The 288,358-nt window shown below is 44.8% G+C and overlaps 2 protein-coding genes, 2 long non-coding RNA genes, 4 other non-coding genes and 2 pseudogenes across 10 annotated transcripts; all 10 read right to left on the bottom strand.

The window, feature by feature from the left end:
* Positions 1–18,284: 18,284 nt before the first annotated feature.
* On the bottom strand, positions 18,285–27,612 carry LOC125940738 (uncharacterized). Its single transcript, XR_007463940.1, has 3 exons — positions 27,441–27,612; positions 18,569–18,736; positions 18,285–18,400 (listed from the first exon to the last, which is right to left on the bottom strand). It is a non-coding gene; the product is annotated as an uncharacterized LOC125940738 (long non-coding RNA).
* An 18,189-nt stretch (positions 27,613–45,801) lies between these two features.
* On the bottom strand, positions 45,802–68,501 carry LOC125940735 (uncharacterized). 3 transcript variants are annotated; one of them, XR_007463935.1, is made up of 3 exons: positions 67,815–68,501; positions 63,482–65,644; positions 45,802–49,973 (listed from the first exon to the last, which is right to left on the bottom strand). It is a non-coding gene; the product is annotated as an uncharacterized LOC125940735 (long non-coding RNA). The 3 variants fall into 3 exon arrangements; XR_007463934.1 differs by having other exon boundaries at positions 45,802–49,001; positions 49,558–49,973; positions 63,482–68,379; XR_007463933.1 differs by having other exon boundaries at positions 63,482–68,379.
* A 13,451-nt stretch (positions 68,502–81,952) lies between these two features.
* On the bottom strand, positions 81,953–263,127 carry LOC125941145 (zinc finger protein Xfin-like; annotated as a pseudogene).
* LOC119431073 (zinc finger protein 37 homolog) lies at positions 105,189–108,963 on the bottom strand. Its single transcript, XM_037698531.2, has 2 exons — positions 108,774–108,963; positions 105,189–105,673 (listed from the first exon to the last, which is right to left on the bottom strand). Exons 1-2 carry the CDS (start codon positions 108,961–108,963, stop codon positions 105,189–105,191), a joined length of 675 nt encoding a protein of 224 aa, XP_037554459.2.
* Trnas-gga (transfer RNA serine (anticodon GGA)) lies at positions 115,487–115,561 on the bottom strand. The gene has a single exon. It is a non-coding gene; the product is annotated as a tRNA-Ser (tRNA).
* Trnas-gga (transfer RNA serine (anticodon GGA)) lies at positions 115,765–115,839 on the bottom strand. Its single transcript has one exon. It is a non-coding gene; the product is annotated as a tRNA-Ser (tRNA).
* Trnas-gga (transfer RNA serine (anticodon GGA)) lies at positions 116,043–116,117 on the bottom strand. Its single transcript has one exon. It is a non-coding gene; the product is annotated as a tRNA-Ser (tRNA).
* Trnas-gga (transfer RNA serine (anticodon GGA)) lies at positions 116,321–116,395 on the bottom strand. Its single transcript has one exon. It is a non-coding gene; the product is annotated as a tRNA-Ser (tRNA).
* On the bottom strand, positions 127,349–156,078 carry LOC119431072 (zinc finger protein 528-like). Its single transcript, XM_049658104.1, has 4 exons — positions 153,930–156,078; positions 134,667–134,864; positions 133,208–133,275; positions 127,349–128,022 (listed from the first exon to the last, which is right to left on the bottom strand). Exons 1-4 carry the CDS (start codon positions 154,404–154,406, stop codon positions 127,512–127,514), a joined length of 1,254 nt encoding a protein of 417 aa, XP_049514061.1. The 5' UTR covers positions 154,407–156,078; the 3' UTR covers positions 127,349–127,511.
* LOC125941146 (uncharacterized) lies at positions 179,610–189,908 on the bottom strand (annotated as a pseudogene).
* Positions 263,128–288,358: the final 25,231 nt, after the last annotated feature.

Here is a 288,358-nt window from a genome sequence, read left to right as displayed (position 1 = left end):
CAGTATTCTCACTTGTTGCCTAATCAGGGAAGGACAGAAAAAGAGCAAACAATGCTGCCTTCCAAGCTTAATTCCAAGCAATGTAAAAGCAACCTTGGAAATCAAATCAACTGCATCATTCTGTGCAGAAAGGGGAGAACTAAACATATAGATGACGTGCAAGAGTTTAGAAATGTCTACACATTGGCCCAGCACGTATTACCTTTATATTATTGCTGCAACTGAAGGAAGCTATGCCAAAAAAAGAGCAGCAAGACTTGGTTAGTTAGTTAGTTAGTTAGTTAGTTAGTTAGTTAGTTAGTTAGTTAGTTAGCTGGTAGTTAGTTAGTTAGTTAGTTAGTTAAATTGGATTTATTGGCGCAAAAGCGGCTACGGCTATGCTGCGCCAGACATAGGGTGATAAAATTTCCTTCGTAAATGGAGCATACACTGTAGTAATTATAGCTTACTTAAAAACCTTGTTTCGTCAAGGAAACTTATCACGTCAGTCAGAGACACCAGTGCATCATCTCCTAACAGCAACATCGGGTGAAGTGGAGTGTTTGACTTATACAATACTCGGAAGTATTTTTTCCTAAGCATTTCGAGATGTGGACATGTTATTAAAATGTGTATTACTGTTAATGGTTCATGGCATTTTTCACATGTTGGTTGTTCCTCCTCTTTCAAAAGGTAATTATGTGTCATGTGCGTGTGGCCTATCCGAAGTCGACAGAGTATTACTTCGATGAAACGTTCTTGATGATAGCATGTCTTCCACTCTCCAAGGACAGGTTTAATAAGTTGAAGTTTGTTGTTTTCTTTCAATTTCCATTCACGTTGCCAGTTTGAAGGAGTGCCTTGCGAACTGCTTGGATCCCGTCCCTAGCAGGTATATTAACTTTTGAAGTATTCATATATTTTGCCGTTGCTGCACATTCATCCGCCTTTTCATTTCCTGGGATCCCAGCATGGCTTGGCACCCAGCAGAAACGAATAGTCTGGCCTTCACTTAGATGTGTTAGTGTGTTTAGGATATTGCCAATGATGGGTTCGTATTGTGATTGCATATTCAGACTTGGACTTATAGCTGAAAGACTTGGAGCTGAAAAACTGCATGCCATAGTCATAATGACCTCAGCTTTTGCTGTGACTGGCAGGAATTATATTTGAATATGTACAAGCGTCAATGACCAGCAAATTAAACTCCACCAAGAAGGAAATGGACTAAACGAGACATCTGCTTCAGCTTTAACAAAGTGTTATCAGGCATTTCTGCTTTCATGGCTTCCGCAATAAAATATGATTGCATAAGTAATACAATTTTGCTTATGCGGCGATGTGCTTTTTATTGTGTATATTTGCATGCTTATGTTAGTACGTGATTTTTTACACAACTTTGCTTATGCTGCGATGTGCTTTTTATTGTGTATATTTGCATGCTTATGTTAGTACGTGATTTTTTACGTCGTTATATAGGTGCAACAAAGCATTAATTTTTTTGTTATAGTTAGTATTAAAAGATTTGAATAATGCGGGTTGTTACTCTTGTCATGTTTTTATGCCAAACAAGTGGCCCAAGTTCTATATTACCTAGCTTAAGCCACTAGACATGTGGTTGTGTTCGTGATGCCATCGTGGTCGTTGCATTGTAATCCAAATCTCACACTATCTGAGCTAAAAGCAGATGGTTCACATGAAAAGATCCGGGTGTCCCAACAGCAGCACACCCACCGGTTGTTAGTCGCCTCTGTATGAACAGCGATTCAAAAGCAAGTTTCACACGAGTGTTGATTTCGAAACATCCGACAGCAATGCTCCACCTTTGCATAGCCTGCAAAGTAGCCTGCAGAGTAGCCTGCATAGCCTGCAAAGCACCTTGCATAACATCAATTCCCACACTGCATGGGATTTACACAATTTTATCTCATAGTTTTCATGTAGAGCCTTTTGGACCTTTATGTGGGGAATAATGAAATGGCTGTTTCTGTCTAGCTCCTCTGAAATACATCCAATTTGACAGCTTGCATGCTGAGATGTAACTTCTTAAGTCTCAAACTAGCATTAAGAAAGCCAGCACCATAAAAAAATACTGGGGTGGACAAATCAGTTTCCAAAAATTTCTGTTGCCTTCTTGACCACAGTTCCTGTAACAAGTTTGTGTGAAAGGACATTTCCAAAGCTAACATATGCACAGACCAAGCCGAGAAGCCTTATCTCACAAGAATGGCTTAGCTGGCTGATGGTGCCTTTGGTGGAACACTGAATTGTAATTAAATCAGTTTTGATGATATTATACAAATGACACTAGGGCATGCAGACTTATGCTGCAGCTTTATTTTATGCCACGAAACACCAAAAAAGCATACGAGTAAATGCAAAGTAATCTGCATTGTATCCTAGCTGTATTGTGTGTGCTACATTACCAGAGAATCCTGCCGACCTTTAATTCACCTTTCCAGTGCAACATGTCTTTAAAAAGCCATATCTTTACATTGTGTTGATAGGTGTAGGTATGTCTTTTCACCTTCATGTCAGCTCAGCTCTGTCAACAGCAGATGCACTAAAGCTGCACGTTACCTACTTTGCATTTTGCAACTGAAAAAAAAGAAACATAGGTCTTGAGAAAAAAATGTTTAATGTGTGTATTTAAATAGTTGTGGAACCTTCCTCTTTGGAAGACCATGTGGTGCTTAGTGGTGTAAAGATGTAGCTTGGCAAGCATGAACTGATGAGCTTTTATTTAAAAATAAAACTGATTGATGTTTCGTGGGACATGGTGCCTCATGTCTCAATGAGCACCCTTTATGGCTGAGAATATTTTTGCCATTAGATCAGCTTTGATAAGGCAGAATCTTTAATCTTGGCACATTAGAAAACACCTTGAGACAAAATGAATGTAACACTTTTCATTCAAAGAAAGGAGCTTAAAAATTCGCTATAAACAGCAGAATGAAATGCAGGAACTTAGATGGCAAATCAGGTAAGAAATTTATAACCATGTTATGAATGCAAGAGGCTGACAGTTTATAGAATAAGAAAGCCCTGGAGAATGTGTCTCTGACTTGCAGTGCAAGACCCCTACATGCCTATGATGACATTGCAGTATTCATGGCTGAGACAGGACCGTTCAACGTTGCAATGTACACTGTAACACTCTGTGCATCTCTTTCAAATCTTCCTGTGCCAACAGGTGTAAACTGCATGCTTCAAACAGTAAAAGCGTAGTTATTGTAATACAAACAGTTTTCGTGTTTATTGGATTCGCATTTTAACAAATGACTTTCAAAAAGGAAGGAAGGAAGGAAGAATAGGTGGAAAGACAGGTAGGTTAGCCAGTTCTGACCGGCTGGCTACTCTGTGCTGGGGAAAGGGGGTAAGGAGAATAAAAGGTAATAGAAAAGAGATGTTACAAAAAAGGAGGGGAAAGAAAAGCACACAAAAAAAGAATATGGCACTGCTTAAAGTCTGTCTCTAAGGCCGTAAGAAGCACAACAATGCTTTCAAAGCCTTTTGTGCTGAGGACGGTCTCGGCCAGTGTCTCAGGATCCTTTCCTCCGACAAAGGGCGTTTGTCAGGTCTATCTAACGCTCTTGAAAGTTCTTTCCTGGGCGCACTGAAGCGAGGACACTCACAGAGAAGGTGGGCGATAGCTTCCTCGCAGCTACAGTTATCGCATGTAGTGCTGTTGGCCATTCCGATCCGAAATGAGTAAGCCTTCGTGAAGGCCCTGCCAAGCCACAAGTGGCACAAAAGCGTCTCCTCAGCTCCAGATATTCCTGACGGAAGATGGAGCAGTAGAGTCTGATCCAAGCTGTGGAGGCGAGCGTTAGTAAATTCTGTCGAATTCCACTGTGCAAGTGCAAGTTCACGTGCGTGTGAACGAAGCCTTGCAGCTGCGTCAGTTCTGGATAGAGGTATAATAGCAGAGTGGAGACCATCATGAGCAGATCGGGCGGCCTTATCTGCACAGTCATTTCTGTAGATAGCGCAATGGCCCTGTATCCAATGATACGCTACATTGTGTTTTTTCTCTATTGCGTGACTTTAAACTTCCATACTGAGGCCAGGAGAATTGAGAGCGGGGCGAGTTCTTGCATTTTTGAAAGACTAGAAACAGTGCACAAAGTATGAAGGTCAGTGAAAACACAAAATGAGCATTGACTTGCAACTGAATTTTTTATTCAATTATATATACAAGAACAATACGCACGCATCAAGCAATGTGAAAAAAAATCAAGCAAATGAAGTGAAGGCTATTAATCATGGTTGACATTCTACTGATCCTCATGTCTGCATTATTTTTTATAAGGTACGCTTCAATGGAGTGCCATGCATGCCTACACGCTTACTCCCAGTGCAGACTCTGTTTTTTCGAAGATAGGCCTGCACCCACACTGACCACATTGCAGGCAAGAAGTGTAAAGGGACGTTTTCACTAAGCAACGTCTTAATGCTCACTTAATCTGGTATAAACACAATGCTGCATTTGCACTGTGTATTTGCATTTGCACTTGTGGTCGCTGGTAAACAATGCTGAACATGGAACAAATTGAGTGGCCATTTAAGATGACTAGAAGGGCCATGTGTATCTTATACATTTCTTTTTGTACTTTAATAGTGATTACATATTCTTGAAGTATAATTAAAATGTGTTACATAATGGTGTCACAGGTCACAATTCATGTTTGCTGCTGTGCAATAGCCCAAACTTTGTATCCAATGTGCATGCATTGTCCCAAGTAGCCATGACATTAGGTCTGTTCGATTCGCACCATCTGAACCAGTTCACGAGGTGCATTAATGGTGCCCCTATGAACCATGCCATTAATTTCAAAAGAATCACAAAAGGTGCAGGGCTGGTTCACAATTTTTCTGCACGTTCCCTACAGACGGTGGCAAAACATAGTGCAGGCGTGCTGGTGCAAAGCAGCAGACAATGAAGCACACAGACGTAAGCACCACTGAAACCATGCTTACACATGTCTGCTGTACCTAAGCAACGCGAGGTGTGCTTACGCCTCAGTAGCCGACCATACCTGCAGTCTAGGACCTCTCAAAATGACATGAATGGCACTCTTCAGGCGGGCAAAACATAATGCCTGCATTGTGTCTACACCTCGGCATTTGTTTAGAGTGTCGCGTTGTGCCTGTACTGATGAAATTAATTGAGCTGCACAATTTTTATAACTTCTTGTGCCCCGCTGTGAACTGGTTCATAGTGGTGCAGGTGAATCGAACGGACCAATTGTGATAGCTTATCTAACAACACCAAATATGTGTAGGAAGGTCTGCAATGAAGACTTGCTTGTATACAATAATTATGATGCAATTAATTTGCAATCTGAATTCAATTTTTTAATTATGTTGCAAAAGACAGCTTTACACATAAAACTCTCTTTTGTCTTTCTCGATTTGACAGCACAAATTCTCAGCTGAATGGCACTATAATTTTTTTAAATCTTTCTTCGCAGCCCATGGCATGTTTAATGAGCACTCACTTTCAAACTAGTTGGCCTTGCAATGCAATTATAAATATTTCATGCAAAGCAAACAGATAAAAGCTGACAAACATAGCCTCAACGTTTATCTCTTTTCTTGTATTAGTCTAAACGTAGCTTTCATTTAACCTTTCAAAGCTAGTGAAGCATAACAAACAATACTGGCTTTCAAACCCCGATAGTGCAAGTTTTACAGACAACTGATAATTCAAGGAAAATGTGACTGGATGGGGAAATTAACGGTCGAGCTGTCTGTAAACAAGGCAAATTGCATTCTTCTGGACTGCTTCCAGTTTGTTAATGTTGGTAGCTTATGCATACAACTCCACCATATTCTAGAAAAGGTCATATTAGCTCAATTTATATAAGAACTTTAACATTATTGGTAGGTGATTTTAGCATTTGCTGCAGCTATAGAAGTTCTTAAAAATCTTGAACGCAAATAATATCAACATGCTTGGACAAGGATAAATGATAAGACAAGATGAAGCCTAAGCACTTGTATTGAAAAACCATGTCTAAAGTTGGTATGTTATTTGAATAGATAGAAATAATTGGTGATGTATGTTTTATGAAGGACTATATCACAATATTGTTGAAATAATTCACTGCCTGCCAAGCCTAACACAACGCACAAAATTGGGAAAATGAATAATTCAGGCATTGACAGTCAAAAGCAGAATTAATTTCGTGATATAGGAAACAATCACCAGCATACAATCAAACACTACTTTCTGTGTTACTGGGAAGGTCACTTATGTAAAGTAAAAATAGTAAGTTGGCAAGCACAGACGCCTAAAAAACACCTGATGGCGCCTAGTGTGGCAGAATCAAACGAGTTGAAACTAACAAACTGCAAACAATTCAAGAGAAAGTTAGAAATGCAGTCAAGAAATATAGAGTTTTAAGGATAATGCTCAGCTTGTTCAGCAGTTAGAACAAATAACGGAACAAAAATAACAAAAATGGCATCTAACTGGATTCTAATGTCAAAAGCACAAGTGAGGCCGTGAGTGAATTCCATAAACGGCAAGATGGTACTAAATCCATGCAAAATGCCATGTTAGGTCTGTTCGATTCGCCTGCACCACTGTGAACCAGTTCACAGCGGTTCACGCAAAGTTCAGAAATTGTGGTGCAGGCACAGCGCAACACTCGAAACAAATGCCAAGGTGCAGAGGTGGTGCAGGCGTTATGTTATGTCCGAATAATGTGCACAGAGTGCGTAAGTTTGAGAGGTCCTGAACTGCAGATATGATCGAATTCTTGGGCATAAATACACACACCACATTTGCATAGACACATCAGATGTGCATAAGCGGGGTTTTAATGGCGCTCATGCCCGTGTGCTGTGTGGTCTGCAGCGCTGCTGCCGCGCGCCTGTACGCCTGCACCAAGGCGGCACCGACAATGGAGTGGGTGCAGCAAAATCGTGAACCAGCCCTGCACCTTTTGAAACGAACAGCGTGGTTCAGCGGTCGCCATTGCTTCACCGCTGAAACGAATGGCAGGGTGCAGCACCTCGTGAACTGGTTCAGATGGTGCAGGCGAATGGAACGTACCTGTTAAAACTTAGATAGGCATTATGTGATCCAACGAATTCAACAATACGCTTATAAACTATGTATTCTAACATTTTACTAGACTAAGGTGTAAAGAAGATCAATCTATATATAGTTACAAAAGCAGGTTTTTACCAGATTTAAAAAGGGGGAGGACTTTCGTTTGTTTTCAAGATGAAGGAACAATACCTGTTATGAGAGAACACTGAAAAATAATAGCAATGCTGAGGAGTCCACTGGGAATAATGTACGAAAATGCATTAGGAATTACGTCAGGGACCCCACAATTCTTAGATGTGCCTTCATTGAACAACATTTCCTAAATTTGCAGAAGTACTTCTATATTCTAACCATGTTATTAAGGCATACAACATTAAAAACTGAAAGAAAAAAATGCTATGGTAGTGTTTTCAATAAGAAATGAGCCCCTAAGGGTGCATGCCCCAGTAAAACTCTACACATGTGCTTGACTCCTGCTGATTGCTTCAAGTTCAGCTGAAGTCGCACAAGCCTTCTACACCTTAGAGAAGCTTGGCTTTCCTTGCAGAGCGAAGACAATCGCAAAAAGAAGGCACATAAAGGTAGATAGGTTTTGTTATAGCCTGTACAGTAAGAGATCCACTGAAGATAATTACAACACCAGCTAGCTGCAGTCCCATAATCTCGGAAGATAAACCATTTATCTACACACATGCACAGGGTGGAAATGATTGCATTCCCATGCATACGCTACATAATGACAATAACCACAAAACCCCATCGCATTACTATTACTTCCACAGATAATTTTCACTGCTGCTATGGAATTGCTGTCTCACTACAGCAACCAATACATTTCACATTTCAATTGGTTCATGAAAGCGGGATGGGCACTCGCCAGACTGAAGCAGAGGCATTACACACACTGTTCAATGCCCAGCCTCGTGTAAGTCACTTAAAACTCGTCACAGATACTTGCTGACTGCCTTCAGGCGGGGACATGCCGTTCTGTTAGATTCACGTTTCACGTTCAGACTTTAATTCGCGTCATTAGACTTGACTATAGCCAAACTGACTACGCTTCTGCGTGCGCAAAGGGATGCGAAATGCGTGAATGCAATTTGTTTATCGACAAAAGGCGCTCCTATCTTGCAAAGTGATAATTGGAAATATTTATGCACCCTACATCGATCGTCCAACGGCGGCGCGCATCAATTCTGCGTTTTCGAGCTCGTGAGCAGTGTCTCGACGTGGTTACCCATCTAGCCACCGTAACGTGGTGTCGAAGGCTAAACAGGCATCCGGCTATATTGGAAGATGCAGTCACAACTAAAACTAGCAACAGTCGACGACACATGCTACAACACATCTCTGTCGGCACCATGCAGTCGGCGGCGCAGTGTCACCACACGACCCTTCGAAACCGCCAATCCATAGCAGGCGACATGTGGTGCCGTTTTGTGAATGCAATGCAGTTCCTTCGAAGCTTCACTATTATCTTCGTAAGGGAAACGTTATTCGCACTCACTGATACTACACAGTACACACCACACGGCCACAAGTAGCCACAGCGACGAAAAGACCGTCTCGTGCGATCCCCTCCCCCGCTGCGTGCACACATGTGTAGGCGCCCACAGTCATTTTCTATTTTAAAACGCGGCATTAAATCAAATGCTCTATATATTTAGACGAAGTATCATCATCATCATCATCATCATCATCATCATCAGCCTATATTTATGTCCACGAAGGCCTCTCCCTGCGATCTCCAATTACCCCTGTCTTGCGCTTGCGTATTCCAACTTGCGCCTGCGAATTTCCTAACCTCATCATCCCACCTGACTTTCTGCCGTCCTCGACTGCGCTTCCCTTCTCTTGGTATCCATTCTGTAACCCTAATGGTCCACCGGTTATCCATCCTACGCATTACATGGCCTGCCCAGCTCTATTTCTTCCGCTTAATGTCAACTAGAATATCGTCTACCCCCGTTTGTTCTCTGATCCACACCGCTCTCTTCCTGTCTCTTAACGTTACTCCTAAGATTTTTCGTTCCATTGCTCTTTGTGCGGTCCTTAACTTGTTCTCGAGCTTCTTTGTTAACCTCCAAGTTTCTGCCCCGTATGTTAGCACCGGTAGAATGCTATGTTAGCACCGTATGTTAGCACCGGTAGAAATATTTAACAACAAAACGATAATACTAGCATTTCATGTCTTCTGTTAAACTGCTTTCTTTTTGGTGACGTCATTGCGTGGCAGCAGCGCTCTCCACTTGGACTTCGCTGGTGCCACGCGCGTGTCACCAGCGCCGGCCTTTAGCGCAGATGGGGTAACTAGTAGCGCCATAAGGCTCGTAGTGGCAGAAATATGAGCTAGAACAGGCGCGCTGACGTTCTGCTCACTGGTCAGGTCAGTAGTACAGTAGGTCGTGGTCCGCACACTGGCAGCGCCTCCTCTATACTTTAGTATAGTATAGAGGAGGCACTGGTACAGCACTTTCGTCGCACAGGCCCGAGAATGGCAGTCGGAGCGCGCTGGAGCGCTGGAAAGAAAAAAATATACAAAAGCGCGACGCGAACTTCCACGTGACACGGATTGGCCAATGGGGGAGCGGAGGAGGCTGGGGCTAAGAGAGGGCGAGGAGGAAGCGCCGGGGTGAGCGCGGTGGCGGCAAGATCTAAGAATGGCGCTACTTTTATAAATATAGGGGTTTTAATCTGCGCCGCACCAACGCCTCCTATAAAGACGCACCAACTTTATAGACTACTCCTCGCGCATGCGCAGTAAGAGCGGACAATTCCAATTATGATGTGCAAGTCACTCCTACTTGCAACACTCCGCCGCCGTAAAACCCCTATATATAAAAAGTAGCGTCACGCTTTGAAGAATGCCGCCGCCTCCTCGCACACCCTGCCCGAGGCCGACGCCGCGTCGGTATTGGCCTGGCGCTGAGCCGTGCTCCCTCAAGGGCTGCAGAAGATAGCGCCAACCTTTCCCTTTCCTCACGAACCCCTTACTACTATTGGCCTAATGGCATCACGTGGACCGTCGAACCCCCGGGCGCAGGCTGCGTTTGTTTACGATCACGCTCCATCGCCATTTTCGCCCGAGAAGCGTCTACCGACTGGCGAGAAGCACGACGATAGCGACGAACACAGTCGGCGATCGTTGAATCTGATCAGCGGTGAAAGATAAACAAGTACACGTGTTTCAAGCGGTGTAGGCGGCGCAACGGTCGAAAAAGGAGCACGAAAGAGAGGAGAAACGAGGAGGAGAAAAGGCGGAGGAGGAGAGTGCTCTCACCTCGCCCTTCTAGCCACCGTAGCCACGTGCTTTTGTTGACAAATGAAATCACGCTTTGGGTCCCAAAGCGTGATTTGGTTGGTTCTTTATTCTATGACGTAATTGTCAACAAAAGCACGTGGCCGGCAGCGCGCCATATCATTGGCTAGACTGGCGTCATCAGCATCTACGCGGCTGCTTCGTTCTTGGCGCGGGCGCTGACACTTTTTTGTAAGCCGACGACAATGTCGACACGGTCTTCGAAGTTCGCTACAAAGTACAGATATGGAAAGAAAAGGAAAAGAAAGACGGAGTTCAACTTCAAGAAGCGCTCTGCACCGCTACTTTACGACGACATCGAGAACGTCCCGCTCCCCGAGTCTAGCGACGACGAAAGCCGCAAACTGTAAGCCTAGCTCCCGTTAGCGCTGCCAACAGCGGCCGCGTTTCATCGACGGTTCTGCATGAGAGTGCTATGCTGCTGTCAGAAGATTTGCAGCGCATTCACAAAGAAGCGGAAGAAAAAGTCCAAGCGCTAGCTTCAACTCCTGCAACTGAGCGAAAAGTGGACCTTTTGGATCGCGCTGACGACGCTGCTGCCGGGACAAACGGGCTTCCTACGAGCGTCATCATCGCGAGTTTGGACTGTCTGAATGCGTCGCCGGTATGTGTGAAGTGTACGATGTGTGGTGCTAGCGTCAAAGTGCGTAAAGGTGAGCGGGATTATGGACTTGCTGTTATGTAGGCTGTCGGGTGCGCAATACTGCGGCGATGTTGCTGAGTGGTGGAGTTCACCGCGGGTAAGCAGCGAACCAAAAGTCAAACCGTTCGTCGTGAACATTCTCGCTGTGCGGGCAGTGCAGAGCACTGGCAATCGCCAAACCGCTCTAATCAATATTTTCGCGGCGATGGACGTCTCGCACCGAGGCATGCACAGCAAAATATGGCAGTGGCATCTAAAAACGAAGCTCGCACCCGCGGCGACCGAAGCTGCCGAAAAGTTGATCGGGACGTGTGCGCGAATCAGTGCCTGATTTAGACGGTCACTTGAAGATACACAACGGAGATAACATTGCCGTGTCGTACAACTGCTCGTGGATGACACGCGGCCACTCGTCCCATATCAGCGTAGGCACGGTGATTGAGCTGTTCACAAGATTCGTCCTCGATTTTTTATTGCTCTTCAGTTTTTGTGCTGGGTGCTGAACGGGCACTGAAAGATGACGACCCGACCTACCAGGCTTGGAAGGAGGATCATGTGTGCCAGAAAAGACGCCAGTAAAAAATCCGGTGAAAAGTTGAAGCTGCACTAATCATTTTTCAAAGCTTACTCCAAAAGCACAAGATGCGGTATATGAATCTACTTCAATATGACGACACCTGCACCTTCCTTGCCCTACAAGAAGCCAGGGAGCGTGGATACTGTGGACTGTGGTGCACACAACTGCACGCTGTGGCCGCTGAAAAACAAAGATGAAACAAAGACCGGGCTTTGGTTACAACCAAGGAGGGAGGTGGTGCTGGCTATGCCGGCGATGCATATGATGATGCCACTGGCCAAATCTTACTTTCCTTAGTGAAAGAAAATGTCTGTTTTGGAACTAAGGCTTAAGCCACACTCCACGTAGCGTGACTTTCGGTGCTGTCTTGAGCTTCGTCTTAGTGACTGAGGTTTGGGTCCTGTAGGTTGTGGCATCGTTGTGGCTGTTGATGTGCGGTTGTGGAAGCGGAGATGCTCTCTATTGCGACGAAGGGCTTGACCATCTTCGTTTGCCACGATTTAGGACCTGTGTGTAGAGTCTTCCGTGCCCACAAACACTGGGAAATACTCGGAGGTTCGGCTGTCGAACACTGCTACTGCAGACCCAGGTTGCTGACCTCCCAGGTCTCTTGTGCCTTGTCTGTAGTAGGTCTGTTGACGCGGACATACCTACTTAAGTCTTGCAGTCACCTGCTGGGGTGGTTCTGTCTGAGGCTCTAGAAGCTTAGTGTGTATAGGCAGCTGTGTCCTTGTCCTTCTTCCCATCAGATGCTGGACTGGCGACTACAGATGCTTGTCAGTTGGCATGTTTGCCCACTCCAGTAGGGTGGTGTAGAACTCTGTCGTGTCGTAGGGTGCCTTGCTCAGAAACTTCACCCCTTGGACAGCTCACTTTCCCATTCCGTTTTGGACTGGGGGTAGTGCAGGCTCGATGTGTTATGGACGATGTCACATAGCTCCATATGTTCAGCAAATTTGTGGCTGTGAAATGGTGGCCTATTGTAACTGATAAGTTTACGGGAAAGGCCATGTGTAGCAAAGACCTCTTGGCAGAACTTACTGACAACTTCCGCCGTTGTGTGCTTTAAGCGCCCAAGCTCAAAATAAAATGACTAAAAGTCAACAATGGTTCCATACTGCTCTCTCGCTTGGTGAAAAAAAGTCGGTGCCAACTGTCTGCCAGGGTAGTTCGGTGAAGTTGTGGCTCATCATTGGCAGCCGTTTGTCCCTGGGCTTGTGTTGTCTGCAGAGCGCACACCTTTCCGCTTTCTCTTGGGTGTCTGCTGACATACTAGGCCAAAACATGACGTCTCCGGCACGTTGCTTCATCCTTTCTGTGCTTCCATGTGCAGTGTGCAGGAGGTCTAGGATTGGTTCCTCATTCTGCTGGGAAAGATCAGTAGGTTGGATCGGTAAAGGACATTGTCGTCATGGTATGGCCTGTAGGCTCGAATTGGTTTTGGGACGGTCTTTTTGTCTTCTAGCCATTTGGTACTTGCATATCGCTTCAGGTTACAGAGGTTCTCATCTCGGTTTGTTTCACGCTTGATCTGCTGTAATCTTTCTGTGGAGACTCTTAACTCTTGGGCGACGTTTACTTGGAAGTGCTCTTCTACTGGCACCTCTTCTTTCAAAGGAAACTGAGACGACATCTGTCATGAACATCTTGTTTTCCAGTTTGTATTTTATCCGAAGTGAGCGCTTCTGGAGTGTCAAGCGCATTCTTTGCAGAAGTAGTGTACACTGGTGGAGTGGCTTCTTGTAGATAGCCTTGAGTGGGCAGTGCTCACTTTTCACCAGAATGCATGGCTGTGTGAAGACGTCGGGAAAGCGGGTGCAGCCATGCACAATGGCTAACATCTCCTTTCCGATTTGTGCATACTTCTCTTGCACTTCTGTCAGTTAGCGAGAAGAGTAGCCCAGAGGGTGTTCGTTCTGCAGGATGACAGCTCTGCATCAGGATGAGAGCTCTGACAGCTTGCTGACTAGCATTTACTTTCAGCACGAGAGGCTGCGCCTTGTCGTATGAAAGGACCGGTGCCTGTGACAAGGCTGTCCAAAAGCATTCAAAGCTTTGCTGCTGCGAGTCTGCCCAGACCCATGCATCATCCTTCTTCAGCAGGTCTCGCAGCGGTGCGCTTATCCCTGACATGTTCGGGATTAATCTAGCAACAAAGTTCACCATTCCCAGGAACATCTTGAGTTCCTTAGCATTCTCTGGGACTTGGACTGTGAGGATGTCTTCTGCTCTTAGGTCGATCGAGAGTCCTTTGTCGGTTGTGTCATCTACCTCCGTTTTGCAGTAGTGGCACTTAGCCAAGTTCAGCTTGAGGTTTACTTCTTGGCACCATTGCAAAATGCTTCATAGACGCCTGTCATGCTTTTCCTTTGTTGAACCCCACACCTGTATGTCGTCCATGACTACCATGACGCTGTCAAGGCCTTGGAGTACTTGGTGCATTGCTCTCTGGAAAAGCTCCAGGGCAGTGGCAATTCCGAACGGCATCTGAAAGAATCTGTATCTCCCGTATGGCATGCTCATGGTGCACAAATATGAACTGAGCTTGTCAAGTCGAATCTGCCAAAGTCCAGTGGCAGCGTCCAGTGTAAAACAGTATTTGGCGGGCTCTATGTTTGTCAGAATGTCCTCAAGCGCCAGCATGTGGTAGTGCTCTCTTTTGAGTGCCTTTTTGACGTCAACAGGATCCAAGCATATCCTCGTCTTTCTTGACCACCACAAGCATCTGACCCATTCATTCCGTTCAGCGCCAGTTGTTAGCACTTCATTTGGTTCCATTCGGTTGAGTTCAGCCTTGACCTTGTCACGGAGAGCCAGTGCAATGCTGCAGGCAGGCTTGATTACACCTTAAGAATCGTGGTGCAGACATAACTGCACGCTGTAGCTGCTGAGAAAAGGACATTTTATTGGCGCGCTTTGCTTACAACCATGGACGGAGGCCGCACTGGATATGCCAGTGATGCATATGACGATGCCACAGGCCACAGATACATAGCTGTAGGAAAAGAACATGTTGTGAATAATGTTCACAAGAGAATGGGCACTGCGCTGTGCACCCTCATTGAATCAGAGCAGAAGTGCTCTGGAACAGGCAGCCTTGGAGGCAAGGGTAAGCTAACTGGTGACCTAATTACAAAGCTCAATAATTATTGCCGTTGTGATGATGTGATGTCTAGTCACTCTCTCTATCCAGAAGGGCCAGAATTATTCCATCGACAAACTGGCACAAAGGCCAAAGGGAAGCCTGCTCCGAAGCACTGCCCCAATCTGCCACCCTATGTATGTCCGGTGCTTCTTCCTGTGTATAAGCGCGTGTCTGATGAAGCACTTCTTCAGCTATGGCAACGAAGGAAGACTCAAAGCACCAATGAAAGTCTCCACGCTATGATATGCGCGCTTGCAACAAAGGAACAGCATGCATCACTGTTCACTGTGCAAGCAGCTCTAGCTGAAGCTGTAATGAAGTTTAGTGCTGAGAATGAGAAAGCCTCAGCAGCCATACTCTAAAGACTTGTTGCAGAATCCTGGCCACACCAAGTGCATGGCGGAGAAAGACCAGCGCAGATCTGCTGCACCTGCACGCAAGCATGCCTCTGCTGGAAACAGCGGGTGCTTGGAAAGCATCACCGGAGTGACTGCAAGCAGACAGACTATATTCCTAGAGGCCATTGACGCAATGGCAGTTGTAAATATTGTAATATGTTGTAGTGTTCTGTGTGAAAAATAAGCTTATTTTGTTTTTTGTTTTTCATATTCTCTAAAAATCTCTTTCTTTGTTGTTTTTGTAAACTTGCAGAAGCAGTATATCAACCTTCCGGGCACATAGAGCCATTATTCTCGCAGTGGCATGTGTGTAGCTCGAAAGGCTTCGAGCAGATGTTTAATTTTGGCATTTGAAATTTGTAAGTTGGCCACTAATTGCACCACATGATAGCCATTTCTAAACATTGAATTTTACTTTGCTATAAACTTGTTAGCACCTGCCGTATAAAAAACTCCTAGATTTGTTTTCCTTACAGCTGGTAGTATCCAGCTATACGTCAAAATTATCTTTTGTTGGTAGTGTCCTTTCTATTGTACAGATAAACAATACATAATTATTTTATTTATCTCTAGAACTGTTGGCCATATGCAAAATCTAATTACTTTTTTGAAACCAGCATGAGAAACTTAGTCATGGTAAGAATTTTCATGAAATTTCATTTAAAAATAAGCTATTCAGGAACCCCCCCCTTAAGGGAACATATGCGCTGACTTCCAAGTAAATTTAATTGTGCAGGGGTGAAATATGTGGCGGAACTGTATGTGTGCTAGACAATACAGTCGATTGGGGACAAACGGCTGATGCACATGCATTAAATGGGCTTGCAGCAATGAAACATGGTGACATTGTTGCAGTCGACAATTGATGCGAAACTGCAGTGCAATGCCAGGAACTTCATTCTGTTTATACATGTGTACTTCATCACTTGCTAGCCTACAGGTATGTCCGACTGACTGGTTTTTTCAAGCAAGCAACAGCAGTACTCATTTGGACGTGATGTGGATCACATTACGTTATTGCCTTGCCAAAAAAGTTTCCTGCATTACATGGCAAGGTGTCTTTGTTGCTCGGAAGTTTTGTACTATTTTGAAAGTCAAATTGTAGTTGAATTAAATTTGGTGAGGAGCATTTTTATGTCCTGGCTGCAAGCTAGGTAACAGTTTATTCTTGTTCAGGAACCGTTTTTCTGTGAAGGTGTTAAAGTTGGATTTAATAGATGTCATGTCCAGTTAGAGTAAAAGAGGCATCACCAGTACTCGCCAATCTCACTTTTGATGCACTTAGTGCTGGCAGGAGCATTGAGACATTGGATGTTTGAAATGGGATCCAGTGTGATCAATACTGAATGTGTAGTGAACTTAATGTTCAAAACATTGATCTTTCGTACAGAAAAAAGCTATTTGTTTTATCGAGTAGGCCTGGCATGAGTCGCTGAATAATTGTTTGTAATAGATATATGCGATTGTAATATATTGTAAAGAGAAGCATTTTGCCCCAACCTAAGTACGTCTGTCAATGCAAAGAAAAAAACTTCATGTGCTTGTAACTGTTGGTGTTTATGCTGGCTCTGACCGTGATCCTCTTTCTGTTACAGATGTGTCCATTTGTTGCCTGAAAAAGCATCGAAACAAGTTGTATTGCTTGGGCTCTGACCGTGATCCTCTTTCTGTTACAGATGTGTCCATGTGTTGCCTGAAAAAGCATCGAAACAAGTTGTATTGCTTGGGCTTCAACTGTAAACCAGCTCATCAGATTTTCAAACAGAATCCACCTTATTAGCAACGACACAGCAGTTTTATCTACAATTGATTTATCGTTGTGACAGTGATATAACTGTTTACTGATTGCCACCTATGTTTCTCTTGTCCTGAACAAGTCTAATGGCAAATTCGCTGGCTGCCCCATTATTTTACTAAAATCATGAAAAAAAAATAGGTGAAGGGGGGGGGGGGTTATTGCACTTACTGATATGTAATTATCTGGATAAAAAAACAAAAGAACACTGTAATGTTCAAGCAGGGAATGTAATCTATAATGCGGCATATTCACTGTCTTCATACATATGTGCAATAGCACGGGTGTCTGTGTGTGGGGTGGGGGCTTATTTCATGTTGCTTAAGCAATGAAAAAAGATCATGTAAAATGTTTACAATGGCATTGTAAGAGAAAAAGAATCCCTTGTCTAATGATCATAGATGGGGCTATTCTCCCACCTGCAAATATGGTGTTAATGTAATCATAATGCTGTGTTTGTTCTTTATTTAGTTTCGAATATTTATCATTTCATATTCATTTTCTTGCGAATTTAATATTTTATTTCATATGCTTCATGTGGTCTAACATCAGTCGTGCTTTTGTTGTGCTGTGTTGTATAAATCCTTCTGTAATACAGTGTTACCTACAAAAGTAATTTGGTTATTTAACCCTTTGTTGAGCATTGACTACGGGCAACTTACCTGAAAACATTTTTTTCTTGCTGAGTTTTGGTAATAAGTTTGAAATTTCTAGCTAAATGTCTTTGGCCGACTTTGACTAGAGCAAGAGCACAGGACGAGGAAGATGTTTTGCACCTGACTCGCTTTCTTTCGAAAGTATGCTCGTAGGAGACATTCCGAAGCAAGATATCCGGCTGCAGTGGTGCTACATACATGGTGTAAAGGAAATAGAATGTACCCCTATGGTTCACATATGAAGAGAACTGTCTGTACAAATTCCAAATGGAGCCAAAGGCTTGGCGTGAAGCCTACTTCCAGTTTTCTGCCTTGTGTTCCCCTCCCTATACTATTAAGAATTATTGTATACAGAGAAATTGTGTGAGGCATGTACTGCATCAGTGCACTCTTGTCATGAAGGAAATACTTGGGTTGCCAGGCCAAGGTTATCAAGCGTCTTGCCTTCAAGTGTGGCACCACTTTTTGATAGCCAGATGTAGCACTTTTGTTGCATGAAATATATGACAGATTGCTAAACTGGCTTCATGTGCTCCCTGTGACTTTGCAGATTCGTTGCCGTCAAGATGCCTGGAGCAGTACCTTACACTCGTGTCCGTATGTGACCAGCTGCATTTCTGCCGGCAGTGCACTTACAGTACTGAGCAGAAGAAGCACATGATCGAACACCTGCGCACCCATACGGGCGAGCGCCCCTACCAGTGCCACCTGTGCCTGGACACATTCAGTTGGCAATCCAAACTGACACGCCATCTTCGCAGCCACACAGGAGAGCGCCCCTACCAGTGCCACCTCTGCTCGGAGGCATTCACTCTGAAATGGCACCTGAAAGATCATCTGCGCACCCATACGGGAGAGCGCCCCTACCAGTGCCACCAGTGCCCGGAAGCATTCACTAAGCGATCCAACCTGACACGCCATATTCGCAAGCACACAGGAGAGCGCCCCTACCGATGCCACCTGTGCCCGAAGGCATTCACTCAGAAATGGCACCTGAAAGATCATCTGCACACCCACACAGGAGAGCGCCCCTACCAGTGCCACTTGTGCCCGAAAGCATTCGCTCAACACGCCGGCCTGACACACCATCTGCAAACTCACACTGGAAAGCGTGCCTTTCCCTGCGTCTAATGCAGTGCATCCTTTTCGCGGAGAGACAACCTCTATCGCCATATGGCATCTGACTCGGAGGTGAAGCCCTAAGGTCGGGAGCTGGAAGTTTTGTTGTGGATCAGCCAATTTATGTATATTTTTAATGGCAAAAAATTATTTGCAAACTGTATTGTGTGGGGTCTCACACATACTCTTGGGACAAAGGAACGACAACACAGTAGTGCAAACAATCAAAAGGGCATTTATTGCACCTTTCATACACTAATGCGCACTAGCCGAATTACAACCAATAGAACATTCACACGGGCGCGCGACAAATCAAGGAAGTCCGACTTACCATGACCCGATAGCGAGCGAATACATTCGCCCCATGCTATGACACCATCGCCTAGTCATTCACGTGTACAGTCACGCGAACGGTGGCGCGCTCGAACGATCCGTGTTCGTCCATACCGGTGTCCTGCTCTTAGCCTCGCGCGAAGCGGGCCAGCGCACGCGCGAAGCGTTCGTGCGTGTTGGCCGCCGATCCCAACCCAAAGAGAGAGCGCCTTCGACCTTTTTCTCCCAAGTCACCCCGCCGTTCGGTGGCGTTAGCATCGCGACACTCGCGCCATCTCTCGCAACGCGCCGCAACCACTACGACCGCCTCCGGCACCCAGCGCGCGGTGAAGCCGGACCACAGGAGACGCGTGACAGTCGCACATCCCCACAATTGAAAGATTTCCGGCTCTCTCAACCATAGGGTTTTTCTTGTAATATTGTTAAGGGGAGGAAGAAGCGCGCTAATATTTACAAATGGGTTTTAATGGCTGCGTAGAGAAGCGAAAACCAATATCATCTTTGTCGTTTTCAAGGGCACCAACCATGTCCTCTTTTTTCCACATTACACACTGTGACAATATTATGTAAAGGAAATTGTGCCATGCCATATATTAAATGTCACTTCCCCTATCCGAGCATATCGAACTTTTATCTTGATTATGGATTGGCCTAAAATATATTCGGGATGGTGTAAATCAGTTTCTTGAAATTACTCATAATATAAGAATTTAGCATGGAAACCAGAAACACACAATTGAGATAGGGCACAGTAGTATGTGCCAAATTTGTTGTCTTTCGCATAAATTGAACAACACACTGTTGGTGGAGTTCACATTTGACATAACTGTGCCTCCTAGTTCAAATGCTTATGTTTTCGTAGCACCTTTTTTATTAATAAAACCTAACTACCCTGGTACACAGTCTTAATACAGATGAAACTATTGTGCCAGCTTAAATGTTCTCAAGCAGTTCACAAGCTGAAATGCATATGTAAACAGAGTTTGTTTTTAGCTTTATATGTCCAGTGTCAGACTTCTGCTTGAGCATCAGCAAACTCCATAACACTGGTCGGCATTTGCGAACCAAGGCAACAACATGAAAGAGTGAGCACTGCAACTTTTGAGAAGGCATTGGTGATGTTTAGTGATGTCGTGTGTCTGGAAACTAAGTAGGAGCTGGTATGCTGTATTGAAATTGTGTAGTGGGTGTTGCCTTGGGCTAGAATTTGCTGCCGAGATGTCCAGACATGCGGGCTGGTAAATAAGTGGTTGTGCATGGGCACTCGTGTCACATGTCTTGCGGGAATTACTGACAGTATATTTCTCGCAGGTTTACTGAAGATTGCACAAAGGTTCTCACAACCTAACATTTCACAGCTTTCGGGCTGGAACTGCAAGTTACACAATACTGCGAGATTAGCACTGCACTGTGGCTATTATTTTTTGGAAAGTAAATTACATATTCAGTCCCCAACCAATATTCTTGACCGTGCGGGAACCAAAATATAGTCAGAGAAACTCGTTCACCCAATAAAATAAAATTTATTACCCTTAAGAGTGGCATAAGAAATCTCTTAATAATGCCCTGCCACATACTACGGGCAATCAGATTTGCTTGGGTTTGCGCAACACTGACGTCGTCCCTGTATACAGTCGACAACAGCATAACTGCGTTCTCCACTGCAAACTCACAAACACTGGCATGGCACTCTTTGGCCATAACTGGCCCTTGCGCCATTAAACACTATACATCATCATCATCAGCAGCATCACCGCGTTGGCGATCTCTGTTGGCGGAGATCGCCATGGAGATAGAAGAAACGAACCTCGTTACTTCGCACTACTTGGCTCTCGTGGAGGTACAGGAGATGTCGCCTATCACACATATGCAAAGCTGCACAAACACACACAAAAATGCGACATCTCCAAGAAACACCTGCTCTGTGGACACACCACGTGTAAAATAGCAACCGAAATTAAAAGAAAAAAAAACTTAAGGGCGCGCATTTAGTGATTATGACGATAATGCTGACTGAAAAAGTGCTGTACCCTGGAGTGCTTTGTCAGCCACTGAAAGCCAAGCCAGCGGAAAATCTAAGATGGTGGCCTCTAAGATCGGGTCAACGTTACTAGACTTGGTTCAGTTACTAGATTTGTTTACTAGACTAGGTTCTGTGACTGCATGGACCAGCCACCGATTCTTGGATCTCGTGACGCCGCTGTCACACTTTGCTCGGTTGGCGAAGCACTGTCCACAGCTGTTCACGGGGCTTGGCGGTGTGTATACATGCGTGTTTTGTTGCAGTCTTGGTGCTTTTTGCAACACTCTTGTGTGTGCATGTTGAGGAGTTCAGGGCCTGTATAATCAAATTTTATTTGGTGATGCAAATGCATTCTTTTGCACTGTTCCTGCAGCAACAACATGCCTCGAATGTAAAACTAATTCTGCTTCCAAGCGAGCGAAGCTGAAGTAGGTTTGAACATAGCACTCTTGGATGTGGTGCTCTGATGAAAGAAAATAGTCCTAGGTTAATTTTTATCTAATCCCAAAATGAAGTGCTGAGAATTTGTGTATATAGAGAAGAGATGCCTTGGATTTATTCGTACTGTCAATGTGTTTATTGACAAAGGGTACGCAAGAAGTGAGAAGTCGAATTTTAAAAGAAGTGCACCGATTGACCTGCTTACCGCTACAACTGCTGATTAGTACCACCTATTTGAGTTAAACAATTAACCGATTGGCCTGTTCACAGCTACAACTGCTGATTAGTAGCCACTATTAGTACTAATGAGCAAATATATAATTGAATAAATAAAAATTCAAGGTGCACTTAGTTATCCCTATGTGGATGAATGTGAAAGCATTGTGACCACTGAAGGTCGTGGGTTCGAGTACCTTTATTATATGTATCGTAATTAACTTTGCAATAATTAACACCAAAGGTGGGTTTGACTAGCACCAGAGGTCGTGGGGTCGAGTGCTGTAATGAACTCTATCGTAAGTAAACCTGTGCCGTGGGTTCTGGCGCCTTAACTCGATCTTAATAACCTGGGCATTAATTAGCACCACCGATCATGGGTTCGACTTCCACCAATGGTTGTAGGTTCGAGTGCTTTCATTAACTATACCTTAATTTACTGTGCCTTATTTGACTCTGCCTTAATTAACTTGCCTCGCCTTAATATTTGTCACCAACTGCCTCGATTGGCTCACTTGGGCTCCCTTGACATTTTGGACCATCATGTGGTCACGCCAACTCCAGATTTCCTGCCTCATAAGCCATATAGTGCATTCACATGAATAATTAATTAGTACTAATCAGCAACAGCTGCTTAGTATAGCACAGTGGACCGCCAGCGCTGCTGGGGCCCTGGACTAAGGACTCCAGCAGCACACTCTGGGGGAGCACAGCAGCATTTTTACAGCTCAGTAAAGTGTTTCAATCAATATGCTAAACAAGAGGCTATACAAACGTTAAGCAAGGAATCGGTGAAAACATTTGTTGCATTCGTAAGTTGCGAAGTCGGAGGACCCGAGCACCTGTGGCGCTCTCGCTCTCTGGCAGCAAACCAAGGCATGGGGGCAGCCACAATATACGGCGCCTGTGGAGAGTTCAACAACTGAACCTAGTCTAGTTTGTGGATCAGGTAGCATGGCATCCGAACGAGCGGTTTAGTCTGGAAAATCTATCTTTGAGGCCTACATTCGTCTGAAAAATCGGTCACGAACATGCATTATCTCTATGGGAACTCTGATGGTGCAAAGTCTGAATTTCCGTCTGCGTCATTTTTTTCTCCACCATACATCACAGAACCTCGTCAAGGAAAGAAATTTAACAAAAGCACCTAGAGCCAATTTCATTCATTTACTGTGAAATTCAACCGAATTTATGTGTTGGCTAGCTCCTATATGACTGTAACGTACCACACTTGTTTATGTATTACTCAGACCTTTTAGACAATGGTAAATTTTAGCAGAACCCATCTTGCAAAGAATTTCGATGCCAATGTGATTAGCAATAATGTAGTGTAGCGACAAGCTGTATTGCCACTGCAAAAATGCGTCATGTTTGATGCACGAAAATGCAGCCAGGCTCTCTTCTCGTGCATCCCTGTACACACTACACAATCGAGTGGTGCCACAGCGAAGTTTGTTCATGATGATTTTTCGGACATGCCCGTTAATTTGGACGCCTTCGCAACACTGCCTGGTACCCCATAGAGTCAATGTATAAGAACGTATGACATTTCGAACGCAAATAACCTTCGCCGTCGGATTTTCCGGCCTATTTGCCATGACCGCAGATCATGAATTGGCATTAATCGAATAAGCCACCACCGCTGCCATTTTGATTATCACGACGCCTTGAACCGGTGCCTTCGCATGCAGATCCGCTGGCAGCCGTAGCCACCACCTAGGCAACGCTAGGGCTAGCTACTGCGACGTTTGCTCCCGAGTTTCAACGCGATAGCGTTAAGGACCCGATGTCACAGAAAATCTGGCGTCCGTAGCGGAAAAAGTCATCCCCAACCAACCCGACCGCGCAGGCCCTGCGCGTGGCGCAAGGTCTTAAGGATGAAGAAAACCATCCCGAACCACCCCGACCGTGCGGGCCCTCCACGTGGTGCATGGTTTTGGTGAACAAAAATTTAGTTTCTCACAGTGAAATCCGTCAGAAAAATGGTAAAGTACAGCTTAACCACAACCTACAGACATGGTGGCGTCGGACTGTTATTTGAATGTACGCGTGCATCGGGACAATAGCAAGAACACGCGTGCATCGGGGCAATAGCAAAGACTTAATAAAATAATAATAAAAGTACTAGGGCCTTCACATTTTAATAGATGACTTATGTTGCCCCGGAAAAACTTCTTCCCAGCAATACATTTCTGTTTAAAAGTGAAGCCGATTTTAAGGGGATCGGTGTAAGCTGCTGTAGCTGAAGCTGTAATGAAGTTTAATGCCGGGAATGAGAAAGCCTCGGTAGCAATACTCAAAAGAACTGTGGCTGAATCCTAGTTACACCAAACGCATGGCGGGCAAAGACCGCCGCGAGCTCCACCATATGCACACAAGCATGCCTCTGCTTAAAACTTGGAGCGGGTGCTCGAAAGGCATCACCGGAGTGACTGCAACCAGGCAGACTATATTCCTGGAGGCTATCGATGCAATGGAACTTGTGAATATTTTAGTGTATTGTAGTGTGCTGTATTGAAAATACACTTGTTTTTTCATGTAATCTCGTTTTTTCGTTTTTGGTGTCTTTATAAACTTGCAGAAGCGATATATCGACCATCCGGGCACATAGAGCCATTATTTTTGCAGTTGCATGTAACTACATGGGTGTACCTCAATAGGCCAGGAGCAGATTTCTTAAATTTCAGCTTTGGAAATGCTTAAGTTTACCACTTTCGCACATGATAGCCATTTCTAAACATTGAATTTTACTTTGTTATAAAATTGTTAGCACCTGCCATATAAAAAATACTCCTGGATTTGTTTTCTTTACAGCTTGTAGTATCCAGCCATACGTCAAAATTACCTTTCTGGTTGATAGTGTCCTTTCTATTGTACAGATAAACAAAACATAATTATTTTATTGATCTCTCGAACTGTTGGCCATATGCAAAATCTAATTACATTTTTGAAACCAGCATGAGAAACTTAGTCGGAATGAGAATTTTCATAAAATTTTTTCTGAAAATAAACTATTTTCAAGAACCCACACAGGCACTGACTTTCTAGTAAAGCTTACTGTGCAGGGGCAAAAGATGTAGCACAGCTGTATGTGTGCTAGACAATATGGTTGACTCGGGACATACTGCAGAAATGGCACATGCAATAATGTTGGGCTTGCAGCAATGAAACATGCGGTGACAGTGTTGCAATTGATGCGAAACTGCAGTGCAATGCCAGGAACTTCATTCTGTTTATACATGTGTACTTCATCACTTGCTAGCCTACAGGTGTGTCCGACTGACCTGTATTTTCCACCAAGTGACAGCAGTATACTTTAGGACGTATTGTGGATCACATTACGTTATTCCCTAACCAAAAAAGGTTTCCTGCATTACATCATGGCAAGGTGTCTTTGTTGCTCTGAAGTTTTGTACAAATTAGAAAGTGAAGGAAATCGTAATTGAAATAAATTTGGACAATAGTGACATAAATGAGCTTTTATGTCCTGTCTGCAAGCTAGATAGCAGTTTATTTTTGTTCATGAACCGTTTTTCTGTGAAGGTGTTAAAGTTGGATTTAATAGATGTCATGTCCAGTTAGAGGAAAAGAGGTTTCACCAGTACTCGCCAATCACACTTTTGATGCACTGAGTGCTGGCAGGAGCATTGAGACATCGGATGTTTGAAATGGGATCCAATGTGATCAATACTGAATGTGTAGTGAACTTGATGTTGAAAACATTGATTCTTTCGTACAGAAAAAAGCTATTTGTTTTATTGAGTAGGCCCGGTATGAGTCACTGAATAATTGTTTGTGATAGATATATGCGATTGTAGTATATTTTGAAGCAAAGCATTTTGCCCCAACCTAAGTACGTCTGTCAATGCAAAGAAAAACTTTGTGTGGGTGTAACTGTTGAGTGTTTATGCTGGCTCTAACAGTGATCCTCTTTCTGTTACAGATGTGTCCATGTCGCCTGAAAAAGCATTGAAACAAGTTGTATTGCTTGGGTTTCGACTGTAAACCAGCCCGCCAAATTTTCGAACAGAATCCACCTTTTTTCTTTGCTACATGACACAGCAGTTTGATCTACAATTTTTTACCATTGTGACAGTGATATAACTGTTTATTGGTTGTCACCTATGCTTTTCTTATTTTGAACGAGTCTAATGGGAAATTCACTTGCTGCCCCGTCATTTTACTAAGATGGAAAGAAAAAACAGGGGCGGGGGGTTATTGCACTTACTGATATGTAATGATCCGGATAACAAAAATACACTGCAATGCACTAGCAGAGAATGTTATAGTGCGAAATATTGACTGTCTTCATATATATGTGCAATAGCACGGGTGTCTGTGTGTGGGGTGGCGGGTTGTTTCATGTTGCTGTTGCTTGAGCAATCAAAAAAGATCATGTAAAATGTTTACAATGCATGGTAAGAGAGAAAGCATCCCTTGTTAAAAATCACAGATGGGGCTATTCCACCACCTGAAGATATGACGTTAATTTAATCATAATGCTGTGTTTATTCTTTATTGAGTTTCGACTATTTATCATTTCATATTCATTTCTTGCGAATTTAATATTTAGTTTCATATGCTTCATGTGGTCTAACATCAGTCGATGCTTTTTTTGTGCTGTGTTGTATAAATTCTTCTGTAATACAGTGTTACGGACAAAAGTAATCTGGCTGTTTAACGCTTTGTTGAGTGTTGACTACAGGCAACTTGCCAGAAAACGTTTTTTTTTTCTTGCTGAGTTTTGGTATTACGTACAAAGTTTCTAGCCAAATGTCCTCAGCCAACTCTGACTAACAGGCAGCAAGCGTCGTTTGTTGGTATAGAGCAAGAGCACAGGACGAGGAAGATGTTTTGCACCTGACTCACTTTCTTTGAAAAGTATGCTCAGAGGAGACATTCCGAAGCACTATCTCCGGCTGCAATGGTGCCACATACATGGTGTAAAGGAAATAAAATGTACCCCTATGGTTCACATATGAAGAGAACTGTCTGTACAAATTCCAAATGGAGCCAAAGGCTTGGCGTGAAGCCTACTTCCAGTTTTCTGCCTTGTGTTCCCCTCCCTATACTATTAAGAATTATTGTATACAGAGAAATTGTGTGAGGCATGTACTGCATCAGTGCACTCTTGTCATGAAGGAAATACTTGGGTTGCCAGGCCAAGGTTATCAAGTGTCTTGCCTTCAAGTGTGGCACCACTTTTTGATAGCCAGATGTAGCACTTTTGTTGCATGAAATATATGACAGATTGCTAAACTGGCTTCATGTGCTCCCTGTGACTTTGCAGATTTCTTGCCGTCGCGATACCCGGAGCGGTATCTTACACTCGTGTCCGTATGTGACCAGCTGCATTCCTGCCGGCAGTGCCCTTACAAGACTGAGCAGAAGAAACACATGATACGACACGTGCGAATCCATACGGGAGAGCGCCCCTTCCAGTGCCACTTGTGCCCGGAAGCATTCACTTGGCAAACCAGCCTGAGACGCCATCTTCGCAGCCACACAGGAGAGCGCCACTACCGGTGCCACATCTGCTCCGAGGCATTCACTCTGAACTGGCACCTGAAAGATCATCTGCACACCCACTCAGGAGAGCGCCCCTACCGGTGCCACATGTGCCCGGAAGCATTCACTCAACGCTCCTGCCTGACCCGCCATCTGCAAAACCACACTGGAAAGCGTGCCTTTGCCTGTGTCCGCTGCGACGCATCCTTTTCGCAGAGAGGCCACCTCTATCGCCATATGGCATCTCACTCGCGGGTGAAGCCCTGAAGGTCGGGAGCTGGAAGTTTTGTTGTGGATCAACCAATTTACGTATATTTTTAATGGCAATAAAGTTATTGATACACTGCATTGAAAGATTTCCAGCTCTCTCAACTATAGTTCTCTCAACATTTTCTTAATTTACATAAATAATCTGCCCTCTTGTGTTTCCTCTAACATTCATTTATTCGCCGATGGCTGCGTAATCTTCAGGGAAATAATATGCGACACTGGTACATCTCTTCAGTCCGACCTTAACGCTATTTCTACTTGGTGCCAATCATGGTCAATGGAATTAAATATCAAAAAATGTAAATTTATGCGTGTGTCCAGAACTTCTAACCAGCTACCTTCTTACTATGATAATAATCTCCCATTAGACCCTGTCTCATCCTACAAATATCTTGGTATCCATATTACTAGCAACCTCTCGTGATCCATGCACGCTTCTTACGTAATTAAAAATGCTAACTGCATGATGGGATACCTAAAACGCAATTTCACTAAGGCACAGTCTTCCCTAAAATTAATGCTATACAAGTCGCTAGTCCGCTCAAAGCTTGAGTACGCCACAGCAATTTGGGATCCCTTTCAGAAAAACCTAATTCACTCATTAGAAAATGTACAAAATAACTCTGCTCGTTTTGTTTTTTCTAATTATAACCGAACTGCCAGCACTTCTGTAATGAAATTAAACCTTGGTTTGCCATCTTTAGCCTCTCGCCGTAAAGGTCTTAGGCTTTCACTTTTTCATAGGATATTTCATCATCCTTCCCTTCGCGACGAACTAATCTCCCTACCTCAATACATTTCATCAAGGTTAGATCACAATAACAAAGTTGGAATTTCATTATGCCATACCAATGTCATGTCTCATTCATTCCTTCCGCGCACATCTGCTGAGTGGAATCACCTACCCGCCTCAACCGCTACTATTGTTGACCATCAGCATTTCATGGCAGTACTAAATAACATTGTATAAACAGGAGCATTTTTTTGTGCTATCAAATTGTATTTGATTGTATATCAAACCTAACACTTAGATAAAGATTGTATAACCGAGAGCCATCTATTTCTGTACTACTAACCACTTTGCTGCTCTGTACTTTTTTTTTCTTCTGTATTTGATGTAACCACTCCCCTCTTTAATGCCCCTGGCCCTGAGGGTGCACGAAATAAAATAAAATAAAGTAGGGTTTTTCTTATAATATTACCTAAAGAAAATTGTACCACGCCATATTTGACATGTCACTTCCCCTATCCCAGCATATTGAAATTTCATCTTGATTTTGTGGATTGGGCTAAACTATGTTTGCGACTGTGTAAATAGGTTTCTTGAAGTTTCTCATAATATAAGAATTGAGTAAAGAAACCAAAAACACACAATTGAGATAGGGCACAGTATGTGCCAAATTTCTTATCTTTCGCACAAATTTAAGACACTGTTCGGGAAGTTCCCATTTAGCATAAAGGTGCTTCCTAGTTCAAATGGTTATGTTTTAGTAACAAATTTTTGTTTAGTAATACAACCTGACTACCATGGTACACAGTCTTAATACAGACGAAACTATTGTGCCATCTTAAAAAGCAGTTCACAAGCTGAAATGCATATGTAAACGGAGTTTGTTTCTAGCTTTGTCCATTGTCAGGCTTGTGTTTGAGCATCGGCAAACTCCATAACACTCGTCGGCATTTGCACACCAAGGCAACAACATGAGAAAGTGAGCACTGCAACTTTTGAGAAGCCATCGGTGATGTTTAGTGATATCATGCGCCTGGGAGCCAAGTAGAGCTGGTATGCTGTATTGAAATTGTGTAGTGGGTGTTGCCTCGGGCCAGAATCGGCTGCCGAGATGTTCACACATGTGGATTGGTAAATAAGTGGTTGTGCATGGGCACTCGTGTCACATGCCTTGCAGGAATTGATGACAGTATGATATTTCTCGCAGGTTTACCGAAGATTGCACAAAGGTTCTCACGACCTAACATTTCACAGCTTTTGGGCCGGAACTGCAAGTTACACAGTACTGCTAGATTTAACACTGCACTGTGGCTACTCTATTGTTGTTTTGAAAGTAAATTACATATGTACTCTTTTGCTACGCTATATACCACAGAACCTCATCAAGGAAAGATTTAACAAGTTCACCTAGAACCAATTTCATTCATTTACATTGAAATTAAGCTAAAATTATGTGCTGGGGCTAGCTTCTATATGACTGTGTAACATATCATGCTCATTAATGTGTCACTCAGACCTGCTCAGAAAATAGAAAATTTCAGAAGAACCCACCTCACAATGAATGTTGACACTAATGTGACTAGAATTAAAGTAGTGTAGCGACGACAAACTGTATTGCCAATGTCAAAACAGGTCATGTTTGAGGCGTGAATGCAGCCAGGCTTTCTTCTCGGGCATCCCTCTACACACTGCACAATCTAGCAGTGCCTACACAATGTTTGTGCATGACACGTTTCTTTATACATGTGATGCGCGTTCGATTCTGCCCAGCACCAGAGAACTTCTAAAGGATTCTTTTATTTTTACATTGATGAGTGCCGCACATACATACCCACTGGCCATATAAACAATAAGCAAAGTTTGCATCAGAGAGGTTCATGGAATAGCAATAGATAGCCAGTGTCACATAATCAAAGACCCATGAGTTTTTCATTAAGTTCACTTTTGCTAGACTGTGCTGATAGGCTTGTCTTTGAGAGTTGTAAGAGCAGTGAATATACATACTTATATCTAGCCTCTGGGATATCGAGCTTTGGCTGTGCCTTTTTTTGCTATCTATGCTCTAACAGTTGGTTTCGAACCCGTATCCTCCAGCACAGCAGCACGGGGCTCAGCCCATTAACCCAATGACTCCAGTTGGCTAGAAAATGGTTAGAGACAATGATAACTACTGAAAAGGGTGTAGTAAAGTATCCTAAGAATGCTTATCGAATTAAGTCAGAGCAGCAGCCGGAAAAAGCTGTTTTTTGCTTTGTCTGGCACCTAAACTTTCCGCTGGTACTGTATTAAGGTTTTGGAAGGTTTAAAACAAATGCCAACTGGACTCTTTACACAGGTGCAGCCAGCGGTATTGCAGCTTCAGAGCACTGTCTGAGCAATCCGGCAACTTTAAAGAGCCTAAGTGCCTGCCTGCCATGCCTCCAGAGCTGCATGCAGAAATTTAGTGAAGGAGGTAGACAAGACCAAAGCCGGAATAGCAACAGCTAGCAGGGCATGTACTGCCCGACAGCATGCTGCCACAGGCATTCTCGCCATAGCCTGCCGAGTAGGAGTCTCCACAGTTGGACCCATGGTCACCGCCACAGTCCTGTCTTTCCATGTTGCCAGCATTGTAGCAGTTGGATTGTGTTTTGTTGAGAGCATGTGTCAATGAGTCTGGGCAGCGTGCACTATTTGCTCTATACACGACATTCTCACATGTGTGTCATCCGGTGAGCTTTGAATTTGGAGATTTTTAAAGAACAGTATGTTGGTCTAAGTGCAAGTAAATATAGTAAGTGTGGGAAGTTTGGCAAGTTTGTCATTTACAGTAGAAGTAAGCATGGTGAACATGACAGAGGTATAATGTTCTACATTCTATATTGTCTTCCTTTGTTGTACTTCTAATTAATTTTATTTTATTTATGCATGCTTGCCTGCATTCATTCACATCTGTCCATGCATGCACGCACACACTCTCTCCAGCCCACTGGGGGATATGGCAGAAGTTAAGAAAACGCTCACCTTTCAAATGTCTTGTGGGTTGTGCCTATCCTAGCAACACGCCTGCATTCTCACCAAGATGTATTTGTGAAGAATATCGGCAATTTTTCAAAATTGCCTGTGGCAGACAGTAGCAAAATTCTAGTTCTTGAGCTGTTTACTCGAAGAGGTGGCAATTATTTGCATGAGAAATCAAAATGCATGATCGACTAATTAACAAAAATTCACTGATTAAGTTTTTAACCAATTACTTTATACCACATATTGCAATTTACAAATTGTAGCCGGTGAGACTGCAAAGCATATCTACTTAGAAGAGAATTCTGTGGCTGACACGATATGTGAGATATGTGCCACCAAACTTGCGGTAAAAATTCACTGTCGTTCCACTTACTTTTGAACAACATGCCGTTTTATGCATTGAAGCACAAGAGCAACTTGACCGTGAACGTATTTCTTCACAATGTTCTGGAAATAATATTTCGAAATCGATGTCATCCTGAGAATTCGTTTCAAGTGAATCTGCCTTGCAAACTACCCAGTTACAACTTGTAAATTGGAATATGTGCTCTAAGATTTCTGTTCCTTTATTGTTTACTTCAGTGCCTGCCCACAGCTGTAAAGCTTTGTTGACAGGTCACTAGTACATACAAGAGCGTGAACATAATAAAAACACAGAACAGCATTTCCACTAATACTGCATGCTAAAGTAGATAAACAAGGCATGAGTTTGTATAAGAAAACTAAGAAATAGATGTACACCCGTGAGCAAAAGTATACAGACGAAAAAAGGTCGGTGAAAAAAGTGAATTTCTTCATAACTAACAAGCATAAACTGGAATTGATGAGTACACTGAAAAGTTCGCAATGTCAAGTTTGGACTGCAGTCCTCAATTTCAAGTTGTGTTCATAGGCAGAGAAAAAATCAGCTTTCTCGCGCAACCCCTGGTCCGTATACTTTTGCTCATGGGTGTACTTGAGAGTTAAGTACAGTTAACGACTGATTTTATGGACGGCCGATTTTTCGGACATGCCCGATAATTCGGACTAGATTGTACTAGAATTTGTCTAGTACACTCTAATTCGGACACCTTCGCGGCACCACCATGTACTCCATAAAGTCAATGGATAAGAATGCCTGAAATTTGGGATGCAAAAAACCTTCGCCGTCCAATTTTCCGGATTTTTTGGCATGACCGCAAGTCCAAAACGGCATTAATCGAAGAAGCCACCACTGCCGCCATTTTGATTATCTCGACGCCTCGAACCGGTGACCTCGCACGCAGGGGTTTATCCAGAATTTCAATTTTAGGGGGGTGTTACCAGAATGCAGGGGGGTGTGGATACGTAGTTATTGCTTATGTGAAGAAGAAGACGAACCTCCATGCAGCGGTTCGCCAACGCTCGGCCCGCGCTGTTGGTCGCTGGTGTCTTTGGAGACGGTGCTCCACGCTGCCCCGCCCTTCTTGGAACTTGTAGCGTCCTTGAAGGACACCGCCAATAAACCTCTTCTCAATTGGTGGAGGTGCTGGATTTCCCCCGCCGCTTGCACCCTAGAGCTTCGAACCCGAACGCTTCCACCCATCATGACCGACAACACAGACCCGCCGGCGCCTGCGCCCCAGCCTGTCATCTGCACCGGGGTTCCTCGGCAACGTGATCTGAAGGTCTTCCGCGGTACAGATGAAACGGACGTGGAGGACTGGTTTACGTCGTATGAACGGGTGAGCGTGCAAAACAAGTGGGACGACATCGCGAAGTTAACCAACGTCATATTTTCTCTTACTGGTGTTGCCCTACTCTGGTTCCATAACCACGAAGTCGACCTCCCGACATGGTCAACCTTCAAGACGTCTTTCACTCAAGTGTTTGGTCTACCTGCTGTCTGCAAACTACGCGCTGAACAGCGCTTGCGAGCCCGTGCACAGCAGACTGGTGAAAATTTCACTAGCTACATTGAAGAAGTCGTCGACCTTTGCAAACGTGTCAATGCCGCCATGCCCGAAGCTGGTAAACTTCAGCGCATCCTAAAAGGAATCGATGACGGTGCATTCCAGATGCTTTAGGCCAGGAATCCGCGCACCGTTTCTGAAGTAGTCATGTTTTGCCAGAGCTACGAAGAGTTGAAGAAGCAACGCACCCTGACTCAGCAGCCTCTGCCGACCGCCGACTCGCTAGCTAGTCTGGTTGCCGTTTCCAACCAATCTCCACTGCTTCGGCAGATTCAAGACTTCGTGCGCGAGGAGGTTGTCCGTCAACTTTCCTTGGTCCCCTTCACTCAGGAGCCGTCCTGTCATCTGCCTTCTACGCTCCGCACTGTCATTGCCGAAGAGATCGCTCAAGCTGTTCCCGTCGCTCACCACCAGCCACCTGCGGCCGCGCCTCTTCCCTATACGCAGACAGTGCAGCCTGTTGCCGTGCCTCCTACCTACACGCAGGAAGTGCGTAGGCCTCCCCAGCCGCCTTTCTCGATCCCGCAAGTCTGCACCACCCGCCACTCCTGCTGCTTCTTGGGCCGGGCCGAGACTCAGCAATCCATGGCGGACGCTTCACAATCGTCCCATCTGTTATGCCTGCTGCACGCCAGGACACGTCACTCGCTATTGCCGCTGTCGCCTTGTAACTCCCGACGATGCTGCCCGGCCGTTCCAGTTATGGCAGTCAGCCCAGGCGCCAATCAGCCCCGGGTCCCTCCAGCGGTACGTTTCTTCTGACCTCCCTGAATTTCCATCGCGCCGATCCCCATCTCCTCGTCGACGATCGCTCTCCCCAATGCGTCGCCGACTCGCGCCCTCCGACCAGGAAAACTAAGTGCCACAGTTCGCGAGGCAAGAACTGTGCTATCTTCGAACTGCCCAAGTCGTCACTCTTCTCCTGCTAACATGGTCGCAATATCTGTCGAAGGTATTTCTACTTTTGCGCTTGTGGACACCGGCGCTGCCATTTATGTTATAGCCGCCAAACTCTGCCATTCGCTGTGCAAGGTGACCACGCCACTGTCTGGACTGTCGCTTCACATGGCAAGCACGCAGCACGTGACACCTCTCGCAGCCTGTACTGCCCGTGTTCTTTTACAAGGCGTTTTGCACATTGTCGAGTTTATTTTTCTTCCTGCCTGCTCACATGACGTCATCCTTGGGTGGGACTTCTTGTCCCGTCATAATGCCGTCATCGACTGCGCACGAGCTGAAGTTGAATTTTCGCCGCTGTGTGATGCACCATACCAAGACGCTCTTGATCAGCCGCCTAAACTGGTCGTGTGTGAGGACACCGACATTCCACCTGGCTCTTTTGCCCTTGTCCCAATCGTCTGCAATGCCGTCACCGATGCTACGGTCTTCTTTACACCATCTGACATCTTTATGAGTCACAAAGCCATTCCACTGCCTTTTGCAACGCTTGACATCGCCGCCGGCATCAGCAATATTTTTGTGTCAATCTGCTTTCTGCGTCGGTTACGTTGCTTGTCGGCGAATGTCTCGGCCGCGTGGAACAGCTTGACTCTTCGTTCTTTGTTACCGTGCCAGACGAATCTTTCACTCTTGACTCGAACGAACTCCTCGCCCTTTCAACACTTGAAGAGTTGTCGAGTGACATGTTTTCCAGTTCCATCGCCACTACGCTAACCCTTGCCAAACACTCCGCGCTTATTCAGCTTCTACACCACTTCAGAAATTACTTCTATGTTTCTCAGCCACAATTGGGCCGAACGTCGGAAGTCGTAAAAAAAGGCTGTTCTCTTTCGGCGAGTTCGAATTAATTATCTTCGTGACAATATATAAGGGAAAGGGGGACAAAGCCGACATAAACAACTACCGTCCCATAACAGTGACGTCAGTGGTTTACAGGGTGGTGATGCAGATTATAAAGGACAGACTGCAGGCATGGGTAGAGGGCTAGGAGGTGCTGGGGGAACTACAAAATGGGTTCCGGAAACAAAGAAGGTTAGAAGATAATCTGTTCTCATTGACGTAGTGTATTGAAATAGCAGAAAAGGAACACAAGCCCCCATGGCTCGCATTTCTGGATATCAAGAGAGCCTATGACAGTGTAATCCAAAAGGATTTGTGGGACATACTGGGCACTCTAGATGTGGGAGATGGAGTAAGTAATCTCTTAAAAGATATCTATAAAAGTAACAAGGTGCTTATAAAATGGGAAAACAAGATATCTGGGCCTATAGAGATACAGCAGGGGCTTAGGCAGAGGTGCCCTCTGTCACCTCTGTTGTTCATGCTGTATTTACAAGGATTAGAGAAAAAATTAGAGAGGAGCGGACTTGGCTTCAACCTTTCCTTTTTCAAGCAAGGAGAATGGATTAAACAGTCATTACCAGGACTGATGTACGCGGATGACATTGTACTTATGGCTGACAGCAAGAAAGACTTGCAGAGATTAATGGACATCTGTGGTAAAGAGGGAGATAGCTTAGGTTTGAAGTTTAGTAAAGAAAAATCGGCAGTCATGATTTTTAATTATAATCAGGGCAGCGAGCATAGGGTACAGGAGGTTACGCTGGAGGTGGTGGATAAGTACAAATATATCGGAGTGTGGATAAACAATGGGGCTGAGTACCTAACGGAACATGAAAAATATGTAACGGCTAAAGGTAGCAGAAATGCAGCTGTGATGAAAAATAGGGCACTGTGGAATTACAATAGGTACGAAGTGTTGAGAGGGATCTGGAAAGGGGTGATGGTCCCTAGTTTGACTTTCAGCAATGCGGTCCTGCGCATGAGATCAGAGGTTGGAGTAAGGTTGGAAGTTAAGCAGCGAGAAGTAGGTAGGCTTGCTTTGGGAGCACACGAAAATACACCATATCAGGGGGTACAGGGTGACATGAGATGGACGTCATTTGAGGGCAGGGAAGCTAGCAGCAAGATAGAATTTGAGGAGCGATTGAGAGAAATGGCAGAAAAGCGGTGGGCAAGGAGAGTTTTTAGTTATTTGTACATGAGGAATGTTGACAGAAAATGGAGGAAGCTGACTAGAAAATCGTCAATCAAATATTTGGATTGCAGGATGGGTGCAAACCAGGAAACAGCAATTAAGAAAAAGGTTAAAGAAACAGAGAGGGGTCTGTGGAAAACAGGGATGCAGACGAAATCAGCACTGGGAACATACAGAACTTTCAAGCATGAAATTGCCAAAGAAAATATCTATGATAATTCTAGGGGAAGCTCTTTGTTGTTTGAAGCCAGGACGAGAGTATTGCGGACTAAGATGTACCGAGTCAAGTACCAAGGTATAGACACGTTGTGCGGTGCATGTGGAGAAGAAGAGGAAATGGCTGAACACCTGATACTTTTCTGTAAAGGGCTTAACCCTACAGTGCAAAACAACAGGGCTGATTGTCTCAAAGCATTGGTGTTTAGGAACAGTGAAGGCAAAATAGACTTTAAGCGGGTAGAAATAACCAAACGGAGGTTATCTGATTGGTGGCTAAAATCAAGGCAGGGGTGAAATTTCACCCACCACAAAGTACAAAATATGTTAATAGTCCTGGCTAGGTGGCATATGCCACCGCCCGATTTAAAGGGTTCAGCCTCATCCATCCATCCAGATCGCTCCTCGGGCGCGGAGGCACGGCAGTTGGTGCCGCGGGTTTCGAAGCGGGTGTTTTTGTTCGCAATTAGCGGTCGCATATTTTACATAACTAGCGTTAAGCTAATTAATGCATATCGTACCTTGTTAGTAGAGGAGACAATAAATGACTAGCAGCTATCCTCTGATGAGTGGTTAAGTGTTAAAGATGCATTAGATTCGGCTACGTCACGGCCGGCACAAATATTTTTCGCTGGTCTCGGTCGCACGCATTCTACATGCTTTCCCGAATCGTCGGGAGTCGGGAGTGAGGAAAAAAAAAAAAAGGTTATTTCAGCTAATACGAAGAATATTATGCTAGTGGTGTGGGTAAAAAAAGCTGCACCGATTTCTAGGCTCGCAGTGAAGAGCTCCTTAGGTCATATTACTGCGACACTGCATCCTGGTCGTCAAATTGGTTAATACCAATATATGATGCTTTAGAAATCATTCCACATAGGAGTTAAGTAAACAAACTTATTTTAGTCGCTAATGCGATGAACTAGAACGGTGGGGACCATGAAGAATACTCAAATGGACGACAGACAGCACTTGATTATATGATCCAATATACAGGGTGTCCCAATTACGATGCAACAAGATTTAAAAATATGTAAATGCCCCGTAGCTCTACAGAACCAAGGGCATGTTTTTTGCCGTCGCTTGCAAATACTCAGAATATTTTTGCATTTCGCCTAATTACATAATTAGTCTTAATTAATCAACTTCTCAAATATTATAATTAGATGAAAAGTGTCACGTGAAAATTGTAGAGCAACTTGAAAAACTACCGATACAGCTTTCTGTTGCTCAATACGTGCCGCGCGACTGGCCGCTTGAGACACTTTGCGTGTATTCGCTGGCTTCTTTCACGCTCGGAAAAACACTTTTATGTAGCACGTATTGAGCAAAATAAAGTTGTATCGGTAATTTTTTAAGTTGCTTTACAATTTTCACACTAATTGACACTTTTCATCCAATTATAATATTTGAGAAGTTGATTATTTAGGACTAATTATGTAATTAGGCGGAATGCAAAAAATAATCGGAGTATCTACAAGCGACGGCAAACAACACTGCCTTGGTTCTGTGCAGTTACGGGGCATTAGGATATTTTTAATTCTTGTTGCATGATAGTTGGGACACTCTGTAGATGATTCAACCGTAGCCAGTGAGCGAACCAAGACCTACTGTACTACTGACCTGACCAGTGAGCAGAACGCCAGCGTGCCTGTTCTAGCTCATATTTCTGCCACTACGAGCCTTATGGCGCTACTAGTTACCCCATGTGCGCCGCACTTTTGCTGTCGTCTGCTCGCGCCAAGCCGCGTTGTTTGCATGAGTATGCACTTTGTACGACTAAGAAAAGGAGGAAAAGTAAGTTGATTGAGGACAATCAACAATAATGCCGTACTGCTACGTGACTTTGTGTAAATCATGGTAAGGTAAAACGCCTGGCATACGCCATACACTGAGTTCTCGCTTTATGCACCTGGGTAAAAAAAAAAAAAAAAGATCAAGGCATGCAGTTTCTAGGAAAGGTGAGGGTGCCCAAGTGTTATTTGGCATGCTGAAAATGCAGCTACATGCCTTAAATTGTTATACGTACGTGTTCTGTGATTAAAGAGATGTGCCTGTACATTTATTATCACTTGGTGGCATTTCCCGAATACCTTCGCCGCCGGTATCAAATTTGCATTGCGAGCATGCGAGCCAAGAGTTGCACTAAATATTTTTTTTTTTAACACGAAAGTGTTTTATGCCGGGGTCCACCAAGACTTCACTGACGTATTTCCGTCACGGAAATACGTCACACGAACATACACGAACATAATACAAAGAAAGAAACCAGAAGAAAAAGTCCCACAAACATGCAAAATTTGGAAATCGAACCCACGACCTCTCGGTCCGCGACGATAGATCGCCGAGCATTTAACCCATTGCGCCACAAACGCATTTGCAGAGAGCTACACAGACGCGCCTTATATATCTAACACTCCTCCGTGTACCCGCGCTCTTGCTCGGGGCGGTGCCGCCGCCTACGAGCAGAAAAGAGAAGTACTGCATTATGACACTAACGCGCACCGACAGTATAGTGCCTAGAATATACTTACTAGTGTGCCGACCGCCGGGAGTTTCCAATGGGAGACGCTGGCACTGCCGGTGATGCCTTCCGCCGGAGGCCCCCAGACGGCGACACTGTTTGGGACCGTGCTAACCGAGCGGCGCATCACGCGTCGCTTGCGCTTCGGGTGCACTTCGGATGCGCGTTCGTAAGCGCAGTCGGTTGCGGCGCGTTGTTGCTTTCAAGCAAGTAGCGTGTGGTGCCTCCGCACGTCATTGCTGGGGTTCTTTTCTGTGCGCATGGTTCGTACTTGTGTTTGTTCACGGACGGAACCGACATGTCGTCGCAGAAAACGAGGCGTAAACACAGCACCTGTTTTGTCCCATATTGTACAACTGGATACCGCTCAAATAACGAGCAAGTCTCATTATTCAGCGCGCCTGCTGACTGGCCAGAACGTTTTGCCGAGTGGGAGAAGAATATAAGAGTGTAGATCGAAGGCTAACTCTGGCGGCTGGCGCTTGTGAGAAACACTTTAATAATTGCTACATTGAGCGCTCGTTCAAAATTAGTTGACGGTGTGTCGCCTATGAAAATGTGCCCTGTTTAATTACCTTCATTTATGGTAATTAATTTAATTTATGGTAATTAGATACTAACTTGGTGTGAATTTAGCATTTGTGGACATGTCTCGCATATAATAGTTTACTGTGGAAAAAAGTTACTCTTCTTCGGAAACCACGTATTTATTTATTGGTATTTTTCGCAGAAACACCCCGTATCGTGTAGCGTTATAATGATAACTGTGCATACGATCGTTTGTAAGTGCAACAAAATCATATTCTTTCGATTACGCTTTGCACCTCAACCAACGTTCCGCAGAACGAAACGGGCTGGGACAGTCCATTGGCGTCTGTCGCACACGCGCGCGTTGGCTAGAGACGCCGCTCGCCATAGCACGGTCCGTACGGCTATCGCCGTCTGGTGGCCGCCGGCGGAAGGCATCATTCTCCGTGCCACCGGAAAGCCCGCGGTCAGCACACTAGTAAGTATATTCTAGGCACTATACCGACAGTGAACGCTTCGGTGGTCTCAGCACTACGACGCCTCGATGCCAGCATTCGAAGGGACGCTGGCATCAAGAAGCACTACCAACGCCACCTAGGTGGCGTTCACCGTACTCAGCACAGCGGAGCGTGGCCTCCGCAATTAGCTCTGAAAATGTTTCTGAAGTTGATCGCGGAGGCTGCAATTATGACGCGCTGTACGCGCTGATTTGACTCGGTGACGATTCAGTTACGTGCTTTGTCTTGCGCGTTGTATTAGTGTGTCAGTTACGTGCTTCGTCTTTCGCGTTGTGCTAGCGTGTGCAGCGTAGTGCAGCTTCCATATGCACGACGGTTGCTCATGGTCATCGACGTTGGTAGTCGTGATGGAGGAGACGTGCCACCAGGCGTCAGCGTGGGTGCATCAACGCCTAAGGGCGCTTTAGCCACAAAACACCAATAGACATTATATATCAATGTGCAATAAACGTTACACTACTTCTGTGAAGACACGTTTCACTTTCGTGTTCTATACCGATTCCTATATAAGAGGGATCAACCACATTTTTTTTTAAAAAGGGGTGAAATTTCACCCACCACAAAGTACAAAATATGTTAATAGTCACGGCTAGGTGGCAGATGCCACCGCCCGATTTAAAGGGTTCAACCTCATCCATCCATCCATCCAGCTTAAAGCCCCTTCATTTTAAAAGTGGCGACACTCTCCTCCGCGCACGCGCTTTCTCTTCCCTGGCCGGCACAGTGCGCACGGCACACTGAACCTTCCAGTGGCTCACTGCACCCGCAATTAGTAACAATGTGCGTGCTTGTTTAATCGGCCCTTTGAAGCACTACATGGGAATTTATCCCCTGTGAAACTGTCGCGACGAAAGTACGGTTCAGATAGAACGGCGTGTCAATTTTTTTTGAAGACGCTTCGATAAATACAAGCGGAACCGCTCCGAAAAAATGATTACCAAGCAGTGGCTGAGCGGTTTGCCTCTCCGTCGCCACTTGGGCTGTTCGTAACGCGGAGGTGTATTGAGCGCATATAATGTAAGCAGCATAGAATATACAGGAGAATTTGTTTCATAATCGTGGCTCTTAAAAAGCTCAAAGAAGGTAACCAAGAAGACATCTGATAGTTTATTTAAAGCGAATTCGCGTGGGTCAAAACCCTTTGTACCAATGTCACTGTGCAAAATACGTGCTGTGTTTGTGAAATAGGCAATATAGAACTTAACGCACGCGCCTGTATTCCGTAACAATGCAATGACGAGAAACTGTATTCCATCACCTCTGCAACTACTTAAAGTCTCTCAAAAAAGAGAAAAGAGAGGCTGATTGCTCACAGGCAAAGTTCTAAGACTATGGCAATTTATAATCAACTTAAAGCATTCAAGATGTAAAAGTTTATCAGAGTTCAGAGAGATTATGAAAAGCGCTTGGCATGTACGTTATGAGTAACCGCGAATAACACATGCCATACTCTAATAACACATACGCAAACTCACCGAGTATTACAACCACTGTCTCGAAGAGGGCGAGATACCCCAACAATGGAAAGCAGCCAAGGTGATCTTCATTCCCAAGCCGAATAAGCCAATTCACATTGATAACTTCCGTCCCATCTCTCTCACCTCATGCATAGGGAAGATCTTGGAGCACGTAATCCACCTACGCCTTTCCAAATACATCGAAGATCATCGCTTTTTCCCCTCGGAAATGACTGGATTTCGCAAGTCTCTTTCTTGCCAGGATGTCATGCTAAGGCTCAAACAAGATATCATTGAACCGAGCGACGCACGCGACACAAAAGCGTTGCTGGGCCTCGACCTCAAGGGAGCCTTCAATAATGTGTCCCACTTGGCCATTCTACGCGAACTTAACAGTATAAACTGTGGAGAGCGAATCTACCGTTATATATGCAGCTTCCTGACGAAGCGCACTGCGACGCTCCAATTAGGCAGCGAACAATCAGGTCAGATACGTTTAGGAAGCACTGGTACGCCCCAAGGGGCAGTACTCTCCCCCCTCCTCTTCAATTTGGCTATGCGACCTTTAGCTTTCGCTCTAAAGAAGATTCCCGACCTCAGATTCTCACTGTACGCGGACGATATTACGCTGTGGATGACCGGAGGTTCGGACGGGCACATCCAAGACACCCTCCAAGCAGCCATTGACCAGATCGAACAAGTAGGTCACGACTTGAACCTTAGGTGCTCCCCCACCAAATCAGAGCTTCTGCTTCTGCCCCCCACGAGACGCTTCAGGACATCGCCCCCGAATATCGACCTCACAGTTGAAGGGCACTCCATACCCCAGGTAGACAGGATAAGGGTGCTAGGTCTTCACCTTCAAAGCAACCGAGCAAATCAGCGTAGCTTGCAAGCACTACACACAACAGTAGATAACACGCTACGCCTCATAGGAAGGATCTCCAATAAACACGGAGGGCTTCGAGAGAAGGAACTGATTCAGCTCATCCAAGCTTTTGTCCTAAGCAAAATCACCTTCGCACTACCATATCTCTCACTCTCTAGGAAGGAAGCGGACACTGTAAACTGCTTGATCCGCAAGATACACAAAGTCGCTCTTGGTGTTCCGATTAGAGCATCCACACAGAGGGTGATGGCCACAGCCACAATCAATACCTTTGAAGAATTAACCGAAGCACATCTATCATCGCAATATCACAGACTCTCCACCACTGCAGCTGGGCGTGAGATCCTGAGACAACTTCACTACGCCCCACCACTCAACGAGAACAAGCGACATCAACTTCCTCCGAACATACACGGCCAATACCACATCCAACCTCTACCCAGAAACATGCATCCCGAATTTCACGTCGAACGCCGGAAACTTCGAGCCAAGGCGCTACAACGCAGCTATGGACAGGCAGAAGGAGTTTACTACGTGGACGCCGCAGCCTATAAAACTAAACATCGTTATGCCTTGGCGGTCGTAGACAAGCAGGGCAACACTGTTCGTTCAGCATCAGTCAGGACCACCTCAGCGGGCGACGCAGAAGAGGCCGCCATTGCACTCGCATCGGGGCTACCTGATTGCGATATCATCATCAGTGACTCGAAGACTGCTATCCGGAACTTCAGTAGCGGCTACATTACAAACCTCGCGCACTCTCTACTAGTCGCTCACCCGCCAAAAAACTACATCGCTCTCATCTGGACTCCAGCACATCAAGGACTACCAGGCAACGAAATGGCTCATGCCGCTGCTCGAGGATTCACGGACCGAGTGGACGGAAATGTGGGCCTTACCCCAGAAGCCAATGACTCCCAACAACAGACCAATAAAGACGCACTCATCACATTCCATGAAATTTCCACACATTACAAACACCAACGCCTAACGTATCCACCTCTCTCTGTGTCGAGCACGCGCCAGAGAGAAATATTGTGGCGCCAACTACAAACTCGCACTTTTCTTACCCCACGCACTTTGAACTTATTCTTTCCCGACACATACCCGACACCCAAGTGTCGCTTCTGCCCTGTCCAAACAGCAGATCTCTCCCATATAATGTGGAAATGCCCCATCAAATATCCCCCCCGCAACCTCAAACCATTAATTAGTAGCGAGGAGCTGTGGGAGACTGCCCTGCGCAGCTCCGATCCCACCCTGCAGGACCGAGTCCTGAGGTGGGCTGAGGAGGTAGCGGAGGCCTACCACGACTGGTAGGCGGACGTCTGGCAGCACAAGGTGCTAAGACTGGAGCACACAGGCCTCCCTCTCTCCCCCCCGGCCCCTCTCCTTTCTTAAAAAGGGAAATAAAAGTTCATTCATCATCATCAACACATGCCAGATACATATAACTTTGCTTTCTTGCATACGGCTATATACTTCACAACGGCTGCCAAGATATCATTGAGCGGTTGTTAATTGACTTTACTTTCGCTTAATCAACTCACGTCCATAAGCCTATATGCAGGAAAAAGGATAATTGTTTGGTTTAATTCAACTAAATAATTTTTATTAGCGCTTTTTCGCACGATGAAAATCGCTACCAGTGTTTCATAACTGACGCCACTGAACTACGGAATGATCTAGGCGGCGCCGAAGGTTGCGGACCGGACCGGTAGGTGGTTCGAAAAAAAGTGCCATGTTAACTCGAAGTATTTCAACTCGGCGCTCACACACACACACACAATTACAGAATAAGAGTTACAGCTATTAACTCATAAATTACATACACTTGGAAACTAACGCATGCGCGAAAACACCCAAAAAAACTTTGTCACCGCGGGAAGAGTCAACAAAAAGTTCAGCAACTCACTTAAAAAAAAGAAATACCATATGCACAATTATAGGTGCTCTCTATTGAATTGAACGAAGAGTCCGGCTATGGCAAAGGGCATTAAAATCTCCATGCAACTTCACCTACCAATACAAGGAAAGCTGAAACAATCACCTCACAAAGAACGACGTGCTTAGAAGGGGCGAAATCCTTTCTCCCGATGTTATGGAGCTACTGCTTCCGGCGCACGACATTCTGTTCTTCCCGGGGGATAGAAAATAATGCTAGCCTGACCTGCTGCTGCATTGAAACGCGCAGCAGTAAGGCATTTCCATGGAGAACGAAGCCCAGATTCCTATGGAAACATGGGAGAACTTATGAAACGCACGTTTGGAGCGGCAGGGCGACCACCGCTTGGAAGGCACATGATGGGCAAGAGGAAATAAAAGCGCTCGAAAGAAAGTTTCGAGCCGTTTTCGTGACGTCAGGGTCACCTGACAGGGTCGTATCGCGCGTCGCAGCCATTCAGCGTGGCAGATCTTGGGCAGATGCGCTGGCTCCGTGAAAGAGGGGGGAGAAAAAGAGGAGGTTAACAGCGCTGGCGAGGGTGTTGCGGCGTAGATCAAAGAGTGCCACTACTTTCCAACATCGAGGGGTTTTAAAGTCGCTGCGCCGGTCTGCACGTCATCGCGAAATTTTTTTTTTCGCGAACGTCAGCTCACGTTTAACTGACACTGGTGCAGAAAATTCATATTACGGCTGAAATATTGATATACGATGTACGGAATTTAGTGAACTGGTAGGATAATGGTTGAAGATTCCGAAAATACCATTTCAACTCAATATTTTCACGATATTTCTACATAAATATCATATGTAGCTTGGAGGCCCTTAAGACATCTGAATCGATAAACAAGACACAGAATTGTGTAGTTTGAAGTTGAATTACAGGGCAATATCTTGTATGGCCTGGGCTGGAGTAAATTTGGATCCCTAACACTATTTAGAAAAGAGAAGTGAAACTCAAATGTCACTACCTGGTTAAGTTACCAAAAAGGAGTAAATGCTGACAGATTCTTGCCTCATTCTTCTTTATATTTCAACATATCTGAGCCCTCTCTGTAAAAGAAAGTGAAAATGGGTGTCTAATGTACAACTAGTACCTTTTGCTCGATCAAGATAACATTTTTAGCACTTTCATCGGACAAATTATGCCGAGTGTATTGGTCTCTTTTCTAAAAAGCCGTGTAACTTATATGCAATTGGTTTCATTTGTCTGATACACCAAGATCATACAGTTAAACTTTTGTCACTTGTGCAATTGCTTTTTATATATTGAGTAACCTCATTAGAGCATCATTTTGCTTGCCTGAAGGCGGAATTTTTTTCTGACCTTTTTATTTAAAGCATGATCATCAAAAAACATTGTCTTCAACTAAGCAATGCACATATAAAAGAAAACAACAGATGCCCATACAATATGTACTTACTGTGTGGTTTTTTTTTTTTTCTAAATTCAGTTTCTGAGAGTGCTATGGAAAAGCGTTCAAGAACTTGTTCATATGCAGTGAAATAACCTCAAGAAATTATGCAGATGATATTGAGGTTTACGCAAATGTTAACAAGGCTCTCATGAAGACAACCTCAGATAATGGAGCATCATAGCATGACATTTATTCAGAATGTAGAGGCGCTTAACGTTCTTTGGCAACCTAAACCTAAAATGCACTTAAAGACAGTACAGTCAGTGGATGGTATAAAAGCAAACCAGAAAGGCCCACTTCTCGTACCACTTCAAAAATGTAAGTACAATAGAAGCTGGAATGAAGCCATATAAACGTTGCTAGAAACTTTTCATAAGAACCATACATTCATGGCATTCTCAAAGAACAACAGTATATTAAACCTGTTTGCTAAAATAATCTTAACAATACTGACCTTTGAAACGTTGAAAAAATATACATATTAGAAAGTAATGAATTGAGGTGCAGTTTTCAGTACTACAGCAATGACAACTAATGAATATCACTAATGCTTCAAGTGAAAACAAATGTCATTCAATGAAACAAGTTCACAAATGGGACGTAATACACAATGCAAGAAGGTATTATATTCGAAGCCAGATTACACAGTCCTTTGATGGATCCAGAAACGTCCAACCTTTGTGCAGTAGCTGCAAACCCTGCTAAGTTGATTGAATCGCCTTCTCTGAACACCATGATATTCACGATAACAAATGTAAAGCCATGCATTGCTAACATGCCAGCACAATCATGTAACGATAATCGCCATGTTGGAGGACTTTGAACAGAATCACTATATCAGGCCTTATCTACCATAATAATTCCTCCTGACTTCCCTCCCCTCATAAAAATCCTAAGAAAAAAAAACAGTATTTTTGGTAAACCAATGCAAGCTAATTAAAGAAAAAAATGCACTTCATGGTATCACTATTGCAAGTGAAAACAACACACATATTTCAGTTTTTCTTGCATGTGTGTTACTTCAGGCAGATTGGTATTTAGTGTAGTCACCACAATATGGGCCACATATTCACACTTGTTCTGCCACACACGTATGGTACCAGAGAAAAAGTTGATGTTTAAACTTGCAAAGCACGCAAACATCACCTGCTTTTTCTTGCTTGCAGGTCACTAATGAAAGAATTTTGTAGCTGCAGAATTTCGTCTGATGGACTACTGTGGCTATAAGTGTATCCAGGACACTATGCAAGTATGTTATGTGTAACTGCATGAGGACTTAACGTACTGCAGGGTAGAAGGTGCAATTAGCCCATCAACTCATCACGCATTGACAAAACGTAGAAAGTACACATATACAGTACGTCATATTGCAATAAAGCTGTATAATGGCAAACTAACTTAGGAAAAGACTTTGATAGTATTACAGCCTATTCATTCTAAAAAATGAGCAGGCTGCTTGTCAGTTTTGCTTGTGATGCACATGGATGGCTCAAGAAAACTGCGTCCATACATTATGGGCAAAAGCAGATTGCCACTGCTTCTAGAACACTAATAACTTTCCTATTCCGATATGTGTGTCATAAGAAAGCATGAATGTCACTTGATCTTTTCACCAAGGAGCCGCGTGAGAGGGAGGCTGAAGTGAAGATGCTGCGCCGCTGGCTTTGCCTTCTTGTAGACAAGGGCTTCTCGTGAGCGGTATTTTAAGATTCTGCAAGTGGCCAAAACGAATCTAACCCCAACCGCGACTTGGATGGAGTTTTGCATTAGAGTTTTAATTTACCAAAACCATTGCACACCACATCCACACTTACTGAGGAGACCACTGTGGCACAGGCGTGCAAGGCTCGTTGCTGTACGATTCACGGGCCTGCATTGAACACGTTTCATTCATGCTGGCATGGTTACACATGTTTAGGAATGGACTCAATGTTCTGCAAGCTGAAAGCCACTTTCAAAACTAACAGCGTTTGTGTAGTGTTGGCATCATTCACTGATGCAGGGGCCGAAGGGGAAGGGTGGAGAATGAAGGGACATACTGGCCACGAGGTGTCGAAATGTAGAGTGGCACGCAAGAGACGTGCAAACTTTAGGGCGGTCAAGAAGCGAGGACAACTAGTTTCAATGGCTGCTAATGTGCCTACAAGTTTGAGAATGCGTCAAGTAAAAGGTTTTGTAAAACAGGCCCTGATGTTCTAGTAATATTATTCACCACATATTCAACTTCTGAGTAACGCAGAACAGCTACACTTCAGAAACTTTGATGCAGTTTCATGCCGTCAGTTAGATTTCCTTGGCTAGACAAAACATGTGCTTTTGGTAGACCAAGTTCTCCACACGTAGAAGGCAAGTAAACAAAATTAAGTCAAAGAGAGGGGGAAAAAATTCCATAGACTTTGCAGCCCAGAGTCAACAACCTATGAACACCAGTGATACTATGACCAATGAAATGTTTACAGGAGCAATGATGAAAATTGGTCTTGGCTGCACAGATTGCACAGGACTGCTGGATCTTTTCGTTTCTATTTTTCACCATGAATGACAATTCGGAGTCGTAAGTCAGCAGGAGTGTTGTCTTGCAGAGGAATCTAGATGACAGTGACTAATCTTAGCTAAATCTCACAGAATCTGTACAAAAATGCCTACAGGCTTTCATTTAATTTCCTTCCTTCATAAGGTGCTTGTTGTAATTGATGCGAAAAAAAGAAAGACATGACATTTTGAATCAGGATCATGACGGCCCAGTACTGTGTGAATCTTGCCATAATGTAGAATCCACACAGCAAGCCCAATAGCTGTGGTATGTTGCCTCATGAGAACCTTTGCGTATTTTTCAATAAGCCTGCGAGATACACGGTGCTGTCATTACTTCGTGAACCATGTGACACCAGTAACCTTGCACAAGATCTTGTTCATCAGCCCGCACGTTCAGATATCTCGGCAGCTGATTCCGGCCAGAGGCAATGCCCACTACAAAACTTCAGTGCCCACTTGCTCATGTTACTACCTTGATGAGCAAATGCCAACCAGTATTATGAGGTTGGCTTATGACCAACCATAACTGTGATGCTGGCAAGCGGCAATAGCACGTGAATGCTGCTAACCACGCCGCCGAGCAAACTAGACACATCGAACGCAAGCGACAACGGAGGACTGCGGGCATACCATCAGTGGCGTCGTTCTCTCCATCGCAGCCGAATATGTGTGTAACCTCATTAAGAAACACAAAGAAGTAACCAATAATTGAGAAAAACTTTAATGAACTGTCGAGAATAACCCAGTGATGAACACAGGGGCCGCAAGTTTCAGCTTCACTGGTTCACCATCTGTACGGAGTGCTTGGGCGGTGATTTTTTCAACTATATCTGTGATAGGTAACAAAAAATGCTGGTTGATTTTGTGTAGAATGACCCAAAATTAATAAATAATAGTTACGAGAACATAAGCACTTGAACTAGGATGCACAATTAAATGAAATGTGAACTGTACCACCAATGTGTTGATAAATTTCAATGAAAGACAAGAAATCTACCACCATGCTACTGCAACCAAGTCTCAAGTGTAGGCTCCTGTTTTTTTGTTTTTTTTTTAACTTTTACATTACCTGTAATTTCAAGAAACTTACTTACACATTCCTGAATACATTTTAGGCAATCCAAATTCAAGGTAGACCTCAGGCACTTCAATCCAAATTCAAGGTAGATAAAACCTTCGGTATTCAGGCATAACTGTGAAATTATTTGGAGGCGGTTTTCTACAAATTCGCATAGACAGTGGAGCAAGCTTCAGTTTAGGTACACTTAGAAGAAACTCTAAGGCTCAGGAAGCCAGAAACCTCTCAATGCAGTTTAGAAATCACTTTTAATTCCATAAAAATCAATCAAACCATTGATTTAAAAAAGAAAACTGCAAGCTCCTGACCTCTAGGTCTTCTTCCCTGCATGACAGGACATGTGGTTCTTGAGGTAGTCTTCCAGTGTAAAGGATGCACTGCAGTAGGTGCAGGGAAAGTGACGCTCTCCTGTGTGGCAGCGCAAATGGCGTGTCAGGTGGACACTTCCGGGCACAGGTGGCAATGGTAGGGCCGCACCTCCATGTGGGTGTGCACATGGTCTTTCAGGTGCTAATTTGAGTGAAATCGCTTGGGCAGAGGTGGCACTTGAAGGGGCGCTCGCCCGTGTGTGTGCACAAGTGACTTTCCATGGTGGTCCTGTTCTCGGTCTTGTAAGGGCACAGCCGGCAGGAAAGCATCCAGCCATACACATCCACAAGTGACCGGTACTGCTCCAGGGGCCCGAATGAGTTATATGCTGCCGGGGACCCAGATGGCAAGGAATCTCTATAGTCAAATGGAGGGCGGGAAGGCAAGACGAACAATGCGTCACACACTTGATGGAGCGAGAGTGCTACATCAGACAATCAAAAAGGGGGTGCCACACCTTAGGAAAAAAGTGTGATAACCTTGGACTACCCAACCCACACAGTACTGTCATGACAAAGGTGCACTTAGTCTGTGCATGCCTCACACAACTTCCTATAAATAAGCATCCTCATTACACATGAACCTCTTCTGGCAATACATGGTCAGATGGGGCATGCAATTTTGATATTATGTCTAAAAGTCAAATTACTTTGTATATGTAACACTGCATTATGCACATACCTGTTTAGCTATATGTTACATACGCTTATGGCATAGAAGAAGTTGTACAATGCAACATAAGAAGAGCATCAACCGATATTTAAACACATGAAGCATTTGAAATAAAATATGAATTCAAATTAAGGAATTTAATAAAAAACAAACTGAAGAAATAAGAAAGAACACAGCACTTTCACGAGTTAGAATGGGACCACATTTCCAGGTGGAGGAGTATATAGCCATATTTCTGTGCATTAGGCAACGGATTCTTTCTTCTATCAATGCACTGTAAACATTTTTCATACTTCTTTCAGAGCACTGCACGGGCAGTCAAACAGCGGTTATTAATTCTTGGAAAGCATGTTTACAACAAGGATCCAAAGATGCTGAAAGGACATTCATGCAGCTTTTTAGTGACAATCATCAATTTTATGTTAACACTGATCCTTTGTCCCTGTTATTTGTCCTAAAGCACTTGTCAGTAAATGCATAGTACCAAATTACAGTGAAATAAATATTATCGCTGCAAATATTGCCGCCACATTTAAATATTTCATATTCATTTTGATATTTAATACTTATTACAGTTAAAACTAGATATAACGAAACCTGATTTTATGATGTTCACAATCCAACGAAAAAATTTCCATTCCCCGGCAGGTACCAATTGGGTTCAATGTGGCCATCAACCCGAATTAACGAAACTTATGGCCACCAAACCAAATTTAACGAAGGTTTTCGCGATATAAATGAGTAAAAAAAGCGGTAATTTCTTTCTAATTTTGACACCGCCGGGTTTTTCTTTGAGCGTTCTTTCTGATGCAATCGCAGTGAGATATCTAGACCCTTGATGCCCTAGTGCCCTAGTCACAATCTTTGCGTCCGCGCTTTGCATATCAGCAGCCTGTCATAGCTTCACGTGATCTTCTACCTGGCCTGCATCAGACATTGTACAAGCAATTCAGGCCGCCCTCGCGGACATTTCACACGTGCAGGCATGGGTTAGCGGCAAATACAATGCCGTGGTAGCTCTTTGGTGTTGCTATGTTACAATTTTAGATTCAGAAGAACTGAAAAATTCCTTTCTCAATTTTATGAACTTCCCAATTTAACGAAATAATTCGAGCGTGGTGATCACTTTGTGAAATCGCATTTCAACTGTATTTGTATTTCATTTGTTTTCAAAAGAGTTGATATTTGCCCACATCTAATAAAAAATGCTCTTAACTTCTCAAGTTTCACAATACATGGCATGTTTATCCTAATGAACTTGCGTGAGCATATTTTAACTCCAAATTGATTCTTCTTGATCAACATGAGCACATTATGTGAAACGGCCAGCTATAAATGCGGGATACTATTAAAGTATGTTAAGTGGTACATGTGATTACATGAGGACTGAAGGTACAGCGGTGTACAAAGCACAATCAGAGTCTATGTTCACATAGCAAACATGGCTACACTCATTACATGTTGACAAAACATAGAAGGTACACATATACCTCAGACCATAGTCCAATACAGCTGTAGAATGACAGAGCAAATCTACAGGGTCGCTTAAGAGGAAGATTTCCATAGACTTAAAGTCTATATATCTACACACTTATTGTACTCCATCAAAAACCAGAGGTTTACAAACAAGACACGTACGTTATGCAAATACCCACTGAAGAAGGATAGCTATTCAGGGGTGGATTCTAAATGTAAGCTCCGAGCACATGCTGCAATGGCATCACGTGACACCGGCAACAATGGATGGCCTATAAACTGCTTGTTTCTGCAAAGACCTTTATAAATTTTCAACATTCACCTGTGGCAGATAGCACAATTCTAACCCTCGAGCTGGATATAGCTCAAACAGGCGGCCATTATTTGCACAAGAAATCGAAATGCATAATCGGATATTATAAAAAATTCCCCAAGTTTAAGTTTTGAACTTCAATCAACATCCGAAAAATCGGGCAGTCCGAAAAAAATCAATGCATGCTTTTTACTGCCCCCCCAAGGGCTCAAAAAGCCTCAGGCACTTCAGAAATAGCTCAGAAGGCCTGCCAATACACTTATTAGGTGTATCGGTGGTCGTACTGTGACAGGAGAAGGCGGGTGCACGCGTGTATAATTAAGGAATACATATTGTGTCCCGTGACAATTGCCCCTTTGCACTCTTGGTATGCTTCGCCACAATACTTCGCGTATGCTTCACCACGTAACATTTCTGTATTGAGGCAAAGCTGACTTTTGAAAACCAGCATTATGCAATGCGTCGTGCTTCCCGAGCTTCCAAGCCAAGGAAGCTCAGAGTTGTGCGCCGTACTATAGTCATGGTTTTAATTGACATCTAGAGGTATTTCACTGTCGTCACGGGTATACCTATGTTCCGCCGTACGCACTCCATCGCACTGGAGCTGCCTCTATTCGCCGCTATCAACAAAACTAGACCTCTTGTGCCGATACCGGCGTCACTTTTTGTCACCATATATTTTTGTTCTTAGTTATATTTTAATTCAGTTGTTTAAGGTATATGGCTGCTCTGCGTCTGTTCGGCTTAGTTCATTTGCTTTTTTTTCTCTCGTGCAAAATTAAATTGTATTTAGTTTTGAAAACGTCTGCACTTTGTTCCACCAAGACTTGAATATTAAGAACTTGCTTCACATTGTTATGCAGAGCGAAAAAAAAAAAACTTTGTGCAATCAAATGAAAACTATAAACGCTGTCCCTTAGTATGTTCTTGCAATTTTCAAACGTGGTGACAGAATGCCACAGGTGTTTAAATATAGTATTGAAATTATAATCCCGAAGAATGACGCACACATTTTGGCCTTCTATACAGCATTCGTTTGTGCCCGTCTGTCTTCACCTTTGTTGTAGTATCTTTTTTTTGCACAACATCAGCTCAACATGCACCAACAAGGACGAACTCCCTTATAACATATGGTTTAATAAGCTTGTTTAGAAGGTTAATTAGCATACTTCTGCTAATTAGCAGCTTTTCCATCGCCATTCATTAAAAAAAGCGTTCAGACTTGCTTAAATGAAACAACGTGGTAATAAGAGCAGTAGACCCTTAAACCTCTCCCCCCCCCCCTCGCTCATCCCTGATAAGGTCTCCTCATCACGAGTACCTAATCTGCATGTTAGAAGCCATCCAAAACCGAGCTAGTCGATTCATTTGCCGCAATTACAATAGGCAGTCAAGCATAACTCGAATCAAACTTGACCTTTCGCTTCCTGCACTAAATATTCATCGTGACATCGCATCGTTGTCCTTGCTCCATAAATATCTTCATCAAATAAAGTCATCGTCTTTGCTGCTGGAACGTGCAAGTTGCATATCACGACGACTGAATCATGATTTAAGCTTCAATCGTATCTACAGAAAGACGGATGCATTTAATTTGTCGGCTTTGCCATGAGCCATTCGCTTGTGGAATTCCCTCCCTGACAGCACTGTCGGGCAAACAGACAGAGATAAATTTAGGCAACTCCTGAACTTGCAGTTTCTATCCTAAAAATGTGTCATTCTGTATGCCATGCTCTCTATTTATATGTAACGTCATGCTGATTGTTTTTTTTTTCTCTTTCATGCTTTAAACTACACTTTTTTTTTCATGGTGTTTGATTATGTGCGCGAACAACGTGCTTGATAAAATGTATCAGGTATTTTGTACACTACCCTGGAACTTTTATGTCTGTTTATCTGCGTATTGTTAGTATTCTTTTTTTTTCTTTCATACTTTGAACTACACATTTTCTTACACGATGTTTGATATGTGCGCGAGCAATATGCCTGATAAAATTTAGCCGATGTTTTGTACGCTACCGTATGTACTCATTTTAGTGCTCCTTGAGTCTCGGTATTCACGTGTAAAACTGCCTTGCAGTGATGCCCCCCTTACTCAATGCTCCTCATGGGGCATGTGAGGTATTATGAAATAAATAAATTAATAAAAAAGATATAACTGAGAAGAGGTTTATTGGCGGTGTCCTTCATCCAGGACGCTACAAGTTCCTAGAAGGGCGAGGCAGCGTGGAGCACCGTCTCCAAAGACACCATCGACCAACAGCGCGAGCAGAGCAGGCCCAGCGTTGGCGATGCCGCTGGATGGAGGCGCATCTTCTTCACAATCGCCCCCGCAGGAAAAGAGCCACCTGGCAGCCTATGAGGTTGTTGGCAGATGGTTATGGTAGGGCTTGAGATGCATCACGTGGACGAGGTCACGTCCACGCCGACGCATGTCGTCAGATGGAGAAACTGGCTCGATGAGAAAATTCACCGGGGACGTTCGCTCCAAGACGCGGTAAGGCCCTTCGTACTTTGGAACGAGTTTTCAGGAAAAGCCTGGAGTTTGGCAAGGTACAGCCAGCCATACAAGAGACCCTAGGGCATACGTGGAACTGGGCAGTGAGTCGGCGCAGCCTTCCTTCTGGCGCTGTTCTTGTGACGTTGTCACCTTTACTTGGGAGTGTGGAGAGTTGCGTGCATGCGCTACTCTCGATGGAGGAGAGACACGACCGGCGGCACAGCAAACGAGGATTTAATATGTACAGGGGTGGTGAACACACGCGACACACAACACTGAAACCGAAACTCAAAACTAACGGTACGAAAAACTAAAGACATCACTCCACGAAAAAGCGTACTTAATAGAGAATTCAAAACTAAATACAGCACTACTGGAAAAACAACTATCTCGTTTCCGGAGCCTAGCTCCGCCTTAACGTCTCTAGGTCAGTCCTAGTCTTCGCCCTTAAAAGTCTGACCACCTTGGCCCCGGCCTAACTGCGTCGATATCAAAATGTGGGCTCTTACGGTCCGCCGACTTGACGTTCCTCACGTCGGGTCCAAGTAGTTCGGGTGTCGTTACTGCCGTAGGTGCCGACGACTCACGTTGTCTCTTTTCCGGCGGTGAGCTCGTCGGTTCGTCGGTGATAAGCTCGTCAGCTCGTCAGCGATGGCGCTCAGCGTAGCTTAGGCCCACCTGCCTAGGCCTAACGTCGGGATGCGTCGCAACTCCTTCAGGAGTGCCGACGTGGCGTCCCGAGGAGAATCAAACGTGCCGGTCTGCCGCAGAAGGGGGATCCTCTCTGGGGTGCCTGGTCCTGCCGTGAGAAGCTGCAGCCCGTCCAGGAGCCTCGCCCGAACTTGCCGAGGTCGACGGCCACACCTTGGACGGCCAGCGTCGCGGACTCAACCAGACCCCCAAGTCTCCCGTCGCTAGAACATAGCTGGAGATGCGACCTTCCTGACCCGGTGCCACGTTGAAACTCCACGGACAGCGCCGTTCATCCCTCGACTATGCCTCGGTTCGTGCGCCTCGCGCGCTCGCGCCGTTCGGAACACCGGGCATCGCGTGCTCCTCTTCTTTTTCGCGCCACAGGCGGCCTCTTACACGTGACATAGGGCCCCTCTTCAAGAGTTTTTTCTCAAAAAACTGCTCACTCTTGGCGTTCAGGTGATGACTGTGACTCCTCGTAGTGACATTGGTGCTGGTTCATTGAAGACTCGATGCACTACACAACACCACACTGTTGCGCACGGTTCACCAGACGCACTGTTCACCGCGTTTAATAAGAGTTCACTTTATGCACTTTTCACCACCTAATGCATTTCACTCAGCTGTTCACAATGTTCACCAGTTCAATGTTTTGAAACACTCTACATGAATGAACTTTGGGCCTAAACATATCTTACAATACTCCACATGCCCTATATATGCGTAGGTACTGTTACAGTGTATTCCTTTCTATACACATTTCTGAATCCCGCAGTTTTCCGCATGCCATTCCTAAATGTTTTTCCTTTTGGTTCCGACCATCGCGTCTGCCCTATTTTTTCCATCTCTTGCGAATCTTTTTCCTACCCTTACGCGTTACATGTCTAGGGCGATTTGGGTATCTATCTCCTTCGCCCTTTTTCTCGGAGTCCCAATGTTCCATCGTGTCTGGTGCATGATGCTCCCTGGACTAAACTGCACCTATCAACTTCCTATCTTTCTGAGGTGGAGCTACTTCTTTCTTTACTCTCTTCTGCTCTTCGGGTATATGGACCTCGATCGGGATGTTGTCCATCCTCTTATCCCGGTTAACCTGAATCAAGGGCTCTCTAGTCGTGAGCTTCTTTACGGTGTCACGGGCATTATCTAGTATGTCTGTGTCCTTCCCTTCAGCAATCATCATGCAAACACTAGTCTTCTTCTCATTTTTCCCCTTAGCCATAGTCTTTTGACATACATCGCATGCCCTGACGTATCTCCTCACGTCGCTCTGTACCCCGATCCAAAAGAAATCTTCTGTTATTTTTTCCAAATAGTCTTTTATTCCCTGGTGGCCTGCCATTGCATTATCGCGCCCTAACTTCAGTACTTTCTCTCTCAGTTCCTTTGGGACCATCAATTGCTGAACCTCTCTTCCCGAACTGAACACACACCTCCGGTATAAAAAGTCGTTTTTCTTGAAAAACTCCACCACGTTTCGACTGCTTTTCCTTCGTACTATTTCTCCTATCTTCTGTACGCACTTCTGCAATGATTCGTCTTTCTCCTGTAATTCCTTGAACTCAGCGACCGTTATGTTCAATCCTTTAATGTTCGTGACCGGTAATGGTTTTAAGGGCTTAGTACTCTTGCTCCTGGCTCGCTTTTGTACTGCCGCTGCTACCTCTACCTCAGGTGACTCCTCTTCTAGCGTTTCTGGCTTTTCTCTCTTCTCTAAATCTTCTGTCCTCTTCCAGTTAGGGTCTGGGTCATCCGCCCTTCTCACCCCTGATACATTCCCCAAAATCAAGTCAAACAGAGGATCTTCTACACACCTAGCTGTGATTACTCCTCTGAAATATGGTGTTGATACTTGAACTCGCGCCTCTGGTAAACACTTAACAGACCTGTCCGCCAACATGACTGATTTGAAATAGCCGGTCATGTTCTCTGACGGTACCAGACTTTCCCTAACCAATACTGTGTTCGCCCCCGTGTCTCTCAAAACTGTGGCCCTGCGTCCTTGAACTTCTCCGTCCACCACGGGCATGTTCTTTTCTCTCGGCTCACCCTCTTTACCTTTCATCATACATGCAGCTTTGTCTGCGTATCCTGATCTGCATTCGTGCGCTCCATGCCCTCTCTTTTGACATAGCTGGCAAACCACTGGTGGACCACGTCTACTATCCTTCACCCGACAGTTCATTGCTATATGTCCCAGCCGGTTACAAAGAAAACATCTTTGGGGCGTCCCTTGCCTGTTCATTGGACCCCGATTCCTCGTCTCCCCTGCAGCTGCCATCGGCGCGTCCTTGCCACTCTTTCCTAAATTCCTTAGTCCCTGCGCCTCTACAAACTGATCTGAGTGCGCTGCCATTTCCTCTACTGTTTTTAATTTCCTCTCCTTGAGGAATATCGCCAGACTGTCGCTGCACCTGGCGAGAAATTGTTCTCCTACGACCTTGTCTCGCACCCCTTCGTATGTCTTGTTGGCCTCTGACAACTCCATCCATCTCTCAAAGTAGTTTGTTAATTTACATGCAAACTGTTTTCCAGTTTCCGCGTCTTCCGGCTTGCATGACCTGAACTTTTCGCGGAAACCCTCAGCAGTTAGCCGGAATCTTTGCAATAAAGTGTTTTTCACTTTGTCATAGTCTAAGCTCTCTTCGGCGGGCATCCGTCCAAACACACTCAAAGCCTCACCAACTAGACACAGGCTTAAGGCGCTAGCCCACTCATTCTTTGCCCATCCTTGCCCGACCGCTATTCTTTCGAAGCGATGCAAATACGCATCTAAATCATCTTTGCGCTCATCAAAGGGAGCCATCAATTTCCTTGGGCAAATCTGTTTGGGCCTGGGCGAAGTCGAGTCGGATGACGCCGACCTGGGGGAAATCGACCCCTCGCGAGACCCGGAGTTCATCTCTGCCAACTTTAACTTCAACTCTAAAATTTCCTTCTCGCGCTCATGATTTTTGCGTGCTTGTTGCTGCTGCTTATCCCGTTCTTGCCGAGCATATTCAAAGAATGTCATCGTCTCCTCCTTAGTCATGTTCAAATCCTTTGCTACTGCCGCCAACCGCTCCAACTCCATCTTTACGACTCCCGACTATCGGTGACTGGGCCGTATCAATCCTGGCAGGCTCGCCAATATTTGTCACCTTTACTTGGGAGTGTGGAGAGTTGCGTGCATGCGCTACTCTCGATGGAGGAGAGACACGACCAGCGGCACAGCAAACGAGGATTTAATATGTACAGGGGCGGTGAACACATGCGACACACAACACTGAAACCGAAACTCAAAACTAACGGTACGAAAAACTAAAGACATCACTCCACGAAAAAGCGTACTTAATAGAGAATTCAAAACTAAATACAGCACTACTGGAAAAACAACTATCTTGTTTCCGGAGCCTAGCTCCGCCTTAACGTCTCTAGGTCAGTCCTAATCTTCGCCCTTAAAAGTCTGACCACCTTGGCCCCGGCCTAACTGCGTCGATATCAAAATGTGGGCTCTTACGGTCCGCCGACTTGACGTTCCTCACGTCGGGTCCAAGTAGTTCGGGTGTCGTTACTGCCGTAGGTGCCGACGACTCACGTTGTCTCTTTTCCGGCGGTGAGCTCGTCGGTTCGTCGGTGATAAGCTCGCCAGCTCGTCAGCGATGGCGCTCAGCGTAGCTTAGGCCCACCTGCCTAGGCCTAACGTCGGGATGCGTCGCAACTCCTTCAGGAGTGCCGACGTGGCGTCCCGAGGAGAATCAAACGTGCCGGTCTGCCGCAGAAGGGGGATCCTCACTGGGGTGCCTGGTCCTGCCGTGAGAAGCTGCAGCCCGTCCAGGAGCCTCGCCCGAACTTGCCGAGGTCGATGGCCACACCTTGGACGGCCAGCGTCGCGGACTCAACCAGACCCCCAAGTCTCCCGTCGCCAGAACATAGCTGGAGATGCGACCTTCCTGACCCGGTGCCACGTTGAAACTCCACGGACAGCGCCGTTCATCCCTCGACTATGCCTCGGTTCGTGCGCCTCGCGCGCTCGCGCCGTTCGGAACACCGGGCATCGCGTGCACCTCTTCTTTTTCGCGCCACAGGCGGCCTCTTACACATGACAGACGTAAAGGTGCGCACGAGCTGGCGGCACTCTTCGGCTTGTCGGGCAGCTTCGTACACAGGTGGGCACTCGCAAGCGTCAGGACGGTATGGAAGGAGAGAGTCAATGGTATGCAATGGCTCCCGTCCATATAGGAGGATGAAAGATGAAAATCCCATAGTAGCATGTATCGCGGTGTTGTATGCGAACGTTAAAAAAGGAAGTACGTGGTCCCAGTTTCCATGATCAGATGCCACGTACATCGCGAGCATATCACTGAAAGTGCTATTAAACTGTTCCGTGAGCCCGTTTGCGGATGGTAAGCCGTGCTCGTTCGATGAATAATGTGGCATTCCGAAAGCAGAGCTTCGACAACCTCGGAGAGGAAGGCGTGACCTCTATCGCTGAGGAGTTCTCGAGGTGCGCCATGTCGAAGGATGAAGCGATGCAGGACGAAAGAGGCTATATCCCACGCTGTAGCATTCGGTAGAGCAGCAGTTTCGGCGTAGTGTGCCAAATGGTCCACAGCAACTATGATCCACCGATTGCCATCCAGTGTCATGGGAAGCAAGCCATAGAGGTCAATGTCTATGTAATCGAAGGGTTTGGCAGGGCATGGAAGCGGCAGCAAGGCGCCAGATGCACGTAAGGTGGTAATTTGTAATGTTGACAGTCAGGGCAGCACTGAACAAATTTTCGTACAAAAGTGTACATTCCCCGCCAGTAGTAGCGATAGCTTATACGTTCGTAAGTCTTAAATACTCCAGCGTGGCCACATTCTAGATCGTTGTGAAAAGAGGCACAGATTTGGGATCTTAAGCTGTGGGGAATGACTAGTAGCCATCTACGGCCTTCGGGAGCGCAGTTGCATCGGTGGAGTGGCTGATCATGAATGGCGAAATACACAGCTTGGCGTCGGAGGGATCGGGATACAGGGGTGGTCTATGATCCAGAAAGATAGGCGAAGAGAGAAGCAATCCATGGGTCACGGCATTGTTCGGTGCCAATCGAGTCAAGATCAAGAGGTGACAGGGGGTGTGAGCAAGTGGTGCTGCAGGCCGAGTCTGGAGGTAGAGGTGAACAGGACAGGGCGTCTGCGTCAGTGTGCTTGCGTCCGCAGCGGTAGATGACGCGAATATCGTAGTCCTGGATTCGGAGTGCCCAGTGTGCTAAGCGGCCAGATGGATCTTTCAACATGGCGAGCCAACAGAGCGCGTGGTGATCTGTTACTAGATCAAATGGGCGGCCGTATAAGTATGGGCGGAACTTGCCAAGCGCCCATACTAGAGCCAAGCACTCTTTTTCAGTTACGCTGTAATTGGCCTCTGCTTTTGTCAGCATACGACTCGCATAGGCGACCACATATTCGGAGTAGCTGGGCTTGCGTTGCGCGAGGACGGTGCCAAGATCGACCTCGCTGACGTCTGTATGTACCTCAGTTGCAGCTGTCAGGTCGAAATGGCAAAGAATAGGTGGAGAGGTAAGACGACGACGCAGTGGAGCAAACGCGGCGTCGCATGCAAGGGGACCAGGAGGAGAGGTCCGCGCCACCACGTAGGAGCTGGGCCCGATTTGATCATGTTCACCTGGACATTGTTGGCCCACTACCACCCTGCCACGGACAGACTTATCTGCTGAAATGCGTGGATAGATTCACCCATTGGGCGGAGGCCATCCCTATCGCGGACATCTCCGCTGAAACGGTTACCAGTACCTTCCTGTACCATTGGGTTGCCTGCTTCGGGGTGCCTTCCACGATCCCAATGGACCGTGGCCGGCAGTTCGAATCCGCCCTCTTCACTAGTATCACTCAGCTCATCGGTGCCACTCGCATACGTACAACAGCATACCACCCCATGAGTAATGGCATGGTGGAGCGTTTTCATTGTCAGCTTAAGGCAGCGCTCACAGCAACCGAAGAACACAGCTGGGTGGAGGCACTCCCGTTCGTCCTTTTAGGCATACGGTCCACTCTAAAAGCAGACATTGGCTGCAGCGCCGCTGAGCTGGCCTATGGCACGACACTCAGGCTGCCAGGGGAGTTCTTTGTGCACGATTCAGATGAGACACGTACGGCTTCTAGTAGTTACGCACTTCGTCTACGTGATATGATGAGCAAACTTCGTGATGTGCCCCCACGGTACCCAGGGACACGGGCTGTACATTTCGGCTCACCTCGTGCCCATACGTGTTTGTGTGACATGACACTGTTCGGCGGCCTCTTCAACCACCATATGATGGACCGTTTAACGTCCTCCGCCGTGGGGACAAGCATGTCACCATCGATAAATGTGGCCGCCAAGAGGTTGTGTCGCTGGACCGTGTCAAGCTAGCACACTTGGACAGTGACGCCACCGCGGTGTCTCCGCCAAGAGAGGCCCCGCCTTCGCCAGGGCCCCACGCAAAGTGGACGGTGCTCAAGAGCCCCTACTCGCCTGGACCTTTGATTACTCCGTTCGGCAACTTACTAAGGGGGGGAGTGCTGTAGCGGCAGCAAGAGGGCCACAACGTGCAGGCAAGGGCGAGCAGCGAGCGCACCTGTGAACCGGTTGCACCCCGCGCCTCCGTCCTCCACTCTCCACCAATGGTGACGAGTGGAAAGGGCAAGCAGCCCCAAGGGTGACTGAAGCAAAAGAAAAATAAAACCAGTTTACAGTTGGGATTCACGTCATTGAGACGTCTCTCTCTTCTCCGCGCGTACTCGCGTCCCAACACATATATAAAGACACGTGTCATGCACAAACATTGTATAGGCACTGCTAGATTGTGCAGTGTGTAGAGGGATGCCCAAGAAGAAAGCCTGGCTGCATTCATACCTCAAACATGACCTGTTTTGACATTGGCAATACAGTTTGTCTCTACACTACTTTAATGCTAGTCACATTAGTGTCGACATTCATTGCGAAATGGGTTCTGCTGGAATTTTCTATTTTCTGAGCAGGTCTGATTGATGCATAAATAAGCGTGGTATGTTATTACAGTCATATAGGAGCTAGCCAGCACATAAATTTAGCTGAATTTCACAGTAAATGAATGAAATTGGTTCTAGGTGCTCTTGTTAAATTTCTTTCCTTGATGAGGTTCTGTGGTATATAGCGTAGCAAAAGAGTACATATGTAATTTACTTTCAAAACAACAATAGAGAAGCCACAGTGCAGTGTTAAATCTCGCAGTACTGTGCAATTCGCAGTTCCAACCCAAAAGCTGTCAAATGTTACGTCATGAGAACCATTGCGTAATCTTCAGTAAACCTGTGGAAAATATCATACTGTCATCAATTGATGCAAAACATGTTACACGAGGGCCCGTGCACAACAACTTATTTACCAGTCCGCATGTCTAGATATCTCAGCAGCTGATTTCGGTCAGAGGCAACACCCCCTACACCATTTCAATAAGGCATACCAGCTTTACTCGACTTCCTGACATGATATCACTAAATATCACCGATGGCTTCTCAAAAGTTGCGGTGCTCACTTTCTCATTTTGTTGCCTTGGTGTGCAAATGTCGACCAGTGTTATGGAGTTTGCTGATGCTCAACCACAAGTCTGACACTGGACATATAAAGCTAAAAACAAACTCTGTTTACATATGCATTTCAGCTTGTGAACTGCTTGAGAACATTTAAGATGGCACAATATTTTTGTCTGTATTATAACTGTGTACCCTTGTCGTCAGGTTGTATTAATAAATAAAAATTGTTACTAAAACATAAGCATTTGAACTAGGAGACACAGTTATGTCAAATGTGAACTCCACCAACACTGCACTGTTAAATTTGTGCAAAAGACAAGAACTTTGACACATACTACTGTGCCCTGTCTCAATTGTGTGTTTCTGTTTTCTTTGCTCAATTCTTTTCTTATGAGTAATTTCAAGAAACTTATTTACAAAGTCATGAACACACTTTAGGCCAATCCACACTCAAGACCAAATTTCATTATGGTGGGATAGGTGAAGCGACATGAAGGCACTCTAAAAAAAAATTCGCATATATGGCATGGTAAACTTTCCTTTGGGTAATATTACAAGAAAAGCTCCACGGTTGAGAGGGCCTCTCAATGAAGTTTATAAATCATTTTTATGCCATAAAAAACAATAGATGAATCAGTTGATCAACAACAAAACATCGAGTCCCTGACCTTTAGGCCTTCTCCTCCGAGTGACGGGACATGTGGCGCAAGAGGTGGTCTCTCCGTGAAAAGGATGCACCACATTGGACGCAGGGAAAGGAACGCTCTCCAGTGTGGGTGCGCAGATGCCGTGTCAGGCTGTGATTCTGAGTGAATGCTTCCGGGCACAGGTGGCACCGGTAGGGGCGCTCGCCTGTGTGTATGCGCAGGTGTTTGTTCATGTACTTCTTGTGCTTAGTCTTGTAAGTGCACAGCCGGCAGCAATGCAGCCGGCCACATATGGACACGAGTGAAAAGTACTGTTCCGGGCAATGCGACGGCAAGGAATCTGCAAAGTCACAGGGAGCAAAGGAAGTCACTGTAGCAATGTGTCACATGTTTGATGGAATTAAAGTGCTACATCTGGCAATCAAAAAGTGTTGCCACACTTGATGGCAAACACTTGATAACTATGGCCTGGCAACCCAAATATTACTCTCATGGCAACAGTGCACTGATGCAGTAAATGTCTCACACAATTTCCTGTCTGTATACATCTCTGTATACTATTATTCTTAATACATACATTATAGCTCACTACTCAGGGGTGGGATTTGGCAACCAGGTTTGATATCATGCCTAAACAGCCACTTATGCACTCACCTAAAGAACTAAGTATTACATGTTTTTTTTTCACATCACAATACAGCACGAGAATCAATAGATATTTGAACACATGAAGCATACGAGATCAAACCTTCACATGAATTAAATATAAAATAAAATGAAAAATGTGAAACATCAAGACTGCTGGTAGAGGAGATTAAAGCTTCACTTCCGAGCATTAAAATAAAGCACTGTTCCCACTACAAAAATAAATAACTGCCCGTGGTAGACACGAACTTCTGCTCCCAATACAAAGAGGTCCGATTTGGCCTACAATTTTTATATTATGCTTAATCCTTTATTGACGGTACATATAAATACCAGAAAAAGATGTTTATTTTTTACCTAAATGTGCAAAGCAAATTTGAGAATAAGCATAATCATTTTTCCGTAACACTGTATTACAGAAGGATTTATACAACGCAGCAAAACAAAAGCATCGACTGATGTTAGAACACATGACCCATATGAAATTAAGTACTCTTATAAACGAAATAAATATGAAATACAATTATAAATATTTGAAACATATATAAAGAATAAGCACAGCACTATAATTACATATTTGCAGGTGGTGGAACAGCCCCATCTTTGAGCATTAAACAAGATAGTTTTTTCCTATAGTAGTGCATTGTAAACACTTTCCATGATCCTATTTCATTCCTTCAGCAACAGAAATATGAAACAACCCCCCATCCCACACACACACACCCGTGCTATTGCACATATACATGCAAACAGTGAATATTCCACACTATATTTTACATTCTCTGCTTGTACATTGCAGTGTACCTATTTTTGTAGCGAAAGCTACACTGGCCACATTTACGCCGTGGCCGGTGGCAGCACCGCGAGCTGAGCCGTGGCCTCACCTGCCGCAGCTGACAGCACTTCTTTCTCTATGGTCTGACCACCTCTCGGCGTCTTACCAGCGTCTGACCACACCGCAAGCGGCCTCTGACGCGCGTCTTTCGCCCGGCGAACTGCTTCACTGGAGAGGGTCCGTAATGCCAAGCGCACGAAGCTAGCATCGGAGACTGAGGAAGAGCGAGCCGTTCGGCTCGCAAATCGCAAAACGCTTGGATTTGCTGCTTATAATTTATACCTGGGTTATATCGATAAGTGTATACCTAAGTATAATAATTACAGCTAAATCAAAGGCTAAGCAAGTGAAACCAAGATTTAACCAGGCTAAATCGCTTTGCATATCCAGGGTTAGCTGAGCTAAGCCACAGCCTCATTTTTTTACCTGGATGTAAGTGCAATAAAACCTTTTTTTCATGATTTCAGCAAAATGATGGGGTAGCAAGTAAATTAGCAATTAGACTCGTTCAAGACAACAGAAGCACAGGTAGCAATTAGTAAACACTTGCATCACTGTCACAATGATAAATCATTTATAGATCACACTACTGTGTCATGTAGCAAAGAAAAAAGGTGGATTCTGTTCAAAAATAAGGTGAGCTGGTTTACAAAGCCCGAGCAATACAACTTGTTCCAATGCTTTTTCAGGCGACATGGACACATCTGTAACAGAAATAGGATCACTGTCAGTGCCAGCATAAACACTCAACAGTTACAGCCACACAATGTTCTTTCTTTGCATTGACAGACGTACTTTGGTTGGGGTCACAATGCTGTGCTTCACAATACATTACAATCGTTTATATCTATTAGAAACAATTATTCTTGACTCATGGCGGGCCCACTGTATAAAACAAATAGCTTTTTACAGTATGAAAGAATCAATTTTTTGAACATTAGGTTCACTATGCACTCAGTCTTGATCACATTGGCTCCCATTTCAAACATCCAATGTCCCAATGTTCCTGCCAGCAAAAAGAGTGATTGGCGAGTACTGGTGAAGCCTGTTTTACTCTAACTGAACATGACATCTATTAAATCCATCTTTCACACCTTCAGAGAAAAATGGCTCTTGAACAAGCATAAACCTAGCTTGCAGCTAGTTACCTAGCTAGCAGCAAGGACCTAATTCCCTATCAATGTCACCTGTTGTCCAAAGTTATTTCAATTACCATTTCCTTGACTTTCTAAATAGTACAAAACTTCAGAGCAACCAAGACACCTTGCCACGTTGTAATGCAGGAACAATTTTTTTACAGAAAGTTAACAAAAACAAAGAACGAGATTTTGAGAAAAAAAAAAAAAAAGCTTATTTTTAATACATAACACTACAAAATATTAAAATTTGCAACTGCCATTGCATCCATAGCCTCTAGGAACATAGTCTGCCTGGTTGCAGTCATTCCGGTGACGCTGTCTCCAGCACCCACTGCAAGTTTTCAGCAGATGCACGCTTGTGTGCACATGGTGGAGCTCGCGGCGGTCTTTGCACGCCCTGCGCTTGGTGTGGCCAGGATTCTGCAACAAGTCTTTAGAGTATGGCTGCTGAGGCTTTCTCATTCTCAGCACTAAACTTCATTACAGATTCAGCCACAGCTACTAGCACAGTGAACAGTGATGCATGCTGTTCCTTTGGCACAAGCACCCATGTCATAGAGTGGAGAATTTCGTTGTTGTTTTGTCTCTTTCTTCATTGGCATCGCTCAAGAAGTGCTTCATCAGACACGCGCTTATACACAGGAAGAAGCACCTGACATACATGGGGTGGCAGATTGGGGCAGTGCTTCGGAGCAGGCTCCCCTTTGACCTTTGTGGCAATTTGTCGACGGAATAATTCTGGGCCTTCTGGACAGAGAGAGTGATTCGACGTCACATCATTCGAAGTAATGTGGTGATACGTGGCAATGACTGCCCTATGCATGGCCTTTGCATCTGTGCGATTTCAAGGCCTAATGGTAATAATTACTCAGCTTAGTAATTAGGTCACCAGTTAGCTTACCCTTGCCTCCAAGGCTGCCAGTTCCAGAGCACTACTGCTTTGATTTAATTAGGTTGCACAGCGCAGTGCCCATTCTCTTCTGAACATGATTCACTCAATCCTTATTTCGTACAGCTATGTATCCATACACTCTGGTTTCCAGTCGGGAAAGGAAGGTGCGGCTGTCACCATCCGAAAGTAGAGTCCTGTACCGCGCGCATCTTATGCTTTTGGAGTGACCTTTGAAAAATTATCAGTGCAGTTACAACTTTTCACCGGATTTCTTACTGGCGTCTTTTCTGGCGCATATGATCCTCCTTCCAAGCATGGTAGGTCGGGGTCATCATCTTTTGATGCCTGTTCGCTCCCAACACAAAAATCGCTGAGCACCACAAAATTGAGGACGGATCCTGTGAACTACTCAATCACCGTGCCGACGCCGATATGGGACGAGTGGCCGCGTGTCATCCACGAGCCGTTGCACGACACGGCAATGTCATCTGTGTTGTCTATCTTCAAATGACCGTATAAATCGCGCACTGATCGCGCACACGTCCCAATCAACTATTCGGCAGCTCGATCACCACGGGTGCGAGCTTCGTTTTTAGATTCCACGCCCATGTTTTGCTGTGCATGCCTCGATCGGTGCGAGACGTTCATCGCCGCGAAAGTATCGTTTACGGCGGTTTGGCGATTGCCAGTGCTCTGCATTGCCCGCATAGGGAGAATGTTCACGACGAGCGGTTTGACTTTCTGTTCGCCGATTACACGCGGTGAACTCCACCCCTCTGCAACATCGCCGCAGTTTTGTGCAATCGACAGCATACTACAGGGCAAGTTCATAATCCCGCTCACCTTTTCGCACTGTGACGCTGGCACCACACATCGTACACTTCACACACACCAGCAACGCATTCAGAGAGTCCAAGCCCGCGATGATGAAGTAATGAATAGTAAAAACCAGTCAAAAAAACGAAGGTGTAGTGAATGCTTCGGCAGTAGTTGAAGTCCAGTCGTCGTGTGTGCCACGTCTATTTCTCTGTCCTTCGTTTTTTTGACTGGTTTTTACTATTCAGTATGTACCAACTGACCCAGACTGCTACTCTACTGCAATGAAGTAGCAAGCCCGTTTGTCCCGGCAGCAGCGTCGTCAGCGCAATCCAAAAGGTCCACTTTTCGCTCAGTTGCAGGAGTTGAAGCTAGCGCTTGAAGTTTTTGTCCCACTTCTTTGTGAATGCGCTGCACATTTTCTGGCTGCAGCATAGCAGTGTCATGTAGAACCGCTGATGAAACGCGGCTGCTGTTGGGAGCGCTAACGGGTGCTAGGCTTAATCCGCAGTTGGGGGCTTCGTCGTCACGAGACTCGGGGAGCGGGACGTTCTCGATGTCGTCGGAAAGTAGCGGTGCTGAGCACTTCTTGAAGTTCAACCTTTCTCTTCCTTTTCTTTCCATATTTGTACTTCGTAGCGAACTTCGGAGATCGTGTCGACATGGTCATCGGCGTACAAAAAAGCGTCAGCGTGCGCGGCTTGAACGAAGCAGCCGCAGAGAGATGCAGACGACGCCAGTCTAGCCAATGGCATGGCGCGCTGCGGGTCACGTGCCTTAGTTGACAAATGAAATCACGCTTTGGGACTTGTTTCAGAGGCGGAATTCCTCCACAGCCAGAGCGCGCGGACCATTCCTCCATGGTGCGGACAGTGGTGCGGACCAGTAAATCGCGTAGACTGCCGGCCTGGCCGTCGCCTAGCAACGGTACCATCGCGTGAGCGCGCGAAAGTAGAATCTGGAGAATCGCCGTTGCGGTTCCTTATTCTATGAGTATATCAGCAGGCGTGCATGTGGCCGTGAGCAGATTTTCGCGCCACTGTTTCTGTGGCGAGGGGGCACCATGGTGCCTGCCGTGCCGACAGCACCTGAAGAAGAGGCACCTGCAGGCTTGAAAAAGTGTGGAACCACCTGACCGGCTATGCAGACTCCAGAGACGTATACCAAGAGCTTCTGAGTGACCTCGCCGCTGTCAGTGTGTGCTTCCAAACTGAGCACTCCGTGAAGCCAAAAGGTATGTTCATCGCAAGTGTGTAGCACGTACGTACCGCGTCAGGATCGATGGAACGATGATATAAATATTTATTTTATATCAGGCAGGCTGATGTTGAGCACTCAGCGCCGACATGTGGTCGTGAATGAAGACATGCCTTTTAAAGCTGTCCAAACCGTGGACAGGGGTTGCCTCTTTGGGCGAGACCTTCACAAGGTACAAGATTCAAGTGCCCGACAGGTACACCCGTGAGCAAAAGTATACGGACCACAGGGTCACCGAAAAAACTGAATTTCTTCGTAATTAACAAGCATAAAGTGGAATTTACGAGTACAATGAAAAGGTAGCAATGCCGAGTTTGGACTGCAGTCCTCAATTTCAAGTTGTCTTCACAGCCAGAGAAATGAATCGGCTTTATCCTGCAATTACCCCTGGTCCGTGTACTTTTGATCACAGGTGTACGTGACATTTGCACGGATACTTGGAGCCGATATGGGTAGAACGCGCTCATATATCTTACGCACTGAAGCGTGCAAGCATCGGTACATTGCACAAAATTCTGCTTATGCGCATTCACGACAGCATATATGCCATCTGCATCACTGCATTGAAATAAGGTTATAATTTTTTTTTTTTTAATGGGGATAATACATGCATACAGAGGGAGGTCCCATAGTCAGCAGACTTTCTGCAAGGTATTTTAATAACACAAAACAATTGATAATAAAATGGTGATCATGAAATGATCATGCTGAGTGCAAAAATTCACTGAGGGTTGATTTAAATGTGTATAAATGAGAGGGTGTCTTAATATGACAAGGTAACGAGTTCCAGAGTTGTGTGGCGGAAAAATCAGTAGTGAATTTACCATAATTAGTTCTAGGTTGTGGTAATGAATAGCTGTTGGTAGAAGTGAACCAGGTGGATGTGTAGTGAGGAAACTGGTCGTGAGTAACTATAGAGAACAGGAGCTTACCGTTAACAGATTTATGTATTCCAAGTGAGTATTTATGTAGTTTCTGTAATGGTAAAAATACCGTTAGAACTGAGCAATGGAGGTGCTTCTGAAGAAACAGAAGTGGACAGTGCATCCATTCAGGTCTATGCTGGTCGACATCGTTAATGTTTACTATTTATTCAGGATGCTTTTGTATCTCTTTAACTAGTTAATATTTAGGGCACTGAAATTTACCTATTCACCTGTTGATCAATTTAATATAGCCATAATGACGATGGCAGGTCTTAACCTTGATATTAGTAAAAAACGCCATCTAAAATGTGACATGCACTTGTGTGAGGTTAGACTGAAGTAAACCGTATTCTAGTAGCAGGATTTCCAGTGCTGTGTGTCATGGCAGTATTCACGGAAAAATATAATAAGCGAAATTTGTAAGCCTGCTATTAGTAGCACAGAGAGATACGAAAGCGACTGGGTGTCACGTTCATACAGTCGACATTAACCTGAAGAAAATTAGTGATATTGCAGAACACGTTCCACACGTCATTCTTTTGGTGTCTCACGAAGTGCTTAAAAAGCAGGAGTGAACATGAAGTGTTTTGTAAGACACATTGGAACCAGTCTGTTGGTTTTGTTGGTTGCAGAGTTTATTTGTTACCAATGGCATGCTGCAAAATTAACACAGCAGAGGTCAGGCAAATCCATAAATGATTAGCACAGGGAGCATCAAATAATGTGAAAGGGGACATCATTAAAAATGATCTGTCTCCTTCAAATGCAGTTTTCTTCCTTTTTAGGTACTATATGCTTGTAAATCAGTAAAGCGATAGTTAAAAGATTGTTAATTACTCAAACGTTAGATATTAATCAGATTAAAATGTTTAAGCACCCAGCCCTATTAGCATTTCTATCAGTATACACTATGAAATTTGTTGAAAAATCCACGGAATTCGGTTGGGGGTGAAGAGTGGAGAAGTTAGGAAAGGAGGCTTTATCTGTAATGCTAATTTAAGTGTGAGCCAACTACTGTGGTGCCTGTGCCCAAGGGAAGATGCGGAGTGCTGCTCCAAAGCTAAATTATAATATTCACTACTGGCAGGAGCCAAAGCGACCATGAAACTTATATGTTCCGTAAAGGACGAGCATGAGCAAGGAAACAATACTGCACCCATAATGAATTCACAAACTGCATGCACTCATCCAAAAGGAATTGTCGTTATTTAGAGCATACTGATGTTCGATATCTCATTTCGTTCATTAGGAGAAAGATGCAAAATGGTCAGCAGCTACCTTCCAACGAAAAAAGGTGAAGTTACAAGGGACGAAGAAGAAGGGCTGCACTGTAATGATGCATGTAAAGCAAAACAAGTGGAGTTGTTCCCGGAATACAGGGTAAACAATAACACATATAGCCTAAATATAACTTTCCGACTTTGAGATGCCTAAGTTCTCATTTTTCTTTTCCAATAAAAAGCTCGTGCTCTCTCCATGCGTTGACTTAAATTAATTATTTTAGGACAATATTGAGGTGTTAAAATTGGGGGCATCCACGAAGCAAAACTAGTTGGCACTCATTTTGTGAAAGAAACTTGTGGTTTGAAATATGCACTATGAAAGACATGTTTTTGTGAATGCATGTGGATTGTGCAATCAGTACTGAATGACATTCTTTGCTCCTGTTCGAGTGCAGAAATGCGTCTTTGGTTGGAAATGGCTGAACTGACGCAGTAATGTCTATGAGTATCAGCAATTTTAAATTTTAAGTACACACCTCCGCCTCTGCACCTTTGTTTTAATAATCCATTGGAAATGTATGGACAATTATTCAACCTACAAGTTTTACAGCTCTATTTGTGACTGTTTTTGCAATCACTGAATAAAATGTTATTCAGCTTGTGAATGTAACTACTTGTTTTATTAATTTTTTTCTATATGATGACAATAACCCTTTAATCCCAAGTATGCTTGTTGAGATGAGATATATCCCTTTATACACCTCTTTTGGAACGCTGGGTCAGCTCATGAGTTTGATTTCACAGTACGATTGCTAGCGCATGTTACAAGGCCCAAAAAACCAAGAAGAGTGTTGTACAGACATCTTGAAGTGCTTCTTGACAAACATGAGCAATCTCCATTTTGTAATACATTTCACTGTTTCGTAAATGTGCAAAATTTTTCTTGTTTGTTGTCATCATCATTTCAATTGCCTTTTGTTTGGATCTTTTCACTTCTTCATACTGCAATTCTTGATGTAAGATCTTAGCATTTGATGCCTCAGGTGATAGTGTCAGTCGAGAAGCATTAAAAATAAGTGTGCTTTACAGCACTGAGTTGCAGTATTTGTGGATAAAGGATGCTTGGCTATGCATAAACCACTTGGCAGATGCTGATAAAGCTGTAAAAATGTTTGTTTAGAATTATTGCAGTGTTATTGTATTGAGATTATTGTTCTGTAATGTCATTATTTTCCAGAGAAAAAGGTGCAATTCTTGCAAGCGAATCTGAGTTTTTCACCTTCATACCACCTTTACCACCATGCTGTGTCCGAGTTCCTCCATGGGAGACCCCTGTTGTAGCAAAACTACATACGGAGCAACTTCGACGAGCGTCTGATTACAAGTCCGAGGACGTGGAAGTTGGCAGTGAAGAATCAACGTTCCATATTCATTCTGTCAATGAGGGTAGGGGCTTTCGTGAAGTTAACTTCAGTACTCCAAGCTGTACATGCTTCAACTTCAACAGGTCAAAATTGCCATGCCAGAACTTTGCTGCATTTTTGCTTGTTGATGGATGGGGTTTTTCACAGCTGTCTGCAGAATACAGGGAACGGCCGAATATGACTGCCCATGCTGTCACAGGCTGCACATCTTCTGACGCCCGATACACTGAAGAGCTAGGTGATGTAGTCACTACTTATAACCTAACAGTTCATAGTGCAGAACTGGCTACAACGCGGCCTTTTCCGACTCCCGTTTACCCTCCCATAGAACTCCATGTATACGCATACCGCTTACAGTGCAGCCGCGTGAGACGAAATACCGGTTATAATGCGGCTTCCGCAGGAAAATCTCGCCGACAAGGGCGGCAGCGAGCACGCTTCTCAACAAGGTGCGTGCTCCCCGGCCGGCGTGTGCATTATTCAATGCAATCAAACTCTCGTTAATTCGGACTTATTTGGCCACACATCGGTCAATTCGGATTACTTTCGGAGCTCGGTGAGCGAGGAGCGCCGCAAATGTGCGACGCAAAAGAGCAAGAACGCCGCTAGCGTCCAACCAAAACAACGCTGCGGAGTCCGCATCGCCACAGCCATCAGTTGAAATCATACGTGAATGACAGCAACGCGCCGGAACGCTTCGAGCCTATTTGTGTCTTTAAAGCCTGTATTCGTGCGTTTACCGTCGCGCATAACACCACGTTGGCCGCAGGCTTTCTTAACTGCGTAGTCGTCATCCACGATCGCGTCGATAGCGGCCGCAGTTTTCTCCGAAGCGGTTGCGGCGAACAGTAGTTTCGTTTTTACTCGGTACGCGCGTCGGCCGCGTGCCTAAAAAAAAAAAAAAAAAAAAACTGCGTAGTCGCCATCGATGATCGCATAGATAGCGACCGCGGTTTCGACTGAAGGTGTTGCAGCGAATAGTAGTTAATTCGTCCAGACTCGGTGCGTGTGTCGGGCGCGTGCCTTCAGCACCGCAATGTCGCTGTACATAATCGCTGGGATAGCGGACACGGTAATCGCAGTGTGCGCGCGATAGTACAAAGCGTGTGTACATGCTTGGTCTACATGTTTGGCATTCGTGCAGGGCTTGAAAATCGTTGTTTTGGTTATAGTGCGGTGTCGCCTATAGTGCAGATATTTGCGACTCCGGCGACTTACCTTATAAGCGGTCTACACTGTATTTGGGTTTATTTTTTAGCAAACTTGCTAAATTTGCCATCCAAAGATTAGAGCATGTTGGGCTGAAAAAGTAATCTCACATCTATAAGAGGATACATTTTATAAAGACGTGAAAATATAAAGTTTTATGGAAGAGGCTTGTGCGTGCTAACAAGAATTGCGAGTGGTAGTGCTGAAGTTTATTTTTAGAAAAGAATGCAATGCATCATCAATATAAGTGCTTAAATATAAATGTTGACCATTTGTCCCTTAAGAAGTGAAATATTGATATTGTCCTCAGTGACTGAAGATGCACATCCACCAGTGCTTGCCAATGAAATTTTTTATCTGCTGAATGAACATTTCCAGTAGTATTGGGACTCTTGGTGTTTGGGTGATCAAGACTCTGGGTGGATAGAAATTTGTGCTCAAGACAGCGATGCTCTTATGTTGAAAAGTACATATTCCAGTCTTGTGAAGTACGCTTTTCATGAGTCAATGAATAATTGTATATAATTGATATATGGAATCATAAATTGTGTAGCACCGTTGCCCAACATAAATGTGTTATACAAATGGAAAAAAGTTCTTGTGGGTGTGTTTGTGTTTGTGCTAGCTTTTATCTACAGTTACCTTTCTACATTTACAGATGTGTCCATGGCTCCTACGAAGCGTCACCAGAAGTTGTGCTTTTTTGACTTTGCCAGGAAACCAGCTCACCAGATTCTTCTTGAAAAGCATCCACTTGCTTGCTCTGTTTCGTGACATGGCAGTTTGATATGTGATCGATTGTGACTGTGATATGACTGTTGACCCAATGCCACATATGCTTTTCTTTTGTCTAGACCAAGTGTAATGGCAAATTTGCTTGCTAACCTATCATTCTACTGAAATCAAGCTTCATTGCAGTGACTGTTTTGTAAGCATCAGGGTAAAGAAAGAAGATACTGTGATGTATTAGCAGCGAACATGGGACAGAATTGTGCATATCTTCAGAGATCGCTTCATTAGTTTGCATGCGTACATGTGGTAATGACAGTGGCAGTAAGGTTAATTAGTGGATAAGTTGCCCGCAGCACTCAAACATTACATTTTTCTTTCACCTATTTAAGAAGATACAGTTGCCAAAGAAGTTTCAAGTGCAGTGAAAGAGCTTCATTTAATGCATAGAAATGCGGCAGTATTCTCCCAATCTGCAAGTGTGGTGCCATTCCAACCTCTACGAAGGCTGTGTTTATTCTTTTTCTTATTTTCATATGCTTCCCATTTTCTTTCATAATTATTTGATTTATATTCCCAATTTATTCCATATGCTTCATTATGTGTTCAAATATCAGTTTAGGCTCCTGTTGTGCTGCATTGTATAAATTCTATAAAAGAAAACGATGCAATAGCTCATTTAATAGGTGACTGTGTGATGCAGTGTTAATTGTATAACTAAGTTTACTGTTTTGGCCTAATATCACAATGTCATGCCAAATCCAACCTCTGTGCATTGCCTGCAGAAGTTTTTATCTGACACAGGGTAGTAATTTATATATAGAGAGAAGAACTTGCTTTAGACAAGCTTGCCGCATCTTTGCACTGTTGCCACGACAGTAATATGTGGGTTGCCAGGCCAACGTTATCACTTATTTTGCCTGGGAGTGTGGCAACCCGTTTTGTTTGTCAGATGTAACGCTTTAGTTCCATCAAATATGTGACAGACTGTTCACATGGCCTTCCTGTGCTCTCTCTGGCTTTGCAGGTTCCTTGCCGTCAGGGTCACTGGAGCATTACAACTCGCTCGTGTCAGTGCATGGCAGGCTGCAGTGCTGCCGGCTGTGCACTTACAAGACCGACTACAAGTCCATCATGCAGAAACACCTGCGCACACACACGGGCGAGCGCCCCTTCAAGTGCCACCTCTGCCCGGAGGCATTCGCTATCGATACCAACCTCAAGCGGCATGTGCGCGTTCACACAGGCGAACGCCCCTTCAAGTGCCACTTCTGCTCGAGCGCATTCGCTCAAAGTAGCACCCTGAGACAGCATTTGCGGATACACACGGGTGAGCGCCCCTTCAAGTGCCAGCTGTGCCCAGAAGTATTCGCTCACAGGTTCTCCCTCAAGAAGCATCTGCGCACCCACACAGGAGAGCGTAACTTTTCATGCATGCACTGCAGTGCATCCTTTTCATATAAACGCAGCCTCACAAACCACATGCTCAGTCACAAAGGGAAGAAGTCCTAAAGGTGAGGGCATGCAGTTTTTTTTTTTTTCTATTTGAATTGAATGATCAAGTTCTTTATGAGAGCAGGCGATTTATAAACTGCCGTGAAAAGATTCTGGCTCCCTCAACCATGGAGATTCTTTGAATGTTACCTTGAGGGAAGTTGAATCCATTCTGCATGAGAATTTCTTTAAACAATGTGTTCATGTGACTTCCCAGCTATGCCTGCATACTGAAGGTCTGGCTTACCTCATATGTGGATTGGCCTAACATGTTTTCATGACTGTGGTAGTAACTTTCTTGAAATTACACATAACTTAAGATGTTAGTAAAAAAAAAATGGTAGTTAGCGAATGGTAGTTAATTCGTCCAGACTCTGTGCGTGTGTCGGGCACGTGCCTTCAGCACCGCAATGTCGCTGTACATAATCGCGGCGATAGCGGTCACGGTTTTTTCCGCAGCGGTTGCGGCAAACAGTTGTTTCGTTTTGGCTCGGTGTATAGCTGTCGAGCTTGAAGAGCACCGGCTACATCGCGATTATGTTTTCGCCAGCTCACTGGCGAAAACGTAATCGCAACGTGCGCGCGATAGTACAAAGCGTGTGTACATGCTTGGTCAACATGGTTTGCATACGTGCAGGGCTTGAAAATCGTTGTTTTGGTTATAGTGCGGTACCGTCTATAGTGCAGATATTTGCGACTCCGGCGACTTACGTTATAAGCGGTCTACACTGTATCTTGAGTGTGATTTGCAGAAAACATCTGAACAGAGTAGGCGCCATTTCAAATCGAAGATATAACAGCCGAAACCGAACGTATACTGTCTTCCCTGCACTACATTCATGATGACAGTGTTGCAGCAGCTGTTGTTTGGCTCACATGAGCTAAGAATCCTCGCTGAAGATAATGTGACCACGAGCGTTGGAGTCGCCGTGAGAGGTTCATCGACAAAAGGGTGCTCGGGTGTTAAAGCAAAAAAAGAGCATTGGCATCACCAGCAACTGGAGTTGCAATGAAGAAATTGCAGTTGCGCAAGGACCATGTGTGCCAGAGAGTACTGGGTTTCACAAGGAAGGCTGAAATTATGAGAGAATGTTACAAATCACATTGTGATAATTGTAAGCCAACATCTATGTTTGGGACTTGGAAGTAAAAATACTAAAATAAATAAAATCATTTTTTCATATGCATTTTTCGTAGCTTGTATGCCAATGTTTTTTTTAGCTGTGCCTGTCTCTTATTCGTTGCACCAATTATGTCATGTTACATTCTTTGTTGGTTTGTACTGCTAGAGTTAATGAGAGGTAGACTGTAATCCTTGGCATGATGACAGAGACATTTTGCGTGACATCTTCATTTGTTTCTTAACTTCACACCCCATTAACGATGTTCTGTGATTTTGCTCTTCTGCACTGTGGTTCGCTGAAATCTGCTACACATGAAATGATGAATGTTTGGGCATGTTGGTATCTCATTTATTTCATATTTAGCTGGAAATAGCAGTCGCCGTGGACTGCCATGGTTTTCGAGAGTCTTGGTTGTAAATTTTGGGGGGACATGTGCGTGAGTGTATTATTATTAATTATTGTATTAACTGGTTGATTTAATACAAAAGATTATGTCGACCATAAGGAGTGAAAGACTTGGCGGGAAGCGCAACAAAAAACCACCCGACAAAAATTTTAATTTCTTTATTGCAATTGACAGCTGAACTATCCATCATGTGTTTGGAAAGTCAACTTTTGCTTGATTGTTGTTTTGGCCTATTCTTCGTGCATGTATCACGTCAAATGTTACAAACATGGTTTCGTGCAGGCTCTTGTTCATCCCCATATGTGTGGGACGCTTCTGAAAATCAATCTGTTTTAAGTTAGCCCCCTGTCTGTGTTTTCGCCCCACCCTGGTGTGTCTTGTGTGCTAGATGAAGAAATGCTACAGATATACCACTCCTTGTGAGTTGCTGTAATGTTGTTGTAGTATTTTTTATGACATACTTATTTCTGTGCTGCCAATGTGCCAACCTCATATATATATATATATATATATATATATATATATATATATATATATATATTATTCATTACTTTCAAATGTAAGTTTTATGCGAATTTGTTACTTTCATTTGTAACAGTGTATAATAAATGTATGCCTGTGATGTAGCTTTCTTGTAGCAACATTCATCTTGCTTGCCATACGAGACCTTCTTCTTTGTTTGTGTTTATAGTAATTAAGTGCTAGCAAAAATAAAGTATATTCCGATTCTTGATGCATCGTGGTTAGCGGCCCGTATTTTCTCTTACATGCCTATTGGTGCGATAAACGATAAACATAATTAGCACGCAACAGCCATTTATGAAGTGGTCAGTGCGGCTGCCAGTGCTGACTTTTTGTTGTTGTTCAAGATATTTTGCTCGTACATGCGTGGACGTCTAGTTAATTTGCATGGCTTTGGGGTTGGGTGCCAGTACACATATGCCGCGCATTACGTGCATTATTTGGAGATACCCGCAGCCGCCACAGCAGCGCACCCTCCCGAGACCCAGTTAATGGAGAGTTTTAGCGCAGCCGGAACAGCCGTACGGTAAATAATGTAGCGCGTTGCCTTGCTACCGTTGAGAAGTGCTTGTCACGACAAATTTGCATGTGGTAGTAATTGCAGTATTTGCCGCGTTTGCCATACGGCAGTGCTAAAACGCTCTACAGCAGAAACGTTCAGATGGGGTAGAGCAACACTCGCGCGAACCTTTAATACATTCATCAAAGAAAGACACAGCCGCGGGTGGCTGCGGCGGCCTGAATACAGCACATATTATTGCCCGTTGCAGCAGCTGTAGGTACAACATTTCTTTCAGATATGCCTACCTGAGAGCCTTCGTATCTTTCATTTTCTTCGAAGCTTGATTTCGGCTACTGTAAAGTGACATATTTTATTGGATCCTCAGAGTCGTCTGCGCTCGGCGAATGCTAGCACGCACTGCACAATACACAAGTGTGTTTTCGCTCAAGTCTCTACGTCTGCTCCCAGCCGCGATCGCGCAGCACGCATCTCCATTGCTAGGCGACGGCCAGCCATGCACAATGTAGAGCCATGTGGCACGTACTGTAAAGAACCTCTCCCTAGTCTGCCCCTGCCCTGGTCGTGATAGAGTCTACGGACGAAGGAAAAATACAGGGTCAACCACCGGAAGGCGAGTGATAGTTCTGGTTTCAAGGAGCTTGCGCACTCCTAGCGGTTGCCGGACATTTTAGGTTGTTTTTTCATTTCTCTTTTTGGGAATTTTAAATCGGGCAAAGGGCGAGAAGTGGTTGTCTCCGTGTGTCCGTCGAGCTTGCCTCCGTTCACCCTTGCCACTCGCTCAGCGATATCACAAGTGGGATTGCACTCAGTCAGATGCTTTGGTTGTCGTGTCAAGTATGAAGATGGGGAAGATAAGACTGATAAGCTTGATAAGACTGATAAGGCGTGCAAGGAACGGAAGACGCAGGAAACCACACCAACCAAGTATTATGGCGAAATCGGGGCATCGCATGTCTTGTGCGGCTGTGTGATGTTCTAACACTGAGATTCCTAGTTCTGCGAAGTTTTCCAGATTTCCTAATGACAACAGGTAAGCACAAGTATTTCACTTTCACGAATTGAGGGCCGTCGCTGTAGCAAAATTGGTAGTGTAACGCACGCGCAATGCGGAGGTTGCGGGTTCAGCTCCCACTGGCGACAAGTTATCTTTTCGTCCACTTTCATTTCCCTTCTCTTCATTATTTTCTATACTATTCCAATTTCAACCACATTTAATTTCCCCGATGCTTTGCTTGGCTTCCTTGTCTGTTGGCTTTAAGTGGTCATGACCAACAAAATCGAGCCCCTCGGTTCCCCTTCTCCCGCGAGAAATCAATCCAAGCCTTTTTAGACGTGTTTTTACTCTTTGCGGCGTGGGCCATTTGCGGTGTGGGCCATATCCTAACGCTTTCGCCTTAAATAAAGTGTCGCGGTCTCTCAAAAGTTAAAGGAAAGGAAAGCAGTTTAGTGAACGTTGAGCCAACTTGCACCAAGCAGCATGGATGTCGACGACAGCATTGTTTAGCAACTAAGCAATTTAGTTTGCTTCTCGGATTCAGATAGTATTTGCGAGGCCCTTTCAAACTTTCGACACCAACGGTAAATCTTGCTATGCTTACAGGGACACTAAAAGAAAGTACTGATTTAAGCCATATTGTTGGACTATAATTCTAGAAGATTAAATCTACGAATTTTACTAAGAGCACTATCTTGGCCCATCCACTGCTTGTTTTCATCCGGTGGCCATGTGCTTACTATATGTGAATAATAACTGCTATGCACAGTACTGTTTTGCAGTCTCTAGGGGTGGAATCGTAATAAATGGCCAGTTCCTATTATCGCTGCCATTACCTAGAACTTAACAAATTTGTGGGTGTTTGTGCACTAACAAGCCCCCTCCCCCCCTTTTTTTTTGGAACAAACACTGAGTGTTGTCATAAAGTAACAAAGTGAAGCAGCGGAAAATTCCTCCCCGAGAAGACCGATAAACATACAGTGCGACGCAACTTGGAAATAATATTGAAACGTCCAAAAATTTACAAAAGCAAAAATGATTAAATCGTCGCAATGTCACTTGAGTCGCCGTACACCGTCGAAGTCCCTAGTTATAAAGAAATTATTTTAGAACAGCTCTGATAGCTTCCACGCAACAATGGTTGCTTGTGTACTGTCAAATGTTCATATGCTGTGGCCGCATTGAGGTTTCATTCTGTTAAGCTCCATTTGGTTATACGGACAGCTCTATAAGAGCATATTTCATAGTCTGCTCTCTTTCACGCAAGGTGGTCATTCGGGGGGACTCCATCGCGTCGACCGCGCGCAATGGCCGTTCACCGTACGTATTCGGTAAACTATTCTGCGCTTTGTTTGCCCAAGATTATTATTTTGACAGTAATAAACTTCCCTCGTTTGGAGAGTACTTACAGAAATGGCCAGGAGGGTTCCCGCGGGGTGTTTTTATTGAGCGCAGACAGTCCAAACATGTGAGGAGCGCGCCGTGTTATCCCTCGCACTACGCAAGCGAGGCGCTTCCGACAGGCGCTTCGAAGTCCTCGCCCCCGACACCCCCTGTAAAGCGTGCACCGCCGTAGATATCAACATGTTGAGGCGAAGCCTCCGTACGGCACCCTTTTCAGAAATGGTGCGAGTTCGCTTAGACTAAACAGACCTCGCGCGAGGCAATGATGCTTGGAAGGTGGCTTCGGCTGTGCCCACAAGAAGCGCTGATTAGTCGCAGACTAGGTAAAATTAACGGCATGGGCGTAATTAGCGCCAATATGATTCACATCGCACTATACCCCTGTAAAGCGTGCACCGCTGTAGATATCGACATGTTGAGGCGAAGCCACCATACGGCAACCTTTTGGGAAATGGAGTTCGCTTGGACAAAACAGAGCTCGCGCGGGGCATTGATGCCTGGAAGATGGCTTCGGCTATGCCCACAAGAAGCAGTAATTAGTCGCAGACTAGGGTAAAATTAACGGCATGGGCGTAATTAGCGCCAATATGATTCACATCGCACTATACCCCTGTAAAGCATGCACCACTGTAGATATTGACATGTTGAGGCAAAGCCACCATACGGCAACCTTTTGGGAAATGGAGTTCGCTTGGACAGAACAGAGCTCGCGCGAGGCATTGATGCCTGGAAGATGTCTTTGGCTATGCCCACAAGAAGCGGTAATTAGTCGCAGACTAGGTAAAATTAACGGCATGGGCGTAAATAGCGCCAATATGATTGCACCATAGAAGGCATCACCTCCTGAGATAGGGCCGCCGAGCCTCTTGGTCAAAAAATTTAAAAAAAGTCGCAGCTTCGCCCGAAAGTCGAAGCGTCGATTGCGATAGCAAACTAGTGGACAGCTATACTTTTGTGCTTCAGCACATAAAACGGCGTTTTGTTAAGAAAGCAACTGGAACACCAATGCATTGCTCCGCAAAGTGCGGGAATGTCTCTAAATTAGTGCCATCCTGAAAATTCGTTCCGAGTGGATGCACCTGGCGAACTCCCCAGATAAAATTGTAAATTGCAATATGGGCCATAAGGTAAATAGTTAAAAACTTAGTGATTTTTTGTTAATTTATCGATTGCCTATTTAAATTTTTTGTGCATGTCCGCCTCTTGGAGCAGACCAGCTCATCAACTAGAACTATGCTATCTGCTACAGGCAACCTTTACATTAAAATTTTTGAAAGTGTTTGCTGAAACACCCTGTATATAGACCCGCACACAGTTGGCCCTTCCCGGCAACTGCAGCTCATGCAACTCTAATCTTTACAGGGAAACGTTTGCGGCAAACACATTGCGCGAAGGCGAGCTATCTGTTTTTTTTTTGTGTGTGTGTGTGTGACCTCGGTAAGGAACAAAAGTGCTTTGTGTAACAAATAAAACAATTGGATGCTGTCACAGAACAGGCTTGTGACCGCAGTAAGGAACCGAAGTCAGAAGCCTGTTCTCTGACAGCATCCATTTGTTTTATTTGTTACACAAGGCACTTTTGTTCTGTTTACCATCAATTTACCATTTTGACAGTGATCTGACTCTGTTTACTGAATGTACCCACTGCATTGCACACGATAAGGCACTTTTCTTGTTTACCATTCAGTTACCATTGATTTAGCAATTTCACTGTGATGTGACTGTTTACATAGTGTCGCCTCTGCTTTGCTTGTCTGAAATAAGTGGAATGGCAGGTTTACTTGCTACCCTGCTAGTCATTCCAATCAGAAGAAAAGCAAACAAATACAAGCTGGTTTTATTGCAGTGACTGAGTTGGGTAAACGGATAAAATATACACCGCAATGTAGCAGTAGAGAATGTAGTTTTGTCAATATAGTATACAGGATGCAATTGTGACAGATTTAAGTTACGGTTTTTATCAGATTCTGTCGTGTCCACTTTTTTTTCCCTAAAAAAATTGTGCCGAGAATTGCCCTGTGTTGTGCATTCGAATACGAAACTAAAACCGCATGTGTATGCTTTACCGCATAACAGGGCAGCGTTGCAGCAAAGCTGACTTTAGGAAACCGGCGGCCATTGCAGTGGCACGCATCAGACCCCTGCCCATTTTTCATACCAAAAGCTCGGGTGCGCATTATATTTCTACTTTGTTTAGGAGCTTTGGTGTCACTTCTACGTTGTCTGCAGTGGACCCACAGAAAGCAGGCTCGCGTTTGTTTATGGGGGCGTGTTAGAATGTGGCAAGTACTGCCAAACGAATCAGCAGTGTGTTTTGACATTTTTTTTCTGCATCTTGTTTAATTCGACTCGCCAGGTAATTCGACCAGTTTCGTCGGTCCTGTCAGTGTCTAAGTAAAGGAAGTCAACTGTCAACTGCATACAGTTGACTTCCGTCAATGTGCAGGGCCTCAATAGCTGCTTCTTCTAAGTTCTTCGGCATACCACTGAACGATCTGAGCAAGCAACACAGCACACTCTCCTTCAATGACTCACACTTTTGAAGCAGCCCTTAACCCTACGTTGTCATCTTTATTATCGGCCACTGGCAAGCACTGCCTGGGTGGCTAACACTGCTGCCCAATACAGCCTCTGCATTTCGTAGCCCCTAAGACCTGATCAATAAAGCAACAAGTGCACAGTAGCTTGAACTGACTGCGCTATCACAGGAACAAAGTCTTGCTGGTTCCCATGATAGGCCGGCCCGCACAATTGTATCAGCATCTGAAATCGTGATGCAACATGCATATGCATGTGCACCAACGCACAGTCATTCACAGTTCTACAAATGTTCCACTGTGGCATGCCATTCGATGGCAGTGTCCTCATTGTCATCAGTGCCAGTCGCCTTTTAAAGTGCAGCTCTTACGGGCCTGTTCCTGCGGCGAGCGTTGGCATAATGGAGTGAACGAGTGCAGCGAATGATGAAAGACCCCGATAAGGAAAGCGGACAGGAGGGTGTAGTGAAACCATGAGGCAGAAAGCGGAGGAAGATATGGCAGAAGCGCGAAAAGAAAAGCCTACTGCGACACACTTTGCTACAAGCACAATTATAGCAAATGCCTAATAAGTCACAAATGTATTCATAAATCCGCAGAAAGGATTGCAAATTTGGCACATTAGTATTGTGCACTGGTCTCAAAAACTGTACGTTTCTGTTTTCTTTGCTAACTTCTTATATTGAGTGTAATTTCAAGAAACTTATTTCAAATGTCATGAGCACAATTTAGGCTAATCCACATTCAAGATACGACAAAGCTTCAATATGCTGGCATAACTATATATGTCACTAGAAGGAACATTAAAAAAATTTTCATAGACAGTAGTGACAGACTTCCTCTAGGTAATATAACAAGAATCTCTGAGGTTCAAGGACCCAGAAACCTTTCGATGCAGTTTAGAAATCACCTACTCCCATGAAAAATTTTATCAATCTGTTTATCCACAAAAGAACTGCACATCCCTAACCTTTAGGGATTCCTTGCCTTGTGGCGGTACATGTGGTTTGCAAGGTGGTCTTTTCGCGAAAAGGACATGCCACAGTGTATGCAGGAAAAGGGACGTTCTCCTGTGTGACAGCGCACATGCCGCTTCAGATTGTAACTGTCAGTGAATGCCTCCGGGCACAGATGGCACTGATAGGGGCGCACGCTTGTGTGTGTGCGCAGGTGCGACTTCATGAGCTTCTTGTCCTCAGTCACGTAGGTGCACAGCCGGCAAGAATGCAGTTGGCCTTGTATAGACACGAGCGACTGGTATTTCTTCGAGGGCCCCGACATGAGGGAACCTGCAAAGTCACAGCGATTATGGGAGAGCGTTGCAAACAATGCTTCACGCACTATGAAACTGGAGTGCTATACCTGGCAATCAAAAAGGGTTGCCACATTTACACATAAAATCTGTGATATACCTCCGGACTATCCAAACTAGATATTACTGTTGAGGCAACAGTGCACTGACGCATTACATGCCTCACACAAGTTCCTATTTCTATATACTTAAATAACTGTCCTTAATACATACAAACTCCTACTGCCGATATGTAGAGTTCAAAATTGACATGCCATTTTGATATTAGGCGTTGATAGTAGCATTACTTTGCATACGCAACACTTCTTTATATACTCACCTATCAAAGTAGTACATGTTTTTTTTTTGTTTTTTTCTTCAAATGGAAGGATTAGCACAATGCATGAACTGATGTTAGAACACATGCAGCATATGTTAAATGAAATATGAATGAAAATTAATAAGAAAACTAGATACATATGAAAGTAAAAAAGAAATAAAGAATAAAACAGCATTTACAGAGTTCAGAATCGCACCACATTTGCTGGTGGAGAAAAATACAGCAACGTTTCTGTGCATTAAAAGAATATTGTCTCTCTATTTGTGCACTGTAATCATTTTCCATGATGATTTGTCCATTCCTTTAGGAAAAGCAATATGAAACTGCAGAGTACAGAAGGTAACTTATTCACCAATTAGTGCTTCTGCCACTGACATAACCACATGCACACATGCACAAACTTTTGAACAGATCTCTGAAGAGAGGCAACATTCCATATATTATACATTGAATTCTCTGCTAGTACATTGCAGTAACTTTTTTTTTTTTACCTGATGATTAATGATCAGTCAATGCAATAAAGCCTTTTTTTTTTCTTTATGATTTCAGAACAATCACGGGGCGGTAGGCGAATTTGCCATTAGACTTGTTCAAGACAAGAGAAGCATAGGTGGCAATCAGTACACTGTCGCATCATCATCACAATGGTAAATCAACCATAAATCAAACTGCCTTGTCATGTAACAGAGCCAACAAACAGATGTTTTCTAAGCATAAGCAGGTTAGATGGACTCCTTGCAAAGTCCGAACAACACAACCTCTTGCATACTTTGTAGGAGGCATGGATACATCTGTAACGAAACGAAGTCACTGTCAAAGCCAGCACAAACACTAACACACCCACACAATCTTTTTTTCTCTGAGTCAACAAACATATTTATGTTGGAAGCACGGTGCTACACTTCACAGTATGTTATCACCTCCTATATCGATTGCAAACAATTATCCACTGGCTCCTGCCAAATCAACTTCGTAAGACTAGAATACCTCTTTTGCAATAAGCAAGCAGCATTGTTTTGAGCAGTAGCTTTTCTACACCCTACATCTTGATCCCATTGGCTCTTATTTCAAACAACAAACGTCCCATTGTTCCTGGTAGCACTCGCTCAGTGCTTTGCAGTGCTCAGTGCTCAATGCAGTGGCGTAGCCAGGGGGTAGCCCACTGGGCACCGTACCTCCCCCCTGCCCCCCTTTTGTTTCAGGTGAAGTGCGTGCCTTCCACCCTTTCCTAAAATATATTTCTCACTATGCTCAGTGCAGCACTCACACCCTCTACAAAGACGTCATGTATTGGCATGAACTTCCACGCTATGCATGTTGAAAAGTGCTTGGCATGCAATAAAAGACCACAAGAGCTTTTCTGCATGCTTCAAGAATAACATAATGTAATCCACAGAACCTCTGAACATAAACAGCCATTGCTGTCTCTAGGATGACAACACTAGTCAATTTGAGAGACCTGTGGCCTAGCAAGTGTATACATGTTTCAATGGCACAAAGTTCCTGGCAAGACAGTCTAGTTCACATCAATTGTAGCACTGGCACGGTGTTTCATTGGTGCCTGACCCAAATCCATGCATGGCATTCATCCCCAATCTTCCATATTTTTGAACAGGCTGTAGTCCTAGGTTGCCCAGAATACCCTAGCTGTGCTTTAAAGTGTTTATACAAGTGTGCGAATATTTAAAACTTTGAATACCAATTGAAATGCCCCGCCCTGTATTCAATTCATATTCGATTCAACAATTATCCAAAGCTGTAGAATATTTCTTTCTATTGAATGGACATAAGGGATAAAAACACTTATTGCTGTCTCAAGAGAGGCGGAACGAGGAGTGTGACGACTCTTTAGAACGTTTCTGCTGCAGCAGTGCTGCTGCTGTGGCACAGAGGCACTAGTTTCTGAGGAAAAAGACAGAGCAGATGACGTCAGCTCAAATACCTAGGGGTATAAAAGCATTTTGACACTGGTTCTATTTTGAGGAATGTAATTCATTCATGAATGAAACTGTAACTAGGCTGATCTCAGAAGCAGCAATTGAAGTGAGAGGTAAGGCACCAAGGCAACCAGTAGGTAAGCTCTCCCAAGTAACAAAGGACCTAATAAACAATCGACAAAGCATGATAGTGTCGAACTCGAGAGATGAGATACCTAATAAAGAATCGACAAAGCATGATAGTGTCGAACTCGAGAGATGAGATAGAATTCGCTGAACTGTCAAGACTGATCAACAAGAAGCAAGTAAGGGATATTCGAAATTATAACCTGAGAAAGATTGAGGAAGCCATAAAATGTGGACACAGCATGAAATAAGTCAGACGAAAACTTGGCATAGGACAAGGCAAGAGGCATGCACTGAAAGATAAGCAGGGTAATATCATCAGCAATTTAGATGACATAGTAAAACTAGTGGAAGAATTCTACACTGACCTGTACAGTACCCAGAGCAGCCAAGCTACTTTCATTCGAAGGATACAGACACTCCTTCTATAACTAGCGATGAAGTTAGAAGGGCCCTGCAAGACATGACCCGGGGAAATGCGGCTGGAGGAGATGGAATAACAGTCGATTTAAAAAAAGACGGATGAGATCTCATGCTTGAAAAGCTTGCAGCCCTTTATACGCAATGCCTCACGGCTTCGTGTACCAAAGAACAGGAAGAGTGCCAACATTATACTAATACATAAGAAGGGAGGCGTTAAAGAACTGAAAAATTATAGACCCATTAGCTTGCTTTCAGTATTATATAAAATATTCATCAAGATAATTTCCAATAGAGTCAGAGCAACACTTCACTTCTATCGATCAAGAGAACAGGCTGGCTTCAGGAAGGGATATTCTACAATGGATCGCATCCATGTCATCAATAAGGTAATCGAGAAATCTGCGGAGTACAATAAACCTCTCTATAAGGCTTTCATAGATTATGAAAAAGCATTTGATTCAGATCTGCAGTCATAGAGGCATTACGTAATCAAGGAGTAGAGGATGCATACATGAATATCTTGGGAAATATCTACAAAGATTCCACAGCTACATTGGTTCTTCACAGGAAAAGTAGAACGTTAACTATCAAGAAAGGGGTCCCAGGCAAGGAGACACAATCTCTCCAATGCTATTCACTGCATGCCTAGAAGAAGTACTCAAGCTCTTAGACTGGGAAGGCTTAGGAGTGAGGATCAACGGCGAATATCTCAGCAACCTTCGGTTTGCAGATGACATTGTCCTATTCAGCAACAATGGAGACGAATTACAACAAATGATTGAGTACTTTAACCGAGAAAGTGTAAGAGTGGGGTTGAAGATTATTATGCAGAAGACAAAGATGATGTTTAATAGAGTGGCAAGAGAACAAGAATTCAGTATCGCCAGTCAGACTCTAGAGGGAGTACATTTATCTAGATCAATTACTCACAGGAGACCCTGATCATGAGAAAGAAATTTACAGAAGAATAAAATTGGGTTGGAGTGCATACGGCAGGCATTACCAAATCCTGACTGGGAGCTTACCACTGTCGTTGAAAAGAAAAGAGTACAATCATTACTTTCCAGTGGTGCTAACATAGGCGGCGGATATTAACAAGGACGCTCGAGAAAAGTGCGCACAAAGAGTGATGGAACGAAAAATTTTAGGCCTAACATTAAGAGACAGGACGAGAGCGGTATGGATCAGAGAGCAAACGGGGATAGCCGATATTCTAGCTGACATTAGGAGAAAGAAATGGAGCTGGGCAGGCCATGCAATGCATAGGATGGATAACCGGTGGACCATTAGAAAAGGGAAGCGAAGTCGCGGACGGCAGACAACTAGGTGGGGTGATGAAGTTAGGAAATTTGCAGGCGCAAGTTGGAATCAGCTAGCGCAAGACAGTGGTAATTGGAGGTCGCAGGGAGAGGCCTTCGTCCTGCAGTGGACATAAAATATAGGCTGATGACGAATTCATTAATGTGCATTCAAAGACTGCCACCTTTGAATTAGTCCCCTTGCGCAGAATTATAGTGCTCCCAGCATTCCTGCCACTTCACGAATATGTCCTGGATGTCTTTCTTCCGGAAGGAGTCAAGCACCCTTATGCAATTCGAGCTTGACTAATGCAATCGTGCAAAATTGGTGACTTTGAGCTGGGTTTTAAATTTTGGGCAGAGAATGAGAAAAGTGGGAGCCGAATCTGACAATTACAGCAGAAAGCATGCTGTTTCCGTTGAGAAACTCGTGTGTGTGGAGTGATGTGCAACAGGATACATTGTCGTTGCACAGAATCCAGCTGCTTATGTGCCCCAGATCGGGCAGTTTTCTCCAAATGGCCTCCCTCAGACACCCTAAAACTTGGCACAAAAACTGACTGTTTGTAGGCTGGCCATTCACGACCTATTCCTGATGCACAATAACGTGAATACCAAAAAACAGAATGAGCATACACTTTGTCGAGCTGCGGACATGAGGCGCTTTTTTTTTTTTTTTTTAGTCATGGAGACACTGGGCTTTTCCTCAGCAATGACTGCTGCTTCTTGTCAGGAACATACCCGTACACCTAAGTTTCATGCCTAGTAATGACCCTCACTGTGAAATGAGGGTCATGCATCAGGTTTCAGGAGAATGTGAAGGTGCATCAGGAGAATGTGCAGCCCAGACTGATAGCAGAGAACAACACTTTCAATCCAACTCCACTTCTTCATATGGGCACATAAGTTTCCAAAACCGTTCATGTGGTTTGACAGTGAAGTCTAAAAATAAACGCACCTGCACATATTAAACACCGATTTTCACACAGGAGTATAGAGTCTGCAAATATGCTGCAATAGAAGGGCATGGCTAAACGAATTTGTTCTGACGCTCCTCTCGTGTCCAGCCTCACATCATGAATTCTTCACCATATTTTAAGCATGCATTAACTATAATTGCGAAGCTGGCCTAACAGCCCAGCAGTACAGTTGCATTCAATATGATCTGAAACACAGTGTTTGTGTTTGCAGGGGCTCATCGAGTGCACTATAGCACCGACACAGGAAAAAAGTCGCAGTTTCGCCCGAAAGGCGAAGCGATTGCGATAGCAAATTAGAAGACAGCTGTACGAAGTAAAGATAGTAGTTTTATCCGCCAGATAAAGTTGTAAATATTCGCTTACTAACTAAATAAACAAGCACGGTGTCACGCGCACACAGGTAAACATGAACACATCTTGCTCGATGACCGCGGAAACTGTTTAACACGATGGAATGAGAAAGCGCGCCAGCAGCAGCGAGCAATTTGACCTTCGCGCTGTCTCACGTCTTGCTTCAACGCGAACTAAACGTCGAAAACACAGCGCATACGAAGCTACCGGCACTCGGCGCATGCACTTTTGCACTTTGTACCCATCGCAGAATGCTTTGAAGAAGAGGTCCCCGCGGTGCATACATCGGACACATATCAAGATATGGTGCCCGTGCGGAAGCTCCATCAGTAGCAGCCACAAGAGCAGAACGCACCCCACACCCCTACCGTCTCCATCGCCTCCTCCCCGTGCCCTGTGAGCAAACGAAGAGTGCGCACTTCCGGCCACCTTCCTCTCTCGCGTGCGCGAGATTAAGCTGCGGTTGCCAGCTCACCGTCGCACGCTTTCACTCGCACCCACAGCGTTCTGCCCACGGCGACGGTTTTATCGCCATTAGACTTTATACGGAACCTCATGACGATGGCGACGGCAAAAATGCACTTGGAGTGTCCATATAATTGCTATCGCAATAAAATTAGAAAACTAAACACCTTTCCAACTACTACTGGTATTTATTAAAACAACTGTTTCTGTTTCGCCACCATTGTGCAGTCCTGCAGCAGTTTCGACCACAGGCAACTGTGTTGCAGCTCATCTAAAATGTGACTGTACTTCCTGTTACGCATGTGCAAGCTGCTCAACCTTGGTGGGGGCAGATCAAGAAGTGACCAGAAACAAAAAGCTTTTTCGAAGGCAAATATCTTAACATTGCAAAATTATCATCAAGTACTAAAATGCCACAGCAAGTGATCAGTAGATATGGAAACACAGACTACAACATCACGTGGTACATAAAGGAAGCTTTAAACCAGAATGAACAGTCCTGTTTGATATAAGTTCATTCAGGCATGTCACTTCTGAACAGTAGCTCGCCAAGTTCTCCTTTTACCTTAGCTTTTTTAGCTTGTTGGCCTACAAGGTGTCTGAATCAAGAAATCGGAAACATAATTGTGCACTTGAAGGTTGCATCATTAGGTAATAATTAATCTGGCTTGAACTGAAGTATTAGGGTTAGTTAGGATCCCTAACACTTTTCAGAGGCCAGACGTGCAACTAAAATGTCACTGTCCAGATAGATTACCAAAAAGAGTCGATACTGACAACTGGGTTCTGGCTCATTTCCCTTAATATTTCAACAACTTAAGCCCTCTCAGTAGAGGTGTAGGAAAGTTAGCGTATAATGTACAAATTTTGTTTTTTACTTAGTCAAAACCAAATTTTTACACTTTCTTCAGATAAAATATCCTCCGTGCAGCATCGCCACCGGCATGAGCTCGTGGTTGCTGTCCTTGGCCGAACGCTTGTGACTGCTACCCGTTCGCCTGCATCCGTTGCTATTAAACCTCTTAGCAAGTGGTGGAGGTGCTGGGTTTCGACCACCCTGGAACTGCGGAGTCGCACTCTACCCCCCATCATGCCCGAGGATGCAAGCGGCACTCCTCCCACCCCTCCACCGGCGCCGCCCACCCTGGTTTGTGCCGGCGCCTTGCATCTGCGAGATCCCCCTATCTTCTCCGGCACAGATGAAAAAGACGTTGAAGATTGGATCTCCTCATACGAGCGAGTGAGTGCCAATAACCATTGGGACGATGCTACCAAGTTGAGAACCGTAGCATTCTATCTCTCGGACGTTGCGAAACTATGGTTTCTCAACCATGAAGGCGACCTCACTACGTGGTTGGTCTTCAAGACCATGTTTACCCAAGTTTTCGGTCGGCCAGCAGTACGAAAGCTCCGTGCAGAACACCGTTTGCGCACACGATCCCAAGAGAGCGGAGAGAATTTCACGAGCTACATTGAGGACATTCTTGACCTTTGCAAACGGGTGAACGCGTCGATGTCGGAGGAGGAGAAGATCAAACATATAATGAGGGGTATTGAGGACGACGCATTCCAAATGTTATTATCGAAGAGTCCTCGCACTGTCGTTGAAGTGATCGAATTGTGTCAGAGTTACGACGAGTTGCGCAGGCAACAGCTTCACACCAGACGTCCCCCTGCGCCCGCCGACTGTGTCCAGCCTTGGTGTCAGCGACGACCATGCTGCCCTGTTTCTGAAGATTCAGGAATTCGTTCGCGCAGAGGTTGCTCGCCAGCTATCTTTGATGTCTTGCGTCCCGGAACCACCACCCGCTTTGGCACCTACAATCCGCGACTTCATCCAGGAGCAAGTTTCGCAAGCCATTCCTCCAGCACGTGATCCGACGCCAGTCAATGCACCTCTCACGTACGCAGAAGCAGTTGCCCGACCTCGCCCACAAACGCTCTCGCCGCCCGCTATGCATCGACCACCGACCTTTTCGCCGCATCCTATGCCGTTACCAGATCGACAGCATTTTCCGACTTCTCAGCCACGAGTCGGAGCTTACCCCCAACAATGGCGCACCTTCGATGACCGTCCAATATGTTTTGCTTGTGGTGGTGCTGGTCATGTGGCGCGCCATTGCCGTCGTCGCATGCTTTCTTTCCCGAACATCTGGCGAGCGCCACCGTTCCCCGCTCAATTTTCATCGTCGCCTTCCAGCCTTCCTACCTCTTCATTTTGTCCTGATCGCTCACCCGCGCCTACCCGCCGCTCACCATCTCCACGTCGTCGCTCGCTTTCTCCGATGCGTCGCCGTGCCGGACCCGAGCAGGAAAACTGAAGGCCGCAGTTCCCGAGGCACGAACTGCGTCTACGTCGCAATGCTCAAGTCCTCGTCCCTCTCCAGCCAACGTAATTGAAGTGTATGTCGAAGGCGTCGCCGTCCTGGCACTTGACAATACAGGAGCCGCAGTATCTGTAATTTCCGCCAAACTCTGTCGCATACTAAAAAAAGTTCTGACGCCTTTATCCGACCTCTCCCTTCGAACCGCAACCGCTGAAAACATTACGCCTCTCGCTGCATGTACTGCTCGAGTCTTCATTCAAGGAGTTCTGTATACCGTCGAATTCGTCGTCCTGCCCTCGTGTTCCCATGACATTATATTAGGCTGGGACTTCCTTGCAAATAATAACGCCGTTATTGACTGTTGCCACGCCGAACTTGAACTTTCTGCGCTTCACGATTTTGAGACAATCGACGACCACCCTTCTAGTGATAAACTTTTTGTGTCCGAAGACAATGCCGTTCCTCCGTGCTCTTCCCTGCTTGTCCCTGTGTCGTGCGCCGCTATTTCTGAGGGCACTGTTCTCTTTACGCCCTCTAAAGTGTTCCTTCGCCGCAAATGCTCTCCGCTGCCCTTTGCTCTCCTTACTCTTCGCAGTGGCGCCACGAAGATGCTCGTCGACAATCCCACGGCGTGCCCTTTACCTTTATTTCATGGCGAATGCCTAGGCCTTGTTCAGCCGGTCGACACCTTTTGCATCTTTGACGCTCCTGCGGCTTCTACTCCTACAGACCTTAGCGCACTTTCTTGTGACCCTGCGGTTGATCAGTCCCTGCGCGACGCTTTCAACCGCTCCATCGACGATGAAACGTCATCTTCACAAAGAAGCCAGCTGCTCGCTCTGCTTCAGAAGTTCCGCGCCTCTTTTGACAGCCCTGCTTCCGGTTTGGGTCGCACATCAACCGTTTTTCACCAGATAGATACCGGCAGTCATGCACTTCTACGGCAACGCCCTTATCGGGTATCCGCCTCGGAGCGCCGTGTAATTGATGACCAGGTTGATGACATGCTCAAGCGCGGGGTTGTACAGCCTTCGAACAGTCCCTGGGCGTCACCGGTCGTTCTTGTTAAGAAAAAGGATGGCTCTATTCGGTTCTGCGTCGACTACCGACGCCTGAACAAGATAACGCGCAAGGACGTTTACCCGTTACCGCGCATCGACGACGCCCTCGACTGTTTGCAGGGAGCGGAGTTCTTTTCTTCGCTGGATTTACGTTCCGGATACTGGCAAGTCCGTGCATATTCCGGATACTCCGTGCATATTTTTTAAGAAGCCGGGCCATTTATCTCCAGTTGCTTTCTATTTGTCTGATTAACAAAAATAGTATTGTTACACTGCTTTTGCCAGTCATGCTCCTACTTTAGCTGTTATGGCTTTTTTTTCTCTCTCCTTAAATGAGTGACAGCAACACAATGACATTTTGCTTGCATGAAGGCAAAAGGTTTTTTTTTTGCCCAATAACTAGAACATGATCATCGGAAAAGTTGTCGTCAAATAAGCAATGCGCATGTAAAAGAAAATCCAATATTAACTGCACTAAAAATAAGTACTTTGCGCATTTTTTAAATAAATTTATTGTGAAGAAGTGATGTGAAACAATAGTCAAGAAATCATTCCTATGCGGTAAACTGTCAAGAAATTGTGCAATGGACATAGGGGTCTTAATCAAATATCAACAAGACTTCCCTAAAGCTGACCCCAGATTATGAAGCACAAAAAGATAGCCTTTATTAAGGATGCACAGGGACTTGTCCTTTAGAAACTTGGCAGAGAATACACGTATCTGCCACCTAGGTCCTTCATCTACTGCTACCCGAGTGGTACATAATAAACGTGGTGCCATTAGTGCACATGGACACTTGTAATTTGAATCCCATTGCACAGCCACTTGTAACTTCTACAGGCTCACTAAAATGCACTGAAGGACAGTACAGTCAGGGTATATGGTATAGAAACTAACCATAAAGACCCCCTTCTGGTACTGCTTCAAAGGTGTCTAATGGAGGCTGGAGTGAAGCATATAATAGGTGCTACAAACACGGCAAGAGAATGTTGCATTCGTGACAGCTTCACACAACAATAGTGTATGAAACATGTTTGCTAAAATAACGTAAACACTACTGACCTCTCAAACATAAAAAAAAATTAAAAATAGAAAGGTGAGTGATTCCAGGTACACCATGCAGTACTACATTAAAAGGGTTAAGACACCAAAGTTTGAGGCTATAAAGAGCCTGCTGTAGGCTTCCTCTGTATGCAAGGACACTCAACATGAAGTGTTGGACACAGCAAACGTTTAAAATATATTTTAATTCGCTTCCATCAGGAGACTAGAAGGCGCGGTCATCACATAGACCGTCAGGTTACTCAGACGCATAGCCAACAGGCACAGCGGGATGAAATAAGGTAGCATGATCAGGCTTGTTCAGGCCTTCGTAATTAGCCGAATAACGTACGTGGCACCCTACTCAATTGGCAGGTAGCGGAGAAGACAACGATGGAACGCTTAATCAGAAAGGCTTACAAACAGGCAATAGGGCTACCGATCAACCCAAGCACGAGCAGGTTACTCGATCTGGGTCTACACAACACGCTGGGGAAATTGATAGAGGCAGAGAACACAGCGCATAGCGCAGCGAAGTACTAACCAGCAACTCAGCTACCATTTATTTCACAACTTTGGAAAGCTAGTCATACATCAGTTATTCATTCTTGGAAAGCTTCTTTACGACAAGGCTCCAAAAATGTTGAAAGGTTGTTTGTGCAACTTTTTTAGTGACAATCATCGATTTTGTGTTTAAACCGATCCTTTGTCCCTGATGGCCGTCTTAGCTGCACTTGTCAGTAAATGCATGAAATAAATATTCTCACTGTAAATATATAGGTTCACATTTGAATATTTAATACTGGCTTTGATATTCAGCACTAATTATGTGTATTTGATTTGTATTTGAAACAGCTGATATTTGTCCACCACTAATAAAAGATGCTCTTAAGTTTCACAATACATGGCATGTTTATCCTAATGAACTTGCATGAGCGTATAATAACTCTAATTTGATTCTTGTGGATCAACATCAGCACACCTTATCAAATGGCCAGCTATAAGACTATGCAGGACACTATTAATGTGTTTAAAGTGTTACACGTGATTGCATGAGGACTGAAGGTACAGCGGTATACAAAGCACAATCAGAGTTTATGTTCACATTGCAAGCATAACTACACCCATTACGTGTTGACCAAACATTGTAGGTACACATATACTTCAGACCATAGCCGAAAATAGCTGTTGAATGACAGAGCAAATCTACAGGGTCGCTTAGGAGAAACACCTCCATAGCAAGAAATCCTATAGAACTTTAACATTTATTGTATTCCACTGAAAACAAGAGTTTTACAAGAAACGTTAGGCAAATACCCATTGAAAAAGAACAGCTATTCAGGGATGTATTTCTAAAGGTAAGCTCCGAGCACATGCTGCATTGATATGAGGTGCCACCTCCAAATATGGCCGGCCCATATACTAGGTGTTTCTGCAAAAACATTTATAAATTTTCAGAAACTACCCGTGGCAGATAGCACAATTCTAAACCTTGAGCTGGATAGCTGAAACAGGTGGACATTATTTGCACAAGAAATCGAAATTCATCACTGGCTAGCCAACAAAAATTGCCCAACTTTTGAACTCATTATCTCTCAAGTACATCTACTTCTTAGTTTTCTTATACAAACTCATGCCCTGTATATTTACTTTAGCATGCAATATTGGTGAAAATGCCCTTCTGTGTTCATATTTTATTATATTTATGTTCTTGTATGTACTAGTGACCTATCACCAAGGCTTTACAGCTGTTGGCAGGCACTGAAGTAAACAATAAAGGAACGGAAATCTTACAGCACATGTTGCAATTTACAAATTGCAACCGGGTACTTGAAACGAATTCTTAGGATGACACCTATTTCAAGATATTATTTCCTGAACTTAGTGAAGAAATATATTGACGGTCAATTTACTCTTGTACTTCGGCGCATAAAACGGCGTTTTGTGAAAAAAGTAAGTGGAACGACAGTGCATTCTTACAAGTTTGGTGGCACATATCTCAAATATGTTGCCACCCATAGAATTCTTTTTTTTTCTTTTTTTTGCAGTCTCACCGGCTCCAATTTGTAAATTGCAATATGTGCCATAAAGTACTTGGTAAAAAACTTAATCAGTGAATTTGATTTGAGAGCAATGATATGGACACTCCAGGTGCATTTCTACTGTTGGGGTTGCTGTGAGGTTCCGTATAAAGTCAATGGGCAATAAAATCCAACTGTGGAGAGTCCTACTCGGCAGGCTATGGCGAGAATGCCTGTGGCAGCATGCTGTCAGGTGGGACACGCCCTGCTAGCTGTTGCTATTCCGGCTTTGGTCTTGCCTACCTCCTTCACTAAATTTCTGCATGCAGCTCTGGAGGCATGGCAGGCAGGCACTTAGACTCTTTGAAGTTGCCAGATTGCTCAGACAGTGCTCTGAAGCTGCAATACCGCTGGCTGCACCTGTGTAAAGAGTCCAGTTGGCACTTGTTTTAAACCTTCCAAAACCTTAATACAGTACCAGCGGAAAGTTTAGGTGCCAGACAAAGCAAAAAACAGCTTTTTCCGGCTGTTGCTCTGACTTAATTCGATAAGCATTCTTAGGATACTTTACATCCTTTTCAGTGGCTATCATTGTCTCTAACCACTTTCTAGCTGCCAACTGCATTCATTAGATTAATGGGCTGAGCCCCGTGCTGCTGTGCTGAAGGATACGGGTTCGAAACCAACTGTTAGAGCAACATGGGTCTTTGATTATGTGACACTGGGTATCTATTGCTCTTCCATGAACCTCTGATGCAAACTTTGCTTATTGGGTATATTGCCAGTGGGTACGTGGGGCACTCATCAATATAAAAATAAAAGAATCCTTTAGAAATTCTTTGGTGCTGGGTAGAATCAAACCCACATCATATATATTCAGACGCGTGTCATGCACAAACATTGTGGAGGCAATGCTAGATTGTGCGGTGTGTAGAGGGATGCCCGAGAAGAAAGCCTGGCTGCATTCACGCCTCAAACATTACCTGTTTTGACATTGGCAATACAGTTTGTCGTCACTACACTACTTTAATGCTAGTCACATTAGTGTTAACATTCATTGCGAGATCGGTTCTGCTGAAATTTTCTATTTTCTGAGCAGGTCTGAGTGACACATTAATAAGCATGATATGTTACACAGTGATATAAAAGCTAGCCAGCACATAATTTTAGCTTAATTTCAATGTATATGAATGAAATTGGTTCTAGGTGTTTTTGTTAAATTTCTTTCCTTGAGGAGGTTCTGTGGCATATGGTAAAGAAAGAATATAAATGTAATTTACTTTCAAAACAATAGAGTAGCCACAGTGCAGTGCTAATCTCGGAGCACTGTGGAACTTGCAGTTCTGGCCCAAAAGCTGTGAAATGTTAGGTCGTGAGAACCTTTGTGCAATCTTCAGTAAACCTGCGAGAAATATCATACTTTCATCAATTCATGCGACACATGTGACACGAGTGCCCGTGCACAACCACTTATTTGCCAGCCCGTATGTCTGGATACCTCGGCAGCTGATTTCGGCCCGAGGCAACAGCCACTGCACAATTTCAATACAGCATACCAGCTCTACTTGGTTTCCAGACACATGACATCACTGAACATCACCGATGGCTTCTCAGAAGTTGCAGTGCTCACTTTTTCATGTTGTTGCCTTGGTGCGCAAATGGCGACCAGTGTTATGGGGTTTGCTGATGCTCAACCACAAGTCTGACACTGGACATATAAAGCTCGAGAACAAACTCTGCTGAAGTATGTATTTTAGCTTGTGAACATTAAAGCTGGCACAATATTTTATTCTGTATTAAGACTGTTATCATGGTAGTCAGGTTGTATTAATAAATAAAAGGTTGTTACTAAAACATAAGCATTGCAACTAGGAAGCACAATTATGTGATATGTGAACTCCACTAACAATGCGTTGTTAAATTTGTGCAAAAGACAAGAAATTTGGCACATACTACTGTGCCCTGTCTCAACTGTATTGTTACAGGGAGATTTACAGAAAAGGGGGTTTGCCTACACTATGTACAAAGAGACCAAAAGTGGGGCAGCAACAACGAAGATGGAGGGCCATAGACCTTACTTCTTCCTCCTTTTGTCTGCTCTACACTTCAGCATCTTCTTTATCCACCAGATAACTGGCGCATAACACTACTCTTCGGCCTGTGAAAGCATCGACTCGGTACACGTGAACAAAAAACTATATGAAGGTATTAAGAGGTGTCCGGGGCACGATAGGGCTTGAGACGGACAACGTGTACAATGTCCCTACAGGAATGAGCAGATGATGACGAAGGCAGCAGTGGAACGATTCCATAAGTGACCTCAGTCACTTGGCAGCACACGAGATATGAACCGGTGTATTGGAAGAGCAGTTTTTCGGGCAGTCGGACACAGTGGTGCCCCCCCCCCCCCCCCGAGGCCAAGTTAACCCCCCACCCCCCTTTTGTTTAACCCCTTTTCTTTCCTTGCGCCTTTGAGTACTGCAACTAAGATGTAAGACGCGCAATCGTCTGCACACTCGCAAACATGCGCAAAAAGCACATTATTTTACAATTTCCCGTGAAGAAATCGAAATTAGTGCTGTTTAGATGGTATTGGCAAACTGTCAACCCCCCCCCTGGCAGAGATCCTGGGTGCGCTACTGGTCGGACACGTCATGCTGGGGACCACAGGAGGACGAGCAATCCAGGGACAAAGTGGGTAGTCCTTTGATGTCTGTTGTAGCGAGACTGCAGGTGGATTTCAGACTCAGAAAATTGAGTGTGAGTACTTGATGTGCATTGTTGGCACGGGCAATATTCTCTCGAGCATAATCAGTGGGTGGGCACCCAGAAGGTACCAGGGTGTCCATGGGTAATGTAGGGTTGCGACCGTATAAGAGAAAAAAATGGCGAATAACCAGCGGTCTCATGCATGGAAATGTTGTAAGCAAATGTCACAAAGGGTAATGCAGTGTACCAATCCTGGTGGTCGTCAGACACATGCATGACCAACATGTCAGTAAGTGTTGGGTTCAGGTGTTGTGTCAAGCCATTCGTCTGTGGATGCCAGGCCGTAATCAATTTATGTTGCGTCGTGCAGGATTTTAGAATGTCATCGATCAACCTCGACAGGAACTGTCAGCCCCTGTCAGTTGGCAGTTGCCGAGGAGCCCCATGCTGGAATATGACATTACGCAGCAAGAAGTTCGCAATGTCGGTGGCACAGCTAGAGGGAAGTGCATGCATAATGGTACACCACATCAGATAATCTGTGGAAATGGTGACCCACTTGTTTCCAGAGGCGGATAGGGGAAACGGACCAAGTAAATTGAGGCCGACATGGTGAAATGGCTAATATGGAATGTCCAGAGGCAGAAGATGGCATGCAGGCGGCAGTGTCGACTTCTTCCGGCACTGACAAAGGTTGCACAAGCCCACGTAATGGCACACTAAGCGGTACATCCCAGGCCAATAGAAACGGCAGCGTGCGCTGTCATATGTGCGTAACACGCCGAGACGTCCCACCGTTGGGTGCATTGTGAAGCTGTGCCAGGACAGTGGAACGGATATGAGCTGGGATGACTAACAGGACTGGACCGTTAGGGAGAAAACTTTTGGAGTACAAAAAGGCAGACGGAATGATCAGGAGCGTGGGAGTGCAAAGTTTCAATGATCGTGTGTAACGACGCATCAAAGAGTTGTTCAGCAACGATGTTGAAGAGTTGAAAGATGGAAAGAACACAAGGGCTGGAGTCGCTCAGGGTAGTGTACGGTGGATCTACGGGGTATCTGGAGAGGCAGTCGGCATCCTGGTGCAAGCGGCGAGACTTGTAAACAACACTATATGAGTATTCTTGAAGTCGCAGTGCCCAACGACCAAGGCGACCAGTGGGGTCTTTGAGAGAAGACAGCCAGCATGGTGGTCAGTAATGACGGTGAAGGGTCAGCTGTAGAGGTAAGAGCAAAACTTGGCAATGGCCCAAACTAGAGCGAGACACTGTCTCTTAGTGAACAAATAGTTTTGCTCAGCTGAAGAAAGAAGGCAGCTGGCATAAGCAATAACGCTGTCCTGGCTATGCTGGCGTTGGGCTAGAACTGCGCCGATTCCGTAGCCAATGGCGTCGGTACAGATTTCTGTGGGCACAGATTCGTCGAAGTGAGCCAACACTGGTGGTGATTTCAGCATTCCAATCAGCTGTGAGACAGCAGACGTTTCTGCAGGACCCCGAGAAGAGGTCGCGTTTTTCTTAAGAAGGCAAGTGAGGGGCCCCCATGTTATTTTTCAAAAATCTTTCACAAACCACCAAAAATACAAACACAAGCCAAAAAAAGGAATGGACGTTCTGAGTAGAGCGAGGTGTTGGAAAGTTGGCAACGCTGCTAACTTTGGCAGGGTCGGGCCGTATACCTGTAGCATCGACAAGATGGCCAAGTACAGTGATCTCTCAGTGGCCGAAGAGGCATTTGACAGAGTTAAGTTGAACACCTGCATTGCGAAGGATGTACAGAATAGCCGAGAGTATATTTAGTTGACTGGAGAATGTAGGTGAAAAAATGAGGTCATCTAGAAAGCACAGGTAAGTAGAGCACTTGAAACCGTGAAGAAGGGAGTCCATCATTCTTTCGAATGTTGCTGGGGCACCGCACAAGAAAATTGTCATAACTTTGTACTGGTAGAGCCCATCAGGTATTATAAAAGCGGTCTTCTCCTTGTATTTTTCGTCGACGGCGATTTGCCAATAGCCGGACCGAAGGTCTATAGAAGAAAAGTACTTTGCACCATGCAAAGAGTCAAGGGCGTCGTCAATGCGCAGGAGAGGGTACACGTCCTTCTTAGTAATCTTGTTTAGATGCCGATAGCCGACACAGAACCGCCAGGTGTCCTTTTTTCTAATAAGCACAACAGGGGATGCCCAAGGACTCATAGGTTGTTCGATGATGTCCTTTGTAAGCATTCTTTTCTTACTTCCATTTGAATTACGCGCTGTTCAGTCTTAGACACTCGGTAAGGACACCTATGGATGGGACACATTCCTGGTGTCAATGCGATGAGTCACAACTTTTGTCTAGCTGAGATGGGGTGAAGCAAAATCGAAAATGTCGCTGGAAGCGGCTAGCAAGTGACGAAGATCGTCAGACTGAGCAGCTGAAAAGTCTGGGGCAATCATTGCGTCAAAATGGGCGTCAAACAAAGTACCGGTGTCAGGACTTCCAGAAGACTGGGGAGCATCGATAGTAAGGGCCACAGGGTCGTGTGCGTCTAAAGGCGCTATGCTGCCCAGCATGATAACTTCAGGAACTGTGGTGTGAGTCCAAAGTTCAGAATAGGGATACATGCCCGGATCGCAGAAACAGTCACAACGGAGTGAGGGAGGGCTACACGCCTTGTTAAAAGAGAGCCTAGGGAAGGAGAGATGACATAGTCGCCGTCACAATCCGCAGGATCTGAGGTCAGTGTGACATACGTCGTGGTAGCTGGTCGAAGGCAAACAAATTCGGCGCCAGATACATACAGTGGTGACTCGGTGTAGAGATCGGGCACAGAAGGAAGTGCCAACTTTGGTGGGCCAATACTTCTTCTGCGCTCGTGGTGTCATGTGTGTTTTCTTTCTTGTGTCCTCATTTTTTTCGCGCAGTTTATAAACGTCTAGAAGAGCAGTCGATGAGGGCAGAATGGGTACTCAGGAAGTCATGGCCAAGGATGACTTCATGTGGACACTGGTGCAGAACGACGAATAGAGCTGAGGTCTGGCAGCTGGCGAAGCTCACATGCCCAGTGCACATCCCAACGATGCAAGATCTACCACCGTCGGCTACACGAATGACAGGTAACGCCACGGGCATCAGAACCTTGCGGAGAAAATGAGAAAGGCGAGCACTCATAACCGGTAATTGTGCACCCGTGTCTATGAGCGCCAAAACAGGCACGCCATCCACTTCTATGTCCAAAAGGTTTCGTTGGGTGGCCAGGGTCAAAACAGAGAATTTCCGGGTCGGTTGGCCAATGCAGCATCACCTCCGGCAGCTGCACTAGTCAGTTTTCGAAAGAGGGGCCGCAAGGGTATGGTGACGGTGATCGACGTGCAATCAGTGAGTGAGTATGCCGGTTCTGTGGGGACGGCAAGCGGCAGTCGTAGCGTGGAGTCACAGCAGCAACATCACAGAGTGGCAGGTCATTGCTGGCATGAAAGGGCAAGGACCAGCTGTTTTTCGGGCAATAAGTGTACATAGAACGAGGAGACGAAAGCCGACGATAGTGACAATGGCAGGAAATATGACCTATTCCATTGCAGTTAAAGCATATTGGCTTGTCATCATGTGTGCGCCACTGGTTTGGGCGACGGTATCTGAGGTAAGTCGATTGTGGGCGTGGATCCAGCTCGAAAGAAATTGCTGACCGTAGGCTACTTACAGAACAGATCGGACGGATGCCTGCATTCGCCAGCACTTCGCGTACGACAGCTTGAATCAGAGATACTGCCGGGCGGGACTCGTCGTAAGATTGTGCCTGAGGAACCGATGCAGACGACGGAACTGATCAATCTTGCGCTGGACAAGACACAGCAAGCTTTTGGCACCAGGTGGCTGGGCGTCTTCACACAATGAGCTAGCAGCGGTATTAGGGAGCCAAACGAATTGTTGGGAGACACGACGGCTCTTTGCTTCTTCGAAGCTTCGGCACTCTCTTATAATGTCATCGATGGTCAAGCAGTCCTTGTATACGAGTAAACTAAAGGCGTCGTCGGCGATGCCTTTAAGAATGTGGCTAACTTTGTCAGCATTGGGAATTTTGTCGTCGACCCACCGGCAGAGTGCTAATATCTCTTAAATGTACACATCGTATGGTTCAGTAGATGTTTGGGCCCGGCACGAAAGTTCCTTCTTGGCGGCTTGCTGGCGCCCAAATGGCTTCCCAAACAGTTCATGCAGTTTTTGCTTGCAGGTGTCCCAACTGGTCAATTCCTCATGTGTTTAAAACCAAACATGGGCCAGGCCGTTCCCTTGAGGTAATAGATGATGTTAGCGAGCATAATAGTCAGGTATTTGTATTCTTGACTCTTTTGTATTCGATCAGCCAGTCTTCGACGTCCATGTTGTCAGCGCCCGAGAAGGTGCCAGGGTCTCGGAGTTGGGTCAAGACAATCGTTGCTGTGGTAGCTGATGCAAAAGCAGCGGGCCTCTCAGTCAACATGGTCGAATGGACCAAGAGATATCCGCTGCGAAGTTCCGTGATGTGCTCGTGATGTACCTTGCAACTCCATCAAGATGTTACGGGGAGATCTACAGAAAAGGGAGTTTATTTACATTATGTACAAGGAGACTAAAAGTGGGGCAGCAACAACAAAGATGGCAGACCATAGACCTCACTTCTTCCTCTTGTTTGCTCTACGCTTCAGCATTTCTTTATCCACCAGGCAAGTGGCTCATAACAGTATGTTTCTGTTTTCTTTGCTGAATTGTTATCTTATGAGTCATTTCAAGAAACTTATTTAGTCACGAACAGTGGCGCACCGACGGGTGGGGGGTTTGGGGGTTGTAACCCCCCCCCTGAGGCCGACTTAACCCCCCCTTTTGTTTAACCTCTTTTCTTTCCTTGCGCATTTGAGTACTGCAACTAAGACGTAAGACGCGCAATGGTCTGCACACTCGCGAAAAGCGAATTTTTTTACTATTTCCTATGAATAAATTAAAATTAGTGCTGTTTAGATGGTATTGGCAAACTGTCAACCCCCCCCTGGCCGAGAACCTGGGTGTGCTACTGGTCACGAACACATTTTAGGCCAATCATCCAAATTTCGATATGGTGAGATAAGTGAAGTGAGATGAAGACACTCTGTGCCTTCATCTACAAAACTCTACGAAAATCTACAAAAACTCTACGGTTGAGAGAGCCGTAAATCTCTCAATGAAGTTTATAAATAGTTTATGGGCGTAAAAAAAAATAGATCAATCAGTTCATCTACAAGAAAACCTCAAGCCCCTGACCTTTAGGCCTTCTCCTCCGAGTGACAGGACATGTGGCGCAAGAGGTTGTCTTTCCGCGCAAAGGATGCACCGCAGTGGACGCAGGGAAAGGCCCGCTCTCCAGTGTGGGTGCGCAGATGCCGTGTCAGGCTGTTATTCTGAGTGAATGCTTCTGGGCACAGGTGGCACTGGTAGGGGCGCTCTCCTGTGTGGGCGCGCACATGGCGTTTCAGGCTGCCACTCTCAGTGAATGCTTCCGAGCACAGGCGGCACTGGTAGGGGCGCTCTCCCATGTGGGTGCGCACGTGATCTTTCAGGTGCCATTTCTGAGTGAATGCCTCCGAGCAGAGGTGGCACTTGAAGGGACGCTCGCCCGAGTGTATGCGTAGGTGTTGGGTCATGTGCTTCTTGTGCTCAGTCTTGTAAGTGCACTGCCGGCAGGAATGCAGGCGGCCACATACGGACACAAGTGTAAGGTACTGCTCCGAAGATGGCAACGGCAAGGAATCTGAAAAGTGAAAGGGAGCATATGAAATCAAGGTAGCAATCTGTCATATATTTGCAACCAAAGTGCTACATCTGGCTATCAAAAAGTGTTCCCACACTTGAAGGCAAGACACTTGATAACCTTGGCCTGGCAACCCAAATATTTGTCTCATGACAAGAGTGCACTGATGCAGTACAGGTCTCTCAAATTTCTCTGTATACATTTCTGTAAACAATTATTAACAGTAAGGGGGAAACAGAAGACAGAAAACTGCAAGTGGGCTTCACCCCAAGCCTATGGCTCCATTTTTACGGACAGTTCTATTCATATGTTAACCATAGGTGCACATTTTATTTGATTTACACCATGTGTGTGACACCACTGCAGCCGGAGAGATTGCTTCGGTATGTCTCCTCCGAGCATACTTTAAAAAGAAAGTGAGTCAGGTGCAAAACTTCTTCCTGGTCCTGTGCTCCTGCTCTATACCAACAAATGACGCTTGCTGCCTGTTATTCAGAGTCGGCCGAAGACATTTAGCTAGAAACTTTGTACTTAATACCAAAACACAGCAATAAGTTTTCTGGCAAGTTGCCTGTAGGCAACACTCAACAAAGGGTTAGTCAAATTACTTTTGTACGTAACACTGCAGTACAGAAGGATTTATACAACGCAGCACAACAAAAACATCAACTGATGTTTTATATGCGTTAGACCACATGACGCATATAAAATGAAATATTATAATCAAAAGAAACAAACATGAAATGATAAATATTCCAAACTAAATAAAGAATAAACACGGCATCATGATTACACTGACACCATTTTTACAGGTGTCTTTAATAGTGCATTGTAAACACTTTCTATGATCCTGTCTCATTCCTTCAGCGACACCAATATGAAATGGCAGCGCCCCCACCCAAGCACACACACACACACAAACACGCTATTGCACATATATATGAAAGCACTCAATATTCCGCACTATATATTACATTTTCTGCTTGTACATTGCAGTTTATTTTTTTTTTTATCCGGATGATTACATATCAGTAAGTGCAATAACCCCCTCCCCAGTTTTTTCATGATTTTAGTAATATGACAGGGGCAGCAAGCTAATTTGCCATTACATTCGTTCAAGATAAGAGCAGCATAGGTGGCAATCAATAAACAGTCATATCTCCTGTCACAATGGTAAATCAATCGAAGATCAAACTGCTGTGTCATGGAGCAAAAAAAAAAAAAAAAAGGGTGGATTCTGTTCGAGAATCTGACGAGCTGGTTTAGAGTTGAAGCCCAAGCAATACAACTTGTTCTGATGCTTTTTCAGGCGACATGGACACATCTGCAACAGCAGAAGGATCACTGTTAGAGTCAGAAAACACTAACAGTTATATCCACAGTTTTTTTTTCTTAGTACTGACATACGCATTTAGGTTGGGGCATAATGCTTTGCTTCACAATATAGTACCCCAATCTCGTATATCTATTACCAACAATTATTCATTCACTTGTGCCGGGCCTACTCGATAGAACAAGTAACTTTTTTTCCGTACGAAAAAATCAATGTTTTGTACATTAAGTTTGCTACGCACTCAGTCTTGATCACGTTGGCTCCTATTTCGAACATCCACTGTCTCAATGCCAGCACTCAGTGCATCAAAAGTGTGATTGGCGAGTACTGGTGATGCCTCTAATACTCTAACCGAACATGACATCTATTACATCCATCTTTCACACCTTCAGAGAAAAACGGTTTTTGAACAAGAATAAACATTTACCCAGCTTGCAGCCAGGACATAAATGCTCATCAATGTCACTGTTCTTCAAATTTATTTCAATTACAATTTCTTTCGATTTCTAAATTGTACAAAACTTCACAGAACAGCAAAGACACCTTGCCATGATGTAATGCAGGAAGCCTTTTTTGGTTGGGGAATAACGCAATGTGATCCACAATACGTCCAAATGTGTACTGCTGTCGCTTGCTTGAAAACACCAGTCAGTCGGACATACCTGCAGGCTAGCAAGTGATGAAGTACACATGTATAAACAGAATGAAGTTCCTGGCATTGCACTGCAGTTTCACATCACTTGGCTGCACCCCTGACACTAATGCATGTGTCATTTCTGTGGTCTGTCCCCAATCGACCGTATTGTCTAGCAGACATACAGCTGGGCTACATCTTTCGCCCCTACGCAATAAACTTTACTATGTGTGGGTTCTTGAAGATAGTTTATTTTTAGAGAAAATATAACTGAGAATTCTCGCTCTGACCAAGTTTCTCACGCTGGTTTCAAAAATCTAATTAGATTTTGCATAGCGGCCAATAGTTCCAGATATAATTAAAACTAATTAGGTATTCCTTATCTGTACAACAGCAAGGACACTACCAGCCAGGAAGTTAACTTTGATGTATGGCTTTATACTACAAACTGTAAGGAAAACAAATGTAGGAGTACTTCTTTTACATGGCAGGTGTTAACAATTCTACAGCAACTTAATGTTCAATGTTAAGAAATGGCCATCATGTGTTGCAATTAGTGGCCAACTTACAAATTTCAAAAGCCGAGATTTACAAATCTGCCCTAGACTTTCGAGCTACACGCATGTAACTACATGCTACAGTAAAAATAATGGCTCAATGTAACCTGAAGCTCGAGATATCGCTTCGTCAAGTTTACATGAACACCAACACAAGATTTTGAGAGAGCACAAAAAAGAAAGAAAAGCTTATTTTTTAAACAGAACCACTACAAAATATTACAATATTTACAACTGCCATTGCGTTGGCACTGCGTCTTTCTTCGTTGGCATTACTCAAGAAAAGCTTCATCAGACAAGCGCTTATACACAAGTGCCTCATATACACGGGGTGGCAGATTGTGGCGGTGCTTCGGAGCAGGCTCCCCTTTGGCCTTTGCAGCATTTTGTCGACTCTATGATTCTGGGCCTTCTGAACAGCGAGAGCTATGCAACATCACATCATTCGAAGTATTGTGGTGGTATGTGGCCATGACTGCCCTATGCATGGCCTTTGCATCACCCTTGTGCAATTTGAAGACCCAACGATAATAATTACTGAGCTTAGTAATTAGGTCACCAGTTAGCCACTCTTGCCTCCAAGGCTGCCAGTTCCAGAGCACTTCTGCTTTGATTCAAAGAGGGTGCAGAGCACAGTGCCGATTCTCTTGTCAACATGATTCACACAATTGTCCTTTCCTACAGCTATGTAACCATTCAATTGGGCTTCTTGCAGGGCAAGGAAGATGCGGCTGTCATCATGCGAAAATAGAGTCGTGTACCACATCTTATGCTTTTCGTGTACCGCATCTTATGCTTTTACAGTGCCCCTTCAAAAAGGATCAGTGCAACTTCAACTTCCATCTCACCGGCTTTCTCACTGGTGTTTTTCTGGCACACATGATCCTTCTTCCAAGCCTGGTAGGTCGGGTCGTCATGTTTTGGTACTCGTTTGCACACAGCACAAAAATTGCGGAGCACCAGAAAATTAAGGATGAAGCCTGTGAACAGGTCAATCACTGTCACAGAGCGGCATATTTTCTAGAGTTTTCGAGTGGCTTTGACGCTGATTAGCGACACGCCGAATTACGGGCGTCAAAAACGTGGGGTCCTCATTGTGCAGCATATAATTGCGAGACATCGACATGCCGAATTACGGGCGTCAAAAGCGTCGTGGCCTCACGGGGTGGCATCTCGATTCAAGACGCTACACGCCGATTACGGACCCAGAAGTGTGCGTGTACGTCCGCGTGGTAGTGCCGGGCTCGACCTTGGCCCTTGACCTTGGCGGAGAGGAGAATCTACCGGCCCTCGTCCATAGTGAAAGGGGCACGGCCAAGACCTTTGGGAGGAGTTGTGAATTAATTAGGTGAACTCTGCATACTGACAGTTCCCCTACATAGAGAACTAGGGAAAGGAGAGGCTATTTAAGCGCAGGTTTTGGGCCCTGCTGATTAGTCTAGAAGCTGAACCTATGCGCTGCTGAGATGCCGTCGGGGGGCTAGTGCCTTCCAGTATCGCCTGGGCCGCCTGGCCACGTCGGAACTCCGAGGAACTAGTTGACGTAAGAGACGACAAACCAACGTCTGTGACGAAGCTCACGGTAGTTCGCCTCAAGTTAGCTCAACTTGCTTGAGAGAAGACGTCAAATCTAGACTCCCGGTAAACCCAGCCCAGCAATCGCATCCACCTCAACGAGATCGGACCGCCAGCATTCTTCGGGAAAGCTCTGTGCACAGACTTCACGGTTTATGGACTTGCTGCTGCTGCACGGCCACGCGTATGACATCCTTGTTTTTTTTTTAACTTTATCTTTAGTGAAACGCTGTTAGGTGTTATTCTTGTATATTTGATCCGCGCCCTGTTTCATATGTATATGTATTGTTAATTGCTCATCATATTTCTCTGTCATCATTGTGTCATATTAAGTTCAGGTGTGTTAGTCTGTCTTGCGTCTTTTATTTTATTATTCTATTTTATTAATTTGTGTATATTTATCAGCCGATAAATATCTTGTTTTTTGTTTACTCCCTACAGCCGGCACAGGCGCAAACGCATTTGTTGGCAGAGTAGAAGCCGCCCCGCCCTCCCTCCCGCGCTGCCTTCCCGCTTTGCTCCTTTCGCGTGGGAGATAGCGTCGCCAGTTCCCCTTGTGCCCGGTTGCAAGATACGCATTTGGTGCCGCAGCACAGCATCGCCCTCCCTCCCTCCCATACCTCCACGGCCTTTCGCGCGATGGAAGTCGCGTGTGCTCTCTGTGAAGGCGGCGTCGCCGATTTTATCGTCCTTGGACTCATGCTCCTCCTCCACATCACCATCGTTGATCTCCTCTTTAATCGGTGGGCGCATCTCGTTGAGAAGCGTGCTCGCTACCGCCCTTGTCGGCGAGATTTTCCCGCAGAAGCCGCATTATAACCGGTATTTCGTCTCACGCGGCTGCACTGTAAAGGCTCATTCACACCGGCGACTGACAGTGGTCGCGCGACCAAGTTGGTCGCAAAGCGACCAGTCGCAAATGGTCGCTTTTCTCGAAAAGCGACCATTTTGGGCCAGTCGCTCACTGCTCGATTTTTCAGTCGCACGACCGTGGTCACAAAGCAGCTCAACCAATCAGCGCCGCGCTGAAAGTGATGTGTGTCGTCGTCCACGCCAAATGCAATGTCCGCGTCACGATATGCAGGCTACAGGCCGGTAATTGGTGTCTTGTCGTGTGATTCTGGGACGCAGCAGTTGCAGCAACATGTCGAATGTACGCGGTCGCATTCGCTGGAAGCTAAACAGCAGGAAAAGAAAGCACAACACAAACCCTTTTTCCAGCTGCCGTTCGTTGGATGAGCACGCCACCCAAAGGTGAACAGTGGGTGAACAGCTTCGCTTTAATAGTATGCACCGAATAACACGCAATGCGAACTAGAAATTACAACTTGCTCTCGATAATACTCGTTGTCATGCGCACAAGGCGGCTTGCGTAGCTGGTCACTTCACGCGAGCGGAGGCACGGGCGCACCCACGAGTGTCGCGTTTTCTTCGGAGGCTTCCGCGCTGCCACAGCTGACACCCCGGCAGAGCACTTCAGCACAGGGACGACGTCCTCCTGTTCGCTCGAATCAAAATCCAGCCATCGCTCAAATCAAAATTCATGGCTGTTGCCGGAACGCGAAACCAATTTACACAGTGCCAGCCAAGTGCGCGCTAACTCCGTAGATCCCTAGAATTCTCGCTGAAGAACGAGAATGTCCGGGATTGCGACTTGCAGGTCGCGCTCAGCCGGCCTTGCCGGTGTGAACATCAGTCGCCTTCGGTCGCTTTTTGTTCGCGAGTCGCAAATGGTCGCGCGACCTCCTCAAGTCGCATGCGTATACATGGAGTGCTATGGGAAAATTAACGGGAGTCTGAAAAGACCGTACTATATCCGGTCCTGCACTATAAGCGGTTACGTTATAAGTGGTCTATACTGTACCGCACGTTATGCGGTGCGTGTGGAGAGGAGGAAACGGCTGAACACCTGATAATTTTCTGTAAAGGGCTTCGCCCTACAGATCAAAGCATTGGGGTGTAGGGAAAGTGTAGGCAAAATAGACTTTAAGAGGGTTGAAATTACCAAACGGAGGTTATCTGATTGGTGACTAAAATCAAGGCAAGAGTGAAATTTCACCCTCCACTGATTACAAAATCTATCTCTAGTCACGGCTAGGTGGCTTGAGCCGCCGCCCGATTTAGAGGGTTCAACCTTATCCAGCCATCGTCTATTCACCGATAAGGCATGCGGTGAGCGCGTCCTCGATACCATATATGGAAACAAAGCGCTGCACGAGCGGAGGTCTGTCTGGGGCGGCTGCTATGAATTGCACCCACGCGGTGCCTCTCGCAATCTCCAGATTAGCAAGGCCGTCGAGCCATACTTCGCTCGATCCGTTTGGAACGTGCCGCAAGAGACAGATTGTCCGCTCCAGCCAGTATAAATCGCGATATAAAAACAAGTGTAGAGCTGCGCTCAAGTTTTGCATTAGGGAGTAACGTAATCATCGGTGAATGTTTTTAGATGTCACTGCCATGTTTTGCTGTGCATGCCTCGGTGCGAGACGTTCATTGCCTCGAAAATAACGTTTAGGGCGGTTTGGAGGTTGCCAGTGCTCTGCAATGCCCACATAGCGAGAATGTTCACGATGAACTGTTCAACTTTCTGTTCGTCGTTTACACGGGGTGAACTCCACCCCTACGCAATGTATCGCCGCAGCTTACGCACTCGACAGCCTACATCACAAGCAAGTCCATAATCCCGCTCACCTTTTCGCACTGTGACGCTAGCACCACACATCGTACACTTGAAATGACACTTGGTACACTTAACCTCGCAATGACGATCGTAGCAAGCTCATTTGTTCCGAGCAGCAGCGTCATCAACGCGATCCGAAAGGTCCGATTTTCACTCAGTTGCAGGAGTTTAAGCTAGCGCTTGAAGTTTTTCTTCAATGGTTCTTTGCGAATGCGCTGCAAGACTTCTGGCTGCAGCATAGCAGTGTCATGCCGAACCGCCGATGAAACGCGGCCGCGGTTGGAAGCGCGAACTGGAGCTAGGCTTAATCCGCAGTTGGAGGCTTCGTTGTCGCTCGACTCGGTGATCGGGACGTTCTCGATGTCATCGGAAAGTAGCCATGCTGAACGCTTCTTGAAGTTGAACTGCGTCTTTCTCTTCCTTTTCTTTCCGTTATCTCTACCTCGTAGCGAACTTCGGAGATCATGTCGACATGGTCGTCGAACTAATGCGAAACTTGTTGAGCGCGCGTGTTTTCATTTCGCGATATATTGGCTGGCGCGGACAATCTGTCTCGTGCAGCACGTTGGAAACGGAGCGAAGTGTGGCGCGACTGCCTCGCTAATCTGGAGATCGCGAGAACCAGCGCGTAGGTGACGCGTGGGCGAGATTCACAGCAGCCGCCGCAAACAGGCATTTTAGACGATGTTCATGAGGCTTCGTTTCAGAATGGGCGGGTGCTAGTTGTGCGCCCTAGAGTGCGCGGCTGTGCGCCCTAGAGTTACTGCATAGCCTCCTCGATAATCTGTAAGCTGGTGTTGCCGCCTGCCGGTAGCTACAGAAAGCAGCTGGTCAGGGAGCTTTGCCGCGTGTTGCTCGCTCCTGGAACAAGTGGCCAACCCCCCTGAACAGCTGCTTTCTGCAGCTGCCGGCAGGCAGCGACACCAGTTTATGCTAGCGCCGTCGATGCAGAAGCTTGCATCCCCACAAGTGTAGACAAATTTGATTTTTTTTTTCTTCTTAAAAGCCAGGCAATTAACTGTGGTAAGTGTTATACTAAACAAAGTCGACCCCAAAATGAGATCGTTCTGCAAATTTTGAGCAAGAACAGTGCAGCGGTGATCGCAAAACCTTTTTTTCGAACAGGGGCAGCGAAATGTTCAGGACCCTGTACACTCATGCAACGTTGTTTAATTGATAGTGCATGCTTTCCGAAGGAAGTGCTACACCTCAGTCATAGCTGCACCAGTCGCGTAAATGACGCCGGGTGTAACGTTTCACGTGTAAGCTCGCGTCGTCTGCTCAGGACTGTCCGACGTCGTGTGTGCGTTCGCTTCAGTTAGCAACGGTTCGGAAGGTGCTCGTAAAATACACGTATAATATTAAATTTACGTTAACGTCCTACAAATACTTGTTGGCACGTCATTTCGTGTGGTTTTTATGTAGCGCATGCACGGGCTGCATGCAGGGGCGGATCCAGGTTTTTTCTGAGGGGGGGGTCAGCTTCTGTCACTGATGATGATGATGATGATAGTAGCCTTTCTTATTTACCGAAATTCACCGTTTCTGCTCACGACAAACCCGCGTTTCTTACGGCTAGAGCAACACCTGTAGCCCGCCGTGGTGGCTCAGTCAGTTCAGGCGTTGCGCTGCTGAGCACGAGATCGCGGGATCGAATCCCGGCCGCCGCGGCCGCATTTCGATGGAGGAGAAATGCAAAAACGCCCGCGTGCTTCCGTTGTAGTGCACGTTAAAGAAACCCAGGTGGTCAAAATTAATCCGGAGCCTTCCACTATGGCGTGCCTCATAATCAGAACTCGTTTTGGCACGTGAAACCCCATAAAGAGGAAGAAGACCTGTAGCGAAGCCAGGTATCGGTTTCTCCGAGCTTATAGGAAAAGGACGTTACTCAGTACAGCCATGTGCATGGCGGCGGTGCCTGATAATACAGGGTGTTCAAAACTAAGCTTTAAGGTTTTCTTAAAATTAGGCACTGGGAGGCACGCGAAGACCACCGGTACAAATAAGTTATGTGGCCAGGGGGAACAAAGTGAGATGATAATTATCGCTGTGAGCAGCCTAATTAACTAAAATTGAACAATTATTTTTTGTCGACTGCAGTAAGTGGGTATGTTTGTATTGAAAACAGAGGCAGTCGCGTTTCTACACAGTATCAGTCGGAAGAATTATTCTAGCGTGTCCGTGCTCCAAGATATCCGACTCCAAATTTCAATTGTTGTACTGCGCAGAGTTATCGAGTCGCCGCGAGAGCGGTTTATGCTTTGTGTTTCTGTGGAAGGGAGGCATTTTGAACATTTTTAGGGCATTCACATCTTGATGGGTGAAGTGTTGTCATGAGATTTGTGCATGACAACACCAAACTTAAAGCGGCAGTATGAAATATTCGTTAGCATAGCTAAAAAGGTTTCTGCTGTTGATGGTGCAGTTGGTGCTCTTGATTTCAATAAAACTTACAATACTTGGAAATCAGCAGTCACTTTATTTGCGTAGCCCAAACAAGGACCATGCCCGGTCGTCTAGTCACCATTACGCACGCGCACTGCCCTCCGGCTTCACCGCTCGCGCCATTATCTCGGCATGGCTGCTACCGCCATATTTACAGGCTGCGCGGTCGCGTGTTACGACATCAGTTACGGGTTCTTCGATATATTTTTTTTTCATTTTGCCAGCCGTGAGGGGAAGGGGGACAGTTATTATCTTTACCAATGCCTCCGCCCCGTTGTCAGACTCAACGCCTCACGCAACAGCCGCGTCACATCAGGGAGGAGCTTTGCGCCGATCCTCACTCTCTTGCAAGTTGCATGCGTAATCGTGCGAACGACAATTAAAATTTGGAGTTGGATATCTCGTAGCACAGACATGCTAGAAGAATTCTTCCAAGTGAAACTGTGTAGAAACACCACTGCCTCTAACTTTTGAATACAAACATACACACTTAAAGGGAAACTGAGACTTCCACCCAAATGTAGCAATTCGCTACTATGGAAACCCAACCGGGTTCCTCGAAAGAAAGCCTCGCAGTTGAAGAAAAATTCGTCCTGGTCCGGGACTCGAACCCGGGACCACCGCCTTTCCGGGGCAGCCGCTCTACCATCTGAGCTAACCAGGCGGCTAGCAGATGGCAGGGCGAAGTCGAATTTGTCGACAACTCGAAGCAAAGGCAAGTGTTTGATGTAATAGTTCAGCGGAAATCCGCTAGGTGGAGATAAGTAATTAAAGGGAAACTGAGACTTCCACCCAAATGTAGCAATTCGCTACTATGGAAACCCAACCGGGTTCCTCGAAAGAAAGCCTCGCAGTTGAAGAAAAATTCGTCCTGGTCCGGGACTCGAACCCGGGACCACCGCCTTTCCGGGGCAGCCGCTCTACCATCTGAGCTAACCAGGCGGCTAGCAGATGGCAGGGCGAAGTCGAATTTGTCGACAACTCGAAGCAAAGGCAAGTGTTTGATGTAATAGTTCAGCGGAAATCCGCTAGGTGGAGATAAGTAATTAAAGGGAAACTGAGACTTCCACCCAAATGTAGCAATTCGCTACTATGGAAACCCAACCGGGTTCCTCGAAAGAAAGCCTCGCAGTTGAAGAAAAATTCGTCCTGGTCCGGGACTCGAACCCGGGACCACCGCCTTTCCGGGGCAGCCGCTCTACCATCTGAGCTAACCAGGCGGCTAGCAGATGGCAGGGCGAAGTCGAATTTGTCGACAACTCGAAGCAAAGGCAAGTGTTTGATGTAATAGTTCAGCGGAAATCCGCTAGGTGGAGATAAGTAATTAAAGGGAAACTGAGACTTCCACCCAAATGTAGCAATTCGCTACTATGGAAACCCAACCGGGTTCCTCGAAAGAAAGCCTCGCAGTTGAAGAAAAATTCGTCCTGGTCCGGGACTCGAACCCGGGACCACCGCCTTTCCGGGGCAGCCGCTCTACCATCTGAGCTAACCAGGCGGCTAGCAGATGGCAGGGCGAAGTCGAATTTGTCGACAACTCGAAGCAAAGGCAAGTGTTTGATGTAATAGTTCAGCGGAAATCCTTACTGCAGTCAATAAAAAGTTAATTATTCAATTTTAGTTGATTCGGCTGCTAACAGCAATAATTATATCATCTCACTTTGTGTCCCCCTGGCCACATAACTTATTTGCGCAGGTGTTCTTCACGCGCCTCCCAGTGCCTAATTTTAAGAAAACCATAAAGCTTAATTTTGAACACCCCGTATATCTAAGTCTGTATTGTTTCTTAAAATAAAATTTGGGATGATCTGTGGCAGGTTCGTTATAAATGCGTAAGCACGCGTCCGTTTTTGGAGTTCTATTGGAACACCTTGATTTCCTTAAGAAGATCCTTGTGTTCGGCTGAGACACCTTCGTTTGCTTTGGAGGACTAAAACTCCCCTATTCTCAAACAGCCCTCGACTCGAAGCTCTTCCTCCACTCCACCTTGTTGAGCACAGCGCCGCCTCTCCACTGACAAAGACGCGACAATTCTAAAGAATTCCCGTGAATGGTCATGAAGCTCAGTGACCACTTCTTTGGAGGGATGGCGGTGCTATCTTTCCTCTTGAGTCGACGTGTTGTGTTGACTAGAGGAACGTTCTTGAATACGGCCGTAACTAGCCGTAACGCCCCGCTCCAACGCGGCAACCACTACGCTGGGTGTTTACGATATGCGAATCACCGCGTATGAAGACTCACGACGCCACCTACAAGAAGAAGGATGTAGCGTGTTAGCCGAGAGCGCGAGCCAGCGTCTTCGTGTTTTGTTTCCCACTCGATGTCATCCTTTTACACAAGGTGCGCATCTGCTCCTGTTTCTCTAACCACGCGACGCCATCCTAGACCCGCGCGCTCGCATTGGCCGTTGACGTCACGCTCCCGCGAGAACGCCCACTCAGATAAAAGGATCCGGCGGGTTTGAGCCTCCTGTGCTTAATGTACGACAATAAAACTGCGAACTTACAATGAAAAACTTGTAGCGTACGAAAGGTACTGTGCTCGTGCTGGATATTGTCAACGTGCAACTGTGATCACAGTTTAAAAAATGTTGCCTATGAGTAGTTCTTAGTTTAGCTGTTAGTTGTTATTATTTATATATAAACACTTCAGCGAGAGATCTCTTTCATTAAGCAGGTTGGTCGCGGTACTGATGACATCCAATGAGGCAACCGATGACACCCCGAGGGGGAGCTAAGTTAATCAGGTGCGAAGGCGCTCGCGCGCACATCGGCGTGCTTGGCAAAAGGGACGTCCCCTCGTTCATTCGACGCACGGCCGGCGCCAGGAGGTCCAAGGTGTTTATGAGAAAAAGTAACTACGGCAACTTCGCGACACCACACCCCTACGGAATACAACTAAACTTGTGAGTGAGCTAGCTTTACTTAATTCTACATGGCTGCTACAAGTTACAACTGGTACTCGCGAAAAATACTTTTGAAGAATGCTGGTGGCCATATTTTTTTGCGACAGGGCCATCCCCCTGTCAGCGAGGGGGCGATGCAGAAATCTGAGGGGGGGGTCAGGACATCCGGACATCCCCCCTGGATCCGCGCCTGGCTGCATGTTAGAAGGAGATTATATGAGTCGAGTAAAAAAAAAAAAAAACACACACACACACACACACACTTGCCTGTCTAGGGAAGGTAGTCGAGCACGTGATCAATGACAAAATTTCTGAACACATCGAGGACGAGGGGTTAATCCCCAGTAACATCTTCGGGTTTAGACCACACTTATCTAGGCAGGACGTCATGCTGCTCATTAGGCACACCGTATTAGAACGGGATACTAGAGACACCATGGCCGTTCTGGGGCTTGACCTCGAAAAAGCCTTTGACAACGTAGCCCACCATCACATTCCAGACTCCATCTCACGCCTCAACCTCGGAGAGAAGTTTCACAGCTTTGTTAGCTCCTTCCTTAAAGATAGGAAGGCCACCATCAAACTCGGCGATCTCAAATCAGAGCTTTACGAGCTTGGTCCCGTTGGCACGCCACAGGGGTCGGTTGTTTCACCGCTTCTTTTCAATATTGCCATGTGCGAGCTCGCGACCGAGCTAGAACATCTAGGCGGTATCCGAAGCGCCATTTACGCTGACGACATCACCGTCTGGTGCACTGGCGGTTCGGACGGTCAAGTCGAACGATCTCTACAGGAGTCAGTCGACTGCGATGTTAGTCACATACAGAAAATGGGACTCAAACTCTTGAGGTCCAAATCTGAACTTCTCCTGTATCGCCCAACTAAAAGGGGTCCCAAACCGAAAAATTGGAAGCCCTTAGATGAGATGAATATCAGACTACACACGGCAACTGGGCAAACGATCCCAAGAGTTAACTCTATCCGGGTTTTAGGCATGATTATCGAGGCCAACGGGCACAACGGTCGCACAATCAACAGACTAACCTCGCACGCGGAGGGAGTAATTAGACTAATCTCCAGGGTGTCCAACAATAAAGGAGGGCTCAAAGAAGACAACCTTCTCAAGATTTACCACGCATTCCTAATGAGTCATGTAAACTACATTGCACCTATGGACAAATGGCAAGTTCACGAGAGAACCAAACTAAACACGCTCATTCGCAAGAGTATAAAGAAGGTCCTTGGCCTCCCGATGCGTACTAACACCTGAGAGCCTCATGAGCCTAGGTATTCACAACACCCTAGAGGAAATCATTGAAGCGCAGCAGACGGCGCAGCTTGCTAGACTTTTGTCCACCATTGCGGGGCGAAAAATCCTTGAAGGCGTCAACATCAATCCCATTTTTGCGATGGAACACAACACGCAGCTGCCAAATCACACGAGATCTTACATTAAGGTTTCTCCACTGCCGAGGAACGTACACCCACAACACAATACGAGCAGAAGGTTGGCTAGGGCCTCTGCACTCCTGACACACGCACACGCATCGGACGCATGTTTCGTCGATGCTGCTCAATACGAGCATTCCGCTAGCAGCACCTCCCGCTTTGCGGTCGTCTCCGTTGACACCAAGGGCCGGGTACTTTCGGCCGCATTAATTATTACCTCATCGCCCGCTAAGGCAGAACAGCTAGCCCTAGCATTAGCGCTGTTAGATCCAAGCAAAACGGAAGTCTACACAGACTCGAGATCGGCAGCCAGAGCATTCGCATCTGAGGCCGTCTGTAAGAAGTCGCCAAGATACTCGAAAGAAAAGTACTTGTTCATCACACCATCACCTGGTTCCCGGCCCATGTAGGGTCGAAAGTAGGGGGGCTTGTCAACGACAACGAATTGGCCCATGCTCGGGCGCGAGGTCTCGCTTGCCGCGCCGGGCTATCTGGGGCCGGTGCACCGGGCGGGGCCCGCGACGGGTCTGGTGCGATCGTGGCGGAGACGGAACCCCCCCGCTTTAGGGACATACTCTCCACCTTTAACAAAGTCCCAAAGCATTATTAACTTGCTCGCAGGGCATTTCTGTTGCCCCACCGAAGCCTATCACGGCCTCAATCGGTTACGCTTAGGTTATTACAAACGCACTCGTATCCCTGCCTCTCGATCTATAGTTGTTTCGCGGAGGTCTCCCCTTCGTGTCCCGACTGCAGCGGATACAGCGATTTTAACCATATGCTCTGGGAGTGCCCCTCTTTACAGCACCACACGGATCAAGGGATCTCGCAAGACACATTTTATTTACTGATCAAGCGTCATGACTGGTTCCATCAACTCAAGGCAGTCCAGAAGGCCCACGATGCGGCGGTGAGACTTGGCCTTCCTGTCCCGACATGGGAGCGTCCCGCGGTCCTCCCTCCATGAAAACGAGGGGTGACTACTTCAGGACGTCAATAAAGTTTACTACCTACCTACCTACTTTTGACATTTATTAGAAATTTCAATTGGTCTCAACTGGCCTCATTTGGTGTGACCCATTATCCAACAGATTTGAAATGGATCGTCTGAGATATTGCTAACTGTAGGCTCTACTTCAGTTGGTTCTCCAAGTGGTCATTTAGTCAACAATTGGATGCAGCAATTGGCCAATTTGTGGGCAATAAGAAGCACCAATTGGCCAATTGGTAGGTTGCTATTCCAGTTTAACCATTTGGTTTTACCAATTGGAAATGTATTCCTGTTGGTTCCCGAATGACGTGCTCATTTGGTCAGTAATCTTGTGATTTTGCAATGATTTCAAGATGCATCCAAATGTTTATTGTGCAAAATAATGAAAAAAAAAATCTCCCAACATAAGTCCAAATATCCCTATGAGATGAGCATACCATATATATGTTTCCATAAATTACCACATTTACACAAAGTGTAGAAACAAGCACAACGAAGACCTTTGTATATTTCACTTATGCAATTTATTTCAAACTGCAATATAACAGAACTCTTAATAGTCATATGTACATAGTCAAGGAGATTCACATTGAACCGAAATACAAAAAGCAGCCAATGAGCTGGGTCTATCCGAACTGTTAGTACAGTACATTAAAAACAATTAATTTCACATCAGACCAGTTACATCTCAGTAGCCAGATTCACATTCACAGTCTGAACACAAGAAGCAATATACAAAGACTATCCCAAATGTCCATGCAACATTAAAAAAAAAATTCACAAGCTATCAGATATATCAGTGTGGTCACCTTCAACATACTCTATATTAGACACAATTCATTAATTCATTTCTTTACAGATACTGTGGTCAGAAAAGTAGTGCTAGCGGGAGCGGCTACAAAAATAATAGGAAAGAAAATGAAAGTTAGAAATCACGTACATGTAACATACAAGGACCATTTGCTACAAGAACAATTTATGACAGTGTACAAGCGCAAACAGCTACTGATGAAAAAAAAAGAAAGCTAACCTACAATGTGTTCTATGTACAACCTCTCGTATGCACTCTTTGGTCGGCTTATATTTAAGCGAAAGATCCAGTTTGTGCTACACTTCTATGTTTTCAGTGGGAAAAAAAGAAGAGCACTAGAAACAACCGACATGTAAATGTAGCATTATTGGGACAATGTTTAGTAGGCTAGTTATACGCGTTTTGAAAGTGGACGTTAAAGAAGCCCAGGTGGTCCAAATGAATCCAGAGTCTGCCACTATGCCATGCCTCATAATCGGAAAGTTGTTTCGGCACGCAAAACCCCAGAATTGAATTTTCTTTTTCTCACTAAAAAAACGAATACTACAGGAATTGGTGGCTAGTCCCTTTAATGTTTACACCTTCATGCGAGGTGGCGGGGCGCCCTCACCTTGCATCATCGTTGGTGTCCTCGGAGCGACTCAAAAATGCGGGACACATTTGGATAAAATTCTCTCCTTTAAGGTATCCTTTCTGTAGACTTTTCACGTTTGACGTATTTCTGCACCACTGCCTGATTTCACAGAAAATTTGATACTGATCTTATGTTTCATGTGTTTGCATGTAATGCTTACTAGCTTTGTGACCAAAGTTCGGACACACAGGAGTATAGAAATAGACAGCATAAGCTCTGTTCAAAGTGTCAACATGATGTGTTGTTTCCAGAAACACATGAAAAGTCCAAGACCAGATGGATTTGCACCAAAACTGTAACCGTTGACACCGTAAAACTACAGCGTGAAAGAGCTTGGAACAGGAGTTATAAGTTTCATCGAGCTGAATAAACACACAGACTTTGCAGACTTCTGCCAATTCAACAACCTCCATTCGTGTTGCCTGTCCAACCACTTTTAAAGGATGTCTCGTGGTTCTTGACATGTACCTCAGAGTAGAACACTTCAGCCTGCTGACTATGGCATGTGCTCGTGAGTTACTGTCACATAATGCTTGTTCAATGATGGCATACGAACCACTTGAAAGATGAAGACAAGAGCTATTAGTCCATTTCTTTTCTGCATACTTTTTGTTGGTGAGGATTGTCTTCTTTTTTAGTACATGAGGAAATTGTTGAACGTGGTCAGAAAGCTTGTCATGTTTTTGCACCGATGTGTCCCTTTTGGCATAGGGAGCTCTGCAACCAAAAAAAATGAATATCCCCAGACATTAACACTGATTTCTTAGCTACTATTTTATCAAATGATGAACAGTACGACATAATTCTAGGTGCTTGAGTCAGTTTAGTAAGCTTTTGCAGTGAGTGACAGATTTGGTGTGGAATTCCATTCGTAGCTTTTACAATCGATTTCAATGAACCATTTCCTGATTCAAATGGAAAGGCTGAATTGGACCACAGTGGCCCAATTGACGCACGCTTTCGGCTAAGTGGGTGGCTTGGTGCATTTTGCTGGTCATAGTTTCCTTCCCATAAAGAATCTCTGTTTCGGTGTAAAATAAAGCAAAAATTTTCTGCAATTATCAGGTCACAGGTGAGCAAGTCCTTCTCAAGGAGCAGATGCAAACTTTCTACAAGGCATGCCCAGTGTTGCAAATATTTTTTCCCCAAGATCCCCTCAAGCACCGGAAGGCTGTAAAAAAGGATCCAGTTTTTCAACGCCTTGGCTTTCCACCACTTCCTTTATTTCAATGATATGGGTATTCGTGTGACTTCTCTTGGAGGTGGAGAACAACCATTTGTTTATAATTTCTAGGCAGCGACCTATGTAAAATTTCCGTCCAGTTTCTTCCAGCCATCAATCCAAGAACTAACGTCCTAGGCCTAGCAGGATACAATGTGTATACCGCGGTCTGGTACAAATCCAGACACTATATTGAATTGTCGCAAATTTATAAGTGGTGACACTGTTTTCATACCATGCACAGGACTTCCATCCTTTAGTGCTGTTTTCATATCTTGCAGCATTTGCTCTTCTGTGCACTCAACTAGTTCATTTTGTTGCACAGTACATTTCATTGACCCAGCAATTCTTTCTCCTTGCTGCAGACACCAGTTGCACTCATAATAGCCATTAAATTGCATTATCCCCTTCATGGGTGCTCTTGCAACTGAGTCTACAGCACAGCGGATACAACAAAAGGCTTTAAATACCTTTTCTTCTTCCTTCATGCTCAAGCAATAATCCCTCTTCTCCAAGCTTAGTCAGTGCATCTACATAAGCGCCTTCAAACAACTCCATTGGGTTTTTCTTTTCCGAACCAAAGTGCTGCTAGCACAAGCTTGTTCATTCACTGCTCCAGTGGAACCTCACTTATAAGAAGCTGGACAGGCCAGATGGCAGCTCCACTATATTTAAAAAGGGGTGTTCCATCAGTATAGTTAAGGTAAAACTGATCCTGTGGCCAGAACCAATTGTAGAGGTAACAAAGTGACCGTACACCTTTCCATCTGTAATGTCAGAGAAGGTGTCATGGAATCTAAGCGGTTTCGAAAGGTCAAGTATATTGCAGCCTTTGAGGAGCCTTCGCACTTGTGATGGTATGTCTAATAGAACAAAGAATGGTGCATCTGCCATGGCGGAAAATTAATAATAAATAATAATAATACCTTTATTCATGAAAACAAGTGGTACAAGGTTCCAAGGCATTAGGAAAAAGTTGCTACGAACAGCAACTTGACTAGTCCTAATAACCAGAAGGCAGCAGACAGCAAGAAGTGAACAGATAAAACAGATGGGAGAAAAAAAAAAGAGGAGAAAAAGAAAAAACAGAAGAGAGAAAGGAAAGAGAGATTGAGAGCATTTTGCTTCACACATCAAACAATTTGGGAAAAACGAACAATATGGATACATAGATACATACAACTCTTGAACAAAAAAGAGATTACATATATAGTCAAACCCAATTCTTAGGGCAGTAGAAATTATACAGTTCTCTGCCAGAACAACTAAATACATCAATGGACGCAGATCTGAGATTATTCAGCAAAGTGGGGAGAGTGTAACAAATCATCTGGTTACCATAAGTTGAACGCACATGCGGCACATGCCAGTATTCCGGGGACCTGGTGTTATAATATGGGATGTTGCGTTCTAATCTGGCCAGAAATGAAACAAGGTTTAAGTTCTGTTTGGTTTCGTTTAGGTATCCAAGAGCAAGGCGGTAGTTAAACATATCACTGACTTTAATTAGGCGAAGTTTTTTAAATAGGGGTTCAGATGGGAAGTCGAAGGGCATATCACTAATTACGCGAACAATCTTCTTTTGTATTACAAGCAAACGGTTAGTATCTGTAACAGATGTGGTGCCCCAAATAAGGCAGCAATAATGAAGGTGGCTCGCAAATAAAGCATTATAAATTAACATTTTAATCTTCCGAGGCATGTAGCGAAGAGAGAAAACCCGTCCAGTAATTTGGGAGAGTTTGCCTGCAAGAAAATCAATGTGATCGCTCCAGCTCATATTTTCATCAAAAAAGACCCCGAGTGTATTCACAGAAGAGACAAGTTCAATTTTAGAAGGCCCTAACACAACGTCCCTGCAAAGACAGATATTCTTATTCTTCGCTTGAAATAAAACTGCCTTTGTTTTATCAGTGTTAATCTTGAGACCATTTTCTAGAGACCAGGTATATATTTTTTCTAAACAAGAGTTAGCCACTGATACTAGCTCCGGAGCATTATTGGATGAAAACAGGACAGTAGTGTCGTCGGCATATATTATGAATTTGGCATCGGGGTCGATATTAACTAGATCATTGACGTAAATATTAAACAGAAGAGGCCCAAGGATACTGCCCTGGGGAACACCTGCCGTAACACAAGAAATTTTAGACGATTTGTTGTTAATGAACACATATTGGCATCTGTGCTGCAAGTATGACTGCAATAATTTTAAGGCGACACCGCGGATACCGTAGTAGATAAGTTTATTTAATAATAGTTCATGACTGATGGAGTCGAATGCCTTGCTAAAGTCAATAAATACTCCTAAAGTAAGCTGGCGATCCTCAAAATTTTGCAAAATATATTCTTTCTGCTGAAGAAGCGCAAGCTGAGTCGATCTATGTTTGCGAAAGGCATATTGCGAGTCAGTGAGGAGGTTTTTAGTTTCAAGGAATTTAGATACACGGCTAAAAATTATTTTTTCTAAAGCTTTCGAAAAGATCGGGAGTATAGATATTGGCCTGTAATTGGACATCGCTGTTTTGTCACCTTTCTTGAATAAAGCTAAGACTTTTGCAGTTGGCATTTTAAGTGGAAAAACACCACTAGCGAGTGATAGGTTATAAATATGCGTTAACACTGGGGCAATTACATCGATAACATATTTAACAGGTTTCATCTGTAAGTTATCTATATCGCACGTGCTACTGTCTTTTAAAGTTGAAAAGATACAGATAAGTTCACCTTCATCAGTCGGTCGGAGAAAAACTGTGTCCTGAGGCGCGGCTTTGATATGACAGCAAGCAGTGCTATTAGTCGGTAACGTACTAATGTTGGTGAAATAATCATTGAAGACATCAGGTAACATTTCATCGCTAATATAAACCCCGTCTTTCTTAATAACAGGAAGTAGGGCATCAGGTGAACGACCGAGTAACGAATTGACCTTCTTCCATACTTTCCTACTATCGCTTCCTACAATTCCATGACATGGCCGCACTTTGGACACTAAAGAGAAATATTTGATTGAGAATGGCCTGTGTGTACATTACACTTCAGACAAAAAAAATATGAAACGTCATTCTTGCGCGAACATTAATACATAACTTCCCGAACATGTACTGTGAGTGAGGCAAAATCGGTGGCTCAAACATCAAATGAATCATTTCAATGAGGTTTGCAAGTGCTGTTAAGGACAAATTTGTTTTGAGTGCATATTTCATAACCATTAACAGAATGAATCCGTTGAAACTACAACTTTTTCTGTCACAAGTTCCTGAAACAAGTCAGCGAAATTTGCACTTGGCTGGGACATATGGCATCTCTTCTTTGATTGCTTATAACCCTGTAAAAGAATGTTCAATTAGCTTTCATCCACTGTATGAATTTGTCCTATAATCCTCAGTTTTGCCAACACTAGTTATACAGTATGCATATCAGAATGGCAAAAAAGGTACAGGATAGATGAAAGTGGTGGACACAAATCTTTTCATCTGTCCCATGTCTTCTGCACCATTCAGAAGTATGCAGGAACACCAGGTTGCCCACTTCTCAATTTTATATCACATGCTTTTCATTTATACCGATCTTTCTGTTGCAGCAACACACATAAATAGACCCATTTTATTACATAACAATATTTCACTGATTAAATTGGATATTGAGGAATCACAAATATCCTACAGTGGCAAAGTATGGCAATTAAAACCTCTTGTATGTTTCCCTAAAAGAATAGCATTAAATGGGCCATGACACACCAACTTCAAGCTTAATTTATGCATTTTATGTCAAAGCGTACACGTTCAAAAAAAAAAAAAACGCAAAGTTTGAGTACATTTGGTGAACTAGAAATTATCACATTTGAACCACACGGATGTCTGCAGTATTTTGGCACCTAGTTGTCTTGCCATACACACTATCTGAATGTCAGGATCATACAACATGGATTTGAAAAAAAAAAAAATAATGTTGACTGGTGCCTTCTAACTCAGCTGCAGAAGAATAAATATAGATACAAGATACAAAGATACAAACATGGAGAATGAGTTTCTAATTTCCACAAACACGTGCAAATTTTTTCAACTATATCTGTGACAGTAAAAAAAAAAAAATCGCTGGTTGATTTCGCGTGTAATGACCCAGTATTAATAAATAATAGTTGTGAGAACATAGGCACTTGAACTAGGATGCACAATTATGTCAAATGCGAACTGTACCACCGATGTGTTGCTAAATTTACACGAAAGACAAGACATTCAGGACATGCTACTGCACCTTGGTCTCAATTATAGGCTTCCATTATTCTGTTATAACTTTTACGTTATCTGTAACTTCAAGAAGCTTATTTACACAGTTCTGAGTACATTTTGGGCAATCAACATTCAAGGTAGGCCAAACCTTTGATACTCAGGCATAGCTGTGAAGTTACATGAAGGTGGTCTTTTAGAAATTCACATAGACAGTGGAGCAAGCTTCCTTTTAGGTAATCTTAAAAGAAACTCTAAGGTTGAGGGAACCAGAAACCTCCTCAATGCACTTTAGAAATCACTAAATTCCATAAAAATCAATCAATCAGTTGATCTACAAAAAGGGAAAAAGAAAACTGCAAGCTCCTGACCTCTAGGTCTTCTTCTCTGCATGACAGGTCATGTGGTTCTTGAGGTGGTCTTCCCGTGTAAAGGATGCACTGCAGTGCACGCAGGGAAAGCGACGCTGTCCCGTGTGGCAGCGCACATGGCGTGTCAGGTGGACACTCTGAGTGAATGCTTCCGGGCACAGGTGGCAACGGTAGGGGCGCTCCCCCGTGTGGGTGCGCACATGCTCTTTCAGATGCCAGTTGTGAGTGAAATCGCTTGGGCAGAGGTGGCACTTGAAGGGGCGCTCGCCCGTGTGTGTGCGCAAGTGACTTTTCATGGTGGTCCTGTTCTCGGTCTTGTAAGGGCACAGCCGGCAGGAAAGCATCCAGCCATACACATCCACAAGTGACCGGTACTGCTCCAGGGGCCCGAGCGAGTGATACGGTGCCGGGAACCCAGATGGCAAGGAATCTGTATAGTCACATGGAGGACGGGAAGGCAAGACGAACAATGCATCACACACTTTATGGAGCAATAGTGCTACATCGGACAATCAAAAAGGGAGTGCCACACCTTAGGCAAAAAAGTGTGATAACCTTGGACTACCCAACCCACACAGTACTGTTGTGACAATGGTGTACTCATTCTGTACATGCCTCACACAACTTCCTATAAATAAACATCCTTATTAGATATGAACCTCTACTGGCAATACATGGAGGTCAGAGTGGGCATGCAATTTTGATATTATGCCTAAACAGTCAAATTACTTTGTACATGTAACACTGCATTATGCACATACCTATTTAACTAATGTTACATATTCTTATGGCATCGAAGTTATACAATGCAGCACGACAAAAGCATCAACTGACATTTGAACACGTGAAGCATTTGAAATAAAATATGAATACGAGTGAAGCAAATCATTAAGAACCAAAATGAAAATGTAAAAAAAAAAATTAAACTCAACATTTTTACGTGTTAGAATGGAACCACATTTGCAGGTGGAGGAGAAGACAGCCACATCTCTGCACATTAAGCAAAGGATTCTTTCTCTCTATTAGTGCACTGTAAACAATTTCCGTGATAGTTTAAGAGCACTGCATGGGCCGCTTTTGCTGGCTTGAGCCTGGCCCAGCGATTTCAAGCCAGGCCCGTACGCAGCCCGGGCCTGAAGTATGGGGTATGTGCCACAAGGAGGAGGAGGAGGGGGGGTTGATCGCGACTGTCACTTGCTCATTCATTCGCCCTTTGGTTTGGGCTATTCACTTACACTGACAATCATCGTCGATGGTTTCTGCATAATTTTTAGTCTCCAGTGTCACAGAGTTGCAAATAGCATGCCGGGCCTATTACAGGCTCGACTGAGGACCAAGCCCAACCTGAGCCCAAAAGTACTAGGCCCGGGCGCATATCAACAAAAGCACTGCACGGGCTCGTGCCAACGCAGACCTGTGCTTTGGTCAAGGACTTGCACGTTTTGGTCACAGATGCTACCACTTCTCAGGCATCAGAGTATTTATACCATGCAGCACAGCAAGAGCAACAGCTGATATATCGAAAGAATATATATAAGAAATGAGCATGAAAGAATACGACAGGCATGGGAAGAACAAACATTCAAAGAGGTGAGAACGACACCTCGTTTGATGGTGGAGGAGCTAGAATACGGCCACATTTCTGTGCATTAAGGAAATCATTGTTTCTTTGTATGTGGCACTAAAAACAGAGAAATAAACGAAGCCAGTTGATGTTAACTTTATGAATGTACTGATTTGAAAGCACAAGACAAATAGCAGAGACAAATACAGACACAAAGGTTTACAGGACAAAGCGCATGATAAATGCTGCATCTGCAGTAGTAGAGGAATGTCGGGAACACATAAGCCTAATGTACTTGAAATAAATGTCAGCGGAGTACTAAATGGGGCTACGTCTGTGTGCATCTGTCTGTTAGTCGTAAACACTGTACCCCTTTTCCTTGTCAATCTTTTCCATACTGCACTGAGAAAGCAAAATGCTGCCACAGAGTGCTTAAGGTAACTTATCTACAAATTAGTTTCCAGTGACACATTCACTCAGACGCGCACTCTATTCAACAGATCTGTGAAGACATGGACAATTCCATCCCACGTGTTGGTCTCTACTAGTACTACATTGCAGTGCCTTTTTTTTTTTACCGCGATGATTAAAACTTGAGACACTGCAATAAAGCCTGTTCTTTTTTTCTTTTTTTTTCATGATTCCAAATAGACTAACAGGCCAGCCAGCAAATTTGCGATTTCACTAGTTTCACTAATTTCACAACAAACGAAGCACAGGTGGCATTCAGTAAACACCGTCACATCACCATCACAATATTAAATTCATAATTAATCTCAAAATGCTATGTCATGTGACAGGGCAAGCAAGTTGATGCTTTCCAAGAAGCTGGTGAGATGGACTTCTGGCAAAGACCGAAGCACGCATCTTGAGCACTCTGCAGGATGGATGGACACATCTGCAACGGCACAGAGGTCACCGTCAACACCAGCACAAACAATAACAACACATTCATCCAAGCATTTCCCCTTTGTATCCATTAAAATATTCGGGCTAAGGACACAGTGCTACACATACCAATAAATTATGATCTCATATACCTAGTAACAAAGATGATTCAGTCATGCCAAACCTACATCATAAGGCTATAATATATACATACATTTTTTTTTTTTTCTGAACACAAATTTCTATCCGCCCACAGTCTGCATCACAATGGCTTCTGGAGTGCGAACTTACACTACGTAGACGCTTCGGGCTCTTACCATTGGTAGCAAGGGGTTACATCAGTGGCTGAGAGAAATGGGGACAGAAGACTGCGCAAAATTTAGTTGAGGGCATGCATTTTTAAATTTACCGGCCGAATAACTTCAGACTGTATACGCCTATAGCTGCCATTCTTGTTGCATTTATCTCTCTAACTGTCAATCTACGCAACCCGTGACCGAAAAACAGTGGCTTCAAAAGTGTTCAAGGGCTTCTTTAATGTTCTGCACCCTTTTTTCGGACCTTTCCGACAGGAAATGTAACCACATCAACGCTATTTTGTTACTGCTGTTTGTGACATATTTATTTTGTTTATTTATGCTTTTGTTATTACTCCCTTCAAGGAATTGTCTATGCCGTCTTGCTAGATTACGTAAACACTCCTGCCTGAGCTTCCAAAATGTAGGCGGCAGAATTGTTCAAATAATTATGCAAATAAATAAACAAACAAACAAATAAGTAAGTAACAAAATTGTAATGAAGAAAGAAGTAAGAGGCCGGCCCAACAAATGCTTGGTTTCTTCTTCCCTTCCACTTCTTCCTTTCTGCTCTCCCGGTGTTTCCTCCTCACACTTGACCACGACTGCAGATTATGCAAGTGTTTTCCTCAAAGCTTCTTGGATGTTGTGTGGGTGCATTTTGGAAGTCAAGGTGATGTCAACAATGATCATCTCAGTCCCCGAAAGTGGTTCGGGTGGACGACAGCACTGGCTGTTGCAAGTTTCCCGTAGTTCTCAAAGACAGTTACACTGTGGGGTTTGGGAAAAGGCAGCAGTAAATCTAGAAAACAGCCCCGTAGTTGGTTGCACTAATGCGCTGAGCAAGAAGCAAAACTGTCCACATGACCATCGGTTGTGTTTGCATGTGAAGGGCTTCCTCGCCATTTGTTACACTGACCCCATGAAAAAATCAAGACATCATTTGAGATCTTGTCAAATGCACAGACAGCTTACAATGGCGGAAGGCTTCTTTTTTTGGAATGTAGAATTTGTCATCTGTGTAACATTGTGGTGATGGTCCCTTCGAATATTGGTGAACTTGTGCTTTATTAGTGTGGATACTGGTGTAGTACGCCTCCCCGATGTGCTTGAGTCATTAAAGGACATCAACATGTGAGGTGTAGCACAGCTGTCCTTGAATAATGGTGGTACTAAGTGTGTTGTTCGGACAAGGACTGTAGTATGGGTGGAGGTAACAGATAAGCAATGTCTCGGGGGCAAGGCAGCATGCACTCAAGATTTACTACTGGGAACCTCTGAGAGTTCATGTCTTTTTGAAGCTCTGTCTGGCAAATGTAACGTAGGCTTGGACTGTACTTGAGAATCAGAATAACGATGGTTGTCGGAAGTAGATTCCGAGCAATCAGTTTGGTGATGCAGAAGCTGGACTGGTGTACGCAGCAAGGGCAAAGCTGAAGCAGTATTGTGCTGCATGCTTTCTGTTGGTTGTGATGGAGCCGACTATGTCATTTAGTGAGCTGGGGCCTTCGTGTGTTAAAACAATAGTGAGCATGGAATTTGCATGGCTGATGGTGTGGAGACGTTTCCTAAAGATTATCAAAGCACCACTTCATTCTGCCAAGAATTGGTATGTGCAGCCTTCACATTAGTTGCACACTTTTGTGGCACCACGAAGCCGTCCCTCTAGCACCAACCAACCACTCTTTGGTCAACTGACCCGGCATGGCAAGTGCCCAATTTGTTGGCTGTTTGCACCCAAAGTGTGGAATCATGCTCGAAACCGCACGCTTCCAGTAATTTTGAGTGTGCCAATGATGCTAGTGCTGTGGATGAGAAACCAGATGCAAACACAATTCACAAATGCATGGCCTCATACACGACTAATAGCACATTTATGAACATGATACAGCAAATAGCTTATCACCTAGTACTTTAATTAACAAATACTGTGACACAAACACAACATGTCATAACATTTATGAGCAGTTTTTAACTTCACAGACCAGACAATCATGTGAACAGGCTATGTTTTTGGGCAACATGCCATTTTGATATGCCATGTCAGACATCAACTTGCAGCAGAAAGTGAATGATGAGAAACAGTTGCATCAAAATATCATGTTTGGAGTTGCTGATCAGGATGTGAAAACACAACAGGCTTTCACATCGAAAACTTGGCACTTTCAAAACAGAGGCAACAATTGATCAAACAAAAGCTCTCCCTAGTGCTACAAGAGTTCCACAATGCATGCTCGTGCTCACTACACTAAAACAAGAAAGGTAGGACAATAAACTAAGGCATCAAGCATGAGAACCAATGTAGACAGTGCTTGTCACACACACTCCTGCACCAATCTATTCATAGCCATTTGAACAAGCCAGCATTATTCACATCTGAATGTTTCACACAAATTATCAAAAGCTTTTAAAATTTATCGTTTCTTTTTTTTTTTAATACCAAGAAATGCTGGCCACAAACACACAAGTTATAAGACACAACCCTTATTTGACAGTCATGTCAATGAATGTCATGCACAAACATTAACTGCAGTCATTCAAATCCAGACAGCGGAGTGCGTAGTTTTTGCATAACATAACGAAAAGCAATGTGTGTGAAGCTGTATGATGAACTCCCATGTACAAAAGTAATTGGAACACGGGAGCTTAGACCGAAATCTCAGTGCCCTGTAGTACCATCTTCGTGAAGCTAGAAATCACATTACGCATGCATGCAGGCCAGCGCTCACAGCAAAGTTACACCTGGCTGTGAGATACGCACATTAGTGTGTTCTGACGATGAGGGAGAAAACAATAAAGCACCTGTAACTGGATCAACTAAAAATTGTAGTGCGGCCAACAGGTTGGTCACAGTCACAGAAAGGAACTGCAATTTCCAATGCATGCGACCAAAATCGCACTTCCGGTTTGATGACAATCGCATCATGTAAAACGGCCTTCACTCTCTTACACGAGGGGCACCAGGGACTGTGCCGCTGTCAAGAACAGGGCGGCCAGGGAGTCTGTTTGGCGGCCTAACTGCAACATGCATGTCGAGCATATAGTGATCCAATGTGCTAAATGTGCAGAGACTTGAGTTGAGTGCAGCACTCCGAGACTGTGACGCCCACTCATACCCGACAGGCTGTGGCAGCGCCTTGTCATTGATCTGTTTCAAGTGAGAGAGCGACGTCCTGATAGTTGATTATTAATCCCGGTTTCTCGAAGTGGTCTCCATGGATTCAACCATGGCTCAAGCAGTCATCTCGGCAATCAAGAGCTGCATTGCCCACTTTGGCATCCCCGACATTGTGCAGACAGACAATATGCTGCAGTGTGCGTCCAACAAGTTCCCAGAGTTTGCGCGATCATGTGGTTTCCGGCATGAGACCTAAGGTACCTCCAGAGTAATGGAGAGGCAGAGCACATGGTGCGCACGGTGAAATACCTGCTCTCCAAAGGCCCTGATCCTTACCTCAGCTGTATGTCTTAGTGACATTACCATGGGAGTGGGGTGATGTATAGTGGTCGCTACTTATGAGCCTTGTACCCAGCGGCCATAAGGGAACACCACACTAGGCTGGGGCACAATATATAAGGACCTTCAGAGAGGGAATAAAGGTTCTTTGATTTCCGTATGCTTGTTGTCTGCCTCGTCTCTCTGTTCCGGGACTGAACAGGGGCATGTTTGCAGCAGCAGAGATACAAGGGGAAAAAAAAAAAAAAAAAAAGACGCAAGGTCCTCAATGTTTAACATATGGTCCACAAATGTCCACACATTGCAAGGTTAGGGTCACATAAAATTTTAAATCCCTAACAGTGAATTAATGGTGGCCCAACATTCCCACCCTCGATCAGCTATTACATTTATTGCTACAGCTGTAATAAATCTGCAACAATATATTCGTGGGCTCAAGAGGAAGCCTGTTCTCACACGCAGAATCTATGACAACCCCCGCTCTTTACCAACACTTGCAGTAAAGCAAGATATGCACTGTGATGCCACTAGATTGTACGTCATTATCAGCATCAGCCTATTTGTGCAAGGCCTCTCCCTGAGATCTCTTTACAGTTGCTCTGTTGTGCGCCAGCCAAATACAACATGTTTACAAATACAACATGGCTATTTACGGCTCCGTACGCTAGTGCGGAAAGAATGCATTCATTACGCACTTTCACATACTTTTCGCACTTGCAATTTATATATGGGCTCAAAATAAGAAAATATTGTGCACCAAAATCTGACGTGCAGTCTATTTCTTTATAAGAAATAAGTAGCTTGCCTCTGATTCATGAGAAATGACGCGAAGAAAAAAAAAAATAAGAAAAACGGTCTCTAATTCACGCTGTGAAGGTGGCTGGTGCAGCGAAGCTATGGTAGATCCGATAGACGGTAGGTAGCTAGACCCCTTGAAAGCGCCGAGCCTGACGCCGTTGTGGATATTGACGCTGCCGTTCCTTTCATCGCTCATCGTATCCGCGCTGCTCTTCAGGCGTCCTAACTGTGCGTGGATTGCTTTGGGCAGGAACCGCTGCGTCCTGCCCAGACGCTGTTGCTGTTCCCGTCGCCACTCATCCAGTTCACGCTGCTCTTCGGGAGTCCTACTATGCGTGACTTTTCCATAGCGCTATCACAACACAAATGAAACCAGTTGCTAGGCGGGTTTTTCTTTTACATATGAAAGTGTGGTTACATCACTCCCTGCTTGGTATGCTACAGTTGCCGCATGCCCGGCAACTTCAGCTTATGCAACCGTAATCTTTACCGGCAAACGCTACGCACGTGCTTGTTACGCACCTTATCATCTATCATGTGGTTTTGACACTTGTTTTGTGCTTTTCGTGATTGAAACGAATGCTAGGGTGTGTATAGCATATGCATAATGGTTTTCTGTCGACTGTTCAGTCTGGTTCAATCGAGACAAGCTTTCTCGTAGATTTTTTTTTTTTTTTCTTTCCGCCACTGCCGCGGATGGATGAATGTTATGAGCGTACCCTTAGAAACGGGGCGGTGGTTGCGCCATCAAGCTCTTATTATTTTTTCTGCTTAGTGGAGGGTGAAATTTCACTCGATCTTGCCTTGATTTTGGCCACCAATCAGATAACCTCCATTTGTTTATTTTTACCTGCTTAAAGTCTATTTTGCCTCCACTGTCCCTAAACCCCGGTGCTTTGAAAAAAGCAGCCCCGTTGCTTTGAACTGTAGGGCGAAGCCCTTAACAGAAAAGTATCAGGTGTGACTGTACAGGTGTTCAGCCGTTTCCTCCTACATGCCGGACTCATGGCCGGACTCGACTCCACCCTCCGCGCTGAGAAGAGTCGAGTCCGGCCGTGCGTCCTAGGCTCCTACATATTGGGGGCGAGCTCCACCACTGGAAAAGTTGGCGCCACCGTCGGCTTGACGTGGTATGAGGGATCACGTGGACACAGCGGCCGCGTCGTCGTCTGCTTCGGAAGCGCCGAAGCGAGCTGAAAACGAAAGTTTAGTCCCATATCTGCGCTACGGTTCTGATTAATTCAGTGGGGATGTTTTCCCGCTTCGGGTGTGTGCTTGACGACACTTGGATAGGTAGTAGCTGCCTTTGAAGGCGTCCGACATGGTAGGCTATTGCTCGGTAGCGCACTGCCGGGCGCGTACGCAACGGGGCCTGGTGTACGTCAGCCTTCACACGTACCCGTAGGCCAAGAAGTTGCGTGTAGCTTGGATTGCGAAACTTAAAACCGGCAAGCAGCCGTTCGGCTACACGTGGCTACACCGCGAGGAAGATTTCTGCTACGGCGTTGGGGCTGCGATGTTCAGTGAGTAGCAAAAAGCGCACACTGAGAAGCTCGCCCGCGCGCTCTGCCCAGTTAATGTCGCGAACATTTCGTCTATGAACTTGCCGATGCTAGACATTGGCAAGTTCACAAGAGTGGAAAGGGAACGGTAAGAAGCTCATTAAAAAAAGGCATGGCATATGCTCATGTTTGTGTTAGCCCGAAACAGTGAATGTACTGCATTAACAAAAAGAAGCAGCGGGAAATTGCTCGCTGAGAAGACCGATAAACATACAGTGCGACGCAACTTGAGAAATAGCGATATTGAAACGTCCCAAGAAGAAAAAAAATGATTGAATCGTCGCGATATGGCACATCACGACTTGAGAAATAGCGATATTGAAACGTCCCAAGAACTTAGAAGAAAAAAAATGATTGAATCGTCGCGATATGGCACATCACGAGTCGCCGTATAGCGTCAAAGTCCCTATAACGAAATTATTCTTGAGCAGCTTTGATAGCGTTCACGCAACAATGGTTGCTTGTGTACTGTCAAATGATCATATGCTGCAAAACCACAGAACACCCATGCAAAACCTCACGGTGCGGTGCGAAAACGCGCTCCCAGCGAAAGCGAAACTTTGTGCGCGGATGCATGCATGCAGACGCGGAGTTGGTCGATCGCTGCGAACCCATGCGATCGCTGCATTGAGGCTTCATTATGTTATGCTCCATTTGGTTATGCAGACAGCACACTATAAGAACATATTTCACACCAGTAGCGCACCCAGGATCGCTGCCAGGGTGGGGTTGACAGTTGACAGCCCCTTTCGTTACCTGCACAACTAGTAATTTAAGTTGCAGCGCTTGGAAAAGGGAAACAATTCTCTTGAGCTCGTCCTTGCCGATCGCGAGTGAACGCATAGTACCATCAATTAAATTTGGGGGTTTTACATGCCAAAACCACGAAATCATTATGAGGCACGCTGTAATGGGGGGTCTCAGGAATAATTTTGACCACCGGGGGTTCTTTACATTCACAAAAATCAAAGTACACGGTAACAAGGGTGTCCTTGCATTTCTCCCTCATCGAAATGCGGCCGCCGTGGCTGGGAATCGAGCTTGCGTCGTCGAGCTTAGCGGTGCAACACTTATGAATTTACCGCTAAGCCATAGCCTCCTATAGGAGGCTATGGCTAAGCTAACACAGCTGATGTCACTGTACGATTCAACTACGCGACACGACTAAACAAATGGCCGTGCGGTAAATAGAGGCATATTCCTATTTCGTTTTTATCGAGCGGCCGTGATATTGCACGCGAATGCTAAAGTTTGTGACTTACTTCACTCGGCGCACTGCAGTTGTCCATGCTTGTCGTCTGTCCTTCTCGTACCACTTCCCTGGAAATCTGTCGAACTTCACGGGCGGCTTTCGACTTTTCGTGTTTTCGAGGCTGTTGTGGCAATCAACAACACAGCAGTGTTGCGTGCCACCTTTCCTGGTTGATGAGGTCGCGCTCGTCATCGAGAAAACAATGTGCACGGGCGCGCGCTGGCATAGCGACGACCTTCGACACTTCCATCCGTCCGCTAGGGGAGCATTTGGCGCTGGTGCCGCGCGGGCAACTTAGCCGTTTCCTTCTCTCCACACGCACCCCACCACGTGTCTATCCCTTAGTACTTGACTCGGTACGCCTTAGTCCGCAATACTACCGTCCTGGCTTCAAACAACAAAGAGCGCGCTTCCCCTAGAATTATCATAGCTATTTTCTTTGGTGATCTGCTTGAAAGTACTGTACGTTCCCAGTGCTGATTTCGTCTGTATCCCTATTTTCCACAGAACCCTCTCTGTTTCTTAAATTTTTTCTTAACCGATGATTCTTGGTTTGCCCTCCCCTCCGTCCATATATTTGCCAGACAATTTTCTGGTTCGCTTCCTCCATTTTATGTCTACATTCTCTCGTACAAGTAACTTAAGTTTTCCTAGCCCACCGCCTTCCCCCCATTTCTCTCAATCGCTCCTCAAATTCTATCTTGCTGCAGGTGAGCGGAGGGAGTGCCATCTGGTGGCGCTGCTAGGAACCCAGTGGCGCACGCGGCGAATAATTCACGCTTTGCTGTCCTTCGCTAAGGCAGGCATCCGTCCTTCCACCTCATTCCTTGCCACCATCTCGGCCATCCTCTTAAATAAAAGTGTCAATCAGCGCACCTCCCGCTGTGATTGGTTGAGTTTTTGGCACGGAGACGAAAAAATCCCGGGATCCTTGTCAAATACAGCTTCGCTGTGAAGCAATTGAAACGTGCACACGTTACCTTTAACACATTGACACTTGACCCCATGACTTGACCGTCTATGCACAATGTGTCGTCGTCCACGTGCCGCCCATTGCATTTGACATGCCACCCACGCCTCAACTGGCCACTTCGCAAGTTTGTCCGACTCCTGAACATCAAAAACATGTTGTCACAAGCTGAATATCTAAAATCACCGCTTTGAATTAGTTTTCAAATGAAAGCAATGAAACTGCCGCACCGGCGTGTCACGGTCAACGAGCGAACCGGAAACATCCAACCGAAAGGTGCTGTAGGCCGCAGCCATATTTTTGTTACTGATAATGATGGAGAGGACAGTGAGAAGGTTGTGAGAACCACAGGTCGTGGCGGGAACAGCGCGGGCGGCAGTAGCAGCGGGTCACACTTTATTCTAGGGCCACACGGTGTTCTGTGGCCACACCATGCTGCACCGTGTTTGCTGTTGACAGTCAGCGGTGCAGCTGTGTTGTCGATAAACGCCGGTAATTGTGTATTCTTTAATGCCATCACATTTCAGATCACAGAAATATACCACGGAAATAATTAGCGAGAACACCCTGCGGCACCGTTGGTTTCAATGAAGCTGCAGCGTTGCAACGTCGTGCAATTGGCCAACCTTTTTTCTGCAAGATCTCTCTAATTATATAGGTTTTTTGGGAGCTTGAGGCACTGTATGAAAGATACTAGACGACATCTAGTACGCTATACTTTCTTTTTTAAGACAAGTGTCATAATTTGGCCGCACTACCGTAATACATTGTGCTGCATTTTTACCCTGCTGTGTCATCTCGAACATGGTGTGCTCTTACCACACCACAATCGATATGAGTACTTTTAAGTTTTGCATACTGCATGCAGTTGCAGTAGAAAGCTCTAGCTCCAACATGTTTACGCAAGACTTTTTAACTCGAAAGATAAGCATGCATAATGAGCAGCATTTGACAGTGACAACGCACATACTCAGCAACATAACCATTTAGTGGGCCAGTGCAGCGTGCACGAGATAAAAGCATTACATTTTATATTGCAAGTGCAGCAAGTTACAGGAACTTAATTGCTTTCTCTCCCGCAGTCAGTAGCAAACACTAATTTGGGTATCCGTATCGCAGAAGGGGACAATGGCTAAACATGCTAGCTTCTCGAGCATGTAGCTGAGTGTGAGCATCGCACAATTATAGCAGTTCAAGCACCCACGGACTGCGCGAAAGAAAGAAATGAAGCGAAGGCATTGACGCGCGCACAGCCCTGTTTCTGTGAACGCCATACACATGCTGCTTTCCCTTTTTGCGGTTCACAAGTGCTCGAATGCGGCTCATTCATGTGCATGAAAGACACAGAAGTGACAGGATACAAAAACTGTCAAGTTCCATGCAATCTCGTTTATTTGCCGTAACTGAAGAATCGCAGCACAAGTTATGAAGTCGACACATGCACTGGAATGCTTTCTGATTACGTCTCTTTCGTATCCGAAATGATAAGGCCGGATTGACCTCAGTGGGCTTTCCGTACCAGAAAGTGAACTGAGCAGCCCCATAAGATGCCAACAGATCGTAAACAGCACTGTTCTGCTGTTATCGCAGGCCCGCAGCGTGGGAAGGCAAGGCGCATAGTATCGTGCACATAGTTTACAAGACGAATACGCACCCCAGCAACATGCTTGCTGGGCACAAAGTCATTTCTATTTAAAACCACAGTCCTATGGCGTTATCTCAGGCACCGCGGGAAACTTGTACAGTGATCGCACACACTCCTCTATAGAAACACAAGCTCTACAAACACAACACAACAACATGCAAACATGCACCGCAAGTGCAGCTATTTTCTCTCGTCTGCCGCAACCTCCACCAGAAGGCTACACCTGGTGTCGGGGGTGGCAGTGCGGCTGACACTAGTACCACTGCAATGCGCATACCAAGCTCGCACAGAGTTTCCAACAATAATTACTAGAGAGAACTCTGGCACTGCAATCATTCAGATGGGAAATGAGAGAGAGCATTTTGGGAAGAGATTTGGAGAGGGTCACATGGTATGAGCTCTACATCACAATATGACCAGATACGAAGGCATCCACTCTGACTGAATGCCAATGAGCGTCATGTTTATTGTGGTCGTGTGCAGTATGTGCACAGTTTGATAGTGGGTAATGGGAGAGACAGAGACAGCAACTTTATTTAACGCGAACCCCAGTCCGGGTTCATTGCAGCGAGTGTTCAAGATAAGCAGCACAGTCTGTGGCCCCGTCGTGGTTGCGAGTGGTGTGTGCGTGTCTGTGGTGGTGGTTCCAACGAGTGTTCAAGTTCAGTGGCACGACCGACAAATCGTTCTGTATTTTTGGTCTTTCTCTGTAGCTGTGCATTTTTTATGTGCCTTTGGATGTGGCAGCCGTGTTGCACTTGGTGGATGTTGTAGTGGCTTTGTGTGTTATGTCCATGGGAGAGCACTGTCCATATTTAATTTAGTGGTTATCCGAACTTTTAAAGGCCTCTGTGTCGGTATGAGTGAAGTTGTGATCCCAGTAATGTAAATGGAGCGCCTTCTGAATAGTAATTCAGAAGGCGCTCCATTTACATTAGTAGTGTGTCACAAAATGCCATGAAAACATTTGTATCCATGGGCGTCCGCAAAAAAAGTTTTTAGGGAGGTTGGGAGGCACTATTTTTCAAATGTTTCCACAAATGTTTCACAACATAAGCACATTGTTGCGCAAGTTGTTCTGAATTTGCATGACTCGAACTACCTCAAAGATCAGCTAATGCTGTTCGGTTACATCGCCTTAAAGTTCTACAAACAGGGGGGTGGGGTAATTACCTTATCCTTTTCCTTATGGATGCTCACATTTATCTTTTTTTTTATGCCTCTACAAATGTTCATGTCAGCTGACATGAACGTTAATGTTTGTTGAGGCAGTTGTTTATACAAATGCTGTCATGCCCCAAGTGCATGTGAACAGTATTCGATAATAATCAGAAATGATTTTACTACCCTTGTCTTAAAAGGAAATGCAGATGGATATCAAGTAACATCTCTTCACTAGTTCACGAACTCGGTACCGCACACATAATGAACACAAGCGAAATGATGTCATTCGAGTATTTTGGAAAAAAAAAAATTGACTAGTATACAGATATAGCCGGAGACATTCACTGTGTGAGGCATAACATGCAAAAATGAATGTAAGCATTCAGCAAGCCCCATAGCAAGTATTACAAGCAAAACATTGCACTATTGTAAAAACAATGCAGGTGGATTACACCATGCTGCAATGAATGGGGATGAAGTAAACTGTAACCAAGCCCAAATCTGGCAATAAAAATAAATGCAGCTGTATTCAAAAAGGCTCGTAAACATTTCCAATAGTAATGTTAACATGCTCAGAAAACATTGTGTGCTTGCTATTGTGGAACCAGCTCAGGCATTTACAACTGGTATGGTGCGCTGTACATGACGCAAAGTATTAGAGAAGTATCATGCATACATGGCCCATATAAGCATTTGCGGTTAGGTGTAACGGTCTGTGATCTCTTGAGACACATAGTACACCAAGAAATGCCTGTAAGTGCACTGCCATAAAGAGGAAGCACAGCTCATTCAGACATCTGCGAATCAAGTGGTGGTGCTACATTAGTTCTTTGCCTGAGTTCTTACACCTTCTTTCCAACGCGTCCACGAGAAGACCAGTGTTAAAATTATGTATCCCTGATTTTTGAGCTTCAGGGGGCAAATTTTTTTTCGAGCAACCCGTTTCCTTTTGATTGGTTTTTTTGAGCAATCTTTCACAGGTGATCCCCTGACTATGATGCCACTGGTGCTTGGTGTGCTTTGAACCAGTTTCTTTTCTATTTCATTCAAAGAGTCAATCAAAGCTTGACACTCAGTTAGATCCGTGCAGCACATGATGGCAGCTTTTGTCCATTCTAAGCATTCTTCAGCCCTCTGCCTCAGCGCATGAAGGCCTGAGGATTTCCTTGGCTTCAGCTCTTTTAATGTTACAGTTGCCATTAAAAAAAAATATTGGGTGTTAAGTGCCAAAACCACGATCTGATTATGAGGCACGCCGTAGTGGGGGACTCCAGAATAATTTGGACCACCTGGGGTTCTTTAACGTGCACCTATGTCTTTGTAACGGCATTCGTTACAACTGTTGCCGCTATCATTTGTCTCCTGTAATGCCCATGTTGGAAAGCGTTAAGTGAGAACGATCACGAAAGCGTTGCAGAAGCTGTTCAAATGAGCACCCATTCATGTTTTGGAAAATGGCACAAAAATGTTTACGTGGTAGTTTGTGCCTCTTGAACTATTGGCATGAACATTCAGGTGTGTTGAAACAGGCTGTGCACATTTCAGCAGACACACTGTATTTGATGGCAAACATGCCATGCTGAGGTAGAGGAGTGATATTTCCATATCAATGTCTTAAGCTGCATGCATCCTGTTCATAATGTGTTTTATCACCAGTAGGTGACCTGCTGCGTAGGTATTCAGGGTCTGTGTTGTGGTGAAGTCTGTACTCTGATGATCTTTTCATGTTTTCCTGGTGATAGTGTGTCTGCCTTTCTGGGAGAAGTTGCTTAATAAGGATAGAAAGCAGAACACTCAAGCTCTTTCTCCCTCTGAAACTCTTGAGGTAATTCTCTTTCAGCAGCTTTCAGCAGCTTGTTCTTTGCCTCTGTTTCGTTGTTCGTAGTGACCACCACTCCAAGCTGAAGCCTGTAAAACATTACCCGTCATATTCTTTTGTCATATTCCTGAACCATTTCGGCATGTGCGATTCTGTGCAAGAGGACTAATGCAGCTTCATGATTTCACATTCCATTTTCTTTTTGTTGTAGCCACTTCTACCATGTCTGTTCCCTATGAAAATCGCAGATCATTACTTTTGATTCAGGGAAGACGGTAGCTATAGCTGTCATCTCTTCCTGTGAACCATCATCCAATAATCTGTTATGAAATTGGGACACCACTTGCGAAACATTGTAAGTGCCTCTTGGATGCATGATGGTGTCTCAAACTGCACAATGAAAATTCCAGCAATTGTATAGCCAATGGACGTCTTGATAACAATAAAAAAAAAGAGGAAGTGCATAATCTGTTGTTTGCTGCATGAATTAGAGCCAAATTTTTGCCAAAATTTCAGCCATAAATTTTGACTGATAACAAAAGAGAAGTGTTTCAGAGTATTCATTTGCCATTGATTCCTCCATGTTGTCGGAATCTGTATGATTGCCAGACGGTTGCCCTTAATCTTTTTGGTAAGGCCGGAAAAAGAACTTTGCTTCTGGATCTGCCTTCGTCAGCTCTAACACAAATCCTGAGGCACTCTCCTAGTCAACATTATTGGTTCGTTCTTCCCGTAATACTGCTTGGATGTGATTTGCAATGTCTGATTTTGTGGGGTGAAAGACTCTGGATTTTGTACTAAGCACTTTTTCCCAACAAAAAGCACATCTTCAACATAGTAATGAATGTATTTTTCAACTTCTTTCACTGATGTTTAACTGTTTGTGACAAGTTGGCAGAATTTCTGAATTATGCTTTTGTTTAATGCTTGTCCGAAAGCAGGCCAGATCGTTAAAGTTGTGCTTACTGTGCCCAGACATTTTTATTATGCTAAGATACACGCGTTGTTCTGATGGGGGCTTCAGTCTTGATGATAGCTTACTGCTCAGTTCCTGAAGAGCGGCTGATTTCATCGTCTTCAGCTTATTGTTGGTGCAACCATCTGGAGCTTCAACCTGAAACAACATGAATTCATTGTTTTTGTAGAGCTGTGACGTTCACCACGCTGTTCACTGTTTTCTCATTTATTATTTTAGTGTATCACATATTTCAGTGCATTTTTTCAGCATCATGAATGGCTGTTTTTTTTTTTTTTTGTGCTGCAGCTAAAAACGCATCTTTCCGTTTCTCATGTTTTTATTTGAAAAATGTAAAGTTATTTGTGAATTGAACACAAGGCTTTGATTTTGTAGTACTAAGCATACAGTTCACAAAGCCATGCAGCAAGGTAAAAACATTGATAGACAGGCATGTGCTAGCATTTGTGAAAAATTATGCCGAAAGATTTTACATGCCTTCGAATGCTATCCAGTCATAATGACAAAACCGACAAAACCAGGCTTATGAAAGGTCACTTGCTCCATAAACATGCACTTTGCATAGCCTATTTGTTGATGCTTCAGTACACACAAAAAAGAGCATACTAACATATCATCATCATCGTCATCAGCTTATATTTATGTCCACTGCAGGATGAAGGCCTCTCCCTGTGATCTCCTATTACCCCTGTCTTGCGCTAGCTGATTCCAACTAACACGTAATGGTGTCCAAATGAGGTTAAACTCACTCTGTAACTTGTGAAGACTTCTACAACTTTGGCCTGTAGCATTGCTGTGCAACCTTTCTTCTTTGTGCCTTGCAGTTTATGTTTTCTTGCAAAGGTGGATGCGCTCCACTCGTTGGGAACAGGAGGCACTCTGTCTTCTGTGTTTTCTTGCACTTTGTGGCGGTCCCTTTCATCGTGGCATTCCTTTGTTTGTGACCAGCACTACATGGAATGGCATGTCCAAAGACAGAGGTGTTTGGCCACGAAACAAAAGACAAATGGGAATATATTGCTTTAGTGAGAAATGCTCCTAGCAGACTAAAAAAATAGTACATGTTTCACATCTACAGACTCGACTGCTAAGGAGTGCTGCAACACTAAACTTGAAGCCTACGCTGCTGTGGACTGTGCAAACATGAGAATAATGGCCCTGCGGCCTGCGGGTAAACATTGTTGCAAGCTCGAAAGGAAGGCATCTTGCCTGCTCGTGCAATGGCTAACTAAAAAACTTATTAATGTGTGTATCGAGTGCTGGGGCTTTACAGTTGCATATCATCCCTGGAGGCAAGATCTAGCATGAGGTCAGGGTGCTCGCTTTCACTGAAGCACTTCAAAAGTGGAGTAACGGTCAAGTCATCTGAGTGAAATATGTACAACTGCGATGCAGAGTTAATCTTTAACTTTGGATCTCTATCCTAGGTGCTAAGTAACCATCCATGCAATGTTTACCCCTCCCAGCTCGTTCAGCTGCATTTGCAACATCTGCCAACGTTACACTGATATCCAGGTGCCTTGTATGTACCGGAATTAAGTGCTCTTGAGTAGTTATCTGCAACTACCGCGCAAATCTCGCCGTTCAAGTAGCAAGGTCACATGGTTTTCAATGTCTTCATATCATGACGCAATGCTCATACCACGTGACCCTCTCCAAATCGCTTCCGAAAATGCTCTCTCCGTACTACGAGGTTATTAAAAATCTGCTCTGCCAATAATGACGTCCTATGGACATCCACTGCCAGGGTATCCTAGGGATTTGTCGAATTCCTCCTGTGGACGTGTCCTTCACATGACCGTTTGGCCGCACTTTCCATGTCCTGTGGACATCCCTTGCATGTCCGCGAGCAACATCATGTGGACATGCTGTGTAAGTTTTAGAGACATATGCCAGGGCATCTTGCACTGTTTACCATAATGTCTATTACGGTCGCAGCATACGCTGTGCGACAGATGTGCAACGGGCAGAGCGCCCACGCGCACGTCAAGAACAGGTACATTGTACGTGTGTGGAAGTGCAGCATACTCATTCTTCTAGGCCTTCTGCCAAGCGCAAGCGACTATGGAACTAACTGAAGTTTTCAAAGTAAATTGCATCAGAAATTTCGTAAAGTATGACGCAAACACAAAAGCCACATTCGAACGTGCGAGAAAACATAATTATGTTCCGAGTAAACTCAGGCAGAGCCTCAAAAGTGCAGGTCAAATATCCCTGTGTATGTAAAAAAAAAAAAAAAAAAGAAGGTCCATATGGGATAATTTTGGGGCATCCATGGTAGAATAACCGGAACAGGCCCATGTGCGGTAACCTTCATGGTAGAATATTTGAAACTCGATGTCCACCAGATGTCCTATTTGTCTACGAAATGGTGCGTGGACATTAGGACATGATTCGGATATCCTATGGACACAGTGTTTCCACTGGGATCCAAGTGAACTCGCTTCATTTCCCAAAAGTGTGCCGTACGGCAGCTTTGCCTCAACATGTCTATATCTATGGCAGTGCACTCTTTACAGGGGTACACTGGAATCTGGCTAGTTTATTTACCTACACTGGCTACACGAATGTAACTAGAGTAGGAAGCTGCCTTTTTTTTTAATGCACACGCATTTCTATACCTAATTCCCAACAAGGAAACCCGTCCGTCTGTCCATCAAGTAAGACAATCACTTTCAAGATACGGCCCACAGCAGCCAGTGAATTGACCTTCGTGCTGCCTTTCGCTTCAACGCAAACTAAGCAGCGAGTACACAATGCACACAAGGCTATTGGCACTCGGCGCTTTCTGTCCCCATCGCAGATCGCTTAAAGATAAGGCTTGCGCAGCCGCACCGTACACAGCTGCCTCCAGAGTACAGTTGATCACAGTTGATAATGGTTCGCATCGAGAGGAGGCAGTGTCATCGACCACGTCTACGTACAAGGTCTACCAAACGTGGCACTGTTCAATTACGTCACGTACAACAGCACACATCGGCCAGTGCTCATCTAGCTTCCATGAAGCAGCGTAGCATCATCCAATTTGAAGATAAAGAAGAAACGCAACAAGAAGAACCAGACAAGAGACAGTGTACATAATAAATGTTGTATATATTTGCTTCATTAACAAAATCTCTCTTCATTTAATTCCACGTCCACATCCTCTGGGAGTTATCTATAACATGAGTGAACATTGCTACTATACTCTCCTTTTCTTCTTCGTCTCAGTTAACATTTCAGTGTTGCAACCGCACTGCTCCGTTTCACAATTATTTTGCGGTGTTTCTTGCAATTATACCACACACACACACACACACACACACACACACACACACACACACACACACACACACACACACACACACAGCACTATTGTTTTACCTATTCTGCGACTAATGCTCGTTTCTTCTGGGCACTGCTCAAGCCGCCTTCCCGACACCATTGCCGCACGCGAGCCCTGCTTCGTTTACTAAGCGAACTCGCGCTATTTCTGAAATGTGCAGTACGGTGGCTTTTCCTCAACATCCCTATACATACCCTATACATACGGCGGTGCACCCTTTACAGGGATATAGTGCAATGTCAGGCGCTTTTCATCTGCTGATGCGGAAGACGATGTGCAGTCTTCGCTGATTGATATAGTCAAGTCAGCCAAGTGCAGCATACGACGTCACAGCCTCTGCCCGGCACCACACTTGTCTCCACGAGCCTGTACGAAGTGCAGGTTAAAAAATTAGGGGCCGCTTCACACTAGTGGTGCGAAGACTGGGCAAACAGCGAAGCTGGCGACCCCACCTAGCTTTATCTCATTTCGGCCAAGTTTTTGCGAGGTTATACTTCAAGACTCGGTCACGTTTTGCGCAAGATCATCCCGGAATCATCGACAGCCCAAGGAGCAACAAACACTCGGTCATTAGAGTATCCGCACGCTTCTGGACGCTCCAACGCTTTTGCTTGGTTTCGTGGGCTCGTAACTCCGAATGTTCTGCGAATCGCCGACGTTTCACCACCGCTTCGGTGGCGCGATATTCGGGATTGGACCGAAGTCGTCTCATTCACTCTCGAGTAGCGGCGCGGCGACTTTCGCGCTGCGCTTCCTCTTCTTCAGGAGTGACACTCTTCTTTGGCCGCCCCATCTTCGCGGCAACACATGTGCTTGGCGCGGAGACGGCGAGGCTTTTGTGTCGCCGCGGCTGCGACGTGGAGCTATATATCCCGTGGGTCGACGCAGTGACGTCACGGCTTAGCTCTGCCTCTGCGCGGCCGCAGTAACCACTCCGCACGGCGCAGTAACGGCTCATACATCAGGGCTCATGCAGCTGTGGCGAGGCTCAGCGCGGTCGGCACAGCTGGGGCGAAGCGTTGCTAGGCGACGCATGGTGACGTCACCGCCGGGCGGAGGTTTTGCGCCGTACACTCGACGGACCATCCTCGAGCTTAAACAGGAGGAGAATGAAACAACTTTATTTTGTTAATTTGTGTGTGTGTGTTTTAACAACGAAGCTGTTTAACCTGGGCGTTTGCAATCAGGTGTAACGCCGAAATGTGGGCCAATCCTGGCGGTAGTGCAGAAAGGGTCCAAGCGCAATGGCACATACCAGCGCCGCCGTTGTCCTTTCCGTCAACGCCCTCCCGCGCCACCGCTGACATTTCCCTCCTCCTCGTCCCGAGAGCCATTGTTGCTCTTTCCCTCAACGCCCTCCGGCGTCGAGCGCGAGGGACAGTATTGGTACGCTGAGCGGCGTCGGAGCCAGCTGTGGAAGACAAGGAATGCGGGAACAGTGGCACGAGCGCAAGGCGAGCTCCGCTCACTTTTTATATACTTCACAATTGAACAACTGAACAACTAATTGTTCAGTTAAAAGATAAAACATTTTTTTTTACCTGGCGGTAGTGCAGAAAGGGTCCAAGCGCAATGGCACATACCAGCGCCGCCGTTGCCCTTTCCGTCAACGCCCTCCCGCGCCACCGCTGACATTTCCCTCCTCCTCGTCCCGAGAGCCATTGTTGCTCTTTCCCTCAACGCCCTCCGGCGTCGAGCGCGAGGGACAGTATTGGTACAGTACCTAGAACATACTTATATTCTAGGCACTGTAGTATTGGTACAGTGTACTGCAGTATTGGAACGCTGGCATGCTGAGCGGCGTCGGAGCCAGCTGTGGAAGACAAGGAACGCGGGAACAGTGGCACGAGCGCAAGGCGAGCTCGCTCACTTTTTATATACTTCACAATTGAACAACTGAACAATTAATTGTTCAGTTAAAAGATAAAATATTTTTTAACCTTGTGTTTAAGGGTATGATTACCAAGAAGGTTGCCTTCAAGAAAGCAAAGAAATTCTAAAATTCAGTGGCGATTCAGCGGTAAATGCGAGAGAAATGCGTTAGCATTATGTCGCACCACTTGGAGGTTTTGTACAATTTGTAGTGCAGCGCGCGTGTAATGCGGAGGTTGTTGGTTTGGCTCTGACCATCATTTTAACACGAAAGTGTTTTATGCCGGGGTCCACCAAGACTTCACTGACGTATTTCCGTCACGGATATGACGTTCTTACAATGTACACGAACATAATACAAAGAAAGAAACCAGAAGAAAAAGTTCCACAAACATGGAAAATTTGGAAATCGAACCCACGACCTCTCGGTCCGCGACGATAGATCGCCGAGCGTTTAACCCATTGCGCCACAAACGCATTTGCAGAGAGCTACACAGACGCGCCTTATATATCTAACACTCCTCCGTGTACCCGCGCGCTTGCTCGGGGCGGTGCCGCCGCCTACGAGCAGAAAAGAGAAGTACTGCATTATGACACTAACGCGCACCGACAGTGAACGCTTCGGTGGTCTCAGCACTACGACGCCTCGATGCCAGCATTCGAAGGGACGCTGGCATCAAGAAGCACTACCAACGCCACCTAGATGGCGTTCACCGTACTCAGCACAGCGGAGCGTGGCCTCCGCAATTAGCTCTGAAAATGTTTCTGAAGTTGATCACGGAGGCTGCAATTACGACGCGCTGTACGCGCTGATTTGACTCGGTGACGATTCAGTTACGTGCTTTGTCTTGCGCGTTGTATTAGTGTGTCAGTTACGTGCTTCGTCTTTCGCGTTGTGCTAGCGTGTGCAGCGTAGTGCAGCTTCCATATGCACGACGGTTGCTCATCGTCATCGACGTTGGTAGTCGTGATGGAGGAGACGTGCCACCAGGCGTCAGCGTGGGTGCATCAACGCCTAAGGGCGCTTTAGCCACAAAACACCAATAGACATTATATATCAATGTGCAATAAACATTACACTACTTCTGTGAAGACACGTTTCACTTTCGTGTTCTATACCGATTCCTATATAAGAGGGATCAACCACATTTTTTCCTCCACTTCCCTTTAGATTCTAATTTTTACATTTCAGTCAAAGACTACAAATAATTTCTTCTATGCATTCCTTTTCTTAATTATTTGTTTGCTTCATATGGTTGCGACTATAACAATAAATAGAGTCCCTCAGTTCGCCTTCTTCTTGTCCATTACACGACAACCAGTTATTTTTGCTTCTGGTTTGCCAATTAGTCTTTCATAGAGCCTAGTTACATGGTAGTTTTATCTCTTACGTTACCAGTGATGATTTCCTTGTAATCAGTGGCGCACCGACGGGGGGTGTTTCGGGGGTTGTAACCCCCCCTGAGGCCGACTTAACCCACCCTTTTGTTTCACCCCTTTTCTTTTCTTGCGCATTTGAGTAACTGCAACTAAGATGTAAGACGCGCAATCGTCTGCACACTCGCAAAAATGCATTTTTGACAATTTCGCGTGAAGAAATTGAGATTAGTGCTGTTTAGATGGTATTGGAAAATTGTCAACCCCCCCCCCCTGGCAGAGATCCTGGGTGCGCTACTGCTTGTAATAGACCCTGTATTTTGTCTATGGCACACAAATACTCCATTAACTTTTTCTTTTCCTTTTCCATAACTTCTGATATATTTTCAACAACCGTTTATTTAGTGCTTTTGGAAAGCTAGCCATACAATAGCCGGTCGTTCTTGGAAACCTTGTTGGCAACCAGGTTCTAAAGGTGTCAAGCAGGTATTTGTGCAGTTTTTTTCATGACAGCTGTAGTGATTTTGTGTTAAAACAATCCTAATTGCTTGTGATAGTTGACTGTCTATTCAGTAAAAGCATGTTACCTAATTATACCTAAATAAATATTCCTGCTGAAAAAATGTTCATCTGGGTTTGTCTATTCGATACTATTCGTACTCGAAAAAAAAAAATATTTACCCACCTCTAATATTTACATAACGAATGATGACAGTTTAAATTTTTCATTATGATCAGATATGAAGGTTACAAATACGGCACAATTCAAAAGAACACAATGTAGTTTTCCTAGCATGAAAATGCACTTAGTCTACATTATCCCTAAATTTTTTGTGGCTCTCGATGTTTGTGGTAGGACTAAGTTCTGCAGAACATCCTTGGCCACATATTGTTAACGTAGCAATGACAATTTCCCATGCTTTACACAGGTCAAATACTACATTTTCGCTCTTGAAATCTGCCCTAAAGTACAAATTAGTCCGAAAGCCATGAAGAACGGAAGCGATTCAGACGCGTGCAAACGAGCTTGGCCGTTCAGAATATCTACGCCTTTTTATGCAGACGATATGTCTTATTCACCTGCTGTGTTCTAAATCTGAACATAAAATTTATTCTATTTGGTTGTGGTAAATAAGCTTACTGACACCCTTGAGCACGTCAACCAATCAAATGCATTTAGGGACATCACTGAACCCACAGTATTCGCATTCGCATTCAAATAGGTTTTCTGAATAATAAACAAATTTTGTGAGCACAATGTGAATACTATGATGACCACTGTGGTGTGAAGCACAATCACAATGTGAAGGCCACCAGTGTGAAGGAAACCGTTGCTATGTAGCAATGGAGCCTATGTGCCGTACAGCGAGTTTCAGCCACTTACATGTAGCTTTTGAATAATAAACTGCATTCTAGAAATTGATTTTTGAAGCAACTTTTCTATCTTGTAAGTCGTTAAAATATTACCAATTGTTCATTCAAGTCACTAAAAATGTGCCTGATTGCTAAATACAAAGCTTTGTCATAAAGACAGAAAAATGTCACTAAATGTAACGACAAAATTGTTAAAATGGCAACATTGATCAAATACAGGTAAATTATTAAGAGCAAATATGATTCTGTGTTTTCAAAGATTGTTAGATGGCCCCCAACAAACACTCGATGATGCAAGGGATGAGAGGTTAAACTTGTTTTGGACTGCCCATTTGCAAGGCGCATCCTGCAGGCAGTTTGCACTGCAAAGTACCGTAACCCTTAACTGCTTAGTGCAGCCGGATGAGCATCATTTGCTACAGCATGTGGCAGCGAGGCTCGAAAGACAATCCTAGCTGTCCAAGCGAGGGTTATATAAGAAAAAAATTGTATTTAAAGGGGCGCAATTCTGAGAGAAAACTTGGCATCAGCTGTTGTTTTGTCGAATTTGCAAGTGTGCAGCCAACAGCACCCACTTTCAAAAGGAAGCGTGTGTGTGTTGGGGGCCAGGCAAATGGCCTACTTTGCCCTTCTACTAAATGTGTGTATGTGTGTGTGGGGGGGGGGGAATGGCCTACTTCACCCCCCCCCTCAGTTGATACGCCTACGGTGCAGTACTATACTCTAATGCCAACCAGTGCAAACTAATAATGTTCAAAGTGGAAACATGTCCAGGACAATACAAGCCACATCAAAGTCATCTAAAACGTCATCAAAGATAACATTTCTACCATTTATGAGAAGCAAATGCAAGCACTGACACTGCAGACAACACGCTCAACTTTACTTGCACATACGTAACAGTGCCACCCAGTACCTCTCAGAACCAAATTGTACTCTGCATACTTCATCTGAATTAGTGTATTGTCACGCATACTTACTTAACTTTCCAGGTGACAGTCTTTCACTGGATAACAAATGTTCAAAGTTATTGCCCAGCACAAGAAGCACCTTTCTGTATCTAAGATTTCTTGAATGTTATCAGTGGTTCTATACGTTGTCTGCTGTCACCGAACCTTGCGTAATCAGATAGTATGCGCAAAATGAATTGTGTAGCATTTTCTGGAAAGCACACGGGCACCAGTGATTACACTGGAACCTTCGATGAGTCATGTATACAAGCAGACACACTTGATCCCCTGATCAGATTTTCGTTGATCGACGAGTGTACTCACTATCATTGTACCAAGTGTTACTTGTCTTTCTGGAAGCAGATTTGCCCAATAAACAGTTAGTTTCGCGACTTCTGTTGTGCCACAGTATTTGTTCACTGTCACTATAACGTGACAATAGTCATAGCATATCACTTGCAGGTGCTGCTATGCGCACATTGAATACATAGAATGTTTAACATAAAGTTTCGCACTCTACATCCAAAGCTCTGCACCAGTTACTTGTAACTTGGAAAAAGATGTATCCCAGGTTTCATGCATGAAGCATGCCTTTGTATATATAAATGAGAACTTGATAATACCACATAACCACTCGAGCTAGGAGACAATTATATTAAATAAGAACCACACCTTTAACACAACCATTGTGTTGATAATTTTGCAGGAAAGATGAGAAAGTTGTGAACATACTTACATGTGGCCCCATCTGTGCCATACATTTCTGCTTTCTTTGCTAACTTGCTATGTTATGAATGAGGAAAGTAAATACAAGGTGTTTCGGGAGAAATTGTACGTCCAATGAAGATTTTTTTCCCAAGAAACGTTTATTTCACCACTGTGGCCACGTTTTAGACCAAGTCACACTCAAAATAAGCCGAACCTTGCATTTCCCAGCATAACCACGAAGTCGCAGTACCCTTTAAGAAACTCTCAAGGATGGTGGGGTCATCTTTCCCTCTAGGCAATATTCTAAGAAGCTGAGTGGGTGAGGGAGCCAGAAGCCTTTTGATGCAGTGAAAAAACTACCTACTGCCACAAAAAATAACTCAATTAGTTAATCTATAGGAAACCGTGCGCTCTTGACGTTTAGGGTTCCTTTTTGACATGATGAGACATGTGGCGCAAGAGGTTCTCCCTCTGTGCAAAGGATGCACCGCAGTGCACACAGGGAAAGGGACGCTCTCCGGTGTGGTTGCGCAGGTGGCGTATCAGGTGGGAACGCTGCGTGAAGGTCTCCTGGCACAAGTGGCACTGGTGGGGGCGCTCGCCTGTATGGCTGCGCAGATGCTGCTTCAGGTGCCACTTCTGAGTGAATGTGTTTGGGCAGAGGTGGCACTTGAAGGGGCGCTCGCCTGTGTGTATGCGCAGGTGTTTGTCCATGTGTGTCTTGCGCTTGGTCTTGTAGTTGCACAACTGGCAGGAGTATTGTGGGGCACTCACAGACAGGAGCGGCTGATCCTGTTCCAGGGAACCTGATGGTAAGGAACCTGCAAAGTCCCAGGGAGCATAGGACAGTGATGCAAACAATGTGTCACACACTTGAAACTGAAGCTCAACACTTGGCATTCAAAAAAGGATCGCCGCTGTTGTAGGTGAAATATTATGACAACCTTGGACTACCCAACCCAGTAATTACTGTTGAAGCAACAGTGCATTGATAAGTTAGATGTCTCAAACAAGTTCTTATCCATCTATATATAAATAAATATCCTGAACACATCAAACCCCTGCTCGCAACACAAAGAGGTGGGATTTGGCATGCAATTTAAATAGATTTGGCATGCAATTTAGATACTACGCCTAAAGTCAAAATTACCTTGTACAGTATAGACCACTTATAACGTAACCGCTTATAGTGCAGGACTGGATATAGTGCGGTCTTGTCAGACTCCTGTTAATTTTCTCATAGCACTCCATGTATACACGTATCGCTTATAGTGCAGTTGCGGGAAACGAAATACCGGTTACAGTGTGGCTACCTGGGAGTACGGAAGTCGGCGAACGCTCCCCTCAAACAGGCGCCCCAAGGAGTGCTTGAACAAGAGAGAGAGACTAAGTGGAGGAGAAGGGCATGTGGTGCGAACGAACAGCCAGTGAGGCTGAAACCAGAATCTTGAGTGCGAGTCAGTCGTGAAATATCACGGCGCGCATAGCGAGCGAGGGCCACGAAACTGCCAACGCCGCCCAACGCTCGGTTCACGATAACAGCAGTAAACGAAACTTCAGGGAGCGGGCGGCGCCGGCACGGCACGGGGAAGGGCGCACACGGAGACCGTGGAATGCGAGGGAGGAGGGCGGCAGGGAAGCGGATTTCGCCTCGGCAACTCCGCCGCTTTGGTGGCTCCCCTCGCCCTCCCTCGTAGCTCCCTCACTTTCGACTGTCACCGTGCGCGCCCGCCGCCGTGCAGGCACCGCCGCTACAGACGGCCCGGCGCCAGCTCCTCGAAGTTTCGTTTTCTGCCGTTATCGGGAAGCGGGCGTTTGCCGGCGTGGGCAGTTTCATTGGCTGGCCTGGGACAGCACCGCTGCTTCCCTCTGCGCCGCAGCCGCAGCGTGCAAGGTCAACACGTGATTAGAAAGTAGAGGAAGCATAAAGGAGAAAGAAGGGTTCACTGCCATTTCTGACGCGTGGCTACGGTAGCGTGGCTGAGACGTCGGCACGTACACGCATTTTCCGGCGCAACGCAGAATCTGCGACCTTGCCATTTGAGAGAGGGTGAAATTTCCACCGCATTTTTTTTCTTTTTTTTTTTGTTTCGTTCGCGCGCGACATTGAGGGGTCTTTCCTAAGCTTTTACTCTATGGCGGTGCCGGAGCAATGCCGGTCGGAGGCGCCGCCGCGTGAATTATTTCGAATTAACGAGATTCGACTGTAAATTGAATGCAAACGTTCTAGCTGCATTCCTCAACTGTCGCATATGCGTGGCGGCTCGGTGCACATGTTTTGGATATGTGCGGGCCTTGAAAATTGTTGCTTTGGTTATAGTGCGGTACTGCTTATAGTGCGTATATTCGCGACTCCGGCGACTTACATTATAAACGGTCTACACTGTATATGTAACTGTGCAGTAACACTCGCATATTAAACTAAGCATTACACATTTATTTCACATAGAAAGTTTTATTCAATACAGCACAACAAAAGCATCGACTGATGTTTCAAAACATGAAGGATATATGAATATGAAAGAAATTAATACAAAAGAACATGAAAAGAGATGTGAAATTAAAGAAAAAGGATTAACACACATTTGACATCACATTTCCAGAGGGAGGGCAATACAGTCACGTTTCTGTGAATTAAGCAAGGGATTGTTTAATTAGTGCATTGTAAACATTTTACATAGTCACTTTTCCATTGCTGCAGCAAAAGCAAAATGAAACAAACCAAGTACTGAAGGTAGCTTATCCACCATCAAGTGTTTCTGTCCCTGACACTACCACACATGCAACAACTATCGAACAGATCTCTGAAAGCAGGAAAAATTCTAAGCTTTATATTACAGTTTCTGCTAGCACATTGCAGTGTCTCCTTACTTCATCTTAATCATTAGAAATCATTCACTGCAATAACACCTCTTATTACATTTTTTCTCTAAAATGACAGTGCAGCAAGTGAATTTGCCATTACACTTATTCCAGACAAGAGAAGCCCACATGGCAATCAGTAAACAGTCGTATGAAAGTCACAATGGTAAATCAATTATAGCTCAAACTGCTGCGTCAAGTAACAGAACAAACAAATGGATGCTTTCTGAGAAGACAGTGGTGAGCTGATTTCCTGGCAAAGCCCGAGCAACAAAACGTCTTTGACATTATTTAGGAGGCATGGACACATCTGTAACAATACAAAAATCATGGTCAGGGCCAGCACACTCACAGTGCACCCAAACTTTTTCTCCCTTCTATAGACAAACAGATATAGGTTGCGAGCATGACGCTACACTTCACAATAGATTAGGATCTGATATATCTATTTCAAACAATTAGCATATTTTTCAACAATAAGGAAGCATCATCGTATTGCACACTAATTTCTGCATACACTCAGTCTTGATCAAATTGCCCCCCTCTTTCAAACCACAAATTCCCCAGTGCTCCTGCTAATGCTCACTCAGTGGATCAAAAGTTTGAATATTCAGTACTGGTGAAGGCTCTCTTACAGTCACTGAACATGACATCTATTAAAGACATTTCTCACACCCTAATTAGGAGAAAAAGGGTCCTCAAACAAAAATAAAGTGTTGTCACTGAGCTTTACCCCTGGACATAAATGATCATCAAGGTCCCTGTTTTCCAAATTTATTTCAATTGAAATTGCCTAAGCCTTCAACATTGTAAATACTACACAGCAATGAAGACATTTTCCCCTGTTGCATTGCAGGGGACAACAGCCTCCACTCACGGCCTATACAAAGACTTCATGCACTGGTGTGAATGTTCTCACTATGCTTGTAGAAATAGCCTCTGCACAACATTACTAGACCACACAGGCTTGATTTATGGTTTGAGAATAACGTAATGTGATCCACAGTACCTCCAAACATGTACAGGTTTTGCTGTCACTAGGTTGAAAACACTAGTCAGTAGGACATACCTGTAGCCTACGAAGTGTTGAAGTATACATGTTGAAACGGCACAATGTTCCAGGCAATGCATTCAAGCTCACAATGATTGCAACAAAGGAAAAGTATGTTTCATTGGTGCTTGCCCCGAATTAAAGTGACACATCTGCCATTCATCCCCAACCTTTGATATTCTCAGACATTCTACTGCAGATACAGGGGGTCCTGTTAGTCAGACTACCCTAGCTATGCTCGAAAGCACTTATATTTGGTGTGTGTGAATATTAACCATTTCAAATATGGATAGTATAGTATTCTATATTCTATTGATGCTAAAAGCTATACCTTCTTACTGTGTTTTGCTATAACTGCAATGTTTTTTCTATAGAGAATAGGTCACACTGTGATAACCAGCTGGACTGTGGAAGAAACCTAATAACAATCTGATTCCAACTATTTAACTTGGTCATCTAAGAACGAGACCTCTCATGTGGTTTAACACTGAGGCCTAAAAGTATACACCAAGACATTTTAAGCACTGCTTTTCTGAAAGGAGCTTCGAGGCTGTATTCAGAAGAATCTTGATAAACAGAACTTCAAGGAATCGGAAAAAAAAGGGAAAGAAACAGGTGTACCGTTTACTGATAACGATATGCAAATGTGCAGCAATATATGTCATGCACCCATTTAACGTTCTTAGATAAGTAGTGGCTAGTTTATCTCATTGTTTGGGCAAGGTCGACAGCTACTGGATTGACTAGGCTACGCTAGTTTCGGTTTAGAGGAGGAACCAATGACGTACAAAAACATCGCTTTTCCACGAGATGGTCATTTTAGGATTTGCCTGACGTTTGTGTGCAGGCGCGAGTAAAAGTGGATGCGAGAGAGAAAATCTGGGGGCTTTTGCTCCTTGAATATCTGACTTTGTCTAGGTACTACAGGGGCAAAATTTCTTTGCTTGTTTTGTATGCGTTCGTCCCTAGGCGAGCTGGCATTGCGGAGTGAGGTCACGTGTCTGTGTGTTGATTTCTCACACCTGCAGAGCTCATGCTTAGCTCTCACAGCTCCAGCCGGTCACCGAATAAAACGCAGTTGCACAATTGAAGTTCAAAGTCTCGAATGACTGCTGGGCACCTGAAAATTAGATTGCCCTCATATTGGTTATGGGGTGAGATCCATGCCAAGATGCTGTACAGCCAGGTCTGTACATCCAGTGTGCAACAACATATCAAAATTTTACCTGTTAAAGCCTCTGACATGGGTATTTAGGGATGGCTTTCTGGATAAAAAACAGGTGTTTCAAAAATGTATGAGATCTTGCCCCATTCTGTAAAAATCCTTTAGACTTTGCTTCTCTGATTCTGTTAAAAGAGAATTACGAAAATTACATGAGGGAGGCTTATTGCTACTCATTGACACCTCAAACTACGGTCACATTGCTAGGAAATATAACGAACACACTGCTGGCCGATTATGAACACATTTACAGTTGCCGAACAATATTTTTAACACTGACAATACTGCAAAAGTTTCAAAATAATCAGGCAGACAAAAACAACTAATTGTGACAATAAAACTGATTTAGTCTTTTGAAGTGCCAGAACCACACAAAATTTGTTTACACATTTGCTCAATGTGTGTTGTGCTGCAATAAGTAAATTTTACTTGAAATTTTGTGATGGCTGAGGCCACAGGTGCGTTTCATGTTCATTCATCATTAAGCCTGCTGTGCCTAGCGGGTTGTCGTAAAGTGCACAAACTGCACACATGACCCTGACTCCGCAACCCTGTCAGTCTAGACTGTGCTGCACAAAATAAGTTGGGAGCTTCATTGGTTTCATGCCCACATGCATGCTTACATCGTTCCGCCCAGAAAAATCCCACAAGAGCTTGGCTGGCTCTCGTGCTAAATGTTGGACGGTTGCCGCCACAGAGCCAAAGTCTGCTTCACACCCATAGCCACGTCAGCTTTCAGTTTATTTATTCTTTATTTGAAGTGAATACACTCCAGGAAGGAGGCCAAAAGGCACAATGCCTGACGACGGCCTTCTCCCCATTGTAGGCATGTTGCACTCGGAGGGGTTACAAACAAAACGAAAAGTAAATCAATCAATACATTAGCAACATAGCATATGCGTCAACACTTGTTGGCATAATAACAAAACAAAAGCAAAAATCAATATATGGTCATAAAGAAAAGCAAAGCTCAGAGCCACTCCCATGACAGGTGCCTGAGGGAGTACAATGGCGCTTGACACAGGAGAGTAAAAAAAAAAAACTGAACTGCATAACACAGGCACTAGCTAAAACTTTGTGCGGAAAAACACAGGGTATAACAACATAAGGTAGGCATAAACAAAAATAAGTAGCCTCCTTGACACAGCACATGTACCCACAAGGGACAAGCCCAATTATGTCATTAATAGTTCTATAATTTTTCTCTTGTAGGCTGTCGGATTTTTATAGTCATAAATAAGGTGCTGAAAAATGTTATTTTCATTCAAAAAGGCAATCATCTGATGTTTAAGGGTCTTGAAGCCGTAATTTGTTCTTACTTTTGGTGCTTTTATTGTGATATGTCGAAGGTTGTATGGGTTTAGGGAAGTCTCTATGGGAAGAAAATTCCAGTACTGGCCTGTACTTTCTAAGTAGCCTAGGTTCGCAATTGCTCTTATGGCTGTCTTCTGCAAGAGAAACAAAGAGTTTAAATTTTTTTTTTGTATCGCCCCATATTAACAAACAATAATGAAGATGAGATTGTATCGGAGTGAAGTACAATTGTCTTTTAAGCCATGTTGGTAGTAAAAGTCTAAATTTATTTATTAGACCAGCTGATCGCGAAACTTTCTTTCTTACATGGTCTACATGGTCGTTCTATAACAAGTTCTCATTAAATATAACTCCAAGGAAGCATATCGATTGAACGCGTTGAATGGGGCTTGTATTGTATGATATTGTTGGCTCATATTCTAATGCTTTGTTTTTTGCTCTGTATATTACATACTTTGTCTTTTTAACGTTTAATTCTAAGTGATTAGCACACAGCCATAATGTTAATTTATCTAACCAATAATTTGCTTTATTTTCTACTGCTTGCAAACTGCACCATTAAGGGGAGAGGCGGGTCAAAAAACGGCGATTCTCATTAAAGAAACAGGTTTTGTGTTTTTAGTTGTTTCAGCAACATTAATCTCTCCTATTTCACATATGATGAAATCAGAGCCAGAAATGATCGGGAAAAGTATAATAAACTCGGTTAAAGCACTCGAGGTGGCAAGAAAAGGCACAGATATGACACATTTTCAAGCGCGCGATGCGTCAAACTACGGTGTCGCACGCCATTGGGCTCGTGCAAGGTGGTAGGCCTAAGCTTTTTCTCTCCAAGGTTAGCTTTGCCGCATTACAATCTCGCCGGGAAGTAATAATAATAATTAACAGAAGTAAAGAACTTTTATAACATTCAATCGCATTTTTCTCAACTTCATATTTCGGGCAAAACAAGGCGTCTGTGGACAACATTTTATGTACTTATTGGGTTCCTATCAAGACCACATTTGATGGGCGTAATTTTTAGGATATGTAGAATGCACTTTTCTAGGATTTAATGCAATCACTTTATTTTCTTAAGGATGAAAATTTTTAATGTACTCGGGCACCAGCCACTGAATATGAAGCACCAGATACGAAATTCTCTTAAAATGTTGCCTGTAAAGGGAATCACATTATCTTGCTTATTAGCACTCAGCGGAGTGTTAGGGATAGGAAAAATAATTTTGCACTGCTCTATCATGCTAACTGCTATGTCCAGCAGCTGCACAAACATGCACTGCTTCTCACTTATGCATGGCACTTAGGACATGACAGCATCGAGATATCCTAAAACTAAATGTAGATTTCGAATGAAGAGATCAAGCTCTACAAGTGGTAGAATTTTCATTCGCCCAGCATCATTATTTAAAAAGAAATATGTCTGAGGAACATGTCCCCTTAAAGAAAACATTAGTGTCATCAGCATATAAGGCTATTTCGCAGCTGGGAGAAATATTAACAGTATCGTTTATGTGAACAAGGAATAGAATTGGGCCTAATATAGAGCCTTGAGGTACGCCAGTACATATAAGGCCGTAGCTGGAAGATATATCATTAACGTTTGTGAATTGCAGTCTAGACGACAGGTAGCTTCGAATAAGACACAGAGTGCAGCCTCGGATCCCATAAAACTCTAATTTACGTAGCAAGACTTCATGACTGACCGAGTCAAAAGCTTTTCGAAAGTCTAAAAATAATCCCAGTGTGACCATTTTGTTTTCTATGTTGTTGATTATTTTGTCTTTTATGTGAAGTAAAGCCTTTTCGGTAGATTTTCCTTTTTGGAAACCGTATTGTTGCTTTGCGATAGCTCTTGTCTTAGTGAAATATGAAATCAGGCGAGTGTTGATAACTTGTTCAGCGATTTTCGAGAAAATGGGCAAAATAGATATGGGGCGATAATTATTAGGATCGTTATAATTTCCGGATTTATGGATCACGTAGACTTTTGCGATCTTCAGTTTCTCTGGAAATCTACCTTCTTTGAGCATTTGGTTGCATATGTGCGATAACAGAGGTGCGATAATATCGCAGACACTTTTTACTACCACAGCTTTAATATTATCCGCTCCAGCGGCGCAATTGTTTTTCAGAAGCATTACATATGTTGCGATTTCAGCATTAGTTGTTGGGGAAAGAAATATCGTAGGTTTTGGATTGCCTTTGAGGTAAGACATAGGGTCAATGCCAATTTCTTGCGTAGGTTGGTTTTCTCCGACTGATAAAAAATACTCCTTAAACTTATCTGATAAAGAACGGCCTTTATAGGTAACACCTTCAATCACAATCTCTGTTGGAGTGGCTTGAGCTCGTTTCGATACTAAGCTATTATACGACGTCCAAATTTGATTCGGTGAACACTTATTAGCAAACGCTTTTGCATAATATTCATGTTTGGCTATTTTTAAATCAGAGTTCAGTTTATTCCTTACAGCTTTATACGAGTTGAATATATTGATGTCCTTATGTTTCAAAAAGTCCGCAAAGAGCTCATGTTTATGCCTTATTCTTTTGTACAGATCTTTGGTGATCCATGGTTTTTTAGACTTTTTGTATCTAGTGCGAGGGACAAGAGGAAAGGAGATCTCATAAGCATTTCGAAATTTCTCTTCAAAAATATCGTAAGAGCGACTGGGCTCCTCTTCATTGAGGACATCTGACCAGTCCAGTTCTGAAATAATGCATTGGAAGCAGTTTACTGTTTCATCATTAATTTTCCTGTACAAGGAGCGGCGTTTACTACCTGAAGATTTTTTTGATCCTGCACGTGATCTCATATGAAATTTAGCAAGTCCTTTTCAAAATCTTCGCAATCCCAGATTGGTTGTGTGGGCCTTACAGAAGTAAACAGAGTAATTTACAGTTAAAAGCCATGTCAATTGGTAATATTTGTGTGGCCTGGACTGGAGCATTCATTTGGATTGCCTAACAGTTTAAAAAAAATAGAAGTACAACTCAAATGTCAATGCGTGGTCAGGTCACCAAAGAGGAGTCAATGCTGACAACCAGATTCTGGCTCTCTTAATTCCATTTTGTATTCTGTCATGATTAAACATTGAACACTTTCTTCAGACAAATTATCCTGCATGTATTGCACCATTTTTAAAGAAGCCGCGCCACATACAGTTTTACATTTGTCTGATAAACTAAAACCATCGGGTTATAGTGCTTCTGCCTGTCTTTAGCAGTTCTGGCTACTTTTTTTTTCTGAAGTGACTGTCTGCAGCACAGTGCCATTGTGCTTCGGTGAACGCAAAGACTTTTTCTTTTCCCTTGCATTTATATTATAATAAAAAAAGTTGCCTTAGAGAAAGGATTTAAAGCTTAATGCACTCAGAGATGGTATTTCATGTGTTTCGAAACTTAAATGGAGGGTGCAGCATTAAAACTTCTTTCATATGCAGTAAAACAACATCCAGAAATTATGCAGTTGATATAGGGGCTCAATCAAATGTCAATGCATGACTTTCTTGAAGATGCCCACATATCATACAGTATATCACGAATTTTATTCTAACTAGACACGCACTTGTCGTCATTTGGCAACTTACAATAGGATGTACATATCTCTCACCGAGGTCCTTCATCAGCTGCTATGTCGACGGTACGCACAGTATGCAGCGCCATTAGTGTGCACGGACGCTTGTAGTTTGACTTCCAGTACACAGCCACTCGTAACCTACAGCTACACACTCACTAAAATGCACTAAAAGACAGTAGGGTCACTGTATGGTATCAAAAAGCAACTAGAAAGGCCCATTTCTTGTGGCACTTCAATGTTACACAATAGAGGCTGGAATGAAGCATACAATGTTTGCTAGAAACACACCATAAGAACCATATATTCGTGCCACAGTAACACAAGAAAAGTACATGATAGATGTTTACAAAACCAACATAAACAACGTCCAATATTTCGGACTCCCTAGGGGCTGCGAGAGCGTCCGAAAAATCAGGCAGTCCGAAAAACCAAGTGCATGCTTTTTAGTGCCCTCAAGGGCTCAAATCGCCACAGCCACCAGCGAAATAGCTCTGAACGCCTGCCAGTACGCTTATTAGGCTTATCGTAGCTCTTACTGTGAAAGGAGACGTCAGGTGTACGCGTGTATAATTAACGAATACATATCGTGTCCCGTGACAATTGCCCCTTCCCAATCTTGATATGCTTCACCGCGACACTTCGCGTATGCTTCACTGTGAAACAATGCTGAATTGAGGCAAAACTGACTTTCGGGAACCGGCATTATGCAACGCGCCATGCTTTCCGAGTTTACAAAACATTGGTGGCAAAGGCGGAGCCAGCGCCGTTGGTAACAGCGGCGATTAGTTTCAGTGAAAAACATAGCTCCGAACAGAAAAAAGCTTGGCAGCGAACGTTGAAGTAGCTAGGCCTAGCGTTGCCAAGGTGGTGGCTACAGCTGCTAGCGTATCTGCGTCTGAGAGCGCCGGTTCGAGGCGAGATAATCATTATGGCAGCAATGGTGGCTACGATTAATGCCGTTTCGGACCTACGATCATGTCAAAATGTCTGGAAAATCGGACGGCGAAGGTGTTTTGCGTCTGAAATTTCAGACGTTTTTATACATTGAATCTGTGGAGTACGTGGCGGTGCCGCGAAGGCGTCCAAATTATTCGGTACATCCGAAAAATCGAGCAGTCCGGAAAATCGGTCGTTGACTGTAATTCAATAAAAGTGAGGAGAAAAAAGAAGTTCCACAGACTGTGCAGCTTAATGTCAAAGACCTATGAACAGCAGCCAAATCGCCAAAAGAATGTTTACAAACGATGGTGAAAATTGGTTGTGGCTGTGCGGACTGCAAACGGCTGCTGGATCCGGCTTTTTCTCCTGATTATGAATGACAGGAGAGTTACACAAGTAGGAGTGGTGTCTTGCACAACAGTGTAGAAACCAGTCAGTGCCTAATCTCGGCTAAGTACCATAGACTGTGCACAAAAAAAAAAAAAAGCTAGCATGCTTTAATTTAACTTTTTGCTCCATAAAATGATGTAACCAATGAAGCAGGAAAAAAATTATTAAGAAAAAGCAATGACTTTCAGAATAACGACAAAGGTTGCCACACTGACAGTGTTGTGTGAACGTTGCGGTATTGTCAAATGCACAATACAGCCCCAACAGCAGTGATATGCTATAAGAACTTTTGTACACTGTACAGTAACCCCACAAGAAACATGATACTGTCATTAATCCATGTGAACCATGTGAAACCAGTAACCCTGCAAGACACCTTCATCACCAGTCTTTGGAAGCTGATTCCGACTCGCAACAATACCTATAAGTCGATTCCAGATATATTAAACTTGAAGGGGATCGCAAAATAGTTGAATATATTGACAATTTGAAATATAAAATATGTATACCTACTTGAAGCTTAACTGAAAACTCTTGGACAGTCCTCTAGCATGGTGAAAAGCAGGAATTTAAATTTGTTTCTCCGAGGCCGCATCGAACATACAAAGTTTACCTTTTGTTTCCATGTATGAATGTTGCAAGTCACTCGGGCTGTGGAATGGTTTTGGATAAACCGGTTGCCATCCTAGCCCTAAACTCCAAGCGATGGCCGGCCGCGAAACCGCCATGCGCCTTGCTCATGTGCAAGTGCTTGTTATGCGTTTTTATTCAATATAAGGTAGAAATTGACACAGTATATATACAGAAGCAGACCAGTCTATATGGGCATATACCGCGCTGCCTTCACACAGTTGTACTGCAAATCGTGCATGAATATGCCCGGCCGCGAGTCCGGTATAATGTGGCATTTAAACAACCGATCGTATGAGATAATCAGGCCATGACCAGCCAGACTCTGTCAGATACAAAAGTGGATCTCGGGCTGCAAAACATCAGAGTCCAATCCCGCTCATGAGCAAACCTATGAGCACGAATGAAGTGCTTAAAGTGTGGATTGTCGGCCTGCAAATCGTACAGCCATTAGTCCTGTGCGGCCCTGCCGCATTGGTCTTTCCACGAAGTGGTGATGTGGCGTACGGTGGTTTTGTTAAATCGAAACTGTAACGTAATTGTCTGTCCATCTGGGGCTGGGGTCAGATTTGTTTTGGTCACTTGCGGAACGCTAAAATCCTGTACACGAAATCTTCACCAGAAAACCCAGCCGAGCAGGCATCTCCATCTCCACTTTGGCATTACAAGCTCAGAGCCACTCAAAGTAAAGATGAAGTTCCAATCACACTTTCTTGTGGAATGTGTGTATCAGACCGGGAGGCTTTTTCGTTCCTGAAACAGTGTGCCAATCCTTTTCCCAGTAACAAACAGACGCAGGTGGAATGCTTTACTGCATAGCACTGAGCTCTTCTCACTATCAGTATGCTTCACCGCATTACAAGACTGTGTTGCAGAAGCTTCCTAAACCGAATCCGTCGTTTTGGAGAGCAAGCAAGACCCTTGCAACATAAGCGAGCCATCCGTATCGTGAGACATGCACCTTACTCATTCTTCCTCCATGGCATAAGTACTGCTTCAGATTCAACGAATTGTTTGACAGCATCTGCCAAAAAGTGTAGTTTTGTAGGCCTGAATATTTCTGATAACGCCAGAAGTTATCACGGTGCCATTAGGAGAAGTGTACTGCAAGGGCACAGCACGGCGCAGCGTTCGATATATCATATGTGGCGGTGAATGGGAGTTCTATGCTATGTATAGTGCAGTGCTTTACTTTTGCATTGGAATTCCAAGAAGGCGTTGGAACTGTTTGACAAAGGCAATAATTCAATACCATTCCAAGCCTGCAAACCAGCTCTACTTCATATCCACAACTTATGACTTCTCAAGTGTCCCAGTGCCCACTTGCTCATGTCGTTGCCTTGATGTGAAAATGTTAAACCCTGTTATGGGATTGCTCAAGCCCAACAACTCTGATAGTGGACCTATTAAGCTTGAGAACATTACAGCAGCCACACTAGCTTAGTCTGTACTACAACAGTGGCTAACATGGTAGTTTTGTTGAGTTAGCAATTCAAAAGTTATTAAAACACACCACTTCCAAAAGAACAATTATTTCTAATGTGAAATGTACCAGTGTTCTGCTGAAAAATGTGCAGAAGAAACAAGAAATTTGACACACACTACTGTGCCCTGGGGCGGTATTCTGTAAGAGTCCATTTAGTGGACTGTCCATTTCGGCTGTTGCTGATTGGCTGCTGCTTGATGTGCAGGACGGTGCCAGCCAGTCTCCTTCCTGCACGTCAAGCAGCAGCCAATCAGTGACAGCCGAAATGGACAGTCCACTAGGTAAATTCTTACAGAATACCGCCCCTGGTCTCAATTTTACATTAGTTTTTTTTTGGCTACCATCCTAAATTAAATGTAACTTCAAGAAAGCTACTGCCACAGTCATGATAGGCCAATCCACATATGAGGTAAGCCAAAAAGTCACATGAACACATTGTTAAAGAAATTCTCATAAAGAGTGGATTCAACTTCCCTCTAGGTAACATTCAAAGAAGCTCTATGGTTGAGGGAGCCAGAAATGTCTCTCGGCCATTTATAAACCCCCTGCTCACATAATAACTTGATCATTCAGGTACTGTACCCCCCCCAAAAAAAAACAAGCCCTGCATGCCCTCACCTTCAGTGCTTCTTCTTGCCTGTGTGACGGAGCATGTGGTTGGCGAGGCTGTGCTTATGCAAGAAGGACGCACCGCAGTGCATGCATAGAAAGTCACGCTTTCCTGTGTGGCTGCGCAGATGCCGCTTGAGGGTGAACTTGCGAGAGAATGCTTCTGGGCACAGCTGGCACTTGAAGGGGCGCTCACCCGTGTGTGTGCGCAAATGCTGTCTCAGGGTGGTATGTTGAGAGAATGCGCTCGAGCAGAACTGGCACTTTAAGGGGCGTTCACCTGTATGAATGCGCACATGCCGCTTGTGGGTTGTCCTGTCAGCGAATGCCTGCGGGCAGAGGTGGCATTTGAAGGGGCGCTCGCCTGTGTGTGTGCACAGGTGACTCTTCATGTTGGACGTGTGGTTGCGGTCCGTCTTGTAAGTGCACAGCCGGCAGCAAAGCAGCTCGCCATCCACTGACACGAGCGATTGGTATTGCCCCCGGGACCCTGATGGTGAGGGGCCTGTGATGTCGCAGTGAGCACAGGAGAGTAAGGCAAACAATGCATCCTATATTTGATATAACTAATGTGCTAAACCTGGCAATCAAGAAGAATCGCCCCACTTATAAGCAAAATGCATGATAACCCTGGACATGCCAACCCCCATACTACTGCCGTGGCACTTAACGCACTGACACAGTACAGGTCTCACACAAGTTCCTATCTCTCGATACACATATTACTATCCTGAATACGTACCAACTCCAGCTGGCAATACATAGAGATCGGATTAGGCATGCAATTTTAATATTATGCATAACTAGTCAGATTAGTTTGTATATGTAACACTGCATTACGGGTGCCCTTTGACCTTCCCTGGCCCTTGCGCAAGAAACACCATTAATCAACACTACATTATGCACTCACTTATTCAACTAAGTATTACATGTTCTTTTTGCATATAATTTATACAGTGTAACACAACAAAAAGCATCAACTGATATTTGAACACATGAAGCATATGAAAAGAAAGATGAATATGAATGAAGGAAACTCGTAAAAGAAAATCATGTGAGCACTAAAAAAAGAATGAACACAACATTTATATAGGCTTATTAGGACCACATTTGCATGCTGAGGAAAAGACAGTCACATTTCTGTGCATTGAAGAAAGGCATTCCCTCTCTATATTAGTGCATTGTAAGCATTTTCCATGATCGCTTGTCATTTATTGGCAAAAGCAAAATAAAACGACAAGTACTCAAGGTAATTTATCCACCATTTAGTGCTTCTGTGACTGACAAAACCACACCCACAAGAACTATTGAACAGATCTGTGAAAACAGGCACAATTCCACACTATACATATAATATGTTCTCAGCTAGTACATTTGCAGTCTTCTTTTCTTTACCCTGATAATTAATTATCAGTCGGTGTAACAAGACGTCTTTGTTCTTTATGATTTCAGTAGAACGATGGGTTAGCAAATGAACTGGCCATTACTCTTGGCGCAGTCAAGCAAAAAGCATTGGTGGCAATAGGTAACCATTCATATCTATGTCACAATGTAAATCAATCATATATCAAACTGCTACGTCGAGGAAATGAAAAAACAAATATATATTTTCGGAGAAGATGCTGGTGAGCTTCTTTCCTGGCATGGTCACATCTGTAACAGCACAAAGGTAACTGTCAAAGCCAGCACAAACACGAGCAACACAGACAAAAGTTTTACCATTGCACCGACGAACCTATTTAGGCTGGGGGCACGATGCTACCCTTAATATATGAGGATCTCACATATCTATTATGAACAATTATTCGTGGGTTCATGCCATTGTACTTCAAAAGTCTGGAATACATTTTTGCAATGAAAGGCTATCGCCGTTTCAAACACAGACTTCTAGACGCCCACAGTCTTGATCACCACGGCTCCTTCTCCAAACACCGAGTGTCCCAATGCCCCTGGCAATGCTCATTCAGCCAATCATAAGTTGGACACCGAGTGTCCCAATGCCCCTGGCAATGCTCATTCAGCCAATCATAAGTTGGATTGGTTAGCACTAGTGAAGGCTCTTCTACAGCCACTTAAGACAACATCGATATATCACTCCTTAAGAGACACACTGGTACTCAAACAAGAATAAACTGCTGTGATTCAGCTTGCAGCCTGGACAAAAACACTCATCCATATTACTGTTACTCAATTTTATTTCTATTATGACTTCTCTGATTTCCTTTGCTTGTCAAAAACTTGCACTTATAAGAAAGCCAACTTGTAACGCTGAAATGCACGAGACTACAGCATCAGCTACAGCCTATGCAAAAGTTTCATGTATTAGCTGGCATGAACTTCCACACACTGTGCTTGTTGAACGATGGTCTGCATGTATTACAAGACCACACGAGAATTACTTTTTGTCGGTCAAAGCATGACATAATGTGACTGCACAGTACATCCAAACATCTACAGGTGCTGTCCCTAGATTGAAAAATCTAGTCAAAAGGAGATATCTGTAGCCTAGAGAGTGATGAAATATACATGTTTACAGAGAACAAAATTCCTGGCAAAGCTCTCCATTTCACATAGATTGCAACACTGCTACAGTACGTTTCCTTGGCTCAGGGGTGGGACTCCAGCAGCCAATTGCGCCATTTTGATACAAACGCAGATTTCTGTGCAAACTATGCCAAGCACAAAAAATTGACCGAAATTGCGCCACGCTGCGCCTGAACGGCTTACGGCATGTGTGCCCCTGCAGTGGCCGCGAACAGTGAGTGAGCACTCCGAAAAAGAGTGCGGCCTTTCACATTTCGCAGACCGCGCAATGGCGCTTCCCGCACAGTTGTCAAGTACCAAATACCGCACAGTAAAATACCAAGGTATAGACACATTGTGTGTGTGGAGAGGAAGAGGAAATGGCTGAACACCTCATACTTTTCTGTAAAGGGCTTAACCCTACAGTGCAAAGCAACGGGGCTGATTTTTTTCAAAGCATTGGGGTTCATGGACAGTGGAGGCAAAATAGACTTTTAGCGGGTAGAAATAACCAAACGGAGGCTAGCTGATTGATGGCTAAAATCAAGGCAGGGGTGAAATTTCACCCTCCACAAAGTACAAAATATGTTAATAGTCACGGCTAGGTGGCGTGTGCCACCGCCCGATTTAAAGGGTTCAGCCTCATCCCTCCATCCATCCATCACTGCTGTCGGAACGGTCAGGGCGGCTGTATTTCGAGTGCTGATACAGTTAATTGGGCCGAGCGGCGCGGCGCTCCCTAGCCGAGACCGAAAATAAGGAAAAGCAGGCGTAGGGCACTGCGTGCGAACTAGATATTAGGGAGGCGCACGCTGCCGCGGGTGCAGCGGGCGGCCGCCTCTGCCCCGAAGGCCAGTATACCGTAAAAATATTACAATCTGTTTTTATGCCCACGTCGGCGAGGCCTGAGACATTTTGACATATCGCGAGGGGCTAATTGTAGATTTGTAATAAAAAGTCGCAGTTCCGCCTGAAAGGCGAAGCATCGATTGCGATAGCAAATTAGTAGACAGCTATAAGAAGTAAGGATAGTAGTTTTATCGGCCGTGTAAACTTGTAAACATTTGCTTACTAACTAAATTAACAAGCATGGTGTCACGCGAACACAATCAAACACGAACACATCTCACTCGATGACTGTGGAAACTGGCTGTCTAAACGCTGGAGCGAGGAAGCACGGCAGTAGTAGCGAGCGCATTGACTTTCGTGCTGCCTCTCACTTCAACTCGAGATAAAAGGTGAAAACACAGCGCGCACTAAGCTATGAGCATTCGCACTCTGTCAACACCGCTGATCGCTTCCAAGATAGGGCCTGCGCTGTCGCGCCATACGCAGCAGCCGCCGGAGAACCCCCCCCTACGGTACCTTGCGCGCGACCGTAGATGGCGCGTTTCCACCCTTGCGCGAGCGAGACTGAGCTGACTGAGCTGCCATCGTCAGCTCACTCTCACACGCTTTCACTCGCACGCACAGCATACGGCGCGTGGCGATGGTGTTATCGACCCTGGACTTTATACGGAACATCACGGCAACGGCAGAAATGCGCCTGGAGTGTCCATTTAATTGACTTTGCAATAAAGACAGATTGGAATAGCTTTACGTTATACCAACCCAGGGTTGATTGCAGCTCTCTGGGTCTGCGGTGACATATCGTGACCCAGAAATTATGTTAGTGCGTCGATTGGACCGCATAGTTTGAGAACATTTTCCACTATCGTCATGAGCATCGGCACAGGAATATACTGTATAGTTCAATTGTAGTTCTACCGATATTTTCGGCCTTCACAGGAACACAAACGTTGTGCGGTCGCTCGACCCATTCTATCTTATTCTAGTATGCTATAGCTACAACACGTGCTTCTACTACGTGCTTTGTGTTGGTTTATTCTCTGTTATATTGTGATTTCGAAGTGTGCTAACATATTCCATTATTCCACCAAAATTGCGATTGGCCTGCTCCAAACTGCTGCAAAATGAAATTTACTCTGCTCCAAGTTGCTCCAAAATGCAATTTTGACTGCTCCTAACTGCTCTAAAACGCAATTTTACTTGCTCCAAAAATTGCTCCGAAATGATTTGGGCAGTCCCACCCTGCTTGGCTTGCACCCGACTTAAGTGTGCCACATGTTATTTGTACCCACTTGACCATATTCTAGTAATGTCTAACACATGTCCAACACATCTAAGCTGGCCAGAACACCCTAGCTGTGCCTTAAGCATTTTTATTGATGACGTATCAAACTGTTTTAACAATAAAGTTTAGCACTATCGTAACTACGTCTAATGCTTGTTATTCTGCATGTATTTTTCATGGTGGATTATATTTTCATGTCAATGTAAAACATATCCACCAATCGATGTGAGAGTATATTTTCAGCCCAACATCCTCTAATCTTGGAATGACAACTTTAGTAAGCTTGCTAGAAAATAAACCAAAATGCCTTCTCATTGGCTGCATTTTGCTTACTGCAATGCCTTCTTCAGAAGACAATAGGAGGTACTGTGATAACCAACTGGAGTGCAGATGAAAAGCCTTCCAATCTCAGACCAACTCGTGGAAATGGTCATCTACATGCAAGACCCCACGTGCAGTCTCACATTGAGAAGTAAAAATATGTACCCACGCAAGTTAAGCACTACTTTTCTGAAAGCAGCAAGGAGGTTGTATACAAAATAATCTCGATAAACAGAACCTGAAAAAATGGGAAAATTAAGTCCTGATTAAAAAGTGTACCGCTTACTGTGAAACACGTACAGAGGTGCAGCAATATATGTCATAGGCCCTCTTTATCATGGTAGATATATTAGGCATAACTATGTGAATATCTTGGCAGGTTAATCTCGTGGTTTGGGCGAGGTCGACAGCTACTAGAGTGGCTAGGCTTTTCTACTTTCTGTTTTGAGGAGCCACCAACGATGTATGAGAACATAGCTCTTAATGCTCCAGCCAGTCACCGAATAATATGCAGTCATACAGTTGAAGTTCAAAGTATCGAATGGCACACTGTGGGGTCCCGAAAGTTAAGCTGCCCTCATTTTGGTCGTTATGGGGTGAGTGGCCGTACCGCGATACTAGCCAGCCAGATCTGCACATGGAGTGTGTTAACAATCTATCAAAATTTTGCCCATTTGAGCCTTTGACACCAGTTTTTAGTGATGGCTTTCTGGATAAAAAAAAAACAGGTGTTTCAGAAATGTATTCGAGAACCTGCCCCATTCTGAAAAAATCTGCTATATCTTGCTTATGTGGTTCTGTTTACAGAGAGTTACGAAAATATTCATCTCAATTAGCAATAGTTCTTACAGTGCAGCTGTATGCCTCTTCCCTCCAATGCATTTCTTGTGTCCGTGGGCAAAAATGTGGGTGGATGCTGGAGCTAGTGCAATAAGGGGCTGACCCGCGTACGGAGGTGAAGCAGGCATTAAGCACTCCACCCTTAATAATGATAATAAAATTATATTATATTAATATTATTATTATTAATAATACTAAATGAAATAAATAAATAAAGATTTCCATCCCCAAATTTCAGTTGGCCCATGTCTACTATAAGCTTCCCCAAGTATTTTCTATGGAGCCCTATCTAAGGGTATTCTCTGACATCAATTTATTTTGTTTAAATTGTTACTTATCACTTATAAAGCTACCAATCATCTTCATTCACGCTATTATAACAATTAAATGTCTTAACTTTGTAAATTACGCATTTTTGTGCAGATACAAGGCATTACACTTTTCAATCAAAATCAACACCAAATCAAACACCAATGCATTTACAGCACCGTAACCGTGCTAGCCACTGCATTTCTTACAACAGAATGCCAGACACTTTCACACCAACAAGGCTCCACGCAGCGGCACGGCCTAGGTCGAAAGCTGTCTCCACCCTGAAAGCGGCGGCACTGGCATTGAGGCCCTCTAGGCGAATCAGGCTTCAAGCACTCCGCCCCTAATGATAACAATAATAAATCATAATGAACGAAAGAAATATCATTTGTGAACAGCACTCGGGCTCACGAGCAAGAAGCATTGCCATATACGCAAAGGACAAGATGTATGTACAACCATACAACCTTGAGTCACAAGAGGACAATGCCACCGACTGTTGGGATGTCTGTGCCGTACAAAAGAAAGATGGAATTGTGATATCCACTGTGTATATATCTCAAGGTACACACAAGTGTGATATCGAGAAGTTCATGACCACATACTTTGCATGTGTTAGCTGTGATGACAATATCCCTGTGATCATCGTTGGAGACCTGAATGTGGACATTTTAAAACCAGACAAGAAATGGTTCAACCAGTTTGTGCTAGAAAAGTTTACTTTCAAGTGCAACACCAACAATCCCAAGTCCTTCAACTACTCAACGGACATGCATAGATTTAACTTTGGCCAAGATTCTGTCAACGGTTGTAACCGAACCAATCAGTGTATATCAATGTAATCACAAAGCTATCGTCACTACCATTACAAAATAATGAAAATTAATACATGTACCCTTGTCTAGCCATGTGATGTCTGCAGCTTCGCTGGTCATCCACCTTTACAGAGTGGAATGGCTCCTTAATTTTTTTTTTTTGTATTACCCAAACACAAAACCCACCAACTTAAAGACTGTTGTTCCATTTAAGCCGCCATTCCATTTAAGCGATTTCCATATACCGACATTCTACTGTATGTGCCGAGATGGAAAGGCACGGGAAAATAATGTGTCCCGATATGCCTCTCACATCTCATCTGCCATTAGGGATATATTTGACAGATAATTCAAGAACCTGATGTACTGTAATACTGAAGCTGACTTGACAGCCTAAAATGCACTTCATGTTTTCCTTGCTCAAAATGTTCAACATCATAGAAAGTGGAGTGGATAAAGCGAACGAAAACAAAGCACTACTCTCAAGTCATAAATATGCTGAGAATTTCAAGATTATTGTCAGATCCAGAAATGCTGCAGAGACTCTATATATACGGGTCAGTAGATTTGGTTGCACTGTGTATAACATTATCTGTGGGAACCGTCCTTTTTGATATAACCGAATTAAGGTTGGTCACTTCTGCTGAATAGGTTGCCAAGTTCTTCAGTTGCCTATTGCAGAATTTCAGTTTGTTGGTTCTCGAGATATCCAAATCCATTAATTGAACACGTACTTCATTTACTCGTGCAGTGTTCGCACTTATGTATTTCTGAGTTTTATTGGGTGCAGGCCAAAAGGCAGCTTTACTGCTATTCACTGACACCTCAATATGCAGTCACTGCTATGCAAAATAATGCAACCCCAGGCGGCCGACTATGGACACACAGTTGCCGACCAGTTTCTTGAACACTGACAATACCACCAAGGTTACCAAATAATCAGGCAGAGAGAAAAACTAATTGCGACGGTAAAATTGATTCAGTAATGTACAGCACCTAAACCACAGGAAATTTGGTTACAGACCTTTGCCAAGTGTTCGTTGTGCTGCATTAAAGTATATTTCACTTGAAATTTTGTGATGGCCGAGGCCGCAGGTGCATTTCATCACAAAGTCCATCACTAAGTCCAATGTGTGCTACGGGTCATCATAAAGTGCAGATACCACAAACACGACATTGAATCCGCAACCCTGTCAATCTAGAATATGCTACACAAAATAAGTTAGGAGCTTCATTTGCTTCATGCCCACAAGCAAACTTGTGGGCATGTCACTGCTTGGACAGGTCACCAAAAAAGAATCAATGCTGAAAACAGGATTCTGGCCCTCTAAATTCCATTTTGAATTCTGTCAAGATTAAATATTTAACATTTTCTTCAGACAAATTATCCTGCATGTATTGCGCCATCGTTAAAGAAACCGTGCCACATACAGTTTTACATTTGTCTGATAAACTAAAACCATTGGGTTACAGTGCTTCTGCCTGTCTTTAGCAGTTCTGGCTACTTTTTTCTGAAGTGACTGTCTCCAGTGCAGTGCCACTGTGCTAGGCTAAAGTTATGAACTTTTTTCTTTCCCTTGTGTTTATATTATAATTCAAAAAGTTGCTTTAGAAAAATATCTAAAACTTAATGTACTCAAAGATGGTATTTCATGTGTTTCTAAACTTAAATGGAGGGTGCAGCATTAAAATTTTTTTCATATGCAGTAAAACAACATTAAAAAAAATATGCTCTTGATATAGGGGCTCAGTCAAATGTGAACATGACTTTCTTGACGACCACATATTATTATAGAGAGTCGTATCACGACTTTTATTCTAAAGAGACAGGTACTTGTCATTTGGCAACATACAATAGGATCCACATATCGCCCAACTAGGTCCTTCGTTTAATGCTACCTCGACGGTACGTACAGTATGCGGCACCATTATTGCGTATGGACACTTGTAGTTTGGCTGCCAGTACACAGCCGCTCGTAACCTACAGCTAGACTCACTAAAATGCACTAAAAGACAGTACAGTCATCGTATGGCTTGAAAGAACTAGAAAGGCCCATTTCTCATGGCACTTCTACGTAACACGATAGAGGCCGGAATGAAGCATAAGATGTTACCGTAAGAACCATATATTCAAGCCACATTAACACAAGAAAAGTAGATGAAACATGTCGACAAAACTAACATAAACATTACTGACTTCCGAAACATAAAAAAAAAAAAAAATTAGAATTGGGAGTGATCTTCTTCTTTCTGGGGTTTTACGTGCCAAAACCACTTCTGATTATGAGGCACGCCGTAGTGGAGGGCTCCGGATTAATTTTGACCACCTGGGGTTCTTTAACGTGCACTACAACGCAAGCACACGGGCGTTTTTGCATTTCGCCTCCATCGAAATGCGGCCGCCGGGGCCGGGATTCGACCCCGCGCCCTCGTGCTCAGCAGCGCAACGCCTTAGCTGACTGAGCTACCCCGGCGGGTGAGAATTGGGAGTGATACTAGATACATTGTTCAGTAACACAGTAACGCCAATTATAGAATATCACTAATGTGCAAAATGAAAACAAATGCAGTTCAAGAAGCCAAGTTAGCAATTGGGACATTTTATACAATGCAAGAATGTATTATACGTGAAGCCAGATAACACACAGTCTGTCTTTTCATGGATCCAGAAACGTCCAATCTTTATGCAGCAACTCCGACCCTTCCTCTTAACGCCATAAAATTCAAGATAACATTTGCAAAACCATGCACTGCTAACCTGCCAGCACAATAATGTAACGATAAATGTAATGTTAAAAGGCACTCAAGAGAATGATTATTTTTAACCATATCTACCATGATAGATCACCCTGACTTCTTCATCATCATATCCATTATAATGAACCACTATTTCAAGTAATGCAATGTAAGCTAATTAAAAAAGGAAACGCACTTCATGCTATAACCAACTGTAACACTATGTAGGACACTGCAAATGCGTTATGTGTGACTGCATGAGAACTGAAGGCACTGTGGCATAGAGGGTACAACTTGAGTCTATGTTCATACTGCAAGCACAGGTTCACTCATTTCACACTGACAAGCATACAAAGTACACCTATACCTCAGGCCATAGACCTACAAGGCCACAGAATGACAAAGCAAATCTACGAAGTCTCTTTGGAGAAACACTTAGATTATATGAACCCTACATAACTTTAACATTATTTCAACTCAACAGAAAATGGAGTTTACAAGACACTTTAGGCAGACACCCATCGAACAAGGATTAGCCTTCAAGGCTTGATTACAAACTACGGCAGCAAGCACATGCACTGATATCACATATCACTCCTGTTTGGCAGGCTGCAAGTTTTTAGGCAGGTAGCGCACTGGTAGCTATTGCAACTCGAGCCGTGCCTTCAGCTGTGGTCTTGCTTGTTGCCTTCACTTCAGCTGTGTATGCAGCTGTGGAGGCTTGGTGGGCATGAACTTGGACTCGTTGAAGTAGCCAGATTGCTCGGACAGGGTTCAGAAACTGTAATTGTCTGTACCTGCATGAAAAGTCCAGTTGCGAAAATTTCACACATGTGAAAATATTGTTACGGGGAGGTAGACACAGCAGGAAAACATATTTACAATATATTTACAAGGTGATGAAGTGCTAAACCATATGGGCGAGAGCGTGCAAGATCAAAAACGTTTTCTTCATTGACACTCCTTTTGAGGAATAGTACCGTGATAATATTAACACCAGCACAATTTCCAAGCACAATCTCCAAGTCAAAGACAAAGCACGGACAAAGCACAGATGAAGTACAGACTTTTTCTTACAACTTCTGCGGCGTTTTTTCCCCTTTTGTGCAAACTGAAAATATGTGTCATTCCAACACACTTGCCATTAAAGAAACACACCCACATATTCTTTATGAATATGAACTTGTCAGATGATCAATGCTGACTTAACAATCAATGCATGGTAGCTGGATATTTGCCCACATTCACGTAACTCCTTAGTGCTGTCGGTGAAGGCCATTCCCAGGGTGATCACTTAATTCCTATGACGATTGACTCTGAGACTAGCGGGAGCCCAAAGTAACTGCAGCTAATAAGAGAATGCTCCAAGCAAGAAGTTTTGTGAAAACAGGCTCTGATCATCCCTATTACCTTTTATCACATATTCAACTTCTGAGTGATGTAGTCCCACGTGCAGAACACATTTAAAAAATTTTCATGCAATTTCCCGAGTAGCAAGAAAGCTGCTTTCATGAAATAAATGAAAAATTACCCTTCAACAAGTATATTTATTATTCTAGATGAGACGCTAACCATATAGTATAGTAAGAAGTGCTCCGAAATATTCTGGTTATAATTTCACAGCACGTTAAACAAACGTTGGAAGGCTGCGGAATGCAGCAATTTATGTGAACTGTCTAATCACATCTCCAGGATAATACAAGCCAGAATAAAGTTATCAGAGATCATTAAATACACAACTGGCACCATTTATGAGAAGCAAATTCAGGCACTGGCACTGCACACAAGTTCAACTTTGCTAGATTTATGATTGAACTCCATCTCACTGATACCTGTCTAGATTTACTTCCATGTACAGTGAAACCTTGTTCATAAGTTTATAAAAAAAAAAAAAAAAAACACCTAGAGAAGAAACATGCTAACCGGAAAAACTTACTATCCAATGTCAGTAAAATGTTTGGTAGAGGCAACTGTAGTTGACACCTATGTAATGCGAAGCATTGCACGAACCGTTGCGGCATGAGATGCCCATACCCCCAGAGCTGGATGGGCCTCAGTGACCCCAAACTTGCTTTGTAGTTTTTGCAGCTGCGGCAAGCTTGCGTTTGCACTCCTCAAAGTCGAGCTGTCAGCAGCTTCTTAGGCTTTGACGGTAAGTATTGATGTGTCTACTCGGCGAGAATCGTTGCAGCACGAGTTGCCCATGTGTTTCGGCCTGTAGGTCCTGATTAACCTGAGAAGTGCTTTGTTGTTTTTCTATTGTGGGCAATCTAAGCCAAAACGAAATTGAACTGGTGAGCGATACCGGAATACGATGACGCCAGAGCGAAACTTGACGTTCACTTCATGCCACCTGCATAGGGAACAGCGCCACGTTTGGGTTATAGCCTATCAAAAGCGTGCAGTATGCTTTCAATGTCACTACACCACACGTTCTGTAATACAGACAGGTGAAGATGCTTATAACAATAGGGTTGGCAGCAACAGCTGGGAGTGCAGCGTACAGCTACTGGCAAGTACATTTGCTGGTGAAGGAAGAGAAGACTGAGTGCATGCCGGCATTTTCACGTGACACGGGCAGACAAAGTACTGCGGAGAAGCTGTTGTGGAGGGCACCTACTTACTTAGATCGCAATCGCGTCTGCCTAGCGCACAGCCGGAAAACATATTATACGAATGCAGTTTGGTGATGTAATAAATGTTGGTGTCGAAAGATTGTGTTTTATGGGAACTTTTGAACAGGTAAAAAAAAATGTAACTACTGCGTCAGTTTTTTTTTTGTTCTCAACTGCAAAAGTTGGCGCAAGGAAATCGTACGAATTGGGATCGTATCAACAAGGTTTTACTGCAACTTGGCCTTTTACTTCTGCAGCAATAGATATAATGGATTATTTTTGCTCTGCCGTAATGATATCCATAGGTGTCGCTGATAACAAAAAATTGTGGCAGGACCCATCTCATGAATGACTGTCGACAGTAATGTTTTTAGCATTGAATCAATATAGCCGAATCTCACCTGAATCTCACGGAATTTGCGCAAAAAAGCCCCCCTAACATGCCTTTATTCATTTTTTTTTACTCCATCAGATCATGCAACCGATGAAAAAAACGACTTGGAGAAACATGGTGCTGTGAATTCATGTGAAACATGTGAAACCAGTAATCCTGCTAGACACCTGTAATATACGCGCTACCGTGCACTTGTGGTGTTGTGGGACCGACGCAAGAGAAGCCAAAGAGAGAAGCGAAATTGAGAAGAGAACAGAAAGGGAAGAAGAAAAGCACGAGGCACGGGCGAAGGAGAGCGTGAGCTGCGGGGCTCGAAAGGCTGGCGGCAAGGAGGCGGTGCTGGTTCGGGAAGTGGGCGCAGCGCGTCTGGAGACCGAGCCAGTAGGCAGCCCTGCTGTTCAAAGGAGCCAGACTGTTCCGGGGACGTTCACGGACAACGGAACAGACTGTCCCGGGGACGTGCACGGCCCACGGTCGAACGGTGTTGACGTCACGGAGTGGACTGGCCGGTCAGGTGAGAGGACACGGCCTTGGCCCACGACCTGGGCTATATTACGGCCTTAGCCCAAGACCTGGGCTCCATCAACCGTTGCTAACGCAGCTCCGCATCCGGTCTCACTGACGTCTCCAGGAGAACGTAGCTCCCACCCACTCATCGACCGTGCGGGTCGCCACAACCCAGCTTGACGTGGCAGGCAGCATCGACAAGGGGCTATACGACTCATCCTCCGCCTCACCCTCGGCAACCACCTCGTCGTCTGAGCCGACGCAACTGACCGGGTAGATCCGCGTGTTACTATCGCCGTGACTAATATATTTACCGCGTCATTGACGGGTGGAACATTTAACACTTATTTACTGCAAACCTTTCCATGCATATTTTCCATTTATTCTTTGATGTGTGTCATATATACAAGTGCTAATGTGTTATAAGTGTACAAACGGCTCTGTCTATTACTTGAACCAAGGTTGCCCTTGAGTGCGCAACACTAAACCTGAACCTGTCATCACAACACCTTTACCAGTCTTTGGAAAGCGATTCCGACCAGGGGCAATACCTATAAGTGATCACAAAATAGTTCAATATATTGATAATTTTAAATATAAAATTTACTCATTTGAAGCTTATCTGAAAACTCCCTACAACTCAAGAGTCTCCTGGCATGGTGAAAAGCAGAAATTTAACTTTGTTTCTCCGAGGGCGCATTGAACGTACAAAAGTTCCCTTTTTGTTTTCATGCATGAATGTCGCAAGGTACACATGCTGTGGAATGGTCTTGGATAAACAGATTGCTGTCCTAGCGTTAAACTCTTTGCAACGGCCAGCTGTGATACCATGGTGCGAATCGCTCGGTTGCTTATTTTTATTCAGTATAAGGTAGAAATGGACACAGTGCAAAAGCAGACCAGCCCATATGGACAAACACCGTGCTGCCTGCAGCACAGTTGTACTGAATATCGCGTGTGAACATGCCCAGCTGCAAGTCCGTTACAATGTGCCATTTAAACAACCAATCGTCATACATTGGTAATGAGACGATCAGGCCATGATCAGGCAGATGCTGTCAGATACGAAAATGGCTTTTGGCCTGCAGAGCGTCCGTGTCCAATCCCACCCACATGCAAGCCGATAACAATACTGAAGTGCTTTCAGTGTGGACTGATGGCCTGCCAATCACGCAGCCATGATTCCTGCACGACGCTGCTGTGATGGTCTTCCCGCAAAATGGGCAGGTGGCATTTCGGTGGTTTTCTAAAATTAAATCCAAACTGTAACGTAAAAACTGACCATGCAGGGCTGGGGTCTGTTTCGCTCTGGCCACTTGCGGAACCCTAAAATCCTGTTCGCGGAAACTTCACAAGAAAAACCTGGCAGAGCAGGCAGCTCAAGTTTGGCATCCTATGCCGAGAGCCATTCAGCGAAAAGATCAAGTGCCAATCACGTTTTCTTGTGGAATGTGTGTATCATACCGGGAGGATTTTTACGTTCCTGAAGCAGTGTGTCAATCCTCTTTCCGGTAACGAACAAACACAGGTGGTATGCAGACCATTGAACTCTTTGCGCTATCGGTATGCTTCACCGCATTGCACGGCTGTTTTGCAGAACCTTACTAAACCAAATCCGTCATTTTGGAGTATACAAGCAAAACCCTTGCAACCCGAGCGAGCCATCTGTATCTTCAGACACGCACCTTGCTCGTTCTTCCATGGCATAAGTACTGATTCAGATTCAATCATTTGCTTGACATCTGCCAAAAAGTGCCCTTATGTAGGCATGAATATTTCTGATAACGCCAAAAGTGATCACGGTGCCGTTAGGAGAAGCGCACTTCCAGGCACACAGCGTTCAATGTATCCTGTGTGGCGGTGAATAAAGTTCAACATTTGCATAGAGCAGTACTATACTTTTTCATCAGATTTCCAAGAATGTTACAACTGTTCGATAAAGACAATAATGCAATATGTCCAGGTATGATATATCGGGTATTGACTGCACACCATTCCAAGCATGCAAACCAGCTCTACTTCATATGCACATGTGACATCACCGATGACTTCTCAAGTGTCCCAGTGCCCACTTGCTCATGTCGTTACCTAGGTGTAAAAATGCCGACCACTGTTATGCGGTTGCTCAAGCCCAACAACTCTGATAGTTGATAGCAACAACAGTGGTTTAGTCTGTACTAGAACAGTGAGTAACATGGTAGTTTTGTCGAGTTAATAAAAAGTTATTAAAACATAGCACTTCCAACTAGGAAGACCAATAATATTAAATGTTAATTTTACCAGTGTTCTGCTGAAAAATGTGAAGAAAAGACATGAAGTTTGGCACATACTACCGTATTTCCTGGTCTATAAGTCGCATGTTTCTATAAGACGCACTCACCTCAAAATGGCAGTTCTTGCAGAAAAAAAACGTATATATAAGTTGCACCGGTGTATAAGACGCACCTGTTCGTTCGTTAAGTGACTTAAAAAAATTACAGTGACATTTCACTCCATGAACGTGGGTCACGCGCAAGCATATTGGTGCCATATATTTCCACTCCAGGCACATTTCTGCCATCGTGGTTGCCGCGATGTTCCGTATAAAGTCCCAAGGGCGATAACATCGTCGCCGCGCGTCGCATGCTGTATGTGCGAATGAAAGCATGCGACAGTGAGCCGATTCGTGCACTAGGGAGGAAAGCAGGAAGGCAGCACGGGAGGGAGAGGAGCGGCTTGTACTCTGGTAGCAACTGCATAGTTTGTGCAGTGACGTGTGCCGTATCTTGACAGCAATGTGCAGATGTGACAACTTCGGGGTCGGTCGACTCGCTGTCGGCCTGCCGCCGCTTGCGTTGCTGCTCCATCCTTCTCGCACGGCGCTCGGAAACTCGACCACAAGAAGAACCCTGCACTTCGACAGTGCAAACAGCACATGTAGCAATTAAATCAACCAGTGCGCTTTGTGTGGCCATAACCTCGAATCCGATTTTGATGACAGTCCCCCCCCAAAAAGAAAAGTCGCACCATAGTTAATAAGTCGCCACCGACGAAAAATTCAGAAAAAAAAACCACGTCTTATACACCGGGAAATACGGTACTCTGCCCAGGTCTCAATTTTACATTCTCGTTTTTTTTGGCTAACATCTTAAGTTAAGTGTAATTTCAAGAAAGTTACTACCACAGTCATGAAAACATGTTAGGCCAATCCACATATGAGGTAAGCCAGACCTTCAATATGCAGGCATAGCTGGGAAGTCACATGAACACATTGTTTAAAGAAATTCTCATGCAGAATGGATTAAACTTCCCTCAAGGTAACATTCAAAGAATCTCCATGGTTGAGGGAGCCAGAATCTTTTCACGGCAGTTTATAAATCACCTGCTCTCATAAAGAACTTGATCATTCAATTGAAATAGAAAAAAAAAAAAAAACTGCATGCCCTCACCTTTAGGACTTCTTCCCTTTGTGACTGAGCATGTGGTTTGTGAGGCTGCGTTTATGTGAAAAGGATGCACTGCAGTGCATGCATAGAAAGTGACGCTCTCCTGTGTGGGTGCGCAGATGCTTCTTGAGGGAGAACCTGTGAGCGAATACTTCTGGGCACAGCTGGCACTTGAAGGGGCGCTCACCCGTGTGTATCCGCAAATGCTGTCTCAGGGTGTCACTTTCAGCGAATGCGCTCGAGCAGAACTTGCACTTTAAGGGGCGTTCACCTGTGTGTGTGCGCACATGCCGCTTGAGGTTGCCATCGAGAGCGAATGCCTCCGGGCAGAGGTGGCACTTGAAGGGGCGCTCGCCCGTGTGTGTGAGCAAATGCCGTTTACAGCTGCTACTGTGAGGGAATGCACTCGGGCAGAGGTGGCACTTGAAGGGGCGCTCGCCTGAGTGCGAGCGCAAGTGTGTTTTCATGTTGTATTTATCCTGGGTCTTGTAAGTGCACAGCCGGCAGCAATGCAGCCTTCCGTGCACTGACACGAGCGAGTCGTACTGCTCCAGCGACTTTGACGGCAAGGAACCTGCAAAGGCAGAGAGAGCACAGGAAGGCTGTGTGAACAATCTGTCACACATTTGCTAAACTAAAGAGCTACATCTGGCAACCAAAATGGGTTGCCACACTCCCAAGCAAAATGAGTGATAACGTTGGCCTCCCAACCCACATATTACTGCCGTGGCAACAGTGCAAAGATGCGGCAAGCTTGTCTAAAGCAAGTTCTTCTCTCTATATATAAATTACTACCCTTGTCAGATAAAAACTTCCGCTGGGAATAAACAGAGGTCGGATTTGGCATGATATTGTGATTTTAGGCCAAAACAGTAAGCTTAGTTATACAAGTAACACTGCATTACACAGTCACCTATTAAATGAGCTATTGCATCTTTTTATTTTATAGAATTTATACAATGCAGCACAACAAGAGCATCAACCGATATTTGAACACATGAAGCATATGAAATAAATTGAGAATATGAATCAAATAATTATGAAAGAAAATGAGAAGCATACGAAAATAAGAAAAAGAATAAACACAGCCTTCGTAGAGGTTGGAATGGCATCACACTTGCAGATCGGGAGAATACTGCCGCATTTCTATGCATTAAATGAAGCTCTTTCACTGCACTTGAAACTTCTTTGGCAACTGTATCTTCTTAAATAGGTGAAAGAAAAATGTCATGTTTGAGTGCTGAGGGCAACTTATCCACTAATTAACCTTACTGCCACTGTCATTACCACATGTACGCATGCAAACTAATGAAGCGATCTCTGAAGATATGCACAATTCTGTCTCATGTTCGCTGCTAATACATCACAGTATCTTCTTTCTTTACCCTGATGCTTACAAAACAGTCACTGCAATGAAGCTTGATTTCAGTAGAATGATAGGTTAGCAAGCAAATTTGCCATTACACTTGGTCTAGACAAGAGAAAAGCATATGCGGCAATGGGTCTACAGTCATATCACAGTCACAATCGATCACATATCAAACTGCCGTGTCACGAAACAGAGCAAGCAAGTGGATGCTTTTCAAGAAGAATCTGGTGAGCTGGTTTCCTGGCAAAGTAAGAAAAGCACAACTTTTGGTCACGCTTCGTAGGAGCCATAGACACATCTGTAAATGCAGAAAGGTAACTGTAAATAAAAGCTAGCACAAACACACCCACAAGAACTTTTTTCCATTTGTATAACACATTTATGTTGGGCAACGGTGCTACACAATTTATGATTCCATATATCAATTATATACAATTATTCATTGACTCATGAAAAGCGTACTTCACAAGACTGGAATATGTACTTTTCAACATAAGAGCATCGCTTTCTTGAGCACAAATTTCTATCCACCCAGAGTCTTGATCACCCAAACATCAAGAGTCCCAATACTACTGGAAATGTTCATTCAGCAGATAAAAAATTTGATTGGCAAGCACTGGTGGATGTGCATCTTCAGTCACTGAAGACAATATCAATATTTATGGTCAACATTTATATTTAAGCACTTATATTGATGATGCATTGCATTCTTTTCTAAAAATAAACTGCAGCACTACCACTCGCAATTCTTGTTAGCATGCACAAGCCTCTTGCATAAAACTTTATATTTTCATTCTTTGTAAAATGTATCCTCTTATAGATGTGAGATTACTTTTTCAGCCCAACATGCTCTAATCTTTGGATGGCAAATTTAGCAAGTTTGCTAAAAAAAAAAACCCAAATACAGTGTAGACCGCTTATAACGTAAGTCGCCGGAGTCGCAAATATCTGCACTATAGGCGGCACCGCACTATAACCAAAACAACGATTTTCAAGCCCTGCAAGAATGCCAAACATGTAGACCAAGAATGTACACACGCTTTGTACTATCGCGCGCACACTGCGATTACCGTGTCCGCTATCCCAGCGATTATGTACAGCGACATTGCGGTGCTGAAGGCACGCGCCCGACACACGCACCGAGTCTGGACGAATTAAATACTATTTGCTGCAACACCTTCAGTCGAAACCGCGGTCGCTATCTATGCGATCATCGATGGCGACTACGCAGTTTTTTTTAGGCACGCGGCCGACACGCGTACCGAGTAAAAACGAAACTGTCCGCCGCAACCGCTGCGGAGAAAACCGCGCCCGCTATCGACGCGATCGTGGATGACGACTACGCAGTTACGAAAGCCTGCGGCCAACGTGGTGTTATGCGCGGCGGCTCGAAGCGTTCCGGCGTTGCTGTCATTCACGTACGATTTCAACTGGTGGCTGTGGCGATGCGGACTCCGCCGCTTCGTTTCGGTTGGACGCTAGCCGCCTAGCGGCGTTCTTGCTCTTTTGCGTCGCACATTGCAGCGCTCCTCGCTCACCGAGCTCCGAAAGTAGTCCGAATTAACCGATGTGCGGCCAAATAAGTCCGAATTAACGAGAGTTTGATTGCATTGAATAATGCATGCGCCGGCCGGGGAGCACGCACCTTGTTGAGAAGCGTGCTTGCTGCCGCCCTTGTCGGCGAGATTTTCCCGCAAAAGCCGCATTATAACCGGTATTTCGTCTCACGCGGCTGCACTGCAAGCGGTATGCGTATGCATGGAGTTCTATGGGAGGGTAAACGGGAGCCGGAAAAGGCCGTGCTGTAGCCAGTTCTGCACTATAAACGGTTAGGTTATAAGTGGTCTATACTGTATTAAGTGACTACATCACCTGGCTCTTCAGTGTATCGGGCGTCAGAAGATTTGCAGCCTGTGACAGCATGGGCAGTCATATTCGGCCGTTCCCTGTATTCTGCAGACCCAGCTGTGAAAAACCCCATCCACCAACAAGCAAAAATGCAGCAAAGTTCTGGCATGGCAATTTTGACCTGTTTAAGTTGAAGCATGTACAGCTTGGAGTACTGAAGTTAACTTCACGAAAGCCCCTACCCTCATTGACAGAATGAATATGGAACGTTGATTCTTCACTGCCAACTTCCACGTCCTCGGACTTGTAATCAGACGCTCGTCGAAGCTGCTCCATATGAGTTTTGCTACAACAGGGGTCTCCCATGCAGGAACTCGGACACAGCATGGTGGTAAAGGTGGTATGAAGGTGAAAAACTCAGATTCGCTTGCAAGAATTGCACCTTTTTCTCTGGAAAAAATTTTAAACTAAGACTAGGCCCCTGCAGACTACGGCGACCGCTATTTCCAGCTAAGTATGTCTTGAGCTCCTTGTTTTTTGATTCAGTTACATTGTTGTTGCCGAAAGGGAGGTCCAACATATACATCTTTAGCCACATTTCCTGTACTGAGAGCCATTTACAGCTTACGTAGACTTGCAACTTCTTATTTTACTTCCATTGTGGCGACTGCTTCACAGCTTCAATCGCTTTTATTAGGTCATCCTCATTCACACTGGATGCTACTTGCCTGAGCATTTTCTTCACAATGTCGACATCTTCTACTTCATTTTCTTTTTTCCAAAGCCATCTGTGCCAAGCCTCTTCTCTGTGAAAATCACGCAGGACTGGCCGACTGTTCGGGGAGGCAGGAGAAAGTGCGCTGATTTCCGCCAAGCTGTAGTCCACTATACAAAACATAGGACTCGGAGTTGGGTTCCGGCCCTTGAAGGTGTTTAGCACCTCTTCGATGCAATCAGTCATTTCAAATTGTACCATGAAGGCACCTGCAATAGCATAGGAACTTGCAGTCTTCACTACAATCAGGAATAGCGGTAGGGCATAATCCGTTGTTTTATATGTGGCGTCAAAATATACCACATCATCACTATACTTGAGCATCAGTTCCCTCATGAACTCGGTCTGAATGCAAAGCAGCAGTGTCTGCTCACATTGCTCTGCCACAGTATCCAAATTTAAGCGTCACAGTCAGGTAACTCATCCTGTGGCTCCTCTTGCCCTTCTGCAGTTAGCAAAATGCAGTCAGTGAGATGGTATATTTTATTGTGTCCTCAGAGTTGTCTGCGCTCGACGAATGCTAGCGTGCACTGCACAAAAGACAAGTGTGTTTTCGCTCACGTCTCTACGTCTGCTCCCAGCTGCGATCGCGGAACACGCGTCTCCGTTACTAGGCGACGGCCAGTCATGCGCAATGTAGCGCCATGTGGCACGTACTGTAAAGAACCTCACCCTAGTCTGCCCCTGCCCTGGTCGTGGTAGAGTCCACAGAGGAAGGAAATATACAGGGTCAACTGCCGGAAGGCGAGTGATAGTTCTGGTTTCAAGGAGCTTGCGCACTCCTAGCGGTTGCCGGACATTTTAGGTTGTTTTTTCATTTCTCTTTTTGGGAATTTTAAATCGGGCAAAGCGCGAGAAGTGGTTGTCTCCGTGTGTCGGTCGAGCTTGCCTCCATTCACCCTTGCCACTCGCTCAGCGATATCACAAGTGGGATTGCACTCGGTCAGATGCTTTGGTTGCCGTGTCAAGTATGAAGATGGGGAAGACTGATAAGCTTGATCAGGCGTGCAAGGAACGGAAGACGCAGGAAACCACGCCAACCAAGTATTATGGCGAAGTCGGGGCATTGCATGTCTTGTGCGGCTGTGTGATGTTCTAACACTGAGATTTCTAGTTCTGTGAAGTTTTCCAGATTTCCTAACGACACCAGGTAAGCACAAGTATTTCACTTTCACGAATTGATGGCCGTTGCTGTAGCAAAATTGGTAGTGCAACGCACGCGCAATGCGGAGGTTGCGGGTTCGGCTCCCACTGGGGACAAGTTATCTTTTCGTCCGCTTTCATTTCCCTTCTCTTCATTATTTTCTATACTATTCCAATTTCAACCACATTTAATTTCCCTGATGCTTTCCTTGGCTTCCTTGTCTGTTGGCTTTAAGTGGTCATGACCTACAAAATCGAGCCCCTCGGTTTCCCTTCTCCCCTGAGAAATGCGGCATCAATCCAAGCCTTTTTAGACGTGTTTTTACTCTTTGCAGCGTGGGCCATTTTTCGTCACGGCGCAGATTCGCTAAGGTCACCGCCAAGGGCACATCCTAAGGCTTTCGCCTTAAATAAAATGTCGTGGTCTCTCAAAAGTTAAAGAAAAGGGAAGCAGCCCTTTAAGTGAACGTTGAGCCAACTTGCACCAAGCAGCTTGGATGTCGACGACAGCATTGTTTAGCAACTAAGCAATTTAGTTTGCTTCTCGGATTCAGATAGTATTTGCGAGGCCCTTTCAAACTTTCGACACCAACGGTAAATCTTGCTATGCTTGCAGGGACACTAAAAGAAAGTACTGATTTAAGCCATATTGTTGGACTATAATTCTAGAAGATTAAATCTACGAATTTTTCTAAGAGCAGTTTCTTGGCCCATCCACTGCTTGTTTTCATCCGGTGGCCATGTGCTTACTATATGTGAATAATAACTGCTATGCACAGTACTGTTTTGCAGTCTCTAGGGGTGGAATCGTAATGGCCAGTTCCTATTATCGCTGCCATTAACTAGAACTGAACAAATTTGTGGTTGTTTGTGCACTAACAAGCCCCCTCCCCTCCCCCCCTTTTTTTTGGAACAAACAGTGAGTGTTGTCATAAAGTAATGCGATAGTCTAGCCTTGCATATTCCTCCTCAGTGTCCTTTAACATTATGGTTAAGGTTACATGATTGCGCTTTTGCATTTGTTTGGCTGAATATTTAGACGTGATGCAGTCTGCACAGAGATTGGGCATTTTGGATGCAACGAAAGATTACAAGTAATCTATACATGCGTTACCTTTTCCCATTGCATATCAAGTCACAATCCAGGACTTGATCACTTGAACTGAATTTCCATTTTGCACATCACTGTTACTCATTATTTGTCATTAGTATAGTCCTACATGGTGTATCTAGATTCACGCTCTTTATTTTAGTGTTTGAGAATGCACTACTGTGTGCATTATTGACCCTTTTCACGGAGCAGTTTGTTTTAGATAAACGAGATGGCGCTCACGGCGGCACGCCATACCTCTCCTCAGCGATCGTGCACGAGTACGAATCCATTACCGCTTCTACCTTGCTTCGGTGCGATCAGCTGTCGGAAATGCAACTGAGTTTTCGCTAACACACTGTGCTCCACTCATGCTAGATTGAATCATGTGGTTGGAAGACGTGTGCAATAGTTGGTTGTAAAAATAGTGACTGGGATGTTAAGCAATAGAATGAATATGTATGGCCAAGTTCGCCGACCGCTGCTGCAACTGTCCGAACGTGTTACCGGCGCTTCGTGATGTACGGCTTTCCTCGAGTATACAGAAATTTGCTCATCTGCCAGCCTTGTATCGCTAACCTTCAAAGAAAGGGCTTCATCCCCAGGACTTCGGTAAGAGTGAGTACTACTCGGTAAACAATGACAAAGAAAAGGGAGTAGCGCCACTTCCTGTCATAGTAAGTTTCGCGCACGTTATCTATACACATCTGTCCCAAATGGCAGGAAAACTTACGCCCACTCTATTGCCGACGTATCAAGAATAAGTGAATGGGCGCACACTTGAATATATGCGCACTGTATACGCGCAGTAAATGACGGACTACACCTATGGCGCACGAATGGTCGAAGCTGAATGTTTTGTGACGGTCCACAAGAGTAAGCGAGTTACCAGCTGTAATATATATTTGCTACAAGGTATTACAATGTACAAAACAGCTACGTTTCAAGCCTTGTGCACAGCAAGAACAAATCTATCGGAACTGAGCACACCCGCGAGCGATTAGGCAGAAAATAATTAGATAGTGGCCGCACTGAGGAACTTCACGCAGTCAGAAACTGACAAGCCACTGCTTCAAAATATTTGCCGAATAAAGAACAAAGCGCAAAACACACTAATCCTGACTGAATTCATAATCGCAAAGCTTGGATAGCTTGGAATACATATTTAGCCCTGCTTTTAGAACAAGCATCATATCCGCTGCTTGCGCCGTTTGAACATAGCTTAATCAGCTCCGAGAGTGCTTTTGCATGTTCTCTGAAGCTGTGATCAAAGCGTCGTGTCGTCCACCTAGTCACCGTCTACGATATCTCCGAAAACAGAGGTTTTCTAAGCCGTGCCGGCGTCATACACTTCCATTGTAAACAAGTAGGCAACGGAGGCAGTTGAGGCAAGCCATGTACGCGTCACCACGTGATCAAACATGGCAGCGCCCACAGGATCACCGTGAAAAGGGTCAATATTACAGACTGTTTTGCTCTCTATTGTTAGGTATGAGATATCATGAATGTACGCTGTGCTCCTATTACTTTGTTTGTAGCAAGCATCATAATCTTCATTCCAGCATCTGTTGTAGAGCTTTGTAGTGACACTAGAAATTTGCTTTCGCAGTGCTTTTTTGATACCATGCATTGTACGGTCTCTTCATGCATTTTGCCGAGCCTGTAGCTGTAGGTCACTAGTTGGTGACCTACAGCTACACTTGCTCTTGCTACACTCTTGCTATCAAACTACAAGTGTGAATGTGTACTCACACATTGCATTTGATCAGTAGCAATCCTGATAGCAGCTGATGAAGGACTTAGGTGTGGGATATCTATGCATCCTCTGCTTTCGCCAAAAGATGGCAAGTGCCCGTGTATTCTGAACAAAGTTAGCTTCGATAATGCTTCATTTAGCCTCTCTGTTTACTGGATAATGTCATAGAAACATTTTTTTAACATGTGAACGAATATCTCTTAGGCTTTTAATTTAATTTTAATTTAATTTAATTTTAATGTGAAATGGTGATTTTTAGTGCATAATTAAAACACTTACAGTGGTTGTGCCCTAAACACGAGTATAAGTTGTTTTTACCCTTCAGGGAAACATAATAATTGCCCTGCCACTGTTACTCATGTACCTTACACAAAAGACTATAAAAAAAAAGGGCCAGAACGTCTAAAGCATGGCTGGTGAAAGCAGTGTGGCAGGATGCATTTGGTCAAACAATCTGATAGCATTTTTAAAACAGACATATTAGTGGTATGGCTCGTTCAAATATAGCTGACGACGTGCAGCATATATTTTAGGTAAAGCTTTGAATACATGACAGGAGTAACGTAGAAATGTACCAATATTTTGTTATAAATCTGCCATTAGCACTCTGCGATAGGTCAAAGTAGCTCGTGTGGCCGGGGCCTGAGCCATTCTGATCTATCACAGAGGGACAATGATGAATTCGGAATGCTTGGGGGCGGGTGAAACGACTTGAAGTTTCTGAGTAGCAGCATGCCGCCTATCAAGATCTCCCTCCCCTGCCTGCCCCTTCCCGTGGTCAAGTTCCCGGTCAATTATCGTTGTTCTGCAACACACGCAGTTGGAAAGGTTGCGCACAGCGCGCTCGAATATTCGCATGCAAGTTAGCATACATGCCCTCAAAATGATGCTACACCATGTCGCACTATATTGGAAGGAACAAAAAGGATTCTCAAAGGCAGTTGCAAAAGCGGGCTTCACCCAATAATGTAGCACATAATGGAGAAGTCTGCCTTAAGAAAGTTACTACGGAAGTTGCGTTTATAGGGACACTAATGAGAAACACTAAATCAGTTTATATTAATAAAGCATTCTTTTAAAGCTCTGTTTTCATTAATATCGCAGTAATAGACTTATTACCACAGAGAATGACAGCTAATGTTTCTTTTTTAAATTTCGCGCCAGAACTCCACCATTGGTATATGAGAAAGATTTCAAGATATCTTTTATTTCTTGAATTTCGGCCGTCATGGCTCAGCAAGAGTAGTGGAACTTGGTATGTTTATTTAGTCTTTGGCTCTTTTAGAACACAATGTATAGTTCATCTTACCGATATAGTCCACCAAGCATAATATCAGTTTAAGGCAGGAGTTTTTTGGTATGAAGGGTGAATTACTAATACAGGGGCAGTATTCTGTAAGAGTCCAATTAGCGGACTGTCCATTTCGGCTGTCGCTGATTGGCTGCTGCTTCATGTGCAGGAAGGTGCCAGCCAGTCTCCTTCCTGCACGTGAAGCAGCAGCCAATCAGCAACAGCCGAAATGGACCGTCCACTAATTGGACTCTTACAGAATACCGCCCCACCTGAACTTTTTTTTTTCTTTATAGTGTCCCTTTAATTAAAGGAGCAAGAACGCATTAAGAAAAGGCAGATAGAACGAAAGGAATGGACGAATATGAATCGGTATTGCTGGCACAATAATAAATACTACTAGGGGTCCCTTATGCTACAACAAAGACGACGCGAAGGCGAAAGCCCGAGCGCCGCTAACTAAATGACACGACGACCACTTTTTACGTTCTGTGAAATTTCTTTTGACATTTTCTTTATTCACGTTTTTTTTTTTTTACATTACGGATCATCCCTATGAATCCACATTTGGAATTCATTTTTGCAAGTCACTCTTATTTCACCAAACTCTGACCGTGACTCAGCACCATTTTTGCCGAGTCATGTTCACGCTGAAACCATATTTTGCAGTCATTTTGCAAGTCATTCTATATTCACTGAACTCGTACGCTGACTCAAGTTTTTTTTTTTCTTTTGCTGAGTCACTCTCTCTTGAACCTTCCAATTTCACATACATTTTTGCAAGTCACTCCCCCACTCCATAACCCCTCGATTCATTCTTAGTTCGCACTTGATTCACCCCTATCACTGCTTGGTTCACTTTCATTCAATCTATCGTCTCAGTTTTACTTCCATCGCACTTGGTTTGCTCTATTACTCTAAATTTCCAATTTTCATAACTCTTGATTCACCCTATCGCAACTTGATTCACCTTCATTCACTCTTACTTACTCTTGTTATATTAGCTCACTCTATCTGATCATTACCTTTCGTTGACTCTTATCACTCAACCTCTTTAATTAGCCACCTATTCACTCTTAATTCACCACTCTGTATACCCATTATCACTTCAGTTCACTTGCTTATTCTTCCATCCTTAATCGTGGTTGTGTGCGCATTATCGCCAGGCCCCAGAAACTCTCGAGTTCACCAAATGTCCACAGAAGGTGAAAAATCAACCACGGCGCGTTCCAGCATAAGCTCGCTAGTGGAGCTACTGTAATTTGGTCGCATACTTTATGTCGCATTTTTTCTGCTAGGGGCGCTCAATGCTGCTCAATATTTTATATATTAATGTACATATAATAACCGACAAACATAGTTACGGTGTCATTTTTTTACAAAATAAGCAGTCTATTGTTTTTTGTCGGACTTCTGTTATTAAAGTCCGTGCTTTGTTACTTCAATAAAGATTTTGAGGCCTCACTGACATGTGATCAGCAGCAGCCCACTGGTATCGATTGCAGTCCGTGCCGTTTATCGATTCAAATTGTACGGCGGTTATATTTGCGAACGAGGCGGTCGTTTCCTTTGAGCAGCATCACGCAGGTTCGTTTTAATTAGATATCAATAATACCGCAGCCAGTTTATGCGTCGAACATTCGATAGCTGCCACCAAGCGAACGTGTTTAAAGACGGTGAACTTTATTAGCTGCGGCGTTTCACTGGCGGCTGCATGCACGGCCTCCGCCGTTAGTGATCTGCCGCGTCTGGCCGCGTAATGATGTATTGCTCGAAAACAAGGAGCTGGCCAGCACGAAAATTCATCGCTGGAACCGAGCACAGTCTACTTGAAGACTACCCACGAAAGCGGATTAACCTTGCAGCCCCTGGGCTTGTGCACCGGTGAGGAAAAAAGCTGTGCCTTGCATTTTCAACTTTGAATTTCTTTGCGTGCAAGGCGAATAAAGAGATTCCTGTCGGCATTTCTTAAAAGTAGAAAATGGTAATAATTATAAAGTTATGGCCCATCCAAAGAAATTCAAATGAGGCTCTTGCTATTTGGCCAAGTTGCTAAAATTGCTAACATTAGTACAGCATAAATAACAAAGTTTTGGCTGGGTTCTGCATAAATGATGCACCGAGATAAATTCACTGCACATTAATGACAAGTGTACTTCCAGTGATACAGTTAGATTAACTGCATTTGAGACATAATAAAATGACTGTGTTTATTACTAGTATTTGGCAGAAACAATTGTCATCTAATCAAGGCTTGACTAAGCACAGCCCACACAAGGACACCACTGAAAGAAGTGCACACTCAAAACAGTGTTGTGTGCTTTTCTGTCATGGAGCGTTTTGTGCACTGTTCGTCATACATGAATCACAAACTCACCCACACTTGAACCATAGTAATTGAGGCTCTTTTTTGACGTTGCTCATATTTGGACTCATCACTTTTGACTCTATAGTCTCTCTGGACGTACAAGTCAACAGTGAACGTGTCACCACTGGAAGTAACATCAAGGGCCAGAATCCTCACAGGGTATGTTTCTGAACACTTCAACTAGAACCGTGATTTGTTCATTTAAGGGACTAACTTTTGTTTCACCATTTTTTGCTTGCATGTGTGTCATGGTTTTGTCATTTCTCTTTTCAGGAAGACGGACAAGAGAGAGATTATTGGTCTGCAAGCTGCCCACGCTAAGCTACAAGATGCTCAACTTCCACCATAATGACAACAGGTCCTCTTGAACTACGTACCTCACTTTGAAATGTTTGGAAGTTTACCAGATAGAGAGGTGTGAGCCCTATTAGGAAAGCAGCAGTCTACAGTTCTGTAGACCGCTGCTGAGAAATTTAACATACAAGCTTAGTTGCTGTTAAGGGCGCTTTATGACAATCGGAGAAGTAACATGTTGAGTCCCAACTTGTTTCCTTTCCAGTCATTATAGCCATGACGACCTGAACAGACAATGTAGCAAGCTCCTACTTGCTAATGCACAAACGCTGTCATCTGCTCTTTGCAAATCAGTTTGACGGGCATTAGTACCACGAAGCATCACATGCTCCCTCACAATGATAATTTGTTACATGAAAATACAAAGAATTTTAAAATGATCAAAAGCGCTCAATGCAATTTTAATGCAATTTTAAGGAAATGATACTTCATGTTGACTGAAACGCTGGCAGTCACTCATTTTATTATTTGTTTAAAGTACCCTCAGGGCCACATGGCATTAAAGAGAGGAGTGGTTACAAAGTGGTAGAGTAAAACAAACAAGTGCAGTGAGTTCTTGTAACATAATCATTCTCCTGATTATACAATGTTAGCTAATGTTTTGCAAAAAAAAGTTTATCTGTGATGGCTATGATACTTGGCTGTTCCATTTCTGAGATGTACGGTGCATGAAAGACTTCGTGTTACATGAATCAATTCCTACCTTACTGCGATGATCGACGCAGTTTGAAATGCACTGGTGTGATAGAAAATTTTATGAAAAAGCAAGAGATGGCTGACTTTGCGGTGATTAGCTAGTGGAATGAGTGCTAGGCTAGTCTACATTGAGGTTACACTCGCAGTACGGTTATAATTAGAAATAATCAAACGAGTAGAGTTATTTTGTACTAGTTCAAGTGAAGCAAGATTAACGCGACTGGTATCTTGTATTGCAGATGCATATTCAAGTTTCGAGCGAATTAGACTTGTAAAGCTGTAGTTCAAAAGTAGATGGTGGTTTGTAAATGTTGCCCCGTAAGTACCCGAACATGTGATTAGCATTGCTAATGACGTACTCTATATTAATGGTCCAATTTAAGTTATTTGTAATGTGTACACTGAGATATTTATATGACATGACAAAATCTAAGGGAACGTTAACATGGCAAGTGCTAGGATTAGAATTAGATCTGGAAATGCACATTATTTTACATTTGTTTACTACAAGAGGCTCATATACAGTTTGCATGAAATCAATAACTAGGCTAGCCCTGCACCATAAGAGATATCTAAAAAAGGCAAGCTCACACAACCGGCCAGCCTATTTCACACTTCACGAACTTGAGAAATCACTAAAAACAAATTTTCTTTCTCTTCAAACAGCAGATGACAAACCTGAGCACAGTGTGCTTACAAAAAGATTTTGAAATGTACTCGCAGAATAAGTTCGGCTTAACATTCAGCTAATCAACCGTGAACGAGCAAGGGAAACCTCAGCGTGGGAACTTGTCTTCGTCTCGGCCCTCACAAATATGTTTGCTTGGTGAAACGCTGGCTCCAAGCTGAGGCTTCCCCTGCTCACCTGTTACTCAACTGAAGTGTTCATCTCCTTGCAACCTCTTTGCTGTGTTTGAATACATATACCGAGATTCTTTTTCAATATGAAACCACAAATTCCATTTTCCAAGGATGTGTGAGCATTAATTGGGCTCGCTTATATGTTGATTTAGTGTCCTTGTTTATTCACACAATATTTCCAGAAGTCCTTGTAAGCACTGCTGTCGCCATAACGTTCCTTGGTTTCCCTACGAGTACTCCACTTCTGTCAAAGCCTTTACTGCCGCACCTGAACACTAAATGTGCAGCAGAAGAATATCAAGAGCAAAAAATATATGATGTAAAATTTAGCATACCCCCTCCCCCCCTACACTTCGTGCCTCTCGCCAATGTGTTACGAGAGCAATGGGACATTGCAGCTCGTGCTTATCTTGCTGACAGTAAATTTTTGCCGAGCAATTTTTTATGTTCCTTTCTTTAACCTAGCTGAAATCGTCGAACGCAGAGAATATAAAACGTCAACCAGCACTGTATGCAATACAAGTACGCGGGCACCACTGCATAAATATCACTGTCTGAACCTTCGTTCTCCTTGCTTTACGTCACGCCGAACACGATTGAACTTCGCTCGATGTTAGCTTTGGGTTCCATTAAATAGATGGTTATCTGTGTCTCTGTATGTTGTAAACTCAGCGTCGGACAACATTAGGTCCACCTGAGCTGTACGAAAATTGTGCGCATGTACTGCTTCATTCACCATTGACAATAAACAATGTAAGCTTACTTGTTAGAAGTGTTTTATTGCCAGTTGAGGCCTCTCAGTCACCTGGCGACGTACTAAAGATATCTGTAGTCATGTTAGAGTACAGTAGACACGAATACCGCCCCGAAAGCGGTAACAAAAGGCCCAAACCAGCGAGCGAGCAGCGCGACGAGCCCTACGAACCGCTACCATAGCGGCCATATTGCTCACTGCGTAATGATCATAGCCTCCTATATATGGTAATGATGATGATACTAGTTTTGATTCTGCCAGCGCCATTTCTCAGTCTCATACTTTAGTTCAGAACGCCACCACTACGCTTATTTCCGTTGCACTGTGACAGTTTCCCTTCTCCGAGTTTGTGTGGGTGTTCTGTGTTATCGCCTCTTATCCTAAGAGGACCATTTCGTGTCGACGACGCGATTTTTGAAGCAGCCTTGATACGGAGAATATAAGGCTTTCGCCTTAATAAACCCAAGGTGGTTTTTGGAGAAAAGGTGTTCTTAGCTGACTTCACACAGGTTTGGCGTATCTGGGTGTCCAGTAACCACTTCCCGAAAAATAACAGCCCAATCTAGATGCAACAGCGAGTCGTAAAAGTTATCAAAATGTATAACGCTCGAGACAAGAAGCGAGAATTAGTCGCAGAGTAGGTAAAATCCATGGCAGGGGCATAACTAACGCCAATATACCGTGTAGATCGTGTAAGGGTCGCACTTCGTTTTTTTTTTTTTTTCTTTTTTAAGATTGTGACGAGGCGCGGCGCTGACACGGAACCGGACCATTTGGTCCAATTTTTCTGACTGTGAGTTCAGAGAACTTCTATGCAAGCTTCCCCACGGAACGCCTTCCCCGATTTGTTCGTTGTGGCTAGCTCCTCTTTTGTTTAGGCCACCGATGTACTGACTTGTCGACCGTCGACGCCGAAATTTTGGGCTGCGAAGGACCTCTCACCTGTACACGTGAGAGGTCCTTACTCGCGATTATACGGTAGTCGAAAATTTACCACATCGCACTATTTGGGACGAACTCCACCACTGGAAAAGCTGGCGCCACCGTCGGCGTAACGTCGTATGAGGGATCACGTGGACACAGCGGCTGCGTCGTCTGATTCGGAGTCGCCGAAGCAAGCTGAAAACGAAAGTTTAGTCCCACCTGCGCTACGGTTCTGATTAAGCGGGTATGTTTCCCGCTTCGGGTGTCTGCTTGACAACACTTGAAAGCACTATAATAGGTCGTGGCTGCCTTTGAAGGCGTCCGACATGGTAGGCTATTGCTCGGTACCGCAGTGCCGGATGCGTACGCAACGGAGCCCGGTGTCAGCCTTCACACGTACCGCAGGCCAAGAAGCTGCGTGTAGCTTGGATTGCGAAACTTATAACCGGCAAGCAGCCGTCGGCTACACGTGGCTACACCGCGAGGAAGATTTCTGCTACGCGGTGGGGCTGCGATGTTCAGTGAGTACCAAAAAGCGCACACTGAGAAGCTCGTTCGCGCGCTCTGCCCAGTTAATGTCACGAACATTTCGTCTATGAACTTGCCAATGCTAGACATTGGCAAGTTCGCAAGAATGGAAAGGGAACGGCAACAAGCACACTCAAAAAAGGCATGGCATATATGCTCATGTTTGTGTTAGCACCAAACAATCAATGTACTGCTTAACAAAATGACGCAGCGGAAAATTCCTCTTTGAGAAGACCGATAAACATACAGTGCGACGCAACTTGAGAAATAACAATATTGAAACGTCCAAGAATTTACAAAAGAAAAAAATGATTAAATCGTCGCGATGTCACATGAGTCGCCGTATACCGTCGAAGTCCCTAGTTATAAAGAAATTATTTTAGAACAGCTCTGACAGCTTCCTCGCAACAATGGTTGCTTGTGTACTGTCAAATGTTCATATGCTGCGGCCGCATTGAGGTTTCATTCTGTTAAGCTCCATTTGGTTATACGGACAGCTCTATAAGAACATATTTCATAGTCTGCTCTCTTTCACGCAAGGTGGTCGTTCGGGGGACTCCATCGCGTCGGCCGCGCGCAATGGGCATTCACTGTACATATTCGGTAAACAGATAGCGCCTGTAAACTACTCTGTGCTTTGTTTGCCCAAGAAATTATTATTTTGACAGTAATAAACTTCCCTCGTTCGCAGAGTACTGACAGAAAAGGCCAGGAGGGCTCCTGCGTGGTGTTTTTATTGAGCGCGGACAGCCACACATGTGAGGAGCGCGCTGTGTTATCCCTCGCACTACGCAAGCGAGGCGCTTGCGACAGATGGAGACTCCGAGTCCTCGCCCCCGACATCCCCTGTAAAGCGTGCACCGCCGTAGATATCAATATGTTGAGGCGAAGCCATCGTACGGCACCCTTTTGAGAAATGGTGCGAGTTCGCTTGCACTAAACAGACCTCGCGCGAGGTAATGATGCTTGGAAGCTGGCTTCGGCTGTGCCCACAAGAAGCGTTGATCAGTCGCAGGCTAGGTAAAATTAACGGCATGGGCGTAATTAGTGCCAATATGATTCACATCGCACTATACCCCTGTAAAGCGTGCACCGCCGTAGATATCAATATGTTGAGGCGAAGCCACCGTACGGCACCCTTTTGAGAAATGGTGCGAGTTCGCTTGCACTAAACAGACCTCGCGCGAGGCATTGATGCCTGGAAGATGTCTTCGGCTATGCCCACAAGAAGCGGTAATTAGTCGCAGACTAGGTAAAATTAACGGCATGGGCGTAAATAGCGCCAATATGATTGCACCATAAAGGCATCACCTCCGAGATAGGGTCGCCGAGCCTCTTGGTCAAAAAAAAAAAAAAAAAAAAATCGCAGCTTCGCCCGAAAGTCGAAGCGTCGATTGCGATAGCAAACTAGTGGACAGCTATACTTTAGTGCTTCAGCACATAAAACGGCGTTTTTTTAAAGAAAGTAACTGGGACGCCAATGCATTGCTCCGCAAAGTTCGGGAACATCTCGAAATTGGTGCCATCCTGAGAATTCGTTCCAAGTGGATGCGCCTGGCGAACTCCCCAGATAAAATTTGTAAATTGCAATATGGCCCATAAGGTAAATAGTTAAAAACTTAGTGAAAAAGTTTGTAAATTGCAATATGGGCCATAAGGTAAATAGTTATAAACTTAGCGATTCTTTGTTAATTTATCGATTGCACATTTCAATTTTTTTGTGCATGTCCGCCTCTTCGAACAGACCAGCTCATCAACTAGAACTATGCTATCTGCTACAGGCAATCTCTACATAAAAATTTTTGAAAGTGTTCGCTGAAACACCCTGTATATAGACCGGCACACAGTTGCCCCTTCCCGGCAACTGCAGCTCATGCAACTCTAATCTTTACAGGGAAACGTTTGCGGCAAACACATTGCGCGAAGGCGAGCTATCTGTTTTTTTTTTGTGTGTGTGTGACCTCAGGTAAGGAACAAAAGTGCTTTGTGTAACAAATAAAACAATTGGATGCTGTCACAGAACAGGCATGTGACCTCAGTAAGGAACCGAGGTCACAAGCCTGTTCTCTGACAGAATCCATTTTTTTTTTGTTACACAAGGCACTTTTGTTCTGTTTACCATCAACTTACCATTCTGACAGTGATCTGACTCTGTTTACTGAATGTACCCACTGCATTGAACATGATAAGGCACTTTTCTTGTTTACCATTCAGTTACCATTGATTTAGCAATTTCACTGTGATGTGACTGTTTACATAGTGTCGCTTCTGCTTTGCTTGTCTGAAATAAGTGGAATGGCAGGTTTACTTGCTGCCCTGCTAGTCATTCCAATCAGAAGAAAAGCAAACAAATACAAGCTGGTTTTATTGCAGTGACTGAGTTGGGTAAACGGATAAAATATACACCTCAATGTAGCAGTAGAGAATGTAGTTTTGCCAAGATAGTATCCAGGATGCAATTGTGACAGATTTAAGTTATGGTATTTATCAGATTCTGTTGCGCCCACTTTTTTCCCCTAAGAAAATTGGGCCGAGAATTGCCCTGTGTTGTGCATTCGAATACAAAACTAAAACCGCGTTTGTATGCTTTACCGCATAACAGGGCAGTGTTGCAGCAAAGCTGACTTTAGGAAACTGGCGGCTATTGCAGTGGCAAGCATTAGACCCCTGCCCATTTTTCATACCAAAAGCTCGGGTGCGCATTATATTTCTACTTTGTTTAGGAGCTTTGGTGTCATTTCTACACTGTCTACAGTGGACCCACAGAAAGCGGGCTCCAGTTTGTTTCGGGGGTGTGTTAGAATCTGGCAAGTACTGCCAAATGAATCAGCAGTGTGTTTTGACGTTTTTTTCTGCATCTTGTTTAATTCGACTAGCCAGGTAATTCTATCAGTATCGTTGGTCCTGTCAGTGTCTAAGTAACGGAAGTCAACTGTCAACTGCATACAGTTGACTTCCTCAATGTGCACGGCCTTAGGAGCTCCTTCTCCAAGTTCTTCGGCATACCACTGAACGATCTGAGCAAGCAACACAGCACACTCTCCTTCAATGACTCACACTTTTGAAGCAGCCCTTAACCCTACGTTGTCATCTTTATTATCGGCCACTGGCAAGCACTGCCTGGGTGGCTAACACTGCTGCCCAATACAGCCTCTGCATTTCGTAGCCCCTAAGACAAAAGCCCTGATCAGTAAAGCAACAAGTGCACAGTAGCTTGAACTGACTGCGCTATCACAGGAACAAAGTCTTGCTGGTTCCCATGATAGGCCGGCCCGCACAATTGTATCAGCATCTGAAATCGTGATGCAACATGCATATGCATGTGCACCAACGCACAGTCATTCACAGTTCTACAAATCTGCCACTGTGGCATGCCATTCGACGGCAGTGTCCTCATTGTCATCAGCGCTGGTCGCCTTTTAAAGTGCAGCTCTTACGGGCCTGTTCCGGCGGCGAGCGTTGGCGTAATGGAGTGAACGAGTGCAGCAAAGGATGAAAGACCCCGAGGAGGAAAGCGGACAGGAGGGTGTAGCGGAACCATGAGGCAGAAAGCGGAGGAGGGTATGGCAAAAGCGGGAAAAGAAAAGTGCAGTGCGGCACACTTTGCTATAAGCACAATTATAGCAAATGCCTAATATGTCACAAATGTATTCATAAATCCGCAGAAAGGATTGCAAATTTGGCACATTAGTATTGTGCACTGGTCTCAAAAACTGTACGTTTCTGTTTTCTTTGCTAACTTCTTATATTGAGTGTAATTTCAAGAAACTTATTTCAAATGTCATGAGCACAATTTAGGCTAATCCACATTCAAGATAACACAAAGCTTCAATATGCTGGCATAACTATATATGTCACTAGAAGGAACATTAAAAAAAATTTTCATAGACAGTAGTGACAGACTTCCTCTAGGTAATATAACAAGACTCTCTGAGGTTCAAGGACCCAGAAACCTTTCGATGCTGTTTAGAAATCACCTACTGCCATGAAAAATTTTATCAATTTGTTTATTCACAAAAGAAGTGCACATCCCTAACCTTTAGGGATTCCATGTTTTGTGACGGTACAAGTGGTTTGCAAGGTGGTCCTTTCGTGAAAAGGACATGCCACAGTGTATGCAGGAAAAGGGACGTTCTCCTGTGTGACAGCGCACATGCCGCTTCAGATTGTAACTGTCAGTGAATGCCTCCGGGCACAGATGGCACTGATAGGGGCGCACGCTTGTGTGTGTGCGCAGGTGCGACTTCATGAGCTTCTTGTCCTCAGTCACGTAGGTGCACAGCCGGCAAGAATGCAGTTGGCCTTGTATAGACACGAGCGACTGGTATTTCTTCGAGGGCCCCGACGTGAGGGAACCTGCAAAGTCGCAGCGATTATGGGAGAGCGTTGCAAACAATGTTTCACGCACTATGAAACCGGAGTGCTATACCTGGCAATCAAAAAGGGTTGCCACATTTATACGTAAAATATGTGATATACCTCCGGACTATCCAAACCAGATATTACAGTTGTGGTAACAGTGCACTGACACATTACATGTCTCACACAAGTTCCCTTTTCTATATACTTAAATAACTGTCCTTAATACATACAAACTCCTACTGCCAATACGTAGAGTTCAAAATTGACATGCAATTTTGACATTAGGCATTGATAGTAGCATTACTTTGCATACACAACACTTGTTTATATACTCACCTATCAAACTATTACATGCTTTTTTTTTTTTTTTTCTTCATATGGAAGGATTAGCACAATGCATGAACTGATGTTAGAACACATGTAGCATATGTTAAATGAAATATGAATATGAATGAAAATTTATAAGAAAATTAGATACATATGAAAGTAAAAAAGAAAAAAAGAGTAAAACAGCATTTACAGAGGTCAGAATTGCACCACATTTGCTGGTGGAGAAAAATACAGCAGCATTTTTGTCTCTCTATTTGTGCACTGTAATCATTTTCCATGATGATTTGTCCATTCCTTCAGGAAAAGCAATATGAACCTACAGAGTACAGAAGGTAACTTATTCACCAATTAGTGCTTCTGCCACTGACACAACCACACATGCACAAACGTTTGAACAGATCTCTGAATACACGCAATATTCCATATACATCGAATTCTCTGCTAGTACATTGCAGTAACTTTTTTTTACCTGATGATTAATGATCAGTCAATGCAATAAAGCCTTTTTTTTTCTTTATGATTTCAGAACAATCAGGGGGCGGCAGGCGAATTTGCCATTAGACTTGTTCAAGACAAGAGAAGCATAGGTGGCAATCAGTACACTGTTGCATCATCATCACAATGGTAAATCAACCATAAATCAACCTGCGTTGTCATGTAACAGAGCCAACAAACAGATGTTTTTTAAGAATAAGCTGGTTAGATGGACTTCTTGCAAAGTCTGAACAACACAACCTCTTACATACTTTGTAGGAGGCATGGATACATCTGTAACGAAACGAAGTAACTGTCAAAGCCAGCACAAACACTAACACACCCACACAATCTTTTTTTCTCTGAGTCAACAAACATATTTGTGTTGGAAGCACGGTGCTACACTTCACAGTATGTTATCACCTCATATATCGATTGCAAACAATTATCCACTGGCTCCTGCCAAACCAACTTCGTAAGACTAGAATACCTCTTTTGCAATAAGAAAGCAGCACTGTTTTGAGCACTAACTTTTCTACACCCTACATCTTCATCCCATTGGCTCTTCTTTCAAAAAACAAACGTCCCATTGTTCCTGGTAGCACTTGCTCAGTGCTTTGAAAGTGCGATTGGCAAGTGACTACTCCACCACTTCATGCAGTGGCGTAGCCAGGGGGTAGCCCACTGGGCACGTACCTCCCCCCTGCCCCCCCTTCTGTTCCAGGCGAAGTACGTGCCCTCCACCCTTTCCTAAAATATATTTCTCACTATGCTCAGTGCAGCACTCACAGCCTCTACAAAGACGTCATGTATTGGCATGAACTTCCACGCTATGCATGTTGAAAAGTGCTTGGCACGCAATAAAAGACCACAAGAGCTTTTCTGCATGCTTCAAGAATAACATAATGTAATCCACAGAACCTCTGAACACAAACAGCCGTTGCTGTCACTAGGATGAAAACACTAGTCAATTTGAGAGACCTGTGGCCTAGCAAGTGTTGAAGTATACATGTTTCAATGGCACAAAGTTCCTGGCAAGACAGTCTAGTTCACATCAATTGTAGCACTGGCACTGTGTTTCATTGGTGCCTGATCCAAATCCATGCTCCATGCATGGCATTCATCCCCAATCTTGCATATTTTTGAACAGGCTAGTAGTGCACAGGCTGTAGTCCTAGGTTGCCCAGGATACCCTAGCTGTGCTTTAAAGTGTTTATACAAGTGTGTGAATATTTAAAACTTTGAATACCGATTGAAATGCCCCGCCCTGTATTCAATTCATATTCGATTCAGCAATTATCCAAAGTTGTAGAGTATTTCTTTCCACTGAATAGACATAAGGGATAAAAACACTTATTGCTGTCTCAAGAGAGGCGGAACGAGGAGTGTGATGACTCTTTAGAATGTTTCTGCTGCAGCAGTGCTGCTGCTGTGGCACAGAGGCACTAGTTTCTGAGGAAAAACACAGAGCAGATGACGTCAGCTCAAATACCTAGGGGTATAAAAGCATTTTGACACTGGTTCTATTTTGAAGAATGTAATTCATTCATGAATGAAACTGTAACTAGGCTGATCTCAGAAGCAGCAACTGAAGTGAGAGGTAAGGCACCAAGGCAACCAGTAGGTAAGCTCTCCCAAGTAACAAAGGACCTAATAAAGAATCGACAAAGCATGATAGTGTCAAACTCGAGAGATCAGATAGAATTCGCGGAACTGTCAAAACTGATCAACAAGAAGCAAGTAAGGGATATTCGAAATTATAACCTGAGAAAGATTGAGGAAGCCATAAAATGTGGATGCAGCATGAAATCAGTGAGACGAAAACTTGGCATAGGACAAGGCAAGAGGCATGCACTGAAAGATAAGCAGGGTAATATCATCAGCAATTTAGATGACATAGTAAAACTAGTGGAAGAATTCTACACTGACCTGTACAGTACCCAGAGCAGCCAAGCTACTTTCATTCGAAGGATACAGACACTCCTTCTATAACTAGCGATGAAGTTAGAAGGGCCCTGCAAGACATGACCCTGGGAAATGCGGCTGGAGGAGATGGAATAACAGTTGATTTAAAAAAAGACTGATGAGATCTCATGCTTGAAAAGCTTGCAGCCCTTTATACGCAATGCCTCACGGCTTCGTGTACCAAAGAACAGGAAGAGTGCCAACATTATACTAATACATAAGAAGGGAGGCGTTAAAGAACTGAAAAATTATAGACCCATTAGCTTGCTTTCAGTACTGTATATAATATTCATCAAGATAATTTCCAATAGAGCCAGAGCAACACTTGGCTTCAATCAATCAAGAGAACAGGCTGGCTTCAGGAAGGGATATTCTACAATGGATTGCATCCACGCCATCAATCAGGTAATGGAGAAATCTGCGGAGTACAATAAGCCTCTCTATATGGCTTTCAGAGATTATGAAAAAGCATTTGATTCAGATCTGCAGTCATAGAGGCATTGCGTAATCAAGGAGTAGAGGATGCATACATGAATATCTTGGGAAATATCTACAAAGATTCCACAGCTACATTGGTTCTCCACAGGAAAAGTAGAATGTTACCTATCAAGAAAGGGGTCAGGCAAGGAGACACAATCTCTCCAATGCTATTTACTGCATGCTTAGAAGAAGTATTCAAGCTCTTAGACTGGGAAGGCTTAGGAGTGAGGATCAACGACAAATATCTCAGCAACCTATGGTTTGCAGATGACATTGTCCTATTCAGCAACAGTGGGGACGAATTACAACAAATGATTGAGGACTTTAACCGATTAATATGATTAATATGCAGAAGACAAAGATAATGTTCAATAGACTCGCAAGGGAACTAGAATTCAGTTTCACCAGTCAGCCTCTAGAGTCTGTGAAGGTACATTTATCTAGATCAATTACTCACGGGGGCCCTGATCATGAGAAAAAAAATTGCAAAAGAATAAAATTGGGTTGGCAGGCATTCCCAAATCCTGACTGGGAGCTTACCACTGTCATTGAAAAGAAAAGTATGCAATCATTGCATGCCAGCGGTGCTAACATATGGGGCGGAGGTTAACAAAGAAGCTTGAGAACAAGTTAAGGTCTGCACAAAGAGCGATGGAACGAAAAATGTTAGGCCTAACATTAAGAGACAGGAAGAGATCGGTGTGGATCGCAGAGCAAATGGGGATAGCCGATATTCTAGCTGACATTGAGAGAGAGAAATGGAGCTGGGCAGGCCGTGTAATGCGTAGGATGGACCATTAGAGTTACAGAATGGTGCAAGAGAAGGGAAGCGCAGTTGAGGATGGCAGAAAACTAGGTGGGGGTGATCAAGTTATGAAATTTGCAGGCAAAAGTTAGAATCAGCTAGCGCAAGACAGGGGTAACATAAAATATAGGCTGATGATGAATTCATTAATGTGCAGTCAAACACTGTCACCTTTGAATTAGTTCCCTTGCGCAGAATTATAGTGCTCCCAGCATTTCTTCCACTTCACGAATATGTCGTGGATGTCGCTTCCGGAAGGAGTCAAGCACCCTTATGCAATTCGAGCTTGATTAATGCAATCGTGCAAAATTGGTGACTTTGAGCTGGGTTTTAAATTTTGGGCAGAGAATGAGAAAAGTGGGAGCTGAATCTGACGATTACAGCAGAAAGCATGCTGCTTCCGTTAAGAAACTCGTGTGTGTGGAGTGATCTGTGGCAGGATACATTGTCGTCGTGCAGAATCGAGCTGCTTATGTGCCCCAGATCGGGCAGTTTTCTCCAAATGGCCTCCCTCAGACGCCCTAAAACATGGCAGTAAAAATGACAGTTCAAAGCCTGGCCATTCACGACCAATTCCTGATGCACAATACTGTGAATGCCAAAAAACACAATGAGCATACACTTTGTCGAGCTGCGGATATGTGTAGCCTTTTTTCTTTTTTTTTTGTTTTAGTCGTGGAGACACTAGGCTTTTCCTCAGCAATGACTGCTGCTTCTTGTCAGGAGCATGCCCGTACACCTAAGTTTCATGCCTAGTAATGATCCTTAATGTGAAACGAGGGTCATGCATCAGGTTTCAGGAGAATGTGCTATGCTTCGCAGCCCAGACTGATAGCTGATGACAACACTTTCAATCCAACTCCACTTCTTGATAATGATGGGACACATAAGTTTCCAAAACTGTTCGTGTGGTTTGACAGCGAAGTCTAAAAATAAAAATGTGGTTGATCCCTCTTATATAGGAATCGGTATAGAACACGAAAGTGAAACGTGTCTTCACAGAAGTAGTGTAATGTTTATTGCACATTGATATATAATGTCTATTGGTGTTTTGTGGCTAAAGCGCCCTTAGGCGTTGATGCACCCACGCTGACGCCTGGTGGCACGTCTCCTCCATCACGACTACCAACGTCGATGACCATGAGCAACCGTCGTGCATATGGAAGCTGCACTACGCTGCACACGCTAGCACAACGCGAAAGACGAAGCACTTAACTGACACACTAATACAACGCGCAAGACAAAGCACGTAACTGAATCGTCACCGAGTCAAATCAGCGCGTACAGCGCGTCGTAATTGCAGCCTCCGCGATCAACTTCAGAAACATTTTCAGAGCTAATTGCGGAGGCCACGCTCCGCTGTGCTGAGTACGGTGAACGCCACCTAGGTGGCGTTGGTAGTGCTTCTTGATGCCAGCGTCCCTTCGAATGCTGGCATCGAGGCGTCGTAGTGCTGAGACCACCGAAGCGTTCACTGTCGGTGCGCGTTAGTGTCATAATGCAGTACTTCTCTTTTCTGCTCGTAGGCGGCGGCACCGCCCCGAGCAAGAGCGCGGGTACACGGAGGAGTGTTAGATATATAAGGCGCGTCTGTGTAGCAAATGCGTTTGTGGCGCAATGGGTTAAACGCTCGGCGATCTATCGTCGCGGACCGAGAGGTCGTGGGTTCGATTCCCAAATTTTGGATGTTTGTGGAACTTTTTCTTCTGGTTTCTTTCTTTGTATTATGTTCGTGTACATTGTAAGAACGTCACATCCGTGACGGAAATACGTCAGTGAAGTCTTGGTGGACCCAGGCATAAAACACTTTCGTGTTAATAAACACACCTGCACGTATTAAACAATGATTTTCTCACAGGAGTACAGAATCTGCAAATATGCTGCAATAGAATTGCATGGCTAAACAAATTTGTTCTGACGCTCCTCTCATGTCCAGCCTGACATCATGAATTCATCATATTTTAAGCACGCATTAACTATAATTGCAAAGGAGGCCTAACAACCCAGCAGTACAGCTGCATTCAACATGAGCTGAAACAGGGTGCTTGCATTTGCTGGGGCTCAAAGAGTGCACTGCAGCACCGACCCTGGAAAAATGAGAAAACTAAACACCCTTCCAACTACTGGTAATTATTAAGTCAACTTATTGCATTTCGCCACCACTGTGCAGTCCTGGAGAAGTTTCGACCAGACACCATGTTGCAGCTCTTCTGACACCGATTTCAATATATTATTTCCTGAACTTTGTGAAGAAATACTGACACGTATACATGTTTATCTTTCACCGGTGGCCGCTTTCCACCGGCTAACAAATGTTAAACGTTATCGCTCGGCGCAGGACGCGCCTGTATCGGAAGTTTCTAGAACGTTATCGATGCTTCTTTCCGTTGCCTGTTTTCACCGACGCTTATGTTATCTGATTGTATGACCGACGCGAATTGTCTAGAACTTTCTGGAAGACACGCGGGCATCAGGGATTAATCTGGAACATTCGATGACTCAGGTATAAAAGCCGACGCGCTTCGCCGCTGATCAGATTTTCGACGATCGCCGACTGTGTTTGCCGCTATCGTTGTGCTTTGAGTGTACCTTGCTTTTGTGGACACAGGTTCGCCCAATAAACAACCAGTTTCGTCGTACACAGTTTTACGACTGTTTTCTTCAGCGTCACTACTACGTGACATCTGGTGGAGGTGCTTTTGTGTCCATGCAGCGGACGCCCCCGCAAAGCCGCGACCCAAGCCCGAAACCGGAGGACGAGACCATTGTCGCCAAGGACCAGCGAGCTAGCCGTAGGCAGCAAGGACTTTTGCCAGAATACGGACTTCTTTCCGAGAAGACCACAGCGATCAAGGCCAAGTCAACGACCACAATGGCAGCCCCAGCGTCCCCCATCCTGCTGCAGCAACCTCGGGAGCCACCGACCTTCCGTGGATCATCAGCTGAAGACCCTGAAACATGGCTGGAGACGTACGAGAGGACCGCGACATTCAACAAATGGAGCGACGATGACAAGCTGCGCCATGTCTATTTTTCGTTGGATGACGCTGCTCGGACATGGTTTGCAGGGTTCGTACACAATATTTGGCTGGAAATTCAAGGACATTTCAAGGATTTCAAGGATGCAAAAAGGCAGAATTCAAGGAGTGTTAGCGTAATTTTATTTCCTCACATGACTTAGGAAAGGAGCCCTATTTTCGCATTAATTTCTCTTTCAAGAGCTGTTATCTCCGCTTCTTTTTCTTTGGCTGTTCGACGGAAACTTCGTCGCCTTTCGCCTTTCTGGTGGGTCTTCAAGGCAGATTCCCCCATCGTTGCAATGTTGACCGTCTTCTGACATAATGCGCACATTGCTCGATAAGGATCGCTTGGTTCCGGTCTCACCCAGTGACGATAGTCCGTATGTTGCAGCCACGCAGGCTGAAACTTGCACTTCCCGCCTGGCATCTTGTCAAAGTAAACACACAACGCAAACGCGAACTTCACTGAAATGGCGCGCACGAGGCCGACAAACGGCCCGACTATAGTACCTAAAAGACACATACTAGTGTGCCGAGAGCGGGTGTCGCGGTAGCACCGAGTGTGATGCCTGCCGCCGCCGGCTGCTTGGTGCGCTGCACTTCGAGACTGTGCCGGACCATGCTGAGACATGGGCGGACTTCAGGCAAGACACGACGCGAGTCTCCCCATTTGCCCGGCGATCTGCCTCTTATGTTCTTGTCCCAATCCGCAATACGTTCGGGGTCTGCGGACGCGCTGGGTAATGAGATGAGCCGTTTCTTTCCGCCTCTCTGGCAAAATCGCGAGCGACCTGTTCAAAGTTTCTTTAGGCAGACGAGTGCACACATAGATGCAAAAAACCCACTCACAATAAGAAAAGACTGCAACGAAAGCGGCAGCAAGGCGAGAAATGAACTAAGCATTGCAATCGACGCGTAGCAATCAACGCATCGCAAACAAACGCGAGTCGAACACCGCAGGATTTAGCATGGTGCCGACAGGCATCGCCGTCTGGTGGCCCGCGGCGGCAGGCATCACAGCCCGCGCCACCGTCCCGCGTTGGAGACTCTCGGTGGACGGCACACTAGAGTATATTCTAGGCACTATAAGCAAGCCGAGCGAGCGATATGTCTCGCATTGGATTGGATTTCCAATGCATATTAGTTGCCAGACGACGTAGGGGCTGCGAGATTTAAAACCGAAACTTCCTGATGTTGCCCTTTAGTCAACACAGCTTGTTTTCATGGGCATTCGTAAGCGAAAGGGCCTTAAATATCAGCATGACTTGCGGATGTACATCGTTATTTTCCTCTAGCGGAACAAATCCCACGGGATTTTCAAGGATTACAAGGAGCCCACGGGTATTCAAGTAGTTTCAAGGGCCCTTGAACTTATACTGTCAATATCAAGGACATTCAAGGATTTCAAGGGGCTGTGCGAACCCTGCAACCAGAACAGAGAGACCACCCTGGTGACTTGGGACCTATTTCGCGAGAACTTCGGGAGGACCTTCACGAGTGTCATACGAAAAGAAAGGGCTGAAGTTCTCCTGGAAACCAGAGTTCAATTGCCAAACGAGAGCATCACGATCTTCACAGAGGAGATGACTCGCCTCTTCCGCCACGCCGACCCCGACATGTCTGAAGAAAAGAAAGTTAGGTTCTTGAGGCGGGGCGTCAAGGAGCATCTATTCACCGGATTGATGCGCAACCCGCCCAAGACTGTGGCAGAATTTGTTTCGGAGGCGACAACGATCGAGAAGACGCTTGAAATGCGAGCCAGGCAATACAACCGCCGTGCGCTGACAAACTACGCCGAAGCTCAAGCTCTAGGCGCCAACGACCTGCACGAGGCGATCAGAGCGGTTGTACGGGAAGAACTACAGAAATTATTCCCAAGATCGCAGCCTCAGGTGGCTTCAATCGCTGACATAGTTAAAGAAGAGGTTCAGCGATCACTGGAAGTGCCAGAAGTTCCGGCATCGCCTCAACCACAGCCGCAAGCGATGACCTACGCCGCCGTCGCCCGTCGTGAAGGCCACCCTCCGCGCTCGCGCCAGGGCCCCGTAACGCCGCAGTTCCGCCGTCCACCGCCGCCGCCGCCAGCACGCCCGCCCGTCGCCCAGCGCAGCTACCAGCGGAAGACGGACATTTGGCGCGCCCCCGACCACCGCCCGCTCTGCTATCACTGCGGGGAAGCCGGCCATGTCTACCGCCGATGCCCATACCGCGAGATGGGCCTGCGAGGGTTCGCCGTCAGCGCGCCACGTCCACAGCTTGGCGAGTGACCACGTGACATCGCCGACTACCTTGCCGGAGCCCAGTGGCAACCACGACGACCCTCACGCTCACCGTCACCAGGCCGCTACATCTCGCCGCATCGCCGCCTGTATGCCGGCCCAACCCGGGGCCGATCTCCCAGCCCATACCCGGGAAACTAAAAGCAGCAACCGATGGAGGTGCGGTTGCTGTACGACGCAATGCCGAAGATCTTCCGCCGCCGCCGACGACGACGATTCGCGAATCATCACGACGAGATATCAGCACGCCGCCTAGCAACAGCCTTGACAACACATCGACGCGACGTAGCAGCAGCAGAGCAAGCCGACGCAGCCGTGATCCGACGCCACGAATTAACCGCAACGCCAGACGCCGGTCTACCGATCTAGACGTGCTCATCGATGGTCATAACGTCACCGCTCTCGTCGACACTGGCGCCAACTATTCAGTTTTCAGTGGCACGTTCGCCGCCAAGTTAAAGAAGGTGAAGACGGCCTGGCAAGGACCCGATATACGGACAGCGGGAGGTCACCTAATAACGCCGGCTGGAATCTGCACAGCGCGAGTCACGGTAAACAACCGCACTTACCCGGCGAGCTTCGTAATCCTGCCGCACTGCTCCAGGGACGTCATCCTAGGCATGGACTTTCTAAACCAACATGGTGCAGTCATCGACTTAAGGTCCAAGTCGATAACGCTTTCAACACACAAAGCGATACCGCCGGATACAAGCATCAGTTACCATGCCTTGAATGTGCTTGAAGAACAAGTCACCGTTCCGACGCGCTCCAGCGTAATGATTTCCGTCGGTACCGAAGTGCCTGCAGACATGGAAGGCGTCATCGAGGGCGATCATCACTTACTGCTCGACCGTGAAATTTGCGTCGCTAGAGGCATAGCTGAGCTACGTGCAGGGAAAGCAAGGGTGATGCTCACGAACTTCAGCCCCGAATATAAGCACATTAACAAAGGCACCACGGTCGCCTACATCGACGAAATAGTACAAGCCAGCAGTGCTTTCGCCTTCACGGATTCCAGTGCACCTGCAACGACGACTATAATACCTGAGCCAACTTTCGACGTCAATCAGAACCTTCCCAGGCATAAGAAAGAACAACTAAAAGCTCTGCTCCTGCAATACAAGGACTGCTTCTCGTCGTCGTCAAAAGTTCGACAAACCCCTGTCGCCAAGCACCGCATCATCACCGACGAAAATGTCCGCCCACTCCGTCAGAGCCCGTACCGTGTTTCGGCGCGCGAACGTGAAGCCATAAGGCACCAAGTCGACGAAATGCTACGCGACGACATCATCCAGCCGTCCAAGAGTCCGTGGGCGTCCCCCGTGGTGTTAGTGAAGAAGAAGGATGGAACCCTACGTTTCTGCGTCGATTATCGGCGACTCAACAAGATCACGAAGAAGGACGTATACCCCCTCCCATGGATTGACAACGCCTTGGATCGACTCTACAACGCAAAGTATTTTTCGTCGATGGACCTCAAAACCGGCTACTGGCAAATCGAAGTCGACGAGAGGGACCGGGAGAAGACTGCCTTTATAACACCAGACGGACTGTTCAAGTTCAAGGTCATGCCGTTTGGTCTTTGCACGGCACCTGCGACTTTCCAACGCGTCATGGATACAGTACTGGCAGGCTTGAAGTGGCAGACTTGCCTCGTCTATTTGGATGACGTCGTTGTGTTTGCTTCAAGCTTCGAAGAACACCTGCAGCGCCTTGAAACAGTTCTTCAAGCAATCAAAACCTCCGGACTCACGTTAAAGCCCGAAAAGTGCCGCTTCGCATATGAGGAGCTCTTGTTTTTGGGCCACGTCATCAACAAGTCTGGAGTGCGCCCCGACCCTCAGAAAACTGCGGCCATCTCCAACTTTCCTCCGCCCGCTGATAAGAAGGCAGTGCGTAGATTTCTTGGACTGTGCGCCTATTACAGGCGCTTCGTCAAGAATTTCTGACGGATCGCTGAGCCACTGACGTATCTCACGAAGGCCGACGTCGAGTTCAAGTGGGAGATGCCGCAAGTCGAAGCATTCGAAGAACTGAAGCGACGCCTGCAATCGCCGCCAATACTTGCGCATTTCGACGAAAACGCTGATACCGAAGTCCACACCGACGCAAGCAGCGTAGGACTCGGCGCCGTGCTTGTGCAAAGGACTGACGGGCTAGAAAGGGTTGTAAGTTACGCTAGCCGGTCGCTATCGAAGGCGGAAGCAAATTATTCCACATCAGAAAAGGAGTGCCTCGCCATCATCTGGGCTACATCAAAGTTTCGCCCCTACCTCTATGGCAGGCCCTTTAAAGTTGTGAGCGACCACCACGCCTTGTGTTGGCTAGCTAACTTGAAGGATCCTTCAGGTCGCCTCGCACGCTGGAGCCCGAGACTTCAAGCATTCGACATCATGGTCGTTTACAAGTCCGGGCGAAAGCACTCTGACGCCGATTGTTTGTCTAGCGCCCCCGTCGAACCGCCGCCACAAGACGACCAGGATGATGACACTTTCTTGGGACCCATCAGTGCCGACGAATTCGCCGAACAACAACGAGCCGACCCGGAACTAAGGAGCCTTGTAGACTACCTGGAAGGGAAGACCGTCATTGTGCCGAAGGTGTTCAGGCGAGGATTGGCGTCGTTTTTCTTGCAAAACGACATTCTCCTAAAGAAGAACTTCTCGCCTCTCCGAGCCAACTACCTCCTCGTGGTACCCTCAGCATTGCGTCCAGAGGTTCTGCAAGCTCTCCATGACGACCCAACGGCTGGACATCTCGGTTTTTCACGCACTCTCGCGAGGATACAAGAAAAATACTACTGGCCTCGCCTCTCTGCCGACATCGCCCATTACGTAAGGACATGCCGAGACTGTCAGCGATGCAAAACACCGCCGACAAGGCCAGCCGGACTTCTACAGCCAATCGAGCCACCTCGCCGACCGTTCCAGCAGATCGGGATGGACTTACTGGGGCCTTTTCCGACGTCGACGTCCGGGAATAAATGGATCGTCGTCGCTACGGACTACCTCACCCGCTACGCCGAAACAAAAGCCTTGCCCAAAGGCAGCGCCGCCGAGGTAGCCCGATTCTTCGTTGAGAACATCCTCCTGCGTCACGGTGCCCCAGAAGTCCTCATCACCGACAGAGGCACGGCCTTTACGGCAGAACTAACTCAAGCCATCCTGCGGTACAGCCAGACAAGCCATCGCCGCACCACCGCCTACCACCCGCAGACGAATGGCCTCACCGAGCGCCTAAATAAGACCATCGCCGACATGCTGGCAATGTACGTCGACGTCGAACACAAGACGTGGGATGCCATCCTTCCGTACGTGACCTTCGCATACAACACGGCCGTGCAAGAAACGACGCACATGGCGCCGTTCAACCTGGTCTACGGAAGGAACCCGGCAACGACGCTTGACGCCATGCTACCAGACGTCGCTGACGAAGAAAATGTCGACGTTGCCACTTATTTGCAGCGTGCCGAAGAAGGTCGACAGCTCGCCCGCCTGCGCATCAAGAACCAGCAGAGGACCGACAGCCGACACTACAATCTACGACGACGCTACGTCGAGTACCAGCCCGGCGACCGTGTTTGGGTCTGGACTCCGATTCGCCGACGAGGACTTAGCGAGAAACTGTTGCGTCGCTATTTCGGACCATATAAGATAATCCGACGTATTGGCGCACTGGACTATGAGGTCGTGCCAGACGGCATTTCGCAATCACAGCGGCGCCGGGCACGACCTGAAGTCATCCATGTGGTGCGTCTTAAACCTTTCTACGCCCGCTGACGACCTTAGGTACTTCGTTACTTTGTTATTGTTTTTTTTTGTTTGTTGTTTATTACGCATGGTTTTGTTTTCGCTTTCGTGTTTGTAGCATCGGGACGATGCTTTTTAAGGGGAGGGTATTGACACGTATACATGTTTATCTTTCACCGGTGGCCGCTTTCCACCGGCTAACAAATGTTAAACGTTATCGCTCGGCGCAGGACGCGCCTGTATCGGAAGTTTCTAGAACGTTATCGATGCTTCTTTCCGTTGCCTGTTTTCACCGACGCTTATGTTATCTGATTGTATGACCAACGCGAATTGTCTAGAACTTTCTGGAAGACACGCGGGCATCAGGGATTAATCTGGAACCTTCGATGACTCAGGTATAAAAGCCGACGCGCTTCGCCACTGATCAGATTTTCGACGATCGCCGACTGTGTTCGCCGCTATCGTTGTGCTTTGAGTGTACCTTGCTTTTGTGGACACAGGTTCGCCCAATAAACAACCAGTTTCGTCGTACACAGTTTTACGACTGTTTTCTTCAGTGTCACTACTACGTGACAATACATTGACGTTTTGTGAAAAAAGGAAGTGGAACGACAGTCCCTTTTTTCCGCAAGTTTGGTGGCACATATCTCAAACAGTGCCACCCATAGAATTCTTTTTAAGTAGATATGCTTTGCAGTCTCACCGGCTCCAATTTGTAAATTGCAATCTGTGCCATAAAGTACTTGGTAAAAAACTTAATCAGTGAATTTGATTTGAGAGCAATGATATGAACACTCCAGGCACATTTCTACCGTTGCCATCGAGGTTGCCGTGAGGTTCCGTATAAAATCGTTGCTGTGCGCCATACGCTCTATGTGAGAGTGAAAGCGTGAGAGGGTGAGCCGGCAAGTGCAGCTCAATCTTGCACACGGCAAGGGACGAAAGCAAGAAGAAACCGCGCCGTCATCCATCTTGCGCACGACTCCGGGGAAAGAGTACGGAAGAGGGGTGCGCGCGCCTGGCCAGGCCGCTGTATCTTGAAAGCCACCTGCGCAGGGGACAGAGTCAACCGTGCTCTGTGTTTTCGCAGCTTAGTTTGCGTTGATGCAAGAGGCACCACAAAGGTCAATTCGCTCAATGCTGCTGCCGTGCTTCCTCACTTCAGCATTTTAACAGCGAGTTTCCGCAGTCATCGAGTGAGATGTGTTCATGTTTGCTTGTGCGTGCATGACAGCATGCTTGTTAATTTAGTTAGTATGCCAATGTTTACAAGTTTAAACGACAATAAATCTTTTATCGTTACTTTGTATAGTTGTCCACTAATTGGTTATCGCAATCGATGCTTTGCCTTTTGGGCAAAACTGTGACGTTGTTTTTAGTTAGTTGATCATGCATTTTGATTTCTCATACAAGTAATGTCCGCCTCTTCGAGTAGACCAGCTCAAAGACTAGAATTTTGCTACTATATGCCACAGGCAATTTTTAAAAGTTGCTATTCTTCACAGAAACACATGGTATATATTGGTGAGAATGAGGGCACGTGGCAGTAAGCACAGTGCACAAGACATTTGATAACTGAGCATGTTCTTCACTTCTGCCATATCCCCAGCGAGCTGAAGAGAAAGTGTGTGTGTGCTTGCATGCATCAATAAAAATAAATAAATAAAAATGTACGACAAAGGAAGACAATATAGAATGTAGAACATTAGAACCCTGTCATGTGCGCCGTGTTTACTACTGCTGCAAATTACAAGCTTGCCCAACTTCCCGCACTTAGTATATTTACTTGCATTTGGGCCAACATACTGTTCTTTAAAAATCTCCAAATACGAAGCTCACCGGATGACACACATTTGAGACTGTCATGTAAAGAGCAAATAGTGCACATTGCCCAGGCTCATTGACACAAGCTCTCAACAAACCACAATCCAACTGCTACAATGGTGGCAACACGGAAAGACAGGACTGTGGCGGTGACCATGGGTTCAACTGTGGAGACTCCTGCTCAGCAGGCTATGGCCAGAATGCCTGTGGCAGCATGCTGTCAGGCAGGACACGCCCTGCTAGCTGTTGCTATTCTGGCTTTGGTCTTGGCTATCTCCTTCACTAAATTTTTGCATGCAGCTCTGGAGGCTTGGTGGGCAGGCACTTGCACTCTTTGAAGTTGCCGGATTGCTCAGACAGCGCTCTGAAACTGCAATACCACTGGATGCACCTGTGTAAAGAGTCCAGTTGGCACATGTTTTACACATTCCGAAAGCTTAACACCAGCGAGAACTTTAGGTGCCAGACAACGCAAAAAACAGCTTTTTCCGGCTGCTGCTCAGAATTTTTATTTCGCTCAGCATTCTTAGGACACTTTACGGCCTTTTCACTAGCTATCATTGTCTCTAACCATCTTCCAGCCAATTTGAGTCATTGCGTTAAAAGGCTGAACACCATGCTGAAGGATCCGGGTTCGAAACCAACTGTTGGAGCAACTTGGGTCTTTGATTATGTGACACTGGGGTATCTACTGCTCTTCCATGAACCTCTCTGATGCAAACTTTGCTTATTGGGTGTATTGCCAGTAGGTATGTGGGGCATTCATCAATGTAAAAATAAAAGAATCCATTAGAAATTCTCTGGTGCTGGGCAGAATCGAACCCGCATCATATTGTAGCGGCAATGCGCGGAGTCTAGAAGAAGACAAAGAGGTGGCGTGGAGCGCGTGCTTGAACTGGGCGGTTGATCGTACCGGACTGGTTTTCGCCTTTGGCTGCTCCCTTCATGTGTTCTCATCTATCATCACCTGTAAATAAACCCATACCTTCGTAACAATTTGGTGGAGGTGCTGGGTACATCGCCCTGGACGACTACGCAGCTCTACCGACTTCGCGACGGAGCAGACGCTTGGCTGGCTTGCCACCACAAGCAGCGGACATGGAAGATTCAAGAGAAGCTGCCATCGGCGGTGAGCCCCAAGACCCTCACACAGGCCAGGCTGGCTACGCGACACCGGAGCGACATCCGAGCACCTTTTCGGGAAAGGTGCTCGGATGACTGAACTTACTGTGCTCGCACTGCGCTACCCATGACGTTATCCTAGGTATTGATTTCTTGCGTGAATGTGGGGCGACTTTGATTGTGGTAGTGGCGCCATTTCTCTGCGCAGCGCTGTGCGTACTCCCGTGGCCGAATTAATTAATGATACCTCGAACGTTTTCTCGGTGTCGAAAGATGTTTGTGTGCCCCCACGGACAGCAATGTTCGTACCCGTACACTCTTCTAGTCCTCGTACGGGATCCTGCTATGGTTTAGTCGAGCCTAATTTCAACAACGCGCTCAAGAAAAATGTGATAGTGCCTCGTTGCCTCGTGCTCGCCGTTGACGGCTCTACCCACTTGTGGACCGTAAATGTCTCGACAGAACCGATATCTCTGCCGGCAGGACTTAAACTGGCAAGCTTTGACGAAGAAACTACGATGACTGTACAAACCGTGGAACTGTCGTCTGCCGGAGCGAAATCCCATCCTGATTCCTACCCTGATTATTTCCTTGACTTTGAGCGCATGATCAACAAGTCGCTGCCTTCTGCTGAGCAGCGCCTCCTTCAAGAGGTGCTGGCAAGTTACGCTTCAGTGTTTGATTTTGCGCACGACGAAAGATCAACCAATACGCTGCCGCCGTCTCGTACGCAACATCGAATCAATACAGGGCAAGCGTCGCCAATTCGTCAGTAAGCCTTACCGCGTTTCGCCTTCAGAGAGGAAAATCATCGCCGAGCAGGTGCAAGATATGTTGCGGAAAGGAGTCATACAAGAATCATGCAGTCCGTGGGCAGCTCCGGTGATTCTCGTCAAAAAGAAGGACAACTCGTGGCGGTTTTGCGTGGACTACCGCCGTCTCAACGGCGTCACAAAAAGGACGTGTACCCACTGCCACGTATAGATGACGCCGTCGACTGTCTGCACTCCGCGTCATATTTTTCTTCCGTTGACTTGCGGTCAGGGTACTGGCAAATTCCCATGCACCCCTTGGACAAGGAGAAGACAGCCTTCGTAACACCCGACGGCCTCTTTGAGTTCAATGTTATGCCTTTCGGCTTGTGCAACGCTCCAGCGACATTCGAGAGGTTTATGAATACAGTGCTCCGCGGACTCAAATGGAAAATTTGTATGTGCTATCTAGATGACGTGATCATTTATGGCACGACGTTTGAAGAGCATAATCACCGCTTATCGATCGTGCTTGACTGCATACGACGAGCTGGCCTTATTTTAAATTCCAAAAAGTGTCACTTCGGTGAGCGTGAAGCTCTTTTACTGGGCTTTCTGGTCGACAACCAGGGAATACGACCAGATCCACAAAAGGTTGCCGTGGTTCGTAACTTTCAGCAACCAAAGACGGTGAAAGACCTCCGAAGTTTCTTGGGCCATTGCTCGTATTTCCGCCGATTTATCAAGAATTTCGCACAGCTTGCTTCTCCTCTGACGTCCCTTCTTCACAAGGACACGCCATACGTGTAGGCGGATTCCTGTGAGACTGCATTTCAGCAACTGAAGTTTTTACTGACTTCCGGACCGGTCCTGATGCACTTCGATCCCGCTGCCTTCACTGAACTGCATACTGATGCTAGTGGTATTGGTGTTGGTGCTGTGCTCGTTCAGATCTGCAGCGGTCGGCAGCATGTCGTCGCTTATGCTAGTCGGACACTTACGAAAGCGGAGAAGAACTACACCGTCACCGAACTGGAGTGCCTAGCAGTTGTATTCGCCATTCAAAAGTTCCGGCCGTATTTGCACGGCCGCGAGTTCACCATAGTGACTGACCACCACTCACTGTGCTGGCTTGCTGGGCTCCGTGACCCGTCCGGCCGATTAGCCCGTTGGGCGTTGCGCCTTCAAGAGTACAGCTTTTCAATTACCTACAAGAGCGGACGATGCCACACGGATGCCGACTGCCTCTCGCGCCTCCTGTCACCGTACGCAAACGCTGAGGACGATGACTTCGACGACTATTTAGTTGCTATGTCGTCCGACTTCCCCGACCTCAGTAGTTTCAAGAGCGAGCAACATCGTGACCCTGCCTTGAAACATTTCTTAGAATCTGCGCATGATTCACCAGGGCAGCCATTTACTATTTCTAATGGTTTGCTGTACAAGAAGAATTACTCAGCTGACGGCCCTCCATTGCTCTTAGTAGTGCCAGAAAACCTGCGCCCTGCGGTTCTTCGTTCGATGCACGATGACATTACGTCCGGCCACCTTGGCTTCGCATGCACACTACACCGAGCTGGCTCCGCCAGAGGTTTTACTGGCCGAAACTCTGGAAAACAACGAAGCAGTACGTCGCCAGCTGTGCTGTTTGTCAGCGCCACAAGTAAACAACGACTGGCCCTGCAGGTTATTTGCAACCTGTCACGCCACCGACGTCGCCTTTTGAAAAAGTTGTCATTGTCTTGCTCGGACCACTCCCGAAGACATCATCTGGCCACCGGTGGATTATAGTGTGCGTCGATTACTTAACTCGTTACACGGAAACAGCGGCACTTACATCTGCCACAGCAGCTGATGTCTCTTCCTTCCTGCTGCACCGCGTCATCTTACGTCACTGGCGCTTCACGGGTTGTTATCAGTGATCGTGGACGGCAATTTACTGCCGACGTTGTTGAAGGACTTCTGCGGCTTTGTGGTTCTTCTTATCGGCATTCCTCTCCTTACCACCCGCAAACTAATGGTCTCACTGAGCGGACGAATCGCACCCTTACCAACATGCTGTCCATGTATGTCGACGCTGACCACAAAAACTGGGACGCCGTCTTGCCTTTCGTTACGTACGTGTACAACACTGCCAAGCATGAAGTTACTGGATATGCGCCGTTCTTTTTGCTTTACGTACGCAATCCACGGAGCTTTCTGGATACTCTCCTACCCTTCCACCATCATGAAGACCTGTCCATCGCTCAGACTTTGTGTCGTGCAGAAGAAGCACGGCGACTCGCACGTCTGAGGACATTGTCCTCACAGGGCCACAGCAAAAGCCTCTACGATGCCCGGCATATTCCCGTGAGCTTTTCGCCCGGTGACTATGTTTGGCTGTGGACACCAGTTCGCAAAAAAGGGCTGTACCGCAAGTTTCTCGCCACCTACTCTGGACCCTTCGTCATTCTCGCTCGTCTAAGTGACGTAAGCTACGTTGTCGCCCAAGTGACTGCAAATAACTGGCGTTCGCGCGTGACCCAAGTTGTTCATGTGGCTCGCCTCAAGCAGTATTATCACCGACCCATTTAACTCGCTCGGTGAGCTTCGTCTGCCCCCGGGGAAAATGTAGCGGCAATGCGCGGAGTCTAGAAGAAGACAAAGAGGTGGTGTGGAGCGCGTGCTTGAACTGGGCGGTTGATTGTACCGGACTGGTTTTCGCCTTTGGCTGCTCCCTTCATGTGTTCTCATCTATCATCACCTGTAAATAAACCCATACTTTCGTAACAATATATATTCAGACACGTGTCATGCACAAACATTGTGTAGGCACTGCTAGATTGTGCAGTGTGTAGAGGGATGCGCGAGAAGAGAGCCTGGCTACATTCACGCCTCAAACATGACCTGTTTTGACATTGGCAATATAGTTTGTAGTCGCTACACTACTTTAATGCTAGTCACATTAGTGTCAACATTCATTGCGAGATGGGTTCTGCTGGAATTTTCTATTTTCTGAGCAGGTCTGAGTGATACATTAATAAGCATGATATGTTACATGGTCATATAGGAGCTAGCCCAGCACATAATTTCAGCTGAATTTCAAAGTAAATCAATGAAACTCGTTCTAGGTGTTTTTGTTAAATTTCTTTCCTTGAGGAGGTTCTGTGGCATATGGTAAAAAAAGAATGTAAATATAATTTAATTTCAAAACAATAATACAGTAGCCACAGTGCAGTGCTAATTTCACAGTACTGTGTAACTTGCAGTTCCGGCCCAAAAGCTGTGATACGGTACGTCATGAGAACCTTCGTGCAATCTTCAGTAAAACTGCAAGAAATATCATACTTTCATCAATTCATGCAAGACATGTGACACGAGTGCCTGTGCACAGCCAATTATTTGCCAGTCCGTATGTCTGGACACCTCGGCAGCCGATTCTGGCCCGAGGCAACACCCACTACACAATTTCAATACAGCACACCAGCTCCTACTTGGTTTCCAGACACACGACATCACTAAACATCACCAATACCTTCTCAAAAGTTGCAGTGCTCACTCTTTCATGTTGTTGCCTTGGTGCGCAAATGTCGACCAGTGTTATGGGGTTTGCTGATGCTCAACCACAAGTCTGACACTGGACATATAAAGCTCGAGAACAATCTCTGCTTAAGTATGTATTTTAGCTTGTGAACATTAAAGCTGGCACAATAGTTTAATCTGTATTAAAACTGTGTACCATGGTAGTCAGGTTGTATTAATAAATAAAAAGTTGTTACTAAAACATAAGCATTGCAACTAGGAAGCACAATTATGTAATATGTGAACTCCACTAACAATGTGTTGTTAAATTTGTGCAAAAGACAAAAAATTTGGCACATACTACTGTGCCCTGTCTCAACTGTATAGTTACGGGGAGATTTACAGAAAAGGGGGTTTGCTTACACTATGTACAAAGAGACTAAAAGTGGGGCAGCAACAATGAAGATGGCGGACCATAGACCTTACTTCTTCCTCCTCTTGTCTGCTCTACGCTTCAGCATCCTCTTTATCTGCCAGACAACTGGCTCATAACACTACCCTCCGGCCTGCGAAAGCACCAACTCGGTACATGTGAACAAAAACTATATTATTACGATACCATCTAGAGATGCTAAAGAGACGAGCCGCCGCGAGAAAGACGATGAAGTGTGTCTGGGCTTTTTGGCGCGAGTAAGGTGTCGGCCTGGCGGTTTTGGTTCCAGTGTAAATATATTGTAAATAGCTTCTTTCGTGTGTGTTTTTCCACACGTAACATTCTGGTGGAGGATTGCGATCCCCGTCCTCACCACGGAACTCCGAAGTGGTCGGTACATCGAGCTTGTCACCATGCCTCCCGGTGACGAGACCGCATCTGCAACGGCTTCGGCTCGACCGCCTGCTCCAATCGTCACGGTTGCCCAACATCACGACCCTGGTGTTTTCTCTGGCCTGGAGGGACAGGATGTTGACGAATGGATCAAGCTATATGAATACGCCAGTGCTAATAACAGGTGGGACCCAACGATTATGCTCGCCAACGCCATCTTTTACCTCGGCGGCACCCCACGCGTGTGGCACCAAACGCATGAAGACGAGTTAACCAGTTGGGACATTTTCAAAGAAAAGCTACGGGAACTGTTCGGCGACTGCATTGGGCGCAAGGTTGCCGCGAGAAAGGCTCTTGCATCTCGTGTTCAGACATCTACGGAGCCCTACGTTTCATACATCCTCGACGTTTTGGCTCTATGTTGCAAAACTGATGACACCATGTCCGAAGCAGATAAAGTGGCACATGTGCTAAAGGGCATCGCCGACGACGCTTTCAATTTGCTTGTTTTCGGCAACGTGTCGACTATCGACGCCATTATAAAAGAATGCCGTCGCCTTGAACAGGCTAAGAGCCGCCGTATCACACACCACATCAAGCGGCTACCAAACACTGCTGCTACGTCGATATGTGAGGGCCGACTGCGTCAGACGACCACCTGTGACGACGTAACCCGTATTGTTCGCCGCGAGCTCGAGGCCACCAGTTCTCCAGCCTTCTCCGCGACGCCTCCCGATCCGCCTGCAACCACAATTGCCATGATTCAGGCCGTCGTCAGGCAGGAATTTGAGCACATGGGTTTGAACTCCGTGTGTTCAAGGGCTCATCAACCCAGCGTTCACCAGTTCTCTAGCGGCCCTCCTCGTCCCCGGACGTCCTTTTCTGCTCCATACCGCAACCCGTCCGAATGGCGTACCCCTGATGACAAGCCGATCTGCTTCCACTGCTGTCTCATCGGCCACGTCGCTCGTCACTGCCGCAACCGATGGCCACCACCTACTCGGACGTACGCCGACGCTTATTCCCGTACCTTTCGACCTACTGTTCCCTATGCTACCCGCCACGAACCCGCTGCCGCTGACGCCCCATCTCCGAACCTTCGCTACAGCCGCTCGCCCTCACCTCGACGCCATCAGTCTCGTTCGCCCCAACCCCGCCGCTTTTCTTCGCCGCCCATCACCTCCCGGATCCAGCCGGAAAACTAACCACTGCAGCTTCTGGAGGTGAAGCTGCGTTGTCGACCCTGCCCTCAAATCCTCTGCTGACATTGCCTACGATGAAGGTATTAAGAGGTGTCTGGGGCACGATAGGGCTTGAGACGGACAACGTGTACAATGTCCCTGCGGGGATTGAGCAGATGATGACGAAGGCAACAGTGGAACGATTCCATAAGTGACCTCAGTCACTTGGCAGCACACGAGATATGGACCGGTGTACTGGAAGAGCAGTTTTTCGGGCAGTCGGACACGTCATGCTGGGGACCACAGGAGGACGAGCGATCCAGGGACAAAGTAGGTAGTCCTGTGGTGTCTGTTGTAGCGAGACTGCTGGTGGATTTGGGACTCAGAAAATTGAGTGTGAGTACTTGATGTGCATGGTCGGCACGGGCAATATTCTCTCGAGCATATTCAGTGGGTGGGCACCCAGAAGGTACCAGGTTGTCCATGAGTAATGTAGGGTTGCGACCGTATAAGAGAAGAAATGGTGAATAACCAGCGGTCTCATGCCTGGAAATGTTGTACACAAATGTCACAAAGAGTAATACAGAGTACCAATTCTGGTGGTTGTCAGACACATACATGACCAACATGTCAGTAACTGTTGGGTTTAGGCGTTGGGTCAAGCCATTCGTCTGTGGATGGTAGGCCGTAATCAATTTATGTTGCGTCGTGCAGGATTGTAGAATGTCATCGATCACTCTTGAAAGGAACTGTCTGCCCCTGTCAGTTGGCAGTTGCCGAGGAGCCCTATACTGGAGTATGACATTACGCAGCAAGAAGTCTGCAACGTAAATGGCACAGCTAGTGGGAAGTGCATGCATAATGGCAAACCGCATCACATAATCTGTGGAAACGGCGACCCACTTGTTTCCAGAGGCGGATAGGGGAAATGGACCAAGTAAATCGTGGCCGACGTGGTGAAATGGCTCGTATGGAATGTCCAGAGGCTGAAGATGGCATGCAGGCGGCAGTGTCGACTTCTTCCGGCACTGACAAAGGTTGCACAAGCCCACATAACGGCACACTAAGCGGTACATCCCAGGCCAATAGAAACGGCAGCGTGCACTGTCATATGTGCTTGACAAGCCGAGATGCCCCGCCGTTGGGTGCATTGTGAAGCTGTGCCAGAACAGTGGAACGGATATGAGCCGGGATGACTAACAGGACAGGACCGTCAGGGAGAAAACTGCGACGATATAACATGTTAGTTTGGAGCACAAAAAGGCAAAGGGAAGTATCAGGAGCGTGGGAGTGCAAATCTTCAATGATCTTGTGTACCGAAGCATCAAGGCAGCGATGTTGAAGAGTTGAAAGATGGAAAGAACACAAGGGCTGGAGTCGCTCAGGGTAGTGTACGGTGGATCTACGGGGTATCTGGAGAGGCAGTCGGCATCCTGGTGCAAGCGGCAAGACTTGTAGACAGCAGTCTTGAAGAAGTCTAAGTGCCCAACGACCAAGGTGGGGTCTATGAGAAAAGACATGGTGGTCAGTACTGACGGGGATGGAGTCGGCTGTAGAGGTAAGAGCAAAACTTGGCAATGGCCCAAACTAGAGCGAGACACTCTCTCTCTGTGATCGAATAGTTTTGCTTAGTCGAGGAAAGAAGGCGGCTGGCATAAGCAATAATGCAGTCCTGGCCATGCTGGCTGTCACAAAAGAGCGCTTAATCAAAGCGCGCGCCGCGCGTCACGCAAGCCAGCGAAAGAGCACGCCGGCCCCACGGCAACTTCAACTGAGGAGGAGAGCGCATACGCCTGAAACAGCCGACGTGACCAACGGAGTCTAGACGATGAGGCGATGGTAACCAGAGAGAGAGAGCGTGGGCACCGAGACACCTTCTCACTCGGCGAGTCGAGCAAGAGATTACTACAGTGCGAGCGTGCGCCAACAGGATGAGTCATCACCCCGCCTCGACGACGCTCCAACGGTGGCGGTCGAAGTTGCGAGAATTGACTAAAAGATTCCCAGGCTTTGGCCATGCTACGGGATTCTGACTCCGATAAGAAAGTTCGAGAACGCCTCTGGAAGCTATATAACCGCCATGCGAGAATCAGGAGGGCAGTTGAGTTCAGACCGCTCCGGTAAAGAGATGAAACGTAAAGACAGACCATCTGCAGAAGAAGGGGATTCCCCGGCAAGCTTGTCGACGAGTTCATCGAGAGTCTGCATTTCCGGAAGAAGTTCCTTCGAGATTTGCCCCGAGCTACGCCGAGATCGTCTGACTCCAAGACCAACACGGATGAATACGATTGGACACTTAGTGTTCCTATTCATCTTGTATTTTATGTGTTGGACTGATAGTGCTTGCTGTTAAATATTTCCTGTGTTTTGTGAATCTCATTTGTATTGTGTTGTGTCTAGCCTAAGCGGCCGAAAAGGCAAAACATCCGAGAGTCTATTTAGTTGACTGTAGAACGTAGGCGAGAAAAATGACGTCATCTAGATAGCACAGGCAAGTAGACCACTTGAAACCGTGAGGAAGGGAGTCCATCATTCTTTCGAATGCTGCTGGTGCACCGCACAAGAAAATGGTCATAACTTTGAACTGTTAGAGCCCATCAGGTATTATAAAAGCGGTCTTCTCCCTGTCTTTTTCGTCAACAGCGATTTGCCAATAGCCGGACCAAAGGTCTATAAAAGAAAAGTACTTTGCACCATGCAAAGAGTCGAGGGCGTCGTCAATGCACGGCAAAGGGTACACGTTCTTCTTAGTAATCTTGTTTAGATGCGGATAGCCGACACAGAACCGTCAGGTGTTCTTTTTTCTGACAAGCACAACAGGGGATGCCTAAGGACTCGTAGGTGGTTCAATGATGTCCTTTGTAAGCATTTTTTCGACTTCCGTTTTAACTACGCGCCGTTCAGTAGCAGACACCTATGGATGGGACTGGCATTCCTGGTGTCAATGCAATGAGTCAACTTTTGTCTGGCTGAGGTGGGGCGAATCAAGATCGAAAACGTCACTGTAAGACTAAGCAGCTGAAAAGTCTGGGGCAATCATTGCGTCAAAATGGGCGTCAAACGAAGTACTGGTGTCAGGTCTTCCGGAAGACTGGGGAGCATCGACAGTAAGAGCCAGAGGGTCGTGTGCGTCTAAAGGCGCTATGCTGCCCAGCGTTATACTTTTGGGAACTGTGGTGTGCGTCCAAAGTTCAGAATAGGAATACATGCCCGGTTCGCAGAAACAGTCACAACGGAGTGAGGGAGGGCTACACGCCTTGTTAAAAGAGCACCTAGGGAAGGAGAGACGACGCACTTGCCGTCAGAAATCGCAGGATCTGAGGTCAGTGTGACATACGTCGCGGTAGATGGTCGAAGGCAAACAAATTCAGTGACAAGTAGATGCGGTGGTGACTCGGTGTAGAGATCGGGCAGAGAAGGAAGTGCTAACTGTAGGAGGCCAGAAGAGGAGTCGATGAGGGCAGAATGGGTTCTCAGGAAGTCATGGCCAAAGGATTACTTCATGTGGACACTGGTGTAAAACGGCGAATAGAGCTGAGGTCTGGCGGCTAGCGAAGCTCACATGCCCAGTGCACATTCCAATGACTCAAGATCTACCACCGTCGGCTACACGAATGACAGGTAACGCCACGGGCATCAGAACCTTCCGGAGACAATGAGAAAGGCGAGCACTCATAATAGATAATTGCGCCCCTGTGTCTATGAGCGCCAAAACAGGCATGCCATCCACTTCTATGTCCAAAAGGTTTTGTTGGGTGGCCAGGGTCAAAACAGAGAATTTCCAGGTTGGTTGGCCAATGCAGCATCACCTACGGCAGCTGCACTAGTCAGTTTTCCAAAGAGGGGCATGCAAAGGTATGGCGACGGTGATCGACGGGCAATCAGTGAGCGAGAACGCCAGTTCTGTGGGGGCGGCGAGCGGCAGTCGTAGCATGGAGTCGCAGCAGCAACATCACAGATCGGCAGGTCATTGCGGGCATGAAAGGGCAAGGACCAGCTGTCTTTCGGGCAATAAGTGTACGCAGAATGAGGAGACGAAAGCCGACGATAGCGACAATGGCGGGAAATATGACCTATTCCATTGCAGTTAAAGCATATTGGTTTGTCATCATGTGTGCACCACTGGTTTGGGCCGCCGTATCTGAAGTAAGTCAATTGTGGGCTGACTGTAGGGCTACTTACAGAACAGATGGGACGGATGCCTGCGTTCACCAACTCTTCGCGTATGACAGCTCGAATCAGAGATACTGCCAGGTGGGACTCATCGTAAGAATGGGCCTGTGATGTGTGCTGCGCGACGGTGATATTTGTGGTGTGCGACAAGGTGCGGTGCATTCAAACAAAAAGCAGACGACAAGGAGAGCGCACGCCAAGGCGAATTCTATGCTGATGGAAAACGACGACGCCGAAGACCCTCCGGCGCGTGAACACGCGACGCAAGAAACAAAACAAAGAAAAAGGCATCCAATCGCAAAAGACCACGGAGCTTCAAACAGCCAATGAACAAATGACAAATCGGCCAGAGCGGCAGAAAAGCAAGCCGCGCTAGCAGTAGGGGGAAGAGTTCCAGAAGCGGCACCAGGAGAAGGTCGGCCACCGGATCAGGGGTTGAAGACGGCTGTCGGGTTCCGGACCCGAGCCACCAGGAGTTCACCCGGCTGGGGCCTCTTGCCAACCCGTCCCTGGGCGTCGCCACTCAATCCGTTGGCGAACTGCTTCCCGAGGCCGGTGAGCGTCTGCGCCCGTGGGCAGAATGAGAGCTGTCAGGCTACGGGCCCGAGCTCCATGACCAGCTGCCCGGCCAGGACGCCGCCACCGTCAACCCGTGCTGCCAAGCCAGCTGCCTTCCTGGGCATCGCCACTCTGCCTGATAGTCAGCTGCTGCTGCCCGAGGCCGGTGAACGTCTGTGCCCGTGGGCAGAACGAGAGCTGTCGGGCTACGGGCCCGAGCCCCACGACCAGCTGCCCGGCCAGAACGCCAGCGCCGTCTTCCCGTGCTGCCGAGCCGCCTGTCTTCTCACTCCACACCAGAGCTGCCCCGCACTGGTAGCCTGTACGACGGTCCGATACAACGACCTTCTATGGTGAGACCAACACTGCTTCTCTTGTCGTCTCGTCTCCGCTGCTTCGCGTCGAGACTATAGCACGCACACACGCCCGCTTCCTGCCCGTACTTTCCTGTGTTTGCTGCTGTAATGTCTTGCTAAGTGTTTACTTTATTCTTTATTCTCGCTTCTAGTTTTATTAAAAGTTTGTGTGTTTTTCAACAAACGGCTTTGTCCTCGATTGGGTTCTGGGAGGCTCCGCCTCAGAGAACCGCCAGAAACATTAACACAAAAGAACCTGTCATCACAGGGCCTGAGGAACTGATGCAGACAACGGAAGCGATCAATCTCGCGCTGGATAAGACACAGCAAGTTTTCGGCACCAGGTGGCTGGGCTTCTTCACACAATGAGCTAGCAGCGGTATTAGGGAGCCAAACGAATTGTTGTGAGACACAACGGCTCTTTCCTTCTTCGAAGCTTCGACACACTCTAATAATGTCATCGACGGTCAAGCAGTCCTTGTATACGAGTAAACTAAAGGCGTCGTCGACGATGCCTTTAAGAATGTGGCTAACTTTGTCAGCTTTGGGCATCTTGTCATCGACCCACCGGCAGAGTGCTAATATATCTTGAATGTACACATCGTATGGTTCAGTAGATGTACGGGCCTGGCACGAAAGTTCCTTCTTGGCGGCTCGCCCAGCTGGCTTCCCAAAGAACGTCCATGTTGTCAGTGCCCAAGAAGGTGCCAGTCTCGGAGGTGGGTCAAGACAATTGGTGCTGTGGTAGGTGACGCCCAAGCAGCGGGCCTCTCAGTCGATATGGTCGAATGGACCAAGAGATATCCGCTGTGAAGTTCCATGATAACCTCGTGATGCTCGTGATGTACCTCACAACTCCATGAAGATGTTACGGGGAGATCAAGAGAAAAGAGAGTTTATTTACAGTATGTACAAGGAGACTAAATGTGGGGCAGCAACAACAAAGATGGCAGACCATAGACCTCACTTCTTTCTCTTGTCTCCTCTACGCTTCAGCATTTCTTTATCCACCGGACAACTGGCTCTAACAGTATGTTTCTGTTTTCTTTGCTCAATTATCTTATGAGTCATTTCAAGAAACTTATTTACACAGTCACGAGCACATTATAGGCCAATCAGCCACAAACAAGATAAAATTTCGATATGCTGAGATAGGTGAAATGAGATGAAGGCACTCTGTAAAACATTCCCATATATACCATGGTACACTTTCCTTTAGGTAATGTTACAAGAAAAACTCGACAGTTGAGAGAGCCGTAAATCTCTCAATGAAGTTTATAAACCACTTTTTTGACATTAAAAAAATTGATCAATCAGTTGACCTACAACAAAACATCGAGCCTCTGACCTTCAGGGCTCCTCCTCCGAGTGACAGGACATGTGGCGCAAGAGGTTGTCTTTCCGTGCAAAGGATGCACCGCAGTGGACACAGGGAAAGGCCCGCTCTCCAGTGTGGGTGCGTAGATGCCGTGTCAGGTTGTTATTCTAAGTGAATGCTTCTGGGCACAGGTGGCACTGGTAGGGGCGCTCTCCTGTGTGGGTGCGCAGGTGTTCGATCATGCGTCTCTTCTGCTCAGTCTTGTAAGTGCACTGCCGGCAGGAATGCAGCTGATCACATACGGACACGAGTGTAAGGTATTGCTCCAAGGATCGCGACGGCAAGGAATCTGCAAAGTCATAGGGAGCACATGAAACCAATGTAGCAATGTGTCATATATTTAATGGAACTAAAGTGCTACATCTGGCTATGAAAAAGTGTTGCCTCACTTGAAGGCAAGACACCAGATAACCTTGGCCTGGTAGCCCAAGTATTTCTTTTATGACAAGAGTGCACTGATGCGGTACATGCCGCACACAATTTCGTTGTATACATCTCTGTTTACAATAATTCTTAATAGTAGGGGGGAAACACAAGGCAGAAAACTGGAAGTGGGCTTCATCCAAGCCTATGGCTCCATTTGGGATTTGTACGGACAGTTCTCTCCATATGTGAACATTTATACAACGCAGCACAAGAAAAACATCGACGTTGTCGTTTCTTGCTCGTCCACGTCTTTTTTGCGCAAGTTTGCCGTAGTAAGTCCAAGGGCGATAACGCTGTCGCCGCGCGCCGTATGTTGTATGTGCGAGTGCGTCTGAGGGGAGCCGACGACCGCGGCTAAATCTCTTGCGCGCAAAAAAGAAAAGCAAGGAGGAAGCGCACCTTCTTCCGTCACACTCTAGGCACCATGGGAATGGGGAGGGAGGGATAGAGGACGGCGTTGTACTTTGGCATCAACTGCGTACTGCACGGCGGCACGCGGTCGTGTGGGCTGTATCTTCAAAGCGATCTGCGTTGGGGGCAGAGTCTAGGCAGTGTAGGTGCGTAGGCGACTCATAGCTTTGTGCGTGCTGTGTGTTTTTCGTGCTCCGTTTGTGTTCAAGTGATAGAAAGCACGCAGGTCACATCGCTGATGCCAGCGTTTCGAAAGCGAGTGCCCGCACTCATCGAGTGTGATGTGTTCACGTTTGCCTGTGCACGCTGACACCGGGCTTGTTTACAAGTTTATAGGGACGATAAAACTACTATCCTTACTTTGTATAGCTGTCTACTAATTTGCTATAGCAATCGATGCTTCGGCTTTTGGGTGAAACTACGACTTTTTTTTAAATGTAAGAATTTTCTCTCATTTCACAATTTTCCCGATTTCTCGGCTCTTGCGTTTCCTGGCTCTTATGTCTTTTTTTTTTTTACAGTCCCGCGAAAAACGTATCAGTGGGGTTCTACTGTAGTAAGAAATGCTCCCAAATATTCTGGTTATAATTTCACAGCACGTTATGCTGTAAACAAACGTTGGAAGGCTGCAAAATGCAACAATTTATGCAAACTGTTTGATCACATCTCCAGGATAATACAAGCCAGAATAAAGTTATCCGGGATCATTAAATACACAACTGGCACCATCTATGAGAAGCAAATTCGAGCACTGGCACTGTACAGAATTTCAACTTTGCTTGATTTATGATTGAACTCCACCTCATTCATACCTGTCTAGATTTACTTCATACGCTTTGAAGGAAAAAAAAAAAAAACAAGAGAAGAAACATGCTAACTGGAAGAACTTAGTACCCAATGTCAATAGAATGGTTGGTAGAGTCAATTGTAGTACACATATGTAATGCGACGCATTGTGCGAACCGTTGCAGCACGAGACGCCCACACGTGCTGAGCTCGATGGGCCTAAGTGGCCTGAAACTTGCACTGTCGTTCTTGTGGCATCGGCAAGATTACGTTTGCTCTCCTCAAATTCGGCCTGTCAGCAGCTTTTACTCAGGATCCTCAGAGTACTCAGGATACTCAGGATACTCAGCTTTTAGGCTGAGTATCCTGAGTATCCTGAGTATTCTCGCTGAGTGTCCACTCAGCGAGAATCGCAGCAGCACGAGTCGCCAACCCGATTCGGGCTGTAGGTCCTGATTAACCCGAGAACTGCTTTGTTGTTTTTCTATTGTGAGCTAACGTAAACCAAAATGGAATTGAACTGTTGAGCGATATTGGAATACGATGGCGCCACAGCACAACATGATGCTCACTTTGCTCTACTTGCATAGGGAACAGCGCCACGTTTGGGTTATCTCCTATCAAAAGCATCAAGTATGCTTTCAATGTCACTACACCACACGTTCTGTAAAACAGGTGAAGATGCTTGTCACAATAGGGTTGGCAGCGACAGCTCGGAATGCAGCGTGCAACGGCTGGCAAGTATATTTGCGGGTAAAGGAAGAGAAAACTAAAAGCACACCGGCATTTCCACGTGACACGGACGGGCGGGTCTTGCGGAAAAGCTGTAGTGGAGGGCACCTTGCATGTGCCTAGTGCACGAATGGAAAACGTATCACAAGAATGCTGTTTGGTGATGTACTAAATGTTGGTGCCGAAAGATGGTGTTTTGTGGGAACTTATGAACTGGTAAAAAAAATTAACCATTGCGCCACATTTTTTTGTTTTCAATGGCGAAAGTTGGCACAGGGAAATCGTACGAAATGGGATCGTATCAACAAAGTTTTACAGTAACTTTGCCCTTTACTTCCGCAGCAATAAATATAATGGATTCTTTTCTCTCAAAATGATATCCATAGGTGTTGCTGATAACAAAAAATTGTGGCAGAACCCATCTCATGAATGACTGTCGACAGTAATGTTTTTAGCATTGAATCAATATAGCGACACAGCCTACTGCCACCATCCAAACGAGTTATGTATTAGGTGTGTACTGCAGTGGGATTCTTCTTTCATGCTTGCCTAACACTAGGCACTATCTAGCACCGCTGAAGCAAAGCCTACACATGACCTCCAAAATGCATTATTTGCCAGTGTGTGCAAATGCTAGGATGATGATTTATACGGTTTTGGGATGCAAGGGCCAATAATGGCCCCCAAACAGTGGCATGGCAATGCGTCGCACAACAACTGGACTCCTCTATTGCGCTTCTATCTGGACACGTTAGGCCATCTAGTGGCACTGCCGAGAAGTCTGTGCATGGCCTCCGAGATGAAAATCATGGCACGCCGGTGCCTGCAAACACTGAGAATTGTTTTCTTGCTTGCCGCGCACCCAGTGACACGTCCAGTGACCCAAGTTGGTGAGAGGTTAATTAAAGAGTGGCACATACCCAGTGCATTCATGGCAAAGCTCGCTGTAGCGCTGGAGTGAAAGGTGTTCCTAGAAAGTGGCACATACCCAATGCATTTGATGCATCGAGTTGCTGTCCTTGAGGAACCCTTGTGAGGCGGGTTCAATTCCACTCAACATCAGTGAACTTTAGGGATCTTTTTCTTCTATGTAGAGCGGGAGCATTCCCAATGCCACATACCTAGTAAACCAATTTGGCGTCAAAGACGTTCATTGAAGACAACACTAGAGTGACCTAGAATTGAAGAGGGACACGAAACGAGCTTCCAAAAGTGAAGCCAAACGACCGTAACACCACTTAGGGCGCTGTGATCGGTAGCACATATGCCGCCGTGTCTCGGAGGTAGAATGTCTGCTTCACACGCAATAGACTGGGTTCGAATCTCAGCAAGAGACAATCTTTTTCTCTGTTTTGAAAATATTTCATGCGTTGATGCTTTTTATTCTTTATACTGCTGCTTAAGACTTGTTTCCGTTGCTATGCAATGCAACGAAAAGTCAAGCAGGAGTTGAAGGAATAATAACAAAATAACAATTTCTTGCAGTGAACGAACATTTCTGCAGCGCCACCTCACGAGAATCAACAAAACTATTCCAATCAAAAGCATGGCTTCCGAGAAGTGCACGCATACAAAGCCCCGCTGACGTCTGCTTGACAGGCTGCGCCGTGCACTGAAGGCTCATTCACACTAGGCCAACACGACACCGATTTTGGTCAGCCGACTGTTGGCGACATCAGTCTACCTGACAGAAAATGCTGAGACAACGGTTTAAAGGAAGGATAACATTGCTTCCAACAGTCGGCTGAGCAAAATCGTTGTCGTGAAGGCCTAGTGTGAATGAGCCTTGAGCACACGGCGGAGCCTGTCAAGCAGACGTTGGCGGGGCTTCGTATGCGTATGCTATTAATACCATGCTAGCTCTGAGTGTGTTTTTTTGCTGCGATATTTCTTTGAGTGTTTGTTTTATGGGTTACATTTCGTTTTATTAAAAGTTTGTGTGCGTTCTAAAACAAACGGCTTTATATATCCTCAATTGGGTTCTCGGAGGCTCCACGCTCCACCTCAGAGAACCATCTAAACTGTTAAGGAAAAAGAACCTGCATCACAGTGACCTATGTCGACATGAAAGAGGTTTGTTTCTCCCTATAGCTACATTGCCGCTGTACAGCAGAAAATCTACTGGAACATCAGCATGTATGTACACATTTTTATTTTTATTTATTTTTATTTTTTATTTAGCAATACTGTAAGCCTTCACAGGCTCATACAGGAGTGGGTCACAAGCAAAAGAAAAGACCTTGTGGGCCAAAAAAAGGAGAAAGTGATGAAATGCGGTAATTATTACAATGCAAATGATTAAGATACAAACAGAACGAACAGAACAAAGAAAACAGCGCAAGGCAAATAATACAGGCAAGGGGGAAGAGCTGCAAAAATGCAGACGTAGTGGTGAAACAATCGAAACATAGTTGCACAGCACAACGTTGTAGTAGAGCATTAAACAATTGCAAGCAGACCTACTCACAGAAAAGTGCACATATTTTGGTTTCAAATTATTCAATAGAGTCAGCATGGTCAATTTCTTCTGGCAAATGATTCCAGGCTTCAAGTGCAGTGGGAAAAAATGAATATTTAGACGTGTTACAGCGCGCAGAAAAATATCTTATGCACTTATCATGATTTGTTCTTTCCGAATGTTAGAAAGGTGGCCTGATGTACTTCGTTTTATCTATGTTTTATCTATGTTCACTCACATGCAAGCCTATAACACTACACTGAAGTGCTGTCAGTGTGGATTGTCGGCCTGCGAATCAGACAGCCATTTGTCCTGTGGACCCTGCCGTGATGGTCATTGCGCGAAGTGGGGATGTGGTGTTCAGCGGTTTTGTTAAATCCAAACTGTAATGCAAAAGTCTGTCCATGTTAGACTGTTGTAAGATCTGTTTGGTCGCTTGTGGAACCCTAAAATCCTGTTCGCGAAAACGTCCAAGCAGGCATCTTCAGTTTGGCATCGCATGCCCAAAGCCATTCAGCGTAAAGATCAAGTTCCAATCACGCTTTCTTGTGGAATGTGTATATCAGACCAGGAGGCTTTTTCGTTCCCGAAGCTGTGTGCCAATCCCCTTTAGGGTAACAAGCGCAGGTGGAATGCTTCACTGCATGGCACTGAGCTCTTTGCACTATCAGTATCCTTCACTGCATTACAAGACTGTGTTGCAGAAGCTTCCTACACCGAATCCGTCATTTTGGAGTGCAAGCAAGACCCTTGCAACACGAGCGAGCCATAGGTATCTTCAGACATGCACCTTGCTCATTCTTCCTCCATGGCAGAAGTACTCTTTCAGATTCAATGACTTGTCTCACAGCATCTGTCAAAAAGTGCCGTTTTGTAGGCCTGAATATTACTGATTACGCCAGAAGTTCGCAAGGTGCTATTAGAAAAAGTGCACTGCAAGGGCACAGCACGGCGCAGCGTTCGATATATCGTATGTGGTGGTGAATGGGAGTTCTATGTTATGTATAGTGCAGTGCTTTACTTTTACATTGAAATTCGAAGAAAGATGCTAGAACTGCTCGATACAGGCAATAATTCAACGCCATTCTAAGCCTGCATATCAGCTCTACAAGTATCCACACATGACATCACAGCACATCACCAATGACTTAACAAGAATTCCAGTGCCCACTTGATCATGTCGTTGCCTTGGTGTGAAAATGCAAACCCCTGTTATGGGATTGCTCAAGCCCAACAACTCTGATACTGGACCAATAAAGCTTGAGAACATTACAGCAGCTACACTAGCTTAGACTGTACTACAACAGTGGGTAATATGGTAGTTTTGTTGAGTTAGCAATTCAATAGTAGTTATTAAAATATACTGCTTCCACCACTTCCAACTAGGAAGAACAATTAAATCAAATGTGAAATCTACCAGTGTTCTGCTGAAAAATGTGCAGAAAGGACAAAAAATCTGACACATACTACTGTGCCCTGGTCTCAATTTTACATTCTTTTTTTGTTTGGTTAACATTCTAAATTATGAGTAACTTCAAGAAAGTTATTGCCACAGTCATGAAAACATGTTAGGCCAATCCACATATGAGGTGAGCCAAACCTTCAGTATGCTGGAATAGCTGTGAAGTGAAATGAACACATTGATTAAAAAAATTCTCATAAATAGTGGATTCAACTTCCCTCTAGGTAACATTCAAAGAAACTTCATGTTGAGGGAGCCAGAATCACATGGCAATTTAAAAATAACCTGCTCCCATAAAGAATTTGATCATTCAATATATGGACAAAAAAAAAAAAAAGCATGCCCTGACCTTTAGGGTTTCTTCTCTTTGTGACTGAGCATGTGGTTGTCAAGGATGTTTTGATGGGAGAAGGACGCACTGCACTGCATGCATAGAAAGTGACGCTCTCCTGTGTGGCTGCGCAGATGCTTCTTGAGGGAGAACCTGCGAGCGAATGCTTCTGGGCACAGGTGGCACTTGTAGGGGCGCTCACCCGTGTGTATGCGCAAATGCCGTCTCAGGGTGTTACTTTGAGCGAATGCGCTCGAGCAGAACTTGCACTTTAAGGGGCGTTCACCTGTGTGTGTGCGCACATGCCGCTTGAGGTTGCTATCGAGAGCAAATGCCTCCGGGCAGAGGTGACACTTGAAGGGGCGCTCGCCCGTGTGTGTGAGCAAATGCCGTTTACGGCTGCTACTGTGAGGGAATGCACTCGGGCAGAGGTGGCACTTGAAGGGGCGCTCGCCTGAGTGCGAGCGCAAATGTGTTTTCATGTTGGATTTATCCTGGGTCTTGTAAGTGCACAGCCGGCAGCAATGCAGCCTTCCGTGCACTGACACGAGCGAGTCGTACTGCTCCAGCGACTTTGACGGCAAGGAACCTGCAAAGGCAGAGAGAGCACAGGAAGGCTGTGTGAACAATCTGTCACACATTTGCTAGAACTAAAGAGCGACATCTGGTAACCAAAAGGGGCTGCCACACTCCCAAGCAAAATGAGTGATAACGTTGGCCTCCCAACCCATATATTACTGCCGTGGCAACAGTGCAAAGATGCGGCAAGCTTGTCTAAAGCAAGTTCTTCTCTCTATATATAAATTACTACCCTTGTCAGATAAAAACTTTCGCTGGGAATAAACAGAGGTCGGATTTGGCATGATATTGTGATTTTGGGCCAAAACAGTAAGCTTAGTTATACAAGTAACACTGCATTACACAGTCACCTATTAAATGAGCTATTGCATCTTTTTATTTTATAGAATTTATACAATGCAGCACAACAACAGCATCAACCGATATTTGAACACATGAAGCATATGAAATAAATTGCGACTATGAATTAAATAATTAGGAAAGAAAATGAAAAGCATATGAAAGTAAGGAAAAGAAAAAACACAGCCTTCGTAGAGGTTGGAATGGCATCGCACTTGCAGATGGGTAGAATACTGCCACATTTCTATGCATTGAAGTACTCCTTTATTGCACTTGAAACTTCTTTAGCAATTGTATCTTCTTCAATAGGTGAAAGTAAAATGTCACAACAGAGTGCTGAGGACAACTTATCCACTGCCACTTTAATTATTCTTACTGCCACTGTAATTACGACACATACGCATGCAAACTAATGAAGAGATTTTTGAAAATACGCACAATTCTGTCCCATGTTCGCTGCTAATACATCACAGTATATTCTTTCTTTACCCTGATGCTTACATAACAGTCACTGCAATGAAGCTTGATTTCAGAAGAATGATAGGCTAGCAAGCAAATTTGCATTACACTTGGTCTAGACAAGAGAAAAGCATATGTAGCAACAGGTCAACAGTCATATCACAGTCACAATCGATCACATATCAAACTGCTGTGCCACGTAATACAATAACGAAGTGGATGCTTTTCAAGAAGAATCTGGTGAGCTGGTTTCCTGGCAAAGTCAGAAAAGCACAACTTTTGGTCACGCTTCGTAGGAGCCATGGACACATCTGTAAATGCAGAAAGGTAACTGTAAAAGCTTGCACAAACACAAACACACCCACAAGAACTTTTTTCCATTTGTATAACACATTTATGTTGGGCAACGGTGCTACACAATTTATGATTCCATATATCAATTATCAAGAATTATTCATTGACTCATGAAAAGCGTACTTCGCAACACTGGAATATATATTTTTCAACATAAGAGAATCGCTGTGTTGAGCACAAACTTCTATCCACCCAGAGTCTTGATCACCCAAACATCAAGAGTCCCAATACTACTGGAAATGTTCATTCAGCAGATAAAAAATTTGATTGGCAAGCACTGGTGGATGTGCATCTTCAGTCACTGAAGACAATATCAATATTTCACTCCTTAAGGGACAAATGGTCAACATTTATATTTAAGCACTTATATTGATGATGCATTGCATTCTTTTCTAAAAATAAACTTCAGCACTACCACTCGCAATTCTTGTTAGCATGCACAAGCCTCCTCCATAAAACTTTATATTTTCATGTCTTTATGAAATGTATCCTCTTATAGATGTGAGATTACTTTTTCAGCCCAACATGCGCTAATCGTTGGATGGTAAATTTAGCAAGTTTGCTAAAAAACAAACCCAAATACAGTGTAGACCGCTTATAACGTAAGTCGCCGGAGTCGCAAATATCTGCACTATAGGCGGCACCGCACTATAACCCAAACAACGATTTTAAAGCCCTGCACGAACGCCTAGTTCTCACCTAGTTGCTTCATCAGTTGCTACTTGGATGGTACTTATTGAATGCGGTACCAATGGTACACAAAGACACCTGTTGTATGGATGTCAAAGCACACCTACTTGTAACCACCTACACCTACAGATTCACTAAAATGCACCAAAATACAATACAGTCAGTGTACGCAGCTTCAAATTTGTACAATAGAGACTGGAATGAAGAATATAATGGATGCTAGAAACACACTACAAGGACCATGCATTCAAGGCATCCTCAAAGAACAATGGTATCTGAAAAATGTTCGCTAAAATACTATAAACAAAAGTGGCTTCTCATATAGCAAAAAAAAGGAGAGTAATTAAAGGTATGCTGTGCAGTAACACAGTAATGACATGTAATGAATACCTGTCATGTGCACAGTAAAAACAATTGCACTTCAATGAACCAAGTTCAGAATCGTGACATAATATACAATGTAAGAAGGTACTGTACTAGAAGCAAGGTGACATGTAGTCCTTCCTTCCATCCAGAAACGTACAAATATTGTGCAGTAGCTGCAACTCCTTGGGTTGACAGCACCAATTTCTCTGAACGCAACAGTACTCACGATAATAAGTGCCTAACCATGCATTACCAACTTGTCAGCACAATCATATAACATACCCATAATGTTAATAATCATGCAACAATAACCTTAATGTTAAAGGCCACTTAGGACAGATGCCATATCAGAGTATATCTACTCTGAATCACCCTGACTTTACTTTGCTTCCACATAATATTCCCAAGTTCATCTACTATTTTAAGTACCACATTGTAAGCTAATAAAAAAAAATGCCCTTCATAGTATAACTACTGCAAGTGAAAAGAACACACGTACTTCAGTGTTTCCTGCACACGTGTTACATTGGGCAAATTAGTATTCGGTGTAGTCGCCACAATTTCGGCAACACGGAATTCCCACTTGTTCTGCTAAATAAGCACGAGAACAGACAGCGCGCTAATGTTTAAATGAGCAAAGCATCTGTACATCACTCTATTTGTTGCTTGCGATTCACTAGTAAAAGAATTCTCTTCCAAGATGTAGCTGCAAAATTTACCCTTTTGGACCACTATGGCTACAGACTTTGAGCTGGCAAAGAAAGGATGATTAAACAGAAGATCCTTACGCAAAGTGGTAAGATATAACACTATGCAGGACACTCTGTGTGTTTGTTACGTGTATTGCACCAGGACTGAAGGGACAGCGATATAGAAGACACAATCAGCGTCCACATTCACAATGCAAGCCTGACTACGCCCATTAAATGTTGAGAAAACGTACACGGTACACACATTTCTCAGTTTTTGGTCCAATGAGGCTCTAGAATGACAACACAAATCTACATGGCTTCTCAGGAGAAACACCTCATTAGTATTACACCTACAAAACTTTACATTCATTCCACACTGGAGAAAAGACAGGATGTCACAAGAGCAAACAACAACAAATAGATATTAATAAGAAGAAAAATATCAAGTCAAATGGGAATAGAAAATGAAATGCCGAAAGCGTACTTTGTCCCTATCATGTGCAATAATTACAAACTGCCACAAATGACAAACTTGCCTAACTTACTACACATTCAACATTTACTTGAATCTGTGCCAACATACTTGTGTTTAGAAGTGTCCCAATATCAAGCTCGAGGGATGACACACTTAAGAATGTGGTTCAAGGAGCCAAGATTGCCCACTGATCAGACTCATCGACATTATCTCTCAACAACAAACAATCCAACTGCTACAATGTTGGCCACACTGAAAGAGCGGACTGTGGCAATGGCCATGGCTGCAACAGTAGAGGCTCCTGGCCTGCGCGCATTGGCAAGAATGCCTGTGGGAGCATGCTGCCAGGCCGGAGGTGCCTTGCTAGCTGTTTCAACTTCGGCTGTGGCTCGCATGTGGTTTTGGGAGTCGCCCTCACTAAAGCATACACGCAGCTGTGGTAGCTTGGTGAGCAGGCACTTGCAGCCTTTGCAGTCGCTGGATATCTCGGATAGAGTTTTGAAGTTGACAAACTGCTGGCTGCATGCACAAAGAGTCCATTTGTTAATGTTTTACACATGTCAAAATCTTAAAGGCCCAGAACCACCTCTGACATTTCTTTACACATTAAAAATAAACACATGCACTGTTACACAATGCGTGACAATTATCTCTGCCAGATGAGTGAATGAGTATGTGGTTTTTAACGGCACAAGGGCCAGTTACGGCCAAAGAGCGCCATGACACATGGTAATGAATGGTCTATTATGTATGAAATGATTAAATGAGTGGGAAATACTAGATGTACCGTGGCTGTATAAAGGCCTAAACCAATTCGCTGTATAGTGCATAAAATATATGATTATTCAAATTCATGAGAATGGCTAATGATGCGTGCTATAAACATAAAATTTCCATTAGGAAGAGATGACGTAACGAAATGTATACAAGAGCACTAGTGCCTCAAGAGTGTGCTTGAAGTCAAGGACTGAGAGGCAGCCTGCAGCCTGCAAAGTGAGGCTGTTCTACAGATAACCGGACTGCTGGCTGAAGGGGAATTTGCTCACTATACGTGGGACAAAAGTACTTTTTGCGCTGGGCTTCTAGTTCCGGGCACTGGACAAGAACATGGAGGACCGTAAGAATGTTGTCACACCCATCACATGTGGGAGGATCACTTCCGGTAAGGAGGTAGGAGTGCGTTCCATAGTTATGTCCTATCCTTAAGCTGCAAAGAAGCTCTTGTGTCTTGCTGTTTTCTCGGTTATCCATGTCCCTATTCTTGGTTTGATCACATGAACCTTATTTGAAACATCAGGATCCCACTGCCTTTGCCAATATTTCCTCAACTCATGGTGCAAGAAAAGCTTCAGGTCAGTTGGGGGCGGGGGGGTGGGGGGGTTGCTGTTTGTTTCTGTATATCCAAAAACTACTGACGTGGCACTTTCATCTGCAGCTACATTGCCTTTTAAACCTCTATGGCCTGGTAGCCAGCCAGTATGATCAATTGGTTGTCCATGTAAGCTGAGCATAACAAGCCATACAGTTCATTACAAACCGAATTCTTGTGTTTTTGTAGACTCATTTGAGCTTTAGCGACACTCCATGAGTCTGTGAACATGATTGCATTTGACACTCAATGAGTCTGTGAACATGATTGCTTTTGTACTAATATTCATTTGCTTTATGTGTTCAACTGCCAAGACGATTGTGTATGCTTCCGCTGTGAAAATACTTGTATGTGGATTTAGTGCACCAGACATTGAAAAAGACAGTCCCAGGGCTGCGTAAGTGACACCAGTAAACAATTTGGATGCGTCCGTATAAAATTCAGCACAGGAATACTTCTCCCGAAGTTCCAGAAAATGCGAATCTAAATGTTCCTCACATGCCCATTTTGATGTTTCTATGAAAGAGATGTCATATTTGATGGTCTGCCGTTCCCAAGGCAGTACAAGCCTAGTAGAGCCATTAGAAGGGGGATGCCTGTTTCTTCTGACAGTGCTTGCAATCGGTAGGACAGAGGCGGCCTAGTGGCTGGGCGGTTAAGGAACAGCCTAGCCGTGGACAAGTCGTGCATAATTGAATGACATGGATGATCTACAGCTGATTTTACCTTCAAGGAGTAGAAAAAGCTTAAACATGTCAGTATGGAGCCATTCGTTTGATTCAACGTAAAGGCTTTGCACAGCACTAGTCCTGAAGGCACTGGTAGAAAGGTGGATGCCCAAGTGGTGGATAGGATCTAACATTTTCAAAGCACTAGGCGCAGCAGATAGACTATGGCTCCGTAGTCATGACATGATAGACTTTTGTACAAGCTTATAACGCATCTCCTGTCGCCTCCCCAGGATGTGCATAACAAGAGCTTCAGTAGATTCAAAGTCTTGAGGGACTTTGCTTTAGATACTTCAAGTGCAGGACAAAAGTTTACTTGCCGTCTAAAAGGATCCCTAAAAATTTGTGGTCACGGCTTAGAGATAATCATTCTTTTCGGAAAATGGAGTATTGCCTGAGGAAGTTACTTCTTGTTGGTTTTACGTGTGTCTCCTGAACACACAGCGCCTTTGGATTGTATTTGAGTAGAAGTTCTTTAATGTCATCGAGGTTGTGCATAAAGCCTCTCATGTTCCAGTGTGATATTTGTGCATCCATATTAAGTTTTTGTGCTGTGTGTCAAGAGGATTCAAGTTGGCTTATGGAGCCTCTCCAGGCCCTGTAATCCGTGGTGTGTTTGTCTTGGAGCGGTCACGAGCATCACACCGCTCTCGAGGTGCTGGCTGCGCCATCTGGTTTGGAGATGCGTTTGAGCGGGGTGGTTTCTGGCTAGGCCTTGCCTCGAAAAGCAGGGCCTTCGAGAGCACCAACCCAAAGGTCGATGGGCCCTCCTTCAGAGGTGGCGCAGTAGCGCTGGCTGCTGTCGCCTGGGAGGTTGGTGGACCCAGCGCGTTGTTGAGAACTTTTGGAATGGTGAAAGGGTTCTGACTGTCTTTTCGGGGCATTGACTATGTATGATGTGGTAGCATGGGAATAATTGGACAAAAAGTTGTTGAGTTTCTTCGGTGCACCTTCTTTTCGAAAGAGGGTGATCAGGCAGTAGGGGAAAGGTACTTAAAGCCATATATACTTTATTTGATTTCGGCAACTACGCCAGCTGCCCACCACTGAACCCAACAAGGGGACGCTATGAGATCCGAAGCAGATGCAGACGCAAGCTGTGAGTAGCTACTATAACCTAATATAAAATACCCTAGGCTAGATAGACTACACCAGCTTAACCCTTGCTGCATGGGAAGTCGGAAGTAAGAGGAACAGAGGAGGATACAGGAAAGAGTGGAAGTCAGAGAAAAAGACGAAGATCGGCGAACAGGATAGGAAAAGGCAACTACTGATTCTCCCTGGGTGAGTCAGTTCGGACGTGCCGACCATGCGAAGCAGAGGCCGAAGGGGTGTGTTACCTCCACCGAGGAGCCATAAAGGTCCAAGCACTCAGCACTGGCTCAACCCCCAGGATCCCCTTTTCCCCGAACATAGCTAAGCCACACAAAGTTAGGCGTGGGAGGGTCCAACCCCCCTGTGCTCGGGTCCGTGGTGTCGCAACACACCAAACGCCTGCTGACGCAGACGCCCCTGCGGGGATCTTTGCCGAATGCTGTGATACGATATGCCCTGGGGATGTCCCAAATTAAAAAAAAACACCATGCTTCTCTCCTGGCTTTTCCAGTGCCTCCTTCGCATTTCGTGATGTCACCAGGGTGCTCCAGGTAATATCACCACATCACGCTGTCAATTGGCAGACCTATGACAACCTAAGTTTTCTGGTTCATATGCTGGCGAGCCTTGTTGCAGTTGATGTAGTTGCATGCCTGCTCCTCCTGATTGCGTTGCGCGTTTTGGTTTGTGATCCACAGTGCCACGTCACTCGAATTTCAAGTACACATTTAATAAAGTCAAAATACACCAAAATAAACACAGTATGTAAGTTCCTCTCGACACCGACGCAATGCCCCCGCTTTTATTTTTCTCGTAGGCGCCAATGACATATACCCTCAAAATGGTAATGGAACGTCTCTGCGAAACATGGCAGTACGGTTTGTGTTGTGGGTCTGATGGTGCGGCGGTGGGAGGCAAGCTTTCATTGCGCATTTACTTGCTCTTTCTTTCTTTTTATGTGATGGACCCATTACTAACGTATTGTAAACAAGACAGTGGTCACAGGGCAGTGGTTGCATATCATTCACAACTCGGGTACAATTGCGGCATAGCTTCACAGGAGCACGAGCCCACACGGCAGCAACAGTGAGTAGTCGACAAGTGTGGAATTGTGGTAACCATAAGTGAATCTCATTTTGGAAAAAAAAAGTGTGAATTTAACACTGGTGATTATGTAATGTCCACATGCCAGTGAAAGGAGTACACAGCAAAGAGAAGAGACCACACAAGGGTAGAAACGCGTAGGAGAAGGAGAGAGAGAGAGAGAGGAAAGGCAGGGAGGTTAACCAGAAGTGAGTTTCCGGTTTGCTACCCCACACTGGGGTGGGAGATAAAGGGGTTCGAAGGGAGGAGAAACTAACATTGACCATATGGGGTACGCAGCGATGCCACGAAGGCGTCCGAATTATTGGGCACGTCTGAAAAAACGGGCGTTCGGCAAATCGGTCGTTGACTGTAATTCAATAAAAGTAATGAGAAAAAAGAATTCCTCAGACTGTGCACTTTAATGTCAAAGACCTATGAACAACAGTAAAATGGCCAAACGAATGTTTACAAACAATGGTAATGATTGGTTTTAGCTGTGTGGACTGCAAACGGCTGCTGGATCCTGTTTTTTTCTCCTGATCATGAAGGACAGGCGAGTCATACACAAGTAGGAGTGTTGTCTTGCACAACAGTATAGAAGCTCGTCAGTGCCTAATCTTGGTTAAGTCCCACAGAATGTGCACAAAAAAAAGCTAACATGCCTTTACTAAACTTCTTTTACTCCATAAGATCATGTAACCAACAAAGAAGAGGGAAAAGAAATATTAAGAAAAATCCAATGACTTTTAGATAAACGATAAAGGCTGCCACAGTGACAGTGTTGTGTGAATGTTGCTGTACTGTCGAATGCACAATGCAGCCCCAACAGCAGGGGTATGCTATAAGAACCTTTGTGTACTTTACAGTAACTCCACGAGAAACATGATACTGTCATTTATTCATGTGAACCATGTGAAAACAGTAACCCTGCAAGGCACTTTCATCCCCAGTCTTTGGAAGCTGATTCCGACCAGAGGCAATACCTATGAGTTGATTCCAGATATATTAAGCTTGAAAGGGATCACAAAGCATTTGAAGCTTATTTGAAAACTCTTGGACAGTCTTCTGGGATGGTGAAAAGCATGAATTTACCTTTGTTTCTCCGAGGCTGCATCGAACATACAAAAGTTTACCTTTTGTTTCATTGTGTGACTGTCGCAAGTCACTCGTGCTAAGGAATGATTTTGGATAAACCAATTGCCATCCTAGCCCTAAACTCCATGTGTCGGCCGACCGTGATACCGCAGTGCGCCTCGCTCGTGTTGAAGTGCTTGTTGTGCATTTTTATTCAATATAAGGTGGAAATGGACAAAGTACAAAAGCGGACCGGTCCATATGGACATACACCGTGCTGCCTTCAGCACAGTTGTACTACAAGTTGTGCGTGAATGTGCCCGGCCGCGAGTCCGTTACAATGTACCATTTAAAGAACCAATCATATGAGACAATCCGGCCATGACCAGGCAGACGCTGTCAGATACAAAAGTGGATCTCGGCCTGCAGAACATTAGAGCCCAATCCAACTCATGCGCAAACCTATGAGCACGAATGAAGTGCTTTCAGTGTGGACTGTCGGCCTGCGACCCTGCCGTGATGGTCCTTGCACGAAGTGGGGATGTGGCATTCGCTGTTCTTGTTTAAATCCAAACTATAATGTAAAAATCTGGCCATGAGGGGCTGGGGTCAGATTTTTTTTTGTCGCTTGCAGAAGCCTAAAATCATGTTTGCGGAAGCTTCACAAGAAAAACCCAGCCCAGCAGGCATCTCCAATTTGGAACACAGACCCAGAGCCACTCAGAGTAAAGATCAAGTTCCAATCCTCTTTCCGGTAACACACAGATGCAGGTAGAATGCTTCACTGCATAGCACTGAACTCTTTGCACTATCAGTATGCTTTACTGCATTACAAGGCTGTGTTGCAGAAGCTTATTAAACCAAATTCGTCGTTTTGGAGTGCAAGAAAGGCCCTCGCAACACGAGCGAGCCCTCCATATCTTGAGAGATGCACCTTGCTCATTCTTCATCCATGGCATACGTACTGCTTCAGATTCAATGACTTGTTTGACACTATCAGCCAAAAAATGCCGTTATGTAGGCATGAAATTTCTGATAATGCCAGGAGTTATCACGGTGCCATTAGTAGACGTACACTGCAGGCGCACAGCGTTCAATGCATCATGTGTGGCGGTGAATATAAGTTCTACATATGCGTAGTGCAGTGCTATACTTTTTCGTTGAATTTCCAAGAATATGTTACCATATGTCCAGGTATGATATATTGGGTATTGACTGCACACTATTCCAATCCTGCAAACCAGCTCTACTTCATATCCACCATATGACATCACCGATGACTTCTCAAGTGTACCAGTGCCTACTTGCTCACGTCGTTGCCTAGGTGGGAAAATGCCAACCGCTGTTATGGGGTTGCTCATACCTAACAACTCTGATAGTGGACCAATTAAGCTTGAGAACATTACAGGCCACATTCGTTTATACTGCTAGAACAGTGAGTAACGTGGCAGTTTCGTAGACTTAGCAATCCAACTAGGAAGTCCAATAATATTGAAAGTGAACTGTACCAGTGTTCAGTTGAAAAACGTGCAGAAAAGACAAGAAATTTGGCACATACTAATCTGCCCTGGTCTCAATTTTACATTGTTTTTTTTTTTTTTACTAAAATCTTAAGTTATGTGTAATTTCAAGAAAGGTACTGCCACAGTCATGAAAACATGTTAGGCCAATGGACATATGAGGTAAGCTAAACCATCAGTATGCTGGCATAGCTGTGAAGTCACATGAACACAATTTTCATATAGAGTAGATTCAACTTCCCTCTAGGCAACATTCAAAGAAACACTATGGTTGAGGGAGCATGATTTTCTCACGACAATTTATAAATCACCTGCTTCCATGATGAACTTGGTTATTCAATTGATGTAGGAAAAAAAGAACTGCATGCCCTTGTGACGACAGGTTCTTTTGTTTAATGTTTCAGATGGTTCTCTGTGGCGAGAACCCCATTGAGGACAAAGCCGTTTGTTGGACAACACACCCAAACATTTAATAAAACAAACGAAAAGCAACCCATAAATCAAACAGTCAATGAAAAACTCATAATACAGAACACACTCGGAGCTGGAATGCTAATGATAGCAGGCAAGTTCGGGCAGGCCGCGAGTATGTGGCGCACAACAGTCTCGACGCGGAATAGCGGATGTGAGACGACGAGAGAAGCAGCGTCAATCTCACCAATGGTCAGGGTGTCGGATCGTTGACCGGACTACCGGAGCGTGGCAGCTCTGGCTTGGAGAAGGAAGGCAGGTGGCCTGGCGGACGGATTGGACGCCTTTTCTTTTTATTTTCTCTTGTGCCGCGCGTTTACGTGCCGGCCGCTCTTCGACGTTGTCGTCTTTCAGCCAGCACGGAATTCGCCTCGACGCGCGCACTCCTTGTTGTCTGCTGTCTGCTTCTTGCACTGCTTGTTGTCCGCGCACTTCACACACCACAGCCCTCAGGTTTAGGACTTCTTCCCTTTGTGACTGAGCATGTGGTTGGTGAGGCTGTTTTGATGTGAGAAGGATGCACTGCAATACATGCATGGAAAGTGGCGCTAGCCTGGGTGGCTGCGCAGATGCCTATTGAGGGTGAAACTGCGAGTGAATGCTTTTCGGCACAGCTGGCACTTGTAGGGGCGCTCACCCGTGTGTATGCGCAAATGCCGTCTCAGGGTGGAACGTTGAGCGAATGCGCTCGTGCAGAAGTGGCACTTGAAGGGGCGTTCGCCTGTGTGAATGTTTACATGCAACTTGTGGGACAAACTGTCAGCGAACGCCTGCGGGCAGAGGTGGCACTTGAAGGGGCGGTCGCTTGAGTGCGTGCGCAGGTGTCTTTTCATGTAGCGTCTTACCTCGGTCTTGTAAGTGCATAGCTGGCAAGAATGCAGCCTTCCGTGCACCGACACGAGCGAGTCGTACAGCTCCAACGACCCTGACGGCAAGGAACCTGCAAAGGCAGAGAGAGCACAGGAAGGCTGTGTGAACAATCTGTCACAGATTTGCTAGAACTAAAGAGCTACATGTGGCAACCAAAATGGGCTGCCACACTCCCAGGCAAAATGAGTGATAACGTTGGCCTGGCAACCCACATATTACTGCCGTGACAACAGTGCAAAGATACGGCAAGCTTGTCTAAAGCAAGTTCTTCTCTCTATATATAAATTACTACCCTTGTCAGATAAAAACTTCTGCAGGCAATGCACAGAGGTTGGATTTGGCATGCCATTGTGATATTAGGCCAAAACAGTAAACTTAGTTATACAATTAACACTGCATCACACAGTCACCTATTAAATGAGCTATTGCATCTTTTTCTTTTACAGAATTTATACAATGCAGCACAACAGGAGCCTAAACTGATATTTGAACACATAATGAAGCATATGGAATAAATTAGGAATATGAATCAAATAATTATGAAAGAAAATGAGAGGCATATGAAAATAAGAAAAAGAATAAACACAGCCTTCGTAGAGTTTGGAATGGCATCACACTTGCAGATCGGGAGAATAATGCCGCATTTCTATGCATTAAATGAAGCTCTTTCACTGCACTTGAAACTTCTTTGGCAACTGTACCTTCTTAAATAGGTGAAAGAAAAATGTCATGTTTGAGTGCTGAGGGCAACTTATCCACTAATTAACCTTACTGCCACTGTCATTACCACATGAACGCATGCAAACTAATGAAGCGATCTCTGAAGATATGCACAATTCTGTCCCATGTTCGCTGCTAATACATCACAGTATCTTCTTTCTTTACCCTGATGCTTACAAAACAGTCACTGCAATGAAGCTTGATTTCAGTAGAATGATAGGTTAGCAAGCAAATTTGCCATTACACTTGGTCTAGACAAGAGAAAAGCATATGTGGCAATGGGTCGACAGTCATATCACAGTCACAATCGATCACATATCAAACTGCCGTGTCACGAAACAGAGCAAGCAAGTGGATGCTTTTCAAGAAGAATCTGGTGAGCTGGTTTCCTGGCAAAGTCAGAAAAACACAACTTCTGGTCACGTTTCATAGCAGCCATGGTCACATCTGTAAATGCACAAAGGTAACTGTAAGAGCTAGCACAAACACAAACACACCCACAAAAACTTTTTTCCATTTGTATAACACATTTATGTTGGGCAATGGTGCTACACAATTTATGATTCCATATATCAATTATCAACAATTATTCATTGACTCATGAAAAGCGTACTTCGCAACACTGGAATATATATTTTTCAATATAAGAGCAATGCTGTCTTAATTTCGTTTTTTAGAGCACCAGGGCAGCAGAAAATTTGTTTACAGACTTTTGCTCAGTGTTGGTTGTGCTCCATGAAAGTAAACTTTACTTGAAAGCTCGTGATGGCCGAGGCTGTAGGAGAGTTTTGTGTTCAGTGATCGCGAAGCGCAATTTGCATCGAGGATCGTCGTGACATGTAAGTACCGTGCACACAACCTTGACTGCGCAACTGTCAGTCTAGGCTGTGCTGCAAGAAATAAGTCTAGAGCTTCATTGGCTTCATGCCCATATTCAAACTTACACCGTTCTGCCCAGAAACAGCCCACAAGAACTTGGTTGGCCTTCGTTTTAGGCTGATTGTGCCCAGAGAACCAAACTCCACTTCACACACGTTGCTGGCACTCCAGCCCGTGCGTGTGATCTCACGTATGTTTAATGAAACTTTTTTTCGAAATTCTCATGCTCTAAATTATGGGTCACGCCTTACACAAGTGCAGGCCTTCCGCGAGTAAATACGATTATTCTGCAGTTAAAAGTCGCACCACTTGGCAATATTTTGTGCAGCCTGCACTGGAGCATGCATTTAAATTTCTAACATTTTTAAAAAATAGCTGTGCAACTCATATTAACTGTTCGGAGAGATTACTAGGAGGGAGTCAATGCTCACAACCAGATTCTGGCTCCTCTTTCTTTACCACATTTTATATTCAGAGAAGATAGAATTTTTAACTCTTTTCAAGAACAAATTATTCTGCATGTATTGAGTGTTTTTTAAGCACATTGAGTACTTTTTAAGCACATGAATTTTTTAAAGATGACTCCACATTATGAAGCATCTTAGCACAACCTTTATTTTGAATACTCAGGCACTGGTTGTCCTTTGGCAAATTCCCAGAGGATACGTATATCTCTCACCTAGTTGCTTCATCAGTTGCTACTTGGATGGTACATATTGAATGCGGTAACCAATGGTGCACAAAGACACCTGTAGTTTGGATGTCAAAGCACACCTACTTGTAACCACCTACACCTACAGATTCACTAAAATGCACCAAAATACAATACAGTCAGTGTACGCAGCTTCAAATTTGTACAATAGAGACTGGAATGAAGAGTATAATGGTTGCTAGAAACACACTACAAGGACCATGCATTCAAGGCATCCTCAAAGAACAATGGTATCTGAAAAATGTTTGCTAAAATACTATAAACAAAAGTGGCTTCTCATATAGCAAAAAAAGGAGAGTAATTAAAGGTATGCTGTGCAGTAACACAGTAATGACATGTAATGAATACCTGTCATGTGCACAGTAAAAACAATTGCACTTCGATGAACCAAGTTCAGAATCGTGACGTAATATACAATGTAAGAAGGTACTGCACTAGAGGCTAGGTGACATGTAGTCCTTCCTTCCATCCAGAAACGTACAAACATTGTGTAGTAGCTGCAACTCCTTGGGTTGACAGCACCGATTTCTCTGAACACAACAGTACTCACGATAATACGTGCCTAACCATGCATTACCGACATGTCAGTACAATCATGTAACATTACCATAATGTTAACAATCATGTAACAATAACCATAATGTTAAAGGCCACTTAGGACAGATGCCATATTAGAGTATATCTACTCTAAATCATCCTGACTTTACTTTGCTTCCACATATTCCCAAATTCAACTTTTATTTTAAGTACCACATTGTAAGCTAATTAAAAAAAAAAACACTTTATAGTATAACTACTGCAAGTGAAAAGAACACACATACTTCAGTGTTTCCTGCACACGTGTTACATTGGGCAAATTAGTATTCAGTGTAGTCGCCACAATTTCGGCAACACGGAATTCCCACTTGTTCTGCTAAATAAGCACGAGAACAGACAGCGCACTAATGTTTAAATGAGCAAAGCATCCGTACATCACTCTATTTGTTGCTTGCGATTCACTAGTAAAAGAATTCTGCTCCGAGATGTAGCTGCAAAATTTACCCTTTTGGACCACTATGGCTACAGACTTTGAGCTGGCAAAGAAAGGATGATTAAACAGAAGATCCTTACGCAAAGTGGTAAGATATAAGACTATGCAGGACACTCTGTGTGTTTGTTACGTGTATTGCACCAGGACTGAAGGGACAGCGATATAGAAGACACAATCAGCGTCCACATTCACAATGCAAGCCTGGCTACGCCCATTAAATGTTGAGAAAACGTACAAGGTACACACATTTCTCAGTTTCTGGTCCAATGAGGCTCTAGAATGACAACACAAATCTACATGGCCTCTCAGGAGAAACACCTCATTAGTATTACAACCACAAAACTTTACATTCATTCCACACTAGAGAAAAGAAAGGGTGTCTCAAGACATGCTTAAGCAAATAACAACAAATAAATACTAATAAGAAGAAAAATATCAAGTCAAACGGGAATAGAAAATAGAATGCCGAAAGAGCACTTTGTCCCTGTCATGTGCAATAATTACAAACTGCCACAGGTGACAAACTTGCCTAACTTACCACACATTCAACGTTTACTTGTATCTGTGCCAACACACTTTTGTTTAATAATGTCCCAATATCAAGCTCGAGGGATGACACACTTAAGAATGTGGTTCAAGGAGCCAAGATTGCCCACTGATCAGACCCATCGACATTATCTCTCAACAACAAACAATACAACTGCTACAATGTTGGCCACACTGAAAGAGCGGACTGTGGCAATGGCCATGGCTGCAACAGTAGAGGCTCCTGGTCTACGCGCATTGGCAAGAATGCCTGTGGGAGCATGCTGCCAGGCCGGAGGTGCCTTGCTAGCTGTTGCAACTTCGGCTGTGGCTCGCATGTGGTTTTGGGAGTCGCCCTCACTAAAGCATACACGCAGCTGTGGTAGCTTGGTGAGCAGGCACTTGCAGCCTTTGCAGTCGCTGGATATCTCGGATAGAGTTTTGAAGTTGACAAACTGCTGGATGCATGCACAAAGAGTCCATTTGTTAATGTTTTACACATGTCAAAATCTTAAAGGCCCAGAACCACCTCTGACATTTCTTTACACATTAAAAATAAACACATGCACTGTGTACACAATGCGTGACAATTATCTCTGCCAGATGAGTGAATGAGTATGTGGTTTTTAACGGCACAAGGGCCAGTTACGGCCAAAGAGCGCCATGACACATGGTAATGAATGGTCTATTATGTATGAAATGATTAAATGAGTGGGAAATGGTAGATGTACTGTATCTTTATAAAGGCCTAAACCAATTCGCTGTAGAGTGCGTAAAATATATGAGTATGCAAATTCATGAGAATGGCTAATGATGCGTGCCATAAGCATAAAAGTTCCATTAGGAAGAGATGACATAACGAAACGTATATAATAGCACTAGTGCCTCAAGAGTGTGCTTGAAGTCAAGGACTGAGAGGCACATGCTGAGAAAACATTTCGCACTGCAGCTGCAGCCAGCAAGGTGAGGCTGTGCTACAGATAACTGGACCAAATAATTTGCACGGAGTCTACGTCCGCTAAAAACTTTAAGTCTGTTAGAAAGTCAAAAAGTGGCTCGTGGCTAAGCAAAAATGCTGGCTGAAGGGGAATTTGCTCACGATACACGGGACAAAAGTACTTTTTGCGCTGGGCTTCTAGTTGATTCAGTTTTGTAGAGCACTTAAACCACATAAAATTTGTTTATAGACTTTTGTTCAGTGTTTGTTGTGCTGCATTGAAGTAAGTTTCACTTAAAATTTTGTGATAGCCGAGGTCGCAGGTGCGCTTTTCATCACTAAGTCCAATGTGTGCTACAGGTCATCAGAAAGTACAGATACCACACAGACGACATCGAATCCGCAACCCTGTCAGTCTAGACTGTTCTGCACAAAATAAGTTGGGAGCTTCATTGGGTTCATGCCCACATGCAAGCTTACATCGTTCCGCCCAGAAAGATCCCACAAGAACTTGGTTGGCTTTCGTGGTAAATGTTGGCTGATTGCCCCCATGGAACCAAACTCGGCTTCAGCTCACGCACATGATATCATGTGAAACATGGTAAAAGACTTTTTTCCAAATTTCCGCACTCCAAATTGGTTATGTGGGCCTTACAGAAGTAAACAGGGTAATTTACAGTTAAAAGTCATGTCAATTGGTAATATTTTGTGTCGCCTGGACTGGAGGATTCACTTGGATCCCCTAACTCAAATGTCACTTACTGGACAGGTCACCAAAAAGGAATCAATGCTGACAACCGGATTCAGGCCCTCAATTCCATTTTGTATTCTGTCAAGAATAAATAATTAACACTTACTTCAGACAAATTATCCTACATGTATTATGCCATCTTTAAAGAAGCCGTGCCACATACAGTTTTACATTTGTCGGATAAACTAAAACCATTGGGTTACAGTGCTTCTGCCTGTCTTTAGCAGTTCTGGCTACTTTTTTTCTGCAGTGACTGTCTGCAGTACAGTGCCACTGTGCTAGGCCGAAGTTACGAACTTTTTCCTTTCCTTTGTGTTTATATTATAATCCAAAAAGTTGCCTTAGATAAAGATCTAAAGCTTAATGTACTCAAAGATGATTTCATGTGTTTCTAAACTTAAATGGAGGGTGCAGCATTAAAATTTTTTTCATATGCAGTAAAACAACATTAAAAAAAATATGCTCTTGATATAGGGGCTCAGTCAAACGTGAACAGTGACTTTCTTGATGACCACATATTATTATAGAGTCGTATCACGACTTTTATTCTAAAGAGACAGGTACTTGTTGTCATTTGGCAACATACAATAGGATCCAACATATCGCCCAACTAGGTCCTTCGTTTAATGCTACCTCGACGGTACGTACAGTATGCGGCACCATTATTGCGTATGGACACTTGTAGTTTGGCTGCCAGTACACAGCCGCTCATAACCTACAGCTAGACTCACTAAAATGCACTAAAAGACATTACAGTCATCGTATGGTTTGAAAGAACTAGAAAGGCCCATTTCTCGTGGCACTTCAAAGTTACACGATAGAAGCCGGAATGAAGCATAAGATGTTACCGTAAGAACCATATATTCAAGCCACATTAACACAAGAAAAGTACATGAAACATGTCTACAAAACTAACATAAACATTACTGACTTCCGAAACATTAAAAAAAAAATTAGAATTGGGAGTGATACTAGATACATTGTTCAGTACTACAGTAACACCAATTAATGAATATCACTAATGTGCAAAATGAAAACAAATGCAGTTCAAGAAGCCAAGTTAGCAAAAAATGGGACACACTATACAATGCAAGAAAGTATTATACATGAAGCCAGATAACACACAGTCTGTCTTTTCATGGATCCAGAAACGTCCAATCTTCGTGCACCAACTGCAACCCTTCCTCTTAACGCCATAAAATTCAAGATAACTGCAAAACCATGCACTGCTAACCTGCCAGCACAATAATGTAACAATAAATGTAATGTTAAAATACACTCGACGGAATCATTATTTTTAACCATATCTACCATGATAGATCACCCTGACTTCTTCATCATATCCATTACAATGAACCACTATTTCAGGTGATGCAATGTAAGCTAATTAAAGAAGGAAATGCACTTCACGCTATAACCAACTGTAAAAGTATGGAGGACACTGCAAGTGTGTTCTGCGTGACTGCATGAGAACTGAAGGCACAGTGGCATAAAGGGTTCAACTAGATTCTATGTTCATAATGCCAAGCACAGGTTCACTCATTTCACACTGACAAAGCATACAAGGTACATATACCGCAGGCCATAGCTGAATTAGGTCACAGAATGACAAGGCAAATCTATGAAGTCTCTTCGGAGAAACACATAGATTATATGAACCCTACATAACTTTAACATTATTTCAACTCAACAGAAAATGGAGTTTACAAGACACTTTAGGCAGACACCCATCGAACAAGGATTAGCCTTCAAGGCTTGATTACAAACTACGGCAGCGAGCACATGCACTGATATCATGTATCACTCCTGTTTGGCAGGCTGCAAGTTTTTAGGCAGGTAGCGCACTGGTAGCTATTGCAACTCGAGCTGTGCCTTCAGCTGTGGTCTTGCTTGTTGCCTTCACTTCAGCTGTGTATGCAGCTGTTGAGGCTTGGCGGGCATGAACTTGGACTCGATGAAGTAGCAAGACTGCTCGGACAGGGTTCGGAAACTGCAATTGTCTGTACCTGCATGAAAAGTCCAGTTGCGAAAATTTCACACATGTGAAAATATTGTTATGGGGAGGCAGACACACCAGATAGACGTACTTACAATATATTTATAAGGCGATCAAGCGCTAAACCATATGGGCGAGAGTGTGCCAGATCAAAAACGTCTTCTTCATCAACGCTCCTCTTGAGGAATAGCACCGTGACAATATTAACACCAGCACAATCTCCAAGTCAAAAACAAACCATGGACAAAGCACAGATGAAGTACAGACTTTTTCCTACAACTGCTGCGGCGTTTTTTTTTTTTCCCCTTTTGTGCAAACTAAAAATATGTGTCATTCCAACACACTTGCCATTAAAAAAACACACCCACATATTCTTTATGAATATGAACTTGTCAGATCATCAATGCCGACTTAACAATGAATGCATGGTAGTTGGATATTTGCCCACATTCACGTAACTCCTTAGTGCTGTTGGTGAAGGCCATTCCCAGGGTGATCCCTTAATTACTATGACGATTGACTCTGCGACTAGTGGGAGCCCAAAGTAACTGCAGCTAATAAGAGAATGCTCCAAGCAAGAAGTTTTGTGAAAACAGGCTCTGATTATCCCTATTACCTTTTATCACATATTCAACTTCTGAGTGATGTAGTCCTTGTGCAGAACACATTTCAAAAATTTTCATGCAATTTCCCGAGTAGCAAGAAAGCTGCTTTCATGAAGTAAATGAAAAATTACCCTTTACACAAGTATATTTACTATTCTAGATGAGACGCTAACCATATAGTATAGTAAGAAGTGCTCCGAACTATTCTGGTTATAATTTTACAGCTGTTATGCTGTAAACTAACGTTGGAAGGCTGCGAAATGCAACAATTTATGAAAACTGTCTAATCACATCTCTAGGATAATACTAGCCAGAATAAAGTTATCAGAGATCATTAAATACACAACTGAAACCATTTATGAGAAGCAATTTCAAGCACTGGCACTGCACACAAGTTCAACTTTGCTAGATTTATGATTGAACTCCACCTCACTGATACCTGTCTAGATTTACTTCCATGTACAGTGAAACCTTGTTCATAAGTTTTGAAAAAAATAAATAAAAAAACACCTAGAGAAGAAACATGCTAACCGGAAAAACTTACTATCCAATGTCAGTAAAATGTTTGGTAGAGGCAACTGTAGTTGACACCTATGTAATGCGAAGCATTGCACGAACCGTTGCGGCATGAGACGCTCACATGTGCAGAGCTGGATGAGCCTTAGTGGCCCGAAACTTGCTTTGTAGTTTCTCTAGGTTGTCGGAGGGGGAAATTCGTTATATCGAGGGGGCCTCCCGCTGTCACTTCGTTACGTAGAGGTCTCAAATACATGTGCTTCTATGGAGTAATGGTGGGGAATAGAAAAACTTCGTTATATTCAGGAATTCGTTATATGGAGGTTCGTTATAAGCAGGTTTAACTGTACGATGACGCCAGAGTGAAACTTGATGTTCACTTCGCACCACCTGCATAGGGAACAGCGCCACGTTTGGGCTATCACCTATCAAAAGCGTGCAGTATGCTTTCAATGTCACTTCACCACACGTTCTGTAAAACAGACAGGTGAAGATGCTTGTAACAATAGGGTTCGCAGTAACAGCTGGGAGTGCAGCGTACAACTACTGGCAAGTACATTTGCTGGTGAAGGAAGAGAAGACTGAGTGCATGCCGGCATTTTCACGTGACACGGGCGGACAAAGTACTGCGGAGAAGCTGTTGTGGAGGGCGCCTACTTATTTAGATCGCAATCGCGTCTGCCTAGTGCACAGCCGGAAAACATATTATACGAATGCAGTTTGGTGATTCTAATAAATGTTGGTGTCAAAAGATTGTGTTTTATGGGAACTTATGAAAAGGTAAAAAAAAAAATGTAACTACTGCGTCAGTTTTTTTTTTGTTCTCAACTGCAAAAGTTGGCGCAAGGAAATCGTACGAATTGGGATGGTATCAACAAGGTTTTATTGTAACTTGGCCTTTTACTTCTGCAGCAATAGATATAATGGATTATTTTTGCTCTGCCGAAATGATATCCATAGGTGTTGCTGATAACAAAAAATTGTGGCAGGACCCATCTCATGAATGACTGTCGACAGTAATGTTTTTAGCATTGACTCAAAATAGCCGAATCTCACCTGAATCTCACAGAATTTGTGCAAAAAAGCCTGCCTACCATGCCTTTATTATTTTTTGTACTCCGTGAGATCATGCAACCAATGAAGGGGGGAAGGGGGGGGGGGGACGACTGCATGCCCTCACCTTTAGGGCTTCTTCCTTTTGTGACTGAGCATGTGGTTGGCAAGGCTGTTCTGATGGGAGAAGGACGCACTGCAGTGCATACATAGAAAGTGACGCTCTCCTTTGTGCCTGCGCAGATGCTTCTTCAGGGTGAAACTGCGAGTGAATGCTTCTGGACACAGGTGGCACTTGAAGGGGCGTTCACCCGTGTGCCGGCGCAAATGCTGTTTCAGGCTGCTACTATGTGTGAATGCACTTGGGCAGACGTGGCACTTGAAGGGGCGCTCGCCTGAGTGCGTGCGCAGGTGTGCTTTCATGTTGCTTCTATCCTCGGTCTTGTAAGTGCATAGCCGGCAGGAATGCAGCCTTCCGTGCAGTGACACGAGTGAGTTGTACTGCTCCAGTGACCCTGACCGCAAGGAACCTGCAAAGTCAGAGAGAGCACAGGAACGCCATGTGAACAGTCTGTCACAGATTTGCTAGAACTAAAGAGCTACATCTGGCAACCAGAATGGGCTGCCACACTCCCAGGCAAAATGAGTGATAACGTTGGCCTGGCAACCCACATATTACTGCCGTGGCAACAGTGCAAAGATGCGGCAAGCTTGTCTAAAGCAAGTTCTTCTCTCTATATATAAATTACTACCCTTGTCAGATAAAAACTTCTGCAGGCAATGCACAGAGGTTGGATTTGGCATGACATTGTGATATTAGGCCAAAACAGTAAACTTAGTTATACAATTAAAACTACATCACACAGTCACCTATTAAATGAGCTATTGCATCTTTTTCTTTTATAGAATTTATAAAATGCAGCACAACAGGAGCCTAAACTGATATTTGAACACATAATGAAGCATATGGAATAAATTGGGAATATGAATCAATTAATTATGAAAGAAAATGAGAAGCATATGAAAATAAGAAAAAGAATAAACGCAGCCTTTGTAGAGGTTGGAATGGCATCACACTTGCAGATCGGGAGAATAATGCCGCACTTCTATGCATTAAGTGAAGCTCTTTCACTGCACTTGAAACTTCTTTGGCAATTGTATCTTCTTAAATAGGTGAAAGAAAAATGTCATGTTTGAGTGCTGAGGGCAACTTATCCACTAATTAACCTTACTGCCACTGTCATTACCACATGTACGCATGCAAACTAATGAAGCGATCTCTGAAGATATGCACATTCTGTCCCATGTTCGCTGCTAATACATCACACTATCTTCTTTCTTTACCCTGATGCTTACAAAACAGTCACTGCAATATAGCTTGATTTCAGAAGAATGACAGGTTAGCAAGCGAATTTGCCAGTAAACTTGGTCTGGACTAGAGAAAAGCATATGTGGCAATGGGTCGACAGTCATATCACAGTCACAATCAATCACATATCAAACTGCTGTGCCACGTAATACAACAACGAAATGCTTTTCAAGAAGAATCTGGTGGGCTGGTTTCCTGGCAAAGTCAGAAAAACACAACTTCTGGTCACGTTTCATAGCAGCCATGGTCACATCTGTAAATGCACAAAGGTAACTGTAAAAGCTAGCACAAACACAAACACACCCACAAGAACTTTTTTTCCATTTGTAAAACACATTTATGTTGGGCAACGGTGCTACACAATTTATGATTCCATATATCAATTATCAACAATTATACATTGACTCATGAAAAGCGTACTTCGCCCCAACACTGGAATATATATTTTTCAATATAAGAGCATTACAGTCTTAATTTAGTTTTTAGAGCGCCAGAGCAGCAGAAAATTTGTTCACAGACTTTTGCTCAGTGTTGGTTGTGCTCCATGAAAGTAAACTTTACTTGAAAGCTCGTGATGGCCGAGGCTGTAGGAGAGTTTTGTGTTCAGTGATCGCGAAGCGCAATTTGCATCGAGGATCGTCGTGACATGCAAGTACCGTGCACACAACCTTGACTGCGCAACTGTCAGTCTAGGCTGTGCTGCAAGAAATAAGTCTAGAGCTTCATTGGCTTCATGCCCATATTCAAACTTACACCATTCTGCCCAGAAACCGTCCACAAGAACTTGGTTGGCCTTCGTTTTAGGCTGATTGTGCCCAGAGAACCAAACTCCACTTCACACACATTGCTGGCACTCCAGCCCGTGCGTGTGATCTCACGTATGTTTAATGAAACTTTTTTTCGAAATTCTCATGCTCTAAATTATGGGACACGCCTTACACAAGTGCAGGCCTTCCGCGAGTAAATACGATTATTCTGCAGTTAAAAGTCGCATCACTTGGCAATATTTTGTGCAGCCTGCACTGGAGCATGCATTTAAATTTCTAACATTTTTAAAAAATAGCTGTGCAACTCATATTAACTGTTCGGAGAGATTACTAGGAGGGAGTCAATGCTCACAACCAGATTCTGGCTCCTCTTTCTTCACCACATTTTATATTCAGAGAAGATAGAATTTTTAACTCTTTTCAAGAACAAATTATTCTGCATGTATTGAGTGTTTTTTTAAGCACATTGAGTACTTTTTAAGCACATGAATTTTTTAAAGATGACCCCACATTATGAAGCATCTTAGCACAACCTGTATTTTGAATACTCAGGCACTGGTTGTCCTTTGGCAAATTCCCAGAGGATACGTATATCTCTCACCTAGTTGCTTCATCAGTTGCTACTTGGATGGTACATATTGAATGCGGTAACCAATGGTGCACAAAGACACCTGTAGTTTGGATGTCAAAGCACACCTACTTGTAACCACCTACACCTACAGATTCACTAAAATGCACCAAAATACAATACAGTCAGTGTACGCAGCTTCAAATTTGTACAATAGAGACTGGAATGAAGGGTATATTGGTTGCTAGAAACACACTACAAGGACCATGCATTCAAGGCATCCTCAAAGAACAATGGTATCTGAAAAATGTTTGCTAAAATACTATAAACAAAAGTGGCTTCTCATATAGCAAAAAAAGGAGAGTAATTAAAGGTATGCTGTGCAGTAACACAGTAATGACATGTAATGAATACCTGTCATGTGCACAGTAAATACAATTGCACTTCGATGAACCAAGTTCAGAATCGTGACGTAATATACAATGTAAGAAGGTACTGCACTAGAGGCTAGGTGACATGTAGTCCTTCCTTCCATCCAGAAACGTACAAACATTGTGTAGTAGCTGGAACTCCTTGGGTTGACAGCACCGATTTCTCTGAAAACAACAGTACTCACGATAATAAGTGCCTAACCATGCATTACCGACATGTCAGTACAATCATGTAACATAACCATAATGTTAACAATCATGTAACAATAACCATAATGTTAAAGGCCACTTAGGACAGATGCCATATTAGAGTATATCTACTCTAAATCACCCTGACTTTACTTTGCTTCCACATATTCCCAAATTCAACTTTTATTTTAAGTACCAAACTGTAAGCTAATTAAAAAAAAAAAAAAACACTTTATAGTATAACTACTGCAAGTGAAAAGAACACACATACTTCAGTGTTTCCTGCACACGTGTTACATTGGGCAAATTAGTATTCAGTGTAGTCGCCACAATTTCGGCAACACGGAATTCCCACTTGTTCTGCTAAATAAGCACGAGAACAGACAGCGCGCTAATGTTTAAATGAGCAAAGCATTCGTACATCACTCTATTTGTTGCTTGCGATTCACTAGTAAAAGAATTCTGCTCTGAGATGTAGCTGCAAAATTTACCCTTTTGGACCACTATGGCTACAGACTTTGAGCTGGCAAAGAAAGGATGATTAAACAGAAGATCCTTACGCAAAGTGGTAAGATATAAGACTATGCAGGACACTCTGTGTGTTTGTTACGTGTATTGCACCAGGACTGAAGGGACAGCGATATAGAAGACACAAACAGCGTCCACGTTCACAATGCAAGCCTGGCTACGCCCATTAAATGTTGAGAAAACGTACAAGGTACACACATTTCTCAGTTTCTGGTCCAATGAGGCTCTAGAATGACAACACAAATCTACATGGCCTCCCAGGAGAAACACCTCATTAGTATTACAACCACAAAACTTCACATTCATTCCACACCGGAGAAAAGAAAGGGTGTCTCAAGACATGCTTAAGCAAATAACAACGAATAAATATTAATAAGAAGAAAAATATCAAGTCAAACGGGAATAGAAAATAGAATGCCGAAAGAGCACTTTGTCCCTGTCATGTGCAATAATTACAAACTGCCACAGGTGACAAACTTGCCTAACTTACCACACATTCAACATTTACTTGAATCTGTGCCAACACACTTTTGTTTAATAATGTCCCAATATCAAGCTCGAGGGATGACACACTTAAGAATGTGGTTCAAGGAGCCAAGATTGCCCACTGATCAGACCCATCGACATTATCTCTCAACAACAAACAATACAACTGCTACAATGTTGGCCACACTGAAAGAGCGGACTGTGGCAATGGCCATGGACGTAACAGTAGAGGCTCCTGGCCTGCGCGCATTGGCAAGAATGCCTGTGGGAGCATGCTGCCAGGCCGGAGGTGCCTTGCTAGCTGTTTCAACTTCGGCTGTGGCTCGCATGTGGTTTTGGGAGTCGCTCACTAAAGCATACACGCAGCTGTGGTAGCTTGGTGAGCAGGCACTTGCAGCCTTTGCAGTCGCTGGATATCTCGGATAGAGTTTTGAAGTTGACAAACTGCTGGCTGCATGCACAGAGTCCATTTGTTAATGTTTTACACATGCCAAAATCTTAAAGGCCCAGAACCACCTCTGACATTTCTTTACACATTAAAAATAAACACATGCACTGTGTACACAATGCGTGACAATTATCTCTGCCAGATGAGTGAATGAGTATGTGGTTTTTAACGGCACATGGGCCAGTTACGGCCAAAGAGCGCCATGACACATGGTAATGATTGGTCTATTAAGTATGAAATGATTAAATGAGTGGGAAATGGTAGATGTACATCTGTATAAAGGCCTAAACCAATTCGCAGTAGAGTGCGTAAAATATATGAGTATTCAAATTCATGAGAATGGCTAATGATGCGTGCCATAAACATAAAAGTTCCATTAGAAAGAGAGGACATAACGAAACGTATATAATAGCACTAGTGCCTCCAGAGTGTGCTTGAAGTCAAGGACTGAGAGGCACGAGCTGAGAAAACATTTCGCACTGAAGCTGCAGCCAGCAAGGTGAGGCTGTGCTACAGATAACTGGACCAAATAATTTGCACGGAGTCTACGTCCGCTAAAAACTTTAAGTCTGTTAGAAAGTCAAAAAGTGGCTCGTGGCTAAGCAAAAATGCTGGCTGAAGGGGAATTTGTTCACGATACACGGGACAAAAGTACTATTTGCGCTGGGCTTCTAGTTGATTCAGTTTTGTAGAGCACTTAAACCACATAAAATTTGTTTATAGACTTTTGTTCAGTGTTTGTTGTGCTGCATTGAAGTAAGTTTCACCATTAATTTTGTGATAGCCGAGGTCGCAGGTGCACTTTTCATCACTAAGTCCAATGTGTGCTACAGGTCATCAGAAAGTACAGATACCACACCGACGACATCGAATCCGCAACCCTGTCAGTCTAGACTGTTCTGCACAAAATAAGTTGGGAGCTTCATTGGGTTCATGCCCACATGCAAGCTTACATCGTTCCGCCCAGAAAGATCTCGCAAGAACTTGGTTGGCTTTTGTGGTAAATGTTGGCTGATTGCCCCCATGGAACCAAACTCGGTTTCAGCTCACGCACATGATATCATGCGAAACATGGTAAAAGACTTTTTTCCAAATTTCCGCACTCCAAATTGGTTATGTGGGCCTTACAGAAGTAAACAGGGTAATTTACAGTTAAAAGTCGTGTCAATTGGTAATATTTTGTGTCGCCTGGACTGGAGGATTCACTTGGATCCCCTAACTCAAATGTCACTTACTGGACAGGTCACCAAAAAGGAATCAATGCTGACAACCGGATTCAGGCCCTCAATTCCATTTTGTATTCTGTCAAGAATAAATAATTAACACTTACTTCAGACAAATTATCCTACATGTATTATGCCATCTTTAAAGAAGCCGTGCCACATACAGTTTTACATTTGTCGGATAAACTAAAACCATTGGGTTACAGTGCTTCTGCCTGTCTTTAGCAGTTCTGGCTACTTTTTTTCTGCAGTGACTGTCTGCAGTATAGTGCCACTGTGCTAGGCCAAAGTTAACTTTTTCCTTTCCTTTGTGTTTATATTATAATCCAAAAAGTTGCCTTAGATAAAGATCTAAAGCTTAATGTACTCAAAGATGATTTCATGTGTTTCTAAACTTAAATGGAGGGTGCAGCATTAAAATTTTTTTTCATATGCAGTAAAACAACATTTAAAAAAAATATGCTCTTGATATAGGGGCTCAGTCAAACGTGAACGTGACTTTCTTGATGACCACATATTATTATAGAGTCGTATCACGACTTTTATTCTAAAGAGACAGGTACTTGTTGTCATTTGGCAACATACAATAGGATCCAACATATCGCCCAACTAGGTCCTTCGTTTAATGCTACCTCGACGGTACGTACAGTAGAGCACTGCACGGGCCCGGGCCGGCCCGAAAGCCCGGGCCCGGCCCGGCCCGCGGGCCGGGCCGTCCGAATCGTTTTGTCGGCGGGCTCGGGCCGGGCCCGGGCTTAAAGCCGCGGGCCCGGGCCGGGCTCGGGCTTGAAGCCACGGGCCCGGGCCAGACTCGGGCCCGCTCATTGAAGGGCCTAAGTAGGCCTTCAAGCACACACGACTGTTATGCATTGCATGGTTCAATGGATTCTGTGCCAAGCTGAAGTGACACGTGCAAGATGACTGTCATCATCATCATCAGTCTATATTTATGTTCACTGCAGGACGAAGGCCTCTCCCTGCGATCTCCAATTAACCCTGTCTTGCGCTAGCTGATTCCAATTTGCGCCTGCGAATTTCCTAACTTCATCACCCCACCTAGTTTTCTGTCCTCCTGTACTGCGCTTCCCTTCTCTTGGTATCCATTCTGTAGCTCTAATGGTCCATCGGTTATCCATCCTACGCATTACAGAGCCTGCCCAGCTCCATTTTGCCGCTCAATGTCAATTAGAATATCGGTTATCCCCGTTTGTTCTCAGATCCACACCGCTCTCTTGACTGTATATCTTATCAGATGACTATATCTTATCAAAGAAAATAGTAAAACAGATGAAGTTCTCATTTTTAATAGCGGAGCTGTTTCAGCCGGGCCTAATGTGTCCGCTGAATCCAAAAATGTGGGCCGATCCTGGCAGCAGTGCAGAAAGGGTCCAAGCGCAATGGCACATACACCTGTGAACTAGCGAAGCTGAGCCTGGATAAGTCTAGCTAAGAATAGTGGGGACTAATTGCCTATCGATAGGAAATTGATAGCCAATCAATAGCTAGTCGATAATCGATCAATAATCAATAAATTCCCGAAAATGCTGGGGATGACTTGGTAGTGCTTAGCCTAGCCCAAATACGTGGCCAATACCTTACGATAGCCAATCGGCAGCCAATCAATAGCTAATAGATAATGGATCAATAATCAATAAATTCCGATAACTTGGTAGTGCTTAGCCTATCCCAAATACGTGGCCAATATCTTGCAATAGACAATCAATAGCCAATCGATAATCAATCAATAATAAATAAATTCCGGGAAATGCTGGGGATGACTTGGTAGTGCTTAGTCTAGTCCAAAAGCCAGGACTAGCTAGGTGCCCATCATCTCCACTGTCTCTTTAGCATTGCGCAGCCAGTGCAAGCTACGCTAATTTGTTTTTTCCTTTTCCGCAAAAACGAACATTGTTTCCGCGTAAGGAAAAATAAATTATACAAAGAACCACTCCTCAAACCATTTCCATGTTACCGCTTTTGCGATCGCACTATTACCAGTGTCGATAATATGGCGTTATTTTAGCGCTAAGGCCAGTTACTTTTTGCCTCAATGCATAAAACAGCGTTTTCCTCAAAAAGTTAATTGGAACGCCCATGAATTTTGTCGGGCATATTGAAAATTAATATCTCGAAACTGGTTCAGTCCTGAGAATTCGTTCCAAGTGGAGACGCCTTGCGAACTCAGCGGCTATAATTCGTAGATTGAAAGATGTGCCGTAAAATAATTAAAAATTTAATTCACGTAATTATGTTAAATATTCAAGTAGGCGTTTTTACCATCCATTAGGCCATCCATGTCAGAATTAGCTTGTAACTACAAAAAACAATTAGCCTCCTTAGAGCGTCGTCGCATTAATGGGAACACAAGAAATCCTGAGATATGGTCAATTCCATACTTCAGAACACTCTATAAGCATCAGTCGTTAATACATGACCTACCATTCACTTTCAACAGATACAAAAATGGCGGTAATTCCAGTAAGAAGGAACTCAGCTGACACTTTGGTCACTTGTAATGTATCTGATGTGATTATTATTCTGCCTTTCTGTATGGTTCTGAGTATATAATGTAAATCCTGTTTCGTTTTCTTAGCAAATGTTGATCTTGTAAAATTCAGTCTCATGCTATGTTGTATAGCTGGTGCTGGGTTGTTCTGTATAGCTAGTATTGTTATTGTAGTGTTGTTTAAAATGCATTCTGTTAAAACTTTTCCAATTCTGTTAACTCGCCGTTACGCAAATATTCTTTGCCTTTCCATTCATAGCTATTTCGTCTATGAGGAATTCCAGCGATAGCTGGAAATATATGTGAATTATTTTGCATGTGTGGTCTTTCGGGTCATGTCAAGCTACATATGTAGCTTTTAGTCCAAAATGACCGTCCAGCATGTAAACTGGACGATAAATTGATTTGATTTGATTGATTTCGTCGGACACTTTGAAAATTATTATCTCGAAACTGGTTTAGTCCTGAGAATTCGTTCCAAGTGGATACGCCTTGCGAACTCGGCGGATATAATTAGTGGATTGAAAGATGTGCCATGAAATAATTAATTAAAACGTTAATTAGCGTAATTATGTTAATTCTTCAATTAGGCGTTTTCATTTCTCGGGGAAGTAATGGCCACCTCATCGAGTAGTTTAGATCAAGGATTGTAACTGTGCTATCTGCCACAGGCAATCTTTAAAAATTTGGTTCAGCTAAAATGAAACGCCCTGTATATTTACATGCTAAACGACATCATTGAACCATATCGTACAAATCAAGGTAAGTACATGCGCACCACCAGAAAAATAGTAGCACAGGCAATGGGCCCGATTACTGATGTTCCCGTGGGAGAAACAAAGATTTCGGCCTTTTATTGCTTGTATACTGCAGCTGATTAAACCTCGAGAAGGTGAGGCTGACAGATACGGTACAATCTGTAAGTAAAAAAAATGAATTTTTTCTTACAGGCCGGGCCTGGTCATGCACACGCGGGCCCTAGCTAAGCTTAGTAATGAACGCCCGGGCGCGGGCCGGGCCCGGGCTCAGTAACACGGGCCCGGGTCGGGCCCGGGCTTGGAACCATGGGCCCGGGCCGGGCCCGGGCTGGTCTCAGTCATGTACGCTCGGGCCCGGGCCGGGCTCGGGCTTTGTATTACGGGCCCGGGCTGGGCTCGGGCCTCGTAAAGCGGGCCCGGGCCGGGCTCGGGCCGAAAAATCAGGCCCGTGCAGTGCTCTAACGTACAGTATGCGGCACCATTATTGCGTATGGACACTTGTAGTTTGGCTGCCAGTACACAGCCGCTCATAACCTACAGCTAGACTCACTAAAATGCACTAAAAGACAGCACAGTCATCGTATGGTTTGAAAGAACTAGAAAGGCCGATTTCTCGTGGCACTTCAAAGTTACACAATAGAGGCCGGAATGAAGCATAAGATGTTACCGTAAGAACCATATATTCAAGCCACATTAACACAAGAAAAGTACATGAAACATGTCTACAAAACTAACAGAAACATTACTGACTTCCGAAACATAAAAAAAAAAAATTAGAATTGGGAGTGATACTAGATACATTGTTCATTACCACAGGAACGCCAATTAATAGATATCACTAATGTGCAAAATGAAAACAAATGCAGTTCAAGAAGCCAAGTTAGCAATTGGGACATATTATACAATGCAAGAATCTATTATACGTGAAGCCAGATAACACACAGTCTGTCTTTTCATGGATCCAGAAACGTCCAATCTTTGTGTAGCAACTGCGACCCTTCCTCTTAACGCCATAAAATTCAAGATAACAATTGCAAAACCATGCACTGCTAACCTGCCAGCACAATAATGTAACGATAAATGTAATGTTAAAAGGCACTCAAGAGAATGATTATTTTTAACCATATCTACCATGATAGATCACCCTGACTTCTTCATCATCATATCCATTATAATGAACCACTATTTCAAGTAATGCAATGTAAGCTAATTAAAAAAGGAAACGCACTTCATGCTATAACCAACTGTAACACTATGTAGGACACTGCAAATGCGTTATGCGTGACTGCATGAGAACTGAAGGCACTGTGGCATAGAGGGTACAACTTGAGTCTATGTTCATACTGCAAGCACAGGTTCACTCATTTCACACTGACAAGCATACAAATTACACCTATACCTCAGGCCTTAGACCTACAAGGCCACAGAATGACAAAGCAAATCTACGAAGTCTCTTTGGAGAAACACTTAGATTATATGAACCCTACATAACTTTAACATTATTTCAACTCAACAGAAAATGGAGTTTACAAGACACTTTAGGCAGACACCCATCAAACAAGGATTAGCCTTCAAGGCTTGATTACAAACTACGGCAGCGAGCACATGCACTGATATCACGTATTACTCCTGTTTGGCAGGCTGCAAGTTTTTAGGCAGGTAGCGCACTGGTAGCTATTGTAAGTCGAGCTGTGCCTTCAGCTGTGGTCTTGCTTGTTGCCTTCACTTCAGCTGTGTATGCAGCTGTGGAGGCTTGGTGGGCATGAACTTGGACTCGTTGAAGTAGCCAGATTGCTCGGACAGGGTTCAGAAACTGTAATTGTCTGTACCTGCACGAAAAGTCCAGTTGCGAAAATTTCACACATGTGAAAATATTGTTACGGGGAGGCAGACACAGCAGGAAAACGTATTTACAATATATTTACAAGGTGATGAAGCGCTAAACCATATGGGCGAGAGCGTGCCAGATCAAAAACGTTTTCTTCATCGACACTCCTTTTGAGGAATAGTACCGTGATAATATTAACACCAGCACAATCTCCAAGTCAAAGACAAAGCACGGACAAAGCACAGATGAAGTACAGACTTTTTCTTACAACTTCTGCGGCGTTTTTTCCTCTTTTGTGCAAACTGAAAATATGTGTCATTCCAACACACTTGCCATTAAAGAAACACACCCACATATTTTTTATGAATATGAACTTGTCAGATGATCAATGCTGACTTAACAATCAATGCATGGTGGCTGGATATTTGCCCACATTCACGTAACTCCTTAGTGCTGTCGGTGAAGGCCATTCCCAGGGTGATCACCTAATTCCTATGACGATTGACTCTGGGACTAGCGGGAGCCCAAACTAACGGCAGCTAATAAGAGAATGCTCCAAGCAAGAAGTTTTGTGAAAACAGGCTCTCATCATCCCTATTACCTTTTATCACATATTCAACTTCTGAGTGATGTAGTCCCACATGCAGAACACATTTCAAAAATTTTCATGCAATTTCCCGAGTAGCAAGAAAGCTGCTTTCATGAAATAAATGAAAAATTACCCTTCAACAAGTATATTTATTATCCTAGATGAGACGCTAACCATATAGTATAGTAAGAAGTGCTCCGAAATATTCTGGTTATAATTTCACAGACGTTATGCTGTAAACAAACGTTGGAAGGCTGCGGAATGCAACAATTTATGCGAACTGTCTAATCACATGTCCAGGATAATACAAGCCAGAATAAAATTATCAGAGATCATTAAATACACAACTGGCACCATTTATGAGAAGCAAATTCAAGCACTGGCACTGCACACAAGTTCAACTTTGCTAGATTTATGATTGAACTCCATCTCACTGATACCTGTCTAGATTTACTTCCATGTACAGTGAAACCTTGTTCATAAGTTTTGAAAAAAAAAAAAAAACACCTAGAGAAGAAACATGCTAACCGGAAAAACTTACTATCCAATGTCAGTAAAATGTTTGGTAGAGGCAACTGTAGTTGACACCTATGTAATGCGAAGCATTGCACGAACCGTTGCAGCATGAGATGCCCATACCCCCAGAGCTGGATGGGCCTCAGTGACCCCAAACTTGCTTTGTAGTTTTTGCGGCTGCGGCAAGCTTGCGTTTGCACTCCTCAAAGTCGGCCTGTCAGCAGCTTCTTAGGCTGAGTAGTTTGACAGTAAGTATTGATGTCTCCACTCGGCGAGAATCGTTGCAGCAAAGTTGCGCACGTGTTTCAACCTGTAGGTCCTGATTAACCTGAGAAGTGCTTTGTTGTTTTTCTATTGTGGGCAACGTAAACCAAAATGAAATTGAACTGGTGAGCAATACCGGAATACAGTAAAACCTGGATATAACGAAATTGACAAATTCCCGAAAAACTTTGTTATAAAGAGGGTTTCGTTATACGCAGGTTCGGCACGAAAATTCGAAAAAGAAACCCTTACCGTATTTACTCGATTCTAACGTGTGCTCAATTGTAACGCGCACCCATTTTCCGTTTTCGCCGAAGCACTCATCCTTGGAATGTCACACCATGGTACCGGATGCGTGGACGCGTGTCAGTTTCACACAAGCGCGAGGCATCAGAAACGAAGAGCGAGCGTCACGATGGCAGTCATAGCGTCGTATAGTGTTACAGTAGAATCTCGCTGTTACATTCCCGGGGGCTGCGTTTTCCCGGCTGTTCGTTTTCGGCCGGTCCCGGCACAGCTCCCATAGAACCCAATGCATTGGTAACCCCGCTGCTGCGTTGCAACTAGTGGGACCATTCCCGCATCATACGTTGCGAACTGCCGGCCCTGAGCGTCCATTTTGACTTTTCATGTCGCTTGGCTTGGTGGCTTGACGACAGGCATTGGCCGCTCAAAGTGCTGGGGGCGACAACTATGACATATTTTCGGTTTCCGCCAGCAAAAGTATGGCCCTTGAGATCCGTATTTGCTATATAAAAACGGTGTCTATGACGCGTTGTGACCCTAAAATTGGTTTTGGCTCATAGATATCCCGTATAAACTCCAAGAACAATAATGCAGTCACCGCGCGCCGTATGCTGTATGTGCGAGTGAAAATGCGCGAGGGGAGCCGACGACCACGTCTAAATCTCGCGCGCGCAAGAAAAGCAGGGAGGAAGCGCGCCTTCTTCCGTTGCGCTCGAGGCACCGGCGAGGAAGCGAGGAGGAAGGGATAGCGGGGCGGCGTTGTACTGTACTCTGGCATCAACTGCGTACTGTGCGCCGGCGCGCGGTCGCGTGGGCAGTATCTTGAAAGCGATCTGCGTTGGGGCAGAGTCTAGCAGTGTAGGTGCGTCGGCGGCTCGTAGCTTTGTGCGTGCTGTGTGTTCTCGGCGCTCAGTTTGCATTGAAGCGATAAACAACAGCACGAAGGTCACTTCGCTCGCTTCTACAGCGGCGCTTCCACACACCGCCAGCGTTTGACAGCGCGTGTCCGCGCTCATCGAGTGTGATGTGTCACAGCCTGTACCAGCGCGCCGGCAACATCAACTGGAAAAGGAGAGAGTGCCGGCTTGGCGGGCTATTAACCAGCTGCAGCAAGCGGCAGGATCAGGTTTGAATGAAGGGAGGGGGAAAGGTCACGCCCGCGGTGGCAAGTTCGCCGGGTCGAGGGATGCAGGCCCGCCTCGCACACGCACGCACACGTGCGCTCGCTTCGCATTCCGTCGCAGAGGAGAAGGTGCTTCCGGTTGCTGCTCGCGCAAAAATGACAAAATTCAGGACGACATCTCTAGGTTGTCGGAGGGGGAAATTCGTTATATCGAGGGGGCCTCCCGCTGCCACTTCGTTACGTAGCGGTCTCAAATACATGTGCTTCTAGGGAGTAATGGTGGGGAATAAAAAAACTTCGTTATATTCAGGAATTCGTTATATGGAGGTTCGTTATAAGCAGGTTTAACTGTACGATGACGCCAGAGTGAAACTTGACGTTCACTTCGCACCACCTGCATAGGGAACAGCGCCACGTTTCGGTTATCACCTATCAAAAGCGTGCAGTATGCTTTCAATGTCACTTCACCACACGCTCTGTAAAACAGACAGCTGAAGATGCTTGTAACAATAGGGTTGGCAGTAACAGCTGGGAGTGCAGTGTACAACTACTGGCAAGTACATTTGCTGGTGAAGGAAGAGAAGACTGAGTGCATGCCGGCATTTTCACGTGACACGGGCGGACAAAGTACTGCGGAGAAGCTGTTGTGGAGGGCACCTACTTACTTAGATCACAATCGCGTCTGCCTAGCGCACAGCCGGAAAACCTACTATACGAACGCAGTTGGGTGATGTAATAAATCTTGGTGTCGAAAGATTGCTTTGTGGGAACTTATGAACAGGTAAAAAAAAAAAACTTAACTATTGCGTCATTTTTTTGTTCTTAACTGCGAAAGTTGACGCAAGGAAATCGTACGAATCGGGATCGGTTAAACAAGGTTTTACTATTACTCAGGCTTTTACTTCAGCAATAGATATAATGGATTATTTTTGCTCTGCCGAAATGATATCCATAGGTGTTGCTGATAACAAAAAATTTTGGCAGAACCCATCTCATGAATGATGGTCGACAGTAATGTTTTTAGCATTGAATCAATATAGCCGAATCTCACCTGAATCTCACAGAATTTGTGCAAAAAAGCCTGCCTACCATGCCTTTATTATTTTTTTGTACTCAGTGAGATCATGCAATAAATGAAGGGGGGGGGGGGGGACTGCATGCCCTCACCTTTAGGGCTTCTTCCTTTTGTGACTGAGCATGTGGTTGGCAAGGCTGTTCTGATGGGAGAAGGACGCACTGCAGTGCATGCATAGAAAGTGACGCTCTCCTTTGTGCCTGCGCAGATGCTTCTTCAGGGTGAAACTGCGAGCGAATGCTTCTGGACACAGCTGGCACTTGAAGGGGCGTTCACCCGTGTGCCGGCGCAAATGCTGTTTCAGGCTGCTACTATGTGTGAATGCACTTGGGCAGACGTGGCACTTGAAGGGGCGCTCGCCTGAGTGCGTGCGCAGGTGTGCTTTCATGTTGCTTCTATCCTCGGTCTTGTAAGTGCATAGCCGGCAGGAATGCAGCCTTCCGTGCAGTGACACGAGTGAGCTGTACTGCTCCAGTGACCTTGACCGCAAGGAACCTGCAAAGTCAGAGAGAGCACAGGAACGCCATGTGAACAGTCTGTCACAGATTTGCTAGAACTAAAGAACTACATCTGGTAACCAAAACGGGTTGCCACACTCCCAGGCAAAATGAGTGATAACGTTGGCCTGGCAACCCACATATTACTGTCGTGGCAACAGTGCAAAGATGTGGCAAGCTTGTCTAAAGCAACTTCTTCTCACTAAGCATTAATTAATACCCTTGTCAGATAAAAACTTCCGCTGGCAATAAACAGAGGTTGGATTTCGCATGACATTGTGATATTAGGCCAAAACAGTAAACTTAGTCATACAAGTAATACTGCATTACACAGTCACCTATTAAATAAAATATTGCATCTTTTTATTTTATAGAATTTATACAATGCAGCACAACAGGAGCCTAAACTGATATTTGAACACATGAAGCATATGAAATAAATTGGGAGTATGAATTAAATAATTATGAAAGAAAATGAAAAGCATATGAAAGTAAGAAAAAGAAAAAAAACACACAGCCTTCGTAGAGGTTGGAATGGCATCACACTTGCAGATGGGTAGAATACTGCCACATTTCTATGCATTGAAGAAATTACTACTTTAGTGCACTTGAAACTTCTTTAGCAATTGTATCTTCTCAAATAGGTGAAAGTAAAATGTCACAACAGAGTGCTGAGGGCAACTTATCCACTAATTATCCTTACTGCCACTGTAATTACGACACATACGCATGCAAACTAATGAAGAGATATCTGAAGATAGGCACAATTCTGTCCCATACATTACCTTAAGCAAACTATGTTCGCTGCTAATACATCACCGTATCTTCTTTCTTTACCCTGATGATTACGTAACAGTCAGTTGAATGAAGCTTGATTTCAGTAGAATGACAGGTTAGCAAGCGAATTTGCCATTACACTTGGTCTGGACAAGAGAAAAGCATATGTGGCAATGCGTCGACAGTCATATCACAGTCACAATCGATCACATATCAAACTGCATGTCACGAAACAGAGCAAGCAAGTGGATGCTTTTCAAGAAAGAATCTGGTGAGCTGGTCTCCTGGCAAAGTCAAAAAAGCACAACTTCTGGTGACGTTTCGTAGGAGCCATGGTCACATCTGTAAATGTAGAAAGGTAACTGTAGATAAAAGCTAGCACAAACACAAACAGACCCACAAAATTTTTTCCATTTGTATAACACATTTATGTTGGGCAACGGTGCTACACAATTTATGATTCCATATATCAATTATATACAATTGTTCATTGACTCATGAAAAGCGTACTTCGCCCCCCCCCCCCCCCCCCCCCAACACTGGAATATATATTTTTCAATATAAGAGCATTGCTGTCTTAATTTCGTTTTTTAGAGCACCAGAGCAGCAGAAAATTTGTTTACAGACTTTTGCTCAGTGTTGGTTGTTTTCCATGAAAATAAACTTTACTTGAAAGCTCGTGATGGCCGAGGCTGTAGGAGAGTTTTGTGTTCAGTGACTGCGAAGCGCAACTTGCATAGAGGATCGTCGTGACATGCAAGTACCGTGCACACAAGCTTGACTGCGCAACTGTCAGTCTAGGCTGTGCTGCAAGAAATAAGTCTAGAGCTTCATTGGCTTCATGCCCATATTCAAGCTTACACCGTTCTGTCCAGAAACCGCCCATAAGAACTTGGTTGGCCTTCGTTTTAGGCTGATTGTGCCCACAGAATCAAACTTCACTTCACACACGTTGCTGGCACTCCAGCCCGTGCGTGTGATCTCACATATGTTTAATGAAACTTTTTTAAATATGATTATTCTGCAGTTAAAAGTCGCACCACTTGGCAATATTTTGTGCAGCCTGCACTGGAGCATCCATTTAGATTTCTAACACTTTTTAAAAATAGACGTGCAACTGATATTAACTGTTCGGAAAGATTACCAAGAAGGAGTCAATGCTGACAACCAGATTCTGGCTCCTCTTTCTCCACCACGTTTTCTATTCAGAGAAGACACGATTTTTAACACTCTATTCAAGAACAAATTATCTTGCATGTATTGAGTGCTTGTATAAGCACATTGAGTGCTTTTTAAGCAAATGACTTTTTTAAAGGTTACCTCAGATTATGAAGCATCTTAGCACAACCTTTATTTTGAATACTCAGGCATCTGGTTGTCCTTTGGAAAACTTCCAGAGGATAAACAGACCTCCCACCTATGTAGTTGCTTCATCAGTTGCTACCTGGATGGTATTTATTGAATGCGGTGCCAATGGTGCACAAAGACGCCTGTAGTTTGGATGTCAAAGCACACCTACTTGTAACCACCTACACCTACAGATTCACTAAATTCACCAAAATACAATACAGTCAGTGTACGCAGCTTCAAATTTGTACAATAGAGACTGGAATGAAGAATATAATGGATGCTAGAAACACACTACAAGGACCATGCATTCAAGGCATTCTCAAAGAACGATGGTATCTGAAAAATGTTCGCTAAAATACCATAAACAAAATTGGCTTCTCAAATAGCAAAAAAGGAGAGTAATTAAAGGTATGCTGCGCAGTAACACAGTAATGACATGTAATGAATACCTGTCATGTGCACAGTAAAAACAATTGCACTTCAATGAACCAAGTTCAGAATCGTGACATAATATACAATGCAAGAAGGTACTGTACTAGAAGCAATGTGACATGTAGTCCTTCCTTCCATCCCGAAACGTACAGAGATTGTGCAGTAGCTGCAACTCTTTGGGTTGACAGCACCGATTTCGCTGAACGCAACAGTATTCACGATAATCAGTGCCAAACCATGCATTACCAACTTGTCAGCACAATCATGTAACATAACCATAATGTTAACAATCATGTAACAATAACCATAATGCTAAAGGCAGCTGAGGAGAGATGCCACATCAGAGTATATCTACCCTAAATCACCCTGACTTTGCTTTGCTTCCACATAATATTCCCAAGTTTTATCCACTATTTTATTTACCATATTGACAGCTAATTAAAGAAAAGAATGCCCTTCATAGTATCATAGTACCACACCCACAAAACTTTACATTCATTCCACACCGGAGAAAAGAAAGGGTGTCACAAGAGCAAACAACAACAAATAAATATTAATAATAAGAAAAATATCAAGTCAAATGGGAATAGAAAATGGAATGCTGAAAGCGTACTTTGCCCCTGTTATATGCAATAATTACAAACTGCCACAAATGACAAACTTACCTAACTTACCACACAATCAACATTTACTTGAATCTGTGCCAACCATACTTTTGTTTAAAAGTTTCCCAATATCAAGCTCGAGGGATGACATGCTTAAGAATGTGGTTCAAGGAGCAAAGATTGCCCACTGACCAGACCCATCGACATTATCTCTCAACAACAAACAATACAACTGCTACAATGTTGGCCACACTGAAAGAGCTACTGTGGCAATGGCCATGGCTGCAACAGTAAAGGCTCCTGGTCTGCACACACTGGCAAGAATGCCTGTGGGAGCATGCTGCCAGGCCGGAGGTGCCTTGCTAGCTGTTGCAACTCCGGCTGTGGCTCGCATGTGGTTTTGGGAGTCACCCTCACTAAAGCATACATGCAGCTGTGGTAGCTTGGTGAGCAGGCACTTGCAGCCTTTGCAGTCACTGGATATCTCTGATAGAGCTTTGAAGTTAACAAATCGCTGGCTACATGCGAAAAGAGTCCATTTGTTCATGGTTTACACATGTCAAAATCTTAAAGGCCCAGAACCACCTCTGACATTCTTTTACCCATTTAAAATAAACACTTGCACTGTGTACACAATGCGTGACAATAATCTTTGCCGAATGAAGGAATGAATGCGTGGTGTTTAACGGCGCAAGGGCCAGCTACAGCCAAAGACTGCCATGACCTGTGGTAATACTTTTTGTATTACCACAGGACCCACAGGTAATACATGACCCGTGGACATACTTTTTTGAGGGTTTAGTTTAAAACCGTTCTCGTCCGCCCACTTGAACAAATTATTTAAGCCAAGGTGTACCTGTCGCTCGCTGATATGAAGGTTACATAATTTGTAACCTATGTAGATGTCATCCACATATACGGAATAAAACATAGTATGTGGTACGACAGTATGGAGCGAGTTCATTTTGACAATAAATAAAGTACAGCTCAGCAACTTGCGGTACACCAGTCTCCTGCGTAAATTGACGCATTAGGATATTGCCAATTTGAACATGGAATGTGCGGTTCGAGAGAACTTTGGATCACGTTCAGCAAGTTGCCTCGCACGTCCATTCCAGCCAGATCACGAAGCATTCCAAAATGCCAAGTGGTGCCATATGCTTTCTCCATATCTAAGAACACCGACACGAAAACCTGTTTATGCACGAAGGCATCAGAGATATTTGTCTCGATGTGGACAAGGTGAAGTGTAGTGGATCTACCTGCCCTGAAACAGCTCTGATTCATTGCTACTAGTGTATTGCTACTTGCAAGAAAATGGATCAGGCGGTGCTACGTCATTTTCTCAAAGAGTATGCATGGGCAACTTGTTAGGGCTATAGACCTATAACTGCTGGCCGAAGTCAGGTCTTTGCCCTCTTTGAGAATAGGAATATTATTGCCTCTTTTCAGGCAGCCGGGATGTACCCACCACAGAATATGGAGTTTAAAAGTCACAGAAGTGTTTTGTGGGTATCAGGGTGTAATTGTTTGATCATGTCGTAAGCTATCCTGTCTCTTCCTGGCACTGATTTACTAGAACAACTCAGTGAGGCGTCAAACTCCGCCATGGTTCATTCTTTGTTATTCATTCTCCGACAAGATTGTAAGATTCATTCTTTGTTATTTTCCTAACTAAAGGCAATCGCTCTGCTTGCCGCTGGTACTGTAGAAATGTATCTTTGTAATGGGCCAAACTGGAAATTTACTCGAAGTGGGCACATAGAAAATCAGCCTGGTCTTCTAGAGTGTTTCCCTGGGTGTTTACTAATGGTAGAGGAGGAAACAACCTTATTTTGTTAATTTGGCTTAGTGAGGGGTGGCTACCAGGTGATGCCTTACAGCCACCTCCTCGGCTCTTTTGATGGCCCGAAGTTGAACCGCCAGGTTCGGGTTCATAAGGATTGGTTTGCCAGCCGTTTATTTGTTAACTCGGTTCCAGGCTTTCCTTTCGTCCGTGTAGGAGTTTATGCCTTATATGTATTCTTGCCAGCTTTCCCTTTTTGCATGGCTGCGCGTTCTTCTACCCTTGGAGAGTCACGAAGGTGGCCCCAAGCGTTATTTTGCCTTCTTAGTGCATACCTACAGTCACTGTTCCACCAGGGAACCCATCGTTTGGATTGCTTTCCTTGGGTTTCTGGGATGGACATGGATGCTATATTAACAATAAATGCTGTGAAATATGCCATTGCGTCGTCGTTCTTAAGTGTACGGACGTCATCTCATGTTAGGTGGGCGAGCTTTGTGTATTGCTTCCAGTCGGCAGACTGAATTTTCCCCTGGGGAACATGGGGGGAGTTTTTATCACTTTTTGTTAACCTAAAAACGATCGGGAAGTGGTCAGTCCCGTAAGGGTTTTTAGGTGACATTTCACTTGGTCAAATCTCGGACATTTGAAACATCTGCGTGGATTTGGAATGTATTCTTACTCGTGTCTTTGTGTAACGTGTTTCAAGAGAGTCTGGCAGTACATCGTCGCAAAGGTGCGAATGAGATGTTTTGTACGAATTTTGTTGTTGTCATGTTTCATCGTTATTCTTTGTACTTTGACAACATCCTGCACCTTCCATCCTTCGACTAGTTCTTCTTTGCTCATATTCAAGAGATAATCATCTGATACAGCACCTCTGGATGTGTTCATCGAGCGATGTGGGGTTACCGCAATTTCAACATCCCCAAAAGCAAGGAGATTTGAAATCTTTTTGTGTTGTAGCTTGTTGCGCACTTCAAGCAGTAGGTCACCGCTAGCCATATTAGTGATCTTGTATCCGGGACCCAGAACGTCGTTGAGAACTTTTGGAATGGTGGAAGGGTTCCAACTGTCTTTTTGGGGCATTGACTATGTATAACGTGGTAGCGCGGGAATGACTGGACAAAAAGTTGTTGAGTTTCTTCGGTGTGCCCTCTTTTCGAAAGAGGGTGAACAAGTAGTCGGGAAAAGATACTTAAAGCCATATATACTTTATTTGATTTAGGCAGGTATGCCAGCCGCCCACCACCGAACCCAACAAGGGGCCGCTATGAGATCTGAAGGAGACGCAGATGCAAGCTGTAAGTAGCTACTATAACCTAATATAAAATACCCTAGGTTAGATAGACTACACGAGGTTAACCCTTGCTGCCTGGGAAGTCGGAAGTAAGAAGAGAGGAGGATACAAGAAAGAGTGGAAGTGAGATAGAAAGACGAACATCGGAGAGCAGGATAGGAAAAGGCAACTACCGATTCCCCCAAGGTGGGTCAGTTCGGAGATGCCGACTATGCGAAGCAGATGCCAAAGGGGCGTGTTACCTCCGCTGAGGGGCCATAAAGGTCCAAACACTCAGCATTGGCTCAACCCGCAGGATCCCCCTTTCTCTGGACACAGCGAAGCCACGCACGGCTAAGCGCCGGAGGGTCAGACCCCCGTGTGCTCGGGTCCGTGGTGTCGCAACACACCAAACGCCTGCTGATGCAGACACCCCTGCGGGGATCTTTGCCGAATGCTGTGATGCTATACGCCCTTGGGATGCCACAAATTAAAAAAAATAAAAGAATCCCGCGCTTCTCTCCTGGCCTTTCCAGTGGCTCCTTCGCATTTTGTGATGTCACCAGGGTGCTCCAGGTAACATCACCAGGGTAAATGCCGTCAATTGGTTGACCTATGACAACCCAAGATTTCTGGTTTATATGCTAGTCCGCCTTTATGCAGTTGATGTAGTTGCACACCTGCTCTTCCTGATTGCGTTCTGCATTTTGGTTTGCGATCCACAGTGCCACGTCACTCGCATTTTAAGTACACATTTTACAAAGTCAAAATACAGCAAAATAAACCAAGAATGCAAGTCCCTCTCTACACCGATGCAATGCCTCCACTTTTTTTCTTGGAGGCGCGCGCCAATGATATACACCCTGGAAATGGTAATGGAACGTCTCTTCAAAACATGGCTGTACAGTTTGTGTTGTAGGTCCAATGGTGCGGCAGTGGGAAGCGGGCCTTCTTTGCGCCATTTGCTCTCTCTTTCTTTTTATGTGACAGACATTAATAACGTATAGTGAACAAAACGGTGGTCACAGGGCAGTGGTTACATGTCATTCACAACTCCGGTACCAACGTGGCATAGCTTCTCAAAGGAGGTCGAGCCCGCACAGCAGCAACACTAAGTTGCCGACAAGAGTTGAATTGGGATAACGATGAGTGTATCGTGTTTTGGAGAAAAAAAAAAGGGTGAGCATGACATTGGTGATTATGTAGTGTCCACGTGGCATTCAGAGGAGTACACGGCAAAGAGGAGAGACCACACGAGGGTAGAAACACAGCGGAGAAGGAGACACGAGCGGCGGCCACAATGTCTATAATCAAACACCTGTTACTCTGTGATTACGGTATGTGGGGACGCTCGAATCTCAAGCATTCCATTGATGTTTTCCCTGCATGGCTCTCGCATCTCCTGTAATCCAGCTTTGCCATGTAGCTAAGCGCCGCTGGCAGTCAGTGTAGTTACAGAACAGTACAAGAGATGGCGTGAGTGTTACGCCGGTAACACCACCAAACGGAGCTATTACTGAGTCCCAAAAGGGAGTAGCCTCTTCCACTTTGGTTTGGAGACGGCACGGTGCCAACGTTCCAACGTTCACGGTCCAACGTGCCAACGTTCACGTGACTGTACATGCGAACGATTAGACGGTGTGCAGCATGGGAGTATTCTGACATGGTGAGTAGGACTTCCTCGATATGTCGCGGGTCCATCGGTATTTCCTTTGCTAGTAATTCAGCTAGCTGGCATTGGTGTATGAAAGGTGCAATAAATGAATTGCGATTGTTTGCACTACTGTGTTGTCATTCCTTTGTCCCAAGAGCAAGTTTGAGACCCCACAAGTACCACGTTGAATAATTCTAGTGGCTGCATATCATTGCAGACTGGTACACAACTGCCACAATACATGGTGTCCCACGTAACTTGCACTAAACTTTAAAAATATGCAAATGCTACATAGTTGGCCAGAACCAAGGTAGTGTTTGCCGTCGCTTAGAGATGCTCAGATAATTTTTTGCATTCTCCCTAATTACATAATTAGTCTTCATTCACCAACTTGTCAAATTTTATACATAGATGAAAAGGGTCAAGGAGAAAATCGTAGAACACATGAAAAACTCCCGATACAGCTTTCTGTTGCTCAATATGTGCTACATAAGTTTTCTTCAGAGTTTGAAAGAAGCCTGCAAATACACGCAAAGTGCCCCGAGCGGCCACTCACTCGGCAATTTTGCATGTATTCATAGGCTAATTTAACGCTCAGAAAACCACTTTTATCTAGCACATATTCAGCAACAGGAAGCTGTACTGGGAGTTTTTCATGTTCTACAATTTTCTCACTGACACTTTTCAACGAATTATAATATTTCAGAAGTTGATCAATTAATTAAGACTAATAATGTAATTAAGCAGAATGCAAAAAATAAGCCATCCCCAATCGACGGCAAACAACATTACCGTGGTTCTGTCCAGTTATGTGGCATTTGCATATTTTTAACGTTTGGTACAAGTTACGTGGGACACCCTGCATTACAAAGGTTCGATCTAGATGTGGTTCAGGGGCCTTGTTAGGAGCCCAGACAAAGCATGGACTTTTTCCCAAAGCTGCTACGACATTAGAATGATATTAGCATATTGTTTTGACGTTTCTTTCGCGAGGCCTGGGTCAGACCACTGTAACTACTCATCGAATTGAAACAGATGGCTCTCGCATCATTCGCCATCGCCTGTACCGTGTGTCACCTTTGGAGAGAAAAGTTATAGAAGAACAAGTGAACGACATGCTGACACGCAATATTATAAGGCCTTCAGCATGCCCTTGGTCTTCCCCTGTTGTGCTTGTCAAAAAAAAAAAAAAAAGATGGTTCTGTGCGCTTTTGCATCGATTATAGGGTGCTAAACAAAATTACTCGTAAATATGTTTATTCAATGCCTCGTATCGACGATGCTTTGGATACCTGACAAGGTGACGAGTTATTCGTGCACGGTATCGTTTTGTGCCATGGCGCATCGCGTGTCCTCCTGAGTGACCGTGGCAAGACGTTCCTATCGCATGTCCTTCGGGAAGTCCTCCAGGCCTCTGACACCACCCATAAGACCACATCAACATACCATCTGCAAACAAATGGTCTTACAGAGCCTTGTCATCGAACTTTGTCCGACATGATGTCAATGTATGTTCAACCCGATCACAGCAACTGGGACACCATTCTACCTTTCTTGACGTTTGCATATAATACTGCCATTCAACGTACAACCAATTACAGCCCCTTCTTCCTGGTAGCACCAAAACCGCTACCATTCAGGACAAAAGGAAAATTCGCTATGATGCGACGCGTCGCGTTGCTTCGTTCCGCCCAGGCGACGAAGTTGTTTTGTGGACACCTGTTCGCGCACCGGGGCTCTGTGAGAAATTTCTTCACAGATATGTCAGTCCCTACACCATTTTGCAAAGAACTTTGGCTGTTCACTACCGCGTCAGTCCTGTCAGCTCAGGTACTGACCACTGTCGCGACTACAGAAATCGTTCACGTATCTCGCCTGAAACCCTACATTCGCCGTACATACCCTTTCTAGCTTGCGGTCTTGCTGACCACTTTCCTGAAGGGGGGTTAAGTTGGTGTGAGCGCATTTTGGGCATAACGTCGTCGTCATCTGTACATCATCTTGTGTGAGTGCTACGTGTGCATATTGTCGTCGTCATTGTACATACAACTCATCATCGTTTGTCTCATGCGATGCTTCGTCTTTAGTGTCGGGCGGCTGCTCGGAAATAAAGGAATCGCATCGGTCGACGTCTCACAATATTTAGAATACTTTACACGCTTTCCCGTAGCTCACTATAAGCTCCTCTAACCATTTTACTGCCAATTTGGGTCATTGAGTAGTCCTAGGTCTAATTAGTAGAGCATTGGTCTGCTGTGCTGAAAGAACTGGTTTCAAAACAAACCATTAGACAAAACTGGGTCACTGGGAATGTGACGCTGAATGTCATGTGACGCTCTTCGATGACCATCTTTGATGCTAGCTTGCATCACTGAGTATGCGCTAATAGTTATCTGCCACTTTTCAATGACAAAAATGACAAACATTAACATTTTTTCTGTACTGAACGGAATCGATCCTGCATCATATATATATACAGACAATCTTGGCTGAACATATATTCCGACACGTGCAATGTGCAACCTTCGCTTTGCTGCAGCTAGATGGAGCTGCGATGAGATGGGTTGTACCGGAACTTCCGTTTCTCTTTTGCGAAAACTGAGAATAGGTGTCATGACAACACGCTGCTCCTGGGAAACACACCCATACATTCTTTATGAATATTCCCTCCTCAGACGACTGGCATAAATTTTAATATATGGCAGCTGGATATATATGCGCATACAGTCGAACGCCTCTAACAACGAAATGGCCGAATGAATAATTCACTGCTGGATCCTGCGATTTAATGCTTCACTGGTATATATATATATATATATATATATATATATGAGTTTGTGGGTGTGCGCGAGCTGTACTGGTCGCTTCCCTAAGAGGACCCCCCCACCTGCACTGAAGGGAGACATGTAGACCCGCTTCCTCCCCCCATTTACTGAAATAGTTTAGCAGACGTGGTGATGTGCTTGGCCTCGACATCGTCACGGCCACGAAGGACGGGATGGAGGCGAAAGTTGACGAAGGCTGCTAGCAGTGGTGAAGAGCCTGAAGAATAACCAAGAATTTCACCGCTGAGCTCGCCATGAGCCTCCTTGCGGTGTCGTCGGCAGCACTCGTACAGTTAGCAAAACTAAGTCTGCCGAAAAAAGTTAGTGACTAAATTCACTAAGTATTGTTTGAATTCATTTTAAATAAAGATTTTCTTTTGCCGAATATGTTTAGACTGCTTTTAGCGAGCAGTACGGTGTGCAATTTTTATAATAGAGTGACTTGTTTAAAGAAACATTTTGGTAGTCCCAAGCACCTTGTTATAAAGGCCCGCTTGACTGTAAGGTCAGCTTTTGAAGCGACATACCACCTTTAACGAAATTTGGCATGGGGACTTTCAACACAGTAAGTTTGATTACACTAGCACAAATACAAAAAAAAAAAAAAGGATGTCCCATTGAGCAAATGAGTGTGTCACT

This window comes from Dermacentor silvarum, chromosome 10, assembly GCF_013339745.2.
Source record: "Dermacentor silvarum isolate Dsil-2018 chromosome 10, BIME_Dsil_1.4, whole genome shotgun sequence".
Taxonomy (NCBI): domain Eukaryota; kingdom Metazoa; phylum Arthropoda; class Arachnida; order Ixodida; family Ixodidae; genus Dermacentor; species Dermacentor silvarum.
The sequence above is the reverse complement of the archived record's forward strand: the minus strand, read 5'-3'. Positions and strand labels throughout refer to the sequence as shown.

Excerpts from the sequence above, each read along its gene's own strand:
- LOC119431073 (XM_037698531.2), bottom strand. The coding sequence starts at position 108,963 with ATGTGGTACACGACTCTATTTTCGCATGATGACAGCCGCATCTTCCTT. Across the intron at positions 105,674-108,773 it reads TGGAACTGGCAGCCTTGGAG|ATTCCTTGCCGTTGCCATCT; the intron begins GCAAGAGTGGCT and ends TTCACTTTTCAG.
- LOC119431072 (XM_049658104.1), bottom strand. The coding sequence starts at position 154,406 with ATGCCAAGTGTTGAGCTTCAGTTTCAAGTGTGTGACACATTGTTTGCA. Across the intron at positions 134,865-153,929 it reads ATCATGTCAAAAAGGAACCC|CGCTATGGAAAAGTCACGCA; the intron begins TAAACGTCAAGA and ends GTGTTGTGATAG. Across the intron at positions 128,023-133,207 it reads CAGTCCCTGGTGCCCCTCGT|ATTGTCCGATGTAGCACTAT; the intron begins GTAAGAGAGTGA and ends ACTCCCTTTTTG.